Source organism: Aquarana catesbeiana, linkage group LG09 (assembly GCF_042186555.1).
Source record: "Aquarana catesbeiana isolate 2022-GZ linkage group LG09, ASM4218655v1, whole genome shotgun sequence".
NCBI lineage: Eukaryota > Metazoa > Chordata > Amphibia > Anura > Ranidae > Aquarana > Aquarana catesbeiana.
The window spans coordinates 37860144-38102387 of NC_133332.1; the positions used below are offsets into that span (position 1 = coordinate 37860144).

The 242244-nt window shown below is 43.7% G+C and overlaps 1 protein-coding gene and 1 long non-coding RNA gene across 2 annotated transcripts; both read right to left on the reverse strand.

The window, feature by feature from the left end:
• Positions 1-54450: 54450 nt before the first annotated feature.
• On the reverse strand, positions 54451-213244 carry LOC141107523 (class I histocompatibility antigen, F10 alpha chain-like). Its single transcript, XM_073598315.1, has 7 exons — positions 213080-213244; positions 185177-185437; positions 120965-121243; positions 74708-74983; positions 70625-70723; positions 65270-65299; positions 54451-64956 (listed from the first exon to the last, which is right to left on the reverse strand). Exons 1-7 carry the CDS (start codon positions 213135-213137, stop codon positions 64949-64951), a joined length of 1011 nt encoding a protein of 336 aa, XP_073454416.1. The 5' UTR covers positions 213138-213244; the 3' UTR covers positions 54451-64948.
• LOC141107524 (uncharacterized) lies at positions 86069-105281 on the reverse strand. The gene is made up of 3 exons (XR_012235921.1): positions 105211-105281; positions 87890-88269; positions 86069-86561 (listed from the first exon to the last, which is right to left on the reverse strand). It is a non-coding gene; the product is annotated as an uncharacterized lncRNA (long non-coding RNA).
• Positions 213245-242244: the final 29000 nt, after the last annotated feature.

Sequence of the window (242244 nt, forward strand, 5' to 3'; positions counted from 1 at the left end):
CTAAATACTGAGCAAAGGGTCTGAATACTTAGGACCATGTGATATTTCAGTATTTCTTTTTTAATAAATCTGAAAAAATGTCAACAATTCTGTGTTTTTCTGGCAATATGGGGTGCTGTGTGTACATTAATGAGGAAACAAATGAACTTAAATGATTTTAGCAAATGGCTGCAATATAACAGAGTGAAAAATTTAAGGGGGTCTGAATACTTTCCGTCCCCACTGTGTGTGTGTATATATATCTATCTATATATATATCCATGTGTGAATTTATAAATCTCACCAGTATGTGTATGTATATGTATATGTATATGTATATATATATATATATATATATATATATATATATATATTATGTATGTATATGTGTGTGTGTGTGTATATATATATATATATATATATATATATATATATATATATATATATATATATATATATATATATATACTACCGTTCAAAAGTTTGGGGTCACCCAAACAATTTTGTGTTTTCCATGAAAAGTCACACTTATTCACCACCATACGTTGTGAAATGAATAGAAAATAGAGTCAAGACATTGACAAGGTTAGAAATAATGATTTGTATTTGAAATAACATTGTTTTTACATCAAACTTTGCTTTCATCAAAGAATCCTCCTTTTGCAGCAATTACAGCATTGCACACCTTTGGCATTCTAGCTGTTAATTTATTGAGGTAAGCTGGAGAAATTGCACCCCACGCTTCTAGAAGCAGCTCCCACAAGTTGGATTGGTTGGATGGGCACTTCTGGCGTACCATACGGTCAAGCTGCTCACACAACAGCTCAATGGGGTTCAGATCTGGTGACTGTGCTGGCCACTCCATTACCGATAGAATACCAGGTGACTGCTTCTGCTGTAAATAGTTCTTGCACAATTTGGAGGTGTGTTTAGGGTCATTGTCCTGTTGTAGGATGAAATTGGCTCCAATCAAGCGCTGTCCACTGGGTATGGCATGGCGTTGCAAAATGGAGTGATAGCCTTCCTTATTCAGAATCCCTTTTACCCTGTACAAAGCTCCCACCTTACCAGCACCAAAGCAACCCCAGACCATCACATTACCTCCACCATGCTTAACAGATGGCGTCAGGCATTCTTCCAGCATCTTTTCATTTGTTCTGCGTCTCACAAACGTTCTTCTTTGTGATCCAAACACCTCAAACTTGGATTCATCCGTCCACAACACTTTTTTCCAGTCTTCCTCTGTCCAATGTCTGTGTTCTTTTGCCCATCTTAATCTTTTTCTTTTATTGGCCAGTCTCAGATATGGCTTTTTCTTTGCCACTCTGCCCTGAAGCCCAATATCCCGCAGCCGCCTCTTCACTGTAGATGTTGACACTGGTGTTTTGCGGGTACTATTTAATGAAGATGCCAGTTGGGGACCTTTCTCAAACTAGAGACTCTAATGTGCTTATCTTCTTGCTTAGTTGTGAAACGCGGCCTCCCACTTCTTTTTCTACTCTGGTTAGAGCCTGTTTGTGCTGTCTGAAGGGAGTAGTACACACTGTTGTAGGAAATCTTCAATTTCTTTGCAATTTCTCGCATGGAATAGCCTTCATTTCTAAGAACAAGAATAGACTGTCGAGTTTCAGATGAAAGTTCTCTTTTTCTGGCCATTTTGAGCGTTTAATTGACCCCACAAATGTGATGCTCCAGAAACTCAATCTGCTCACAGGAAGGTCAGTTTTGTAGCTTCTGGAAGGAGCTAGACTGTTTTTAGATGTGTGAACATGATTGCACAAGGGTTTGCTAATCATCAATTAGCCTTCTGAGCCAAAGAGCAAACACATTGTACCATTAGAACACTGGAGTGATAGTTGCTGGAAATGGGCCTCTATACACCTATGTAGATATTGCACCAAAAACTAGACATTTGCAGTTAGAATAGTCATTTACCACATTAGCAATGTATAGAGTATATTTGTTTAAAGTTAGGACTAGTTTAAAGTTAGCTTCATTTAAAAGTACAGTGCTTTTCCTTCAAAAATAAGGACATTTCAGTGTGACCCCAAACTTTTGAACGGTAGTGTGTGTATATATATATATATATACATATATATATATATATATATATATATATATATATATATATATATATATATATATATATATATATATATAGGGAATGGAAAGTATTCAGACCCCCTTCAGCACCCCATATTGAAAGAAAAACACAGAAATTGTTGACATTTTTGCAGATTTATTAAAAAAGAAAAACTGAAATATCACATGGTCCTGAGTATTCAGACCCTTTGCTGTGACACTCATATATTTAACTCAGGTGCTGTCCATTTCTTCTGATCATCCTTGAGATGGTTCTACACCTTCATTTGAGTCCAGCTGTGTTTGATTATACTGATTGGACTTGATTAGGAAAGCCACACACCTGTCTATATAAGACCTTACAGCTCACATTGCATGTCAGAGCAAATGAGAATCATGAGGTCAAAGGAACTGCCTGAAGAGCTCAGAGACAGAATTGTGGCAAGGCACAGATCTGGCCAAGGTTACAAAAAAATTCTGCTGCACTCAAGGTTCCTAAGAGCACAGTGGCCTCCATAATCCTTAAATGGAAGACGTTTGGGACGACCAGAACCCTTCCTAGAGCTGGCCATCCGGCCAAACTGAGCTATCGGGGGAGAAGAGCCTTGGTGAGAGAGGTAAAGAAGAACCCAAAGATCACTGTGGCTGAGCTCCAGAGATGCAGTCGGGAGATGGGAGAAAGTTGTAGAAAGTCAACCATCACTGCAGCCCTCCACCAGTCGGGGCTTTATGGCAGAGTGGCCCGACGGAAGCCTCTCCTCAGTGCAAGACACATGAAAGCCAGCATGGAGTTTGCTAAAAAACACCTGAAGGACTCCAAGATGGTGAGAAAAAAGATTCTTTGGTCTGATGAGACCAAGATAGAACGTTTTGGCCTTAATTCTAAGCGGTATGTGTGGAGAAAACCAGGCACTGCTCATCACCTGTCCAATACAGTCCCAACAGTGAAGCATGGTGGTGGCAGCATCATGCTGTGGGGGTGTTTTTCAGCTGCAAGGACAGGACGACTGGTTGCAATCGAGGTAAAGATGAATGCGGCCAAGTACAGGGATATTGTGGACGAAAACCTTCTCCAGAGTGCTCCGGACCTCAGACTGGGCCGAAGGTTTACCTTCCAACAAGACAATGACCCTAAGCACACAGCTAAAATAACGAAGGAGTGGCTTCACAACAACTCCGTGACTGTTCTTGAATGGCCCAGCCAGAGCCCTGACTTAAACCCAATTGAGCATCTCTGGAGAGACCTAAAAATGGCTGTCCACCAACGTTTACCATCCAACCTTACAGAACTGGAGAGTATCTGCAAGGAGGAATGGCAGAGGATCCCCAAATCCAGGTGTGAAAAACTTGTTGCATCTTTCCCAAAAAGACTCATGGCTGTATTAGATCAAAAGGGTGTTTCTACTAAATACTGAGAAAAGGGTCTGAATACTTAGGACCATGTGATATTTCAGTTTTTCTTTTTTAATAAATGTGCAAAAATGTCAACAATTCTGTGTTTTTCTGTCAATATGGGGTGCTGTGTGTACATTAATGAGGGAAAAAATGAACTTAAATGATTTTAGCAAATGGCTGCAATATAACAAAGAGTGAAAAATTTAAATATACACACACACACATATATACACACACACTGTAGTATATTCAATTAACCATTGAATGCAAGTTTAAAGCTTTCTTTGAAAACACCCAACTCCACATTTATCTAAAAATCCCATAAATGCATATAAGCCTCACAAATTTATAAAGATTACAGCAGGGCTGTGCAGATTAACAAATCCAACAAAAATGGAAAGAAATGGTGAGCAGCTTAGAGACAAACAGTGATAATAAAACTGGGCTACGGCATCTGCAAATTTCACAAGTGTTATAAATGCACTTCCAGATAGACCCTTAGAATGCGTTTGCTGTATTCTGGCCATGACGGTGTCTTTGCTGTTGTGGCCAGCAAGACAGCAAAGACACCCAGGAAAGTGCATGGACCTCTCCCAGGCAACTTTGCTGTTTTACTGGCCATGGGACAACAGCACTATATTCAATGCTTACAAGGTCCAGATTTTTCACCTCACCCCAACCACAAGACCCATCTTGCTAAAGAGACTAACTAGTGACAAATACAATGCTGTTTTTATTCAACCATAATTGAGGGTAAATCTCACCTAAAACATCGGGGTGTGACCCTTCTTTTAAATATTTCTCTAGTGACACCAGATCCCACAGCTTCATATATTGCTTATCCATTACATTCCTCAATTGTTTAAAAGTTCCTGAGATTTGTGATCTTTCTGTTTACCCTTAAATATATCATTCATCAATATTCATTGCCCTCATGCTCATTAAGCCAAATAAATGCATAGCAGCAGGAAGTAAAAGAAAACAATAAACCAGCAATCCTGTACAGTGTTTATAAAACATTGGGAAGCCACCTCTGGAACAGAGAGCAATTCAAGTCTAATATTACTGAAACAGTTTATAAAATCAATAAACTTATTTCATGTGCCATCACACATTTGACCTACCTGCTGGAATGTCCATGTGGTCTCCAGTATCTATGTTGCACAACTAGGAAATTTATAAGGATTGGCAAGCATATTAATAATTGTTTAAAAGGTGTATGATACACATAGTGTTACAAGACATTTTATAAAAAGGTATATTGGGGGAACCCTGGGAGATTTTTTTTTGTATTTATTATTTTTTAAATACAGTGTATTTATTCCTAAGGGTTTAAATACTGACATTGAGGTAAATGTTTTTTTTTTATCTAATTTTTAGGATATGTATGGGATTTTATGTTTTAGGGACACTGATTTCCTAGTGAATTTCTGTTTTTGTATAATATTAATGTGATCATTTGGGTATCTGTAAATACTGTGGTGGTTCTGGATGGACAATACATAACTTGTATATTGTCTTGTTGAGTATTAGTGTCAGGGAGCTAGTTGTTAGGTAATTTGGACAGGGCATAATCCCCAATCCTCATTAAATTAGTAGGTATGATGCCTGGTGGGCGTGGAGATGCGACTCGGTGTACATCTTGCGGCATGTATGCGTTCCTTGATCATCCGATCGAGGGCGAACACTGCTGTGCAAAATGTAAGCACATTGTTTCCCTGGAAGCCCAGGTTCTGAATCTGGGGAAGAAACTGTCAGCACTGAGAAATCCCTCCATACTAAAGGAGAGCCAGGAATGTACACGGCAGGTGCCGGCAGGGGCCAGCACAGAGGCGGGTGGAGACAAAGAGGTGCAGGCACTAGGAAAGAGTAGATGGGTGACAGTCAGGAAGGGTAGAGCGGGAAGTGCCAGGGCTGGAGCATCCCAATAAGTACGTTCCATTGAGTGACATTGGTGAAACCAGTCAGGGACCAGCACTGCTGGATCTGAGGGACTCTCCTAGCGGCCGGGGGAAGAACTCCTCCAGTGAGAGTGGGGGGGAAGCGAAGGGAAAGGAAAGACAGATTCTGGTAGTAGGTGACTCAATTTTTAGAAGGACAGAAAGGGCAATCTGTAATAAAGACCTGAAGACCCGAAGTGTATGTTGTCTACCCGGCGCTCGGGATCGGCACATCATAGATCTGGTGGACAGATTATTGGGAGGGGCTGGGGAAGACCCGGCTGTCATGGTGCACGTTGGCACCAATGACAAAGTCAGAGGCAGATGGAATGTTCTGAAGAATGATTTTAGGGACTTGGGAGCTAAATTGAGGAAAAGGACCTCCAAGGTAGTATTCTCAGGAATGCTACCGGTACATCGAGCCACATCAGAAAGGTAGAGGGAGATTAGGGACGTAAACAAGTGGCTGAAGAGCTGGTGTAGTAAGGAGGGGTTTGGGTTCCTGGAGGACTGGGCCAACTAATCAGTCAATCACCAGTACTATAGAAGGGGCGGACTGCACCTAAATGAGGAGGGTGCAAATCAGCTGGGAGTAAAGATGGCCAAAAATTTAGAGGGGTTTTGAAACTAGGTGATGGGGGGGCCCAGAGGTAGAGATAGTCAATACAGAACATATTCCAGAGGGTAGTATTGGAGGAATTAGTGGTAGGTTGACTAAAGCACATAAACCCAAGGTAAGTATACAATAAGAGGATAATATGTGACCGGTCTAAACTACGTGGCATGTTCACCAATGTCAGGAGCCTGTTGTACAAGGATGATTTGGATTTTGTGGGAATTTCAGAGACCTGGTTTAACAGCTCTCATGATTGGCTGGCAACCATTCAAGTGTATACCCTTTATTGCAGGGATAAAGAGGGTAAAAAAGGGGGAGGGATATGCCTCTATATCAAGAATAATGTACAAGTGAATGTGAGAGATGACATCACTAAGGTAGTTAGGGAGGAGGTGGAATCCTTATGAGTAGTGCTCCAAAAGGATGAAGCTAAGGGGAAAATATTACTGGGAGTATGCTATAGGCCCCCTAACCTGAAGGAGGAGGGGGAGACGGATCTCCTATCACAAGTTGGATTAGCAGCAAGGATGGGAAGTGTTATCATAATGGGGGATTTTAAATATCCAGACATAGACTGGGTGGAGGGAGCAACGCATTCGTCTAAGGCTCGCCAGTTCCTAAATGTCTTGCAGGACAATTTCATGGTTCAGATAATAGATGCACCAAGTAGAAATAAAACATTACTGGATCTACTGATTACCAACACTACAGACCTGATCACGGATGTGGAAGTACGGGGCAATTTAGGAAACAGTGATCACAGGTCAACTGGCTTCAATATAAATCACACAAATAGGAAATATAAGGGGAAAACAAAGACACTGAATTTCAAAAGAGCCAACTTCCCTAAACTACAAACCTTGTTAGAAGGCATGAATTGGGATAAAATCTTAGGAACAAAGAACATGGAGGAGAGATGGGTTTGCTTTAAGAGCATATTAAATAAGGGCATTAGCCAATGCATCTGTCAGAGAAGTTAACTGGTTGGGCGTCGGTGCGTTCCGGGGCGAGTTGGTGCGTGCGTTCCTGTGTGTGCTAGGGCGCGTGCTTCTGGGGGCACTGGCGTGTCTGATCCATCTGGCCTTGGTGTGCGCAGTGGTGCTCGGGCGCGTGTGCGTCCGCCTATGGGCATTGGTATGCGTGTGCCTGTTGGTGCTGGTGTGCGCGCCGGTGTCCGGGGGGGCGCGTGCGGATGCGCAGGCATCTGTGCGTATCGGCGCTCGCATGTGCGCGGCGTTTGGCGCCAATCAGCCTATTTAGGCTTGCTGCAATCTCTGATCGGTGCTGCCTGATCAACAGCTCTTGTGCCAAGTTCCATGATCCTCTCTGTGTTCCTGTGTTCCTGAAGTTCTGATCTGTTACGACCCGGCTTGCTTATTAAACCTCCTTGACTGCTGCCTGAACCTGACCCCGGCTTGTTTGACCCCGCTTTTGCTTGCTCCTTTTGTACTTCTGCTGCCAGCCCATTGCCAACCTCTGCCTGTGTGTGACCAGCTTAACAGCTCCTGCTCAGCATCTGTTCCTAGTGTTCCTGCGTTCTACCTGCTGCTTGGAAGACTACCTCTCTTCTGGATCCTTACACCAGGCCCTCATACCACTCCGCACTCGTGGGCTTCCTGTCTGCTTTATCAGGGGCCCCGAGTTGGATACGTAAGGGAGCCTACCCTCTGCCTAAGCGGACTCACTGGTCTGGTAAGTGGGAGACCTGACAGTATCAGGCAGCCATGACCGAGTCCGGGCAGGGGGCCTCCCCCATGGATGAACTCTGTAGGCACCTAGCGGGCCTCACCCAGGCAGTCAAAAGCCTACAAGAAGGCTATACCAGATTAGAGGGACAGGTCCAGGCTCTCTCAGCATCTCCTCAAGGAGCAGCAACTGCCGGCCCTCCCGCAGCACCCTCTGTAGTAATGCTCCCCCCGGAGCCCAGGGTACCTACACCCGAAAAGTTCTGTGGAGAATGTTGCAAATACTGGGCATTCCGCAACACATGTGAGCTCCATTTTTCCTTACAACCCTGTACATTTTCCCTGGAGGCCACAAAGGTGGGGTTCATCATATCACTACTGACCGGCGAGCCTCAAACTTGGGCTCACCGTCTACTGGAGCAAAAATCCAGATCCCTGGATTCCTTGGATGACCTCTTCCTAGCGATGTCTCCGCTATACGAGGACCCCCAACTAACGGCGACTGCTGAAGCTGCCTTGCACTCCCTGCAGCAAGGTCGCAGAGCGGCCGAAGACTACGCCGTAGAGTTCAGACGTTGGAGTTCTGATACAGAGTGGAATGACGCTGCCCTGCGTCACCAATTTCGGATGGGGTTATCTGACCCCCTCAAAGATGAACTGGCACGTGTTGGGATACCTCAGACGCTGGATGAGCTCATAAACCTGTCAATCCAGATTGACCGCCGCCTGAGAGAGAGAGACGTTCAGAGAGGTCCGTTAGCCACCCACGTCCCACTTGGATGTTGCCCAGGGTTCCTAATGCTCTGAATCAATTTCCTCCCACCTCTTCTGCTCCGGCCACAGAAGCTCCAGAACCCATGCAGCTTGGTCTGCTCCATCCATCCCTTACCCCAGAAGAAAAGACGCGCAGACGTACTCTCAATTTATGCCTGTAGTGCGGAGAACAAGGACACTTTGTGAGGGCCTGCCCCAACAAAAAATGTAAGTGCCTGCCGTCCTCTTCTTTATGTGCACATGTCTTACCCAAAACCGGTAATCATTTGACACTCTCTGTTATGTTACAGCTTCCTGGAAGAAACATCCCGGTACCGGTCATTATGGATTCTGGAGCATGCAGTGGCTTCATTGACCGGACCTTCGTTGATAACCATGGTATTCCTCTCCAACCCAAGGCCCAGGGACTTGCAGTATTCTTAGCAGACGGTTCCACCCCCAGCTCCGGTCCAGTTACCCAGGAGACCGTTCCTTTACTGGCCACTATAGGCCCGGAACATCAGGAACTCTTACGCTTGGATGTCATCTCCTCTCCTCTCTTCCCAATCATCCTAGGAATGCCTTGGCTGCAAGCTCACAATCCTAGCCAATCCTGGTCCACAGGAAAAATTAAATTTCTCTCCAATTACTGCAAACAACACTGTCTACATGGAACACCCATAACACCATCTCAGTGTCTTTGCTTAGACTCTGACACCAAGCTTTACCAATCCCTTCCCGAGCCCTACCGGAACTTCCTAGATGTGTTCAGCAAGAAGGGGGCAGAGACTCTCCCTGTACACAGGCCCTACGACTGCCCAATAGAACTCTTACCAGGAACTGAAGTTCCCTTCGGAAGGATTTTTCCTTTAACTGAGCAGGAGCTGGGCACCCTGAACCTATATTGATGAGAACCTAAAGAAGGGATTCATTCGCCCCTCCACATCTCCAGCAGGTGCGGGCATCTTCTTCGTTGAGAAGAAGGATCATTCCCTACGTCCCTGTATCGACTACCGGGAATTAAATAAAATTACCATAAAAAACAGATATCCGCTACCCTTAGGACCTGAGCTGTTTCAAAGATTAGGAACCGCTACAGTTTTCACCAAGTTGGATCTCCGCGGAGCTTACAATTTGATTCGCATAAGAGAGGGGGACGAATGGAAGACGGCTTTTCGTACTCGATTCGGGCACTTCGAGTACCTCGTCATGCCCTTTGGCCTGTGTAACGCGCCAGCCATCTTTCAACACTTCGTTAATGATGTCTTCCACGACTTTCTGGACCTGTACATCATAGTCTATCTGGACGATATTCTGTTTTTTTCCGCCTCCCTGATCGACCACCGCAGACATGTACGAAATGTACTTACCCGACTCAGGCAACATGGGCTCTATGCCAAACTCGAAAAGTGCGAGTTTGAGCTCCAATCTATTCAGTTTCTGGGCCTGGTCATCTCTCCCGAGGGTATCAAGATGGACCCTCAAAAAGTATCCGCTATCCTGGATTGGCCTGCACCTGTAGATAAGAAAGGAGTACAGCGCTTTATTGGCTTCGCCAATTTCTATAGGAAGTTCATCAAAGGATATTCTTCGATAATTACCCCCATCACTGAACTCATCAGACAAGGGACCCAGTTTTGCTGGACTCCTAAGGTGCAGCTGGCCTTTGAAAAACTCAAGGCTTTGTTTACCTCAGCCACCATTCTTAAGCATCCCAATCCAGCCCTACCTTTCGTATTGGAAGTTGACGCATCCGAAATTGCGGTAGGTGCTGTGCTCTCGCAAAGGCAAGGCGCCAAAGCCCTCCTGTACCCTGTGGGGTTTTTCTCACGTAAACTCTCATCTGCAGAAAGGAATTATGACGTAGGAGATCTGGAACTTCTGGCCATTAAAGCAGCTTTAGAAGAATGGCGTTATCTCCTGGAGGGTGCTGCTCACCCCATTTTGGTCTACACAGACCACAAAAATTAGAATACCTGAGAACGGGTAAGAGACTAAAACCTCGGCAGGCCAGATGGGCACTTTTTTTCCCCGATTCCAATTCCACATTACCTACAGACCCGGATCCAAGAATGTCAAGTCTGATGCGCTCTCTCGCATGTTCCACGACTCAGAAAAAGCCCTAACTCCAGACACCATCCTCCCTTCTGGGAATTTCCTGCTTCTTCAGGAAGACCTTGTCTCTCAAATTAGACGGGCCTCTATGGGGATGACACCACCTGCTGAAGCTTGTGCCAAAGACGGGCTGTTTTGGTATGAAAACAAAATTGTGGTCTCTGAGGAACTAAAAGTACGGGTGTTAGAATTTTGCCATGACCATAAGTTGGCCGGACACTTTGGCTCACGAAAAACAATCAACTTAGTACAACGTACCTTCTGGTGGCCTCATCTTGTTAAAGATTGCAAGGAGTATGTTGATTCTTGTAATACTTGTGCCAGAAGCAAGAATAGCCGGGCGAGGGCGTGCGGTCTAGTAAAACCTTTACCGGTCCCAGAGAGCCCGTGGACCATGATTTCAATGGACTTTATTGTTGAATTCCCCCCATCAGAAGGTTTTTCTTCCATCTTTGTTGTGGTAGATAGGCTGTCTAAGATGGCCCATTTCCTTCCCATGAAAGGTACCCCCTCGGCTATGGAAACAGCTACTATCTTCATCAGAGAAATTATCAGATTACACGGAGTGCCAACGAACATAGTTTCTGACCGAGGTGTCCAGTTCACCTCCAGATTCTGGAAAGCCCTCTGCAGGTCCTTGGAAATCGAATTAGCGTTCTCCTCGGCCTATCATCCCCAGTCAAATGGGCAAACTGAAAGGACGAATCAGACTTTGGAGCAATATCTCCGCTGTTTTTCTGCATTTTCCCAGGACGATTGGGCCTCCCTGCTCCCTATCGCGGAGTTCTCTTACAACAACTCCTTGCACTCAGCTACCAATCAAACACCATTCTATGCCAATTATGGCTTCCACCCGTCCTTTTTGCCTGGGTCAATACCCGAGTGCTCTGTTCCTGCAGTATCCGAAACCTTGGATTTCTTTTCAACAAACAATAAACTACTACAGGATACCATGACCAAAGCTCAGGAATACTACAAGAGGATGTTCGACAGGTAGAGGCATGGAGAGCTTGTTTTGGAACCTGGCAACCCAGTATAGTTATCCACCACTAACCTGAAATTGGCCTGTCCGTCCAAAAAACTAGGCCCTAAGTTCTTGGGTCCTTTCTTGGTAAGGAGGAAAATTAACAACGTGGCCTATGAACTTGACCTGCCTAACTCTCTGAAGATACATCCAGTCTTCCACGTGTCTCTTTTGAAACTGGTTACTCCCAATTCTTTTGTTGGCCGTAGTATCGATCCACCCAAGCCTATCCTAGTCAACGACGAAGAGGAGTTTGAAGTGGAGGCAATTTTAGATTGTAGAAGAAGGCACAACCAAACCCAATACCTCATAAAGTGGAAGGGCTATGGGCCTGAAGACAACTCGTGGGAGCCAGAAAGCAACTTGCACGCCAGAGAGCTCTTGCAGTCATTCAAAGATTCACATGCCTCCAAGTTGGCCCAGCTGGGCATCCAGGGTCTGCCCTTGAGGAGGGGGCACTGTCAGAGAAGTTACCTGGTTGGGCGTCGGTGCGTGCGTTCCTGTGTGTGCTGGGGCACATGCTTCTGGGGGCACTGATGTGTCTGATCTGGCCTTGGTGTGCGCGGTGGTGCCCGGGCGCGCGCCTATGGGCGTTGGTATGCGTGTGCCTGTTGGTGCTGGTGTGCGCGCCAGTGTCCGGGGCGCGCTCGGGCGCGTGCGGGTGTGCAGACGTCTGTGTGTATTGGCGCGCGCACGTGCGCGGTGTTTGGCGCCAATCAGCCTATTTATGCTTGCTGCAATCTCGGATCGGTGCTGCCTGATCAACAGCTCTTGTGCCAAGTTCCGTGATCCTCTCTGTGTTCCTGTGTTCCTGAAGTTCTGATCTGTTACGCCCCGGCTTGCCTATTGGACCTCCTTGACTGCTGCCTGAACCTGACCCCAGCTTGTTTGACCCCGCTTTTGCTTGCTCCTTTTGTACTTCTGCTGCCAGCCCGTTGCCAACCTCTGCCTGTGTGTGATCAGCCTAACAGCTCCTGCTCAGCATCTGTTCCTAGTGTTCCTGAGTTCTACCTGCTGCTTGGAAGACTACCTCTCTTCCGGATCCTTACACCAGGCCCTCATACCACTCCGCACTCGTGGGCGAAGGTATTGAATTTATTCTTCTCCTCAGTCTTCACGAGGGAATCGGGGGCTTCAGTAACCAAAACTGCAGTGTTTATCCTCATGACACATCACAGGAAACAACTCCATGGTTAACAGGGGACAGAATTAGACTTGGGAAACTTAACATTAATAAATCACCGGGACCAGATAGCTTGCATCCGAGGGTACTTAGGGAACTCAGTCAAGTAATTGCCAGACCATTGTTCCTAATTTTTATTGACAGTCTACTGACTGGAATGGTACCAGGTGATTGGAGAAAAGCCAATATAGCACCAATTTTTAAAAAGGGCCCAAAATACATCCCTGAGAATTTCAGACCAGTTAGCCTAACATCAATTGTATGCAAGCTCTTGGAGGGGATGATAAAGGGACTATAAACAAGATTTTAGTAACGAGAACGGTATCATTAGCAGTAATCAGCATGCATTCATGAAGAATCATTCTTGCCAAAATAATCTATTAACCTTCTATGAGGAGGTGAGTTGCCATCTAGATAAAGGAAGGCCCGTAGATGTGGTGTATCTGGATTTTGCAAAAGCATTTGACACAGTTCCCCATTAATGTTTACTGTACAAAATAAGGTCCGTTGGCATGGGCCATAGGGTGAGTACATGGATTGAAAACTGGCTACAGAGGGTGGTGATAAATGGGGAGTACTTGGACTGGTCAGAGGTGGGTAGTGGGGTCCCCCAAGGTTCTGTGCTGGGACCAATCCTATTTATTTTGTTTATAAATGACCTGGAGGATGGGGTAAACAGTTCAATCTCTGTATTTGAGGACGATACTAAGCTAAGCAGGGCAATAACTTCTCCGCAGAATGTGGAAACCTTGCAAAAAGATCTGAACAAGTGAATGGGGTGGGCAACTACATGGAAAATGAAGTTTACCCACTTTAATACCAGGCACTTAGACACCTTCCTGCCCAGGCCAATTTTCAGCTTTCAGCGCTGTCGCAATTTGAATGACAATTGCGTGGTCATACAACACTGTACACTTTTATCACTTTGTTCCCACAAATAGAGCTTTTTTTGGTGGTATTTGATCACCTCTATGTTTTTTATTTTTGCGCAACAAATAAAAAAAGACCGAAAATTTTGAAAAAGACAAGTTTTTCCTGTTTCTGTTAAAATTTTTTGTAAATAAGTACGTTTTCTTCTTCAATGACGGGCACTGATATGGCTGCACTGAGGGGCACTGATAAGGCGGCACTGATGGGCACCGATGAGGTGGCACCAATGAGGTGGCACTGATGAGGTGGCACTGACGGGCACTGATGATGGGCACTGATAGGCGGCACTGATAAATGACACTGATGGGCACTGATAAGTGCCACTGGTATGCAGCTCTGATGGGCACTCAAAGGTGGCACTCATGGACACTCGTAGGTGGCATTGATGGGTACTTATGGGTGGCACTGATGGGTACTTATGGGTGGCACTGATAGGTGGCACGGATGGGCACTGATGGGCACTGATAGGTGCGCACTGATGGGCACGGATGGGCATTGACAGGTGGCACCGATGGACACTGATGGGTGGCTCTGATGACACTGATTGATGGCACTGATGACACTAATGGGTGGCATTGCTGGGCATCAATGATATATAATGGTGCCAGTCAGTGCCCATTTGTGGGCACTGATTGGCACAGATCAGGCATAAATTGCACATGTGGATGGCCATGGGGTACATACCTGGCCATCCACATGTTGCCCCCTTCCCTGGTGGTCCTGGCGGCTTCTCTGGTGGTCTAGTGTGAGCATCCGAGGGGGGGCTGCGCTGATAAAAAATCAGCGCAGACCCCCCTGTCAGGAGAGCCGCCGATCGGCTCTCCTCTACTCGCGTCTGTCAGCTGCAAGTGAGGAGAAGCCGATCAACGGCTTTTCCTATTGACATCGTAATCAGCCGTGATTGGACACGGCTGATCACGTGGTAAAGAGCCAGACTGACACACCGCTCCACCGATACCGGATATAGACCTGGCGGCAACACCGGTCAACACGAAATGCCAGAGATATCTAGCCAGAATTCCTTTCCCATCGGCAGAAGGCACGGATTGCCTACAACACGACTGGAACTTCCGTTTGGGGTACATATTTCCGCCAACACCACTCATTCCGAGATTCTTACTCAGACTCAAGAGGTCGAAAGCCACAGTGCTAGCAGTCCTCCCATTTTGGCCGAGACGACCATGGTTTACGACGCTCCTCCAATTGAGCACAGCAGAACCACTGACACTCCCAATGACAGCGGATATACTGTCGCAGGGGCAACTCCTTCACCCATTTCCGGAGAGGCTGCATCTAACAGCATGGAGATTGAAAGGACTAGGTTCTTAGTCCAAGGTTGCTCCCAGAAAGTGATAGACACTCTCCTCCAGGCCAGAAAATCCACGACCAATAAAACCTATAAAAGGGTCTGGGAGAGTTTTCTCTTAGTCGCACAACAGCAATCCTGGAACCCGGCATCTCCATCAGTTCCTCAGATCCTCGAGTTTCTCCAGTTAGGTCTAGATAAAGGTCTTAGGTCTAGTACCCTGAAGGTACATGTATCAGCCCTATCCGCTATGACAGGAGTGAAATGGGCTCAAGAACCTCTCATCATCCAATTTCAGAAGGCTTGCCTAAAAGCTGAGACCACCTAGGAAACCTTCCTTCCCGACATGGGATCTTTCAGTAGTGTTGGAAGCCTTATCCCATGAGCCATTTTTTTCCGTTAGAGAATGTTTCCCTGTGGGACCTAACTCTCAAAGTCACTTTCCTAATAGCAATTACATCAGCTAAAAGGGTATCGGAAATTCAGGCCTTACAGGCTAAGGAACCATACTTGATGTTCTATCCAGACAAAGTAGTCTTAAAACCATCGGATCGCTTCATCCCGAAAGTGTCATCATCTTTCCACTTTAACCAAGAACTATGTCTCCCCACCCTATCCACAGAACAGGGTGATCCACATCCGCTTGACATAAAGTCGAATATCCAGGCCTACCTCCTGGCAACCAGCAATTTAAGGAAGACAGAGGACCTACTGGTCATTCCTCATGGGTTTAGAAGAGGACAAGCAGCAACCTCTCGCACCATCGCAGCATGGTTGGTGAAGATCATTAAGAAAGCTTACGCATCTAACAATGCACGAGTACCTGAGGGCTTAAGGGCACACTCCACAAGGGCAATGGCGACCTCCTGGGTGGCCTACTGCAGGGTATCAGCCGAAACCATCTGCAAAGCAGCCACTTGGTCTTCGAAAACCACTTTTATCTCTCATTATAAAGTGGACTCCGCTAGATTGTCCACGGTAGAATTTGGGAGAGCAATTATTCAGGCTAACTCCTCAATACCTTCTAAATAAAAAACTTATCTTTTGCTCATACCCACCCAGTTTGCGAGTTATTCCCCATAGGTGTATGCTGCCATGATGCGACAGGAAAACGGAAAATTGTATACTCACCTTTCCGTAATTTTCCTTTCCTGTCGCATCTCATGGCAGCATACAAATGCCCACCCATCTGAGGTGAGGTATATATACACGGAGAATGCTGGGGCAGGGGCTCTCTCAGACTTTAATAGCTACGCGGTCCTATCAGGTTGCGGGGGCGGAGCCACAACCCATAGGTGTATGCTGCCATGAGATGCGACAGGAAAGGAAAATTACGGAAAGGTGAGTATACAATTTTCCATTTTTTGGGAACCCTAAACTGCTGGGGACGCTAGTATAGATCTGATCGGATCAGATATTGATCGGATCAGATACTATACCACTAAGGGAGGCATATGCTGCGTGCATGGGTGTTAGCGGTACTGGCGCTAATCTGACGCTGCCTGGGGCGACGCATATCACCGCCGGGCGATCAGGGGGCTAAACCTTTATTCAGTAATAAACGGCGGGTGCCCTGACACTATAAAAAATAACCGAACTAACCAGCGTCACCTGCAACGGTTATACGGTGATCAGTGGTGAAAGGGTTAACTAGGGGGCAATCAAGGGGTTAAAACATTTATTAGGTAGTATATGGGGGTCCCTGTCGCTATAAAACGCTGACGGCGAACCTAAATATTTACCTCCCTGACTAGCGTCACCAGCGACACTAATACAGCGATCAGAAAAATGATCGCTTAGTGACACTGGTGACGGGGGGTGATCAAGGGGTTAAAACTTTATTAGGGGGGGTTAGGGGGTACCCTAGACCTACAGGGGGCTAACCCTAACTGTCCTAACACTGTAACTGTCACAAACTGACACCATGCAGTAATCAGAAAAAAAAAACAAAAAAACACTGCTTGGTGTCAGTTTGTGACAGGGGGGGTGATTGGGGGGGGGGATCGGGGTGTTTTGTGTGTCTGGCATGTTCTACTGTGTGTGTGTTGTGCACTCCCATTCCAGTCTTCTCTCCTCGGCGCCGGAACTGAAAATACTGAGCCGAGGAGAGATGACATCATTTCCCCTGCCTCTGTGTACAATACAGAGGCAGGGAAATGATCCCATTGGCTTGGAGCGATCGCGAGGTGGGGCCACGAATGGATGGCCTCCCCCTCACCACCGATTGCTGGGGAAGATTTGCCGACCGCCGCAGGCACCGGGGAGGGGTCCGATTGGACCCCCCACCCGCGGGCAGGCAAGGACGTACCTGTAAGCCCTTTTGCCTGCCCGTGCCGCTCTGAGGTCGTATATGTTCGTGCGGAGAACGGCAACTGGTTAATTGAATTACTGAAATAAATTAACTTTTTGATGATATTCTAATTTTTTGAGATGCACCTGTATTTCTCTGAGCAATTAGGTTCTGTGTCTCCTTCTAGTGTTGTGTTTTTAGCAATTATTCCATTACAGTAGAACTTAACCACCTGGGCCATTTTGCTGGCCAAAGACCACTTTTTGCGATTCGGCACTGCGTCGCTTTAACTGACAATTGCGCGGTCGTGCAACGTGGCTCCCAAACAAAATTGATGCCTTTTTTCCACAAATAGAGCTTTCTTTTGGTGGTATTTGATCACCTCTGTGATTTTTATTTTTTGCGCTATAAACAAAAAAATAGCGACAATTTTGAAAAAAACACATTATTTTTTGCTTTTTGCTATAATAAATATCCCCCAAAAAATATATAAAATTTTTTTTTTCCTCAGTTTAGGTCGATATGTAGTCTTCTACATATTTTCGGTAAAAAATAGAAATAGGGGATAGTTTTATGGCATTTTTATTAATATTTTTTTTTTTACTAGTAATGGCGGCGATCAGCAATTTTTATCGTCACTGCGACATTATGGTGGACACGTCTGACAATTTTGGCGTGATTTTTGGGACCATTCACATTTATACAGTGATCAGTGCGATTAAAATTGCATTGATTACTGTGTAAATGTGACTGGCAGTGAAGGGGTTAACACTAGGTGGCGCTGTAGGGGTTAAGTATGTCCTAGGGATGTGTTCTAACTGTAGGGGGGATGGGCTAGCTGTGACACATCACTGATCACCGCTCCCGATCACAGGGAGCAGAGATCAGTGACACTTTCACTAGGCAGAACGGGGAGATGCTTGTTTACATTAGCATCTCCCCATTCTTCCTCTCCGTGAGACGATCGCGGGTATCCCCGCAGACATCGAGTCCACGGGACCCGCGACCCGACTCACGGAGCTCCCGGCTGGCACGCGCACGCGATGGCACGGCGACAAATTCAAAGGGACGTACAGGTATGCCCTTTTGGCCAGCTGTGCCATTCTGCCGACATACATCTGCGTGCGCCGGTCGGGAAGCCGTTAAAGTGGTTGTAAAGGCTTCAGGTTTTTGGCCTTATTGCATTCTCTGCAGTAAGATAAAAAAACCTTTTATGTGCAGCTCAATCCCAGCTCCCCTAAATATTTACCTGAGCCCAAACTCAATTCTCCACTGTGCCCAAGAGCAGTGGCACTCTATGCTCTCTCTCTTCTCACTGGACTCCGCTCCTGGCTTCTGATGTTGTCAATCAAATCCAGTGATGAGGAAGTGGGGACAGGGCCAAGCCATACTGTGTGTGTCAGCCCGCATGTGTGCCACCATAGCAAGCTGCTTCCTATGGTAGCACACAGAGAAGAGGAAGAGCCCAAAGCGCTGGCAGGGGACCCCAGAAGAGGAGGATCAGGGCTGCTCTGTGCAAAACCATTGCACAGAGCAGGTAAGTATAACATGTTCATTACTTTAAAAAAATACCCTTTTAAATCACTTTAAGGCAAAACATTTTTTCTAATTTTGGATAGGGTATGGGAGGGTTATAAACCCTGTCGGGTTTTTCTTGTCATCTGTGTCTCAATGGGAAGACTTACATCCACTTCCTGTCCCATAGCCAAAACAGGAAGTGAAAGGAAATCCTTCCAAAGTGAGGTAATCCCTGGTTGTCGCCAGGATCACCAGAACTAGTGTCCCTGTTGGAAGATTTCCCCTCTATTCCTATTCTAGGGATATCCCTAATTTTTCTTTCACTTTTGATGATAACAGTAAACAGGACAAATAGAGAGGGTGAATAACAGGCCACAGACAGCAATAAAAATCTGACAGTTGGTATAATCCCTCTCCACTCCATCCAAAACAAAAAAACTTCTGCCATTAGTTATATTTTAGGGCCGCATAAAATCATGCGGTTGGGGGCAGAGTACGATCTCCCATGGGAAAGCAGTATTTCTGCAAACAGCTGCGGTCGGGAAGTCCCATACAAATTAATGAGAGGCTGATAGCACCCACAAATATTCAAATATGGACCAATATAACTATGCAATAAAAGTCATATCTAGATTTCAGCTTTTCCTAAAAAAAACACAAATCCTATAGACACAAATATTGTTTACAAGTTTTTTTTATAAGGATGTCAAACAATTTCCAATTGTATCAGCCTTCCCTGTATTTATTTGTATGGCTTGGTCACTTTCCCTGCTGTTAAGTGATGTGTAGATGCTCTCGTTCTATGACACCCTTCTTGACAAAGGAGGTGGAACTCCCGAAACACAATGCTTAGAAATCTCCTGCTCTTCTTTCCACCCAGGAGATATTCACAGCTCTGGAACACCCTGGGTTGTCAGGATTCTCCTATTAGTAGCTTTTCATGCCATCCAGACAGCCATCGGGATGTTCTTTATTGCGGATTCAGCTCCTCTGCTGGCCCACAGAAAGCTGTCATTTCTGCCTCCTGCTGTGGGCTTCTCACCAGCAGATTTTTTTTACACATCTCGTAAATGCAATTTTTTTGTAATGTCAAAAGGTTTGATGTTATTATTGCACTTATGTCTGTGCAATCTGCTTGTTGTTTTAGCTATTGTCAATCACAGCATTAGGACAAGGTACCTTTCAAGGAGGGAAGATTTCCAGCGCCCCTTGCTAGGTTCCTCCCGATGTTAAAAATTAAAGGGGAGCTCCAGGCTCCTTCAGAAAAAATGAAAAGTCAGCAGCTACGAATACTGTAGCTGCTGACTTTTAATATTAGGACACTTACCTCCCCAGGAATCCAGTGGTGTCATCACCCAACCCAATTTTTTAATCGGCTATCAGGTGCTGCCACCGCCATCTCCACTAAGGGTCTTGTGGCTTCACAGCCAGTTCCCTATTGGGAATGTGTGAGGTGCGCTGTGCTCTGTTAATGGGCCAGCTGAGGGGGATGGAGGATGGGGGCCGAACTTCTCCCCCAGGTACCTGCTCCCCCTCTCCCCCCAAAAGGTGCCAAATGTGGAGGAGGAGGCAGACAAGCAGAGCTTCCCCTTTTGAGTGGAGCTCTGCTTTAAGTGACCTAGTGTGGTTCACTTGCTGCCCTCCCTCTCTTGGCCTCCCAGGGTCTGATTAAAATTTTAAGGGAAGCTCCACACTATTTTTTCCAATTTTTAAAGGGACAATACTTATGGAAAAAAATACAAAAAAGAGAACATCATTACTGACCTAATGTACACATAACTAATATGTTTATAATCAGCAGAATTACATTAACATATAACAATCCTAGCAGGCTGTATTTGTTTGCCAGAATAACTACCATATTGTAGAAAAATATTGTCTTTTTGTTTTTCTTCAGATTGATGCACGTGTTTAACTCCTTGGCACCGAGCATATGCAAAAATGCGGCCCCACTGGACTGGGCTTTTTTCCGTGGGGCTGCATATTTGCGTATCTGTCTTTGTGTTGGGAATGCACATTCCCAGCATAGAGACCGGGGTCTCACCGAGAGCTCTGAGCCCCGTACTAACGATTGGGACCTCGAACTCCTGATTCTGGGTCACCTGATCCCTGTGATAGCCTCTGATTGGCTATCATAGTGATCAGTCGCTGTGAAGCCCGCCCCCATGTTTTCTTTCTCTCTCTGAATGTAGGGGACAGATACATCATACCTCTGTCTCTCTCCTTGCAGGGAGAAATAAAAAAAGCAACTGTGTGTAAAAAAATTGTAATTAAAAAAATGAATAATAATAAAAATATCTAGATCAAGGTTTGATCTAGGTCAGTGCCGGGGTTAGTGTTTGGGTCAAGGTCAGGGTCAGGATTTTTTGGGCAGGATTTTTTTTTTCTAAATTAGTATCAGTGTCACATTATTGTCAGTGTGTTTTAGGCAGGGCTGTCTTTAAGGTGGGGCAAAAAGGGGCAGCTGCACAGGGTCCAGCCATTTTTGTGGGGCCCAAAACAGCTGCCCCTTGAGCCCATCATATGCATAATATCTTGGATCGCTCCTAGCTACAGGGGCCCGTGTGGCCTCCCCATCATCAGTGTAGCTGAACGATCTCCCCTCCCACCACTATGGGTCTCTGGTCGGTTGTGCTATGACAGGGGAGAGGCGCAGCTGCAGTTGCCTGTGTACTCGAAACCCACTTGCCCCACTCCTCCTGTCAGCAGCGGGCTCTCTCTAATCGCTGCTTGTTCTTTCCCCTCAGGCTAAGCTGAACAAGCAGCCAATCAGCCGGAATATCTCGGGTCACTCCTAGCTACAGGGGCCCGCGCAGCCTCCCTGTCATTCATTATCAATGTAGCTGAGCGATCTGCCCTCCCACCACTGCACAGGCCACTATGGGTCTCTGATTGGCTGTGCTATGACAGGGGAGAAGTGCAGCTGCAAGTTGTCTGTGTACTTGCAACCCGCTTGCCCCCCCCTTTTCCCTCTGTTCTAAGGAATAGTGCCCTCCGTCGAAAAGTGCCCGTGCATGCGCAGTATGAAAGGCCACTCCACCTGATTTCCCAATCAGCTGGCGTGACATCCTCATCATAGCGCGTGTGCACATCGTAGCAGGCATTTTTTGATTGGAGATACCATTTGACGGGCACAATTGAAAGCTATGCAAACAGCGGAGGGAGACCGTAGTTGTCCTCGCTGTTGCGGAGCGGGTTTACAGTGTGCTCAAGGTCGGATTTTGTCTGTGTCTAAGGGTGGGGTGCAACACAGACAAAACCCACCCTTCAACACACCAAACCGCCCTGCAACACAGCCACAAATCCCTTGCAACAGCGAGGTACAATCTGACAACTACAGTCTCCCTCTGCTGTTTGCATAGCTTTCAATTGTGCCAGTGAAATGGTATCTCCTGTTAAAAATGCTTCCTAGGATGTGCGCATGCGCCATGGTAACGTCACGCCAGCTGATCGGGAAATCAGCTGGAGTGGCCTTCCATACTGCGCATGCGTGGGCACTTTTTGACGTCGGCACTATTCAATGGAAAACCCTCCTATATCCTCCCTCCATCTCCTGTTAGCAGCCGGCTCTGTCTAATTGCTGCTTGTTCTTCCTCCTTCCTCTGGCTAAGCAGAACAAGCAGCCAATCAGAAGAGAATCAAGGGGTGTGATGGGACATGTAGTCCTATGGTGCCTGAACTATACTCTGCTACTATACCCTGCTTTTAAAGGAGGAGGGAGCAAGTTTTGCCTGGGCAAAAATTCACCAGGACAGTGCAGTGTTCTGGGGGAGTTAGTGAGAGGAACATGTGGTACAGTTTCCCCCCCCAGAGACTGAGCTGCTGAAAAACCACCAAGCAAGTACAATGTGGGGGAAAATGCAAAAGCGAGAGGACCATGTTGCCGAGCCACTGCCAGGATATGGAACTTGCTGCACTGCCTACTGTAGTCATCATGGGCAACCACAGACACCTGATTGAAGGGACCACTGCTGTTGTGTCGCTGGATCTGGTAAGAAGGCTTTGCAGCCACTACATGCTACCACCATTAGAGCATGAACCATTAAGAACTATCTTGGAGGTGATTGCAGCTTGTGGGCAAGCAGGTATGCTGTTTTGAGAGGCTTAGGTCAGCCATAGACAGAGCAATTTTCTTTCCTGCAACCACAGGTTGCAGAAAAGAAATTCGCTTGATTCCCCTCCTGCTGAGCCATTGTCTTTTTCCAGTGGGGGGTGGGGGGAAGCCATTCCCGGCAGGAGAATGCAGTGAATATTGCTAGTGGCTATAACAACTGCTAGGAATAATTACATGTAAAATCCTTCAGGCTGGTTGTACCCAAGTTGATTGATCAATTAACTTGGGTATATTCAGCCTGCCCATACATGGTTCGAATTTTGGCCAGTTCCTGCTGAACCAGCTGAGATTCGAACCATCTATGTAAAGCTTTAGTCAGGCTGCAGAGCAGACTGGACAGAGGTATGTGCCACGGCAGCTACTGAGTTGAGATAGATCCCAGGGGAAGCACATGATGACCCTTTCAACGCTAGAAGATCCCTGCTGGAAATTTCATGCATTTCCATTAGGGTTCTGCTAGCAAAGAAATGATTAATCACACACTTCCAACACAGATCTGAAAGGGTTAATCATGCACTTCCACCTGGGCTCTCATCTGCCAGCAATGAAAGGGTTAATTGTGTCCAGTTACTCCTCACCTCCCTAGTCCATGGTGTGCAGGCAGTAAGGAAATGATGTGCTGTAACCTTCAGCAACCAATCAGTGAGCCGTAATGATGTGCAGTAACCTCTCGCAACCAATCAGTGAATGGTAAGGATGTGCAGTAACTTCTAGCAAACACTTAGCAAGCAGAAATTATATGCTGTAACATCTAGCAACTAATCAGTGAGCTGTAATGTGTGCTGTAACCTCTAGCAACTAATCAGTGAGCTGTAATGTGTGCTGTAACCTCTAGCAACCAGTGGTAATGATATGCTGCATCTTCTAGCAACCAATCTCAATCCCTGCCTGATCTGCTGTAGTAAACTGATTTTTAGTCTAGCTGCCTTTAGAGCAGGCTGAGAGCGAAATTAAATGGCGGGGGCCAGGGGGGCCCAAGAAGATATTTGCCCAGAGTTCAATCAATATTAAAGACGACCCTGGTTTTAGGTAGGATAAAAAAAGCAAAATGTGCACTATTGTTTCTGGGCTATACTACGGGTACAAGCAACAACTAACATACACATATGTAGTATTACTGCGATTGTCAGGAGCAGGAGAATTTATTTTGGATTGTTCTTCGGGAGTAGGTTATGGTGGTAGCAAGAAATATACAGCTATTTTTTTTTTACTTTTTTAAGCCAGCTTTTCTTTGATACTAAAAAAAATAAAATAAAATAAATCAGGAGATATGCATTACCATTTACCACCAAATCCACTTGGGGGCACAAACTAGTTATGATGATATATACGTGTTTTACTAAAACATGTCAAAGTTGTAAAATTGTGCTTAAGCATTAACATTTGTTTTACCCTTAGGTGAGAAGGGGTTAATAGGGAAATAGTGACTTCACTTTTGAACAAAAACCCTAAAAAAACAATGTATGTTTATACACAGAGCTGTTGACCCTGAACAAACTATTAAAGGCGTGGTCTTACAGATATAGAAATAATCCCCAGACATTAGAGGTTAACAGTCAATCAAATACACCATTGGTAGCATCCAGTATAGGCCCTATCATTTAGATAAAAGTACTCCCTATACAATTCCTATTTGGTATGGTGGTATGCCTCCGACTAACAACTGTACTTTTATTTTCTCCATGAGCTCATCCCCCACAGTTATTACCTTTTGTATCACTTGACCCTCCCTCTTAGATTGTAAACTCTAACAAGCAGGGCCCTCTGATTCCTCCTGTATTGAATTGTATTGTAACTGTACTGTCTGCCCTCATGTTGTAAAGCGCTGCTCAAACTGTTGGTGCTATATACAGTATCTTACAAAAGTGAGTACACCCCTCACATTTTTGTAAATATTTTATGCTATCTTTTCATGTGACAACACTGAAGAAATGACACTTTGCTACAATGTAAAGTAGTGAGTGTACAGCTTGTATAACAGTGTAAATTTGCTGCCCCCTCAAAATAACACACAGCCATTAATGTCTAAACCACTGGCAACAAGAGTGAGTACACCCCTAAGTGAAAATGTCCAAATTGGGCATAATTAGCCATTTTCTCTCCCCGGTGTCATGTGACTCGTTAGTGTTACAAGGTCTCAGGTGTGAATTGGGAGCAGGTGTGTTAAATTTGTTGTTATCACTCTCTCATACTGGTCACTGGAAGTTCAACATGGCACCTCATGGGAAAGAACTCTCTGAGGATCTGAAAAAAAGAATTGTTGCTCTACATAAAGATGGCCAGGACAGGTTCCATTCAGAACAGGCCTCGCCATGGTCCACCACAGAAGTTGAGTGCATGTGCTCAGCGTCATATCAAGAAGTTGTCTTTGGGAAATAGACGTATGAGTACTGCCAGCATTGCTACAGAGGTTAAAGGGGTGGGGGGTCAGCATGTCAGTGCTCAGACCATACGACACACACTGCAACAAATTGGTCTGCATGGCTGTCGTCCCAGAAGGAAGCCTCTTCAAAAGATGATGCACAAGAAATCCCGCAAAGATTTTGCTGAAGACAAGCAGACTAAGGACATGGATTACTGGAACCATGTCCTGTGGTCTAATGCGACCAAGATAAACTTATTTGGTTCAGATGGTGTCGAGCATGTGTGGCGGCAACCAGGTGAGGAGTACAAAAACAAGTGTGTCTTGCCTACAGTCAAGCATGGTGGTGGGAGTGTCATGATCTGGGGCTGCATGAGTGCTGCCGGCACTGGGGAGCTACAGTTCATTGAGGGAACCATGAATGCCAAGATGTACTGTGACATACTGAAGCAGAGCATGATCCCTTCCCTTTGGAGACTGGGCCGCAGGGCAGTATTCCAACATGATAACGACCCCAAACACACCTCCAAGGCGACCACTGCCTTGCTAAAGAAGCTGAGGGTAAAGGTGATGGACTGGCCAAGCACATCTCAAGACCTAAACCCTATTGAGCATCTGTGGGGCATCCTCAAATGGAAGGTGGAGGAGCGCAAGGTCTCTAACATCCACCAGCTCCATGATGTCATCATGGAGGAGTGGAAGAGGACTCCAGTGGCAACCTGTGAAGCTCTGGTGAACTCCATGCCTAAGAGGGTTAAGGCAGTGCTAGAAAATAATGGTGGACAGACAAAATATTGACACTTTGGGCTGAATTTGGCTGTGTGTTGAGTTATTTTGAGAGGCCAGCAAATTTACACTGTTATACAAGCTGTATAGCATACTAGCTCATTATGAATTACTTACCTGAGATCGAAGCCCCCGAATCGGCCCTCATTTGCCTCCTCCAACACCGCCATCTATCCCGGAATGACTTCTGGGTATAGCGGCTCCGGCGCTGTGACTGGCCGGAGCCGCGATGACGTCATTCCCACGCATGCGCGCTAGTGCCGCCACTAACGGCATGATCGCCTTTAGAAATGGCATGCTCAGTGTGCCTGCGCCGTAGACATCGGTGCCGCTATTCTGCAAATATCTCCTAAACCTTTTAGGTTTGGGAGATATTTCTTGCACCTACAGGTAAGCCTTAATCTAGGCTTACCTGTAGGTTAAAGTGGTTGTAAAGGGTTTACAACCACTTTAAAGTGGAAGAAAAGCCTAATACTAACTTCTTAACCACTTCAGCCCCGGAAGGTTTTACCCCCTTCCTGACCAGAGCACTTTTTACAATTCGGCACTGCGTCGCTTTAACTGCTAATTGCGCGGTCATGCAATGCTGTACCCAAACGAAATTTGTGTCCTTTTCTTCCCACAAATAGAGCTTTCTTTTGATGGTATTTGATTACCTCTGCCGTTTTTATTTTTTGCGCTATAAATGGAAAAAGACCGAAAATTTTGAAAAAAAATGATATTTTCTACTTTTTGTTATAAAAAAAATCCAATAAACTCAATTTTAGTCATACATTTAGGCCAAAATGTATTCGGCCACATGTCTTTGGTAAAAAAAATGTCAATAAGCGTATATTTATTGGTTTGCGCAAAAGTTATAGCGTCTACAAACTAGTTTACATTTTCTGGAATTTGCACAGCTTTTAGTTTATGACTGCCTATGTCATTTCTTGAGGTGCTAAAATGGCAGGGCAGTACAAACCCCCCCAAATGACCCCATTTTGGAAAGTAGACACCCCAAGGAAATTGCTGAGAGGCATGTTGAGCCCATTGAATATTAATTTTTTTGTCCCAAGTGATTGAATAATGACAACAAAAAAAAAATTTACAAAAAGTTGTCACTAAATGATATATTGCTCACACAGGCCATGGGCATATGTGGAATTGCACCCCAAAATACATTCAGCTGCTTCTCCTGAGTACAGGGATACCACATGTGTGGGACTTTTTGGGAGCCTAGCCGCGTACGGGGCCCCAAAAACCAATCACCGCCTTCAGGATTTCTAAGGGCGTAAATTTTTGATTTCACTCCTCGTTGCCTATCACAGTTTCGAAGGCCATAAAATGCCAAGATGGCACAAACCCCCCCAAATGACCCCATTTTGGAAAGTAGACACCCCAAGCTATTTGCTGAGAGGCATGGTGAGTATTTTGCAGCTCTCATTTGTTTTTGAAAATGAAGAAAGACCAGAACATTTTTTTTTTTCTTTTTTCAATTTTCAAAACTTTGTGACAAAAAGTGAGGTCTGCAAAATACTCACTATACCTCTCAGCAAATAGCTTGGGATGTCTACTTTCCAAAATGGGGTCATTTGAGGGGGTTTTGTGCCACCTGGGCATTCCATGGCCTCCGAAACTGTGATAGGCAGTGAAGAGTGAAATCAAAAATTTACACCCTTAGAAAGCCTGAAGGCGGTGCTTGGTTTTCAGGGTCCTGTACGCGGCTAGGCTCCCAAAAAGTCCCACACACGTGGTATCCCCATACTCAGGAGAAGCAACAGAATTTATTTTGGGGTGTAATTTCACATATTCCCATGGCATGTTTGAGCAATATATCATTTAGTGACAACTTTGTGCAAAAAAAAACAAAAACAAAAAAAAATTTGTCTCTTTCCTGCAACTTGTGTCACAATATAAAATATTCCATGGACTCGACATGCCTCTCAGCAAATAGCTTGGGGTGTCTACTTTCCAAAATGGGGTCATTTGGGGGGTTTTGAACTGTCCTGGCATTTTATGCACAACATTTAGAAGCTTATGTCACACATCACCCACTCTTCTAATCACTTTAAGACAAAGCCCTTTCTGACACTTTTTGATTACATGAAAAAATTATTTTTTTGCAAGAAAATTACTTTGAACCCCCAAACATTATATATTTTCTTAAACCAAATGCCCTACAGATTAAAATGGTTGGTGTTTCATTTTTTTTTCACACAGTATTTGCGCAGCGATTTTTCAAACGCATTTTTTGTGGAAAAAACACACTTTTTTAAATTTTAATGCACTAAAACACACTATATTGCCCAAATGTTTGATGAAATAAAAAAGATGATCTTAGGCCGAGTGCATGGATACCAAACATGACATGCTTTAAAATTGCGCACAAACGTGCAGTGGCAACAAAATTAATACATTTTTAAAAGCCTTTAAAAGCCTTTACAGGTTACCACTTTAGATTTACAGAGGAGGTCTACTGCTAAAATTACTGCCCTCGATCTGACCTTTGCGGTGATACCTCACATGCATGGTGCAATTGCTGTTTACATTTGACGACAGACCGACGCTTGCGTTCGCCTTAGCGCGAGAGCAGGGGGGACAGGGGTGCTTTTTTTTTTTTTATTATTATTTTTTTTTTTGCTTTTTTATCTTATTTTTAAACTGTTCCTTTCATTTTTTTTTTAAATCATTTTTATTGTTATCTCAGGGAATGTAAATATCCCCTATGATAGCAATAGGTAGTGACAGGTACTCTTTTTTGAAAAAATTGGGGTTTATTAGACCCTAGATCTATCCTCTGCCCTCAAAGCATCTGACCACACCAGGATCGGTGTGATAAAATGCTTCCCCAATTTCCCAATGGCGTTGTTTACATCCGGTGAAATCTAAGTCATAAAATGCTCGTAGCTTCCAGTTTCTTAGGCCATAGAGATGTTTGGAGCCACTCTGGTCTCTGATCAGCTCTATGGTCAGCTGGCTGAATCACCGGCTGCATTCTCAGGTTTCCTGTTGAGACAGGAGAGCCAGAGAAAAACATGGAAGATTGTGGGGGGGCATTCCCTCCCACCGCTTGTAAAAGCAGTCTAGAGGCTAATTAGCCACTAGGATTGCTTTTACATGAAAGCCGACCGCTGGCTGAAAAGAATGATACCAAGATGATACCTAAACCTGCAGACATCATTCTGGTATAACCACTCAAAATCGTGAATGGCGTACCTGAAGACAAAAAAATGGTTAACAATAAAGCACAGTAAACGGAAAAGTATAAAAAATTGCATACCTGAAAAGCAAACATGATAAAACATAATAACAATAAAACATTGCAGAATAGAATACAGTAAAAAAGAGCAGAACAATAGAGAGAGAGAATAGAGAGAGAGAGAACAATAAAACTTTTTTTTTTCATTTTTGTTTGTGGTTTTTTTTTTTTTTTTTTTTACACTTTTTTTGTAACTGTAACTTTTATAACTGTAACCGGTTCCAGGTTCGGGTCTCTCAAAATGCGATGGCATCTTGGGAGACCCTGTGAAAGTGTGCCTAGTCTGTGCAATGCTGTACCCTACGCTAATACTCAACTAGTGCATGGTAGCATTCAAAACATTCACCAATGCAAAGACCAGGATTGTCAGGACAGGAGGGACAATAATAGCGGGTGTCACGCCTATATCCGCGCTTGCTGCAGACACGACATCTTTTTTGGGGGGGTTCGCTGGGTAGGGGTACTCGGGAGGACATAAAAATGCCTCTCATGCAGCCGACTGCATTTGGTTGGGGATGTGAATGGGGGAAGTACGGGCGCTGCAGAAGCGGTGGGTTCCCAATTAGGATTGGCGAATGCAGCAGGAAGGGCATTATGGGCACGACGGGCCTGTGTTTGTCTTCTTGGTAGCAGTGGGACACTACTTGTGCTTGCCACCTCACCAGCTTGAACTGCACTTATGGGACTCGCCATGTCACCAAGTGTTACTGCAGTGCTGGTTTGACTACGACCGGGGTGTACTACACCGCTGGTGCTTGCCAGTACACCAAAACGCTACAAAAAAAACCTGTTAGCGATCGCAGGGATCAGGCCTGACTCTGCGAACGCTGCAGTTATGCGTTTAGTGTTTTGTAAGTGACAGTGATCGATCGATACTGCACTTGGGTGGGATGGGCTGGGCGGAGGGGCAAAACGCAGGTGCTAGCAGGTATCTGGGCTGATCCCGCTAACATGGGAACCCTAAACTGCTGGGGACGCTAGTATAGATCTGATCGGATCAGATATTGATGCGTTCAGATACTATACCACTAAGGGAGGTGTACGGTGCGTGCGTGGGTGTTAGCGGTACTGGCGCTAATCTGACACTGCCTGGGGCGACGCATATCACCGCCGGGCGATCAGGGGGCTAAATCTTTATTCGGTAATAAACAGCGGGTGCCCTGACACTATAAAAAATAAACGAACTAACCAGCGTCACCCGTAACGGTTATACGGTGATCAGTGGTGAAAGGGTTAACTAGGGGGCAATCAAGGGGTTAAAACATTTATTAGGTAGTATATGGGGGTCCCTGTCGCTATAAAACGCTGACGGTGAACCTAAATATTTACGTCCCTAACTAGCGTCACCAGTGACACTAATACAGCGATCAGAAAAATGATCGCTTAGCAACACTGGTGACGGGGGGTGATCAAGGGGTTAAAACTTTATTAGGGGAGGTTAGGGGGTATCCTAGACCTACAGGGGGCTAATACTCACTGCCCTACCACTTCTAACTGTCACAAACTGACACCATGCAGTAATCAGAAAAAAAAAAAACAGCTTGGTGTCAGTTTGTGACGGGGGGGGGGGGGTGATTGGGGGGGGGATCAGGGGGGGATCGGGGGTGTTTAGTGTGCCTGGCATGTTCTACTGTGTGTGTGTGAGTGTTTGGTGCACTTACATGTCTTCTCTCCTCAGCGCCAGAGACGGAAACTGCCGAGCCGAGGAGAGATGACATCACATCCTCTGCCTCTGTGTACTATACAGAGGCAGGGGATGTTTGTCATTGGCTGGGAGCGATCGCGAGGGGGGGCACGATCGGATGGCCTCCCCCTCATCTCTGATCGCTGCCAGACAAATGCCGACCGCCGTTGGCACCGGGGGGGGTCCGATCGGACCCCCCGCCCGCGGGAAGGCAATCACGTACCAGGTACGTGATTTTACCTGCCCGTGCCGCTCTGTTCACGTATATAGGCGTGAGGCGGTCGGCAAGTGGTTAAAAATCTTTCCTCCCACTCCTCCTACCTATCATATCCACCCTCTTTAACCACATCAATACAGGGCACCTTCTCCCCCTTCCTGCCAGGCCAATTTTCAGCTTTCAGCGCTGTCACATTTTGAATGACAATTGCGCAGTCATGCTACAGTGTATCCAAATTACATTTTTTTTCCACACACAAATAGAGCTTTCTTTTGGTGGTATTTAACCACTTGACCTCCAGAAGGTTTTACCTTCTTAATGACCAGGGCATTTTCTCCTATTCAGCACTGCGTTACTTTAACTGGCAGTTGCGTGGTCATGCAATACTGTACGCAAAATACATTTTGTTATTTTTTTCACACTAATATAACTTTCTTTTGGTGGTATTTGGTCACCACTGGGTTTTTTTTTTCTTGTGATATAAACAAAAAAGACCAAACATTTTGAAAAAAAAAAAAAATTTTGCTATAAATTTAGGCCAAAATGTATTCTGCTACAAGTTTTTGATAAAAAAAAACAATCCCAATAAGTGTATATTAATTGTTTTGTGTGAAAGTTATAGCGTCTACAAACTTTGGTATATACAGTATACTTGAACATTGATCAATTCTGATGTACCGACAGCCGTTTTGTTATAAAATTTTGCAAAAAAATCTTTATTCATAAATTTAGGTTAAAATGTATTCTGATACATTTCTTTGGTGAAAATATCCCAAATCAGTGTATATTATTTAGTCTGAAGGAAAGTTAGAGCCCACAAACTATGGTATATACCAGTGGTTCTCAACTCCTGTCCTCGGGGCCCACTAACAGGCCAGGTTTGCAAGATAACTGAAATACATCACAGGTGATATAATTTGCTGCTCAGTGATTGCAGTATTCTAGTCTGCATCTCCCCCAAGGTAATACATAAAACCTGGCCTGTTTCAATAGACATTTGTACAGGAACCCGCACAGATGTCTCTGAAATTGCACCCCAAAGTCGGGACTGACATGGGAGTATGAAATCATTCAATCGTTCAGCTGAACTCGCTCGATTTTATCCCCGATGTCAGTGTGAACCTCGGCTCTGAATGACAATTGCGCGGTCATGCAACACTACATATTACATTGTTGTCCTTTTTTTTCACACAAATGAAGTTTTTGTTTTGGTGGTATTAAATCACAACTGGGGTTTTTTATTTTTTGCTAAAATATGAAAAAGAGCAAATTTTTTTTGTAAATACAATGCCTTGAAAAAGTATTCATACCCCTTAAAAATTTCCACATTTTTGTCATGTTACAACCAAAAATGTAAATGTATTTTATTGGGATTTTATGTGATAGACCAACACAAAGTGACACATAATTGTGAACTGGAAGGAAAATGATAAATGGTTTTCAACATTTTTTTTTCAAATAAATATCTGAAAAGTGTGTGTGGGGGGGATTTTTATTCAGCCCCCTTTACTCTGATACCTCTAACTAAAATCTAGTGGAACCAATTTCCTTCAGAAGTCACCTAATTAGTAAATAGAGTCCACCTGTGTGTAATTTATTCCCAGTATAAATACAGCTGTTCTATGAAGATCTCAGAGGTTTGTTAGAGAACCTTAGTGAACAAACAGCATCATGAAGGCCAAGGAACACACCAGACAGGTCAGGGATAAAGTTGTGGAGAAGTATAAAGCAGGGTTAGGGTATAAAACAATATCCCAAGCTTTGAACATCTCACAGAGCTCTGTTAAATCCATCATCCGAAAATGGAAAGAGTATAGCCTTGTACACACGATCGGATATTCCGACAACAATTGTCCGACGGATGTGTTTTGTCGGACAATCCGACTGTCTGTATGCTCCATCGGACAATTGTTGTCGGAATGTCCGACAACAAATGTTGGCTGTGCATGCTCTCAAGTTGTCCGACAACATATGTGTTTCATCGGATTATCTGATCATGTGTACACAAATCCGTCAGACTAAAATCCAAAGTACAAACACGCATGCTCCGAACCAATGCTAAACATCAGACAACAATAGCAGAAATTGCCCAAAGGATGGCGCTAAAGAGCTGAAAGACCATGTGGTTTTGTGAATGTTGGCTGAAAATGTTCTGCCGTGTGTATGCAGAACAAGTTCATGGACAACGCCCTTCGAGCAAAAATCCACAGATTTGTCCGATGGAAGTCCGGTTGTGTGTACGCGGCTTTAGAGTCTGCAAAAGACTTGAGACTGAGGTGGAGGTTCACCTTCCAGCAAGACGACGACCCTAAACATACAGCCAGAGCTACAATGGGATGGTTTAGATCAGTGGTTCTCAACCTGTTTGTCGGGACCCCCACGGGGGTCAAATAATGATTTGCCAGGGGTCACTGAATCCTGGGCTGTTCCTGAAGCCTGCAACGCTCTCCCAGCCTTTTTCCGGCCGCCCAGCTGGGCTGTTCCTGGAGCCCACGGCCGCCCACTCAGCTGCCCATTCAGTTAACAACATGGCTGGGGGGCAGAGACTAGAGGTCAGCTGACTGGAGAGGAATGTGAAGTGGAAAGGGCTGGAGGAGACCCTATCTCCTGATTTCAACATAGGTGTCACTGCTACGAGACACCACAAAGTCAGAGACACAGTGAAGCCAGAGACACAGTGAGTAACATTACCTGTGATTACAGTTGCCATTAAAAGTCCCCACTACAGTTCTCAGATCAGCAGATGACCTTGATCAAGAGCACCTAAGTTGGCCGATCAGAACTCCCCCCAGCATTGCCACTCATCCCATTCCCCCCACCCCCTCCACCAAGGACTAATGCCCCGTACACACGATCGGACATTGATCGGACATTCCGACAACAAAATCCTAGGATTTTTTCCGACGGATGTTGGCTCAAACTTGTCTTGCATACACACGGTCACACAAAGTTGTCGGAAAATCCGATCATTCTGAACGCGGTGACGTAAAACACGTACGTCGGGACTATAAACGGGGCAGTAGCCAATAGCTTTCATCTCTTTATTTATTCTGAGCATGCGTGGCACTTTGTGCGTCGGATTTGTGTACACACGATCGGAAATTCCGACAACGGATTTTGTTGTTGGAAAATTTTATAGCCTGCTCTCAAACTTTGTGTGTCAGAAAATCCGATGGAAAATGTGTGATGGAGCCTACACACGGTCGGAATTTCCGACAACAAGGTCCTATCACACATTTTCCGGCGGAAATTCTGACCGTGTGTACGGGGCATAAGAGAAGGAATAAAAATAGAGAATACATGAAAGCGAGAGGAAAAAGAGGGGAAGGAACAAAGAAAAAGAGAGAGAAAGAATATGAGAAAGGGGCAGGGAAAAAAAACAAGAAATTAGGATAGAGATAAAAGGGAAAGAAAGGAGAACAAAGAGAGTGGTACATTCTAAAATGTACCATAAGGGGTTTTAAAACTGTACGAGTGGAAGGGACTCAGGGAGTGCTAAATGTCCGTGGGTTAGGGGTGCAAATGACTTGTCTTGCCTTGGGTGCTGACAACCCAAGCTATGAAAATAATTTTACTGTTCGGGGTCCCCACAACTTGGGAAATTTTATCAAGGGGTCACAGCACTAGTAAGGTTGAGAACCACTGGTTTAGATCAAAGCATATTCATGTGTTAGAATGGCCCAGTCACAGTCCAGACCTAAATCACATTGAGAATCTGTGGCAAGACTTGAAAATTGCTGTTCACAGACGCTCTCCATACAATCTGACAGAGCTTGAGATATTTTGCAAGAGAGAATGGGCAAAAAATGTCCCTCTCTATATGTGCAAAGCTGGTAGAGACATCCCCAAAAAGACTTGCAGCTGTAATTGCAGAGAAAGGAGGTTCTACAAAGTATTGACTCAGGGGGGCGCAATACAAATGCCCCCCCACACTTTGCACATATTTATTTGTAAAAAAAATTGAAAATCATTTATCATTTTACTTCCACTTCACAATTATGTGCCACTTTGTGTTGGTCTATCACATAAAATCCCAATAAAATACATTTACGTTTTTGGCTGTAACATGACAAAATGTGTAAAATTTCAAGGGGTATGAATACTTTTTCAAGGCACTGTAAGTCATTTTTCTCATTTACTGAAGTTCACTGATGGGCGGCACTGATAGGTGGAACCTATGGGCGGAACTGTTGGGCACTGATGGGTGGCAATGATGGGTATTAATGGGTGGCACTGATGGGCACTGAAATGCAGCACTGATTGGTGTCACTGATGGGCACAGACTGGCGTCACCTGCTGGGCACTGCTAGGGCTGCCCTGTAATCAGTGCCCTAACTATCTGTACAGTCTCCCCTGCGAGGAGATGCGGCTGATTGGCTCTCCTCACATGCTGTCATTTACATGTGATTGGCTGTTATTGGACACAGCAAGTCACATGAGTAAAGAGCCACGTAGTCTGCTCTTTACCAAGATGGGGGTCATGCTGTCATTGCTGTGACATATTTGTCTTGCTTCATAACATCAATTTATGTTACAAAACCCGGTAGGCATGGATGTTGGGCTGATTCGGTGGTACAATGGGCCACTCGACTGGACTTGCCCCCCAGGTTTAAGGCTGCCAGCCCTCCCCTGATGGCAGCTGTGATCAATAGTGATCTGTGATTGGCTACCAGCTAATCACATGGTACAGGATGCTGTGATTGGCCCAGGTACTATGTGATAGCTGTGGGGTTGATGTTTCTAGAGGTTTTGTAAGCTAAAATATGATCTAGAAGAGTTGAAAGAATGGTAAAAGCAATGGAAACTGCATTTCAACAAATCTAAGTGCCCTTAGGGAAAATAATCCTCCTATAAAATACAATATTTAGAATACAGCGTTGCCCAGAATTACAGAGGAGATAAATCTGGGGTTGCACATTTCATATGTTCGGAAAATGAGCAGTGTAGCCTGGCCATGGGGAAAGAGTAGAATTCTAGGGTGCATCGCTGTATGGTTCACTAGCCTGAGGAAGGAGGTCCTGATTCCTCTATATCAGGAGTCTCAACTGGTGGCCCTCCAGCTGTTGTGAAACTACAAATCCCATGAGGCATTGCAAGGCTGACAGTTACAAGCATGACCCCCAAAAGCAAAGGCATGATGGGACTTGTAGTTTCACAACAGCTGGAGGGCCACCAGTTTGAGACCCCTGCATCTAGTTCTTTAGTTAGACCTCACTTAGAATACTGTGTCCAGTTCTGGAGATCTCACTTATGAAAGGATATTATGACAGAATGAGTCCAGGAACGAGCAACAAAAATGGTGAAAGAGCTGACAGATAAAACATATTAGGAGAGACTCCAGCAATTTAATATGTACAGCAGTGGCAGCTGGTGGCAAAACACCCCCCGTGGCATCTCAGTCAGCAGCACTTACCCAAGCAGGCCCCAGGGGGCGGGATGTTGGCTCTGGAGGCAGCGGCAGGCTCCGGCGGTTGCAGGCTCTGGTGGCAGCGGACATCCATGTCTTCTGTGCGGCATCCTCCCTTCTTCTCCTAGGCATTCAATAGGATCGCCTGTCCTTTCAGCCAATCGGGTGATGAGTATCAGACCCGCTTCCCGATTGGCCGGGAGGAGGATCAGTGTTCCAACAGCGAATATTCATTCACTGTTGCAACACACCTGGGTGGGCTCCGGACGCAATGCTCTGCTCCCTGAGCCCACCCTATTTTGAAGCCTATTAGAGCCTCTGGCTCTAATCAGTGCTTCAAAAAACACACCCTGCCCATCCCCGCCATAGGAATTTATGCGCCTGGCATCCTGAAAGGGGCTGGGAGCATGGATAGGGAGGGCGGAGGGCCACGGATGGGGGGGCGGCGCCCGTGTGCCCACAATGGATGGGCCGCCCCTGATGTGCAGTCTTGAGGAAAGAAGGGAAAGGGGGACATGACTGACACATTTAAATACAAAGTGGTTGTAAACCCTGACATATAAACAGTGAAGTGACTGGCCTCTGGTGATACAGAGATTAAACAAATCATCCTATCAGTGGCGGCTGGTGAAGTTTTAGAATGGTGGGGCGCCAGACCCCGCCCTTCCTTTTTGACCCCTCCCACTTCTCATAAGCCCCACCCCTTATATAATCCACCCACTCTGTCCTCTGTATTGAACTTGCTTCCACGCATATTGTCAGGAGTATACAGCTCAGAATTACAGGACAGAGTATACAGAGCTCAGCATCACAGATACTGTACGGTATGTAGATCAGCATCGCAGATAGTATACAGATCAGCACCGCAGATAGTGTATAGCAGCCAACACCACCGATAGTATATAGTAGCCAACACCACCGATAGTATATAGCAGCCAACACCACCGATAGTAGTATATAGCAGCCAACACCACCGATAGTATATAGCAGCCAACACCACCGGTAGTATATAGCAGCCAACACCACCGATAGTATATAGCAGCCAACACCACCGGTAGTATATAGCAGCCAACACCACCGGTAGTATATAGCAGCCAACACCACCGATAGTATATAGCAGCCAACACCACCGATAGTATATAGTAGCCAACACCACCGATAGTATATAGCAGCCAACACCACCGATAGTATATAGCAGCCAACACCACCGGTAGTATATAGCAGCCAACACCACCGATAGTATATAGCAGCCAACACCACCGGTAGTATATAGCAGCCAACACCACCGGTAGTATATAGCAGCCAACACCACCGATAGTATATAGCAGCCAACACCACCGATAGTATATAGCAGCCAACACCACCGATAGTATATAGCAGCCAACACCACCGATAGTATATAGCAGCCAACACCACCGATAGTATATAGCAGCCAACACCACCGATAGTATATAGCAGCCAACACCACCGGTAGTATATAGCAGCCAACACCACCGATAGTATATAGCAGCCAACACCACCGGTAGTATATAGCAGCCAACACCACCGGTAGTATATAGCAGCCAACACCACCGATAGTATATAGCAGCCAACACCACCGATAGTATATAGCAGCCAACACCACCGATAGTATATAGCAGCCAACACCACCGATAGTATATAGCAGCCAACACCACCGATAGTATATAGCAGCCAACACCACCGATAGTATATAGCAGCCAACACCACCGATAGTATATAGCAGCCAACACCACCGGTAGTATATAGCAGCCAACACCACCGATAGTATATAGCAGCCAACACCACAGATAGTACCCTGTTTCCCTGAAAATAAGACCTAGCGTGATTGTCGGTGATGGCTGCAATATAATCCCTACCCCCCAAATAAGCCCTAGTTAAAGTCCTTGTAGGTCTTATTTTCAGGGTAGGGCTTATTTTCGGGGAAACAGGGTAGGGCTTATTTGGGGGGTAGGAATTATATTGCAGGTATATAGTAGCCAGCACCACAGATAGTATATAGTAGCCAGCACCACAGATAGTATATAGTAATGTTGCAAATGGGAATACAGCGCTGTCTGGAATGTAAAATATATATAAAAACCAACAGGTCCAGCTGCAGCTTACATGTGAGATACACACAATACATATTCAGAGGAAAAAGCCGCGCATCATGAAACCCTTTACAATAGGACATCTACTCATATGTATTAAATATCCCTAATGGGTAAGGGACAAATAAACTTCCAATCCACATGTCAATTAGTAGATCTAATTCCAACAATACTAAACCACAGGTATCGGAATATTGTAAATAAATGCATATAAAATCATTTATATGATATGATCAAAAAGAATGTCCCTGAGAGAGTTCATATCAACAAGGATTCACTAAAATATATATTTTTTTAGTGAATCCTTGTTTATATGAACTCTCTCAGGGACATTCTTTTTGATCATATCATGTGATTGATCAAATTGACATGTGGATTGGAAGTTTATTTGTCCCTTACCCATTAGGAATATTTAATACATATGAGTAGATGTCATATTGTAAAGGGTTTCATGATGCGCGGCTTTTTCCTCTGAAATAGATAGTATATAGCACCCAGCACCACAGATATTATATAGCAGCCAGCACCACAGATAGTATATAGCAGCCAGCACCACAGATAGTATATAGCAGCCAGCACCACAGATAGTATATAGCAGCCAGCACCACAGATAGTATATAGCAGCCAACACCACAGATAGTATATAGCAGCCAGCACTACAGATATTATATAGCAGCCAGCACCACAGATAGTATATAGATCAGCACCACAGATAGTATATAGCACCATAGATAGTATATAGATCAGCACCACAGATAGTATATAGATCAGCACCACAGATAGTATATAGCACCCAGCACCATAGATAGTATATAGATCAGCACCACAGATAGTATATAGCACCATAGATGGTATATAGATCAGCACCACAGATAGTATATAGATCAGCACCACAGATAGTATATAGATCAGCACCACAGATAGTATATAGATCAGCACCACAGATAGTATATAGCACCCAGCACCATAGATAGTATATAGATCAGCACCACAGATAGTATATAGCAGCCAGCTTTTCAGAGGAGTGGCAGTCTTTTATAGTAAGTAGTAAGAGACTCAGAGCATCAGAGGAGAGGGACATATGCATTTGTCAAGTTATGACAGATGGACTCACCAATTTTGCAGTCTCTTATGTCCTCCAATTGAAGTTTTGGCCTGCTGCAGCTTTACACACACACCTATCTAGCACCATGATGTGTGTGTACATCAGAGGGTGGGGCTGCTATTGTGGGCACAGCAGGGATTGGTCACTACAAGGGGTCTTCAGCATCCCGGGGGCCTGTGCTGTTCACTAGGAATCCTGCTGTATCCAAAATCTCAGTCACAGGAGGGAGATATTAAGTGACACTGCAGGATCAGCACAGGCAGCACAGTTCACTGTACACCCATCCAGCTTCCAGTCACGGAGTTCTGGCTGGGCTGTGGGTGGAACATGGAGGCGGAGCCGCTGAAATTCGGCAAAGGGCATTTCCATACACTCAGGGGGGTTCAGGACAGGTGACACCCTACAGTCCAGCTGGAAGGCAAAAGTAGAACTGGTGCCCGCTCAGCCCGACTCCCAAGCCCAGCTGCTAATATAGTCCATTGTCTATGCAGTCTCTCACCTTACTGCAGCTCCGAAGAACGGAGCTGCCGACGTGACAACGTCACTTCCGGCTTTTGTCAGTTTCAGAAAACCCGGAAGTGACCTTGAGATTTTTAACAACAATGCTCCCACCCATAGAATCACAGTGATTTTACGGGCAGAAGCTACTCGGCATTCTGCATTGCGCTACAAGGCGGGTTATAAGCCCGCAAATGAAGCACCATGTCTGCAATCTCGTGATTGCATTGACGTGGCGCTTCCCATAGTGCACTGCGTCCGGCGCCACAGTGCACTATGTTAAAGGACTTATTTTTCTTTTTCTCTTAAAGGGCCAGTTTTTAAAAAAAAAAAATTAAATTTTTTTTGTGACTACAGAGGGGGGGGGGGGGGCGGCGCCCGGGCACCCCCTATGGATGGGCCGCCACTGCATGCTATGTAAGTTGTGCCTGTTTACCTACAGCCGTTTGTCTTGTACATCCATTAAAAGTGCAGAATTTACACAGGATCTCTCAGCTCTGAAAAGCAGAGGGTGGAGAGCTGAAGTTACAGTGAAGAGAGCTCTGAGAGCTGATTGGAAGGAAGGGGCAACCCTCATTTCACACAGCACACAGGTACAGAGTTGAGGTTGTCAATCACAGCCTGTGCCTCTTCTTCCTTATGCCCTGGCAGTTGCAGTTCCTCTTATGCCATCAAATGCAATGCAAAGCCCATAGCTGTGCATTGGACATGAGGATGTTTAGGGGAGTAGAGGAGAGCTCTGGCTTCCAGGGAGCAGAGGAATGGGATAAGTAATACTGCTTTTTGTGCCCCTAGATCTAAACAAACAGTTAAAGCCTCGTGACAAGGATACATTTTTTCTTTCCTCAGAGATAGGCTTTGAGCATGCTTAGGGAAATATTGATCTACAGTATATAAAAAGGGGCAGACTCATCTGCACAAGTTATGAATTCCATGAACCAGGCCGGGAGGAGGTAACTTTAAGTTAAAAACTAACCTGAAAGAGATTATTCTCCCCTATAATTTTGTTCCCCCCCTTCCCCCCTCCATTCTCTTCCCCCCCCTCCCCCCCTTTTTCTTTTTTCTTTTTTTCTTATATTTACTTTATTTTATTTTAATTTAATTTACTTTATAATTTTTTCGTTATTTAGTTTATTTTAATTTTACATGCCTTACCTCTCATCACAGTAAATGACATCTGTAACACTATGTTAAATAATGTCCTTGGTTGTTTACTTTATTTTCTGTAAACTTGAAAAACTGAATAAACACTATTGTTTAAAAAAAAAAAAAAAAGGGGCAGACTTGCTTTTCTATGTTTCTAATGTAATATAATTGTAGCACTACTCCCGTAAGGGCTGCTGCTTTTAGCTGGTTCTTCCCAATCAGTACAAAAGTTGGCCATTCCCACAAGCACCAGTTCATTTACTCTGGCTCCAATAAAACAGTCTAGGGCAGGCATGTCCAAAGTCCGGCCAGTGGGCCAATCACGGCCCGCGTTGCAGTTTTGGATGGCCCGCTCGGTAAATTGGACATGTATATCTTTTGTGGCCCCCAACAAATCCCCGAGCGCCGGGGGCTACAAAAGATATACATGCTGGCTGCCTTGGAGGCGACAGGGAGGAAGCGGGACGAGTGTCGTACCTACAGGTTAATTTCCTGTTTGCACGGCGGCCTCTGTAATAGGAAGTCTCGTCTCCTGCGCTGCCATTGGACGACCATTCTGTCCATCATAGGAGGCAGGACTTTGTATTAAAGAGGACGCAGAGAAAATAGATTCTGCTGTATGTAATCTGTTGGCGCTGGTCCCGCTCCCTCCCTGTCCCATGCGAGGTTGCAGATGGGCATCAATCAGGCTGCACTGATGGCAATGGTGAGTCTGCATTCATGGCAATTTGGGTGCTGCATTCCTGGCAATGGGGGTGCTGCATTCCTGGCAATGGTAAGGCTTTTTTTGTAGGAAAAGATAAAAAACCCAAAAGTGATTAAATACCACCAAAAGAAAGCTCTATTTGTGTGAAGAAAATGATAAAAATTTCACATGGTTACATTGTAGCATGACCGCGCAATTGTCAAAGTGTGACAGCGCTGAAAGCTGAAAAATGGCCTGGGCAGGAAGAGGGTGTAAGTTCCCTGTATTGAAGTAGTTAAGGGGGGATCTGGGGGCCCCCTTCTATGTGAATGGGCATCGTACCCCTACCCATTCACCAAAAAAAGCAGTGAAATGTAATAAAAACACAAGAGCTGGTTTTTCATAATAGCTCTGTCTTCTCTAGCCGTCTTCTCCTCGAGCTGTCTCTTCCCACTGTCTTCTCCTTCCCAACGTTTCCTCCTACTGTCTTCTCCTTCCCGCTGTCTTTTCCTTGCTGCCATCGGATGGCCACACCCCATTGCTATATAAGAGTCGGTAGAGAGTGGGCGACAACAAAACACATGAAGACATCAACAAAACAAGAGCAGCTTTTTAAAAAAAATTAGCGGGTAACCAGTGAGGAAGACAGCAGCAGGAAGAGACAGCTCGAGGAGAAGACGGTGGGAAAAGACAGCTCGAGGAGGAGACAGCGGGAAGGAGAAGACGACAGAAAGAAATGGCTAGAGAAGACAGGGCTATTAATAAAGGAAATGTCAAAATCTGGCTCTTGTATTTTTATTACATTTCACTGCTTTTTTGGTGAATGGGTAGAGGTATCCACTACCCATTCACACTGAGGAGGCAGGATCTGGGGCCCCCTTTCTTAAAGGGGGCTTCCAGATTCCAATAAGCCCCCCACCCGCACACTCCGACAACCACCTGCTAGGGTTGTCGGGAAGAGGCCCTTGTCCTCATCAACATGGGGGAAGGTGCTTTGGGGTGGGGGATAGAGCCCCCCTGCCCCAAAGCACCCACCCCCCATGTTGAGGGCATGCGACCTGGTATGATTCAGGTGAGGGGGGTGCTCACTCGTCCCCTCTGTTTCATAACCTGCAGGCAATTTTTTTTTTAACATTCAGCTTTCAGCGGAGAAGCCCGCTGACAGTTGATGACTCATCGGTTGTTAAGGAAGTGGCAGCCAGCTTCCCGGCCCCCTGCTTAGCAGCCAGCTATATACATTGGTAAAATAAGAACCGCAAAACACATCAAAAATGCACCACTTGCATTTCTGGTGCAGCTCTATTGAAGTCTATTAGCCACAAATTGCAGGAAAAAAGTCCCCGACCCATTCCAGAAATGCACTGGCCGTAAAACATATAGATGTGAACTAGAACCATAGGAAACCATGTTGAATGGACTGTAGTGCGTTTCTGCAAACTTCAAAATGCACTAAAAACACATAGATGTGAACGTAGGGTAAGGCTTGGTTCACACGGGTGTGACTTTTGTGATTAACATTGTGGTCTAAAGCACTCAAGTTGCACAAAAGTAGTGCAGAAACTTTTTTGTTGTTGCAGTGACTTTCTATGTCGCATGTTGTGGTAGTGTAAACCAGGGCTAAGGCCTCACAGCTGAAGACCAGGAGGCAAGTTTATTTGGCCATCTGGTTACCTTGTGTCTATGCATAACTCAGGGCTTAGAAAAATAGAAAAAAACTGCGCTGTAAACCAAGAGAGTATATATAAAGCAGCAATCCCCACAAAAAACATCAATTGTAAATAAGCATGAGAAGAACAAGGGGTTGTGCTAATACTGGTAGTGCGTAATATAAAATCTACAGTGAAAAAAGATGTAAACAGTGATCATACATAAGAAATAAATAAATATGAAAATAAAACCAATGTGCAAAACATATGGTGATAGTGAAAAAAACAGTCCCATCCAATGAGGCGTCAGTTAAATGTCATAGTGAGTCTAGATCACCAAAAATAGAAAACAAAAGTCCAAGTGATAATAGGTGTAATTCTGTAATAGCGAAGAAGGGTCCACCACCAGAGAATAGAAGGGGTTGCTTCTTACCAGATGGCCATGACCCCCCACCACAGAGGGTCACAGCAAGCAGAAAACTTTAAAAGCCAAAGGATGGGAACTGCCAGCGGTGTCCACCAGAGGTCATCTCAACATCTGCCACACCAACGAACCCATAGCAAAGGTACCATAAAATATAGAAGGGGCTCACATAGTGTAAAACTGATAAAATTTATTGGAATGTATTAAAATAAATGAACACTTACAAACGTAATTGGTAAAACAGCCTTAAGTCCGGCTCCGTGGCCACCGGAGCTCGGACAAACCCGTCCTGCTGGAATAGAATTCGCTCGGGGGTGACGTCAGCGCGTCGTCTGGCTCCGCCCTACGCATTTCGTGACATCATCACGTCTTCCAGGGGCACAGAAAGACGTGATGATGTCACGAAACGCGTAGGGCGGAGCCAGACGATACGCTGACGTCACCCCCGAGCGAGTTGTATTCCAGCAGGACGGGTTTGTCCGAGCTCCGGTGGCCATGGAGCCGGACTTAAGGCTGTTTTACCAATTACGTTTGTAAGTGTTCATTTATTTTAATACATTCCAATAAATTTTATCAGTTTTACACTATGTGAGCCCCTTCTATATTTTATGGTACCTTTGCTATGGGTTCGTTGGTGTGGCAGATGTTGAGATGACCTCTGGTGGACACCGCTGGCAGTTCCCATCCTTTGGCTTTTAAAGTTTTCTGCTTGCTGTGACCCTCTGTGGTGGGGGGTCATGGCCATCTGGTAAGAAGCAACCCCTTCTATTCTCTGGTGGTGGACCCTTCTTCGCTATTACAGAATTATACCTATTGTCACTTGGACTTTTGTTTTCTATTTTTGGTGATCTAGACTCACTATGACATTTAACTGACGCCTCATTGGATGGGACTTTTTTTTTTCACTATCACCATATGTTTTGCACATTGGTTTTATTTTCATATTTATTTATTTCTTATGTATGATCACTGTTTACATCTTTTTTCACTGTAGATTTTATATTACGCACTACCAGTATTAGCGCAACCCCTTGTTCTTCTCATAACTCAGGGCTTGACAAATTTGCTTTGAATCTAGGAGCCAGGTAAAAAGTTAGGAGTTCCCCAGGTTTTTAACCTTTTACCTACTGGTTACTTCCACCCCCTTCCTACCCAGGCCAATTTTCGGCGCTGTTGCACTTTGAATGACATTTGCGCGGCAATGCAGCACTGTACCCAAACAAAATTGTTATCATTTTTTGAGACAGATAGAACTTTCTTCTGATGGTATTTAATCATCACCGGGGGGAGGTGTTATTTTTTGCTAAATACATGAAGACTGAAATTTTTTTTTTAAACTTCTCTTAATTTCTGTTATAAAAATTTAAAGTATTTTTTTCCTTCTAATATGCAGTGATGATGCTGCACTGATGAAGCTACACTGATAAGCAGCACTGATAAGGCAGCATTGATGGGTCCTGATGGGTGTACTGATGGGCCACTGAGGAGGCTGGACTGATGGGCTACTGAGGAGGCACTGATGAGGCAGCATTAATGGGCACTGATAGGTGACAACACTGGCTTACAGGGGTAACGTGCTCTTTGGCTGCCCAGAACCGACTCGGAGCCTGTCCAAGGGGGAATTGGAGCCAAAAGCAGGGGAATCCCCTGCGAGGTAGTGTCCGGCATGGGGCCATTGCTGAGCTTGTTTAGAGCCACCGGTTCCTGCTGCAGAGCGCCTTCCTGGACAGCTCGATCTAGACCCGCACACAGCGAGAGGGAGGAGAGCACAGGGAACACTTACTGCCAGGGGCTCTGCTCCATCCCGGTCAGCTCTGCTCCTCCCCCACCACTTCTACTACTTCACAGCCCCACATCTGCTTTAACCCACCCTTCACAGTCCCACCCCTCTTCTCCTTAAAACCCGCCCTCACAGCGCTGCTCCTCCCCCAGCATTAGAAAAATACATGTGTCATCTGCTGGCTGCCTGGCAATGTTGCACCTGGCTACGCCCCCCCATGCTTGTCCCTGGGGCCAAAAACAGTCCAGCCCGCATTTTCTAGTCGCCATTGTGACTTGGAACCTGGGATTTGTTGAGCCCTGTCATAACTACTTGTAGTCAATGCAATCAGGGGCGTAACTACCACCATAGGGACCCATGCGGGCGCTATGGGGCCCGCAGCCGAGTGGGGCCCAGTGAGGATGAGACCACCGCTGGCACAGTCTTCCAGCCGGGGAAGAGAGAGGAGAGAAAGAGGCGAGCTGTCCGTATCAGCAGAGAGCTGAATTGCCCAATGTAATAGCTTTCATTTGAACTTCCAGTGTTCCCGGGGCTCACGTCACATAGCTCCACCTCTTGGCCCGGCGCCTTTGATAGACAGAACACCGATCCAATACGGGACATGTGACATCATCAAAGGCGTCGGGCCAAGAGGTGGGGCTATGTGACGATGAGCCCCGGGAAGAGGGGAAATTCAAATGAAAGCTATTACAGCGGGCAATCCCACTCTCTGCTGATCCAGTTGGCTTGCCTCTTCCTCTGCATAGGTGAGGCTGTATGGGGCACAGGCAGACCAGGCTGTACGGGGCACAGGTCACGCTGTATGGGGCACAGGTCATGCTGTATGGGGCACAGGCAGACCAGGCTGTATGGGGCACAGGTCACGCTGTATGGGGCACAGGTCACGCTGCATTGGGCACAGGTCACGTTGCATGGGGCACAGGTCATGCTGCATTGGGCACAGGTCACGTTGTATGGGGCACAGGTCACGTTGTTATGGGCACAGGTCATGCTGTATGGGGCACAGGTTACGCTGTATGGGGCACAGGTCACGCTGTATGGGGCACAGGTCACGCTGTATGGGGCACAGGTACCGCTGTATGGGGAACAGGTCACACTGTATGGGGCACAGGTACCGCTGTATGGGGCACAGGTCACGCTGTATTGGGCACAGGTCATGCTGCATTGTGCACAGGTCATGCTTTATGTGGCACAGCTCACGCTGCATTGACACTAGGGCAGCTGTGTGGGGGGGGGCTGTTTGCAGGGGGCCCCATACAACATTTTGCTATGGGGCCCTGCTATTTCTAGTTACGCCCCTGAATGCAATATCCAGAATACTGCACAATCACAGGAATCAATGTAGGGTCTTTACTCACTAGTCCCTAGGTCAGATTCCACCTTTCTCCGTACACAGTCCAGTGAGTAAGACCAGTCCTTCTCCAGATCAGATCCCTTGTGGTCAACTCCTGCAACCAGTTTATAGCAAGATTCTTCCAGGACTCCAGCCATATTTCCACTGACGCCTTAAGAGCTGCTTCACAGTCCATGGGTTGCCTAATCAAGGGTTGAAATTCTCATTTGGAGAGAGAACTCAGCTCTCCAGACAAACTATTTATCCCCTGTCCAGCCCCTTTCTGGACACTCCTCTCCAGGGATTGACTGAAGCATGATAAATATTCAGGCTGGTTATTTGAATTCTCCCTCCCTAAGCTCTGGAAGCTTTTTCCAGAGGCAGGGGGAAGCAAGCAAACTCCCAGCCTGTAAAAACCTGAACATACCAAAACAAACAATCACTGCTCCCTTGATTACAGGAGCCAGAAACTAAAATGTACCTAGCATTCTATGATAGGAGGGTGCTACATATCCAGCTTATCAGTCCTTAGATGTAGTGTTTTCTTTTTTTCTGGCTTTTTGCCTTTTTCACCTGGTGATCCTGCCAGTAACATACATCCTGTTCTAATGTGACACTGCTTACCTTTGTATCTAAGAAAAAGCAGCGTTTTCACTCTAGGACAGAAACTATGTTAGGACTTTAAACGTCCCCTTGTCTCCATAACATGGGGGTTGTAGTCCTGAGAGATTGGGAACAATGTAACTAATGAGGATGCAGCACAGGCACAGAGCAAAGGAAGTTATCAGCTTATTGGATTTTTAACAGAATCAACAGGTATTTTTTGTAGGGCTGCAACTAACGATTATTTTCATAATTGATTAGTTGGCCGATTATTGTTTCGATTAATTGATTATTCGGTTAATAACCTTAAAAAAAAAGTGTGGTGTACAATTTACTTAATGTGTAAAGTTTTTTTAAAAAGGTAATTTATTCTTACATATCTCTATGCAGTGGTAAAAATAAATAACCAACTATATGGTTAGGGAGCAAAATATTGAATCCACTCTGAGAATAACAGACAGAAGAGATATACTGTACATACTATTAGAGGAGATATACTGTATATACTATTAGAAGAGATACACTGTATAAACTATTAGAGGGGATATACACTGTATATACTATTAGAGGATATATACTGTATATACTATTAAAGGGCGAATCTGGTAAATATCATCAGACTCAGTGATCACATTTTTTTATTAAAAACAAAAACAATGTCTTCCTTCAAAAATAATGTCATTTTAAGAATGTTTGTTCTTTCATTCAGCGAATGTACAAAGATTTTTGTCTGAATATTCTCGTCTGAAAATTGATTCATGTGGCCAGCATAAGGCTCAGTACACACCTATGCTGTTGGCTTTTGATCTGTTTCTGCAGTGCTTTTTGCTGTGCGTTTTGATTTCTGCTCACGTGATTTTGCTGCGATTTGCATTTTTGCATTTTTTTGGCAAATTTTTTGTTGGGCAGAATAAAAAACACAAATTGCTGCAAAAACGCATTACATGCTTTTCTGCAGCTTTTACATTGAAGTATATTGAACCAAAAAAGCACCGTTTTGTGTGAACGTGTCTCATAGGAAAACATGTAAATGAACTGTAGTGCGTTTCTGCAAAAAGCACCAAAAAACACATAGATGTAAACCAGGTCTAAGACGTTTAGTAACTTAATGGGGTTAAAAAAACTAAAATTAGCCCTTTATAGTACAAAAAAAGCAGATAATCACTACTGTAAGGGGTTAATTTTTTTTAGTGTAGAACTGTGAAAGTAATATTTGCAGTAGCGATTATTTGCTCTTCTGTAAAGGGCTCATTTTAGGGTTTTGTTTAACCCCATTATGTTACTGGCCGATTAATCGATTATGAAAATAGTAATTGATTAATTTCATAATCGATTAGTTGTCGATTAATCGATTAGTTGTTTCAGCCCTAATTTTTTGCACTCAAATTAAAATGGTTGTAAACCCTCACATATACCCAGTGACGTGAACAGCCTCAGATAATACACAGAGATGAAACAAATCCTGCTACATACATTTTACTTGTTTATCTGCAGTCTTCACTCGACATCGTTTCAAAAATGCAGATCGTGTTATAAATCTTTCTTCATCTGTAAGCAGCACAGAGGAGGGGGCAAAGAGACTGCAGTTACATTGTGTCAGAGCTGATTGGAGGAAAGTAACACACCCCCATTCATACAGAAGAACTGTGTTGTGAATAGACAAGCTCTGTTCTGAGACACCCCACACACACACACACACACACACACACACACACTAATTTATCTCATGTGTCAGGAAAACTTCTCAGAAGTGACTCATGCTGATAAGAGGAACAAAGCACCAGAGAAAAACAACATTCAGAGCTTTGGAGATAGATACCGTAAGTAAACACTACACAGATATATGTGCTTTGCTCAAATTCCATGACTGAGGTTTACAACCACTTTAAATAATTATTATACAACATATATTACAAAACACTTCGAATACTGAAAGGGGTATTAAGAAAAATCCTGACGCATCTTCATGGCAGCACACACTGGGTTGTGACTCCGCCCCCACAACCTGACAGGATTGGTCTAGCTATAAAAGTTGAAGAGAGGTGACCCCCACCTTTCTCTGTATATATCATCTAAGACGGGGTGGGAATCTGTGTGCTGCCATGAAGATGCGTTAGGAAAGGAAAATTACGGAAAAGTGAGTATACAATTTTCCATTTTCCTGACGCCTTCATGGCAGCACACACTGGGAAATAACTTGCCAGTCGGGAGGGTGCAAAACGTTTTATTATTCTAAAGAGCTGTGGAATTGGCTCTAATAATGGATCTGCCAAAGTCCGCTGTTAGTTGTGCAGAGTCAATTTTGTAGTGAGAAGTAAATGTATGTCTTGACGACCAGGTTGCTGCCTTACAGATTGTTTCCCGTGAAACCCTGCAGTATGCTGCCCATGAAGTTGCCACTGCCCTGGTTGAGTGTGCCCTGATGCCTTCTGGGATGGCTAGCTGCTGAGCCGAGTATGCCTTTTTTATGGTGTTGACCAGCCAGGATGCGATTGTTCGAGAAGTTGCTGGATGACCCTTCCTAGGACCATGAGGGATTATGAGAAGAGTATCCGACTTTCTGAAAGAAGCTGTAGCTTCCAAATAGCTGGTATTGATAGTTTTAACATCCAATGCATGAGGTTCGCCCTGGTCGTTAGTAAAGGATGGAAGGTTGATATCCTGATTATAATGAAAAGAAGATGATACCTTGGGAGTGAAATGTTCCGAGGGTCTCAATACCACTCTATCGGGATAGAGGACTAGGTATGGTTCTGTTATCAGTAGCGCTTTAAGTTCTGAAACTCTTCTCGCAGATGTAATGGCAATAAGGAAGGTTACCTTCAAAGTCAGGTTCCAAAGTGAAATTGATTCAATCGGCCAAAAAGGAGGTTTAGATAATGCATCGAGTACTGTAGAGAGATTCCATGCTGGAAATGTGGGTTTTTTTGGAGGTCTGATTTTTAAGCAAGCCTTCATCAACTGAATCACTAGAGGATGTAGGGCCCATCTAATGCCCGTTTTAGCCGAAAGGGCAGAAACCTGGACTTTAAGAGTACTTGAGCTTAAGCCTTTAGTAATACCCAACTGAAGGAAATCCAGAACTTGCGGTGGCTCTGGTGATACTGGGTTCCATTTTTTTTGTTGGGCCAGAGAACAAAACCTATTCCAGACTTTCGAGTATGTCTTGTTTGTGGTGCTTCTTCTAGCCTGTAAAAGAGTAGAAATGACCTCCTGCGAGCATCCCTGCTCTAACAGCCAAGTCCTTTCAATTTCCATGCTGTCAAGTGTAACTTTTCTGGAGCTGGGTGTAGGAATTGACCCTGGGACAGGAGGTCCGATGTTACTGGGAGAGGAAGCGGTTGCTGTAGGCTGAGTTGTAGTAGGGTTGTGAACCACGGCCTCCTCAGCCAAAAAGGAATTATGGCTATTACTGTCGCCAATGATTTCCGAAGCCTGGATAGGAACCTCGCAATTAAGGGTACTGGTGGAAAAATGTAACCCAGCTTGAAATTCCACGGATGGGTCAGACAATCCGTCCCCTCGGCCGATGGAAAGGCTGCTCTTGACAGGAATCTCCGACATTTGGTGTTTGCAGGAGTAGCTGCTAGGTCTATCTCTGGTACTCCCCAAGTTCTTGAAAGAAGGGAAAAGGCCTGTTGGCTCAATGACCACTCATTGTTTGAGAGAAGTTCCCTGCTCAAATAGTCAGCCAGCATGTTCTGAGCTGCTGGGACATATACCGGTTTCAGGTCTATTAGGTGCACTTGAGCCCATTCCATGATAGGGCGTACCTCCTGCATTAATGTGCGACTCCTCGTACCCCCTTGCCTCTGGATATACGCTACAGCAACTCTGTTGTCCATTCGGATCACAACGTTTTTCCCCACCAGGTATGGAGTGAAGGCCAGAAGTGCCTGAAAAGCCGCTCTGAGTTCTAGTATATTGGATACTATCCCATGGGATTGAAACCTCCACTGCCCTTGGGCTGCTAGATTTTGGTAATGAGCTCCCCATCCCTTCTGGCTGGCATGCGAAGTGACCACCTCTGGCTGTGGGGGAACTAGAGGTTTGTATCTCTTGAGATTGCTGGATCATGTCCACCACATCGATTGTTTCACATACCTGTGTATGTAGATTCTCTGAAGCAATGATACTCCATTCCACTGCCTCAGAAAGGAATTCTGTAAGATTCTTGTGTGCCATTGGGACCACTGGATCATGGGCAGAGTTGCAGACATGGAGCCCAGGACACTCATACATACTCTGGCTGGTAAGTGTGTAACCAAGATTAGCCTCTAAATTTTCTGAATCAGGGGTATGATTTTCTCCTGAGGAAGCTGTACTCTGTTCTGGATGGTGTCTAGTTCTGCACCTAGAAAAATCATCCTCTGAGTGGGCTGAAGCTTGCTTTTCTGCCAGTTCACTAGCCAACCGAAAATTTGCAGAGTTGATAGTAAGATCTCTCGGTGTTGTATCAAGACCTGGCGACTTTCTGCTAGAAGAAGTATATCGTCCAGATAATGATGTACTCTTAGACCTCTTTCTCTGAGGTATGCGATGAGAGGCAGAAGAACTTTGGTGAAGGTCCTGGGAGCTGATGAGATGCCGAAGGGTAGGCATTGGAACTGGAAGTGATGTTGTTTGATTGAAAAGCGGAGAAATCTTTGAAAGGCAGGATGTATTGGGATGTGCAGATAGGCGTCTGATAAGTCTACGGACAGCATCCAATCTTCTAGATTCACCGCTAATAGTTAGGACTGTAGGCTTTCCATCTTGAAGGTTTCTAACTTGATGTTTTTGTTTAGTCTCTTTAAGTCCAGCACTGGCTGTAAATCCCTGTTTTCTTTTTTACCAAAAACAGAGGGGAGTAGAATCCTCTGCCTCTTTGACATAGCGGAACCTCCAAAATTGCCTCCTTTTGTTTTAATTCCATTATGTATCTCAGAAGGATCCTTCTCTTGTCTGGAGAAGATGGGAGTTTGGTTGGCAGAAAGTGGTTCCTGGGGATCTCGTTCAGGAATCTCCACCTGTGACCGAACTTGATCGTAGAAATGGTCCAATGGTCCCTGATGTTTTCTGACCATATTTGTGTGAATCTCTTTAGTCTGGCGCCAACCCTAGGAGGATGGGCGGGCGTACCTTCAAAAGGACTTCTGCTGCTGGATAGAAGGGGTGGCCTTGGTTTTTCGCATCCTCAGGAAGGATGACTGTGTTTTCTTCCAGTTCCTCTTAAACTCCTTGCCTGGTCTGTAGGTTTTGGCTTCTCTGTATCTTTTGGGAAGGTTACCTTTGTAAGCAGGACCTCTTGATCTCTTGGGTCTCCTGTCAGAGGGAATGAGGCCCGATTTTCCCCCCATTACCTTGGAAATTGCTGTATCCAATTTGGAGCCGAAGAGATTGGAACCATCATAGGGAATTCTGCACCAATCCGTTTTCGATGCTGTGTCGGCTACCCAGGGTTTTAGCCACAGAGCTCATTTTGCCATAACCGAGGCTAACATTGCCCGGGCCGAGCACCTAATAATGTCCACGAAGGCTTCCGCGATGAAATCACCTGCCAATTTAAGTTCCTGTAGGGACGTAATTACTTTTTCCAAGTCTACTTCCCCCTGAAGAGATTTTTCAATATTGACAGTCCAGCCCGAGATGGCTCTACCAACCGCTGGATCAAGGAGGATAGAGCACTTACCAGATCCCAGGGGAATATTTGACCAAGTTGCCAAAAGAAGCTAGTAGAAAAACGAGCAGAACACAAAACTTGCTTCTTTTTTTAGAAGCCAGAGCCCTTTTTTAAATAAACCGCCGCCGTTGCGGCAAAAATGACGCTCCGCGCATGCGCAGAAGCGTCGCGTTGACTCCGGCGCCATTTTAGAAGCTGGCAAACGGGTTAGGACATCCCCATCTCTGTCCACCATGCATGCGCAATGCGGGATGAGACGCGCGGCGGCCATAATGCATGCCCTGAGCACTGTGGAACTACAGGTTCCAGAAGATCATAGGAAGAATAAAAATAAAAAAGGGGTGAAAATGATTTGTAAGAGAAAGAGAAATGAAAAGTGGAGACCACTGCAATACTAGAAGCTTCCTTAAAGCTTACTATGTGCCAGATGATTCATGTTGCTGCCCCTGAGACCACCAGAGTGGGGGCTCCCTCCATAGAAGCTCCTTTAGACTGTACAGGAGGGACTTCCAAACAGGAGATGCTTGAACCTGCTGGGGTGATGTGGTAAGAGGCTCTGCGATGTCCAACCATCTTGTCAGGTGAGGATAAAAAAAGAGAATGGTGGGGGTCATCTCTCTTCAACTTTTATAGCTAGACCAATCCTGTCAGGTTGTGGGGGCGGAGTCACAACCCAGTGTGTGCTGCCATGAAGGCGTCAGAAAGGAAGTTCATTGTTAGGGTTTATATACACAATCATCAGACTCAGATTTACAAAATAGTTTGCAGATATATTTTAACTTTTTTAAATTTTAGAAAACAATACAATCGCAAATAGCAAACAGAGTCACCTCAAAGGAGCAAGCCATTTTTATTGATAATTTAAATCTTAAAAAAAATAGTTACATCCCAAAATTCTATTATTTATTGATAATGTCTATGGAATAAATACAGTCTGATTACTAACATGCCATTTGTTCTCTCACATGCCTCATTTCTGTATCTGATCATTTCAGGTCTCTGTCTGGTGATTAGGACAAATGATTTTTCTTTCAAGTGCTAAATCATTTATTCAATATATAACTGGGGAATTAGACCACCATAATCTGATACATTACCAATTATTGGATTCCAGTTGACTGAATCACCCAACAATCTCAGGATGTGATTAAGGAGGTTTGGTATGAAGTTTTCTGTTCCCCAACTGATGTGAAGTTTATAGGAATATCATTCTTTGTTTTTATTTTATAAGACCAAGAGCACAATGGTAATTGGACTTTTAATATTGTTTTGTTACTTTTTGGTTGCCCTAAAAGTCCAACTTAAAGAGATTTTTTGATACTATATTAGAGGGATGATGGCAACCCTGACCCAGCACTGATGAATCTAATATTGCATCACAATGATAAGGCCTGATTCACACCTATGCATTTTTTAGTGTGTTTTCAGTTTTGCAGAAACAAGCTACAGTCCACTTAACATAGTTTCCTATGGATGTAGTTCACATCTGTGCAATTTATGGAAAGGGTCGGGAATTGTTTTCTGGGTTTTGGTTCCATAGACTTCAATGAATCAAAAATGTGTATTGAAAAAGGCAAAATGCACCTGCATAATGAAAACTGCAACCTGCATAGGTGTGAATCAGGCCTAATGCTAAGCCTTCTGCAGCTGTGAGGACAGACAGAGCCAACTGAATTTCTGAGAAAAACATTTAGGGCCTATTTACATTATAGATTATGTTAACACAACATATTACAGTGCATTATGGTCCACTGCCCTAAGACAGACCATTTATTTTGAAAGTACAGGTAGTGCAGCTTGACTAAAAAAATTGGATATACACTTTTTTTTAAAGAACAAATTTGCAACACACACCATGTGCATTGTAATGTGCTTCAGTGCATTTCCCTACTTTGCAGAGTGTTCAAAACAAATGGCACCACAAAACACTGTGATGCATGCATTGCACTACACAATCAGTTTTTATTTGTGGCTTGTATGTGGAATATACATACTCATCAATACCTTTTTTCTTTCCTTTAAGAACATTAAAATAGGTAGGCGCATGCGCGGTCGGCTCCAAGATGGCTGCTTAAGTCCGGAGCTCCGCACTGCCTCAGCCATACAGCGCACTTAGCGGGGGATCCGGGACACCGGGGGCCACAAAAATACCCACACCGTGGGCAGAACAGCTGGGGCCCAAGCCCATGAAGGCAGGTTCGTTCAGGAGGGACCTAGAACCGCTCTTTAGAGCTTCGGTGGGATGGGCCAAATCCAAGATGGTGGACGCCATGCTGCCGACTGCACAGAACGCTTAGGAGAGACAGGGAGATAAGCTGTCTTATGCTGCAGTGACCCGCTCTTCCCATCCTGGGACCCCAGTGAGTACTATTAAACCTGCTGCTCTCACCCCAGCATTCACAGAGCCCATTACTACACCGTCGCTGGAGGAGCTTCAGCACATGTCCATGGGGCCTACCTCTCCTAACACAGGGACAGGGCCGGTAATAGCTGACATCCCCTCTCACACACTGCTCTCAGCTCCGGACCTCTTCTAGCAATTGTCAGCCCTTCTAGACAGAGGCCTAGCTCAAACTGCAGCTAAAATCACGGGTGACATCAGGGAAGACTTCCAGGTACTAGGCTCCCGGATGGAAGCAATTAAGGATAAACTTGACCATACCATTTCTAAAACCAGACAGAACTCTGCCCTTACAGGATCAGCTGGACATTGCGCTCTCTCGTATCGATGATCTTGAAAATAGATCTAGAAGGGAGAACTTCAGAATTAGGGGGCTCCCAGAATCAATAACGGACACAATATCGGTTGTTCAAGACTTTCTCAAACAGATTATCCCTGACATCCCTTCTCATAAGTTGGAAATAGACCGAGCTCACAGGACATTGGGACCCCTCAGGAAAGATGGCCTACCTAGGGATATAGTGGTCAAACTTCACTACTTTTCGGTGAAGGAAGAAGTTATGAAAAAATGCAGATATCAACAACCTCTCATGTGCAGAGGCCATACCATACAAGTATTTGCTGACATTTCACCAACCACAATACAAAAAAGGAGGTCGCTAAAACCCTTGCTTACTGTTCTATCTCAACGTGAAATCAAATATAAATGGACCTTCCCCTTTGCACTGAAGTTTGACTACAAAGGCAAGACACACTCCTTCCGCTGTTTACAAGATGGAGAACGGCTCCTCCTAGACCTTCGCCTCATCTCACAAGAATCGGCAATGGACATGACGAATTTGTCTGCAGGACCTTCCAAACGCCCCTCTCCAGCCGGTCTGGGACAAGCCCAAATACAAGCGCTCCAAAGAGGCCAGACCTCCGTGACACTGCGAGTCAAGATTTTTTCTCAACACTAACTTTGTACCTGGACTCTCTCCTCAGTGTTCAGTCTGAGATCAGAGAGATTCTGGGACAGATGTCTCCTTGATGAGGGGGGGGGGGGAGGGGGGAGAAAAGGGAAAGTTTCTAGGGGTTTTGTTTTCAGTTGCCTTTTTCTCCTCCCCCCCCCCCTTTTTTTTATTGTCTTATCATTTCTAGTTAATTGATTACTGGCATCTTGTCCCATTGCGGCCTATAGATGTCCCTCTCATGAGAGCTAACTACAGGGTTACAGCGTTGCTGTAGGCTCTCCTGAATATTGGTCAGGGCCTAATGTTATTTCCCCGTTTAGCACTGGCTTCCTGGTGGTTTTAGGCATATAGTTACTACTGTTAATAACCGTGGAAGTTTAACATCTAATAATAGTCGTAGAAAAGCTTGCTAGATGGGTCCGGTTCCGCTCCCCCTGGGTTGGACAATGACGTGTTTCCCCCCCCGGTTTCTTTTTTTCCCCGGGGGGGACTGCTGGGTGGTGGGCGGTCGGGGACCCCTGATCCCCCAAATTAGAGTGATTCTGTTTTTATAGTTTGGTTGTTTAATTTAAGGTGCACCGAGGCTGGGGCAGTCATGTCGCGCCTCCCCCTACCCCAAGGTTTAGGTTATTCCTTCTCCCTGGGTTAGGAGTCTGCCATGTACGCAGGGACTGGACGTGTATGGTTCTCCAATGAGTGATGTGCTCCAAAGCCTTCACTGCTCTCTCAAGCCCCTAGGGGGCTTGAAGCTCCCTTCCTCACCTTCCCCTCTTCTTCTTTCCTCTCTAACTACTCTTGTCTTTGCAGTCAGTCGTCTGCCTGTCAATGTCCATTTTCTACACAAGAAGCAAAGGATTCCCCTCTCTGCACTTGATGTGGTTCTCCACAGCTCCGTAGATCAGGTAAGTGTTGATGGATTGGTGGCAGGTCCACCCCCTCTGCTCCATGGCTGTTGACAATTTCTCGTCTCCCCCACTACGGGTGGCGACTCATAATACCCAAGGGCTAAACTCACCTTCTAAACGACGGAAGGTCCTGGATTATATGAAGTCCCGCAAAATTGATATCTTGTTTCTTCAAGAAACACACTTCCCGATCCGGTACAATCCCACTTTCCTTCATGCCCAATTCCCCTTATTCTATTTAGCTAACGTGGAAGATAAAACTAGGGGGGTAGCTATCCTCATTTCCAAGAGTTGTAGATTTACTTTACAACAGGTGCTGCAGGACCCAGAGGGGAGGTATATCCTGGTGAAGGGTTCTATAGAGGGTAGACTATTTTCTCTGGTATCCTACTATGCCCCGAATGCGGGTCAACTCAAATTCTTCAGTAACCTGTTTAAGACTCTTGATCCCCTACTGGAAGGCTCCATAATCTTTGGCAGAGACTCTAATGTTGCCTTTGACCAGGGCCTAGATAGATCCAAACCTCCCCGTGCTCAAACCGTTCGCCCGACTAGGACCAGCTCTAAGATAGCTAAATTGATATACTCACAAGGTCTCACGGACATTTGGAGAGACTTAAATCCAACCAAAAAAGATTTCACTCATTTCTCCCATGCTCACCAATCTTATGCCCGACTGGACCATTTGTTGGTCTCCAATAGCCTAATTCCTTCAGCCCAAAAAGCACAGATTACAGACACAGTATGGTCCAATCACTCCTTGTTGAGTGTCACAATAAACAACCTTGCCCCACAAACCAAACCCGCCTTCTGGAGATTACCAGAAACAATTATTTCCGACCCTATTAGGAAAGTTGAAATCGAAAAGGCTATCTCGGACTACTTTACACTAAACGACACTGCTGATGTCTCAGCTGAAACCTTATGGGCTGCTCATAAGGCGACCATTCGGGGGAAACTAATCCAAATATCTTCCCAAATTAAAAGGGAACACAGGGTGGACATAGACAATCTTGAAAAGACCTTCCACAAACTGTGTTCGGAGCACAAGAGAGACCCAGTCCGGGTTCCGGTATCCCGGCTGGATGCTGCACGCCTGGAGCTCAATTTAGCTCTTACAGTCAAGGCAGAAAAACGCATTTTATGGTAAGGAGCGAAATACTACTACCAAAAATATAAAACTGGGTCTCTCTTGGCCTCCCGACTCATACCACGTACTCACTCGTACACCTTCCATAGAATTAAAATAGCAGGCCAACAACACACGGCAAATCCTCTGAAAGTCATGGAAGCCTTCCATGGTTTCTATGCGAATCTTTATAGTGAACATAAGTCGAGTGGGACTCGGGATGCTACCAAATTCTTGGATGACCTGCCGATTCCCACTCTGTCAGCAGAACACAGATAGACTTGAAGCTCCTGTATCCACTGAGGAAGTCCTAGCGGTAATAAAAAAACTAAAGAGATGCTCAGCTCCGGGTCCAGATGGCTTCTCCACACCATATTATAAAACTTTTGCGAACACTTTAGCACCGTTCCTAGCCAAATTTATTAACTCTAAAATCAAAAGGGGAGCCTCTGGACCCGCAGCTGAATGCTGCATTCATCACCGTCATCCCAAAACCGGATAAGGACCTGGGAGAAGTGTCTAACTACAGACCCATATCTTTGATCAATAACGATCTTAAAATAATGACTAAAATTATGGCTGACCGCTTAGCGTCCTTTATCGGGTCTTATATAGACAAGGACCAGGTAGGGTTCATTCCTGGACGGCAGGGTCCTGACCAAATCAGAAGAACAGTTGATGTGGTCTCGATCTTACAGTCGGGCTGGGATGGCGGGGGTGATCAAAAAGGTATGTTGTTGTCGCTAGACCTACAAAAGGCTTTCGACTCCATTTCCTGGTCTTATCTGTTTTCTATTCTAGAAAGATGGGGCTTTGGCCCCCGATTCTCCGGCCTACTTAAATCACTATATTCTAACCCGAGGCTAGGATTAAATTACAAGGACAACTATCAGAGCCTATTAAAATAGCGAGAGGGACCCGCCAGGGATGCCCGCTATCGCCACTTATATTTGCGATAGCAATCGAATCGTTGGCGATTGCTATCCGCACTAACCCAGACATAGCAGGGGTCAGATGTGGCCCTAAAATTCACAAATGCGGCCTATTTGCCGATGATCTTATTCTCTACCTTATGTCCCCGGTTACATCCCTCCCTGTTGTCTGTAAGCTCCTGGAGGAATTTGCCAAGACTTCAGGATTACATGTCAACTATTCTAAATCCCAAGAGCTCAATGTGTCACTCTCAGAGTTACTAGTATCTCGGTTGAAGGCCTCCTTCCGCTTTTCGTGGAGTGAGTCCTCCATACGATATCTTGGTATCAATCTCACACCTAAATTTGAACAACTATACCAGGCTACTTATCCCCATCTACAAAAAATTGGAATCAGATCTTAAACAATGGTCCCCGCACAAAATATCCTGGCTAGGTAAGATAAATTCTATCAAAATGACCCTACTCCCAAGACTGTTATATATATATTCCATTCGCTCCCGATCGCCATCAGAAAGGATCATCTCCTGGCGTTCCAAAACAAGGTGGTCAAATTCATTTGGGGAAAGTCTGGTCACCGATTGGCAAGACAATCCTTATATAATCTGAGAAATAAGGGGAGACTAGGCCTTCCAAATTTTTTTTGGTACTACCAAGCTGCTAGACTGGCTCAGCTATCCACTGTCTATTCTAAATCAACCAGACCTGATTGGGTAGAAATGGAGAGGCAAGCAGTTCCATCTTTCACTATAGATTTTCTCCTCTGGTGCCCTCCACAGTCTAGGCCTCCCATCCTATCTCCCTCCTTATCACAGTCATTGAGAATTTGGGACACTCTTAGGAAGGACCCATCTTTGGTATCACAAAGCAAACCCTTAGCCCATATTTTCCGTAACCCGGATTTCCATCCGGGCCTGGATATTAAAGTATTTCAGTGGTGGCTAGACAGGGGAATGTACCGGATCGGGAACTATTTTACCTCAGCTGGACCAATTTCTCTAGCCCATTGCATTAAACATCTGGACCTACCCATTTCGGAGAGGTTCAGATATATGCAATTATCACACTTTCTTCATTCCATTTGGGTTTCTAAACCGGACCCACCTCAATTTACCCCATATGAACTATGGTGTGGGCAGCTTCTGGAGCAGAGGGGGGATCTCCATAATTTACTCCTCGCTTGCAACAAGCGGTAGGAAAACAAAATTCATGCTGCAGTGGGAGAGGGATCTTCAGGAATCCTGGGACCTGGAACACTGGCACAAAACCTTCTTTAGATCCTTTAAAGGCATACTAAATATTTCCTTAATCGAAGCTAGCTTGAAGGTCATCACAAGATGGTACCTAACCCCCTCCAGGCTTTCCCTCATGTATCCCTCGGTCTCTCCACTATGCTTCCGCGGTTGTCATATGAAGGGCACCATGATGCACATTTGGTGGGAGTGTCCAAAAATCAGAAGCTTTTGGAATAAAATTTTTCACATCATTTCTAAAGTCACAGCCCTGACAGTCCCCAAGTCTCCTCTAACGGCTCTACTCAATCACCAAATTCCAGGGGCCCCAAAATACACGCATAAACTAATATTTTTTATTCTGCTTGGTGCCAAACTCACTTTGGCCAAAGCATGGAAGCTCCCCAAGGTCTCTATTATAGTGGCAAAACAGAAAATTTAATGGATAATGGCCCAAGAGAAGATGGTGAGTTCCATACTAGACACCTCAGCACAGTTTGAGAAGACTTGGGAACCTTGGACTAAATACATAGGAGTGGGTGTTCCCTCACTCTCAAGTTCATAGCACAAAGTAAACCCAGGTATGGATGGGCAGACGGCTAACTCTTATTGCTCTCTCTTTTTCTCTCTTTCACCTCCTTACCTCCTCACCCTCCCCCCCACTTATCTCCTTATCCCCTTACGGGATAATTTGGGTTATGTCCCATGGTAACTACAACCTGTAACAGAACGTGTGTTAAGTTGATTGCGGGACATATTTTCTATGTTTTAATGGTATAGTAGTTTCATCTTATTCAGTAATTTTATATGGAGTTAATGCTAGAATGATATCTGCATCCGGTTTTGAATGTTTATAACCCACAGTCCACACTAGAAACCTAGAGGATATAGCCAACTCCTTATCCGACCCGAGGCCTCCAGAAGCAAGATGTTGTCCTCCTCTCCTACACAGTGAGTTCCCTACTGGGGTGTTGGGAGACAAGGTGTTATATAAGGTCATCAGACACATACAGGTCCGGGATGGTTTAGTAATCGTTTCTCTAAACTCCTTAGGTCGCACAAGGATTTATTAAAGACTGTCTTTCCATTGACTAGATTCTTGAACAAGAGATTTATTATTCTGTACATTGATTCTATTTTTCAGTGGACATATTAAATGTAATGGTATATCCTGTTATCCTTTTGAAAAACCAATAAAATATTTTAAACATAAAAAAAAAAAAAGAACATTAAAATAAAAAAACAAAACAAAACATACTTACATTTTCCATCTGGATTCAAGTCATCAATAATCTCTTCTCATATTCCACTAGAATAGTCTGAGTTCACTCATTTATAATATGCCTGCTTTCATATTGTAACATCAGCGGGTCCATAACATGTGGGTTTTGGACTGTAAGGCCCCTTTCACACGAACGGACCATTCAGCTCCGCCTGTCAGTTTTTTAGGCGGACCTGAACGGACGCTCCATGCAGGTCTATGGAGCGACGGATGTCATCGGTTACCATGTCCGCTGACATCCAATCTGATCTGCTAAAATCAGACGTATGGCCCTACATTCGCATCCATCCTGGTGGATCAGATGAGATCTGATAAAAATGGACATGCTGTCCGTTTTAGTCCGATCCCTCCATAGGAATCGGCGGTGCTCTGACGGGCCCCTCCTTGCTCAGTGAGCAGAGAGGGACCTGTCATCTGCTGGCTCAGCGTGATCATCGGAGAGATCTCCTGCTGAGCTGGCGGACAGAGCTGAGTGGATCCACCTCGTGGGAATGAGACCTAAAGGCTTTTTAAGACAGGAGATGAATAGTGGTAGGACCTCTGTAAATGGCTTTTGTTCTCATACAAGACTTTGCGGTTGATTTACTAAAACTGGAGTGCAAAATCTCATGCAGCTGTGTATAGTAACCAATCAGTGTGTAACTTCAGCTTGTTCAATTAGGCTTTGACAATAAAACCTGGAAGTTAATTGGTTTCTATGCAGAGACCCCTATGGGTATGTAAATCTGCTTAAAGCAGGTCAGAAGAAGGTCAACTGCAGATCAAATGCACCTGTCAGTGAATTCTGTATGATCTCTCAAGTGTCTCCAACTGAAGCCCGATGACACAGCCCTAAGGCAAACACAGCTCAGTGCTCAGTATTTTGTAACCCACTTCTTTTATCTCTATGATGTCTGGAGGTTCTCTATGATGTCTGGAGGTCTCATATACACACTGAGAAGTTCAGTGCATTCTGGATATTGGCCCTCACAGTGACAAACTCCTCCAAATTAATGAAAAGGAAATGTCAATGTTGGTCTGACCTTTTCTGTTTGTAGATGACAGCACCATTTATTGTAAAGATAGCTGAAGCCGGCCAGAAACACTCTGATATACATGAGAAGGCCGGCGGGAGAGATGTATCTATCCAATGGGTCATCATCTATCTGAAGAAGCCCAAGAAAACCTGTCACTGAATATGGCACATTTGGGTTGATTTACTAAAGGCAAATAGACTGTGCACATTGCAAAGTGCAGTTGCTCCAGAGCTTAGTAAATGAGGTAAAGCCTCATTTTGCAAAAAAGTACCCAATCATGTGCAAGTGAAAAAAAAATGCATTTTTGCTTGCATGTGATTGGATGATGGAAGTCAGCAGAGCTCTTGCGGCTTTACTAAGCTCTAGAGCAACTGTTATTCAACTGAACTTTGCAAGGAGCACCAGTCTTTTCGTTTTTTAGTAAATCAGCCCCTTTGTGTCTATTACTTCATTAGCTGTGTATCAGGATATCAATGTTCTTCTGACTAATGTACAGAATGTTCAGAGAAACTGTCCCCCAATAACAAAGGAAAGGCGGCTCCATAAACATGGCTCATAATAAATGGAACCTGTGAGGATGGAGTTATGAGAGATGTCACTGTGGATTGATTGTTTTTTAGGAGTGCAAGTTTTGAGGCTGTCATCCTGATCCTTGAATTACTATACATAATTCCCTGGACCTGAAACAAGCACACAGATGGAAGTTCTGACATCATGCCTGCTCCAGGTCACTGATTCATGATGTACCCAAGCCAAGATCAGGAACATAGAAATTAGTCTATACCAGTGATGGCGAACCTTGGCACCCCAGATGTTTTGGAACTACATTTCCCATGATGCTCATGTACTTTGCAGTGTAGTTGAGCATCATGGGAAATGTAGTTCCAAAACATCTGGGGTGCCAAGGTTAGCCTTCACTGGTGTATACCCTTAAAAGTTCATCAATGGTATCTCCCATGATTCTATCCTCAGGAGTTTACTTTCTAGTACATACATGTACAGGGGTACAATGTATGCTCCTCATCATTACTCAGATATCACTGCGGAGACTGGGAAGTTGGATGCAGTGGAGTACTGAATAAGATGATGGTACTATTCAGAAATCCTCAGTACTAATATATACACAGCACTGATCCAATCAGTCTACTCTGCATATGAATATTTATTTTATATATTATACTACAGTCCTTTATAGGAGTCACATTGTCAGCCATAATGATTTGATCAATATGGGGAAAATACTTCTATCAATCTTCATGCAATCGGTGTACCACCCTTGTTTTACATTCAATTTTATCCCTTTTATACACCAGTGGATTAGAATACATGACAGGTTCTCTTTAAATGACATGGCATTAGATGTATTAAAGAAAGCAGACAGAAGCAAGTGTAACAGGCTGAATCTGAAAGGGAAAAAAAATGCATCTCCTTCTCTTCCTGTGATGTCCTCACATAATTGTACATTGTGTAGATTTAGGCTGTCAGGTTGCTGGAAGAAAGTAGAGACATTTAGTCTGTAGGAAGATCATGATCAATAATGATTATCATATAATATTATATAGAGGACAGAGAGAGATAACATCCTTCTGACACACTGTGCTTTATATTACAGAGAAAGGTCCGTACAGAGAGCCAATAATGGAGAACCAGTTATTTCTATTTGTATCATATAATGTAGGTAATGATAATAAAGTTACTTGTATCATAGAATAGGATTATCTGCAGGACGTCTCATCTTCTCACATATTCTACACACCGCACACTATAATAACACAGAGAACAGGACATGATGGAATACTTACTACTGGTGGTCTGGTAGCCTTTTCCCCTCTCTGAAATATATAAAATTATTGTGTTAGAAACAAGAAAACATTAAATAAAAGCTCATCACAATCTGTCATAGCCAATATCCAAACTTTCAGAATTTTGAGACGAGAAACAGCCATGAGCTCACATACATGGGATATAACATATGAGAAAAGACACAAAACAGACTAATATAATTATAAATGGCAATAAAGAAAGTTTCTACAAATGTTTTTTTTTCACTGAAGAACTGAACCCTACTTTCTGTAAATGACACACTATGGGTGCTGATTAAAAAAAATAAAATAGAGACTATATCATGAGAGAATACTGGAGGCCGCCATTGCTGCAATCTACCTTTGAGAATGCTCATTCCATGGCTGTCTTGCTAATGTTTGGCTTCAATGCTGTCTGAGTTGGTGACCCAGAACAGGTATAGTTATGGAATGTGAAACTTCTCTGGCATTCATTTACAGCATGCTTGTTCCAGGTCTGTGACTCCCCCCTGGATAACCCCTCTATTTTATACTTTATTTTTTCCTTTGTTTGGGTCTTAAGGTTGGTCACATGATGTGCAGGGTCCTCTTCCTCTTCAAATGTTTTTCTGGTAGTGGGTGGTTCTTGATGATACAGACAGCAGTGCTGACATATAAAAAGGGATACTGTGCTATAGAATACGAAATAAAAATGAGCTGCAACTAAAAAGTGTTATACGACACTAACCAGATAAGCAAAACAAAAAGTCGCGCTAAATAATGAAAAGATCGATTGACATATATTCCCAATGATAAGTGCCAAAAAATTAATGCAATAAGTGACACAAAATAGAAATAAGGTGCAAACTAGGTGCATCAGACTATGTGGTACAAAATAAAGAGCATCAAATACACAAAAGCAATTGCGTGATAATGAAAATAAAGATAAATACAAATAAATTAGTTTAAAAATTGTCCAATGACTAGGTGAAAAAACAAAAAAGAATGAAAAGGATGAAAGACTCAAAATCAATCCATATTGGGAAGGAATGAATCCTTATTGTAAACCATAAAAAGTCCAATACAGGGGGTCCCCGGGTTACAAACAAGTTAGGGACTGTAGGTTTGTTCTTAAGTTGAATCTGTTTGTAAGTCGGAACAGGTACATTTTTTAAGTGTAGCTCCAGCCAAAAAAAATATTTTTAAGCTTTTTGGATAGCATAGGGAAGGGTTAACACCCCTGTGACATTTGTTTTGCTGTCTGTGCCCCTGTTCAGAAGATTTCACCTCACTTTCTGTCCCAATGACAATTGGATTTTGAAAATTTTGGGTTGTTGTGGAAACAAGCCTTGGTGATGAAGCATCAGTGGAGGTACCTTTTCCCCATAATAGCTCTTACAGGAGTGAATTTCCCTTCCTAAGGGGAGATTTCCTCTCACTTCCTGTTGTCTCCCTCCGTTTGTAAGTAGGAGTCGTTTGTAAGTCGGATGTTTATAACTAGGGGACCCCCTGTAATCATGTAGATCCAAAGGTGATCTGTTGTGAAGTTCCACACTCAAGTGACAAGTGAAAGGTATATCCTCCACCACAGAAATTGCTGCCGCTTACCAGAAATCGGTGCTCCTTTATTACAGGGGACCACACTGGGCGAGTGGCTGTAACCCCAGCCTGGGATCTCACTGGCAAGCACCGGATTCCTCAGAGTCAGCAGGGATGGTCAGCGGAAGGATCAGTGGGTAGGCAGTAATGTCACCAAAAAGAACAAAAGGCTCCACATAGTGTAAATCCTTAACATTTATTTAAGTATAAAAAAGTGTTCATTTTGCTGATGCTGAGGAATCCGGTGCTTGCCAGTGAGATCCCGAACTGAGGTTACAGCCACTCGCCCAGTGTGGACCCCTGTAATAAGGGACCACCGATTTCTGGTAAGCGGCAGCAATTTCTGTTGTGGAGGATATACCTTTCACTTGTCACTTGAGTGTGGAACTTCACAACACATCACTTTTGGATCTACATGATTACTGGACTTTTTATGGTTTACAATAAGGATTCATTCCTTCCCAGTATGGATTGATTTTGAGTCTTTCATCCTTTTCATTCTTTTTTGTTTTTTCACCTAGTCATTGGACAATTTTTAAACTAATTTATTTGTATTTATCTTTATTTTCATTATTACGCAATTGCTTTTGTGTATTTGATGCACTTTATTTTGTACCACATAGTCTGATGCACCTAGTTTGCACCTTATTTCTATTTTGTGTCACTTATTGCATTCATTTTTTGGCACTTATCATTGGGAATATATTTCAATTGATCTTTTCATTATTTAGCGTGACTTTTTGTTTTGCTTAGTAGTGCTGACATGATGACATCAGTGCCTCTCCCTGCCCCAATGTACTGAGTACAGGGTGCCATAATGATGCCCCCTCAAAAGCAGTCCCATGACACCCTGCATTCACAGTATGTCCTCAGTCTCCCGGATTGAATGATAAGTGTGAGTTCACCTAGAATACTTAGTGGGACTGAACCGCTTGGCTCCTCGCTTGGGTGCTTCTGTCAAACAATGCTTCCTGCCCCCCAAACTGTTCCAGGAGACCGAGAGCTAATACCAGCCCTTTACCCCAATCACTGTACACAGACAAGATGTTGGGGTAAAACCAAAGGAATGATTTTTGGTTGAACAGAAATACAGGTTTTTACACACTTCAAAAGCAGGTCAGTCACCACATGAACAATAAAACCAAACATTTAACCAAAACATCACACAATGGTTTAGATAACGAGTTAGAGTTGACACAAGGCTAATCCCATCATATAGGAACCTCCAAAACTCAGCCAAATTAGCCAACAGACAGAAACAATAGGAGACTCAATTAACAATGGGAATGCACACCTAGGAGGCGCACAATGGGAGAGACATTTAATAAACATAACACCTTAACCACTTGCCTACTGGGCACTTAAACCCCCCTACTGCCCAGACCAATTTTCAGCTTTCGGTGCTCTCACACTTTGAATGACAATTACTCAGTCATGTAATACTGTACCCAAATGAATTTTTTGTCCTTTTTTTCATACAAATAGAGCTTTTTTTTGGTGGTATTTGATCACCTCTGGGTTTTTTATTTTTTGCGCTATAAATAAAAAAAGACCGAAAATTTTGAAAAAAAACGCATTTTTCTTAATTTCTGTGATAAAATTTTGCAAATTATTAATTTTTCTTCATAAATTTTGGTCACAATTTATACTGCTACATATCTTTGGTAAAAATAACCTAAATTAGTGGATATTATTTGGTCTTTGTGAAAGTTAGAGAGTCTACAAGCTATGGTGCAAATCATAAAAAATTTATCACACTTGATGTAATGACGGCCTATCTCATTTCTTGCGACCCGAACAAGCCAGGAAAGTACAAATACCCCCCAAATGACCCCTTTTTTGAAATTAGACATTCCAAGGTATTTAGTAAGATGCATAGTGAGTTTTTTGATGTTGTCATTTTTTCCCACAATTCTTTGCAAAATGAAGATTTTTTTTTCCCCACAAAATTGTCATTGTAATAGGTTATTTCTCTCACATGGCATGTGTATACCACAAATAACACCCCAAAATACATTCTGCTACTCCTCCTGAGTATTACGATACCACATGTGTGGGACTTTTTCACAGCCTGGCCACATAGAGAGGCCCAACATGCAGGGAGCGCCATCAGGTGTTCTAGGAGCATAAATTACACATCTAACTTGTTGACTACCTATTACACTTTTGAAGGCCCTGGAGCACCAGGACAATGACACGTGACACTGACGTGGCACTGATGACAGATGGCACTGATACGTGGCACTGATGACACTGACGTGGCACTGATGACAGATGGCACTGATACGTGGCACTGATGACACTGATGTGGCATTGATGACAGATGGCACTAATATGTGGCACCGATGACACTGATGACAGATGGCACTAATACATGGCACTGATGACATTTGGCACTAATACGTGGCACTGACAGATGGCACTAATACATGGCACTGATGACACGTGACACTGATGACAGATGGCACTAATGACACGTGACACTGGTGACAGATGGCACTAATATGTGGCACTAATGACACGTGGCAGTGATGACAGATGGCACTGATGACAGATGGCACTAATACGTGGCACTGATGACACGTGGCACTGATGACAGATGCCACTGATACCTGGCACTGATGACAGATGGCACTAATATGTGGCACTGATGATGGATGGCACTGGGGAGGGATGGCATTGGGGAGGGATGGCAGTGGGGAGGAATGGCACTGATGATGGATGGCACTGGGGAGGGATGGCAGTGGGGAGGGATGGCACTGGGGACGGATGGCACTGGGGAGGGATGGCACTGGGGACGGATGGCACTGGGGACGGATGGCACTGGGGAGGGATGTCACTAGCAACAGAGGACAGTGGGGAGGGATGACAGTGGGGAGGGATGACAGATGACACTGACAACTTTTTTTTCTGTTTTTTTTTTTTTTTTACACTCACCGCTGCAGTGGTTCGCTTTCCCTCCTCACACACTGTCTCTGAGTGAGGAGGGAGAGCCGGCGATGAGAGATGATCTCATATGTTTACATATGAGATCATCTCTCATTGGCACCGCCGATCGCACTGTAAACGGCTGCTGTCATTGGCCGTTTACGGCGATCTGTGACTGGCTGTGTCTGAGGGATACGGCCAGCACAGAACTTCCCTGATGCGTGCCCGCGGGAGCGCGCATTGCGGAAGTAAGCAGCTGGATGTCCAGGGACGGCCACCCAGCAGGTAGCGTCTGCGCTGCAGCCGTCTTTTGGCTATAGTGCGGGCGCGAAGTAGTTAATGAACAGACTATAGTAAGAGACCCTTCAGGTTGCTTGAGCTGATTATATTAACATCTGCTCTAAATCTCACAGTCTGAAGCAGTTGCTGGTTCTAGCCCCCAAATATATATATGGGTCCTCCAGTTCCCAGAGTCTGTTTTTTGGAGAGACATGAACTTGATTTTGAAGCAAGGCCACTCCAAGGGTCCCCCAGGCACACACCTCCCAAAGAGTAGTGTTCCCTTAAATGCCAGGGCCCATAGTCAGTGGGTAGGAGGCTTTCCCCTAGTTCCCTACAAAAGCCTCTGTTCCCGTTTCATCCGTCACACTGAGGACATCATTTGGCAGAGAAGAGGTACTGTGGGATTGAGTGAAGGGCCAAGTACTGGACCCAGCTCTGGGGGGTGGGCAGCAGCAATGGCGGCTTCCATAATTGTCACTTTAAGCAAACAAATTAATCTGAGCTTCATTCATTTATATTGTGAAAGAAAGGAACATCTGAGAAAAAAAATTAAAATCTGTCACTTACTCTTGTAGCAAAAGATTCCAACACCAAGGATGACTGCGATGATGACAACAACACAGACAATGGCAATAATCATTGTATATTGGGTTCCATTGTCAGGTTCTGAAAGAGAGAGATGCATGAGATGGGAATACTGAGTGAGAAGTTCAGGTGAAGATACTTTATAATAGAAGACATGTAATAGTCAGACCTCATGTACACAGATGGGAAGAAACCGTATATAGTATATGAACAGTGTAAAATTCTGGGTGTTTTCCCACGTCATACTCTTAAAAATATTGATGCTTAATTACCATACACCGAACCTCTGTATACCCGCATGCACATCTGTGGGTAAATGCTGATACACAGAAGCACCAGTCTTGACAAGCATAAGGCTGCATACAGCACACCTCTAGAATAGCAGGCTGTACACAACACATGAGGCTTCCAGGGTGAGGGAAAACTCCTGGAATTTTATGCCAGGCTTGTCTTTACCATGCCAATTGAAATCAGCTGACAATTTCTTTGCAAAGGCTGTTTGAGTAGATATACTGTACATCATCTGACAGTAAGACCTTGTTTACACTTGCAGTCAGGGGTGTGGTTGAGCAGCGTTATCGCCCTCCAACTGCATCTACTAAAGCGGCCATGGCAGCAAGTGGGGTGTACATTCCGCAGCCATGATGCTTTGCATCGTAGTGCAGCAAAAATGATCCCCCGTTGGGTTCACATGCGGGTCTTTAGACATTAACCCTTTCATGACTAGTCCCATTTCTGACATTTGGTGTTTACAAGTTAAATTCCGTATTTTTTGCTAGAAAATTACTTAGAACCCCCAAACATTATATATATATATTTAGCAGAGAATCTAGAGAATAAAATGGCAATTGTTGCAATATTTTATGTCACACGGTATTTGTGCAGCGGTGTTTTAAACGCAACTTTTTTGGGAAAAGGGACACATGAATTTTAAAAAAACGAAACAGTAAAGTTAGCCCAATTTCTTTGTATAATGTGAAAGATGATGTTACGCCAAGTAAATAGATACCAAACATGTCATGCTTTATAACTGCACGCACTTGTGGAATGGCGACAAACTACGGTACCTAAAAATCTCCATAGGCGACGCTTTAATTTTTTTTTACGGTTACCAGGTTAGAAATACAGAGGTCTAGTGCTGGAATTATTGTTCTCGCTCTCTCCGTATGCATTTTCTTTGCTGCGCGAGCTCGCGGGGGCACTTTAAAAAATTTTGATCACTTTTATTGCTGTCACAAGGAATGTAAACATCCCTTGTGACAGTAATAGGTGGTGACAGGTACTCTTTATGGAGGGATCGGGGATCTAAAAGACCCCCGATCCCTCCTTTGCACTTCAAAGGATTCAGATCGCCGTTTTCGGCGATTCTGAATACTGTATATTTTTTTTAAAACCCGCGCCATTGGCAGCTGAGTAAACAGGAAGTGACGTTGTGACGTCGCTTCCGTGTTTACAATCAGGAGACTGGAATGTGGCCGTTTCCAGCTTCGTTCCAGTCTGTCACTAGCCGCCGGAAGTTGCAGATGTTCGATTGAGCCTCGCGGTGGGACGGGAGGCCCAGTTAGAGCGGCGTAAGGTGGCGGGAGGGGGGGACACGTCCCCTCCCGCTCCTCCGGGATAACAGCCGAGCGGCTTTTGGCCGCATCGGTTGTTATCCCTGGAAAGCCGATCGCCGGCTCTAAAAAACGGTACTGGGATGATGGCTGCAGCTGCGGGCATCATCCTGGTATAACCCCCGAAAGCCGAGGCTGCACATCTGCGGGATGGAAGGGGTTAAAACAAGCAGTAAGGAGGCGGCATAATGCTTCCTCACCCCCTGTCAAATGCCCTTTATAGACTGATCCACTGCAGATTACTCTTTAGAGGGCACCGCTCACAGTCTTATTAATTAACCACATTGCTCATGTAAAATAAGTATCAACTGATTTTAGGTATCAATCCCCACAGCTGTTTTTATTGGCCGGGCTGAGATATCGTCACTCCCATGCATGCTCGGGAGTTCAGTCATCTCTGCACTGCTGAAATGATACCCTGAGCTGTGTGTGACTAGCTCAGTGTACAGTGCAGACAGACAGGACAGCAACTTTATTGCTGAAGAGACATAGGGGGGTTATTTACTAAAGATGAATCCAATTTGCACTACAAGTGCACTTGGAAGTGCAGTCGCTGTAGATCTGAGGGGGACGTGCAAGAAAAATAAACAGCATTTTTGCTTGTACATGATTGGATGATAAAACCAGCAGAGCTTCCCCTCATTTCAGATCTTCCCCTCAGATCTACAGCCACTGCACTTCCAAGTGCACTTGCAGTGCAAAGTGGATTTGCCTTTACTAAATCAACCCCATAGTGGGGTTGACTTAGTAAAGGCAAATAGCTTGTTTACTTAGCAATTGCAATTGAACTCTGCAAGGACATTTACTTAGGAGCTTAAATGAGATGAAGCTTCACTATGCAAAGAATACCCAATAACAGGCAAGGAAAATAAAAGGAACAGCATTTTTGCTTGCACATGATTAGATAACATAAGTTAGCAGAGCTTCCCCTTATTTACTAAGGTCTGGAGTAAACTCCCTTGCAAAGTGCTTAGTCTATTCGGCTTTAGTAAATCAGCCCCAGTATGTATTTTCTGTATTCAAAATTCTGCCTGTTCACATTTTTTTCACACTGAAGTTACACTTGAACTTATTTACTCATGGTGGCCGGAGGTCCTGTCTGCATTTCTCCTATAGACAGGACTATAGATTCCCCTTGCCTTAATCACAGAGATTGGTCAGTGATTATCTTATGTTCTTTGCGTAATGTAATATTTAAAAAAAAAGTGACTCAGATAATAGTTCTGGATTATATGAAAAATACAGTGCTCCGCTATTATTAAAAATAGACAGAGTCTGGAAAAATGTAAGGAAGAGTGCAAAACAAATAAAATTAATCAATAATTCACTCCTATTTAAAACCATAGAACGTCATTGCTGAAGAATCGCGTAGGACGGAGTCACAGCGGGTGACGTCATTGCGCACCGAATGCAGTGGCCATCTTGAAACTTTTTAATGTGGTTTTCTATTTTTTTAAAATGGGAGTGCATTATTTTACTTGAAATAAATGGACTTTAACAAAACATACTGCACTATGAGATACCTTTATTTTTGACTTCTACCCATTGGGAGTTATGATGGTCACCAGGGTAGGAACAAGTTCTGAATATGTTTACCCAAGGGAGAAGTTGAGAGATGTTCTGAAGGAGGTGTTTGACTGTGCTTTTTGACTGCAAGGTCAAATTTATTTGGTCAGACATCCTTATGAGCACCATCTACCAGCCATTTAAGGACTTTATGGACTTAGCTGATCAATTTTAATTGTTTTGCACTTCTTTGTCCATCCTTTTCCAGTCTCTGTCTATTTTTAATATTAGTGGAGCAATGCCTTTTTCATATAATCGTGTTTATATTGTAGCCTGTAATATTGTGTCAGCTGATCGTTTCTTGGCAATTAGAGCTTTAGCGTAGGAACTATTTGTGATTTAATTGTTTTGGATTGGCAATTCTATTTTCAAGACATGTTGTGAATATGAACACAGAGGGGTTGTTTTACTAAAGGCAAATAGCCTGTGCACTCCGATAGTGCAGTTGCTCGAGATATAAGTAAATGAGATGAAGCTTCACTTTACAAAGAATACCCAATCACATACAAGGAAAATAAAAAACTGAATTTTGCTTGCACGTGATTGGATGATGGAAGTCAGCAAAGCTTCTGCTCATTTACAAAGCTCTGGAGTAATTGCCCTTGCAGAGTGCACAGTACATTTGCCTTTAGTAAATCAAACCCAAACTGTCTTTATCTCTCTCAGAATGTCTCCATCTATACAATGTATGACAGTTCTATTGGTGCAAATGTACAGAGCACATATATCATGAGGAAGGAATAAATACACATTACAAGGATATTTTTATTTATATATATATATATATATATATATATATATATATATATATATATATTCATGATGGCAGACCTCATGTGTATTCATGGTTAGATATTTTATCATTAAACTTTCTTCTTCTACTCACCGTATTTCTTAGTGAGAATCTCCTCCAGACTGCTGTGGTCCACATGACAGGAGTAAGTGTCTGCTTCCTTGGTTGGCACTTCCACACTGACTCTGATCTGATAGGTGCCATCAGGATGGGGGAGAGTTGGACTCATTTCATCTGAAGGAAGATGGTCTTTCCCATTCCTCATCCACTTCACCTCCACAGGTCGGGGGTGAAACCCGTACACCAGACACTGAAGTCTTGTCACATCATCCGACTGACGATGACCCCACACCTTCACCTCTGGGGGCACTGAGAGGGAGATAAAACAAAGAGAAATATATAAAAAACACTGATGGTATACAGGTACAATGCATCCAGAAAGTATTCATAATGCTTCACTTTTTCCACATTTTGTTATGTTACAGCCCTATTCCACAACTGATTAAATTTGAGGCACTAAAGGGCTAAAAATAGCACATGTAAAGCCAAATAAAAATAAAAATACAGATAAAAATGGATGAAATGAATCACCCACTAGTGCTAGTGAACTCAAACAATGCATAAATATAATGTTCGTGACAATTCCAACCAAGTTCCCCCTCCAATGATGAACGGGAAACCATTAAACTGATAAACATAAATAAATTAGAAAGTAAATAAGTGATGAAATGATGTTAAATAATAGTGTTAATGATGACAACAGTCCGTAGAATATTACAGTTTTTCTCCATTGTTTTGGCTCATTTCTTGAAACAGAAATGACATTCTCAAAACTCTAAGTTCATTTGGCAAAACAGTCTTATGCCCCGTACACACGGTCAGATTTTCCGATGGACAATGTCCGATCGGAGCGTGTTGTCGGAAATTCCGACCGTGTGTGGGCTCCATCGGACATTTTCCATCGGATTTTCCGACACACAAAGTTGGACAGCAGGAGATAAAATTTTCCGACAACAAAATCCGATCGCGTCAATTCCGACCGTGTGTGGCCTGTTCCGACGCACAAAGTGCCACGCATGCTCAGAAGAAATTCCGACACGGGACAGCTCGTTCTGGTAAACTTAGCGTTCGCAATGGATACAGCACTTTCGTCACGCTGCAATGTTAAAAATGGTTTAATACAGCGCACTCTCTTCTTCTTTATAATGTGGCAAGAATTAAGTAGTTTTGATGCTCATATTCACACACACTTCTCACAAACTTCTTTCGTTACTATTTATCGGGATTCCCTCAATATATTTTGATTTCTCACATCTGACAACATATTTTTTTTTTTTTTTACTTTAATGTAGAATCTTTTTTTGTGTTTCTCTTTTTTTTTGGTGATTTTGATTTGTACTCCCGAAAATGTTTGTGTGTTTTTTGTGACAAGTTCCCACAACACCACTAATATGTTGTTATATTTAATCTGTAGGAGATTGATGGTGTTGTTGTCCCTTGTTAATTTCACATTGTACTTTAGAAATGTACCTGAATCGTCACCAACAAACTGTCCTTTTTGGATGAAAACACACAGGAGAGTAGAATTTACCTAAAAATATTTTATTAAGGGCTCACAACTATAAACAAAGAGGGAGGCAACGCTGGAGAAACTGCAGAAGTGGGCGAAGCCTTGGACCCCCGGGGCAGACATCAATTATTTCAAAGCAAAATTGGTGGCCTGAGGAGTCCATATATAAGGGAGGGCAGTCTGGTCCAGAAGTCCCAGAGATCCGGGAAGCAGCAGATGACATCTGTGTCCCCAGGCTGTGGTCATACGAGAGACTGCAGATTCTGTCAGACCAGACTGAACCCAGGGCAATCACTCTTTGGTCTTCCTTCCACGCTTCCTTCCAGCCTTTGGCTGTGGTGGTGGAGTTGTGGCAGCAGGAGGAGGAGGAGGATCATCGATCTCAATGACATCTGTCTTGTGTGTCAGTTCCCCACTCTCCCCCTTACGAAGGACTTTATAAATCAGGTCCTCAGAGATCTTGCGTTGGCCCTCCTGCATGCCCTGCAATTTGGTGGCAGCCATGCAGGCAAAGGCCTCTTCAGGACTGGGGAAGGCTCTGAGGGACGCCAAAGCCTCCTGGATCAGCCTGTATGCTGAATCCTGCACAGGACCGGGAGTGGCCTTCCTGGCCCTTTTGTATGGAAGGCGGAGGGGAGGAACCTGAGACTCAGTCAGGCTGCGACTTGTCCCAGGCTTCTCTTGGCTGCCACTAATCCCCGCCTCCTCCTGGCTGCCACTAATCCCTGCCTCCTCCTGACTGCCACATTCCACAACCTCCTCCTGGCTGAGGTCTTCCTGTGTATGAAAAAGGGAAATAGTTTTAGTATTGTTTTCATCAATCACACACAATTTTCACCTCCTGACTGCTGCAAATTCAATGTTAACAAATATAACAGACTATCCTTCTGAGCCCAGCAGTTTTCATTCTTGTCCCAATTTTGGGTGCCCACTACTGTCTATTGATATGTAAAACACTTTCAGGCAGCAATTAGTGATCAATAATAACATCTAATAAACATCATTTATTTATTGACCAGAAATCTGTAGAAGAATGCTATACCTGACTCCAGCTGGGCTCCTCCACTTCTTCCTGGCTGGAAGGCCCAGGTTGGACATGGGGTGGAAGGAAGAGTGGAAAGGGATTCCCTGACTTCAGTGTGGTCTGACAGAAATCACAGTCTCTCGTAGTACCACAGCCTGGGGACATAAATATCATCTGCTGCAGCTCCGGACCTCTGGGAATCTGTGACCTTCTTGCGCTCCCTCAGATAAGTGCTCCTCAGGCCACCAATTTTAGCTTTTAAATAGGGGATGGTTGCTGTGGGGACCACCGGCTTCACCAACTCCAGCAGTTTCTCCAGCGCTGCCTGCCTCTTCTGTTTGTGATTATAGTGGGGGTGTCTGACCTGTCACAGACGGGGCAGCTCTCTGTACTTGTCAATAAACAGGGGCAGGAAATTGTGGTCGTTGAACCCATCCATTTTCTCTGCAAGACACAACACAAGACAAACCCTAATGTCAGGCCAAACTCCCCTAATCTTGTTACAATATAGGCTTCAATTTCGAAGCAGTATAGGCCCAAGTTTAGATCCTACCTTCGTTAGCACGATCGGCGTCTCCGATGCTCCTTCCTCCGCTCACAGATCGTACGTAAGACGCGCGCGTTACGATTTATACACACTGCGCATGCGTATAACTCCGTCCGCCCCTGACGTTCTTTCTATTCTATTCCCCGCCCCTTTCGGGGGAGTGGAGGAAGAGCACATGGCGGATAGACAGCAGGATCGTGCTAATTACAGCAACGAGGAGGAGGAGGAGGAGGAAAGGCCGGAGCCTGAAATGTCCCGATCCAGAAGGAGATTAAAGGACTCAAATATGTCCTTTGGGGAGATGTTGGAAATGGTGGACATCCTGAAGAAGGCCGACTATGATGGAAAGTATGGACCTTACCCCAACCACAATGTCCGAAAGGCCAAGATCATGGCGAAAGTTGTCAGGAGTCTGCACCGGAAATTCGGGGTACGACGATCGAAAGATCAGCTCAGGAAGCGGTGGTCGGACCTGAAATTACGAGAACATGAGCAGTACAGAAAGAGCCGGAGAGTGCTGCAAAAAAGTAAGTAGTTGTGCTGTGTTCCTATTGTTCTTGTGTTTATTACGTTTGTGCTGCTCCATGTGCTTTTAGGAACTGTTGTACAGTTTAAAATGGCAACTTTCATGTTCATGGGCACATTATTCGTTCGGATCACACATTTTTTTTTCGGACTATAAAATACCATTGTTTAGCCCATATGCATTTGGCCACCATTTTGAGGCCCCATACTTGTCTTCAAAGAATTGGGTTGTGTAGATGGCTTTGTTACTAGAATGAAATGCAAACTAGATTGTGTGTAAGGAGAGGACACTGAGCAGCTGTTTTCACATCTGGACACTGGAGCACTAGTGTGGGACCCCAGAACACCTTTTTTATTAGGGGGGCCACACAGGTGCTCCAGTGTATACTATAGGGGGGTCTCCATCTGTGAAGCTTGTACAAAACAGGTAAAGTATTGCAGCTTGACAAAGGGCAATAAAAAAGCTACATCTTGGAACTCTGCTCAAATAGACAATTGTACCCCACTTCCAAGCAATGTTTCATCTTTATAGTTCTGCCATCAAATATCTGTGTGCTAATTATACCATTTTGGTTTTACATAGGGGATAAAAGACTCGGAGGACACCCCTCATCCGAGGAGACCAGAGCCCCCCCCCCTGGAAGAAGGGGAAATCCCAACAACACAAGCTGAGCAGGAAGACGTGGTGGAACTAGTCACCACAACAGGTGAGTGTCTTTGACCACAGGCTCAGATAAGAGATGGATGGCGGCATTTTTTTTAGACCTAATTTATTTTGGGTTTCCTCTCTTTTTAGGTGATCGTGAGGTTGTGGATGAAGATCCTTTCACATCCGAAAGTGCCCAGATCCTGATCGGGGAGATCATGGGGTGTAATTTACAATTAGAAAACATCAAGCAAAACATCAATGATGTTATTCCAAAATATAAAAACATCATTGATGTTTTGGGGCGAGTTTAAAGCCCCTCAAAATCACTTTCTTCTTTTGTCTGCTACAATGTGCAAAATGTTTTTGTGATTTTTCCCAAAGCCAAATTTGGAGGATGCACACAGTGTGTCAACATGTGCTATCTGCCATCACGGGAGATCAATGGACGCGTTTTGGGGGTGCAACCCCTTCCTCAATAATAAAGTAGCGGTGAGGAAGGGCTTTCTCCCCCAAAACACGTCCCTTGATCCCCCGTGATGGCAGCTAGCACATGTTGACATTGTGAAATTTGTGTGCATCTTCCAAATTTGGCTTTTCCTGGGGTGATTTCCCCCCATCTGAACGCAATATCAAACACAGTTCCTAAATACTCATGTCTGATATTGCCTTCCAGTTCTACCAAATGTGAACTTTGTAAGATCAAGATTTGTGTCTTTCTTGTTGGTTTTACACAGGCCTGTTTTCTATAAAATGGACATTTTGATTTTGGATAATGACACCACAAAAATTGGTATACAACAAACATGTCGGTTTGTCAGAAAAACCTTTGGTAAATGCACATGTGATTGTGCAGGTATTAAAAAGATTGTTCATCAAGAATGTGTGGATTATTGTCTCAACGCTACAACACTTTTGGGGTGATGTAATTGTTGTTTTATGAGAAAATGGGGGTTATTTCCTAAGGGAAAATCCACTTTGCACTACAAGTGCAGTTTCAGTGCAGTTGCAAGTGCACTTGTAGTGAAAAGTGTCTTTGCATTTAGTAAATAACAGCCAACAGTGCTTTGTACGGTTACACAATCACGACATTTTCTGGACTCCACACATTTCTGTCAGGGTCAGCTAAAACAAACACAAGCAGTAAATGTCCACAAAGAAGAGCCTGGGGGGAGATGCCTGTCGAGAACTTGAGGTCCTGCAGGCTTCTCCCTGTCGCCAAATACCGCAAGGTAGCGATCAACCTCTGCTCCGGAGTGATGGCTTGCCTCATGCAGGTGTCCTGCCTGCTGATTTAAGGAGTCAGCGAAGCCAACAGACGGTGAAATACGGGGTCTGTCATCCTGAGAAAATTCCTGAAATCACCAGGATTATTCTCACGGATCTCACGGAGCAAAGGCATATGACAGAACTGGTCACGCTGAAGCAACCAATTCTTGGTCCATGAACTCCTCCCCACGCTGTTCATGGACTGGACTTGTGTCAAGGTCAGGACCCCAACACCAAGCCCCCGCACAGCACGAACTGTACGAGGAGTACGCATACAAAACATGGCTAGAAAACGGTCGGCTGGTCAGAACGAAGTAACAGAACGCACTGAAGAACAGCAAGGCCTGTGAAGAGCGACCTGAAAAACAGCAACGAGCAGGCAAGATCACACAGAAAACTCTGATATGAACTGACTGCACGCACTGAAGAGCAGATACAAACCCACAAGCACAAACTGAACGGCAGAAAACGATCTGAAAGCCACGAGTCTGAAAAAGCGCGAATCGTCTCTCACCAAACTTTTACTAACACGAGATTAGCAAAAGGAGCCCAAAGGGTGCCGCGCTTGGTTCTGAACCGGCCTTTTCTAGTCTCGTCGTACGTGGTGTACGTGACCGCGTGGTTGTCGATCGGAAATTCCGACAACTTTGTTCAACCGTGTGTAGGCAAAACAAGTTTGAGCCAACATCCGTCCGAAAAAATCCTAGGATTTTGTTGTCGGAATGTCCAAACAAAGTCCGACCGTGTGTACGGGGCATTACAGTTAAGCACAACACTATAACTCACGTGCAAAAGCTCATATCTCTCCCAAAACTGTTCACTCATGCTTCAAAACCATATTCCTTTCCCATATAAAGAGTCAGTGCTACCAAAATGGCAAAGATTCTTCTCAATTGCTTTGGCTCATTTCTTGAAACAGACCAGACGTTCTCAACTCTCTTGGTGCTTTTGCCAAAATAACCTGGATGGTTCGGCACAACACCATGGTTCACCTTCAAAAGCTCATATCTTTCCCAAAACAGTTTACTCATGTGTCAAAAATAAATTTCTTTCTCATTGCCCCCAAAATGCTTCATCGCTTTGGCATTGTGTAAGCACTGCAAGTCAAAATGTTTAGATGTTTTGTCTCTATGGCAGAGGACCATTGAAATATCCCTCATGTTCACCTTTCAGCCTTAGCCCAGTCTTTCCTTCATTGACAATGGTTACTGTACAGTTTTTGTCTAGCTAACTGAATACAATTGTGTATAAAACTGAAAAAAAAGAAAAGATTTTAGGGTAAGAGTAGCCTCCAAGGTTTGACATCACACATTGCACTCATACTGCCAAGGAAAAATTACTTTACAGTATTGTAACCATTATCATTCACACACACAGTAACTTCCATACATCAGAGTAAAAAGAAAATGTATACAGCATAATATACAGAAATATAAACACACAAACATAAAACAAGGAAAATTACATTTAGCCTACAATGCTGTAAATAAGGCTGGAGTTTCACAACTACTGTAACATCTCTTCACTGGCCACCGTCCTCACCCTCCTGCCCATCCACACGCTGCTGTCTGTCTGGCCACAGATTCTCATCAACATTGCAGCGTATATCCTCCCTTGCGATGCAACGAGGGAAGAAACGGTGTGCATGTCGCAACCATCCCCTACACTGATCTCCTGTAATATCCTCACAGGCAGCATCCATTGCATGGAGCAGGGACCTCTGATCTTGAGCCCAATGCTCATACACTCTCCACCTCCAAGCGGAGGAAAACTCCTCAATAGGGTTGAGGAAAGGAGAGTAAGGTGGTAGGAACACCATATCCATCCTTGGATGAGCAGTGAACCAGGCCCTGATAAGCAGGCCACTGTGTAAATTCACATAGTCCCATACAATTATATATTGTGGTAGGTGAGGCCCTATGAGACCTCTTATTTTCAGGGATCAAATCCAAATGATGGCGGTCCAAGAAGATGAGGATCTTCTGTGTATTGTATGGGCCAAGACTGGGGATGTGAGTGGCCACACCATTCTCAGAAATGTCAGCACACATAGTTATATTGCCCCCTTGCTAGCCTGGGACATCCATTGTGGCCGGGTGGCCAATAAAATTACGGCCACGTCTTCGGCCCTTGGCCAGGTTGAAGCCAGCCTCATCCACATACACGAGTATGTGAGAGGTCTTGTTTCCTTGCAATGCCATTATTCTCTACAATAGAGTAAAAAAAGAAAACATCAAATCAGTCATACAGAAGAGTCATACACTACAGTTACAGACAGTTACATAGGAATGTTCTATGTTCTACACACGTTCAATTTATTACTGGCCAGTATTCCAGTGGTCCCAAACCTGGGGTACATGTACCCTATGCAGAGGTAGTACAGGGGGTATTTGACAGAAAGGGTAGGGGAAAAATTATCAACAAGTAGACTTACTGAAATGTTACAGTAAAACCCACAGTATTAGATAGATTTACATGGGAGGCACTACTGTAATTGCAGCTCTTTGACCCTTTTTCTTACTGTATTATATGTTATATTCTTCAAAATAAGAAAATAAGGATTATAATGATAATTGCATCATACGGTAAGCTGCAGTTTTTAGACAAAATGTTTATAAATCAGATACGTAAATCAAATACTTTCATACCTGGATTACCTAGATTCAGAAATCAGGTAAAGTGGGTACTGAAACCAATACATTTTGGGAACCACTGCTTACGGTAATTGTAAAAAGGTTATCTTGATGGACAACCAGTGACTGACTTACATGTACATACTGGTACCGCAGCTCTTTCACTCTGTCAGAGTTCCTCTCAAATGGCACCCTGTAAATTTGCTTCATTGTCATCTGATGCTTCTTCAATATGAGGGCTATTGTGGAGATGCTTATAGAGTTGACATTTTGGAATATGGCATTGTCTTGTAGTGTGGATCTGTCTCAATGTGATGGCATTATTTGCAAACATCATGTTACAGATCTCTTGTTCTTGTTGCTCATTGAGAAGTTTTCCCCGGCCACCCGTGCCAGGTTGTCGTCCAATCCTAGACATAGAATTCAAAGGACAACACTCCATTCGTAATTTATACCTTATGTATTCCGTACAGAATGAGTTACCAATGTAATCGTATTGTTGTTTTACTTACAGTAACTTTACCACAATTCTAATGCATCACTGCACAGTGACTGGAATACTACTGTGAGCTGTATCATCAATATTGTAGAAAATAAACTATTCCATACTATTCCATAGTTTATTTTCTACAATATTTTTCTTGTCATTGTTAGTATCATACGTAACATCCCACTGAGGTAAGATACTGTAATACTGTAGGCCTATCACACACACACACACTAAATGAATACGTAAATGAGTAAATAAACATATTTGTTGCTCTATGCACAGTGTCCCGTCCTATACATTATATAATTCCATCATTGACTGACTACATACCTGTTTTCCCTGCGAAAGGTTTGGATGATAGAGAAGACTATAGACCGAGGCACATTAGGCTGCACTCGGCGACCTGCCTCCGCCATTGTGAGGCCATGGTTGATGACATGATCTATAATTGTGGCCTGAATTTCATCAGGGACAGCATAGTGTCTTCGTGCTCTTCGGCCTCTTCCCCCTATTCCACCACCACGCACCCTAACTCCTCTTCCTCTTCCTCGAGCAGGCAGTTTCCCTTGTTCATTTACTTGGCCAGGTGCCTCCATTTTCAGAAATTGTACTGGTCCTGCATGGTCAAGCTCTATATATACATGTTTGGCAGCATTTACAATCATGGACAGCACCTGTCAGGTAACTAAACATACTGTTTGGTCATCTGAGACCAACTCCAACTCCTCCTTTGTTAGTTAAGTTCTAGTTGCACCTGACTGTCAAATGCTGTAATCATTTTATCAAATGTTCCAAGAGATTCATATATGGTATTCATGGTATTATGTTCCTGAATAATTTTGACAATTGAACAGACTATTGTGCATGTGATGACTTAAACAATGAAATGACGCTGACATGTTTTGGAGAGAACAACCATTAGACTGAGAATTGACAATCAGTTTAGATCAACAAGATCTATTCACTTGGAAATTGTGCTAAATGTAGGCTACTTGTACTAAATCATTTGAAAGATGTACTGAGACATTGAGACATGTACTGAGACATTTGCAATTTTGATAAAATGAATGAGAAATTCAATTCAGTTGTGAACAATTGCCAAGTGGTTTGGAGATTTGTCCATGTTGTTTTGAGAATGTCATTTCTGTTTCAAGAAATGAGCCAAAACAATGGAGAAAAACTGTAAATAGAAAAATTATGAAATAAAGTCCATGCAAAGTACTGTGTGTTAAAAGAGTGAATAAGAAATCTTCCTATGCCATAAAACTGTCTTCCACCACACCGACTGTGATTGTGATCCACTCTTATGGAGCCGCACTCACCAAAAAATATTGCCTTGCATTCTCATGCTCAGCATATAGGCAATAACACAGCCCCCTGGGGCTAATCAAGATGAAAGGAACTGTAATCAAGGCGAGTAAAGTTCTTCAATTTATAGCAATACTCATCGTGAGGAGATGTATCCACATGAAAAGATGTATTCACATGAAAATAAACATCTCTTCCAATAGTGAGATACCGTAGAGAAAATTGCCAAGCTGTGGCAGTGTACTATGGTCACGGCGGACCCGGGATGCAGTGTTTAGACCTCACGCTTCCCCTCGTTGGATCCTCAGCAGCGCGAGGTAGTCTCAGCCGACCAGTGCACAGCGTAATACGTCACAAGCAGATGATAGGTTGCCGTACAGCCACGCCTCCGACATGTTTCGTCATATCGACTTCTTCACAGGATTGGCTGTATGGCACGGCAACCTCCCCCTTATACTCCCCGTACCAACTGCTGGCGGAAGTCATAGTAGAGCGCAAGACGTAACTGTACGGAACTAGACGATTACTTTGCACCGGCTGAGGTACTTAATTGCAAATACATCCAGAGAACAATGTCTAACTAAGAGGGACAATAAGTCAGTCAATGACTCACATCAAGTGGGTTTCATTTCCAGCTTTCATTATCAATACAAAAAAATTGAAAACATCTTTAGAAAGCACTGGTACATTTTATGTAGAGACAGGCATTTATGTGACACTTTACCCAGTAGTCCGAGGTTCATTTATAGAAGGGCCCCAAATGTTGGTGATCAAATAGTGAAGAAGATTTTGGATCCACCAAACAGATCAGGCTTACAAATAGATTTGAATGGCTTTTTTTCTTGTAAAAAATGTACCTGCTGCAGGACTATTAGTGTAATCAATAGGGGGGTAATTAGTGTGAGGAATTTAGATCACAAAACATTTGAAATTGACAAATTCATCACTTGCAATTCATCATATGTGGTTTATCTGCTCTGGTGTCCATGCGGATTATACTATGTAGGAAGAACTAAACGACAATTAAAAGTCCGAATAGCTGAGCATTTAACCAACATAAAAAATGGCTTCAAATCTCATAGTGTGTCTCTACATTTTAGGGACAAGCACAATCAGGATCCATCTTTGCTTCAATTTTGTGGGATTGACCATGTTTCCCGCTTCAATTTTGTGGGATTGACCATGTTTCCCCTTCATGGAGGGGATCTAATCAGGTCAGGTCAAAGAAACTAAATGGATCTTTCTTTTAAAAAGCCTTCACCCGAGAGTGTTAAATATAGAGTTGGACCTTAATTGTTTCATTAATAATTTTTGATTCACATTTTTATTTACTTTTTAAGAACACTTTACAGATGTCAGTCTAATCCAGCCTTTAATCATTTGATGCAGCAAAACATTAAATGTAGATATATGAATGGGGTAGGTCAAAAATTCAGAATAAATTCAGATATACAATAGGTTTATTTTAAAATACAAACTCTGGTTCACGTTTAACAAACAACAACATAAAACATCACCCATGGCCAAAAGGCCCCCAGGAGAACATATAGCCAGTTGCATGTACATAAGTTAATATTCACATGAATACCCCAATGCATTTCAACCCATTCTGGTCTTCTTCAGGGGGATTTAGATTCTAGGAAGATATATCAAAAATAAAATTTGACTTAGAGTTTTGGTCAATATACAAAACATTTTGGTACATTATAAATTGTGCAGAAAAAATGTCTCATCATATTTATGGAGGTGTGTTTACCATTAAGTAGATGATGGAGTAAGGATGCATCACGCAAACCAGATTGTTAAAACATTCAAGCTTAGAAATCCCAATGACCACACGTACCTCCTCCATGCCCTCCAGGCAGATCCACCGTCCAACGGACTTACAAGGGGCTACACGCTTGGACCTGGAGGAGAGGACAGGGGACAGGGCACCTGCAATTAGGCATATTAAAAAACCTTACTATTGGATATTCTGGAAGTGTCTAGTGTAGTTGAGCGACTACAGACTGGCCCTTAGTGCAGTAAATGTTGATTCATATTAATTGGACCTTTTATTTTAGTATATGATTTAATAATGAATTAAATGGATTGTAAATTAAATTAATTAGAATTAGTATAAGTGGGATGAATTAAATGGGAATATAATGAATGGGGTATAATGCCCCATTTTTGTCAAAGTGTGAAGGTGAGTGTACTGGGTGTGCAAGGTGTGATGATAGAAAGGGAGTGAAAGTAATATACAAGCATGTTGCAAAACGCTGAAAAATGTAGTGTGAAAAACAAAAACGGTGTTAAAATCGAACCAAAAAGTGGTTAACACTATAATGCCCCGTACACACGGTCGGACTTTGTTCGGACATTCCGACAACAAAATCCTAGGATTTTTTCTGACGGATGTTGGCTCAAACTTGTCTTGCATACACACGGTCACACAAAGTTGCAAGAAAATCCGATCGTTCTGAACGCGGTGACGTAAAACACGTACGTCAGGACTATAAACGGGGAAGTGGCCAATAGCTTTCATCTCTTTATTTATTCTGAGCATGCGTGGCACTTTGTCCGTCGGATTTGTGTACACACGATCGGAATTTCCGACAACGGATTTTGTTGTCGGAAAATTTTATCTCCTGCTCTCCAACTTTGTGTGTCGGAAAATCCGATGGAAAATGTCCGATGGAGCCCACACACGGTCGGAATTTCCGACAACACGCTCCGATCGGACATTTTCCATCGGAAAATCCGACAGTGTGTAGGGGCATATGAGTGTGTGTTAAGTGGAATAGAAAAGACTACTGCGCTACATGTAAATACAGATTAAGGAATTTAAATAGATAAACCCCAGCAAAAATCATTAAAAAGCATGTGAAGGAAATGTTTTAACAAAATCACTAAATGAAACTAGAGCAGCCGCTAAAAGTGGGATACACACACTAAAACAATCAAAATCAAAAAAGGAAAGCAGCGCTGTGAGAATAAATTACTTAGGAGTTAACCTATAAGTGAACAAATTATGAAGTGAAAGTAACCTTGATATGTGTTGATAGGAAATACACAATATGAATTTAGAAATTGATCCCATAAAACATTGATCCCAAAAAAACCAAAAACACAAGAAACAGTCCAAATCTGTGTCCCAAACAGATGGATGGGATGATGTGGGGAGATATGGATAACAATCCCGGTTGACAGGTAGAAGTACAATTGGATAAATTGAAACCTTCACCGCACCACTGTGAGAAATAATGAGAATACGCGCTTACCAGAAGGCAAGTTTATAGGAGCTTGCGACCTTAACCCGGTCGGGGCCTTTCATGGACTGAAAATACCAACGCACCACTTCAGCTTTAAGGTAGGTACACTATCCGTCAGATACCAGGAAATCATTCAATCAGGGAGATGTTACCCTCCAGCTAAAGATGTTTCTCACAGGGGGTATTCCAAAAAAGAAAAGGGCAACATAGCGTAATCCTGCTTAATTGTTTATTAAAAGTAGGTTTAAAATCACACTTACATTTGGTAGATCAAATAGGAGCAAAAATAGCCGGCCAGCTAAAAGCGAACACCCATCCACAGATGGTATCTGCAGCATGTCAGCACGCCCGACGCACGTTTCGTCACACTCTGACGTCGTCTGGGGTGCCTGTGATAGTGAAAAAAATCCATGTATCGGTTAGGCTAAATGAAATAAAAAGTGTTTTGGAGTTGAATTCTGGTGTTGAGGTATTGACAAAACCATATGTATTACAATAATGGGGAAGTGGAGTGGCTATGCTGAATGGTAGTTTTAGAAAGCCCAAATAGGGAAAAGTGTAGAATGATAGGTTCAGAAGAGTACCAATGTCAGCCAGTCTTATGTGTATAAAGGGCTGCCTAGTATTAACTTCTTGAGGTGTATGATAGCGGCATTCCCGGGATCACCTCAGGATCATCTGGGAACTGCCAATTTATAATGTCTTAAGGATTGCCTACAGGTGCCAAACTCCTCCCCGTCACAGACTCCCCCACACATCCACACCGCTATTCTAGCGGCATCTGTGTGGCCCCTCGGCTTTCCGGAAGGCATAAGCCCCGGCGTTCGCCGTCACTTCCGACGCAATTGCATAACGTCACTCGTGTGGGATGACCCGCACGTGCGTGACGTCACCGACAGTCTGGCGGTGATCATGGGACGCCGCCGGCACGCAGGAGGCTCCCCACAGTGGCCCTGGAGATAGGACCCAGCTGTGGGAAACAATGGGGAGAACCGCAAAATAAAAAGTGTCTCCCCCCACGTGTCGGGAAGCCAGATGGAGAGGGGAAAACCCTCTCATTTAATTCATCCCACTTATACTAATTCTAATTAATTTAATTTACAATCCATTTAATTCATTATTAAACCATATACTAAAATGAATAGGTCCAATTAATATGAATCAACATTTATTGCACTAAGGGCCAGTCTGTGGTCGCTCAACTACACTAGACACTTCCAGAATATCCAATAGTAAGGTTTTTTAATATGCCTAATTGCAGGTGCCCTGCCCCTGTCCTCTCCTCCAGGTCCAAGCGTGTGGCCCCTTGTAAGTCCGATGGACGGTGGATCCGCCTGGAGGGCGCGGAGGGGGTACGTGTGGTCATTGGGATTTCTAAGCTTAAATGTTTTTAACAATCTGGTTTGCGTGATGCATCCTTACTCCATCATTTACTTAATGGTAAACACACCTTCATAAATATGATGAGAAATTTTTTTGCACAATTTATAATGTACCAAAATGTTTTGTATATTGACCAAAGTTCTAAGTCAAATTTTATTTTTGATATATCTTCCTAGAATCTAAATCCCCCTAAAGAAGACCAGAATGGGTCGAAATGCATTGGGGTATTCATGTGGATATTAACTTTTGTACATGCAACTGGCTATATGTTCTCCTGGGGGCCTCTTGGCCATGAGTGATGTTTTATGCTGTTGTTTGTTAAACATGAACAAGAGTTTGTATTTTATAATAAACCTATTGTATATCTGAATTTATTCTGAATTTTTGACCTACCCCATTCATATATCTACATTTAATGTTTTGCTGCTTAAAAAACCCCCTGGGGAAACCAACGATTGTATGCATCCTATTTTTGGCTTGTGCATCCCTGGGTACTCTCACACATGTGTTCTATTTTTTTATAATAATTTGATGTCACCTATTGCAATAGTGACTGCAGGACAGTGATTCACTTTATCGGGTTATTATTACTTCAGTATCTTATTATGTTATTTTAAGTATTGTTTTTTTATTATGTAGATTGGGATTCATTTGCCCGTTCAATCAGTGATTGAGGTTTTATGTGAGAATGCTGGGTTGTCAATAAACGTTACGTAATGTGATGTTTGTTTAGTGGGTTCGACTGTACCTAGGATATGGTACAGATTTAAAGATTTAATGGTTTGATACTAAACCTAGCCCTGGTAATAATAATACGAACTCACTATTTGAGTTTAAATGATTTTAAATGCTGTCTTTGGTTATCTACAGTACTATGGTACAGTTGCATCATGCTCATGGGGACACGGGATGTGCGCAGGTGCTCTACTACGACTTCTGCCTGCAGTTGGTACGGGGAGTATAAGGGGGAGGTTGCCGTGCCGTACAGCCAATCCTGTGAAGAAGTCGATATGACGAAACATGTCGGAGGCGTGGCTGTATGGCAACCTATCATCTGCTTGTGACGTGTGAAGTGTTACGCTGTGTACTGGTCGGCTGAGACAACCTTGCGCTGCTGAGGATCCAACGAGGGGAAGGGTGAGGTCTAAACACTGCATCCCGGGTCCGCCGTGACCATAGTACACTGTCACAGCTTGTTACATGAAACTTTCTTTTATGCCTAAATTATTGGAAGAGTGTGAGTACAATGGTTGAAGACCTTGTGTGTGTATTTTAATAAAATTTTCTCTACGGTATCACACTATTGGAAGCATTATTTCTTTTCATGTGGATACATCTCCTCACGATGAGTATTGCTATAAATTGAAGAACTTCACTCGCCTTGATTACAGTTCCTTTCATCTTGATTAGCCCCAGGGGGCTGTGGTACTGCCTATATGCGGAGCATGGGAATGCAAGGCAATATTTTTTGGTGAGTGCGGCTCCATAAGAGTGGATCACAATCACAGTCGATGTGGTGGAAGACAGTTTTATTGCATAGGAAGATTTATTTTATTCACTCTTTTGACACACAGTACTTTGCATGGACTTTTTTTCAGCATTTTTCTATTTAATATTGTACGGACTGTTGTCATCATTATTAACACTATTATTTAACATTGTTTCATCACTTATTCACTTTCTAATTTATTTATGTTTATGAGTTTAATGGTTTCCCGTTCATCATTGGAGGGGGAACTTGGTTGGAATTGTCACAGACATTATATTTATGCATTGTTTGAGTTCACTAGCACTAGTGGGTGATTCATTTCATCCATTTTCATCTGTATTTTTATTTGAATTTGTTTTTTTTTTGGTATCATTGTATCGATGTGATATATAGCGCCACTATTTCTGATTAAAATATCATTTACATACCATTTTTACACAAGTCGGCAGCTTTAGTTAATTTTTGGTTTTGCACAGGAAAGCAGTGATGAATTTTTAAATCTTGTTGCGCGGCACTTGAACACCAATTTTTTAGCACCTGTAAAGCGCCTCAAAAAGTCTCCCTTGCAGCCCCAGTGTGAAAGCCCGAGTGCTTTCACACTGCAGCGGTGTGCTTGCAGAACGTTAGAAAAAGGCCTGCAAGCAGCATCCTTCGGGAGGTGCGAGAGTGGTGAATACACCGTCCCTGCCATTGGAATCAATGCCGAAGCGCTTTGCAGGCGATTTGGCAACAAAGCTTTGCGGGCGCTAACAACCCTTTATTCGGCCACAAGCGGGGGTTAAAAGCACCCCGCTAGCGTCTGAAAAGTGCCGCTATTACAGTGGTAAAGCGCCTCTAAAATTACCAGGGCTTTACCGCTAACCAGTGGCGTAGCGTGGGTTGTCAGCACCCGGGGCAAGGCAAGTAATTTGCACCCCCCCCAACCTGTGGACTTTTAGCTATCCCTGAGTCCCTTCAAATACAACAGTACTGACCTACCTGATTCCTATACTGACCACTACACTGAGAACTACACTGTCCACTACACTACATTGTCCACTACACTGACCACTATACTATACTGACCACTATATTACACTTACCACTACACTGACTACCATACTACACTGTCCACTATACTGACCACTATACTACACTACACTGTCCACTATACCACACTGTCCACTATACTAAACTGTCCACTATACTACATCACACTGACCACTATACTACACTACACTTGACCACCATACTACACTGACCACTATACTACACTATACTGACCACCATACTACACTGTTCACTATACTGACCACTATACTACACTACACTGTCCACTATACTACACTACACTTGACCACCATACTACACTGACCACTATACTACACTATACTGACCACCATACTACACTGTTCACTATACTGACCACTATACTACACTACACTGTCCACTATACTACACTGTCCACTATACTACATTACACTGTCCACTATACTACACTACACTTGACCACCATACTACACTGACCACTATACTACACTATACTGACCACCATACTACACTGTCCACTATACTACATTACACTGTCCACTATACTACACTACACTTGACCACCATACTACACTGACCACTATACTACACTATACTGACCACCATACTACACTGTCCACTATACTACACTATACTGACCACCATACTACACTGTCCACTATACTACACTATACTGACCACCATACTACACTGACCACTATACTACACTGTCCACTATACTACACTGTCCACTATACTATACTACACTGACCACCACACTAACCACTACACTGACCACTATACTACACTACACTGACCACTACACTAACCACTACACTGACCACTATACTACACTGTCCACCATACTACACTGTCCACCATACTACACTGTCCACCATACTACACTGTCCACCATACTACACTGTCCACTACACTGTCCACTATACTACACTATACTGACCACCATACTACACTGTCCACTATACTACACTGTCCACTATATTACACTATACTGACCACCATACTACACTGTCCATTACACTACACTGACCTCCATACTAAACTACACTATACTGACCACTATGCTAACCACTATACTATACTACACTAACCACTATACTATACTACACTAACCACTATACTACACTATACTGTCCACTACACTGCCCCCCATAGTGACCACTACACTGACCTCCATACTATACTACACTACATTGTCCTGCCTACAGTCTCTCTCTCTCGCCCCCCTCCCTCCCCCTCCCAGTAACAAGACTCTCACTCACCTTCTTATCCTGGCTGCATCGATCCGGATGAGGAGGAGAACACAGCGGCGGCTCACTTTCTTCTGTCCTCTGCGCTCTGCTTGCTGCCATGTTCAGTATCCAGCGCCCTGTGATTGGGCGTATGGGGGTCATGTGCGGAGGCGGGACGCCTCACATGACCCCCCATACACCCAATCACAGGGCGCCGGACACTTAACATGGCGGCCGGAGCCCGGGGACACAAAATTAGAAATTAGGAGGAGGCAGCCAGTGACACATACTGGCGCCCCCCTAAATATCGCGCCCGGGGCCACGGCACCCCCTGCACCCCCCACGCTACGCCACTGCCGCTAACGCCCCTGCCCCAGTGTGAAAGTAGCCTATGTATTCACAGCTTTTGCCTTGACACTCAAAGTTCAGCTCAGATGTTTCTCATCCCGTTTCCACTGATCATTCTTGAGATGTTTCTACAATTTGATTGTAGTCCACCTGTGGTAAATTCAGTGGATTGGACATGACTTGGAAAGGCACACACCTGTCTATATAAAGGTCCCACAGTTAACAGTGCATGTCAGTAGACCACTGAGACAGTTTGTATCTGTCAGGGTACCATTGGCGCTAAACCGGGGCGTCGGTGTACGCCTAGGCGCCGGCGCGCCCCGTTGCGTGCTGTTCAGCAAATCCCTGTTGTTCCCGGGCGTCGGCGCGGCGCTAGGGCGCGCGCGGGTTCGCGGCGCTTGTGCGCGCGCGCGTTTGCACGTGCGCGCGTACGGGCGTGCGCGCGTTCGCGATAGCGCCGGTTTGGCGCCAAGGTGCACATAAAAGCCCCCCTGTGCCTCTGACACATTGCTGCTTCGTCTCAGCTTCGTGATTCCTGTATTTGAACCTGATTGCTTGCTACCTATCTGACCCGGCTTGTCTGACCATCCGTCCTGCTCCAATCCGACCCGGCCTGTCTGACTACTCTTATACTACCTGCCTGATACCGTTGCCGATCCCTGCTTGCCTACCGACTCTGCCTCTGCCTGCTGTTTTGCCTGTCTCATATCCTTGCTGATCCGGACCGTCTGACCCTGCTTGTTCCTGCTAGTCCTTGCTGTTGCACCTTCAGCTTCAGCTCCAGAGACCTCTGCATCTCCAAGTGTTCCAGTTGCTGCTTCCAGTCTCACCTGATCTGCAGTCCAGCCATCCCTGCGGGATCTCTCTTCACCTCAGCATCAGAGACTCAGCTCAACAGGCACTCCTACCCCACTGTGCTCAGGAGACCACTGTCCCCACTCCAGTGGCTCCTGAACCAGCGTTGTATGAGAGGTCTTCTCCTACAAGTCAGGCTCTACTACCAGGTACCTAACAGTACGAAGCAGCCATGTCTGAGCCTGCAGGAGATACCTCTTCATTAAAGGAGATATGCACACACCTGGCAGCTCTCACCCAAGCAGTACAAGCCCTTCAGGACAACTATAACCGACTGGAGGGACAAGTTCAGAATCTTGCAGGGGCTAACCCTTCAGCCTACTCTGCACCTGCCGCCCCAACACAGACTGTTCCAGGGCCTTCAGTGGTAATGATTCCGCCTGAACCACAGGTCCCCATTCCTGAAAGGTTCTCCGGAGACCGGGCTAAGTTTCGGGGTTTCCGCAATGCCTGCCAGCTCTTTTTTGCCTTACAGCCTAGAACCTTTTCACTGGAAGCCACTAAAGTTGGATTTGTCATTTCCCTCCTTCAAGGGGAACCACAGACCTGGGCACACCGTTTACTTGAAGGGGACTCTGCTCCAACTCAATCCTTATCCGCTTTCTTCGAAGCCATGGCACATATATATGAGGACCCTCAACAGACTGCCACAGCTGAATCTGCTCTGCTCGCGCTCCAACAAGGCCGCAGACCTGCGGAGGACTATGTTGCTGAATTCAGACGTTGGAGCGCGGACACCCAGTGGAATGACGCGGCTCTGCGTCATCAGTTCCGCATTGGACTGTCTGAAAACCTGAAAGATGAACTTGCTCGAGTTGGTATTCCAAACACCTTGGAGGCCTTGATCACCCTAACCATCCAGATCGATCGTCGCCTCCAAGAACGCCGATCTGAACGAGCAGTTCAACCTAACCGCCAGACCTGGATGACACCACGAGCCCCGATTCCTGCATCCCGCTACTTACCTGTGCCCAGTCCAAATTCAGTCAATATCGCACCGGATACCTCCGAACCAATGCAGCTAGGTCTGATGCGACCTGCCCTGTCCCCCGAAGAACGTGCCCGACGTCGACAGTTAAATCTGTGCCTGTACTGTGGAGGAACCGGGCATTATGTCTATAATTGCCCAATCAGAATGAGTAAGTGTCCATCTCCTATACTTACCAGTCTCTCTGCTTTATCAACAAATGCTACCCATCTTGCCATTCCTCTCTCGTTACAGCTTCAAGAAAGGACACTCCAAGTCAACGCAATTATTGACTCCGGGGCATGCAGCTGCTTTATAGACTTAAACTTTGCCAACCTGCACAACATCCCTTTACGGACTAAAGCCCATGGACTCTCTGTCTTCCTTGCCGATGGCTCCCGCATCAGATCCGGACAAGTGACACAAGAAACCCTGCCATTATCCGCTACAACTTCTTCTCAACACAAGGAATTGCTGATCCTTGACGCCATCACCTCCCCTATGTTTCCCATTATCCTGGGGATTCCCTGGCTACAGGCCCACAATCCACACATCCATTGGGCATCTGGAGAAGTAAAATTTCTGTCATCCTACTGCCAGGAACACTGTCTGGCGAAAGATTCGGATCCCCAAGCTACCCTGCTTTGCCTGGACTCCGACCAGACAAATCGTCAGGCCATTCCCAAACACTATCATGACTACATAGATGTCTTCAGCAAGAAGGGGGCAGATTCTCTTCCACCTCATCGTCCCTACGATTGCCCCATCGAATTGCTGCCAGGATCCGAAATTCCCTTTGGGCGCATCTTTCCTCTATCTGAAAAGGAACAAGAAGTATTGAAAACATATATAGATGAAAACTTGGCCAAAGGGTTTATTCGTCATTCTACTTCTCCAGCAGGTGCGGGAATATTCTTTGTTACTAAGAAAGACAAATCTCTCCGCCCGTGTATTGACTACCGAGAATTGAATAAAATCACGGTCAAAAATCGGTATCCCCTACCTTTGATACCTGAACTGTTCCAGAAATTAAGGACTGCCGTCATTTTTTCTAAACTTGATCTGAGGGGGGCCTATAATCTGATCCGCATTCAGGCTGGGCATGAGTGGAAAACAGCTTTTCGGACCCGATTCGGGCATTATGAATATTTAGTCATGCCTTTTGGACTCTGCAATGCCCCTGCGACCTTTCAACACCTAATTAATGATGTGCTCAGAGACTTCCTAGATCTGTTTGTGATCGCATATCTGGACGATATTTTGATCTTTTCTGAATCCCTAGATCTCCATCGGAAACATGTTTGCCAAGTGTTGGGTCGTCTCCGCTTACACAGACTTTATGTAAAGGCGGAGAAATGCGAGTTTGAGCAACAGAGCATCCAATTCCTGGGCTTGATTATCTCCTCAACTGGCATCAAGATGGACCCACAGAAGGTTTCTGCCGTTCTGGACTGGCCGATACCCCTGGACAAAAAAGGGGTTCAGCGATTCATCGGGTTCGCAAACTTTTACAGAAAGTTTATCAAGGGTTTCTCTGCAATAATCGCACCAATCACACAACTAACCAAACAGAATACCCGTTTTTTCTGGAATCACCTAGCCCAAGAGGCTTTTGAGAACCTCAAGAGACTTTTTACCTCAGCACCTATTCTCAGTCACCCTGAACCTTCCTTGCCATTCATTTTAGAAGTGGACGCTTCAGAGATAGCGGTCGGTGCGATTCTCTCGCAACGAAAGGGCAGTAAGGATGTTATGCATCCCGTAGGTTTCTTCTCCCGAAAACTCTCCTCTGCGGAGAGAAACTATGATGTCGGTGATCGGGAGCTTCTTGCCATCAAGACTGCATTAGAGGAGTGGAGGTACCTGTTGGAGGGGGCTGTGCATCCAGTGCTAATTTATACTGATCACAAAAATCTAGAATATCTACGATCTGCTAAAAGACTAAGACCCCGTCAAGCCCGTTGGGCACTGTTTTTCTCACGCTTTTCCTTCCACATTACGTATCGGCCAGGTTCAAAAAATGTCAAACCAGACGCATTATCACGGATGCATGACAACCCAAAGGATTTATCTGTGCCGGACACCATTTTACCTGCAAACAATTTTTTGCTTATACAAACTGATCTTCTCTCTCAGATTAAGGAAGCATCCTCTGAATCAGCCAAACCCTCAGGGTTTACCTTAAGTAGCAAGGATGGACTGTTCTGGAAAGGTAGCCAAATTTTTGTCCCTGAGGAGGTTCGGGTCAAGGTCCTGGCACTCCTTCACGATCACCCACTGGCAGGTCACTTTGGTGTTCGTAAAACTCTGGAATTGGTACAGCGTACCTTCTGGTGGCCCAATCTTAAGGACTTTTGTGAGAGATATGTCAAGTCTTGCCCTATCTGTACCCAGAATAAGACGTCCAGGAGTAAAGCTTGGGGCCTGTTAAAACCTTTACCAGTACCCGATAGGCCTTGGAAGATGATATCCATGGACTTTGTTGTAGAGCTTCCATGTTCAGAGGGGTGTTCTGCTATTTTCGTGGTAGTAGACCGTTTTACCAAGATGGCCCACTTTCTTCCATTAAAAGGAACTCCGTCAGCTATGGAAACGGCTCACATCTTCATTAAGGAAATTATTAGACTCCACGGAATCCCTGTAAACATAACCTCTGACAGAGGGGTACAATTTACCTCACGTTTCTGGAGGGCCCTGTGTGAGTCTTTGAAAATTAAACTGGCCTTGTCCTCGGCCTATCACCCTCAGACCAATGGCCAGACGGAGAGGACCAATCAGACTCTTGAACAGTATATCAGATGCTTTACTTCTTTTTCACAAGATGATTGGGTATCCTTGCTGCCGTTGGCAGAATTTGCCTACAACAACGCCAAACATTCAGCCACCGGTCAATCCCCCTTTTTCGCTAATTATGGTTTCCATCTAACCTTTTTACCCGATTTCCTTCCAGAGTCCTCAGTTCCGGCAGTACAGAGTACGGTAGACTTCATCAACCATAACAACCAGATGTTGCAGGAAGCAGTATCTAAGGCTCAGGCGGACAGCAAGAGGATCTTTGACCGGAAGAGAAGAGGGGAGTTGAAGCTTCAGCTTGGCGATCAGGTATGGCTATCTACAAGTAATATCAAACTAGCATGTCCCTCTAAAAAGCTGGCACCTAGATTTATGGGACCATTTCCGGTTAAAAGAAAGATAAATGAAGTGTCGTATGAACTTACCTTGCCTGACTCTCTTAAAATACACCCCGTGTTTTATGTGTCATTGCTCAAACCTGCTGTACCTGATCCCTTCCCCGGTAGAGCTAGACCTCCTGAACCTATTATGATTGATGGCAACGAGGAATTTGAGGTCGAGGCTATCCTTGATTGCAGGAAAAGACAAGGGCAGATCCAGTTCCTGGTTAAGTGGAAGGGCTACGGCCCAGAAAGTAATTCATGGGAACCTGAAAGTAATGTACATGCCAGGCGTTTAGTACGAACCTATTTTTCTAACCATCCAGAAAAGAAGAGGCTTTTGGGCACCCGGAGGTTGCCCCTTGGGGGGGGGCAATGTCAGGGTACCATTGGCGCTGAACCGGGGCGTCGGTGTACGCCTAGGCGCCGGCGCGCCCCGTTGCGTGCTGTTCAGCAAATCCCTGTTGTTCCCGGGCGTCGGCGCGGCGCTAGGGCGCGCGCGGGTTCGCGGCGCTTGTGCGCGCGCGCGTGTGCACGTGTTCGCGATAGCGCCGGTTTGGCGCCAAGGTGCACATAAAAGCCCCCCTGTGCCTCTGACACATTGCTGCTTCGTCTCAGCTTCGTGATTCCTGTATTTGAACCTGATTGCTTGCTACCTATCTGACCCGGCTTGTCTGACCATCCGTCCTGCTCCAATCCGACCCGGCCTGTCTGACTACTCTTATACTACCTGCCTGATACCGTTGCCGATCCCTGCTTGCCTACCGACTCTGCCTCTGCCTGCTGTTTTGCCTGTCTCATATCCTTGCTGATCCGGACCGTCTGACCCTGCTTGTTCCTGCTAGTCCTTGCTGTTGCACCTTCAGCTTCAGCTCCAGAGACCTCTGCATCTCCAAGTGTTCCAGTTGCTGCTTCCAGTCTCACCTGATCTGCAGTCCAGCCATCCCTGCGGGATCTCTCTTCACCTCAGCATCAGAGACTCAGCTCAACAGGCACTCCTACCCCACTGTGCTCAGGAGACCACTGTCCCCACTCCAGTGGCTCCTGAACCAGCGTTGTATGAGAGGTCTTCTCCTACAAGTCAGGCTCTACTACCAGGTACCTAACAGTATCGAGGCCAAGATCTGGGGAAGGGTATAGAAAAATGTCTGCAGCATTCAAGGTCCCAATGAGCACAGTGGCCTTCATCATCCGTGAATGGATGAAGTTTGGAACCACCAGGACTCTTCCTAGAGCGAGCCGCCCGGTCAAACTGAGTGATCGGGGGAGAAGTGTCTTAGTCAGGGAGGTGACCAAGAACCGATGGCCATTCTGACAGCGCTCCATTGTTTCTCTGTGGAGGGAGGAGGACCTTCCAGAAGAACAACCTTCTCTGCAGCACTCCACCAATCAGGCCTGTATGGTAGAGTGGCCAGATGGAAGCCACTCCTCAGTAAAAAGGCACATGACAGCCTGCCTTGAGTTTGCCAAAAGGCACCTGAAGGACTCTCAGACCATGAGAAACAAGATTCTCTGGTATGAGGAGACAAAAATCAAACTCTTTGGCCTGAATGGCAAGCGCCATATCTGGAGGAAAACAGGCACCGCTCGTCACCTGGCCAATACCATCTCTACAGTGAAGCATGGTGGTGGCAGCATCATGCTGTGGAGATTTTTTTTTAGCGTCAGGAACTGGGAGGCTAGTCCGGATCGAGGAAAAGATGAATGCAGCAATATATGAGATATTCTTAATGAATACAGAGCACTCTGGACCTCAGACTGGTGCGAAGGTTCATTTTCGAACAGGACAACATCCCCAAGCACACAGCCAAGATATCAAAAGGAGTGGCTACAGGACAACTCTGACTGTCCTTGAGTGGCCCAGCCAGAGCCCAGACTTGAACCCGATTGAACATCTCTGGAGAGGTCTGAAAATGGCTGTGCACCAATGCTTCCCATCCAACCTGATGGAGCTTGAGAGGTCCTGCAAAGAAGAATGGGAGAAACTGCCATAAAATAAGTGTGCCAAGCGTGTAGCATCATCCTCAAAAAGACTTGAGGCTGTAATTGGTGCCAAAAGGTGCTTGAGGATTGAGCAAAGGCTGTGAATACTTATGTACATGTGATTTGTTTTGTTTTTTATTTAATAAATTTGCAAAGATTTCAAACTTCTTTTACGTTGTCATTATGGCATATTGTTTGTAGAATTTTAGGGAAAATAATGAATCCATTTTGGAATAAGGCTGTAACATAACAAAATGTGGAAAAAGTGAGGCACTGTGAATACTTTCTGGATGCACATTATAAGAGGATCGTACACATACAGAGACAACTGTTCAATCATTTGTCAGGATCTTTCCTCCCTTCCTGCCCAGTCCAAATTTCAGCTTCCAGTGCTATCACATTGAATGGCAATTGTGCCATTTTTCCCACAAATAGAGCTTTCTTTTGGTGGTATTTGATCACCATTTGGGTTTTTTTTCTTTTTTTTGCACTACACATAAAAAAAAGACCAAAATTTTTGAAGAAAAAAAAGTTTGTCCCTTTTACAAAACTTTGCAAATAAGTAATCTTTCTGCTGATGAGGCTGTACTGATTGGCACCAATGATGAGACACTTATATGCAGCACTGATAAGCAGCACTGATAGGCACTGATAGGTGGTGGCATTGATGGGCACAGAGTGCCATCCCTGGTGGGCTCTGGTGGGCTTACCTGGTGGTCATGGGTGGGCATCCTCGGGGGATGCACTGATAATCAGTGCAGACCCCCTGTTGGGAGAGCAGCTGATCAGCTCTCCTCTACTCATGCCTGTCAGTGCGAGTAGAAGAAAAGCCGATACATGGCTTTTCCTGTTTACACTATGATCAGTTGATTGGACACAGCTGATCACATGGTAAAGAGCCTACGTCATAGGGTCTTTACCTAGATTGGAGATGCGGTGTGTCAGAGTGACACCACAGATCTCGGCTAATCCTGCTGGACGTCACATGACACCCAGTCAATATAATAGAACCACTTTATGGCCGTCATTATGCTATATGGCGGGCGGGAGGTGATTAAGAAAGAATACATTTTATGCCTCCAGAGTGGATGATTTTGCAATTTGGCAGATCAATGTTACCCCAAAGATCTTATTCTGGAAGCTGAACTCCAGCAAAACTATACACACAGGTGATACATTATCCATATAAGGGAAATATTTTACCTGCTAAAGAATTTTCCTCTCTCTCCATCATCCCTGAGATTTACACAACCCCCTGCCTGGAAGATAAGGTACCTGATATTTCTCTGCTTTAGTTATATAACATTTAGGCCCCTTTCACACTGGGGCAGCGTCGGCGGTAAAACGGCACTATTTTTAGCACCGCTTTACTGTTGTTTTAGCGGCAGTATTTGGCAGCTAGAGGTGCTCTTTTACCTCCGCTAGCGGCCGAAAAAGGGTTAAAAATCAGCCGAGAAAGGGTTAAAACCACCGCAAAGTGCTGCTACAGCAGCGCTATGCCAGCGGTATAGCCGTGCTGCCCCATTGATTTCAATGGGCAACAGCAGTTTAGGAGTGGTGTATACACCGCTCCTTCACCGCTCCAAAGATGCTGCTAGCAGGACTTTTTTCCCCATCCTGCCAGTGCACCGCTCCAGTGTGAAAGCCCTCGGGGCTTTCACATTGGAGACAAAGCAGTGGCTCTTTCAGGGTGCTTTGCAGGCGCTATTTTAGCTCTGTAGCACCTGCAAAGCACCCCAGTGTGAAAGGGGTCTTAGAGAGCTGATTCCAATCCCCAGCCCAAGACTGGAAAGTGAAAGGAGAGGCAGCAAACTGATGAGCTTCATCTCTATCACTCTGCTCTCTCCTCCTACTAGCATGCTATTTGTTAACACATACGTATTGTAGCACAGCTGACTGTCTCCTTGTGCCTCTCCCAGTCTGAGCTCTTCTTCAAGAGGCTGATACCAAGTCAAATTAAGGTACTTGCACTGTTTGAATTAAAAAAACATATTTTAGGTTGTAATTATGAATACAGAGCTGCATTGATCTGTGTCTAGCGTTCCACTTTAGTAAATACATATACATTTCCCATACAGGACAAAGAAACAGGTTCACTTAATCACTTGCCTACCGGGCACTTTTACCCCCTTCCTGCCCAGGCCAATTTTCAGCTTTCAGGGCTTTCACATTTTGAATGACAATTACGGACATACAACACTGTACACAAATGATTTTTTTTTTCATTTTCTTTACACAAATAGAGCTTTCATTTGGTGGTATTTAATCACTACTGGGTTTTTTATTTAAAAAAAAAAAATTTTAGTTTCTCTCAGTACATTTTGTAAATAAGTAATTTTTCTCCTTAACGGATATGCGCTTATGGGGCAGCACTGGTGGGCACTGATAGACCGCACAGATAAGCGGCACTGATTGACATCACTAAAGGGCACTGATTGTTGTCATTGATGGGCTTTACTGTAATCAGGACACAGATGACCAGTGCCCTGATTACATGCCTGGGTGTGCCCTGTGAGGAGATACCGCTGATCGGCTCGCCACACTCTGTCAGCGTGAAGCAATGAGAGTCGATCACTGGCACTTCCGTGTTTACATGTGACCACATGGTTAAAGAGCTGCGTGATCGGCTCTTTACAGGAGATCGGGGCTGCACCGTGTCCTGGCAACATGGCGTGACCCCGATCACCCGCGTTCTGGGCGCTGTCATATGACGTCCACCCAGAGTGAGAGCCGCATCGCTCCTCCATCTTTTGGCGGTGGGCGGGTGGCAAGTGGTTAAAGCCCAACTCCAGGCAACTAAAAAATTACCCCTTGCGGAGGGATTGTGCCCATGCTGCAAGATTTAGTTGCTTGTTTAGGTCTAGAGGAACAATAAAATAAGATTTACTTACCTGACCCTCCACTCCTCCCTGCTGTTAAACCCGTCCCTCCAGTGTCTTCAGTCCCATGCTCTAGCAGTCTAGAATCCTGAAGTCATCAGACCAATGCAGGGTCCATAGCCCTGCAATGGGCATGAAGACCCAGAGGTACAGTCCATCGCCAGAGCGTGGGGAAGCACGATCTTCCAGGGAAGCAAATGATTAAGTAAAAGTGTTTCTCTTCTCCTGTAGATAAAGCAAGTAACCCTTGCAGAGCGGGCACAGCCACACCTCAAGGGATCATTTCACATTTTCCTGGAGTTGGATTCTTTCACACCCCTCAGCCACCCCAACCTTCTCTCCCGGTAACAGCAGCTATTTGCTGGGAAAACCCAATCTAGCTGGTTGTTCTCCATGAAGGAAATCGCTCACTCAGGGTAGTTGAACCTGATTTAAAATGTGTCCAAACACATAAATCTCTTCATATCTGTCACATCTGTCTAGACTGGGTGATGATTATTTTAGGTTGATGGCACAGAGAGAAATATTGAGGTTGTTATTGCTGAACTCACTTGAAAATGCAAGTTCCCTGGCTGTCATGCTGATCTAATGTTCTAATATGTCCTGAGCTGATGACCCAGAACAATATGCAGATCAGTTTTATTTTCATTCTTACTTCACTTGCTACATGCTTCTTCTGAGTCAATGGTTCTGAAAGTATTAAATCCCAGAAAATCTGAATTTTGGAAAGAGGTCAGCAATGTCAGCCATAGTAATTCTCTTTCCACAGGTTTCTTTCGAGGTTGGCCATACATAGTAGGATGTGATTGTACAGACTTATCCTTTAGATTTCATTAGCCAGACATGAGCACTGATTACTTACTGCATGTTGGACCCTTTCCCCATTACACCCCATAAACAGCACAATGCAGCCCCATCCCTGTGGAATCACGATTATCGGGTGAGATTGTAGCACTGCTCCCCAGAGATCCCCTGTATTATGCATCAATCCCTATCCATGTATATAGAGAGTAAGGGCATATGTAAAATACAGCCCCAATTTTCAGCACCATCGGGAGGGTTTTACAAACAGTCCCAACTGCTGGAAATGTATGAAAATGTCAAAAGCTGAATGTCGGCTTAAAGACAGAAGTGATCCGGCAGCTTCTATGGACCCCCGATATGTGTGACTCCCCCCCACCATGTTTCCCAGGCTCCACTAATCCACCTCTGGGCCTGGAACCCACATGGCAGGTGTCACCAAGTAGAGGGGTGGGAGAAAAGAGAGCACCTATTTGTTGATCTCCTCTAGACAGTAAGAACCCAGAAGTAACATTTTTCACTTCCGGTTGTCACTTTTCCCAGCAGTTCTGGCCACAGAAAAAGCTAATGAAGCACAATATACACTCTGTTATCTTCAGACGTGCAGGGGAAACATCAGGGGTCTAAAAGACTGCGGATGTCTCATTAAAGAGACCCTGTTGAAATAAATATACTATCACATAGGGGGCGATTTGTTCCCTTTGTGATAACGATAAGGTTACATGAAAAAAAAGCACGTAAAACTTTATCCACCAGTTGTTTTTGTGTTTTTTGCACACATCTAAAAAAAAATTTCTGCCTGAAGATCACATAATATATTTTCTGAGAGCAAAGACCCTGGAGAATATAATGATGGTAGTTACAATTTTTTTATGTCTCACAATATTAGCTCCACCGTTTACAAAGTACAAATTTTCAATAAAACATATACTAAAGTTAATTTTAGAGCACACAAGCACAATATAATGCTCAGTTTATAAGTAAAATAGAAAATATGAGGGTGTTCTGAGTAAAGAGATACCCTAAAGTTATGTCTGGTGGGGAAATAAACTTTGCTACCCAAGACTTTTCCATACAGGCAACGCATTAAAGTAGAAGTCCAGCCTAATACTAAAAATCGCTACATCTACAGAGAACCACGATCTAACACTAACCTATCTAGCCCTGTAAAGAAGAAATCAGTATACATACCTTTTTTTAAAGGTGATCCAGTCCAGTCTTCAGCGGCGGAAGCTCTGCAGAGGAGAGAGTTGACAATGGCTGTGAAATGAATGGGAAGTGATGTTAACCACTTCAGCCCCGGAAGGATTTACCCCCTTCCTGACCAGAGCACTTTTTACAATTCGGCACTGCGTCGCTTTAACTGCTAATTGCGCGGTCATGCAATGCTCTACCCAAACGAAATTTGCGTCCTTTTCTTCCCACAAATAGAGCTTTCTTTTGATGGTATTTGATCACCTCTGCCGTTTTTATTTTTTGCGCTATAAACGGAAAAAGACTGAAAATTTTGAAAAAAAATGATATTTTCTACTTTTTGTTATAAAAAAAATCCAATAAACTAAATTTTAGTCATACATTTAGGCCAAAATGTATTCGGCCACATGTCTTTGGTAAAAAAAATGTCAATAAGCGTATATTTATTGGTTTGCGCAAAAGTTATAGCGTCTACAAACTAGGGTACATTTTCTGTAATTTACACAGCTTTTAGTTTATGACTGCCTATGTCATTTCTTGAGGTGCTAAAATGGCAGGGCAGTACAAACCCCCCCCAAATGACCCCATTTTGGAAAGTAGACACCCCAAGGAAATTGCTGAGAGGCATGTTGAGCCCATTGAATATTTATTTTTTTTGTCCCAAGTGATTGAATAATGACAAAAAAAAAAAAAAAAAAAAAAATTTACAAAAAGTTGTCACTAAATGATATATTGCTCACATAGGCCATGGGCATATGTGGAATTGCACCCCAAAATACATTCAGCTGCTTCTCCTGAGTACGGGGATACCACATGTGTGAGACTTTTTGGGAGCCTAGCCGCGTACGGGGCCCCGAAAACCCAGCACCACCTTCAGGATTTCTAAGGGCATACATTTTTGATTTCACTCCTCACTACCTATCACAGTTTTGAAGGCCATAAAATGCCAAGATGGCACAACCCCCCCCCAAATGACCCCATTTTGGAAAGTAGACACCCCAAGCTATTTGCTGAGAGGCATGGTGAGTATTTTGCAGCTCTCATTTGTTTTTGAAAATGAAGAAAGACCAGAAAAAAAATTTTTTTTTTTTCTTTTTTCAATTTTCAAAACCTTGTGACAAAAAGTGAGGTCTGCAAAATACTCACTATACCTCTCAGCAAATAGCTTGGGGTGTCTACTTTCCAAAATGGGGTCATTTGGGGGGGTTTTGTGCCACCTGGGCTTTCCATGGCCTCCGAAACTGTGATAGGCAGTGAAGAGTGAAATCAAAAATTTACGGCCTTAGAAAGCCTGAAGGCGGTTCTTGGTTTTCGGGGTCCCGTACGCGGCTAGGCTCCCAAAAAGTCCCACACATGTGGTATCCCCGTACTCAGGAGAAGCAACAGAATTTATTTTGGGGTGTAATTTCACAAATCCCCATGGCATGTTTGAGCAATATAACATTTAGTGACAACTTTGTGCAAAAAAAAAAAAAAAAAAAAAAAAATTTGTCTCTTTCCCGCAACTTGTGTCACAATATAAAATATTCCATGGACTCGACATGCCTCTCAGCAAATAGCTTGGGGTGTCTACTTTCCAAAATGGGGTCATTTGGGGGGGTTTGAACTGTCCTGGCATTTTATGCACAACATTTAGAAGCTTATGTCACACATCACCCACTCTTCTAACCACTTGAAGACAAAGCCCTTTCTGACACTTTTTGATTACATGAAAAAATTATTTTTTTTTGCAAGAAAATTACTTTGAACCCCCAAACATTATATATTATTTTAAAGCAAATGCCCTACAGATTAAAATGGTGGGTGTTTCATTTTTTTTTTTCACACAGTAATTGCGCAGCGATTTTTCAAACGCATTTTTTGTGGAAAAAACACACTTTTTTAAATTTTAATGCACTAAAACACACTATATTGCCCAAATGTTTGATGAAATAAAAAAGATGATCTTAGGCCGAGTACATGGATACCAAACATGACATGCTTTACAATTGCGCACAAACGTGCAGTGGCAACAAAATTAATACATTTTTAAAAGCCTTTAAAAGCCTTTACAGGTTACCACTTTAGATTTACAGAGGAGGTCTACTGCTAAAATTACTGCCCTCGATCTGACCTTCGCGGTGATACCTCACATGCATGGTGCAATTGCTGTTTACATTTGACTCCAGACCGACGCTTGCGTTCGCCTTAGCGCGAGAGCAGGGGGGACAGGGGTGCTTTTTTTTTTTTTTTTTTTTTTTTTCTTTATTATTTTTTTGCTTTTTTATCTTATTTTTAAACTGTTCCTTTCATATTTTTTTTTAAATCATTTTTATTGTTATCTCAGGGAATGTAAATATCCCCTATGATAGCAATAGGTAGTGACAGGTACTCTTTTTTGAAAAAATTGGGGTCTATTAGACCCTAGATTTCTCCTCTGCCCTCAAAGCATCTGACCACACCAAGATCGGTGTGATAAAATGCTTTCCCAATTTCCCAATGGCGCTGTTTACATCCGGCGAAATCTAAGTCCTAAAATGCTCGTAGCTTCCGGTTTCTTAGGCCATAGAGATGTTTGGAGCCACTCTGGTCTCTGATCAGCTCTATGGTCAGCTGGCTGAATCACCGGCTGCATTCTCAGGTTCCCTGTTGAGACAGGAGAGCCAGAGAAAAACACGGAAGACGGTGGGGGGGGGGGGGGCATTCCCTCCCACTGCTTGTAAAAGCAGTCTAGAGGCTAATTAGCCACTAGGATTGCTTTTACATGAAAGCCGACCGCTGGCTGAAAAGAATGATACCAAGATGATACCTAAACCTGCAGGCATCATTCTGGTATAACCACTCAAAGTCGTGAATGGCGTACCTGAAGACAAAAAAATGGTTAACAATAAAGCACAGTAAACGGTAAAGTATAAAAAATTGCATACCTGAAAAGCAAACATGATAAAACATAATAACAATAAAACATTGCAGAATAGAATACAGTAAAAAAGAGCAGAACACCAGAGAGAGAATAGAGAGAGAGAGAACAATAAAACGACAACTATTTTTTTTTATTTTTGTTTGTGTTTTTTTTTTTTTTTTTTTACACTTTTTTTTTGTAACTGTAACTTTTATAACTGTAACCGGTTCCAGGTTCGGGTCTCTCAAAATGCGATGGCATCTTGGGAGACCCTGTGAAAGTGTGCCTAGTCTGTGCAATGCTGTACCCTACGCTAATACTCAACTAGTGAATGGTAGCGTTCAAAACATTCACCAATGCAAAGACCAGGATTGTCAGGACAGGAGGGACAATAATAGCGGGTGTCACGTCTATATACGCGCTTGCTGCAGACACATCTTTTTTGGGGGGGTTCGTTGGGTAGGGGTACTCGGGAGGACATATAAATGCCTCTCATGCAGCCGTCTGCATTTGGTTGGGGATGTGAATGGGGGAAATACGGGCGCTGCAGAAGTGGTGGGTTCCCAATTAGGATTGGCGAATGCAGCAGGAAGGGCATTATGGGCACGACGGGCCTGTGTTTGTCTTTTTGGTGGCAGCGGGACTAGAGGTCGACCGATATGGGTTTTTCTCTGGCCGATGCCGATGCCGATATTTACAAATCGCGGTGGCCGATGGCCGATATGTGATGCCGATTTTTTTGGGCCGATATATTAGGCCGATTTTTTTTTTTTTTTTACCTTCATCTCATAAAATCTAACAGTTAGACCCCTTTCACAATGGGGCGTTTTTCAGGCGCTTTTGGGCTAAAAATAGCACCTGTAAAGTGCCTGTCAAACGGCTCCCCTGCAGTCTCAGTGTGAAAGCCCGAGTGCTTTCACACTGAGGCGATGTGCTGGCAGGATATTAAAAAAAGTTCTGCAAGCAGCATCTTTGGAGCGGTGTATACCACCACTCCTGCCCATTGAAATGAATGCGCACCGCTGTCGAATCGCCTGCAAAGCGTTTCGGCAGCAGCGCTTCAGGGGTGCATTTAACCCCTTCCTCGGCCGCTAGCAGGGTTATAAGCGACCTGCTAGCAGCCGAATAGCGCCGCTAAAATGACGGTAAAGAGCCGCTAAAACTAGCAGTCTTTTACCGTCAATGCATGCCCGCTCCAGTGTGAAAGCAACCTTCAGTGATACGGAAATTTTTTTACATTTAAACATTTATTTAACAAAACAAACCTCCAATCAGTTCACTTGTATGTAGAATTTAGATTAAAAAAATATAAAAAAAACCTCTCTTAAATATTAAATACACAAAAACAGGTAATCAAAACTTCTGGATGAAACAAAATGGGCTAACTTTACTGCTTAGTTTTTTTTTAAAATTTATTAGTGTATTTTTTTTTTTTAAATTACATTTGAAAGACTGCTGCGCAAATACCGTGTGACATAAAATATTGCAACAACCGCTATTTTATTCCCTAGGGTCTCTGCTAAAAAAAATATATATAATGTTTGGGGGTTCCAAGTGATTTTCTAGCAGAAAATACAGGATTTTTACTTGTAAGCAACAAATGTCAGAAAAGATTTAGTCTTTAAATGGTTAAACTGAGAACTTCTACACACAGAATTTAGTTCATTCAGAAGTGTAAACATTGTATCCTTCAGGTTCTTTTTATCAGATTTGGCAGGCTGCCCAGAGAGGGGGAGAAGTCGCTTCACACAGGCAACTTACACTGACTTCTATTACAGAAGTCTTTTGCAAGTCGCGCTGAAGCTATATCGGCTTTTTTATCAGCACAATCGGCCGATGCCGATTAAGTAAAAAACACTAAATATCGGCCGATATATCGGCCGGCCGATATATCGGTCGACCTCTAAGCGGGACACTACTTGTGCTTGCCACCTCACCAGCTTGAACTGCACTTATGGGACTCGCCACGTCACCAAGTGTTACTGCAGTGCTGGTATGACTACGACCGGGGTGTACTAGGCCGCTGGTGCTTGCCAGTTCACCAAAACGCTACAAAAAAAAGTGACAGTGATCGATCGATACTGCACTTGGGTGGGCTGGGCTGGGCCGGGCGGAGGGGCAAAACACAGGTGCTAGCAGGTATCTGGGCTGATCCCACTAACACTGCGTTTTTGGGAACCCTAAACTGCTGGGGACGCTAGTATAGATCTGATCGGATCAGATATTGATCCGATCAGATACTATACCACTAAGGGAGGCGTATGCTGCATGCGTGGGTGTTAGTGCTACTGGCGCTAATCTGACGCTGCCTGGGGCTGGTGCTTGCCAGTTCACCAAAATGCTACCAAAAAAACTGTTAGCGATCGCAGGGATCAGGCCTGACTCTGCGAACGCTGCAGTTATGCGTTTAGTGTTTTGTAAGTGACAGTGATCGATCGATACTGCACTTGGGTGGGCTGGGCGGAGGGGCAAAACGCAGGTGCTAGCAGGTATCTGGGCTGATCCCGCTAACACTGCGTTTTTGGGAACCCTAAACTGCTGGGGACGCTAGTATAGATCTGATCGGATCAGATATTGATGTGTTCAGATACTATACCACTAAGGGAGGTGTACGGTGCGTGTACGGTGCGTGCGTGGGTGTTCGCGGTACTGGCGCTAATCTGACGCTGCCTGGGGCGACGCATATCACCGCCGGGCGATCAGGTGGCTAAACCTTTATTCGGTAATAAACGGCGGGTGCCCTGACACTAAAAAAAATAAACGAACTAACCAGCGTCACCCGTAACAGTTATACGGTGATCAGTGGTGAAAGGGTTAACTAGGGGGCAATCAAGGGGTTAAAACATTTATTCGGTAGTATATGGGGGTCCCTGTCGCTATAAAACGCTGACAGCGAACCTAAATATTTACGTTCCTAACTAGCGTCACCAGCGACACTAATACAGCGATCAGAAAAATGATCGCTTAGCGACACTGGTGACAGGGGGTGATCAAGGGGTTAAAACTTTATTAGGGGGGGTTAGGGGGGTACCCTAGACCTACAGGGGGCTAATACTAACTGTCTTACCACTGCTAACTGTCACAAACTGACACTATGCAGTAATCAGGAAAAAAAAAAAACAAAACAAAAAAACCTGCTTGGTGTCAGTTTGTGACGGGGGGGGGGGGTGATTGGGGGGGATCGGGGGGCGATCGGGGGTGTTTAGTGTGCCTGGCATGTTCTACTGTGTTGTGTGTGTGTGTTGTGCACTTACATGTCTTCTCTCCTCGGTGCTGGAACGGAAACTGGCCAGCCGAGGAGAGATGACATCACATCCTCTGCCTCTGTGTACTATACAGAGACAGGGGATGTTTCTCATTGGCTGGGAGCGATCGCGAGGGGGGGGCCACGATCGGATGGTCTCCCCCTCGTCTCTCATCGCTTCCAACCAAATGCCGACCGCCGATGGCACCGGGGGGGGGGTCCGATCGGACCCCCCGCCCGCGGGAAGGCAATCACGTACCAGGTACGTGATTTTGCCTGCCCGTGCCGCTCTGCTCACGTATATATGCGTGAGGCGGTCGGCAAGTGGTTAATATGGGGCTTCCATTGTCGAGTGTCTCCTCTGCACCCTCTTCCACAGTGAAGCAGAAAAGGTATTTATGAAGTGTTTGAGTGTAACATTACTTTACACTTTTTTCTTTCCACTTAACTTTATTTCTATCACATATTACATATGTAATATCATTTTGTTATGACAGGTTCTCTTTAATGAGACTAATAGCCCCCTGATACTTAAAACTTATAATGGGGTATGGCGCTTCCTGTAGGATTATATGGGATGGTATAGTGGGAGGTGGGGGGGGTTTGTGATCCCTTAGTATCCTAATGTGAACTATACCATATGTCTAAATGCAGTTTATACCCCCACCATACCTCCTAGTGGTGGTTCACGCTACCACCAAAAAGTTATGCCAAATAAGCGATCTTAAGTGATATAAATTATACAAAATCATAAAAAATCATCATAAATGTGAACACAATAAATATAGGGGTGTAGACTAAACACCTAAGGTTGTGATAAAACTTCCAAGAAAAACCACCATAGATTGTAGTGGCTTGGCTTTGGACAAACCCATAAAAGTGCACCTCTGCCTATTAGTGCAAATATATACACATTAATTTATAATCAGTGATCACAGTCCATAAGATGATGAATCTCTTCAAAAACCAGTGTTCAAATTTTCTTCAAGAAAAAAACGTGACTGGGGTGCTTTATGGACAAAACCATAAAGGTACACCTCTGCCTATTAGTGCAAATATATACAAATTAATTTATAATCAGTGATCATAGTCTATAAGATGATGCATCTCTTCAAAAACCAGTGTTCAAATTTTCTTCAAGAAAAAAACGTGACTGGGGTGCTCTCAGATGATCTTAGTGACTTTTGTGCTCCCCCTCAAGGGTCCCCACTCGCCGAATCCAACAACCCCAGAAGGGGCAAACAGCATAAGGTTATCTCCACCACGATCTCCTCACCGCCGCGATCATATAAGGCGTCCAGGGTAGTCTCCGCCCTCCGTGTTGGTGGTTAGGATATATTCATAGTAGCTCCCTCATAGAGAAAGGAATAGAAGGCTCCCATAGTGTAGTAGGTAAAATTTATTCACAAATCTCCATAAATATAAACTGAATACACCAAACTGGTTAAAAATAAAAAAATAAAAATAAAAAATAAAATACAAAGGTCCAGCAGTAGTGTATCAAATACACCATAAATCAGGGTGCGAGTACCATAAGAGGAACGAGCCTGGAAAAATTAGGCCAAGTGTGGAAGCAACAGCGTGACGCTGGTTGGAGGTAGTGCTGGTGTTTGCACTCCACCTGCGTTCCAAAAGGTCCGTACCCAGAAGTGACGTAGCGTGTGTGGCGCCGTCGTACGCATTTCGACATTGACGTCCTCAGCGACGGTACCATTTGGTATAGTTCACATTAGGATACTAAGGGATCACAGCCCCCCCCCACCTCCCACTATACCATCCCATATAATCCTACAGGAAGCGCCATACCCCATTATAAGTTTTAAGTATTTTTGTGGAGGATCCTTAGGGAAGCTCCGTTAGGGGGGCTGCATACCTCAATCCTTTGTCCTAAGCGCAGCTATCACACATATTCATTATAATAGCCCCCTGATGTCTCGCCTGCCTTCTATTGAAGGTAATCACATGTTGTTCTTCATTAGCTTCTTCCTCGGCTACGGCAGCCGGGGAAAGTGATAGCTGAACTGGGAAGTGATATAATGCATGTCGCCTCCATGTGCATTCTAATTCTCTGGTCTCCCTCCCCTCTGCCCAATGACACCTGCCGTGGGGGTCCTGGGCCTACAATTGGGATAGTGGAGCCCAGAAAACATGGCAAGGGGTCTTGCAGAGGGGGTCACTGGAAGTTTCCCAGCTGTACAGTACGTTTCCACCTTATAGCCAAGATTTGGCTTGTCACATTTACACTGCAGTTGATGTAGCTGTTGCAGCGAAAGGGTTAAGTCCCCAACAAACCTATTTTTAGTCCCCCCGACCCCATGCACGTTTGTATAGAAGTGCACACACTGGGGACACTATGTATGAAACTGTTGGTTGTGCTACACATTACATATCACCGCACACACTGGAGTGAGAGCAATAAGAGGTTTTATAGTGTCATCTATTGGACAATGTTGGGTACCGAAGTTTGTCACCATTTCACCGACACACAATTTTAAGGTTTTACATGTTGCTTATCTATTGACTTGGTGCAATTAAGTATATTTAAATATTTTGCGAAAATTGGGTAATATATTGTGCGTCTGTGCACTAAAATTAAATTTAGTGCGTTTTTTTACTGAAAATGTGTGCTTGGTGGGGGTAGGCCGTTACATTTATATCATGTGACAAACAATTGGAACAATTACCATTTTATTTTCCAGGGTCTCCGCTTTCAGAAAATATATAATGTTTTGGGGTTATAACTAATCTTTCAACCTAAATTGTATTTGTGTGTGTGCAAAAAAATTACAAAAACAGCTCTGGCAGTGAAAGGATAAAGATTTTGTTCTCTCTACATGCTAAAGTGGAACTAAACCCAGCAATTTAACAGTTTCCAAAAGCGTGGCGAGAATAACTGTCATAGGTGCTTGTGCTCTCAACGAAACTGTCAAGCCATCAAATGTCTGGTGTCATAACTGATCACATGTGCAGCATCATGGCAACTGCAGCTCAAACAAACAGAGGCCAATGTGGTGGCTTCCTTGGCAAAAGGATCTGGAGGGTTTCTCTGGTAAAAGTATCTGGAGGGTTTCCCTGGTAAAAGGAACTGGGGGGCTTGGTTCGACTTGCTTCATGAATCATATGAGGTTGACTAACAATTATGTATTCTAATGTCACCTTACTACACATCTCGAGTGAAGCACCACACAGGGTACAATCTACGGTAAGTAAAAAAAAAGTCCAAAAATAAGGGGATTTTTTATGTTCGGTAAAATGCCTTTCTCTGAGTTCATTGACAGACACAGTTACTTCTCTTCCTCATCCATGACCAAACAGGTTTTTTTTTTTAAGCTTCACCCACAGGAGTAGGACACTAGGCAGAAAAAAAAAAGACGTGGCACCTCCTATGGGCAGTCCTCTCTGGGTAAAACCCCCTCTCTGATATAGGCCTCCAGTCAGTCACAATCAGGGTCAAATGAGAAAACTCCTCAGAGAGGTCGGTGGTATGTCAGGCAATGAACTCAGAAAAAATAGAAAAAATTCCCTATCAAATACTGAAATTTTCCTTTCCTGATGGACTCCATGGCAGCATACGTGTGGGTTTAGCCCCGCCTCCACTACTACCCTATAGGACCCGACTCCCATAAATCTTTGCTTCAAGCCAGTGGCCGTGTTCCGTAACTAACCTACTCCAGATACTGGGACGGAACTCTTGCTGCCATGGAGTCCATCAGGAAAGAAAAATAAGTATTTGATAGGGAATTTTCCATTTTCCTGACAGACTCCATGGTAGCATACGTGTTGGAAATAAATGGCCGTACACACTGGGTGGGCAAATTGCTGAGCAAAAGAAAGATTTAAAATAACCCAGTCTATCAAAATTACTTTTAAACCAAAATTAACAGAAGATAGGACAGCTGGTTCAACACAATGATATATAAATGTGTTGACTGAAGCCCAAGAAGCTACTCTGCAGATCACCTCGGGAACGGCGTGACGTGAAGTTGCCCATGATGTTGAGACGCTTCTGGTTGAATTCGCTGTCACCGCCTCCGGTGGTGCCAAACCCTTCGCTTTACAGGCCCATTGGATAGACTGAACGATCCACGCAGCAACGGATCTAGCTGAGGCACACATTCCCTTGTTCTTCCCATGGAAGATAATCAGATTGACGAAAGGGAGCCATGGCCTCCAAATATTCCTTCAAGGTGTCCCCCACGTCAAGAGGATGTACATCCAAGTTTTCGGCTGATCTGAAGGTGGGAAGTACGATTTCCTGATTTTTGTGGAAAACTGGTCACTTTGGGGTTCAACCCCAGCATTGGAATTAACACCACTCTATCCAGGAAGGTTAGAAAAGGCTCCTTCGAGCCCAGCTCTCTGATTTCGGATACCCTTTTTGCTGATGTGATGGCCACTAGAAAAGTTTTAGTTTAGAGAACAAATTCCTTGATCGAGAGTGGCTTGCCGGGTTCCGACCCGAGCTGTGAGAAGAACTTGAGGACCAGTGGGAGATCCCACTTGGGGGATCTCGGCTTTTTTTGGGGCCTGAGCCTGATTGCCCTCCTTAAGGAATTGGCGAACAAGGGTGTGCCTGGCCCAAGACACTCCCGTGAATGCTGAAATAGCCAGCACCTGTACCCGGAGGGAGCTGAAAGACAGGGCTGGGTCTAATTCCGATTGCAGGAAACTTAGGATATCCTGGACTGCTGGGGCACTACACGGGTTGGCTCTGTAAGACATATGGTCTGTGAATCTTGCCCATATTCTCTTATAGACCCTCCTGGTGCTCCTTCTCCTAGCGCTAAAGAGTGTAGGGATGACCTCTTCCGGACAGCCTAGCACCTCAGTCTTCCCCTCTGAAGAACTAGGCCTTGAGGTGCAGGTGAGCAGAGCTGTGCCTTGAGAGGCAGGGGAACCGGATCCCAATAGCTGAGTAGCATCAAGAGAGGAAACTATAGCCTGTAGGAGGATCACTGGAATCGGAGGAAAGGCGTAGGCTCTGTGGAACCTCCATTGATCTATGAGGGCATCCAGTCCATAGGCCTAAGGGTCTCGGAACCTTGAGTAAGATCTTGCCAGTATGTTGTTGAATGGAGATGCAAAGAGGTTGACTTCTGGTGAAAACCCCAGGGTCAAGAGCCATGCAAACACTTTCTTGTGGAGAGCCCACTCGTTGTCCAGGTGGACTCGAGAGGAAATCTTGTACATTTTAGACCCCGGGTATATATGCTGCTGAAATGTTAGACAAGTTCTTCTGAGCCCAGGTCATAATTGGATCAACAGCAAAGGCTCTAGAGCACTCACCCTTGTTGTTTTTTTGTTTATAGCGCAAAAAATAAAAATCGCAGAGGTAATCAAATAACACCAAAAGAAAGCTCTATTTGTGGGGAAAAAAAGGACGTCAATTTTGTTTGGGTACAGTGTCGCACAACTGCGCATTTGTCAGTTAAACTGATGCAGTGCCGTATCACAAAAAATGGCCTGGTCAGCAGCCAAATCTTCTGGTCTGTAAGCAGTTAATGTGGGAGTAAACTCCCATGTATAATTTTTACCTATAGGCAAGCCTCATTATAAACTTACTTTTAGGTACTGTAAATATATCTCCTAAATGTGAACTGTTTAGGAGATATTACATTTAGATGCAGCTGGTGAGGTCACTAGCGCATGCGCTCTGAAGTAATGGCATACCCATGCCATTCTTTCAGAGCTGCACTGTAAACAGCGACTCCAGTAAGCATGCATCATCGCTGGCTCGGCCATTCATATTGGCGAAACCCGTGAATCCAGAAAGAAGACCAGGTGGAAACGGAAGCGCATTCAGCGGTGACACACACCTCTGGGGGCTTTGTTTTCAAGTCCTGCATTATTTGCTAGTATGCAATGCATACTAGCACATTATGACTTAAAGTGGTTCTAAAGACATAAAGCTTTTTATCTGAATGCATTCTGTGTGCAGCAGTCCCCCTAATATTTACCTGAGCCCCATCTCGATCCAGCGATGTTGCACGAGAGACTTGGCTGTCCGGGACTCTCCTGCCAATCAAAGTCAGTGAGCCAATGAGGAGAGAGGGGGTGGGGCCGAGCTGCTGCTCCATGTCTGAATGGACACACAAAGAAGCGGCTCAGCTTGGGTGCCCCTATAACAAGCTGCTTGCTGTGGGGAGCAGGAGGGAGGGGCCAGGAGCATCAAGGAGGGAACCAAGAAGTGGAGGATCTGAGTTGCTCTGTGCAAAACCATTACACAGAGCGGGTAAGTATGATATGTTTGGTATTAAAAAAAAAACTGAGTCTTATAATATCTAACATCTCTTTAAACTGGCCGGGGCCCGATTTTTTTTCTTTTCCGATGTGGTTTATCTATCACTTTAATTGCAGTGACTTCTTAGGGAGCATTTTTTAACCTTCACCTCCCTGGTCATTCTTGCTGCCTAAAAACTTCCTCCCTAGGACATCCCAAACAGACTTTTGCGTAGCAGAGACGCAAATTCCCGCTCATGTTTTTTTTTTGCCTGTTTTTTTACATGTAAACACATATCACGTATAGGGCAGCTGATTCACTTGAATGGGCTTCCCTACATGCGCCAAATTCCCCAAAGTAGCTCAAGAACCTTTTCAGTCATGGAACATCGCACATAGCACTTAGCAGCAAAACACAAATCAGCCAACCGTGATTGGGGTGTCACTAACAGTTACCCTGAATTCACATCTGTACATTTCTGAACAGCCAGCAACCCACGTTTAGGAAACTCACAGCAAACGCACATCCCGCTTGCATTGCCATTTAGGCAGCATTACTCTGATTGCACGCAACCTGCACTGAAAATGTACGGCAACGCCCACCAAATACGCGTCATGCTTACAGTGTTATATAGGCTGCATTCACATCTGCGTGTTTCCGAATGCATGGCAAACCACATAGAAAATGCACGCTTTGTTGTGCATTTTGAAAACATGAGGCAAAGTGCGTTGCACTTGTGTTAGGGTACATGCACACTGGACGCTGAGAACAGCTGCCCTGGATGTTTCTTCTGGCAGCAAAAAAAAAAAAAATGCTGGTAAAGGTGTGTACCACAATTACACGCATTTACCCGTGTCAAGTGCTTTGGGTGTTTATTCATTTCATTGGCCAGAATATTTATTCCATCCATTGAAATAACAAAATGCTGAAGTGCTAAATGCTCCTAACATTTAGGTGCGTTTTTGCTGCGTTTGGCACTTTTCTGTCAAAACACTCCTCTCCTGAATGTGAATTTAGTCTTTGTGTGCTGCTCCTAAATATGAGTTTTCCAAACACACAACCCGAAAGAAAACACACGATTTGCCGAACGTCTCTGAACCACGCTGCAATGCGCATCACATTAACATAAGTTTGCATCTGCGCATTTCCAAATGTGTGGCAACCAACAAGAAAACATTTTCTTTGCCTCGGCAGTATCCGTCATGCTTTCGTTACCATTTAGGCTACGTTCTCATCTGTGTGTTTCCAAACTTGTCACAACCCGCACAGAAAACACGTGGCAATGCGCTTGTGTTACCAATTGTTTGCATCTGCCAATTTTCAAGTGCATGGCAACCAGCAAGAAAACGCATGCTTTGCCGCAACATTTTAAAAACATGCGGCAATGCGTGTCGCACTTGCTTTACCCTTCGCACACATGTCCGTTTCCCAACTTGCAAGAAAATGCATGCTTTGCCATGCATTTTTAAAAAGGACGGCAATATGCATCACCTTTGCCTTACCATCTAGGCTGCATTCTCATCTGCGCATTTCCATACCCACAGCAACCCGCACAGAAAATGCGTGCTTTGCCTTGAGTTTGGAAGATGCAAAGCAACACGCATCATGCTTGCGATACCATTTGTTTACATCTGCACATTTCTGAATGCATGACAACTTGCAAGTAAAACGCATGCTTTGCCATTCGTTTCAAAAACACCTGGCAAGACGCACAGAAAACACGCACTTTGCCTTGCATTTTAAAAACACGTGGAAATGTGTGTCCAGCTTGTGTTACCATTAATTTGCTTCTGTCTGTTTATAATTGCATGGCAACCCGCATGGCAATGTGCGTCACACTTGCAGTGCCACTCAGGCTGCGTTCTCATCTGTGCATTTCAAAACACGTGACAACCCGCACAGAAAACACGTGGCAATGCGCTTATATTTCCATTAGTTTGCATCTGTGTGTTTCCAAACGCACGGCAACTAGCAAGAAAATGCATGCTTTGCAGTGCGTTTTATATGCGTTGCACTTGAATTATGATTTGTTTGCATCTGCGTGTTTACAAATTCATGGCAACAAGAAAATACATGCTTTGCCGTGCATTGATTTTGAAAAACGTGTGGTAATGTGCGTCATGCTTGTGTTACCATTTAGGCTCTACTTGTATCTGCAGAGCAACCAGCACAGAAGATGCACTTTGCAGCACATTTCGGGAAGATGCATTGCACTTGCCCTCCCATTATGGTGACACAAGCATGATGTGCGTTTGCAGGGCATTCCTGGAATGTGCGGTAAATCATGCGGTTTCTGTGCGGGTTGCCACACATTGGGAAACACACAGATGTAAATACAGCCTCATTGTTAATGACACCCCAATCACGGGTAGCAGATGTGGGTTTTGCTGGGTGACAAAATTTGCTACAAAATGCACCAAAACATTCACTGAACAAACCCGACACTACAAGACTGAAATGTTCTGGAGATACTTTGGGACGTTTGTTGTGTGGGGCGGCCTGTTCAAGTGACTGGGAAGCCCGATGTATGACGATTGTTTATGATTGAAGAATGTGACATCGATCCATCAAAGTGATAGGAATGTTGATCAGTAAAGTCTCTGATAACTTTGATGACTTTGATGAGTGGGAAGTTGCGGTCGTGTGATCTGGGGATTAGTTCTCCTTCTAGGGAGGAACAATTGATGAATCTTTTATTTTAGACACAATTCAGTGTTGGGTGGAGAGACACTTGTTGGACATTTCTAGGTGTGGATTGTTGTGTATTGTATGGTGTGTAGATCGCACACATTGTATGGTGTATTATACACTCAGTGTTGGAGGTTCTCCTATGACATGTAGAAATCCTGATAACTCTCCCAGTATGGGGGTGCAGGGAGCGGATCATACTGGGGGGATGAACACTCGGTGGGACATGTGTGATGGAAGCAGTCACAGGAAGAGAAGATGTATAGAGGTGACTGATCTCTGGGGAGATCCTGGAGGAGTCATTGCGGGGGAGGGGAGATTATTCTTACATCACCCCAATACTTACCGATGTGACCGGACAGATCCCGACATCTACAGACTGGAAGACATGGATGGACACAGACTGGGAGGGACAGACAGATCATCACTGACAGACAGACCCAGCCAGAGTCTCAGGATGAGTCCCTATTGGTGGGAATGAGAAGACACGCCCACTTTATTAAACCCCACCCACTTCTGGGCCAAGGACTCTCCAGGCTGTATTGGGTCTTATTATTAGGAGTGGGTGTGGTTTCAGGTGTCAGTGGGTGTGGTTTATCAGAGAAGTGGGAGGAGTGTGTGATGATGTAGGAGGTGCTGTGTATACAGATAGAATGTATAGAGAGTATACAGAGGATGTATATAATACAATGTATATATATATATAGTGTGCGCTCACCTCTCCTCTCCAGATCTTCTCTCCCGTACTCTATGTATTTCTTCAGTGCCGGAATACAGATATTCTCCAGATAATTCTTGCTTCTCTCCCCCTCTCTCACCTCCGGACTGTTCCATCTCTGTGTGGTGATCTGAGCCTCATTCATGGTCGGGATCCAGATCCCTCTCTGTGTGTCCACATACATGAATTCTCTCCCATCATATCCGTCCTGCTCATACCCCTCAGTGGTGCCGTCATCTCTCAGCTCACAGCCGTACATACTCTGGTAGATATGGATCCCTGCAGAGAGAAGAGGAAGATGTGACCTGGGATCAGAGGAAGTGATGTGTGTAATATGTGATGGGCGGGGTGTGTGATCACATGACATGTATAGTGTATTATAGTACAGACACTGAGCATCACTCTGTATATTTCTACACTCACCACCCCCCTAATCATCTGTAGAATGGGGTGAACTACAAGTCCCAGCAATCCCCCCTCAGACACATCTTGAGAAGCAGAGTAAGAGGGATCCGCCATCCTGCTCCCCCCTACCGCTGTGTACAATCACCCCGGGATGGAGCGCTAATCCACCTGAGGAAACCGGGTCACATGACTGGAAGAACCTATAGGAATGGAGACAAACATCATGGAAGAAATCTGTACAGCTAGGAGATCGCTGAGATGCTGCTGATCACTGATTGGACGCTCTGAGCTGTCAATCACCTCAACATCCAATCCGATGAAAGGTCTTCATCCAGCTTATTGGCTAATGTTTCCTCTTAACCAATCAAACACCAGGTCTGTCAGAAGGACGAGGAACATTCCATCCTATAGGAGGGGGGATATGAGGGGGATGAATCCATTGTACAACACTGAGAAATGATATTATACAGATACACGATCAGAGGGCAGAGATAAGAGATCTCTAATGCCGCGTACACACGGTCGTACTTTTCGTCTACAAAAGTCAGACAGCCTGTCCGACAGACTTCCGGCAGACTTTCGGCGGACTTGCGACGGACTTGCGGCGGACTTTCTAACGAACGGACTTGCCTACACACGATCACACAAAAGTCCGTCGAATTCGTACGTGATGACGTACACCGGACTAAAATAAGGAAGTTCATAGCCAGTAGCCAATAGGTGCCCTAGCGTGGCTTTTTGTCCGTCGGACTAGCACACAGACGAGCGGATTTCGGGGTCCGTCGTAGTTACGAAGTAAAGATTTGAAGCATGTTTCAAATCTAAAGTACGTCGGATTTGAGGCTAAAAAAGTACGTTGAAAGTCCGGAGAAGCCCACACACGATCGGATTACCAGCCAGCTTTAGTCCGTCAGCGTCCGTTGGACTTTTGTAGACGAAAAGTACGACCGTGTGTACGTGGCATAACACTTCTACAATCTATTGTTGGACAATCCATAGGAGAGGGAAGATGGAGCTGGAAGATGAGAGCGGTAAAGGGAGGAGTGTGACCAGGACACTATCAGAGGGGGGTCAGCAATGGCGGCCCCCATATTTCTACACTGGATTCCTCCCATCCCCCTTCATAGACAATCCAATCCCTCATCACAAATATTCCTCCGTTCTGTACTCAGGAAATCCTTCCCATCCTCTGCTGGATTATAGAACACAACTACCCTGATATCTTCTATATCTGTCATCTCTCATCCTCAGTCTGATCTGATGAAGTCACAAGTCATGGAGTAACGCTCATCTCCTGGCCACTTACCTCTGTACAGTGACAGGATCCTCCACACACAGCACAGCTCCAACTGCTGGGGAACTACAAATCCCATCACTGCCCCATACTCAATGAGGGAAGAAAGTCACCAGGGAGATGGCAATGCCTGCTGGGACTTGTAGTTCTCCTGCAGCTGGAGATCTGCTGTTCTTCTATCACTGATATAAAGGAAATGTCTGCTGTCACTGGGATTCCTGTCTGCTGGGATCTGTTTATGTAGTAACTGTCCTGTGCAGCTGACGGGTTTTCCTAGAACCAGGACCTGTTATCCCAGATCACATCCATCACTATTTATAGGGAGATCTGTATTGTAGAAGGAGCAGAACATACATTGGAGACACTTCATCTGATTGGTCAGACTTCATGGAAACCTCAACTGAGGGGAAGATGGCGGCTGCCATTACGGACCTCCTGAGGATACCACCTGCCTGGCTATCACTGGGTTCAGTGCTTTCTGAGTCCCTGACCTGGAAGAAGAATGCAGCAAATGGAGTGAGACTTTCTAATCTGCAAACTTATTCTGGGTCAGAGATTTATATAATATGATCACCATTGGATCAGCATGAAGCCCAGGCAATCAGCATTTTCTAAAGTAAATCACACAGAACTTTATTTGAAGTGGACAAATGTACACTTCATTCATGTCACTGTTCAGCAGCTTGTGATGCTCTCCTGTACAGCGACATGTGATCCTGTACACTGACATGCTCTCCTGTACAGCGACATGTGATCCTGTACAGTGACATGCGATCCTGTACAGCGACATGTGATCCTGTACACTGACATGCGATCCTGTACAGTGACATGCGATCCTGTACAGCGACATGTGATCCTGTACGGTGCCCTGCAATAAAATACAGCATGCCTGCATTTTATCACAGCCCACTGCAGCACAGGTCTAGGTGCATTACAGTGTGAATGAGGTTCACAGGCAACAATTGTAGTTTTTGGCATTTTACAATGCAGAAAGACGCCGATCACTGCGCTGTGTGAGTTCAGCCTAAAGATCAGAAATGCCGACATATTTCTTATTGTAAATATCAGATATTGAAGCCTTAGGCTCGGGTCACATCTATGCAGTTTGCTTTTGATCTCTGCAGTGCTTTGTGTGGTGCGTTTTGCATTTTTGCACATGCGTTTTTCACAAGTTTTTTTATTGCGTTTTGCATTAATGCTTTTTTTTTGTTGAGCAGATTTAAAAAAAAACAAAAAAAATGCACTAAACACTTTTCTGTAGCTTCTAAATTTAAGTCTACCAAAAAAGTGAACCAAAAATGCACTATTTTGCATTTAAAAAAGTCCCTGACCCTTTTCAAAAATGCAGCGGCTGAAAAACGCACAGATGTGATCGTGTCCCATAGGAATCCATGTTATATGGACTGTAGTGCGTTTCTGCAATAAAGTACTAAAAAACACAAAGGTGTGACCCCGGCCTGGAGCCAGCCATAGACATGGGATGATTGTCACCCGATCGTTCTGTTAGATGTCTGATTAATTGTTCTAATAGGACGAGTTCCAATAATAAGAATTCCATCCAATGGGGTCCATGAGAACTGCATTGATCCCAATAATCCCGGCAATGATCCTCACTGTGATTAGTAATTCATAGGATTGAGCCCCGGATCACACTGAGCTGAGGGAATGAAATGGTGAGAATTCAGCTGATCGATTTCATTCCCGCATGTCAGTCCGATGATTTCAGAGACATCTCTGTGGTTTCCTGTACAGATGTCTATTGAAATCACACCTGAAATCACCAAAAGTAATACAGAAACTACTATTGGGAATCGGTGAGGAGTCGCACTGATTCGGAGGGTGACATTGGGGGTAATAGCTGCTGATTTGACATGTGAAATCTCATGAATGTGAACCAGGACTGAAGAGCATCTAATGAATCCATCTGTGAGATGTCTGATGTCCGTCTGTCTACCTTCTCTTCATAGATCTGAATCCTGATTTCCATCCATATCATCCGGGGGGACAAGGAGGGGGAGGGGCCCGGGGAAGCTCTATTATAGGGCCCCATTCACATCTGAATTACTGGCAGTCGTACAATTCTGATACACTGGAAAATCGCACAAAAATGTGCAACATGCGTTTGGGAGCCATTATTCTATATGACACCCCAGATACTCAAATATTGGGCATTTTGTCACGTGAAATACACTCCAAAAAATATACAGAAGATACTTTGTCAGAACACAATAGCTCAGCGGGGAGATCACTGTACTAACATTAGATTGTTAGTACAGGATCTCCTCCTCAGCTCTTGAGATTTTTTTTTCATTTATCCCGCTGGGTTTAACAAGAAAACTGATGGCGTGTACTTGTCTTTATACTCGATGTGAGTGATATCTCACTAATTATACTGATTTATACAGATAGAGTTTGCACTAAGTCTGGGTTCACACTATGAAATCGCACAGGAATCACCTATGAATCGCACAGGAATCACTTATGAATCACACAGGAATCTCCTATGAATCGCACAGGAATCACCTATGAATCGCACATGAATCTCCTAAGAATTGCACAGGAATCACCTATGAATCGCACATGAATCTCCTAAGAATTGCACAGGGATCACCTATGAATCGCACAGGAATCACTTATGAATCGCACATGAATCTCCTAAGAATTGCATGGGGATCACCTATGAATCGCACAGGAATCACTTATGAATCGCACATGAATCTCCTAAGAATTGCACAGGAATCACCTATGAATCGCACATGAATCTCCTAAGGATTGCACAGGGATCACCTATGAATCGCACAGGAATCACCTATGAATCGCACATGAATCTCCTAAGGATTGCACAGGGATCACCTATGAATCGCACAGGAATCACTTATGAATTGCACAGGAATCACCTATGAATCGCACATGAATCTCCTAAGAATTGCACAAGAATCACCTATGAATCGCACATGAATCTCCTAAGGATTGCACAGGGATCACCTATGAATCGCACAGGAATCACTTATGAATTGCACAGGAATCACCTATGAATCGCACATGAATCTCCTAAGGATTGCACAGGGATCACCTATGAATCGCACAGGAATCACCTATGAATCGCACATGAATCTCCTAAGGATTGCACAGGGATCACCTATGAATCGCACAGGGATGCGACTAAATTCCTGTGCAATTCACATGCGATTCAGTGCAGTGTGATTTGAGTCAACTCATTTTGACCAGGCTTAAAGTGGAGTTCCACCCAAAAGTGGAACTTCCACTAATCAGATTCCTCCCCCCCTCCGGTGACACAGTTGGCACCTTTCAGGGGGGAGGGGGGTACAGATACCTGTATATTACAGGTATCTGTACCCACTTCCGGCATAAATAGCCACAGAATCTGCGGTTATTTACGCCACTTCCTGCTCCCGCCCGCTGCCTGCTGGGAAACACACACGGGTCCCAGAGGCAGCAGGGAGCATTGGTATTGCACGGCGCGACTCGCGCATGCGCAGTAGGGAACCGGGAAGTGAAGCCGCACGGCTTCATTTCCTGATTCCCTTACCGAAGATGGAGGCGGCAGCACCCGAGGACGGAGAGACGCTTCGGCCTCGGGTGCCGACATCGCGGGCGCCCTGGACAGGTAAGTGTCCATGTTTTAAAAGTCAGCAGCTGCAGTATTTGTAGCTGCTGACTTTTAAAAAATTTTCTTTCGGCGGCGCCCCGCTTTAAATTGCACTACATCGCACCAAAGTACTGCATGCTCTACTTCTGGAAATGCACTGCAACCGGATCGCATAGTAGTTTTATTGTGTGATCTGATGCAGACAAATGCTCTGCGTTTGTGACCTGCATTTGGGGTGTCATTATCAGAGCACTGACACCCTCTGCAGATCACAAGGGCAGTGCAATCTGAACACAGTGCAGGAAACGCAAACAGATTGCAGATTTCCTGAGCCACATTCTGGTGTGAACCCGGAGCTTATCATCTCCTTACTGAAAGCTGCACTAATATTCTTCATCAACTACCAAGAAATAGTTCTACATTGTCATTTCTCCAAATCCATCCATTCCCAATCCATGTACAAGAAGATATTATACAATTATAAGATATAGGGGTTGTATTATTAAACAAAAATTGCTGTATGAATGTCAAAAGTACAACCAGCAAAGAATCCCTAATATATGTGTTTTATAATCATCAGCTCCACCTAGTGGCCATAATATTGCATTTTCCTGTTTGAGGTATTTCAGGAAAATACTGCATATTATGGACACTAAATGGAGCCGATGATCATAGAAACTAAACATATTAGACACAATAATGAGGGATTATTTGTGATGGTTGTGCAAATGCTTGTGACATTTGGACAGCAATTAAAAAGAAAAAATAGAATGTAAAGTGTTTAGGAAAAACATTATAAATTACAGAATATTTTCAACCATCCCTGGAATGTTGTTTTGCAGATAATATGACAAATGTGACAAATGTAAGAAAAAAAAGTCCTAATGTTTTATCTTGTATGGTCCACCTAAAATAAAAAAAATAAAAATAAGGCTAAACCCCCCACAGTCTTCAGATAAGAGATATTATACAATATGAATATTCATAAGTATTATAAATCAGGATGCAGACATGATGATCATCACAAATGGGATTCTTAAACCGGTTGTGAACTTGAACAAAAAAAAAAAAAAATCTGCCCCTTCAGATTTTTGTCATAATGCCCTAGTATGCACCACAAACTTACCTCAGAAATGACGCCCTCTAGTGGTGCTCTGTCACCACTGCAGAGGCTTCCATCTTGATCCCGTCTTCCTTCCGGGTTTGTGGGCTCCGGCCATTGAATGTCTGGGCTGTGATGACGTCACTCCTGCGCATGCATGTGGTGCTCTACATTCCGCAGCAAACTGTGTGTCTGTGAATGCGGAGTGTCACTGCACATGTGTAGATGATGTCATCGGCCATTGTGAATATCTCCTAAAGGGGGAATGTTTAGGAGACATTCAATGTACCTACAGGTAAGCTTGATTGTAAGCTCTGCGCACTCACAGGGGTACCTACCACTTTATCTGTAAGTGTTCCCCTACAATATGTAGTCACCAGGTGCTGTCTCCCCTCCCCCATACTATATACTGTATATACAATGCTCATGTCACCTGAGTGCACATTACAGAGCTGGGAAAGGTATTTTCTCCTGATTTTTTTTTCTCATATTTGTCACACTTAAATGATTGAGATCCTCAAACAAATGTTAATAGTATACAAAGATAACCTCAGTAAATACAAAATGCAGTTTATAAATAATAATTTCATTTATTAAGGAAAAAAGCTGCCAAACCTGCCTGGCTCTATGTGAAAAAGTAATTGCCCCCTAAACCTAATACCTGGTTGTGCCACCCTTGGCGGCAACAACTACAATCAAGCATCTGTGATAACTGGCAATGAGTCTTTCACATCGCTGTGGAGGAATTTTGGCTCTTCTTTGCAGAATTGTTTTAATCCACATTGGAGGGTTTTCCAGCCTGAACGGCCTGTTTAAGGTCATGTCACAGCATCTCAATGGGATTTAAGTCCACTCCTAGACCACTCCTATACACACTTTGTCTGCGTCCAGCAGTAATCACCGCAGGTAATCGCTGGCTGTGTAGGGAGCCGGGAATAGGTGCGGCCGCCGGTGACCTCTCATTATAGAGAACGGGGTCAGCAGCCGCACCTCCCTGCTGAGAGCCGCAGGAGGAACTCCTCATCATCTCTCCTTATTGATTGTGTATTTTATGTGCGGCCCGAGACTATTCCTCTTCTTCCAATGTGACCCAGGAAGGTGAAAAGGTCGGACCCCCCTGATCTACCTCTATAACACATTATTATTATCTGTGCTCAGAATCCACTGCAGTATTACTTCCAGCTTTTATATTCTGTATTTGTATGTTTAGTATTATTTATGCTGTATACTGCCTGACTTCTTTATAATAAAGAATGTATAAAAACCTCCATGTACTATATAGAGGAAAGGCCAGTAATGTACACAATATGTTCTACATCACACTATGACATAAACCTGGATGATGATTTATAATCCCTCTTCATTTATACCCATAACAAGTATATAACATTCATGTGTAGATATCAGACATTTCTCCATTGATCTTCACTTGTAAACACATTTTCCTCCCCCATGGAGTATATATGAGATATAATGTACATTTTATATACTGGAGGAACTTGATGTATAGATGTGAGGACATCAGATCTTCCTTTATGAGGACATTCCTGATCTGAGTGAATAAACAGATCACATATCTCATGTATATGAGGTGCCGAGTCTTTAGAAGGACATCTACTGATTGGGAGGAATATTGGAAGCACATTTATATCTCATACAGAAATAGGAGGATATGATTTATGGAAGGCCGGGATCACACAATAACACAGAGCTGTCAGAGCGATTCACCTCTCCTGCATCTCTCCCTTCCTGTTCTGTCAAAATAGACAATTCATCAAGATCTCCAATCACATCACTTCCGGTTACTGTAAACCGTCATTATTGGAGATTTCAATGACTTGCCATTTTGACACAACACCGGCAATTGTGTACACCCCGCTACACAAAGACTTTGCTGTTTTGACACAACAGCGGGTAATGAGGAAAAAGTTGCTGCTGCCAACGGCCATTTTGTTGGTTAGTATCGGAGCGGACTAACAATATCCACTCATAATACAATGTACCGGACTGTGTGCGATTGCCGGTGTTGTGTCAAAACAGCAAGTCGTCAAAATCTCCAATTAGTGACGGTTTACAGTAACCGGAAGTGACGGAATTGGAGATCTTGATGAATTGGCTATTTTGCCGGAACACCGGCTGTGGTAGAGGGCAGTGTGGTATGCGATTCAGCGCATCACACTATTGATTTTTTTTATAAATATTTACAAACTTATTTATAAGCTTTATGTGAATGGTACAAAAGGTACACTTCATTCACAGCAATGTACAGCAGTGTGATGCGATGCGTTGCTGCATATTGTCGTGCGATTCAGCACAGTGTACTGCAATAAAACGCACCATGTCTGCATTTTCTCGTAACACCCTGCAGTACAGTCATGTGCTCCCTTTTTTAAACATGTAACAGAAGAGACGGATCTCAATCTATATGGAAGTCTGTATGGGGTAGGTAATGTCAAGTACTATGGGCAATGTTATTACCTGCCTATATACACATGTATATATTGTATATACAGTATATTGTACTTACCTTTGTATAAGGCTTCATGAAGCTGTTGGATAACGCCGGTCTACACATTTTGGGAAATTATTGACCTCTGAGATAAAATGTGTGAATTCTTACATATTTTTATTAGATGAATTGTACAACAGGTGATAAAGGTGCTGGTCGGGTAAAGTTTTCAAGATATTTCACAATAAAGATTTATAGACAGGCGAGTATATCTGCCTACAATGGAGGGAGGAGTCTGATGATCATGATTCCTTGTAACGGGAGAACAATGAAAATAGAACCACATGGAAGTTTATAAATGTATCTTCACTTTGAGTCTACAGATTACCGAACTTTTATTGTAAGGTACATTTGTCTTGGTCAGATCTACACATCATACAGTTCCATCTGGTGACTTGTGAACAGATCATTGCCCAACATATCCAAGGAACAGTTGTGTGATATTTTCCCTCAGAAGCCGAGATGTCTCAAAACTGTAAATAACACAGATAACTTCTCCTACATTTGTGGTGAGGTCACATTTATATCCCCAAAGTGTAGTATGACGGCGGTGGTAAAAAAGGCAAACCACTTATATTTTGGATGCAAAATAGGGGATCAGGACAGGAATTGGGTCCCTCATTATTGCTTTACATGTGCGACTTATCTCCATCATTGGCTAAACAAGAAGAAAAGTCCATGCCTTCCGCAGTCCCAATGGTGTGGAGGGAACCACCAATCATAGTGGTGACGGCTATTTTTTCATGGTGGTTCCCTCAATTGCAAAAGGGATCTCAAGAAGAAAGCCAAAGAACACAGTTTAGATACCGAATAAAGATGGAACCTTATCGTTTAATCTGATGTTAGTCAGTTTTTCATGCAAAAAGCCTGAAAATGTTACATGAAAAAAAAATGAATGAATGGAATATTATTGGTATCAATAAAGAGATACATTTATAATGATTGGGGTGGCACCATTCTCATTGCTTTATCACATTTTGCAAAAAGTTATGAAGTATAATCGCACATCCCCCTCGTGGAATTATTTTGTTGAAATTTTGACCTGAAGCTCTATTCAGGAAACTGGAGCCAATTCTCAGGACTTCATTTTCCTTTATTGGTGACCCAATTCTGGTAAAATTTAGCTAATTTCATTTCCAAGGCTTTCTCCTTGTATATCAGTATAATTATTACAAACATCTTGGATTGGGATAATTGGGGGTAATACCCCCACGGGACTTGTACACAGCAGCTCCATATGGGGGATGTCCAACAATCGTTTTATATGAGTGTTTGCTGGTCTTGATGTACGTTTGTGTAAGTAATGAACATTAGTCATACATGGTTTATAGACTGTAATATAATTTATTGTGTGTTAATAATTGTTACCTGTATCATTTTGGATTCTCTGCAAATATATTCTGAAGAAGTGAACCTTGTTCATGAAACGCATAGAGAGAGAACATCAGTGGGAAGATTTATGGATATCTGCGCTAACATTAATGTATAAACTTGTTATGGGTAGAAATTAAAGCGGAGTTCCGCCAGCGGAAAAAAAAAATTAAAAGGCAGCAAATACAAATACTGTAGCTGCTGACTTTTAATATAAGGACACTTACCTGTTCAGGGAGCCTGTGATGTCAGCACCCAGGCTGATCTTCTGGTCGCCTCCTGGGTGCTGCCGCTGCCATTCCTGGTAAGAGATCCAGGCAGTGAAGACTTCCGGCTCCACTCCTGGTCCCCTACTGCGCATGTGTGAGTCGCGCTGCGCGTTCTGATTAGTCACTGCTGTCTTCTGGGACCTGTGTGTCTCCCAGAAGACAGTGGGGGGGGGATTTACCAGACATTACGTAGATTGTCCCACAATGTGCAGTGATTTTCCCCAGAAGTGGGAGCAAATACCTGGATTAGACAGGTATCTACTCCCCCCTCCCCCCTGAAAAGGTGCCAAATGTGACACTGGAGGGGGGGAGAAGGAATCTAAACAGCGGAAGTTCCATTTCTGGGTAGAACTTTAAGGCTTCATGTACACTGCTGCTGATAAACGAACGTTAAGGCCCCATGTACACGGGACGCTGAGGCAAACTCCTCTGAACGAACTTGAAATCGGCGTTTAGAAACGCCCGTTTTGCCGCGTTTGCATGCCGCATTTTACCACGTTTGCGTCTAGCTTTTATTAAGATAACCTCATAAGACCCTCCCCAAGCTCAAAAAACATTGTTATTTAACTATTTCAGCCATTTTGACCAGAGTGAGTAGCAGCAGCAGAGAGAGCAGCTGTACACTTGTATTTTCCTCTAATTCTGTGCTATTTTTGCAATGGATCCCATAATGAGCATATGTGAGGAAATGCCCCAAAAAATATTTTGGCTATTTTATGCAAATTTAAACGTTAATTAAATTTTTTATAATATATAACTTTTTTTGGCAAATTTTTAAAATATTTTTAATAATTAAATATTGACTGATTCATATATTTATTGGATTTTTTTTCAGCTGTATATGGTATTATTTTTGTTTTTAAATTACTTTTTTAAAAATATATAATTTTGTCTATTTTATGTAAATTTGAACGTTAATTTCATTTTTTATAATATATCAAGTCGGGGGTCAAGCTCAATGGTGGGGTCATCTTGGTCAAATTCCAATTAAAATTTGGATACAATGCTAGTGGTGTATCGCATTGCATCAAGGGCTATATATGGTCTATGAATCATCGCAAGTAATTAAAACATTTTAAACTTTTTCTTATGTTTTTTCATTATTTTCCATCATTTTTTTCTTTTCAGGTGAAAAATATAGGGTACCTTTAAAAACGCTTATAAATTAAAACGCGCCTAAACGCCGGTACCGCGCTTAGTTGCGTTTGGCGTCTGAACCCATTTTTTGCTTTCAAAGAAACGCTGTTAAACGCAACTGCCTAAAAACAGCAATAAACGAGACTTTGTACAATGGTCACATAGGATAACATTGAACGATTTCAGGGGCAGTTAAGAAAAGCGTTCAACTGCCTCTGAACGTTTAGCAGTGTCCCGTGTACATGGAGCCTTAGGAGCAGTTGGGTGTTTTTTTTTCAGCTGCCCCTGAACTCTCCTCTATGTTATCTTATCAGTACATGTACACAGGGTCGTTTATAGTCATTTCTAGGCAGTTGAGTTTAGAAGCATTTTTTGGAAAGCAAAAAAATGCGTTTAGGATGGATGTTCAGAGGCATTTGAAATGCCAAATGCCTGTAACAGCTTGTTTACTATCTGTCAAGTTAAAGCGGAGGGCCACCCTAAAAAAAAAAAAAATTACGTCAAAATGTTCCTAAAAATCTGGAGAAAAAAAAAAAAGAAAAAATTTTTTTTTTAACTTACCAGAACTGGCTGTTGCTAGGTAGATCGTCCTAATCTGCCACTTCCTACACTGCGGTGATCTTCAGTCTTCTCCTCCTCACATTGTCTTCTGGGGAATGGGGTGCGCTGTATTCTGGGAACTGTGTGTGTCCCCAGAACACAGCACGCCCCATTCACAAAGCGATGCGTGACTCGCGCATGCACAGTAGGAAATAGGCAGTGAAGCCGAAAGGCTCCACTGCCTGTTTCCTTTAGTTCGAATGGCATCGCCGGGACCCGAGAGCCAAGGGATGGGTCAGCCGACATTGCGGGCACCCTGGACGGGTAAGTGTGCTTATTAAAAGTCAGCAGCTACAGTGTTTGTAGCTGCTGACTTTTAAAAATAATTTTTTTCAGCTGGCCCACCACTTTAAAGGGGAGGTTGTAAAACGTCCCATGTACATTAACCACTTGCCGACCATCCTCCGTCATACGGCAGCAGGTCAGCATGATCCCGTGAGCCGTCGTAGCTGTAAGTCAGCTCCTTTAAGCTCGATAGCAGGTGCACGCACGCCCGCTGCACTTCGAGGGTGCCAATGCTGTCCATCATAATATCGCAGTCCCAATTTAGCTTTTTTTTAAAAAAAAAAATTGGGGATATTTACTATAGCAAAAAGTACAAAATATTGTGTTTTTTTTTCAAAATTGATGCTCTTTTTTTTGTTTATAGCGCAAAAAATAAAAAACAGCAGAGATGTTAAAATACAACTAAAAGAAAGCTATATTTGTGGGAAAAAAAGGACGTTAATTTTGTTTGGCTACAGCGTCGCACAACCGCGCAATTGTCAGTTAAAGCGTCACAGTGCTGTATTGCAAAAAATGGCCTGGTCATTGAGCAGTCAAATCTTCCAGGGCTGAAGTGGTTAAGCCTAAATGTGATGAAAAAAAAATTCATACAGTCTTAGGTCATAGTTTCATGTAGCCATCATATTGTGTGTACATTACCGGCCTTCATGCAGTAGTAAATTCCACTTTTCCACTTGTACCTACACTTACACACCTATAATAAAGCTTATCTGTAAATACAGTGATTATCTCCTAAACATTCACAATCTAGGAGATATTCACATTTGTAGCGGCCGGTGATGTCTCTGGCCCATATGCACCATGCTATGAATGGACGGCTGTCCCCTCAGACCACTGTACCACCATCGTGACTCACAGGAGTGACATCATCACAGCCCAGCCATTCAAACGTGAATCCGGAAGGAAGACCGGGTGAAGATGGAAGCCCTGTCAGCGGTGACCTTGTACTGCTGGAGGGATCTGCTTTACAAATACTGTAAGTCTGTCATAATGTGCTAATATACAATGCATACTAGCACATTATGACATTATTCTGCGGGTGGACCAGTTATATATATATATTTTTAAGAGATTTTACTACTGCTTTAACTGTATAGTACATGGAGTTTAAGCTGGTCTCTGAAATAAATTATGTTTTTATAAGATACATTTGTGTACCTTTAAAGTGGATGTAAACTCGATTCATGACATTTGACCCGGGCACATATATCTGTAGTGTTTTCTTGTCTCTCTTCAAAGCACTATGTCCGGTGGCTTTCTCCTGCTCCCTTCTTCTGTTATCAGCCTGAGTTTTCTGTCCAGGGAGGTTGCTATAAATAGATTAGCAGAAAGCATGTCTTGTCACAAAACAGCTCTGCAAGTCTCTACCTATGTGGAGGGGGGGTGCCTTTCCGCCAATCAGCTGTCTTGGTTGTATGCCCAGACTTCACTGCAGTGCTGAACAGGAAGAGAAAATCTCTAACGAGATGTTCACTTTCTAAAGAATATATAAAGCTGAAGTCCGCAGATATAAATGTAAAACTTCTATAGAAAGATTTGTTTTATCTCTGTATCATCTGAGGCTGTTCACTTCACTGGGTATATGTGAGGGTTTACATCCACATTTAAGTCCCAATTTTGTAGTTTATTGGTCTTCTTTATGCAACGTTCCCTCTGCTGTGATCAGATTTAGACTTTCAGTGCGATTATGTATTGCCTCTTGGATACAACTTGGATTAGGTTTGTATATTCTATGGAACCAAAATCATGCAGGAATGGCACCAAAGTAGTACAGGAACCTTTTTCAAAATCGCACCATGCTGAGTTGCATTCATGTGAAGCGGCACCATTAAAAACAAACAGTGATTTCCATTGTCATGCAATTCTGTTGGGACCTTTTGGAAATATTCTATTGAAATGAACCTGGAGACTCATCACTATGAATGATCTGTGTGCTGGAAGCTTAGAGGTAGGAAGAGAAAACAGTGCATTGACAATCTCTTCAGGATCCGCAGCCTGCACACCATGCGACATCCTTCATTAATGGTAATTTAGGTCACCAAGGCTCAGTTCACACCTTTGCATTTTTTGGTGCTTTTTGCAGAAACGCATTATAGTTCATTTAACATGGTTTCCTATGGGACACGTTCACATCTGTGCTTCTTTCAGCCACTGACTTTTTGGAAAGTATCAGGGACTTTTTTAAATGCGAAACTGCTTTTTTTGCATTTTTGTTTCAACAGACTTCAATAGAGAAGCTGCAGAAAAGCATGTAGTGTGTTTTTTGCACGATTTGTGTTTTTTAACCGCTTGCCAACCAGCCGGCGTCATTATACTGCAGCAGGTCGGCACGATCCCGCGAATCGCCATCATTGTACGTCGGCTCATGGGACCGGGATAGTAGGCGCGCGCGTGCTGCCGGAGGCTGAAAATGCTTACAAAAGTGGTTGTAAATCTCAGACATGAAATCTGAACAAAGCATATCCCTCTATAGTGTGTACTTGTCTCACTCCAGAGCATTAAGTATCATTTCTGCCTGTCGTCTTTCTTCTCTGCTATCAGCAAGAATCTCTTCTAACCAGTTTTCCTGACAGATAAAAGATATAACACAAACATACGGAACAAATTGTTCCAAAAAGGCGGACTTTACCGACACAATATGAGGCAGAGGTGAAATGATATAAAAGTATAATGTTTATTACAATCAAAAGAACATCACATTTATAAAAACTTAACCCCCCCCCCCCCCGTATATATCAAGAATTATACACAATGGAATGGGAGTACGACACCATTAGTAATCATACAAATCTTATTCCACAATTCTTTATACTGGTGCCCAATTACTCCTTCAAATCTAGAATGTCAACGCGTTTTGCGGAAGATTTTGCTTTTTTTGGACGGTTGGGTTAGTATTGCAATTATGAAGAAAAACAAATATCCCATGGTCTGCTTGCACAGTCCTGGGGGGACGACATAGGAGCCTAAGAGGACCGAACATACCAAATAGAGCTCATCCCACAACCAGCGGGAGATAGAACGCTCTTGTGAGCAATGAGAAGATAATTAACACCTGGTGATCGGTATATATTCCTCACATTCCCATATGGAGAGAGGAGTCACCACCCAACCAATCCAGAGTGGGAAAATAAACTGGAAAATGAGACGGGGAACCAACTCTACATCAGAGCCCGGGCACAGAGGACCAAACTCCTCATCTACACAGTGGAGTATTGGGTGTCTATATGATGCCATGAAGTGTCCTCTGCCACCCATACCAGGCCCTGTGTGTGCTCTCCACTGTCTACATAGACATAGACAATGCTGGATAACAGGGAAGAGAGATAAAAAATAAAATCAGAGAGATTGAAGTTCCTATAAAATGATAGTTTTAGGACTGCAGTGTACAGAGGAGTATAATGAAAATTCTATCCCTAGGGTGGTCTATGAGATAGGCCTCCCAGGGACAGGATAGACAGCTACTTCTGGTCAGAAAGGGCACTCTACACACTTATATAAAAAGTTTAGTAACACATTTTATTATGGTGATATTCACCCGAATTGTTGATTTAAAAGACAGTCAAGTTGCTTCCTTTAAAGCTGATACAATAGTATCTTCTAACAATATGTTATACAAAACTATACTGACACTTTAACTATGTTGCAAGTGACTGACATCCGACAAACAATACTCACAAAAAACAATCAACAAAAAACATATATTGCAGGCGCCTGAAGTTTACCACTACTGTTCGGCAATCCCAGTGGGCCAATCGCCTCTATGTTTTAATTTTAAATAAATTCTTATTGGATCAAATCCAATTATTTAGTTAGTTACGGGGGTGTCGAGCAGTAGTGATCCCCGGGGATATGATTTATGTTCACTAAGTTGGCCAGGGTTTTAGTTGGAAGAGCGGGGGGCGGTAAAAAACCAATGGTATTACTAAATTGTCTTAGTTCGTACTGGGTCCTCTAAATTACAATGGGGAGTCCTCTTTGAGCTGATCCATGAAAGGGAGAAAGTAAGTATAGGTATGTAAGGGATTGCTCTAAGTTCAGATCCTCTTTAATCTCTGTTGTTGCCGTAATTGACTATTATCTTCATGGGAGCGGAGTGCTGTAATTCCAATATTGAACGGGTGAAGGTGAGGCTGGATTGCCTTGACTGTTGCTAATTACTGAAGGATTCCCTGGAAAGTTCATTCAAAGCCCATCCGTGAATAAATGCAAGTGATTATATAAGAAATTAATTTAAATTCAAATCACTTTGACTCGCTGGTTAGAAAAAATAGATGTGCTACCTTTATGTGACTATTCAAAAATAAAGAGAGGGGCATTAAATTATTAGTCCCCTATTTCTCTGATCATATAGGTATTTAACACAATCTATAAATGAAGCAGAGTATCGGTGGGTAAATGTCTGTCATATTAGCAAAACACGGGATACTGTGGGTTAAATGAAAAAGATATTGTGGTTACTTTACCAGTTTCTTTTCTTGTGTGGACTTCTGTGAAGTGAACCTCTTATCTCTCCTTGCTGTTCTTGTTTAAGTTGTAAAACAGCTACTGATGTGTGTTAGTTCACAGAGATCAGGTCTTCACTTGTCCCACTGCTCAAGATAACTGGTAATTTGCAGGTAAATCAAAAGATCTCCTAGTTATTAGCCGCTCATCTGTCACTTTTCTGGATGTTTTTCCAGCTAATTGCTCTTCAGTGGTGAGGCAGCTGTTGATGGGTTTTAAATCCTTGCTGCTTGATCGTGATTTACCTTGTATCCCTGTATAGATGGTCATATATACACCGATCCGATGGACGATTTTTGTAGTTAGTTGCTCCCAGCTTCCGCTGTACTTCCGTTTTATTTCTACTCCAAGTGGGCTTGCTATAAGCTCTTCTTTTGATGGTATCCCATATGTAGTAGGACCCTGCTACACCGCTCCTCCGCTACCCGGCAATGGTACAGGGGTCACTTCACATGGCTGCCCTGCCTGCTGTTAACGTTGACGCGTTTCGCAACAGGTAAGTTACGTAGCTTCTTCTGGACGTTCTGAGGGCTGATCCCCACCTCTCCTTTATAGTGATTCCAGGTGCGGTCGCTCCTCCTATTATTCTCATTAAAGAACAGTTAAGGACAAACTTAAATAACAGCTTGGATAGTTGTCTTTCATTCATCTGCAACATTTATATGTTTACTTCCTATTTCGCCAAGATCACTATGTTTATCTGATTCGCTTATAGTTAGAATTTCCTTTTGTTATTTAACATATTTTTCAATTAGGAAATATTAGGCATTTTTCCCTAATGGTAAATTTATATAATGGGAATTTTTTTGGAGGGTCTTGTACAGTTAGTATTTTATATTCGGGGGAACAAATATACAGACAAATAAGACATCAGTAAATGACACTAGGAAGATAAAGATTTTTGAGGAGAGATTAATCTCTTATTTTTGGCCATTTATTTATCTTGAGGGGGGGGGAGGAGAGGGAATAGGGGGGGGGTTAGTTTTTTGGGGTGGGGGGGAGGGGGAAGAGTAGTTGAGGTTGGGGAGGGAAGGTAACAAAGCAGAAGGAAAGAAAAAAAGTAAAAAAGTATTTATAAGATAGATATATTAGTTGTCTATAACACCAGAGAGACGTTCATCTTTATTCAGGAAACCCCTTCATTTATTCAAAAATGGCTGTAGATTTAACTCGGTATTCATACCAAGGGGTGCTAAAGATTTCAAGGTGTAGATCCACCATTTTTCTTTTTGTAACAGGATGCTGTCAAAATCTCCTCTTCTCTCTGGTAATTTCAGAACATATATACCCTTTACTTTCAGACCTTCTATTTCATCTTTATGATATCTTGCGAAATGTTTGGCTACTGGGCGATCTTCCTTTTTTTGGCCCAAGTTCCCCCTTCAACATTCTCTCCCGCTCCTTTTTGATATCCCTCAAGTGTTCCCCTATTCTGACCTTTAGGGGTCTCTTAGCCTTCCCAATGTAAATTTTTGGGCACGGGCACGTAATCATATAGATCACCTTCGAGGTGGAACAATTTATTAACTCCCTAATTTCAAATTCTTTTTCACCTTTTGCGTCATTAAAAGTATCTGTTCTTTCCACATGTGAGCATATCTGACATTTCGTACATGGAAACATACCCCTACTACGTGGAAATTTACATAACCACGTGGGATTACAGTGCCTAGTGAATTCTGAATGTATGAGTATGTCCCCTATGCTTTTAGATCTTCGAGCTACCATCTGGGGTCTCTCACCCCAACAGAATGACAGGCGTTAAAGGAACTCAAAGAGGCAAAACAAATCATAATTAAGAGAAGTGATAAGGGCGGCAACATCGTCCTAATGGACGATGAAGACTACGAAAAAGAAGCCAAACGCCTCTTAGGAGATCTGAATACTTACCTAAAACTAGATCATGACCCCTTTCCGTGGGTTGTCCGAGAATTGAATAGCAGACTGGACGATGCAGTGGAGGTGGGTTTATTAACAAAGAAGGAGTTTGAATATCTCTCAGTAGATGACTACAATATCCCTACCTTTTACTGCATCCCAAAAGTCCATAAATCCCTGGAAAAACCTCCAGGGAGACCAATCGTGTCTGCTATCCGAGGACCCCTGGATAGTGTAGGAAAGTATCTGGATTCCCTACTAAAAACAATGGTAAACGAATTAAAATCGTTCGTACAAGATACACGTCATGTATTAGCCAAAATCGCAGATCTGAGAATCACAGAGGAAGCATGGTTGGTAAGTATCGATGTAGAATCATTGTATACATCGATACCACACAGTTGTTGGGATAGCAGCAGCTAGAAGATTTCTGTAGAAAAATTTTCCAGAATTCGGGCCTCAAAATGAATTTCTTATCGAACTTTTGGAATTTGCGCTACAGCACAACTTCTTTCAGTTTTCAAGTAAGTTCTATCAACAGATAAAAGGCACCTCAATGGGAGCAGCATGGGCACCAGCCTATGCGTGCCTCCATTTGGGATGCTGGGAGGAAGAGGAAGTGTATACCCATCCTTTTTACCTCGGCCACGTGCACACGTGGCTGAGGTACATAGATGACGTGCTGGTCGTGTGGGTAGGTGACATACAGTCTCTGCATGAGTTCATCGCAGAACTCAATGTTAATCAACGTAACATAAGGCTGACCTACGCATATGACCAACACCAATTGCCATTTTTAGACCTAAATATTAGACTTGAGGAGGGTAAAGTAAACACCTGCACCTATCGGAAACAGACGGCAGCAAATACACTACTTAGAGCAGATAGCCATCATCCCCCCTGGCTTAAAAATGGAATCCCTACAGGACAGTTCATAAGAATAAAGCGAAACTGCTCAGACACCAAAGATCTAATTAGGGAGTCAAAAGAACTATATAAAAGATTCCGGGAAAGGGGGTACTCCCACCGTCAGATTCGTAGAGCAAAACAAAAAGCAGCAATACGAACAAGAGAAAGCCTGTTGACAATAAACCAAAAATCTACATCACCAAAAACAACTAAATCGAGCCCAGTAAGACTGATTACTACCTATGGAGCACAATGGGGCTCCGTACGTAAAATATTGGAAAAGAACTGGAACATCCTACTTAAAAACAAAAATATAGCAAAAATAGTAGGAGAGAGACCCCAGATGGTAGCTCGAAGATCTAAAAGCATAGGGGACATACTCATACATTCAGAATTCACTAGGCACTGTAATCCCACGTGGTTATGTAAATTTCCACGTAGTAGGGGTATGTTTCCATGTACGAAATGTCAGATATGCTCACATGTGGAAAGAACAGATACTTTTAATGACGCAAAAGGTGAAAAAGAATTTGAAATTAGGGAGTTAATAAATTGTTCCACCTCGAAGGTGATCTATATGATTACGTGCCCGTGCCCAAAAATTTACATTGGGAAGACTAAGAGACCCCTAAAGGTCAGAATAGGGGAACACTTGAGGGATATCAAAAAGGAGCGGGAGAGAATGTTGAAGGGGGAACTTGGGGAAAAAAAGGAAGATCGCCCAGTAGCCAAACATTTCGCAAGATATCATAAAGGTGAAATAGAAGGTCTGAAAGTAAAGGGTATATATGTTCTGAAATTACCAGAGAGAAGAGGAGATTTTGACAGCATCCTGTTACAAAAAGAAAAATGGTGGATCTACACCTTGAAATCTTTAGCACCCCTTGGTTTGAATACCGAGTTAAATCTACAGCCATTTTTGAATAAATGAAGGGGTTTCCTGAATAAAGATGAACGTCTCTCTGGTGTTATAGACAACTAATATATCTATCTTATAAATACTTTTTTACTTTTTTTCTTTCCTTCTGCTTTGTTACCTTCCCTCCCCAACCTCAACTACTCTTCCCCCTCCCCCCCACCCCAAAAAACTAACCCCCCCCCTATTCCCTCTCCTTCCCCCCCCCCCTCAAGATAAATAAATGGCCAAAAATAAGAGATTAATCTCTCCTCAAAAATCTTTATCTTCCTAGTGTCATTTACTGATGTCTTATTTGTCTGTATATTTGTTCCCCCGAATATAAAATACTAACTGTACAAGACCCTCCAAAAAAATTCCCATTATATAAATTTACCATTAGGGAAAAATGCCTAATATTTCCTAATTGAAAAATATGTTAAATAACAAAAGGAAATTCTAACTATAAGCGAATCAGATAAACATAGTGATCTTGGCGAAATAGGAAGTAAACATATAAATGTTGCAGATGAATGAAAGACAACTATCCAAGCTGTTATTTGAGTTTGTCCTTAACTGTTCTTTAATGAGAATAATAGGAGGAGCGACCGCACCTGGAATCACTATAAAGGAGAGGTGGGGATCAGCCCTCAGAACGTCCAGAAGAAGCTACGTAACTTACCTGTTGCGAAACGCGTCAACGTTAACAGCAGGCAGGGCAGCCATGTGAAGTGACCCCTGTACCATTGCCGGGTAGCGGAGGAGCGGTGTAGCAGGGTCCTACTACATATGGGATACCATCAAAAGAAGAGCTTATAGCAAGCCCACTTGGAGTAGAAATCAAACGGAAGTACAGCGGAAGCTGGGAGCAACTAACTACAAAAATCGTCCATCGGATCGGTGTATATATGACCATCTATACAGGGATACAAGGTAAATCACGATCAAGCAGCAAGGATTTAAAACCCATCAACAGCTGCCTCACCACTGAAGAGCAATTAGCTGGAAAAACATCCAGAAAAGTGACAGATGAGCGGCTAATAACTAGGAGATCTTTTGATTTACCTGCAAATTACCAGTTATCTTGAGCAGTGGGACAAGTGAAGACCTGATCTCTGTGAACTAACACACATCAGTAGCTGTTTTACAACTTAAACAAGAACAGCAAGGAGAGATAAGAGGTTCACTTCACAGAAGTCCACACAAGAAAAGAAACTGGTAAAGTAACCACAATATCTTTTTCATTTAACCCACAGTATCCCGTGTTTTGCTAATATGACAGACATTTACCCACCGATACTCTGCTTCATTCATAGATTGTGTTAAATACCTATATGATCAGAGAAATAGGGGACTAATAATTAAATGCCCCTCTCTTTATTTTTGAATAGTCACATAAAGGTAGCACATCTATTTTTTCTAACCAGCGAGTCAAAGTGATTTGAATTTAAATTAATTTCTTATATAATCACTTGCATTCATTCACGGATGGGCTTTGAATGAACTTTCCAGGGAATCCTTCAGTAATTAGCAACAGTCAAGGCAATCCAGCCTCACCTTCACCCGTTCAATATTGGAATTACAGCACTCCGCTCCCATGAAGATAATAGTCAATTACGGCAACAACAGAGATTAAAGAGGATCTGAACTTAGAGCAATCCCTTACATACCTATACTTACTTTCTCCCTTTCATGGATCAGCTCAAAGAGGACTCCCCATTGTAATTTAGAGGACCCAGTACGAACTAAGACAATTTAGTAATACCATTGGTTTTTTACCGCCCCAATTACAGCCCCCCGCTCTTCCAACTAAAACCCTGGCCAACTTAGTGAACTTAAATCATATCCCCGGGGATCACTACTGCTCGGCACCCCCGTAACTAACTAAATAATTGGATTTGATCCAATAAGAATTTATTTAAAATTAAAACATAGAGGCGATTGGCCCACTGGGATTGCCGAACAGTAGTGGTAAACTTCAGGCGCCTGCAATATATGTTTTTTGTTGATTGTTTTTTGTGAGTATTGTTTGTCGGATGTCAGTCACTTGCAACATAGTTAAAGTGTCAGTATAGTTTTATATAACATATTGTTAGAAGATACTATTGTATCAGCTTTAAAGGAAGCAACTTGACTGTCTTTTAAATCAACAATTCGGGTGAATATCACCATAATAAAATGTGTTACTAAACTTTTTATATAAGTGTGTAGAGTGCCCTTTCTGACCAGAAGTAGCTGTCTATCCTGTCCCTGGGAGGCCTATCTCATAGACCACCCTAGGGACAGAATTTTCATTATATATGTATATGCAATTGGCTACGGCTAGAAACTCTTATTTAGAGGAGAGGCAGCAAACACTTTATAATATCATTACTAACAGAGAGTGAATGAATTTATGGTCATCTTAGCAGCTTTGCTGTTATTTTGTTAGTGTACAGAGGAGCCCTGACATGGACACTGCAGCTTACCCATTTTTGTTAGGGTGTACTACTACTAAAAAAATGAATACATAAATGTAAAATAAATACACAAATAAAATAATAATACAATAAATGAATACTATGTAATAATAAATAATTAACTCCTAACATTAAAACCTAATCCTTAAAAAAATATATATAAAATAAAATATTCATGTTTGGAGAATACATTTTTTTGTTTGAGGAATATTAATAATAGTATTTTTTTTTTTGTCTGGGTTTTTGGGAATAATAATAATAATAATTATTATTATTATTTTGTTCTGGTCTGGGTGTTAATAATTTTTGTTTTTTGTTTGGGTTTGAGTAATAATAAATAATTTTTTTTTTACGTCAGGGGTTCATTATTATTTTTTTACGTATTATTACATATTATTCATTATTTATTTATTATTTATGATGATTTTTAGTTATTTGTGTATTTTTTATTTTACATTTATTTATTCATATATTACTATTTTTTCTAAATGTTTTCATTTGAGCTGAAAATCACACAAAAACGTGTGAATGCACATAAAAACGAACAAAAGGTGCATTTCCACGGGAAAGCTCCAGAACTTTTTTGAGCTTCAGGTGACTTGGAGTGGAGATGTGAACCGTCTTCATAGAGAATAATTGATTTTTTTTCTCCTCCAGCATTTTGGAGCTTCGAGCTACAAAACTTTGAGATGTGAATGGAACTCTCACTCCTTCCCTGTACATTGCAGTGCTTAGTGCTCGAGTGGCCAAGCCCAAGCAACCCGGACTAGCCCGGAGCTCACACAGTGTACACTCAGGCCTCATGCACATGGAGTGTTTATACAGCGGCTCCAAGGGGTGTTTGGTGGGTTTTTCCTGCCTATTAATTCCCCTCCATGTTCTCCTATGTGTCCATACACATACAGACTTTTAGTTGTGTCCACTGGCAGGAGAGTTTAGAGGCAGAGTGCTTGAGTGTTAATTCATTTCAATGGCAAGTAAATGATTATTCTATCCAATGAAATCAATCAACGCCCAAACACTTGATGCCTGTAAACTCTTGTAAAAGGGTCAGACATTACAAGTGGTGGGCTTTTTTTTTTGCCAAAACACTTCTTCCAGGAGGAAGGCTTCTAGGAGAGTTTATGTAACATCCCATGTGCATGAGGCCGTAATACCCCCTCCCCCGATGCATATCCAAAATACCCCCCTCCTCCCGTTGTATATCCATAATACCCCCCTCTCCTGATGTATATCCATAATACCCCCTCCCCCGATGTATATACATAATACCCCCCTCCTCCTGTTGTATATCCATCATACCTCCCTCCCCCGATGTATATCCATAATACCCCCCGATGTATATCCATAATACCCCCCTCCCCCTATGTATATCCATAATACCCCCTCCCCCCATGTATATCCATAATACCCTCCTCCCCCCATGTATATCCATAATACCCTCCCCCCATGTATATCCATAATACCCCCTCCCTTGATGTATATCCATAATACCCCCCCCCATGTATATCCATAATACCCCCCCCATGTATATCCATAACACCCTCCTTCCCCATGTATATCCGTAATACTCCCCCATGTATATCCATAATACCCTCCCCCCCGATGTATATCAATAATACCCCCCTCTCCTGATGTATATCCTTAATACCCCCCTCCCCCGATGTATATCCATAATACCCCCCTCCCCCGATGTATATCCATAATACCCCCCTCCTCCGATGTATATCAATAATACCCCCTCCCCCGATGTATATCCATAATACCCCCCCATGAATATTCATAATACCCCCTCCCCCGATTTATATATAAGGATGTATAAGGATATAAATGCCTCCTGCATGTATCTTTACCTGTCCAATGTCTCCCCTCTGTCTGTTATAAGACTCAAAAAACAGCATATTCTGTGGGTGGGTCTGTTGCCTGGAGCTCGGTGGGTGGAGTCGTGATGTCAGTAGACTCCCCGCCCACCTCTACACTCCCCTTGTCAATATGCATTTTCTCTTGTGTATTTCTTACACTGAACTTCTGCTATGATCTCGAACATCCAATGAAAAGACAGGAAAGTAACCACATGACTTCAGCATGCCAAATCATGCTCAGGTGTGGAACAGCTAATCCTTGCAGAGCTGCTGAAGAAAGGAGTGGGGGAGGGAATTAAAAAATAATGCATGTCTTAGGCTAGTGCACAAGATATGTAAATCACCTGTCACTCACAGCAAGGTGGAGGATTTGACAAAGTTTTTCTCTGTTTGTCAAGTTTTATCTCACTAAACAATAAAAGAGGATTGCTCAGAGCTGGATTAACTCTGTGTGGCAAGACTGGGCTCAAATGATAGGAAATCTTATACTCTACATTATGACATACATAAAAAAAAAAAAAAAATTTCGGTGTTACATCCACTTTAATACCCTCCTCCCCCGATGTATATCCTTAATACCCTCCTCCCCCGATGTATTTCCATAATACCCCCTGTAACGCTATCACGTACTGGACATGTAACGCTGTAGCTAGTTGCCATGTTTGGAACCTTAGGGCAGCCATGACAGCTTGGCTAACTGTGTAACATTACAGAAAAATCTGAACTCCCTACCTCCTCCCTCCCTTGTGTTAGGAATTCAAAGCTTTTACATTTCAAAGGAAAGAAAAGGTTATCTCAACAGAGAAAGCAGAACCAGGCTAGGTCAGTAAAAACAGCTCATGTGGGCCTGAGAGGATGTTCAGGTCTGTCGTAAAACTGTCACCCTCTCCATTCAGAGAACCAGCAGACATCAGTCGTAAATACCTGAATGCACATAAGTGGGATAAGTATGCAATTTCAGCATTTTTCATAACTTCCAAAGTAATAATAGCACAGCCATACTGTAATGTGGACATATTTAGTTTCCTCAGATAATTTCTAACATTTCAAGTCCAGACACCCCTATGTCAGGTCATATGGGAAACCACTGGTACCCCTTATTCCTCCTAAGTAGACTAGACACTAGGAGATATGGCATGTTTAGATTTGTTTTGAAGCAAATCACACGCTGAACAATAATATGGATATTCGGAGTCTGTAAGCACTATAGATACTGAGATATGAATATGTATCAAAAAGTGTACCTGGGCATTGTCATGAGTGTAGACACCTCCCAGCAACCAACCCAATGCCTCTTGCTTAGGTATTGCAGCCTCTGGGGCCTTTCACAAAGGTGTGTATATGTAATGACAGGTCATGTGACACTTAGATTGCACACAGGTGGACATCATTTTACTAATTATGTGACTTCTGAAGGTAATTGGTTGCACCAGAGCTTTTTATGGGCTTCATAACAAAGGGGGTGAATACATACGCACATGCCAATTATCAGTTTTTTTTTTTTCTGACAAATAGTTTTATGCATATATTTTTCTAATTTTACTTCACCAACTTAGACTAGACTATTGTGTTCTGATCCATCACATATAATTCAGATTAAAAAAAAACATTGAACTTAAGGCTGTAATGTAATAAAATAGGTAAAAAGCCAAATGGGGTGAATACTTTTGCATGGCACTGTATTTTTGGTAAGAAAATCACAATTAGCGTATATTGATTGGTTTGCACAAAATTTAGTGTCTACAAACTATGAGATTGAATTATGGATTTTTTATTTATTTATTTTTTCCTACTAGTAATGGCGGGGATCAGCAACTTATAGCGGGACTGTGATATTGCAGCGGACAAATTGGACCTTAACACTTTTGACACTTTTTTGTGAACCAGTGACACTAATACAGTGATTAGTGCTAAAAATATGCACTGTAACTGTACTAATGACACTGGCAGGGAAGAGGAGGTGAACAAAAGAGTTAACTGTGTGCCTATCTGGTATTTTACTATTGTGGGGGAGGTGCTTTGACTATAAGAAGGCATAGATCTGTGTCCCTACTTTGCAGGAACACAGGTTTCATGCCTTCCTTACTGACAGATCGTAGTTCTGCCTGTCTATAGAACGATCAGTGGGTGACAGTGGTCATTGGGTCCGCAGATCACCTCCTGCTGTGTAGAATGTGGGCAGCAATGTGTGTTTCTGTGTACATTACTGGAACACATGAAAAACACGCAAACATGCATCACACTGAGAGGTCATAAATTACCACTATTCCCTGTTCAGCGGGGTACGAGACAGGGATGCCCACTTTCCCCTTTACTATTTGCATTGGCAATAGAACCTCTAGCTATTGCAATTTGTTCCCACTCTGACATTCACCGTATTCATTGTGGCTAACAGGAACATAAATGTGCATTATTTGCCGATGATGTTCTTATGTATATCACTAATCCCCAAGTAACCTTGCCCAACTTGTCCCTACTAGATCATTTCTCCTGACTCTGCGGTCTGTGTCTGAATTCCCAAAAAACAGTGGCATTTAGGCTCGGTTCACACTGGGGCGACTTGTCAGGCGACCTAGTCGCCTGACAAGTCGCCTCCCGTTCTGTGCTATGGAACCGTTCTAATCGGAGCGACGCAAGTCGCTCCGACTTAGAAAAAGGTTCCTGTATTACTTTGGGGGCGACTTGGGGCGACTTGCATAGACTTCTATGCAGAAGTCGTCTCGCAAGTCGCCCCGGCAGTCGTTTGCAGGTCGCCTCGCTGAGGCGACCTGCAAGTCGTGCCGCCCATGTGTGAACCGAGCCTAAATGTACCACTAGCCTCTGTCGAGGTACAGACTCTTAAAAATACATTAACTTTAAGTGGACTCCTCATTCTTTCCCGTACCTAGGGATCCAGTAAACTCCCTCTATAGACACTATATATAAGGCAAACTACCCCCCATTATTCAAAAGACTTAAAGAGGATCTTCGTTGTTGGGCGGACTACTCCCTTTCATGGTATGGCAGAGGCAATTCAATAAAAAGGACGTTACTACCTAGACTCCTTTACTACTTTACCTGTGGGTAGTCTCGAGGGGAGACCTACAACGTCTACAGGCTGAGGTTCTGCAGTTCGTATGGGGTAATAAAAGACCTCGGATACAAAAGCGAACACTTTACAGACCTAAACCTATGGGGGGCTTGGTCTCCCCAATTTACAGGCATATTACCAATCAGCTCAGATAGCCCAGCTAGCTTACACCACAGCTAAGGGTTCAGTCCCTCTTTGGGTCTCTATAGAGGCACTTGCTTGTCATCCGGTTGCTATGGGATCATTAATGTGGCTTCCTAATAGTCGACGCCCACCTAAACTATGCCCCACCTTATCGCATTCTTTAGCAATATGGGATAGGACACGTAACCGCAATCCTCTATCATCCCCTCATACACCACTGGCTCCCATTTTTTGAAACCCGGAGTTTCCACCTGGTTTGACCCCGCAGGTGTTCCAGTGGTGGCTCAATAAAGGGCTGCTGAGAATTGGAGATTTTCTGAATGGGGACCAACTGCACACTATACAATATTTTAAAGACAAGTTTATAATGCCCCCTAACTATTTCGATACAACCAAATTGCATCGTTTGCCAGATCTAAACTTAACCAAGTAGTAGGCCCCCTTACACTTACATTTGAATTAACGTGTCAGGCCAGAGACTTCCAGGGGGGTCGGATTTCTGTGGTGTATGCCTCCCTCACTGGGCTAGATTCAAAACTTGCCTATATGGACCAGTGGGAAAGAGTAACTTTTGATCTTTCTGATTGGCAAGATATTGCATATAAGTTATCCAAGACCTCCATTAATACTACTCTTATAGAGGCCAACTATAAAATGCTTCTACATTGGTACTTGGTACCCACTAGAGTAGCTAAGATGCACCCTTCTACTTCGCCAAACTGCTTCCGATGATGCGGACAGTTGGGAACAATGCAACATATTTGGTGGCAATGCCCCCTCGTAAATAGATTTTGGATTCAAATTTTAAACTTAATCAACTCAGTGACGGGGTAAATATTCGCAGATCTCCTGAAGCCGCCCTCTGTCACAAATTGCCTGACGAAACTCCCAAAAATTCAGTAAAATTTAATAATTACATACTACTGGCGGCAAGAATTACGATTGCAAGACTTTGGAAACAGTCGATAATTCCTCTTGACCAGGTTAAAAATAAACTCAACTGAATTATGATCAATGATAAACTCACTCATATTCTTTGTAATTAGGGATGAGCCGAACACCCCCCTGTTCGGTTTGCACCAGAACATGCGAACAGGAAAAAAGTTTGCTTGAACACGTGAACACCGTTAAAGTCTATGGGACATGAACATGAATAATCAAAAGTGCTAATTTTAAAGGCTTATATGCAAGTTATTGTCATAAAAAGTGTTTGGGGACCTGGGTCCTGCCCCAGGGGACATGGATCAATGCAAAAAAAAGTTTTAAAAACGGCCGTTTTTTCAGGAGCAGTGATTTTAATAATGCTTAAAGTCAAATAATAAAAGTGTAATATCCCTTTAAATTTCGTACCTGGGGGGTGTCTATAGTATGCCTGTAAAGGGGCGCATGTTTCCCGTGTTTAGAACAGTCTGACAGCAAAATGACATTTCGAAGGAAAAAAAGCCATTTAAAACTACCCCGCGGCTATTGCATTGCCGACAATACACATAGAAGTTCATTGATAAAAACGGCATGGGAATTCCCCACAGGGAAACCCCGAACCAAAATTTAAAAAAAAATGATGTGGGAGTCCCCCTAAATTCCATACCAGGCCCTTCAGGTCTGGTATGGATATTAAGGGGAACCCCAGACAAAATTTAAAAAAAAAGACGTGGGGTTCCCCCTAAATTCCATACCAGACCCTTCAGGTCTGGTATGGATTTTAAGGGGAACCCCGCGCCAAAAAAAAAAAAAAACGGCATGGGGTCCCCCCAAAAATCCATACCAGACCCTTATCCGAGCACGCAACCTGGCAGGCCGCAGGAAAAGAGGGGGGGGATGAGAGTGCGGGCCCCCCCTCCTGAACCGTACCAGGCCACATGCCCTCAACATTGGGAGGGTGCTTTGGGGTAGCCCCCCAAAACACCTTGTCCCCATGTTGATGAGGACAAGGGCCTCATCCCCACAACCCTGGCCGGTGGTTGTGGGGGTCTGCGGGCGGGGGGCTTATCGGAATCTGGAAGCCCCCTTTAACAAGGGGACCCCCAGATCCCGGCCCCCCCCTGTGTGAAATGGTAAGGGGGTACTTACCCCTACCATTTCACTAAAAAAGTGTCAAAATATTTAAAAATGACAAGAGACAGTTTTTGACAATTCCTTTATTTAAATGCTTCTTCTATCTTCCTTCATCTTCTTCTTCTTCTGGTTCTTCTGGCTCTTCTGGTTCTTCCTCCGGCGTTCTCGTCCAGCATCTCCTCCGCGGCGTCTTCTATCTTCTTCTCCTCGGGCCGCTCCGCACCCATGGCATTGGGGGGAGGCTCCCGCTCTTCTCTTCATCTTCTTCTTCATCCTCTTCTCTTCTTCTCTTCTTCCTTCTTCTCTTTTTAATTTTCTTCTCCGGGCCGCTCCGCATCCATGCATGGAGGGAGGCTCCCGCTGTGTGACAGCATCTCCTCATGTGACGATTCTTAAATAACGGGGGGCGGGGCCACCCGGTGACCCCGCCCCCTCTGACGCATGGGACATGACGGGACTTTCCTGTGGCATTCCCCGTGACGTCACAGGGAAGTCCCGTCAAGTCACCATGCGTCAGAGGGGGCGGGGTCACCGGGTGGCCCCGCCCCCATTATTTAAGAACCGTCAGATGAGGAGACACCGTCACACAGCGGGAGCCTCCCTCCATGCATGGATGCAGAGCGGCCCGGAGAAGAAAATTAAGAAGAGAAGAAGAGAAGAAGGAAGAAGAGAAGAAGAGAAGAGGATGAAGAAGAAGATGAAGAGAAGAGCGGGAGCCTCCCCCCAATGCCATGGGTGCGGAGCGGCCCGAGGAGAAGAAGATAGAAGAAGCCACGGAGGAGATGCTGGACGAGAACACCGGAGGAAGAACCAGAAGAGCCAGAAGAACCAGAAGAAGAAGAAAATGAAGGAAGATAGAAGAAGCATTTAAATAAAGGAATTGTCAAAAACTGTCTCTTGTCATTTTTAACTATTTTGACACTTTTTTAGTGAAATGGTAGGGGTAAGTACCCCCTTACCATTTCACAATGGGGGGGGGCGGGATCTGGGGGTCCCCTTGTTAAAGGGGGCTTCCAGATTCCGATAAGCCCCACGCCCACAGACCCCATAACCACCGGCCAGGGTTGTGGGGATGAGGCCCTTGTCCTCATCAACATGGGGACAAGGTGTTTTGGGGGGCTACCCCAAAGCACCCTCCCAATGTTGAGGGCATGTGGCCTGGTACGGTTCAGGAGGGGGGGGCGCACTCTCGTCCCCCCCTCTTTTCCTGCGGCCTGCCAGGTTGCGTGCTCGGATAAGGGTCTGGTATGGATTTTTGGGGGGACCCCATGCCGTTTTTTTTTTTTTTTGGCGCGGGGTTCCCTTTAAAATCCATACTAGACCTGAAGGGTCTGGTATGGAATTTAGGGGGAACCCCACATCTTTTTTTTTTTTAATTTTGGCTGGGGTTCCCCTTAATATCCATACCAGACCTGAAGGGCCTGGTATGGAATTTAGGGGGACTCCCACATCATTTTTTTTTTAATTTTGGTTCGGGGTTTCCCTGTGGGGAATTCCCATGCCGTTTTTATCAATGAACTTCTTTGTGTATTGTCGGCAATGCAATAGCCGCGGGTAGTTTTAAATGGCTTTTTTTCCTTCGAAATGTCATTTTGCTGTCAGACTGTTCTAAACACGGGAAACATGCGCCCCTTTACAGGCATACTATAGACACCCCCCAGGTATGAAATTTAAAGGGATATTACACTTTTATTGTTTGACTTTAAGCATTATTAAAATCACTGCTCCTGAAAAAACGGCCGTTTTTAAAACTTTTTTTTGCATTGATCCATGTCCCCTGGGGCAGGACCCAGGTCCCCAAACACTTTTTATGACAATAACGTGCATATAAGCCTTTAAAATTAGCACTTTTGATTTCTCCCATAGACTTTTAAAGGGTGTTCCGCGGCATTCGAATTTGCCGCGAACACCCCAAATTGTTCGCTGTTCGGCGAACTTGCGAACAGCCAATGTTCGAGTCGAACATGAGTTCGACTCGAACTCGAAGCTCATCCCTATTTGTAATAAAGTCAAGAAATTTAATAAGATATCGGACCCATGGATTGACTACATTTCGACTCCATAGCGAACTCCAGGACGACCCTCTCCCTCCCCCTTCACTTTCTCTCTCGTTTCTTCCTTTCTTCTCTCCCCTTTTCTCTTTTTTTTGTTTCTTTTTTTCTCTTTCTCCAGAAATTTTGTACACTATGCAGATGATCTCATGTGGGGCCTCCTATGGCCATGAGCCTTGGGACTATCCCAGAGAATATGACCGGGACTTCCCAAGGCTCTGGGTCTATACCATCCCCTCACACTGGGGTTATCCAGATCATAACTGGGGGGATATTGTTCAATCCTACCAGTTTTTGGATACTTATCACACTCACTACGTTCTGTTCTTATGATGGATAAGTACTATGAACATACGTTTATTTTTCTGTATCGGAATGTGAGGTTTTGATAACTTGACGCTATATGTATATTTTGTACTTTATTGTTCTTTCAATAAAAACATTGACATATAAACATGCAGCACACTGTGCTGCTATTGATTTTTAATGGCACCCCAAATGTGGCCAGAAGATGTGTGGCAAATAAGCTAAAACGTGGTAAAAAATGCATCAAGCTCTGCACCCGGAAAAGATGCAGGAACTTCTTTGGCATGTTTGCTTTGCCTAGGGGCTGCCCATACAGGTAACAGAGCTGTCCTATGGTGTCACAAAAAAATGTGCAAAAAAGTTCATTAGTGCAATGCACAGATGTGATTGGGGCCTAAAAAGTAAGAAGTATAATTTTTATTTTTTAGTTATGCTGTGTGATTGGGAACACGTAACAAAAATATAGCAGAAATTTTCTCAAATTTGGCTGCAAAAGTGGAAATGCGCTTTAGTGCGTATATCAAACCATAAACATGGCTTCTACTTTTGGACAGAGTGGGAAGTATTGGAACTCCTGTCATGATTTCCTGCCATCTGGGGCTCATTTATGGAGACTAAGGCTTCATGGACGCTTTTACAACCTCTCCCGAACGATTTAACTTGACAGATAATAACCGGCATTTAAAACGTCCGTTTTGGCGAGTTTGCGTTTAGAGGCTTTTTTTTTTGGACATCAAAAATGTAAAACGCCTGTAAATGAAACGCGGCTAAACGTGAGTTACCGCGTTTAGTTGCATTTAGAAGCGTTTGGCGCTTGAAATGCCTGTAAACTCAGCTTCTGAACCCTTTTTTTGCATTCCATAAAATGCCTCTAAACTCAACTGCCTAGAAATGACTATAAATGTCCCCGTGTACATGTACTGATAAGATAACAAAGGAGAGTTCAGGGGCAGCTGAAAAAAAACTCCCAACTGCTCCTAAACATCTGTTTATCAGCACCAGTGTACATGAGGCCTTATCCTCACTTATTTTCCTTCTGACGGTGAAATAGGAAGCGAGAGAAAATCTGCAGCAGGGACACAGAAATAAAAACAATGTTTTTTTGGGGTTTTTTTAACAATATTTTTATTGAGATTTTTACATGTTAACCAATGAAAGCAATGACATTTCTTATTATTCATAAAGAAGAAAAGCTTACAATAAGAGATCATCAGAGTTACTTTAACATGACAGAAGTTATACTGGAAGTTGAACAGTGAATTTAGTGTTAGTACCGTATGTGTGGTGGCGGCACTGTCTACGCACCCCGACACCCCAATGTGGGAGCTAACTGTCCTGAGATTGCAGGCAATGCAGCCAGCCACAGTCTCAGTAGCAATTATTCTTTATCGTATGAAGAAAGGATGAAAAGTTATAAATGTTTGTATATCAGGATAACAATGTGTGAAGACTCGCAATGAGTGTTTGAACCATGAACAGTGACAACACTGCACGTATCGTTGGTTGATAGTATAGACAGTATAAACTAAACAAAGACAGTAACATTGAACTACATAGGCATAAAAAGGATATTGTCCCATGAGGTGTGGTTTATCACTTGATTTGAAATAAGAGACAGACTGGGGGTGTTGGGGATAGCAACTGAGAAGTTCCTACAAGTTATGCCCCGTACACACGGTCGGATTTTCCGATGGAAAATGTCCGATCGGAGCGTGTTGTCAGAAAATACGACCATGTGTGGGCTCCATCGGACATTTTCCATCAGATTTTCCGACACACAAAGTTGGAGAGCAGGAGATAAAATTTTCCGACAACAAAATCCGTTGTCGGAAATTCCGATCGTGTGTACACAAATCCAACGGACAAAGTGCCACGCATGCTCAGAATAAATAAAGAGATGAAAGCTATTGGCCACTGCCCCGTTTATAGTCCCGACGTACGTGTTTTATATCACCGCGTTTAGAACGATCGGATTTTCTGACAACTTTGTGCGACCGTGTGTAGACAAAACAAGTTTGAGCCAACATCCGTCGGAAAAAATCCTAGGATTTTGTTGTTGGAATGTCCGAACAAAGTCCGACCATGTGTACGCCCTATTAGAGTGCTGTGCTTCTTTGATCAATGATCCAAGGTGCCCAGTTTTTGTAAAAGGAAGGTGTGGTCAAATTGGCTTTGGCGAAGGAGAATTCCAGTTTAAAGTGATTGTTCAGTAGGTTGATAAGGTCTGAGATTGTGGGTGGATGTAGCGATTTCCATTTTTTTGCAATTGTAAGGCGTGCGGCTATTAGTATATGAGAGGGCAATAGTTTGATGTGACCCGGCCATGTGGGAAGTGAGAGTCCTAGGAGAAGATCCAGTGGTTGTAGCGGGAAGGGGATATTGCAAATATTAGAAATGAATACGGATACCGTTTTCCAATATCCCTTGATGTTGGGGCAGTCCCACCAGATGTGGCGTAAAGTTCCCACTTCATTGCATCCCCTCCAGCATTAAGGTGAGGTCTTGGCGTAAATAGCTGCCAACCTTGCCGGGGTAAAATACCACTTGTGGAATAGCTTTTGAATAGATTCCCAATGGGAAGTACAATGTGACATGCGAAGGGGCAGACTCACAGCTCGGTGCCATAGGTTGGGCGCGGGTGGAGTATCTGTGAGGGAGGACGGTTGATCCGTAGTAGGTGCAGTTAATAGATTGTATGCCAAGGAGATTCCTTTGACTGAAGGGATAGGGGTCTCGTAGAATTTTAAGAGAGAAACTGGTAGGGAGTCTTTATCCTGTATATTGATTTTAGAAAGTATTGATCTTATTCTGAGGTACAAGAAGAGGGTCTTAGGGGAGATGCCATAGTGTTGTTGCAAGTGTAAGAATGGGTGCATCCCAGACGTAGAGAATAGTAGCCCAAGGATGATGATTCCTTTAAGTGTCCAGGCTATAAGGGACAGGTCCGGTGATAGTAGTTCAAGCGCTTTGATGGGTAATCGATGTAGGATGGCCTTAGGAAGGCCTTTGGCATGTTGTGTGGATGCTGACCAAACCCGTAGAGCTGCTGTTGTTGAACTCAAGTATTGGTGATGTGGTTTGAAGTTAAGCAGAGCAGCTGTAAGCAATAGTTTTGTGTCCATGTTAAGGGCTGTGGCTTCAATTTCGGTCCATGTTTTGTTAGAAGTAGGTGACCACCATTCTTTGAGTTGGTCCAGGATTACTGCTCTGTAGTATGCTTGTATGTTCGGAGCTCCCATACCCCCGTGTCGTACAGGGGTGAGGAGAGTGTCTTTCTTTAGCCTGGGTTTTTTATGTTGCCATATAAATGTGTTTATTATTTCTTGAAGTTTCTTTAACTGCAGGGGGAGTAAGGGTAGAGGGATCGTACGAAACTTATACAGTATATGAGGGAGTAGATACATTTTTGCCTGAGCAATTTTGCCTGCCCAGGAGACAGGAAAATGGCTCAAGTCTTTGGATATGCGCATAGGCTTTTCTTGGAGGTCATCATAATTCACTCTTAATAGTGACTTGCTCTGGAAGGTCAGGTGAATTCCTAAGTATGGGAGTGAGGAGCTAGAGGACCATATAAAGGGTGTTCTTTCTGAGATCTTTTGTTTGGTTTGTGAGTCAATACCTAGATCTAGCATAATGGATTTACTGTGGTTAATTTTTTATAGAGAAATTGAGCTAAAGTGTTCTAGCTGTTGAACAGCTAAGAGGGAGGATTAAGGGTTGGTTAAAGTGATGATGACATCGGCATAGAGGCCCAACTTGTGTTCAACTTCCCCAATTTTGATACCCATTACTGAGGGTGCCGTTCTGATGGAGTGTGCGAGAGGTTCCATTACCAAGGCAAAGATCAAGGGGGAAAAGAGGACAGCCTTGCCTTGTGCCATTAGTAATTACAAAGGGATCTTATTTAATGTCTGACGTCCAGACTCTGGCACTGGGGGAGGAATAGAGGTTCAGGATAGCTGTCTGGAATGTTCCTGTTAAGCCAAATTTGCGGAGTACTGCCTCAATGTATGCCCAGTGGACCCTGTCAAACGCCTTCTCTGCATCCAGAGACCGAAAGAGAGAAGGCGTTTGACCATGCTCCACCCACTGTATAAGATTAATGAGTCGCCTTGTGCCATCAGAAGCTTGTCTACCAGGTACGAATTCCATCTGATCGGGGTGGATTAAGTGGGGAATAATCGGGGAAAGGCGTTGTGCTAAAAGTTTGGCATATAGTTTGGTGTCCGTGTTTAGGGAGTGAGATTGGGCGATAATTGGCTGGAGTGTCAGGGGCTTTGCTCGGTTGCGGTATGGTAACCACTAGGGCCTCCAAGGATTCTTTTGGGATCTTGCCGATGTTAGCGTATTGGTTAAAGGTATTACAGAGGTGAGGGGCGATCAGGTCAGAGAACTGTTTGTAATATTCATTTGGGAATCCATCTGGGCCTGGGGCTTTGTGTAGGGGCAGTTGTTTTATGGCTTTACTGATTTCGGTGGAGGAGAAGGGCGTCAATAGGGATTCTAGTTGGGTAGGAGAGATAGAGGGCATTTGAATGGGATTAGAGAAAGGCTTTGATATCTTCTTTTTTAGGGGGGTCTACCGTGTCTGGGTCCTTGAGGTTGTATAATTTGGTGTAAAAGGCACTAAACTCGTTCACTATATCTAGCGGGTTGGTTAAGCGTTTGCCCTGGAAATTTGTAAGGAATTGTATTTTCTTCTGAGCTAATTGTCTCTTTATTTGTTTGGCCATGAATGCTCCCGGTTTATTGGCTGAGGTATATATTTGGAGTTTCAGATGTTTAATATAGTAGTCAAATTTGTCATGAAGGTGTTCGCTAATTTGGTATCTGAGGGTTTTCAGTTCGAGGGACAGTTTGGGGGAAGGGCATTGTTTGTTTACTCTATCAAGGTCACGGATTTGTTTTAAAAAATTCTGTAGTGGCTGAGCTTTTTTTTTTTCCTGAGCTCCGAGTTTTATGAACAGGCCTCGTAGAGTAGCTTTGTTTTCATGCCAGATAAGCGATTGGTCATCAACTGAGTGCATGTTCTTCAAGAAGTAGCTCTCAATCTCAGATCGTATTGCGTTTTCATGTGTAGGGTTGATGAGAAGGGATGAGTTCAGTCTCCAGACAGTGTGTTTTGGAGATTGATCTCGGGGAAAAAGTTTAATGGATATTGGCGCATGGTCAGACTATTAAATTACACCTATTTTTGCTTCTGTAACTGATTGGAGTAGGTACTTGTCAATAAGAAACAAATTGATCCGAGAATAAGAGTGTTGGGCGTGGGAGTAAAAGGTGTAATCTTGCTCCTCACCATGTAAGCACCTCCAGGGATCATATAAGTCCTCGTTGTTCAACAAGGAGGATAGTGTGGAAGGTCTTCTTTTGACTGGGTTGGAGGTGTCTAGAGACGGGTCAATAATGTCATTAAAGTCTCCACATAGTATTACTGGGTCAGATCTGTATGGGATTAGTTTGGAGATCAGCTTTGTGTAAAAGGATTTTCGCGATGTGTTGGGAGCATAGATATTTACTAAAGTGATGCGGCGATTTTCAATCGTCGCAGATAGAATCAAATATCTTCCATCCACATCTGACTCACAGTGGTGTAACGTGAAGGCAACAGAGGAGCTGATCGCGATCATGACCCCTCTGTTTTTGGGTGCATTGGCAAAAAAGCAATGCTGGTAACGTTTATGTGAGCATGTAGGGGGTTTATGTTGGGGGAAATGTGTCTCCTGTACGCCGAACACATCAGTTTTTTGGAGTAAGGCTTCCTTCCATAGCAAGTTACATTTGAAGGGGGAGTTCAATCCATTGGCATTAAAGTGGAGTTCCACCCCAAAAAAAAAAAAAATATTAGTACTGTGCTTAAACAAAATAAAAAAAACATTTGGAGATTTTATTTTTTTTTACTCACCTCTAAATGCCTGTTGCTAGGGGGTCCCTCGTAGTCTGCCTCCTTCGGTGCCTGGGCTGGTGACATCACTTCCCTCAGCGCAGGAAGGGAGATCATCTCTCTACCCTCCCTCTTGTCAATCATCTGGGACACGTGACCGGTTCCAGATGATTAAGGGGCCAGTGACGGCATGCAGCACGGCTAGCGCATGCAGCCGGGCGCCCACAGTTAAAATGCCAGCTCCGCCGAGTGGTGGGGGGACAAGCGGGGCTTCGATCCCCTGCATCACTGGACCCTGGGACAGGTAAGTGTCCGATTAAAAGTCAGCAGGTGCAGTATTTGTAGCTGCTGACTTCTTTTTTTTTTAAATGGGTACCCCACTTTAAGTGAGGCAATTGTAATGGCCATAATGGCAGATATTACCGGAGGATGGGGGTGGAGGGAGCGAGACCACACCGGGGACGCCAATCAAGATAGCCTAATGTGATTATCAAATCAAGATGCCTATATACAGAATAGGGACGAGATGTGCAGTTAGTCACAGGATAAACAAACGAAAACTGTTATAACTGAATAGAGTATGTATCACAGTATAACAATAGGTAACGAAAAACAGCAACTGGTGTGCGCAGCACACAATAACCTGAGGCTGTGGATTCAAAGATTTGTCTTCGCCCATGCTGGATCCGGTATATGCTTGGGACCGATGGCATAAGTGGCATATTTTCTCAGTCCTTATCCGGTGCCAGGTTTCGGGGGTGTTGGTGGATGTGTCTGGGAGCCCATACGCCCCATTGCGTTGGTTGGAAGAGGAAGGAACCCGCAATTGGTCAGCTTTTTATACCCATCTTTGGGTGTAAGGATGGGTATTGTTTGTTGCTTGTAAGTGACCAGCAATTTAGTGGGAAAGCCCCATTTATAGACAATTTTACACTCGGAGGATGGAGGTAATTGGGATGAATGCTCTGCGCATGTCCATGGTAGCTTTTGATAAATCACTGAACAGCAGAACATTGGTGTATGGTGTCGACAAATGTTTAGTGGTTTTGGCAGCATGAAGAATTTGTTCCTTCACGTGAAAATAATGTATCCGCGCCAGGATATCTCTTGGAGTATCTGGGGGAAGGTGTGTGGGTTTGGCAATTCTTTGGGCTCGATCAATGGTGAGGTCCCTTGCATTTAGGCGAGGGAGCAGTTTTGAGAATAATTGTTGTATAGTATGGGGTGATCTCATTTGTTTTGACTGATTCAGGCACTCCTCTAAATTTGATGTTGTTGCACCTGGAGCGATCCACTAAGTCCACTAATTTCAATTTATTGTGGTGAATTTCTGACGCGTGGTGATTGTGTGCATCTAACAGCTCGTTATGCGCTTTGGCATGTTCGTGCATGTTTTCCTCCAGCACATCAGCTCTTCCTTCCAGGAAATCTACCCTGTCATGTATTTGAGACATTGATTATTGTAATTCTCTGCGCAGGTTCTTTTGCAGGGTCAGCAGCATGGATTTTAACATGGCTTCTGACACAGGGTTGTCTGACACTGGGATGGCTGCTAGGGCTGGGATGTGTTGTGTCAGAAGCTTCATTGGATAAATTTGACCAGAGGTGTTTTTTAGGCTGGGGTTCTTTGCTAGGGGAGAGCACAGGGGAGGATGCCAGCCTCTTACCTCTATCCGTGCCCTGTAGTGAGGAAGGGGTGCTGGGCGAGGGCAAGGTGTCCATATCCTTTATGGATTCCTCCCCTTAAAGCAAGGCTTGGGGATCCTCCATGTGTGCCATGGCGCGCTGTGTCTCCACAGTGAGGGAGCGGGACGGTGTGTTTCCCCTGTTCCCGGTGCCATCTTGAGCCGAGTTCATGGCTGTGCTGGGGAAGTAATCCATGAGACGGCGAGGTGCAGGCGGCTTATACCACTGCTGGAGCATGCCCGGGATGGCCCTGAGTCCGTACCCTCCTTGTGTGGTCAGTAAGAGGGTCGGATAGTAGCCGCGAGTTGCTGTGGATCTGAGCAGCGGAGCTAAGGGCTTAAGCCTCCATTACAGTCCGCAGCAGGCCACGCCCCAATCTGACGGGTTTTTGTTTTTCACTTTACTAAAGAAAATCATATTTATTTCTGCATTGCTTTTGGAGAGTTACTACCACTTCCGGTCTAGTAACACTTGTCATCAGGACAAGAAGTGAGGGGAAATTTCTCCAATATCTGTATTCATTAGTAGGCAGCAGACTCATTGCACATTTTTTTAAAAAACATACTTGGTATATTTACCTGCTCTGTGTAATGGTTTTGCACAGAGCCCGATCTTCCTCTTCTGGGGTTCCCCTGCCAGCGCTCCTGGCTGTCCCCCCTGCTGAGTACCCCAGAGAAAGCTGCTTCCTATGGGAGCACTCATGCAAGCCTCCTCCTGAGCCAGGCTGTGTCCATTGACACAGAGAGTCTGACTCTGTCCCACCCCTTGCTCCTTCCTCAGAGGCTGCTGCTGCCTCTGAGCCAGTGAGGAAAGAGAAAGTGGAGAGAGCCGTCGCTCTCATGCACAGTGCTGGACTGAGATCAGGCTCAGGTAAGGATTAGGGGGCTGGCGGGGGCTGCACACAGGTTTTTTTTCTGCTTTAATGCAGAGAATGGATTAAGGTTAAGAAACTTCAGCCTTTAGAACCACTTAATGTGGTTGTAAACCCACAAAAAACAAAGAAAACCTGCAAGACAAAGACATAATGAGCTAGTATGCATAGCATACTAGCTCATTATGAAATACTCACCTTAGATCGAAGCTCCTGCAGCGGCCCCGTCACACTGCTCTGCCCAGCGACATGTCTCCCGAGTTATCTCCGGGTATCGCAGGCTCCGGCGCTGTGATTGGCCGGAGCCGCGATGACGTCACTCCCACGTTCCGGTAACAGCATGTTAGCTGAAGCAACGGCACGAACAATGTGCCGAACGATGACGTTGGCACATGCTGATACGAGGGATATCTCCCAAACCGTGCAGGGTTAGGAGATATCCACGGTACCTACAGGTTAGCCTTATTATAGGCTTACCTGTAGTGAAAAGTGGTTGTGAAAGGTTTACAACCACTTTAAGATTGTACATTACCAATAATGCATCGGTGTGAGGTCAACCTCCTTATTTTTAATTTGTAATTGCTTATTTACAAAATTTCCATACTGTGAAATTTCACCATTTAGCAAAAGGGCACAATTTAAAACAGGGGTAGGCAACTCCCGGGAACTGGTGCCACTGCTAAAACCAATCACAGTCCTGCTAGCCCCGCCCACCATCTGGGAGGAAGATGACTCACTTGGTTGCCACTACCAATCTCAGATAGAAGGGATTTCACTGTGATTGAGAAAACCAATCAGGTGACAGTTTGTGGAATTACTTTTGAGCTTTTGGAAACGTTGTTGAAATTATTCCTGAACCTTTGCGGCACTTACTACTGAACCCCGGCACTCTGTGTCCCTTTAAGCCACAGCCAGTATTCAGTGCAATGAAAATCACACCCAACTTTTGCTGCGCTGCACTTTTCCTCAGCTGCGGGGGCCCAACTTATGATCCTGAACACAGGCCCACTACTTTCAGAAAATGCCCCTCACCTGAGCATCCATTCCAAATGCTTGTATGTGACATCCCATACATCATATACATCCCATACAAGCACGTGGGCTGGCTGCAAGAGGTGGATCAGCGGGATGAGTGTGCCAGGACAGGTAGATGTGTCTCATCTCTGCTTCCTTTAACCACTCTGCATATCACACATATCATAGATAAGAAGAGGTTACAGCGGTGGGGCAGATGTGCAGCGAGGTAAAGTGGTGGTGGAGCTGAGAAGGGGGTTCATTGTTGGGGCAGAAAATCAGGGGGGTAGAGCAGTGGGGCAGATGTGAAAGGAGGTGTATTGGTGGGACAGATGAGCAGGGGGGACAGAGGTGGGGCAGAAAAGCAGGGGGTACAGAGGTGAGATAGATGTGCAGGAGGTACATTGGTGGGAAAGATGAGAAAGCAGGTTACAGTGGTGGGGCAGGTGAGCAGATGGGTTCAGTGTTAGGACAGATGAGAAGGTGATTCAGTAGTGAGGCAGAAGAGCATGGGGATACATGGTGGAGCAGATGAGCAGGGAGGTAAAGTGGTGGGGCAGATGAGAAAAGGGGTACATTGATGGGGCAGATGAGCAGCAGGTTACAGTGGTGGGACAGAAAAGCAAGGGGGTACAGTGGTGGGACAGAAGAGTAAGGGGTTACAGTAGTGGGAGGGATGAGAAGGGGGTTCAGCAGTAGGACAGAAAAGCAGAGGTGTACAGTGGTGGGCCAGATGAGAAGGGGGTTACAGTGGTGGGAAAGATGAGCAGGGGGGGTTCAGTGTTGGGGCGAATGAGAAGGTTCAGCAGTGGGACAGAAGAGAAGGGGGGTACAGCGATGGGGCAGATGTGAAAGGAGGTGCATTGGTGGGACAGATGAGAAGGGGGTTACAGTGGTTGTGCCGAAGAGTAGGGGGTACAGAGGTGGGGCAGATGTACAGGGGGTACAGTGGCAGGGCAGAGGAGAAAGGAGATACATTGGTGGGACAGATGAGCAGGGGGAAAAAAAGGTGGGGCAGATGAGAAAGGGGGCCACAGTGGTGGGGCACATGAGAAAGGGGGTTACAGTGGTGGGGCAGATGAGCAGATAAGTTCAGTGTTAAGATAGATGAGAAGATGGTTCAGTGGTGAGACAGAAGAGCATGGGGGTACGGCGGTAGAGCAGATGTGCAGGGAGGTACAGTGGTGGGGCAGATGAGAAAGGGGGAACATTGGTGGGGCAGATAAGCAGGGGGGTTACAGTGGTGGGACAGAAGAGCAGGGGGTTACAGTGGTGGGACAGATGAGTAGGGGGGTACACTGGTGGGGCAGATGAGCAAGGGGTTACAGTGGTGAAACAGATTTGCAGGGGGGGAACAGTGATCTGAGGTGTGAAGGTGCATAAATTGGGACTGATCTAAAGCATGAGAGCGCAGGATGTTAATTTCTCACTACTACTCAAGTAGTTTACAGCATTTACTTTATAAAAAATCCTTTTTGTGATTGAGAGTGTGAAGTTGACATTTTTTGGTTATAAAATTGGCACTCTTAATTTCTTTGAAACATTTTTCGGCACACTGTACTCAAAAGGTTGCCAACCCCGGATTTAAAATCTGAAAATATTTGTTGTTATTTATTAACTCTGCATAATTGAATCTTTTAGATTTAGTCAGAATTCTGTAAGTTATATTTGTGTGCACTAATAATGATTTCTATAAACATTTGTGTAACTATCATGGGACCTAAGGCCTCATGCACACAGGATGTTTAAAAAAAACGCCAGCGCTGTTGCCAGGAGAAAGCGGTGTTAAAAACGCATTGCTAGCCGCATTCTTAAATAGTGTTTATGGGCGTTTTTTGCAGTTTTTTCAGTAAAAAAAAAAACTCTAATGTAAAAATGCCTAAAACCACCAAACGCAGCTAAATGCTCGTTTACAGCGTTTAGCAGCATTTTTGGCGTTTACAGTCCAACAGCCTCAGCTCCTGGAGCCTGTCATTTTTTTCTACTGCCTCTAACCTCTTATGCCTCCAAACACCTCTGAAAGTTTATGTGTGCATGGATACATAGGCTAACATGGAGGGGTGTTTAGAGGCAATTAAAAAAAAAGGCAGATGCCCCTAACAGCAGCTGTAAAAATGTCCAGTGTGCATGAGCCTTTAGAATTAGTAGCACAATATTTTTATTCTGTTGGTCCTATGCTTCAAGAAATACATGGTGGGGAGAGTTCAAAAAGCTCTGATTGGGGCGTGTCCTAGCAATGGAGGAGTGAGGACGTGTGTCTGCACAGCTCTGTACCACCGCCGCATTTAATCACCGCTACAAGGGGGATTTTCACCCCAGACAACTCCTGCCATGTCCCAGAGGAACCGGCTCACAACCACCGAGGACTGATCGCATGAGACAGGGGCAACTGGAATCATTCTTCCCTGGGACCCACAGGCAGAGCCGTGAGGCTTCCAAGATGGCGCTGGCCACGAAGGCCTAGAAGGCAGCTAAAGCCTCCTACCACACCGCCCCCTAGCTCAAGCAGCGTGCAGCTTCTCTGATTCCCTCCCCAGGGTTGGTGATCTGTCCCCCCCACCTCCTAAATGGCATCCACAGACAGAGGCTCTGAAGCCCTAGACCCCCTGGGGGATGAGGACATCAGGCACCATATTTGGTCACTCCCTACCAGGGAGGACCTGGAACGCTTTGCTGACAGGGTAGAGAAAACTTTCAAGGATGACATTGCACAGCTAAAAGCTGACACCTCACACCTGGGCGGCAGAGTGAAGTCCCTGGAGCAGAGATTTGTAGAAGCACTTCCAGTCATCTCTATGCTGCAGGCTAAATGCATGAAACAGGACCAGCAGACTGAAACTTTGCTTTGCCAGTTAGATGATGTGGAAAACCGCAGTCAGCGGGCGAATATTAGAATCAGGGGCCTACCAGAAGCCACGGCCTCCAAGGACCTTATCCCCACCTTGGTGGGCATATTTAAGGAAATATTAGAACTGCTTGCCACTGCCATGGTCAAGATTGATCGCGCACATAGGGCACTCAGACCTCTTTCTCAGGATGTGGACAATCCAAGGGACATCATATGCAAGTTACATAAATACACGCTTAAATACCGCTGTCAGGGACATGTCGGTGGCAATCGGGCTAACTTGCGTGCACGTAGGTGCACAAGGAGCGTTTCTAGAATAGCTCGGCTGAATTCCCCACTGGGGGGCGCTGGTGCGCGCGCCCGTTCGCGCGTTCGCGCTAGCGCTGTTTGGCGCCAAAGCCCCTTTAAAAAGGTGTCAGTTACTCCCATCAGGTGCTGTTCGTCTGCAGCTCTGCACCTGAATTCCTGTATCCTGCTTGTTGTTACCATTACTATTGACCCGGCTCCGACTGACTACTCTGCTATCCCCAATCTGACCCGGCTTGCCTGACCTTGTTGATATCCTGCTACCTGTTGCCGAATACCTGCCTGCCTGACTATTCTGTGATCATTCCGTCTGCCTTATACCTGCCTGATCTCCTGCCAACTCGGACTGTCTGACTCTGCTTTGCTTGTGTCCTGTGACGCTGTTCACCACCTGCTCTTCCAAGATCCAGGTTCTGCTGCTGCAATACCCTCCACCTGCCTGCTAACGGATCCGCTTCTGCTTGCCTGCATCTGCTATACAGTCATCCCGGAGGAAGTCTCCTCAGCTCCTATGTTGGTCGTCGCAAGGAATCGCATCAGACACTCCTACCCACTGTGCTCAGGAGACCACTGTTCCCACTCCAGTGGCTCCTGAACCAGCGCTTAAGAGAGGTCTTCTTCTACCAGTCGGGCTCATCTACCAGGTACCCAACAACCGCATTATGCAAAAAATGCGTGGCGAGCCTTACTTTGTTTTCGATGGTGCACACTTATACTTCTATCAAGATATTTCCAGGTGCACCCTCATGCAGGGCAGGGCACTCCGCCCCCTCCTGGCCGCCGTCCAGGACCCAGGTCTGCCATACCGATGGGGTTTCCCCTTTTTCCTCCACGTTACCAAAGAGGGCAAACCTGTGACCCTACACACCAAAGATGACCTTCTGCACGTCTTATCCTCTCTTGGACTGGATCCTTTCTGGACTAGAGGGGAACAGATCTCCCAACCATCTGACCCCCTCAACCGTGGCTACCTGCTAAACGTAAAAGTCATAAAAGGGATCGGCAACGTCACCCGTCTGGTTCCTCGCCAGGCCCAGCTACCTCCAGAGACTGATGGGGCGAGTCTTTCTGTCCTCCATGCTTGATCCTTCTCTATCGGAAGGTGTCCCTGCTGTTGTGCCTTAGACCCCCTGGGTCTCCCAAGCTGGGTGTTGAATGACTACACATAGTTACATAGTAGGGGAGGTTGATAAAAGACACAAGTTCATCAAGTCCAACCTATGTGTGTGATTATATGTCAGTATTACATTGTATATCCCTGTATGTTGCGGTCGTTCAGGTGCTAATCTAATAGTTTCTTTAAACTATCAATGCCCCCCCCTGAGACCACCGCCCGTGGAAGGGAATTCCACATCCTTGCTGCTCTAACAGTAAAGAACCCTCTACATAGTGGCCACAAGTCTTGTTAAACTCCCTTCTGTGAAAAAGATTTATCCCTATTGTGGGGTCACCAGTATTGTATTTGTATATTGAAATCATATCCCCTCTCAAGCATCTCTTCTCCAGAAAGAACAAGTTCAGTGCTCGCAGCCTTTCCTCATAACTAAAATCCTCCAGACCCTTTATTAGCTTTGTTGCCCTTCTTTGTACTCGCTCCATTTCCAGTACATCCTTCCTGAGGACGGGTGCCCAGAACTGGACAGCATACTCTAGGTGCGGCCGGACCAGAGTCTTGTAGAGCGGGAGAATTATCGTTTTATCTCTGGCGTTGATCCCCTTTTTAATGCATGCCAATATTCTGTTTGCTTTGTTAGCAGCAACTTGGCATTGCTGAGCCTTTCATCTACTAGGACCCCCAGGTCCTTTTCCATCCTATATTTCCCCACATATTGTGCAGACGCCCTCTGATGGAGCCTGGGGTCACCCACGATGTGTGCTGACCCACCCTGACACTGTTTACACTAACTTTATCTTGCTTTGTACCGCAACCCACCGGCAGTTATTATTGAAAAAGACTACTCCCCCCTTCCTCACCTATAGCACATCGTTACATGTGGTGGAGGGAGACAGATTCCTTACCTCCCCCCCATGTTGGCACACATTCACCACATAGGCCACCCTTTATTGGGTATTGATCCCTATTGGGATCCTGGGTCAGGGCTTGGGACTTTGCCCCCTAGGGGGCAGGGCCCTGAGCACGACCCACAGATGTTTAGACCGTTACTATGGTTTCTGCCATACTGTTATGTTATGTTTTTACTGCTAATTTTACATGTTTGCTTTTTCTTCCTTCCCCCTTCTCCTTTCTCCTCTTCTTCTACCAGAAGCAGCCTTCTACACCATTGCCCACACTGAGCACACTGACGTATTTGGCAAACCGACTGTGCTCTAGATCCTCCATGACTACTCTAAAAGGTAAGCTCCTATAATGTCCAGGGCTTTTGCTCCCCAGGCAAAAAGAAAAAAAGGCTTAGAGCACAGGTGATTTTTTTGCAGGAAACCCATTTTACCCCCCCCCCACTCCATTCCTAAGCTACCCACTCAACTCTTCAGTCAGTTCCTTAGCACCTCCCCGGTATCTAAATCTAGGGGGACAGCTATCGCAATCCACAAATCCTGTCCCTTACAGCCCACTGGAAATAAAATAGATCCTCTGGGAAGATACATCTTCCTGAAGGGCAGCATTGCTGGTCAAATGTATATGTTAGCCATGATCTATGCCCCTAACACTAACCAACTCACCTTCATTGATATAACATTGGAGCAATCAGCTAAATTTAAAGGAAGGTCTCCTGGTCCTTGGGGGGGATTTTAACGTTAGCCCTGACCCCCTGTTTGTCCCATACCAGACCCTCACAATCCTATGCTTTCCTCAAACACTTTCATAGGACCCTCCAGTCCCACCTTTTGATGGAGAGCTGGAGAGTACTCCACCCCTCAGGTCGAGATTTTAGCTACTATTCCAAAGTGCATGACGTATACACCTGCATAGACAATATTTACATAGACCACACTACCCTTGAGCTCCTGCAGTCGGCGTCCATTAGCAATATTACTATTTCAGATCATGCTCTGGTCACAATTACTTTGACTCTGCTATCAGGCACCCATAGGGCCTGTACATGGAGGCTGAACGAAAATCTGCTGGACGACACTGCAGTAGTGGCGGGGGTAACCGACATTTTAACTCACTACTTCAAGGAAAACACCACGGATGGCCTTGGGGAGGGCATTGTGTGGGAAAGCCATAAGGCAGTGGTCAGGGGGGAGTGGATCGCCCTGGGCTCAAAGTTCAAGAAGGCACGCCGGGCAGACTTTCAAAGAGTACTTGATGCCCTTCAAAAGACAGAACTCCAACATAAACATAGCGGAGACCCTGAGGCACTACAGAAACTGACCGAGTTAAGGGAGCTATTCTTGCTTTTGCTAGACCGTCAAGCCCGTAAACGCTTTAGATATCTGTCTCATAAATATTATGAACATGGTAATAAATGCGGTCGTATGCTCGCAAGGGCCCTCCGGAAAAAACATGCTCAGGCGTACATACAAAAGCTTCATTCCTCCTCTGGAGAAATGATGGTACAGTCTTCTAAATTTGCCTCAGGGTTCTGGGATTACTACGCTGAATTTTACAACTTAGACTCCGGTTTACCCCTCAATGCACAGGCGACTAGAAAGAGGGCAGTTCAGGAGTACTTGGCCTCGGCCGGTGTCCCTCCCCTAACCAAGGATCAGTGCTCCACTTTGGAGCTGCCGATCACACTAGCTGAGCTTGGGGAAACAGTGAAGTCCTTGCCCAATGGGAAAAGCCCGGGCCCTGACGGGTTCACCAAGGCATACTATAAGGTTTTCTTCTCCCTTCTGGCGGCACATATGTGTAAATTTTTTTAACTCCATAGCGGGGGGGGCAATGCTTTTCCCCCAGAGGCACTATTAGCTCACATCTCTGTGCTTCCGAAGGGGGGCAAAGGACCCCACTGTCCGCCAGAGCTATTGCCCCATCTCTCTCCTGAATGTAGAGATTAAAATTCTGGCAAAAATCTTAGCTAATAGGCTCAAACACCTTATGCCTCTAATCATTCACCCTGACCAAACGGGTTTTTTTCACAGGCAGGGAAGCTAGGGACAATTCTCTTAGAGCAATCCAACTTATTCACTGGGCAAGGACATTAAGGGCCTGCATGATGGCAACACGAAACATAAGCTGTCGGCTTATGCTGATTGTGTTATTCCACCTCTCGGACCCCCCCCCCCCATTTTGTTGCCAAACCTGATGAAGGAACTGAAACATTTTGGATCTCTTTCCAGATTAACTACGCAAGGTCAGAAATCCTACCTATCCATTTAACTCCCTCTTTAAAAATTAGCCTCCAGACTGCCTTTCCTTTCACATCTGGGCATACAGCTCACTGACCGCTTTGACACTCCTTACGCTGCCAATTACCCCCGTTACTCAATGCGGTTAAAAAATACCTCACAATGGATGCAGACTGCTTTCACGTGGCTAGGATGGGTAAATATCATAAAAATGAATATTTTGCCACGTATACTCTTCTTCCTACAGAAGATACCGATTCCCATACCCAGAAACTTCTTTGACCATTTGTCCAGCATGCTGTCCCAGTTTGTGTGGAATGCACAGAAACCCAGAATAGCCCTGAGGGTACTGAGAAGTCCAAAACGTGCAGGTGGTTTGGGAATCCCAGACATACAGCGCTACTACCGGGCCATTGTCCTTCAGAGGATACTAAACTGGCATTTTCATACTCACTCCAAGCTTTGGATCTCCCTGGAGAAATGCTTGGCGGACAGGAATTTATCCTATGCACCATGGTTGCCCCAGGAACACAGGGGGCTGTCTGATACAACTTCCCCGTTGATGACCCACCCGCTTTCAGTCTGAGATCGGATCAACCCACTTCTGAAGGTAGCCCCTCCTGTGTCCCCGTTGGCTCCACTGGGTGGGTTCCTGTGGCTTCCTCCTGGTGAGCAAATGGCCTTCTTTGGGCCCTGGGTAGACAATGGCAATGCCAGTTGCAGTAAACTCATGAAAGATGGTAAACTCTTTGACGCCCTGCAGGCTAGACATAAGGGTTCACAAATGGACTTTTGGAGATAGACAACGTCATCACTTTTTTGAGATACATGGCTGCTCAATCAGAAATCTTTCCTCCCTCACACCGTTTGAGCGCCTTTTTGTAGCTGAAGACCCAATACCCCATATGGTGTCTGAAATATACCGACTACTGGGCTCCACCACACATGAATATAAGCCTACTTATATTCGTGTGTGGGAAAGGGACTTGGGACGTGAACTTACCGATACCCAGTTAGCCCACTTGTATCCGCTCACCCTCTCATACTTGATTAACTCTAAAACCCAGGAAATGAACTATAAGATAATGTTCGCTGGTACCGGGTGCCCACAGACCTGGCACGTATTTATCCCTCCAGGTCTGAGCTGTTGGCGAGGCTGTGGACACGGGTACACTTTTCCATATATGGTGGTAATGCCCCTTAATTATGCCTTTTTGGAAAGATATCAAGGGCCAAATAAAAGACATACTAGGGCTAGACGTTCCTCTATCCCCAATTCACTTCCTCCTGCACATCCCTCCGATTCCAATTGGCCAATACAAAATGAAGCTTTTACTGAATGAAGCTTGCTTGCTTCCTACCTACTGGAAGCAGCCCAGAGTTCCTACCTGGGAGGAGTGGATCAGCAGTGTGAGTGACATCAGGGAAGCGGAAGACTGGATAGCGACTTGTAGGGGTTCTCGAGAGCGCTTTGTCAGTGTCTGGACACCCTGGATAGAATACCTCTAGCCGAGACACAGCTCTGTTAAAGTTGGCAGAACCATCCCTTAAATCCCGCAAGCCACCAGGAACCTAGGGGCCAAGGGGACAATCCTCGCTGCAAGGCAACTCTCAAGTTCAAAATAGGTCACCTATTCCAATCAAGAACGGGGTGCTCCAGGTATGATTTGGTCGTCTACTCTTTACACTCTCTCTTTTCTCTACTATACCTTTCAGACATTGTATACATCCCCTGTTACGTGGATGGAGGTTTATATATTGCACACCATGCTATTGGTGGATATAAAGCCCAATGCTTCATCACTGGAGGGGAGGCCCCCTCCCTCGAGGGTGGCACTGTTTATCCCCTTGAGCAATTAGCATTAGCCTTCGGTACCCCTGGCTCATGTGGAGGGCAGGGGGAGGTTAGTTGGAGGCTATTTTGGCCCCCCTCCCCTGGTACCTGGCGTTGGCTAGGTGACCCTGTTTTTACTGAGAACTTACTGATAGCACCTGCTGGCTTAATGCCAGCGGCCGAGCTATCACACAGAGGCTCTCTTGTACCCATTTCTATATGCATACAAAATATGTTCACTGTGATTATTTCCAATGAGGCTTCCTTAAATCCCTAATGGGGACAGCCCTTCGGCTATAGCGCACAATAGTCACCATGGTATTTCCTTTCTTTTCTTGTTTAGTTTGATTGCATGTGATGTATATGTGATACATGCTCATTTGGGTTTGAGACTTTATTCAGATACAAATGTTGGACATGACATGTTAATTGTCTTCTATAAATAAAGATTATACAAAAAAAAAAATGCTCTGATTTGTGTAAGTGAATGATAAAAAGTGTAAAAGTGCAAAAATGTTCTGGCTACCTGAGTAAAAGTGGAGTGCATGGCCTGGCAGTGAAAGGGTGAAGTCACACCAATTATTCAGCACAAAGTAGCCACACCAATGTGAGCCACGGAACATGTTTTTCCAATGTACCCCAGGATGTCTCAGATCAGTCATGCTCACATTTTCATGCTGTTTTTTACTTTTTAAGTATTTAGCCAGGCAGATTACTTGTTTACAATGTTTACATATTGTTTATCCACTTTATGACCAGGCTTTTTCTGGCACTTTTTAATAATCAGTATTTTTTTGCTAGAAAATTTCTTAGAACCCCAAAACAGTATATATTTTTAAAGCAGATGCCCTATAAAGAATTGGTGGCGTTTGCAATTTTATGTCACACGTTATTTGCGCAGCATTTTTTCAAATGCAAGTTCAAAAAAAACAAAAAAACACTTTTTTGAATTTTAATGCAAAAAAACCAATACATAAGCCACTTTTTGTTAAAATATAAAAGACAATTTTATGCTGAATAGATAGATACCAAACATGCCATGCTTTAAAATTGCGCACGCCAGTACAACGGAAACATACAGCTTACTATCCATAGGCGATGCTTTAAAAACCTTTACAGATTACCACTTTATATTTACACAGGAAGTCTGGTGTTAGAATCACTGCCCATGATCTGACATTCACTGTGATACCTCACTTGTGTGGGATGACCGTTGTTTGAATGCATTCGCCATTTTTTTTTAGCATGTTTATTGCTGTCACAAAGAATGTAAACACCCATTGTGAGAGCAATAGGCATGTGACAGGTACCCTTTATGGGGATCTGAGGTCTATAGAATCCCAGATCCCTCCTCTGACCTTAAAAGCATGTGGTCACACCAAGATCGGGGTGATCAAATACTTCTGATTTTTGAAAATGGTGCTGTTTACATCCAGGTAAACTGAAGTGATGTAAGGTCATCGCTTCCGGGTTACCATATCACAGAGCCAAACAAAGCCAATCCAGTCTTTGTTTGGCTGTGTGATCAAACAGAGGTGATAGCTGGTGAATTGGGACTCCCGGTGGAAGGGAGATCCCGCTGCTTGTAAAAGCAATCCAGTGGCTAGAGAGAGAGCCAACCATCAGCTCTAAAAAAATGGCAACATTCTGGTATAACTACTCAAAGTCCAGCGACGCACCAGGGACATTATTTGTCGGCAGGTAGTTATACTGTTTAAATATTGATTGTATTTTCCAAACTGAAGCAATGTAACTCTTCACAACAAGTCATATCCAAACCTCAACTTTATAGCATTTGTAAAGGCTTTTTTTATATTAAAATAACAAACATGTTATACTTATGAGGTGGTATCAAAACGTTTCAGGACTAGTTTTGTAACAAGCCAACAGATGACAGCATAAGGCTGCATGCATAGACACAGGGAGAAACGACCATCATAAGTCAGTGTGTCAAAAGATATCATCCTGTGTACATCGAGAGCTGTGCAACTGGTGCTATTCTGACAATGTGCGTTACCACATCTGCTATTTCATCATTGACAGCAAGTTAGAACAAAGAGCAAACTAACAACAACAAGTTGGGAAATCATATTGGTTATACTAATGATGGTTAATTTTTAGGATTTCTGGAGACAGAGGTAGCAGAGAAACTGGCTCCGTTAAAGCTTAATAAAGCAATGGGCTCTGATGATATTCATCTCAGAGTTCTAATGCCGCGTACACATGACCGGACTTTACGGCATACTTGGTCCGGCGGACTGGAGTCCGGACAATTCGATCATGTGTGGGCTCCAGCAGACTTTTTTCCCCCAAAAGTTTGACGGACTTAAAAATTAAACAGGTTTCAAATCTTTCCGACAGACTTGAGTCCGGTCGAAAAGTCCGCTCGTCTGTATGCTAGTCCGACGGACAAAAACCGACACTAGGGCAGCTATTGGCTACTGGCTATGAACTTCCTTGTTTTAGTCCGGTGTATGTCATCTAGGGCTGAAACAACTAATCGATTAATCGACAACTAATCGATTATGAAATGAATCGATTATTATTTTCATAATCGATTAATCGGCCAGTAACATAATGGGGTTAACAATAATAAAATTAGCCCTTTATAGTACAAAAAGATCAAATAATCGCTACTGTAAATATTACTTTCACAGTTCTACAAAAAATGAACCCCTTACAGTAGCGGTTATTTGCTTTTTTTGTACTATAAAGGGCTCATTTTAGGTTTTTTAACCCCATGTTACTAAACATCTTAGACCTGGTTCACATCTTTGTGTTTTTTTGGTGCTTTTTGCAGAAACACACTACAGTTCATTTAACATGGTTTTCTATGAGACACGTTCACATCTATGCTTTTTTTCAGCCGCTGCGTATTTGGAAAGGGTCAAGGACTTTTTTTTTTTTTTTTTAACGCAAAATGGTGCGTTTTTTGGTTCAATATACTTCAATGGAGAAGCTGCAGAAAAGCATGTAATGCGTTTTTGCAGCAATTTGTATTTTTAATCTGCCCAACAACAAATTGGCCAAAAAACTTCTAATAGTGTATACAGTATATCTCCTCTAATAGTGTATATACAGTATATCTCTTCTGTCTGTTATTCTCAGAGTGGATTCAATATTTTGCTCCCTAACCATATAGTTGGTTGTTCATATTTACCACTGCATAGAGATATTTAAGAATAAATTGCCTTTTTTTAAAAAACTTTACATATTAACTAAATTATACACCACACTTTTTTTTTTAAGGTTATTAACCGATTAATCGAAACAATAATCGACCAACTAATCGATTATGAAAATAATCGTTAGTTGCAGCCCTAATGTCATCATCATATCCGTCGGACTTTGGTTGATCGTGTGTAGGCAAGTCCGTTCATTAAGAAATTCTGTCATAAAGTCCGTTGAAAAGTCTACCGTACAAAGTCTGCCGTAAAGTCCGCTCGTGTGTACGCGGCATAAGAGAACATTGAGATATAGTTGTTGGACCATTAATGGATCTTTTTAATAAATCTCTTCTAACAGGAGAAGACAGCTAATATTGTACCTATCCTCAAGAAGGGCAGAAAGGTAGAAGCTGGCAATTACAGGCCAGTGAGTTTAACATGAATTGTAGTCAAGTTAATGGAATCACACCTGAAAAGGAGGATCATTGATCACCTAAAAATACACAGCTTGCTGGACCCAAAGCAGCTCATGTCAGACTAATCGGATTGCATTTTTTGACTATATTATCAATGTTTTGGACCAGGGTGGTGCTGTGGACATATCTTGATTTCAGCAAGGCATTTGATACAGTTCCACATAATGATCTAATAGAAAAGTTGCACAAGCTAGGACTTAAGCCTTGGGTGGTTCAGGGGATATGTAGTTGGCTAAAGGATAGATCCCAGAGTGTGGTTGTAAATGGGGTTCACTCAGAACAGAGACCAGTCACTAGCGGGGTACCACAAGGCTCTGTACTGGGTCCTGTTCTATTTAATCCCTATGTAAGTGATATAACTAAAGGTTTGTTGGGTAAGATATGTCTTTTTGCTGATGACACAAAGGTGTGTAATAGGGTTGATATCCCTGGAGGTGTCTGTAACATGGAACATGATTTGGCATTGCTGGAAGATTGGTCAAAGCAGTGGAGACTGCAGTTCAATAATTCTAAATGTAAAATAATGCACCTAGGGAAAAATCCCCTGAGAGAGTATAACATTGAGGGTAAAGTGTTAGCCAGCACTACAGAGGAAAAAAAAAAGATTTGGGGGTACTTATTTCAAATGATTGCAAAATGAGCAAACAGTGTGACCGGGCAGTGGGAAAAGTGAATAGAATTCTAGGATGCATCACTAGAGGGATCACCAGCAGGAGGAAGGAGGTCCTAATTCCTCTATATAGATCTTTAGTTAGACCTCATCTAAAATACTGTGTTCAGTTCTGGAGACCTCACTTACAGAAAGATGCTGATAAGATAGAACAAGTCCAAAGATGGGTAACAAAAATGTTGAAAGGTTTGGGGAGATAAAACATATTGAGAGTGACTTCAGGAACTTAATGTGTACAGTCTGGAGGAAAGAAGGGACAGGATAGACACGATTGAAACCTTTAAATGCATCAAGGGGGTGAATAGTGTTCAGGAAGGCAGTTTTTTCAAGACGAAACCAAAATCAAGAACACAGGGACATGACCTCAAACTAACTGGAGGAAAGTTCAAAACGAACCTTAAAAAATATTATTTTCCTGAAAGGGTAGTTGATGCCTGGAATAAACTAACTGCAGAGGTAGTGAGACAGTCAACAGTAAATGGCTTCAAATATTCTTGGAATAAACATAGATCTATACTCGGACAACACAGTTTAAAAAAATACCTCCAAAAAACTCCCAGAAAAACAAAAACAAAAATGGGCAGACTCGATGGACTACTGTGTTTTTCAGCCCTCAATTTTTTATGTTTCTATATAAACATAAAATTCTGCATGAAACTGGGCAAATCTGCCACAAAGACATTTGACATGATTTGGCAAGTTTACGGCGATGCTGCAATGAGTCATTCGAGGTGTTTTGAGTTTGCAGTGTCCCCAGACTGCTGACCCAGGAGCAGAAGGAACACGGCGTCAAAGCCTGCCAAGAATTCAGTCAGCGTGCCGTGGAGATGAACTTGGCAACAACACGACGCATGTTCAAATCACAAGTGGCTGAATGGTTTCAACATTTTGGGGGGGGGTCTAGCTCATTGACGGTCTTCCTGATCTCTCGTAGTCTTCCTGTGATGTTCTTCGGCTCTTGAAGCATGCGTGCCACTCAAAACACCTCAAACAACTCATTAAAGCATCGCTGTAAATTTTCCGAATCATGTCAAATCTCTGTGGCAGATTTTTCCCAGTTTCATGCAGAATTTCACGTTTGCTCTTTGTTCTAACTTGCTGTCTATGATGAAATAGCAGACGTGGTAAAGCACGTGGTCAGAAAAGCACCAGTTGCACAGCTCCCGATGTACACAGGACACATATGAAGGTCGGTGCTCCCTGTGTCCGTGCGTGCAGCCTTGTGCTGCAATCTGTTGGCATGTTACAAAACTAGTCCTGAAACTTTTTGATACCACCTCGTACCGGCTCTGTGGAATGGTATTGCAGAAAGCGTACCTGTACCTTCTCTTCTGGGCTCCCTTGTTGGGTACTCTAGGCTCCTCCTCTTCTCTGTGCACCCCGATATGAAGCCACTTGCTATGGGGGCACTCATGCAGGCTTGCACACAGGATTTGATTGACAGCCTTATAAGTCAATGGCTCCTGCCACCTCAGCAAAGCCTGTGAGAGCGGAGAGAGGGGAGAGACCAGATGCAACTGGGCACAGTGCTGGATCAATACAGAACTCAGGTAACTGTTTGGGGGGAGCACAGAGCAAATGCTAAAATCTTTTTATATTAATGCTGGGAATGCAATAAGGTAAAAAAAAAAATCTGCATCCACCTCAGAGCCTGTACATGCAGCAGCTGCATGGACACAGTTGTATATCATGATCTGACATACATGCATGTTTGAGTACACTGATGGAAAAGCAGACACTGTGCCTCTGCATCCATGCGCCCATTCCTAAATGCATGTCAAATTTTCACATGCAACTGTGTCTGTGTAGCCCCTGCGTCTCCAGCTACTTCTATAGGCTGCCTGTGTGAAGCTCCGAGGTGGATGCAGAGGACAGAGGCTCATCACACAGGGCGAGTCTCAGCCCTTCTAAATGAGCCCTTAACTGACCTATCAGTTTTGGGTGGGATTACACTGGCCACAGACATAATGGTGATGAGCCATCTTTCCCTGCATCAACAATCTGGAGTTTCGTCAGATTAGGTGACCCGTCAGAATGTGTAAATGGAAGTGACATTTTGTCACCGCCATCTTGCTACACCTCCACCCCTCCACAGTAACGATATACTGAAAAGGGGACAAGCGGTCATCTTGTTACACCCACTGGAGTTTTGCATTTTACACATATTTTTAACAGTAAACTGAGTTTATATAGTGAAATACAGTACTTAGAACTCCGTGTAAATGTTTAGATGTTGAATTTTAAACGCAGCAAACTTCTGTCTGATTAGCAAACCTGTGAGATCAGCAGGCTTGCCGCTGCTTTTAAAATTCAACATCTAAACATTTACACGGAGTTCTAAGTACTGTATTTTACTATCAGTGGTGTAACTAAAACCTTCAGGGCCCCGATGCAAGAAACCATGAAGGGCCCCCCTGACCCCCGGACAGGGCTCTTTTCTCAGGGCCCGGTCGCAAATGGATGGCTGCATATAAAGGAATAGATTTCTCCATCCCCCCCCTCCTCTCCCTCCCACAGGCATTCAGCGGCTGCAGGAGGAAAACTAAGAGATGGGTTCCTCTATGTCGGTGTTTCTCAATCTTTTTCCAGTCAGGGCACCCTTGAAGTATACCCCTAGGTGAATGGGGCTACACTGCAACCACCCCGCAACTGTGTGCATTGCATGCAGTTGCAGGATAGTGATGATGCATTAAAGGGGTTAAAACAGGCGGTCAGTAGGCAACATATTGCCTCTTTACCGGCTGTCAAATGCCTCTGAAAAGCGAATTAAGCATGGATCGCTTTTCAGAGGCACAGAATTTTTTTGCTTGTACTATGAACAAGCAAAAATAAAAAAAATTGGTTCTGATTGTACACATATAGGGGGTCAGGATTAAAAGCGTATACCTAAAACATGCATACATACATGTAAAACACACTATATATATATATATATATATATATATATATATATATATATATATATATATATATATATATATATATATATATATATATATATATATATATATATATATACACATATACATACATATATACATATACATACATATACATATGCACGAACATATAGAACATATAAACCAGTGGCGGCTGGTGCTCAAAATTTTTTAGGGAGGTGCAAGCAAACAGAAATTTAGAAAAAAAAAAAATCAACAATTGCAGCCACTGTGCCCATCAAAGTCCGCCACTGTGCCCATCAAAGTCCGCCACTGTGCCCATCAAAGTCCGCCACTGTGCCCATCAAATGCTGCCCCTGTGCCCATCCAATGCTGCCACTGTGCCCATTGAATGCTGCCACTGTGCCCATCAAATGCTGCAACGGTGCCAACAAATGCTGCAACGGAGCCATCAAATGCTGCCATCAAATGCTGCCACTGTGAATTCCCGCCCACTCGCTGTCTGCCCAGCACTTACCCTGTCTCGGTGGGGCAGCAGGTGACGGCCACGAGCGGGGTCCTTCATGCGTCTCCTGCCGTCCTCATCTCCCGTCCTCACCTCCTGATAGGCGTCCAATAGCTGTGCCTATCGTTTCAGCCAATCAGGTGACAGGTAACAGACCCGCACACCTGATTGGCGGAAAGGTGGTTCAGTGTTAGGAAAGTGAATATTAATTCGCTTTTCTAACACACCTGGGTGGACTGTGAGCGCCAGGCATGGTACTTGCAGTTCACCTATTTTGAAGCCTATTAGAGCCTATGGCTCTAATCAGGTGCTTAAAACACCCCCCGCTGCTGTAATTCAGGCACCCAAATAGGGGCAGAACACCTACATATGGGGGTGGCAGCGGCTATGCATGAATCTATCCATTGGTCATAAAGGGAGGGGGTGGCTGGAGAGAGGGGGCGGAGCCTGTGCGCCCTTATGGACGCACCGCTACTGATAAACACATGCACACTCACATACATACACACTCGCATACATACATGCACACTCGCATACATATACATACACACATAAACACACATACAGTAGATAGATAGTCTTATAAAATCGGCAGACCTTCTTTACCTTAGCTCTTCCTGCCGGCCGGGTACTGCACTGTAGGGGGAGACAAAGAGCACAGCACACACTGCTTTCACTTTGACAAGCTCCCTGCACAGTCAGTGCCAATTACAGTTTGGCTGACAATTGGGGAGCTCGGTCTCAGCCGCCCCTGCAGTTCCTCCTATCGAAGAGTACAGGGGGCCCTCAAGGGCCCTCTGCAGCAAAGGGCACGGTCGCCATTGCAATCTCAGCGACCCCTATAATTCTGCCACTGTTCACTATATAAACTCAGTTTACTGTTAACAGAAATGTAAAATGCAAAACTCCGGTGGGTGTAACCAGATGTCCGCTTGCCCCCTTCTCAGTGTATCCTTATTGTGGAGGAGTGCGGGGTGTAGCAAGATGGCAGCTATGAAATGTCACTTCCGTTACACATTCTGACAGGTCGCCTAATCTGATGAAACACCGGCATGGAAATTGTAATTCCACCAAGGAAACATGACTGGAAAACCCAAAAGGAATGAAGGACAATCACATGGGAGAAGTCTGTACAGCTATGAGATCACTGAGAAGCTGCTGATCACTATTTGAATGCTCTGAGCTGCCAATCACTCGAACATCCAATCAGATGGTACATCTTCAGGCAGCTGATTGGCTATTGTTTCCCCTCAAGCAAACAGCACCAAGTCTGTCAGGAAGAACGTTCCATCCCATAGCGAGGGATATGAGGGGGATGAATCCATTGTACAACACTGAGAAATGATAATATTGTACAAGTAAAAAGTATACTCACTTAGAAGAAGAAAGTATTAACAGCGCTTAGTGTAAATAAAGTATTCACCAATATGCACTCCGGATGGATTAGAAGCCCACCCTTAAATCACTGTCATTTGCATGCATGGAATTGGCAATAGAAGGACTTGCTATATTACATTTGTTATGCGATATAGACATTTTAGTTTTTCATTTTAAAATTTGCATTTTAAATTTTATTTATGCTTTGATCAGTATCATCGTTGAATTTTAAGGATCGTTTGTTATAAGGTTGTATCATCTGATTCTACATGCTTGATTTACATCATCATTGAATTCAAGGATTGATGGACATTTTAGTAGTAGGTGTTACATTGTTCAATATGGTTTGAGTTGAAATAGGTGACTTTTGCACTATATGAAGTATCATATTGGTGAATACTTTATTCACACCAAGCGCTGTTAATACTTTCTTCTTCTAAGTGAGTATACTTTTTACATGACTTTTGATTTTATAATAGCGGCTGGAAGTGCAAAATTAATTTCTTTTCCATTTTGGAGCGCTGGGATCAGAGACCCTCATCACCTCTGATATTTTGTTTTTGATAATATTATAGAAATAAATGATCAGTCCCAGTAAGAGAAGTGATGGAGTCTGTGCTGATCACTGACTGACACACCGACCAGGAAAGGTCATGTCATGCCGAGTGTATACTGTCAGTGCACACAGAGTTCAGGTTCATGAAATACAAACTATTATCCTCCCATCATCTCATACCATCCCCCCATCATCTCATACCATCCTCCCATCATCTCATACCATCCTCCCCATCATCTCATACCATCCCCCCATCATCTCATACCATCCTCCCATCATCTCATACCATCCTCCCCATCATCTCATACCATCCTCCCCATCATCTCATACCATCCCCCCATCATCTCATACCATCCTCCCCATCATCTCATATTATCCACTCATCATCTTATATTATCCTCCCATCATCTCATACCATCCCCCCCATCATCTCATACCATCCCCCCATCATCTCATACCATCTCCCCCATCATCTCATACCATCTCCCCCATCATCTCATACCATCCCCCCCATCATCTCATACCATCCCCCCATCATCTCATATTATCCTCCCATCATCTCATACCATCCTTCCATCATCTCATACCATCCTCCCGTCATCACATACTATTCCCCATCATCTCATACCATCCCCCCATCATCTCATACCATCCCCCCATCATCTCATACTATTCCCCATCATCTCATACTATCCTTCCATCATCTCAAACTATCCCCCCATCATTAGTAAAAGGTCCTCATTGTAGAGAGGAAACCTGAACACAGAAATATGGAGGCTCCACCCTCCTCCTCTCACTGTCACAATGATACTTTCCTGTCTGTCTGTCATGCTGATCCTGAGGATTCAGTACTTTGTGATCACAGAGCTGGGGGGAGATTGTAGATCCGGAGCTCTCACATCACTCCGACTTCTAATCTGACTTCTTCTTCCAGGTCAGTGACCCCGAGGATTTCATCTCCACCCCGGGGACACCCGCCATGTCTGTACACCATCAGATGGCAGAGATAAGAGATCTCTAATGCCGTGTACACATGAGCGGACTTTTTGACCAGACTTGTCCGACAGACCGAGTCCGGCAGACAATCCGACCGTGTGTGGGCTTCATCGCACCTTCAGCTGACTTTTTCTGTAAAAAATCTGACGGACTTTAGATTTGGAACATGTTTCAAATCTTTCCGACGGACTCGAGTCCGGTCAAAAAATCCGCTCGTCTGTATGCTAGTCCGACGGACGAAAACCGACACTAGAGCAGCCATTGGCTACTGGCTATCAACTTCCTTATTTTAGTCTGGTGTACGTCATCATGTACAAATCCGTCTGACTTTGGTGTGATCGTGTGTAGGCAAGTCCGCTCAAAAGTCCATTGAAAGTCCGTCGGAAAGACCATCGGACCTTTGATGCTGAAAAGTCCGCCCGTGTGTACGCGGCATAACACTTCTACTATCTATTGTTGGACAATCCATAGGAGAGGGAAGATGGAGCTGGAAGATGAGAGCAGTAAAGGAAGGAGTGTGACCAGGACACAATCAGAGGGGGGTCAGCAATGGCGGCCCCATATTTCTACACTGGATTCCTCCCATCCCCCTTCATAGACAATCCAATCCCTCATCACAAATATTCCTCTGTTCTGTACTCAGGAAATCCTTCCCATCCTCTGCTGGATTATAGAACACAACTACCCTGATATCTTCTATATCTGTCATCTCTCATCCTCAGTCTGATCTGATGAAGTCACAAGTCATGGAGTAATGCTCATCTCCTGGCCACTTACCTCTGTACAGTGACAGGATCCTCCACACACAGCACAGCTCCAACTGCTGGGGAACTACAAATCCCATCACTGCCCCATACTCAATGAGGGAAGAAAGTCACCAGGGAGATGGCAGTGCCTGCTGGGACTTGTAGTTCTACTGCAGCTGGAGATCTGCTGTTCTCCTATCACTGATATAAAGGAAATATCTGCTGTCACTGGGATTCCTGTCTGCTGGGATCTGTTTATGTAGTAACTGTCCTGTGCAGCTGACGGGTTTTACAAGAACCAGGACCTGTTATCCCAGATCACATCCATCACTATTTATAGGGAAATTTGTATTGTATCATACAGTTTCTCAAGTGCTAAAGTGAGGAGGTATGCTGCCATATTGTCTGTATCCTATACCAACCAAACAGACATAGGGGATATGTGTTGCTCTGTGTACATGCAGTCACCATTTAAATGAAATTCTACTTAAACCATAACTAAACCCATAAACAAAAATTAAATGTAGTAACTGCATGTGTAGAAATATGTACATACATTATTGAACAATATAGCACATTATCTGTCCTTATACAGAATTGTCACTTCTCCCCAACAACACACACTGACAATATGGCTGCTGTGATCCCACCATTTTATAGTGAGGGGGCCGGGTTATCCATTCCTTCAGATTATTGGTTTCAGTTGATCATTATGGGATGTTCTTCATTTCTGGCAGTGAGCCTTAGGCTCCATGCATACCGGGCTTAAAAAAATGCCAGGTCCCTTGGCAGAAAAAAAATGCTCACATAGAGCATTTTTGTACAAAGTTTAGAGGAGTTTCAGAGTTTTTCGTTTTTTTCTGCCAGAAAGCTCCAATCAGAAACAGAAGGGTTTTTCCTGCCTCTAAACGTTGAGCTTAAAATACGCCTGTAATGATCCTAATGTGCATGGAAACATAGGGTAACACTGAGCTGCTTCTACAGGCAAAATACAAAACTCCCGTAGAAACAGCATTTTTTAAGCCAGTGTGCATGGAGCCTTAAAGGTTTTTGGGCAAACATTTGCCATTGTTGAACCCATTATAACCATGAAAAATTGCTGTGAACTAATGGTAAACCTGAACCTCATCTCCACTAATAACCGCAATCTTCACACGGCACATGTGATGACATGACAACACTCCATGTGGGATCATTGCTGTGTATAATACATTGGAGGTACATTAGTGAGTGCCGTACAGACATCATACTGGCTATAATGGTATGGTAACCTTCCAGTACTAAACTCATTTCACTATCTATATATACTGTGCAGAGTGAATTTGTTTTGCACATAATAATATTAAATAGAACTTTGGTTTATATTTATCATCAAATCCATCAGTAAGTGTAAGAATTCTCTCACCTCCAGTCTGATTGAATCGACTCATCGCTATCTGTACATTGTGCTTGAAAACAGGCTCATCACCCCGATTGGTTTGTGTGTTCCTCTCCCAGTAATCAGGTCCCTCATTCTTCATCCACTCAGTCTTGGGAAGATACTGACGGGTGTGACTGTTATAATTTGTTATCTCCCGATCATCAACATATCCGACTGAAGAGTACACAGGGAGTCCGGATCCCGGAGAGGAGACTGCAGTTCTATAATACTGCAGAGTGTGACTGTCTGAGAGAGAAAGGTATACACAGATGGTTATATAATCACACAGCATATAATATGAAAAATAAGGGTGACCACACACACAGGCAGATCTGTCACTGACTACAAACATTATACCATCTCTATATACAGCGATGAGCTCTTTCATCAATTGGAGACGGCAACCAATATCTCAGAATTTAATTTTAAGGCCTAATGGACACCTAGAGCTGCACGATTTATTGTTAAAAGATCATAATCTTAATTCGACCCCTCCCCCACACAATCTTAATCCAGCATTTCTATGATTCAGCCAATTATATTTTCAAGGACAGGAGAGAAGCATAGGATAAATACATTTGGTGCAGCGCTTTACATAAATAAAAAAAGCCCATGTGTTAGATAAATAAAGTCCTATGTGTAACCAACTGCCATGAAATGACGATCCTTTCTTGATTCAAAAGCCCCCTGTGACAGAATACTCACCAGAGAGCCAATAATATCCAGCTTTCAATTATAAACACATGCGCCCAAAGTGTTGCACAGAGCTCCTTATCCGGGATAATAACCCTCCACCATTCTATACACTCACCAGACAGTAAGCCATTACAAGCCTTGAGCCATCACCATAGAACCTGGTGACTTCATATCCAGAACTGTAGGGGGTTAGGAGGACTTCACGAGGAAATGGCAATAGATGGCTTATTAGGTGGATCCCTTAAGAACATGCATGTGCATGAAATGCATCAGAAGGGGCCTTCACACTGACGTCATTGCCACCATGACCTTGTGGTAGGAGTGGCAGCCATCTATCGCCGGTTCCTCGTGAAGTCCTCTTAACCCCCTGCAGTTCAGGATCTGTCATCACCAGGTTCTATGGCGATGGCTCAAGGCTTGTAATGGCTTACTATCTGGTGAGTGTATAGAATGGTGGAGGGTTATCACGGATAAGGAGCTCTGTGCAACACTTTGGGCGCAAGTGTTTATAATTTAATGCTGGATATTAATATCTGGTGAGTGTTTTGACACATCGCACTGTCACAGGGGGCTTTTGAATCAAGAAAGGATCATCAGTAGGGCTGAAACAACTAATCGATTAATCGACAACTAATCGATTATGAAATTAATCGATTACCATTTTCATAATCGATTAATCGGCCAGTAACATAATGGGGTTAAAAAAAATAAAATAAGCCCTTTATAGTACAAAAAAAGCAAATAATCGCTACTGTAAATATTACTTTCACAGTTCTGCAGTAAAAAAAAAAAAAAAAAAAAAGAACCCCTTACAGTAGTGATTATCTGTTTTTCTTTGTACTATAAAGGGCTAATTTTAGTTTTTTTAACCCCATTATGTTACTAAACGTCTTAGACCTGGTTCACATCTATGTGTTTAGTGCTTTTTGCAGAAACGCACTACAGTCCATTTACATGGTTTCCTATGGGGACACGTTCACATCTATGCGTATTTGGAAAGGGTCAGGGACTTTTTTTTTAATGCAAAATGGTGCTTTTTTTGGTTCAATATACTTCAATAGAAAAGCTGCAGAAAAGCATGTAATTATTGCAGCAGTTTTTGTTTTTTTAATCTTCCCAACAACAAATTGGCCAAAAATAAATGCAAAAACGCAAATTGCAGCGCAATCACGTGCGCAAAAGTAAAAACGCACAGCAAAGAGCACTGCAGAAACAGATCAAAAGCAAACTGCATAGGTGAGTACCGAGCCTTATGCTGGCCACACCGATCAATTTTTAGACAAAATTTTCAGACAAGAATATTCGGACGAAAAATCTTTATACATTCGCTGAATAAAAGAATGTTGTTTGAAATTTTCACTTGGTTTTTAACATTCTGTTTTTAAAATGAATGTAATTTCTGAACGAAAACCACATACACTGTCTGAAAATTCCTTTGACCAAGAAGTTTGCTATTATTTAAAAATTTTCCCGTCACTGTAGTTGAAAATGAACGACAATTTGACCCCACTAACGATTAGAAAATCGAATGAATGTTCTTAAAATAACATTTTTTTTTGAAGGAAGACATTGTTTGTTAAATAAAAAAATTTGATCTCGGAGTCTGATGATATTTACCAGATTCATATTTTAATAGTATATACAGTATATATCTCCTCTAATAGTATATACAGTATATCTCTTCTGTCTGTTATTCTCAGAGTGGATTAGATATTTTGCTCCCTAACCATATAGTTGGTTATTTATTGTTACCACTGTATAGAGATATACAAGAATAAATTGCCTTTTTTTAAACTTTACATATTAACTAAATTATACACCACACTTTTTTTTAATATTATTAACCGATTAATCGATTAATCGAAACAATAATCGGCCAACTAATCGATTATGGAAATAATCGTTAGTTGCAGCCCTAATCATCAGTTCATGACAGTTGGTCACACATAGGACTTTATTCATCCAACACATGGACTTTTTTCCAATTATGTAAAGCGCTGCACCAAATATGTTTATCATATGGTCTATTGGAGGTTGTATATTCACCTTTGTGTGTGCTCGCTGCTACATTATCATCTTTTCAGCCATCTTGTTTAATTGAAGCAAAGAGTATTATGTCTTATTTTATTGACATAATGATAGATAATCTAATGTTCAGGGGTTGTAAATCTTTGTAATAAAAAAGTTCTTCAGAATCGTGAGAGAGTTGTGATCTTTATTCTAAGCAAAATAATTGTGATTCTCATTTTATCCAGAATCGTGCAGCTCTATGGACACTCAATTTAATCATTTACACATCTAAATATACAGCATATGTTTAAAAAGCATGTCAAGCAAATAAGGGTTAGAACCCCTCTCAGGGTTTTCCTACTATTCAGGGCTCAGTTAGAGGGATTATCCAATCTTCCAGTCCTGCTGACAAAGTTTTATCAGAAAGCGGTGAGGGGAACACAGATAGAAATATAAATGCTTTATTTAGTAGATTAGAGGAACCCCGTCAGATTTTATTTCTGTCCGAGTACCTGTTGCAGAGTTTCTCACACTTCCTGTTTGATCAAATGTTGTCAGCAGGACAGGAAGTGAGGGAAAATCTCTCTAATCGATAGCAGTAAAAACCTGCCAGACAATCTAATCCTTACCCACTCTATCCAAAACTGGAAACAAGGGTTTGGTTTGAATATTCTTTAACTACTCGAGAACCAGCAACCGCAGTTATACTCGGACGCTTTAAGAGCACTAGGGGGTGGGACGACGGAGCCGATGCTCGTGCCCGGTGGTCGCGATGTCCACCGGGCACCCGTGATCACTCCAGAGAGAGAAACAGAATGAAGGTCTGTCAATGTAAACAGACAGATCTCCGTTCTGTCAGGGGTGAGGAGACTGCTCTGTTGTTCCTACTGGTTAGGAACAACGATCGTTTTCCTCCCCCAGGCAGTCCCATCCCCCCACAGTAAGGCTCGATTCACACCTATGCATGTTGCTTTTGAGCGTTTTTGGAGGTTTTTTTTTCATGCTTGCCACGTTTTTGAGCCGCGTTTTTGCCGCGTTTTTGCCGCGATTTGCGTTTTTTTTTTTTTTTTTTTTTTTTTTACAGTCTTAAAAAAAAAAAATGTAAAAAAAATAAAAAAAAAAAAAAACAAAAAAAAACAAAAAAACGGCAAAAACGCACCAAAAACGCATCAAAAACGCTGCAAAAACGGTGCACTTGCGTTTTTGATGCTTGTCCATTGAAAACCATTACATGCAAAACGCTGCATTTTGCATGAAAAAAAGTCCCCGACCCTTTCCAAAAACGCAAAGAAACAAAAAAGCATTGATGTGAACATGTTCCATAGGAACCCATGTTAAAAAATTCCCGTGCATTTCTGCAAAATGCAAAATGCATCAAAAAACGCGCTAGTGTGAATGGGGCCTTAGAAACACTCCCTTGGACACACCTTTAACCCCTTGATCGCTGTATAAGCCTCCATGCACACTGAAGCTCATATACAGCCGTTTGGAAGTTTGGGCGTTTTTTTTTTTTTTTTAACAGCCCATAAACTTCCCTATGTTATCCAATGTGTCCATACACACATGGACGTTTTTGGACGTTTATCAGCAGTGGAGTTTATGGGCTGTTTTCTAAAATCGCATTCAGGAGTCATCTTTCAGACCACAAAAAATGCCAAACGCTCATAAACATCTATAACCGCTCAAAAATGCAGCTCACCAGCATTTAACATTTTTGATACATTGAAAAAAAAAAAAAAAACAAACACTAAAAAAAGCCAACGTGGAAAAATGCTACAAAAAAAGCAAACGCTATTGCAAAAAGTAAACATTGAAAGACTCACTGCAAAGCTACTGGTGTTTTTAGAATGTTATTTTAGCGTCCAGTGTGCATGGAGCCTAAATGTCAATGGTCCCAAAAAAGTGTCAAAAGTGTCTCCGACCATCCGCCGCAATCCCGATTTAAAGGAAAAAAATAAATAAATAAAAAAAAAAAAAACTGATCACTCCCATTACTAGTAATAAAAAATAAAAAAAATGCCGTAAATCTATCCCCTATTTTGTAGACGCTATAAATTTTGCACAAATATACACTTTGTAGAACAGAAAAAATGTATGTACCGCGCTACCTGATGGGGAAAAACAATACAAAACAGCTGCAGCTCAAAGATGTGAGATATACACAAATCAAACAGTAACTACAAAAACATGAGCAGCGCTACAGAAAATAAACATAATATGTGAAATAAGGATCAGAAGTCCATGACGGACCAGATTAAACAATATAAGTGCCAAAAAAGTCATAAAAAAAGTGTTATCAACAGAAAAAGGTGGTAAAAATTAGTCCCAACAGTGAAAATGTGGAAACAATGAAAGCTCCGTGGGAAAACTCCTCCAAAAAAATATAAAGTGAAGTAAATCGGTCACACCAAAAGCAACTTGTGAGAAGATCCACCACCGTATGTGCTAAACGCTTACCAGATGGTAAACTTTTAAAAGCTTGTAAGCAGCCTGACAATCGATGGTAAGTAACGTCACACCAAGACCTCTCAATGAAGGGCCAAAGACATACAGGGTTGCTCCATCCAATGGACGATCAGTAGGCAGGACCCAAAAAGATAATGAAACAACGGCTCAACTGCAATCAACAGGTGGCCTGGAGCGGTTCTTTATTGGTCGGCTCCAGGCAACCTGTTGATTTGTGGGGAAAAAAGGACGTCAATTTTGTTTAGGTACAGCGTCACACGACCGCGCAATAGTCAGTTAAAGCAAATCAGTGCTGTATTGAAAAAAATGACCTGGTCATTAAGGAGGCAAATCTTCTGGGGCTTAAAGCAGGATTCCGGTGGTAAAAAAAAAAATTGAAAAGTCAGCAGCTACTAAAACTGTATCTGCTGACTTTAAATATGTACTTACCTGTCCTGGGTGCCCGCGATGTCGGCCACCCGAGGCCGACCCATCCCTCGGCTCTCGACACCACCATCCTAGGTAGGGGAAACAGGCAGTGGAGCCTTGCGGCTTCACTGCCAGTTTCCTACTGCGCACGCGCAAGCAACGCGGCGATCTGTGAATGGCCCCGTGATGTTCTGGGAACACACACAGTTCCCAGAAGACAACGGGCCGCTCACCAAGGAGAAGAACACGCAGCGGAAGAGGAAGAGGCAGATTAGGAAGACTGCCTAGCAACAAGGGTTTAGGTAAATTTTAAAAAAAAAATTTTCTTCAAATATTCTTTTAAAATTTTTTTTAGTATTTTTGGTGATTTTTTTTTTCTCAGGGTGGCCCTCCACTTTAGGTGGTTAAAGCTGAAGTTTAATTTGCTTAAATTCTACCTTTCCTAGTTCCTCCTCCCCTTACCAAAAGATAACTAAAGGCATAACATTTTAGTTTTGGATAGGTTGGAGAGGGATTAGAACTCCTGTCAGGTTTTTATTGCTGTCTGTGTCCCTATTACGGAGATTCACCCTCTCAAATTGTCCTGTTTATTGTTATCACCAAAAGTTAAAGAAAATCCCAAATTTTAGGTTGTCACCAGAACAGGAATAGAGGGGAAATCTTCCAATGGGGACACAAGTTCTGGTGACAAACAGGGATTTCCTCTAACTTTCTGTTTTGACTATAGGACAGGAAGTGAAGGGACATCTCCCCAATAGAACACAGATGACAATGAGAAAAATAAAACTGAGAAGGGTTATACAATGGAACCTTGGATTATGAGCATAATCCGTTCCAGGGGAATGCTTTTAATCCAAAGCACTCGCATATCAAAGCGAGTTTCCCCATAGAAGTCAATGGAAATGAAGATAATTTGTTCCGCACTTCTATTGCATGCAATACCGCATGTGGCCAGAGGTGGGGGGCGCCGGAGAGCCTTGGAAATGCTGGGCTGAACTTGGAAGCCTTCGGAAAGGCTCAGAAACACTCGGGAATGGAGAATTGCCGAGTGTTTCCGAACGCCTCTGAACTGTTCCAAGTGCCACCGGCGCCCCCGCACCTCTGGCCAAATGCGGTACTGCACACCCCATTGGCATGAATCCTGCTCGTTTTGCAAGACACTCGCAAACCGAGTCAGGATTTAAAAAAAAAAAAAAAAAGTTGCTAGTCTTTCAAAACGCTCCTTACCCGCGTTACTTGTCAACCAAGGTTCCACTGTAACTCCCTTAACCGCCTTACTCTGAAATTAATAAATTCACCTTAGGTTCTACTTTTACAGGCTAATTACATTTTTAACTAAAACCTCTACACACCTTATTGTAAGTCCAGAAAAATCATTACTCGGTCTCAGTATTTGAAACTTCCCTCTTAAAGTGAAGGTGCGCGTTATACACAGATAAATACGGTATAGCCAAATAACACGCCCAAGCTCATCCTTAGACTCTTCACCATACACAGCCACAAAGGCGAGAGAATTCTTGTTGGGCCGTGTATTCATTAATTTGCATTTATTTTTAATGGTTTAAAGAATGTCAGGCAAAATGGTCGGCCCTCACGCATGTTCACTTCATCAAATTTGGCCCTCTTTGAAAAAGTTTGGACACCCCTGGTCTATATGGACTAAGGACTTTTTTTAACTTATGTGTATATTTATGTTTTAACCACATGCCGACCAGCCGCCGCAGTTGTACTGCAGCAGAATGGCACGGCTGGGCGAAACAACATTATGTAACGTCGCTTTGCCCTGTGGCCACTAGGGGGCGATCACCGCCAGGCTCCAGAGATCGCTGCTGACACACGGAGAACCCGGATCTATGTGTGTAAACACAGTTTCCAGTTCTCTGAGGGGAAGAACTGACAGATCCTCTGTTCATACAGAGTATGAACAGCGATCTGTTATCTTCCCTGCACAGTCCCCATCCCCCCTCAGTTAGAACACACACTAGGACACACTTAACCCCTTCACTGCCCCCTAGTGTTAACCCCTTCAGTAATCAATGTATTTTTAATCGCACTGATCGCTGTATTAATGATCTGTCCGCCATAATGTCGCAGTCACAATAAAAATTGCAGATCGTCGCCATTACTAGTAAAAAAAAAAAAATAATAATAATAATAATAATAAAAATGCTATAAATCTATCCCCTATTTTGTAGACGCTATAACTTTTGCGCAAACCAATCAATATGCTCTTATTGCAAATTTTTTTACCAAAAATATGTAGAAGAAGAATACGTATCGGCCTAAACTGAGGAAAAATATTTTTATATATTTTTGGGGGATATTATAGTAAAAAATAATGCGTTTTTTTTTTTTTAAATTGTCGCTTTTTTTTGTTTATAGCACAAAAAATAAAAACCACAAAAGGTGATCAAATACCACCAAAAGAAAGCTCTATTTGTGGGAAAAAAAGGACGTCAATTTTGTTTGGGTGCAACATCGCACGACCGCGCAATTGTCAGTTAAAGCGACGCAGTGCCGAATCACAAAAAGTGCTCTGGTCAGGAAGGGGGTAGAATCTTCCGGGGCTGAAGCGGTTAATTAGCGGCTGCTTTTATGTACATAGATTTAGGTCTATACATCATACATTATATATGCTTTCTACATATGTTTTTTGGGAACTTCATTTTGTCCTGAGCACCGAGCGGTGCAATTAGGCCTTTTAGACACTGAGATTATTATTATATTGTGTGTTTGCACTAAAATGCATTTTATTATATTTTTTTTCCTGAAAATAAGCACTTAATAAACAGTTGCACACATATTAATGCAACATAAAAAATTGCAGCAAATATCTTTTTTTTGTTTGACAGGCCTCTGCTTTCAGAAAATATATAATGTTCTGAAGGTTTTAAGTAATTTTATAGCCAAAATTGCAGACTTTTACATGTGTGCAAGAAAAAAGAAAAAAATGTTCTAGTGCCAAAGCGGCTAAGAAATGCCGCCTACCTGAAGAAGATATGATCCCCCATTCAAGATTGTTACAATGAAAAAGGAAAATATAATATTAGAGAATGAAGGACACGTACTATCATCAGAGACAATAATACATGTAGGGATGTAGGTCCCTAGTGCTCTGTTTAACCACTTCACTCCTGGAAGGTTTCATCCCCTTCATGATCAGGCCATTTTTTGCGAATTGGCACTGCGTTGCTTTACCTGACAATTGTGCGGTCGTGTGACATTGTACACAAACAAATGTTTGTCCTTTTTTCCCCACAAATAAAGCTACAGTAGGTGACTGCGATATTGTGTCAATCTCGCCGCATTTCTCGGCGAGATTTGACACCTGCGAGCCCCGTCGCAGGAGCCAGCGCCGAGATGGCTCACTCATCGGGAAAGGAAAACTTTGTTTTCCTTCCCCGATGAGTGACAGGCAGTGCTGACAGCTGTCTGGTATGAGGCGGGAACACCGCGCCAGATTTTAAATGAAAAAACCGGTGTGGGTTCCCCCCCAGGGGCATACCAGGCCCTTAGGTCTGGTATGGATTGTAAGGGGAACCCCCTACGCTGAAAAATTGGTGTGGGGGTCCCCCCCAATCCATACCAGACTCTTATCCGAGCACGCAGCCCGGCCGGCCAGGAAAGGGGGTGGGGACGAGCGAGCGCCCCCCCCCCCCTCCTGAGCCATACCAGGCCGCATGCCCTCAACATGGGGGGGTGGGTGCCTTGGGGGAGGGGGCGCCCTGCACAGATCTCTTACCCGCTCACCAAGCAGACCAATTGTCTCTGCCATCAAAGGACCTTTGGTGAAAACTGGTAAATATGTGGACTCTATGATTAAACACCTTGTTAATAAGCTTCCCTCCTTCATCTGTGATAGTCGAGATGTTCTTACCAGGTTGTCGCAGTTTGAACTCCTGGCGGATGCCCTGTTGGTGGAGATCGATGTGGAGAGTTTATATACATCGATACCCCACCAATGGGGCCTTGATGCCACCATGTTCTTTCTGGACCATCACCACCCATTACAGAGTGCTCAAAATGAATTAATTGGAGAACTTCTTGCTAAATAATATTTTTTTCCAATTCATGGGTAATTACTATCAACAGGTGAGAGGTACAAGTATGGGGGCACCTTGGGCTCCCTCTTATGCGTGCCTCTATCTGGGCCTTTGGGAAGAGGAGGTGGTCTATAAGTGCTCGATGTACCTTGGCCACCCTCTGCTGTGGCTAAGGTACATCGATGACGTCTTTATGGTGTGGATGGGATCAGTGGAACAACTCATGGAATTTATGTCCAAATTAAATGCCAATAATAGGCACATACGCCTGACCTATTCACACCATACTGAGACGCTTCCCTTCCCTGACCTACTAATATCGGTAAATCCGGAAACAAAATCATTACAAGCACCTTCCGTAAAAAGACAGCTGCCAACACTTTACTTTTCGCTCAAAGCCATCATCCAAAGTCCTTGATTAATGGGATACCCACAGGACAGTTCCTGCGAATTAGACGGAACTGTTCTGAGGAAGAAAACTTTCATAAAGAGGCACGGGAAATGTACCAGAGGTTTGTGATGGATTGAAAACATTTATGAGTTTATGCCTGAATTAACTTTGAATTAACTTTGCAGCCTAGAGCCAACACTATAGAGATATATGATAAATTCTAATCATTCTAACCTTCTTTTTCTGTGTAAATAAATGTAATTTTTATCTTTTTTCCCTGTTATCACTTGTTTTTATTTTTATATAGACAAAGGTTTAATCACTTATATTTGTATCGTTAATCGTTTAAGTGAGGTATAAATATTTCCGTAACAGGTTCAGACAGAGAGGTTACTCTCACCGTTCACCTAAAAAGGCACAGAAAAAAGCCCTTTCCAAAAAATGTGATGAGCTTCTTACTATTTCCAAACCTTCATGTCAGGAAAGCAGTGAGCAGAACTATCCTAGGATTATCACCAGATATGGCTCCCAGTGGAAAGTGGTACATGGGATTCTTGAGAAACACTGGCATATCCTAAAATCTTCCCCACTGATTACCAATCTTGTGAGCCCTAGACCACTCATGACAGCCAAAAGATCACGGAATCTCATGATCTCTTGGTTCACTCTGAGTACACATTAGTAAAAATTGGCTCACTAGCTCTAAGCCCCCTCCCGGTATGCACGCTTGTGGACACTGCAATATTTGCAAATATGTACACCAGACCAATGTGTTTGCCAATCCACACGGTGGAAAAGACTTTAAAATTAAACAATTCATTAACTGTACAACTCGGGTTATTTATATGCTTACATGCCCATGTAACAAAAACTATATAGGCAAAAACAAAAACATGCTCTCCGCATAAGGATTGGCAAACACATTGCCGGCATTAAAAAGGACGATGAACGCCCGATTCCTCAGGATTTTGCGAAGTTCCACAACCGTGACCCAAAGGGACTGACCGTGAAAGGAATTTATAGACTAAATCTGCCTGCTAGACGTGGCGATTTTGATACTATTCTCCTCCAGAAGGAAAAAATGTAGACATATTACCTTGATTCTATGGTCCCAAAAAGGGTTAAACACTGAATGCAGCCTTCAGCCCTTCTTGGAGAAGTAAATTGCCCTACCTGTTGTATTTACTCAGTATGTGAATATATGAATTCCGTTTTCTATTTATATCTTTTCGGTACCCCTGATCCTTTTGGGCGGCCGTTATTTACTTATTTGTTCATTTCTTAGTTTTCATCCGATTTAAAATATTCACAACAAACTATGATCGATCATATATAGCCATCTGCGGTTTTTTATTTGAATTTCCCTTGCTGAATGTTTGCAATGAGAGGTGATCTTGGATGACATCTGGTGGTAACGGTTAGTAACTTCACTATATTACTCTGCCTATTTAAACCCAATCCACGGACTCCTCCCTGCTCTGAAGAAACCAGCGTCCATTGGCTGGTGAAACACGTCAGCACGTGACGTCAGCACGTCATCCCGGAACCACGTGCACACTGTGGATGGAGGATCAGCTGGGACCCAACAGCTGATGACCGACGTTTTCGATACACACATGACTCGTGACTAGCGGCCAATACTATGCAGCGAGGACAGTGATCTATAAGCAGGAAGGTGGCTCTACACGGACGCACTCCCCAAGCCATCCCTTGGAGTTAAGCACGGCGGTCTGCGGATGCTGAGAGATGCATTGCTTCAATGTTTGTTAATATGCCTCCCCATGCTGCTTATACTCCACATGCCTGCTTCTGCCACTAATACCGCTGCTTCTTTGCCTATATGTAAGACTTGCCAATTTTCATAGGCTACATCTATTGTCTTTTTGGACTAATAACTACTGGTCCCCGTCTGCTCTAGTACCAACCATTGGGCTGAACTAGCTCATTATATGGACTTCCATTATTATTATTTTCTTCCCATCCATACATACCCACATTCCCAGTATACCACGCCTCTGAAGAGTGATTCACAAAACTTCATCAACAGCTGCTTTGAAAGTCTGAATTTATACCTTCAGTATTTATGAGTCGTGAATGGTGTCTGTATGTGGTATGCATTGCCGTGGCTTCCTTGTTTTTAACGACAACATTGTCATTTATTTTTATAGGGTCTGTGATAGTCACCTACCATAACCCGTCTTGTGTAATTTTTGTAGTATTTAGCTGTGTGGTGTAATATTTGGTACAATACATTTTGGCTTGCTTTTTTCAGACAGTGTTTCGGGTATTTTTGCCCTCTTGAGAGATCCTTATTCTCTTAGTTTTCCAAGTGATACTCCCAGTCAGCGCTATGTACCACTATGTCATCTAGATAGGCTGCTGCATATCATCGGTGGGGTCTTAGGGTCCTGTCCATGGCCCTCTGAAATGCTTCAGGGGCAACCCAAAAGGCATTTTTTTTATATTGAAAGGAACCCTCCGGGGTCACAAATGTAGTCTTCTCTTTGGTGCTACCAGTCAGGGGTATTTGCCAATAACCTTTTGTCAAGTCCAAAGTGGTCAGATAGCGAGCCTTGCCAAGTCGGTCTATAAGTTCGTCCACTCTGGGCATTGGATACGTGCCAAACATTGTCACTGCATTAAGCTTCCTGAAGTCGTTACAGAACCTCCAAGTCCCATCCGGTTTTGGGACTAACACGATGGGGCTAGACCAGTCACTATTGGATTCCTCAATGACATCTAGCCAACATTCTTTTAACTTCATCGCTGATGTCCTTTCTCCTCGCTTCAGGAATTCAGTACAGTTTGAGCTTGACACAGACCCCAGGTTCAGTAACAATATCATGCTGAACTGCTAAAGTCAGGCCAGGTAACTCTGAAAATTTCTCTCTATTCCTTATCAGGAACTCTCTAGTTTCCTGTTTTGGGGAATATGACAGGGTGTCTGAAATCGTGACCTCAGGGATCAGAGGGGACTCAGTACCCTTAGGCGTTACTGAGAGGGACCTCGCAGTTAACGCCAGTTTTTCCTTCCAGGGCTTTAACAAGTTTATGTGGTAAATGTGTTCAGGCTTCCTTTTTGCTGGTTTGATATACCTTGTAATTGACCTCCCCAACTCTTTCAATTACGTCAAAGAGACCCTGCCACTTTGCCAGGAACTTGCTGTCAACAGTGGGAACACCAGGACCCTATCACCAGGTGAGAAAACACGGAGTTGGGCCCCCCTGTTGTATATCCTCTGTTAAGCTGCTTGGGCCTGCAGTTAGGCGAGCTATTTTTAGCGGCGGTTTACCGTCGGATTTGCGGCGCATTTCGGCCGCTAGCGGGGCGCTTTTACCCCGCTAGCGAACGAGAAAGGGTTAAAACCACCCGCAATAGCGGCGTTTTGCCGGCGGTAACCCAGCACTGCCCCATTGGTTTCAATGGGGAGTAGCGGTGGAGAAGCGGTGGAGAAGCGGTAAACACACCACTCCTTCACCGCTCCAAAGAAGCTGCTGGCAGGACTTTTCCTGACGTCCTGCCAGTGCATCGCTCCGGTGTGAAGCCCTCGGGCTTTCATACTGGAGACAATGGAGCAGCTGTTTGAGGGTGGATTTCAGGTGCTATTTTTAACGCTATAGCGCCTGCAAAACGCCTTCGGTGTGAAAGGGGTCTAAATCGTGTCAGCTTCCACATTCAGAGCCTAATAGCTTTTACCAACCTTTTGCTCTCCTAGACAGAAGTTGTCTGAGGTTCCCAGGCCAAGAGCAAAGGCTGTCTGCTCAGGTGAGCTTGGGGGAAGAGGACAAAGACCTGAACTGGACCATGGATCAGAGATCCCTGAACGTATATGAGAGGAGCCTGGGAGATGTATAAACCCTGAACAGGACTTTTCCTGACTCTCTTTGGGATGCTCTGCTAATATATATATATATATATATATATATATATATATATATATATATATATATATATATATATATATATATATATATGGCGTGGGCCCCCCCCCCCCAAAATCCATACCAGGCCCTTCAGGTGATACCTCACATGTGTGGTTTGAACACCGCTTTCATATGCGGGTGCTACTCACATATGCGTTCGCTTCTGCAAGCGAGCTCGGCGGGACGGGGCGCATTTAAAAAAATTATTATTTTTTCTTATATATTTTACTTTTTATTTTTAATTTTACATTGTTTAAAAAAAAAAAAAAAAATGGTGTCACTTTTATTTCTTTTACAAGGGATGGGGCACATTTAATTTTTTTTTTTTTCTTATTTATTTTAACTTTTATTTTTTCACTGTTCTTTAAAAAAAAAAAAAAAAAAAAAAAAGTCACTTTTATTCCTATTACAAGGAATGTAAAAATCCCTTGTAATAGAAAAAAAGCATGACAGGTCCTCTTAAATATGACATCTGGGGTCAAAAAGACCTCAGATCTCATATTTACACTAAAATGCATTAAAAAAAAAAAAAAAAAAAAAAAAATTGTCATTTGAAAAAAAAAAAAATATAAAATGTCCCTTCAAGAACTATGGGTGGAAGTGACGATTTGACGTCGCTTCCGCCCTGCAATGACTTGGAGATGGGTGGGGGCATCTTCCTCTCACTTGTCTCCATGTCAGGCCAGGGACAGATCCGGATCGCCTCCGCCGTTACCGACGGACACGGTAAGTGGTGAAGGGCATCGGAGCGCGGCGGTAGGGGGGGCCCTCTCCTGCCGCCGATAAAAGTGATCTCGCTGCTAATCTGCTGCAGAGACCACTTTTATCTGATAGAGAACCACCGGCTCTTGAAGAAGATACCGGGGTTATGGTAGCTAGCTGCTACCATAACAACGGTATTTCTCTTCAAAGACAGGACGTATATATAGTCGTCCTGCGGGAAGGAAGTGGTTAATTAAAATGAATTTATTATTTGTCATCTCCCTGCTTGGCCCCTTTCACACAGGCTGTCTGATCAGGTTCACCTGTCAGTTTTTCAGGCGGACCTGATTGGATCCTTAGCGGGAATATGGCGGTCTTGTGTCCCTGCATGGCAGGAAATAAAAGCAGTCACATTAGTTCTAGTCGTCTCTGTGTAATTTTAAGATTGGTTAATTTTTATATTAAAAATAAAGCTTTGTCGGTCGTTTTAAAAAAAAAAAAAAAAACTGGCTCCTAACTTTTTTAGCTGGCTCCTAGATTCCAAGCAAATTTGTCAAGCCCTGCAGTATCTCACAAAAATAAGTACACCCCTCACATTTTTGTAAATATTTTATATCTTTTCATGTGACAACCCTGAAGAAATGACACTTTTGCTACAATGTAATGTAGTGAGTGTACAGCTTGTATAACCGTGTAATTTTGCTGTCCCCTCAAAATAACAACACACAGCCATTAATGTCTAAACTGCTGGCAACAAAAGTGAGTACACCCCTAAGTGAAAATGTCCAAATTGGGCCCAATTAGCCATTTTCCCTCCCCGGTGTCATGTGACTCGTTAGTGTTACAAGGTGTCAGGTGTGAATGGGGAGCAGATGTGTTAAATTTGGTGTTGTCGCTCTCACTCTCTCATACTGGTCACTGGAAGTTCAACATGGCACCTCATGGCAAAGAACTCTGAGGATCTGGAAAAAAAAAATTGTTGCTCTACATAAAGATGGCCTAGGCTATAAGAAGATTGCCAAGACCCTGAAACTGAGATGCAGCACAGTGGCCAAGACCATACAGAAGTTTAACAGGACAGGTTCCACTCAGAACAGGCCTGACCATAGTCGACCAAAGAAGTTAAAGTTGTCTTTGGGAAATAGACATACGAGTGCTGCCAGCATTGCTGCAGAGGTTGAAGGGGTGGGGGGTCAGCCTGTCAGTGCTCAGACCATACGGTCTGCATGGCTGTCGTCCCAGAAGGAAGCCTCTTCTAAAGATGATGCACAAGAAAGCCCGCAAACAGTTTGCTGAAGACAAGCAGACTGAGGCCATGGATTACTGGAACCATATCCTGTGGTCTGATGAGACCAAAATAAACATATTTGGTTCAGATGGTGTCAAGCCTATGTGGCGGCATCCAGGTGAGGAGTACAAAGACAAGTGTGTCTTGCCTACAGTCAGGCATGGTGGTGGGAGTGTCATGGTCTGGGGCTGCATGAGTGCTGCTGGCACTGGGGAGCTACAGTTCATTGAGGGAACCATGAATGCCAACATGTACTGTGACATACTGGAGCAGAGCATGATCCCCTCCCTTCAGAGACTGGGCTGCAGGGCAGTATTTCGGCATGATAACGACCCCAAACACACCTACAAGATGACCACTGCCTTGCTAAAGAAGCTGAGGTTAAAGGTAATGGATCTGCCAAGCATGTCTCCAGACCTAAACCCTATTGAGCATCTGTGGGGCATCCTCAAACAGAAGGTGGAGGAGCGCAAGGTCTCTAACATCCACCAGCTCCATGATGTCGTCATGGAGGAGTGGAAGAGGACTCCAGTGGTAACCTGTGAAGCTCTGGTGAACTCCATGCCCAAGAGGGTTAAGGCAGTGCTGGAAAAGAATGGTGGCCACACAAAAAATTGACAATTTGGGCATTTTCACTTAGGGGTGTACTCACTTTTGTTGCCAGTGGTTTAGGCATTAATGGCTGTGTGTTGAGTTATTTTGAGGGAACAGCAAATTTACACTGTTATACAAGCTGTACACTCACTACTTTACATTGTAGCAAAGTGTCATTTCTTCAGTGTTGTCACATGAAAAGATATAATAAAATATTTACAAAAATGTGAGGGGTGTACTCACTTTTGTGAGATACTGTAACAGACAGCTGATCGCTGCCTATGAAATTTCACTCACACTTTCTGTTCCCTTAGAAACTGTCCTGCAATCTGTAGTGAAGTCCGCCACGCTTGCGCATTCCATAGATTCTTTATCAGCACGCTATGTGTGCCGTTTCACTATCCTCTCCATGCCATTGACTTTCATTGAAAACGGCACAGAGAAAGAAGCCTCACGATGCTGTGCTCTCATCCTCTCCTTCCTGGTTCTCCCCCTTGTGACTGTATAAAACATCACACAGGGGAAGTGAACCAGAGCAGCACAGAGAGTGATTTGCCGGTGTTCTGTCAGATAGTGCCCGCTATCGAGAAGTCACCGGGATGTACTGCGCATGCGCCATACGGAACAGCACAACAGCTGATTTTACGATCAGCTGTTGTGATAGCAAGACAGCGGAAGAAATTTTTGTGTCAGATTGAAGGGCGGATTTGTACATGTTGGGGGCGGATTGTAAAATTATGGGTAGTGCTGCAAAGATGGGGGGCGGATTTTTAAATGATACCTCATGTTGTTGAGGGGCAGATTTGTACACGTTGGATGCAGATTTTTAAAAGATGGGCACACCCCGCAAGCGTCCAGGAGAAATAGCAGGATAAAATTTGTTTTGCAGCACTGGCCATCTTTGCAAAATCCACCTCCATGTTTGCAGCACTGCCCATCATTTAAAAATCCACCCAACATGTACAAATCTGCCCCTCACCAACATGAACACGCCTCACCAGTGCCAGGCACACAATTTCTTCCATCGGCTATTGTGTGCAGACGCTGTCTCAACAGCTGATCGTAAAGTCAGCTGTTGTGCTGTTCTATACAGCGCATGTGCTGCGCATGCGCAGTACATCCCAGGGAACTTCCCAATAGAACACCGTCATCAATGGGTTAGCTCGGTTGCCATAGTAACGGTAATCGAGATAGAGGCTTGGTTTAGACTTGGACAGGAAAACAAAGGAAGGGCGGAAATGACGTCCACAAAAGATTCATCAATCAGTAGTAACAATGGCGCGGCCAATACCCGGAAGAAACTAAATTTAAAGTGAAATAAGGTATTTTACAACCTCGTTTTTGTCATATTTAAATATGTATGGCTTACAAATACATTCCAGGATGATTATTTTTTTTTTTTAAAAAGAAAAAATGTACGGGGTTCACTTCCTCTTTAATTATGTATCTGTATAGAGTGAAAATGTGTCTTATATCTAGCAATACATTTGTGTTTGAACTCTGCAAACTGTTGTACTTGGTTCCCCAGGAACACAAGCACACAGGTTGTGTCACAAAGGTTTTGCTGAAGGAGACGTAGCCTGATTTGTGATTGTGTCACTACTAATGTGCATGATAAATGCCCCCATTAAATTAAGAAAAAAATCTACCTAAAAAATAGAAAGCGGTTGAAAATTTGGAAGTTTGAATTTCATACATGAAAGTCCCAATAAAAGCACATTGCTGAATTTCTTATAAAGCCTGTACAGAGTCAGACCAGAGGAATAATACGTTCTGTAGGCCTTGTACTATGAAAGGTCATCTCCAGCCAAAGCTTTTTATTCTGTTTTGAACAGAGCCTGGAGAGGTTAGAGTGTCTGCCAGGTTTTTATTGCCATCTGCTGAGGGGATTCACCCTCACATCCTGTCAGGACAGAAAGTGATGGGAACATCTTCAATGAGGACACAGACCAAACACAAAACATATGATTTGTAGAAGGAGGCAGAGATAGAACATCTGATAATGTGGTTTCTGCTGTTCATGTCTTCCTCTCCTCCTTTTTCTTATACAGTCATCACAGTGACAGGAAGTGAGGAAAAATCATCCAATGGGGTTACAGAAAAAAAAGGACAGAAAATGTAATTCATTTCTACCCTGTAGAAAGCTTACAAAAAAAAAGAATCAGCTGGGTTTAGACTTTAAGGCCTCTAGCTAATCATCTATGGCCATAAGTCTCTTATCTCAACAGTCCTAGAAGGCAGAAAGTGAAAGTGTTTGTAAAGGGTTAAAAAAAGAAAAATTATTAATATATATACACACACACACACACACAGTTCCATAAATATTGGGACATCGACACAATTCTAATCTTTTTAGCTCTATACACCACCACAATGGATTTGAAATTAACCTCTTGACATCCAGAGGCCGTCATATGACGGCCTTGACTTTCAGGGGTTATATCTGAATGATGCCTGAGGCTACAGACATCATTCAGATACCGGCATTTTCAGCCGGCGATTCCGTACACCATAAGAATGATCAATAATGTCCCCCCCTCCCGCCGCCCTCCGGTGCTTCTACCGACTCACCTCAGCGATCGGTGAGTCGGATAGCGGATCCGCCGGCGCCAGATGTTCACCATAGAGATTTCCGGTGGACCAGATGGTCGCCGGAGTCTCTATGATCGTTCGGAGACCGGGCGTGATGTTATGACGTCACGCCTGGCCTCTGCATTCAAAAAAACGGCGCCGCTTTGGCTGGGAAGCGGTGATCGTTTTTTTTTTATTATTTTAGGCTTCCCAGCCTAGGAGGTGAGATGTGGGGTCTTATTGACCCCATATCTCACTGTAAAGAAGACTGATCGTGTCATATTCCTATTACAAGGGATGTTTACATTCCTTGTAATAGGAATAAAAGTGATCAAAAAAAAAATTTTTTAAAAAGTGTCAAAATAAAAATTTTAAGTAAAATTAACAATAAAAAAAAAATTTAAACCGCCCCCTGTCCCCGTGAGCTCGCACGCAGAAGCGAACGCATTCGTAAGTCCCGCCCACATATGAACACGGTGTTCAAACCACACATGTGAGGTATCGCCGCCAACGTTAGAGCGAGAGCAATAATTTTGGCCCTAGACCTCCTCTGTAACTCAAAACATGTAACCAGTAAAAAAATTTAAAGCGTTGCCTATGGGGATTTTTAAGTACCAAAGTTTGGTGCCATTCCACGTGTGTGCAATTTTGAAGCGTGACATGTTAGGTATCTATTTACTCAGCGTAACTTCATCTTTCACACAATGCAAAAAAATTTGGCTAACTTTACTGTTTTGTTTTTTTTATAGCATGAAACTGTTTTTATTTTTTTTAAAACGCGTTTGAAAAATTGCTGCGCAAATACCGTGCAAGATAAAAAGTTGCAATGACCGCCATTGTATTCTCTAGGGTCTCTGCTAAAAAAAACATATATAATGTTTGGGGGTTCTATGTAATTTTATAGCAAAGAAATGATGATTTTTGACATGTAGGAGCGAAGTGTCAGAAATGGCCTGGATGCGAAGTGGTTAAACAAACAAGATGTGCTTTAACTGCAGACTTTCAGCTTTAATTTGAGGGTATTTACATCCAAATCAGGTGAACGGTGTAGGAATTACAACAGTTTGTATATGTGTCTCCCACTTTTTAAGGGACCAAAAGTAATGGGACAATTGGCTACTCAGCTGTTCCATGGCCAGGTGTGTGTTATTCTCTCATTATCCCATTTACAAGCAGCAGATAAAAAGTTCAGAGTTCATTTCAAGTGTGCTATTTGGATTTGGAATCTGTTGCTTTCAACTCTCAATACGAGATCCAAAGAGCACCATTAGTGAAGCAAACCATCATTAGGCTGAAAAAACAAAACAAACCCATCAGAAAGATAGCAAAAACATTAGGTGTGGCCAAATCATATATATATATATATATATATATATATATATATATATATATATATATATATATATATATATATATATATATATATTTTTTTTTTTTTTAATTATAATTATACTTACCTTCTCTGTGCAATGGCTTCGCACAGAGCAGCCCCCGATCCTCCTCTTCTGGGGTTCCCTGCAGGTGATCCTGGCTTCTCCTGCCTTCCGAGTCCCCCTGTTGCAAGCCTTTCCTAGAGGGGTTACTTGTGTAGGCTCCATCCCGAGTCGCACTTTGTGCATCTATTGATACACTCAGTGCAGCTCATCCAAGGCCCTCACCCCCTAGGTTTGACACCTGTCTGGTTTTGACCCGGACAGTCTGGGATTTGAGTCCTGCGTCCGGTTTGGAGTTTATCTCCAAACCGGACAATTTATTAAAACCAGATTTCAGCTCTCAGTATTGCTGCCTAATGAGGAGGAGAGGATGTGGCGGGAGTCCGGAGACCAATCTTTTTTTTTTTAGGTCATTGAGACACTTTGCTAATCCCAAAATAATACTCCCAGTTTGGGTGTAATATTTCTGCCTCTGTCTGTTTTCGTACTGAAGAATAACCTAAAAAATGTGATGCTGGCTGTTTCCATCTTGCTTATGGGCATGTGAAGCCCACAAGCATTGATTTTCCTGGATGTGGTGAATGCTGTTCATTCACAGCTTGTTCACACGCATGATCATTGTTTCCGCACTGAATCTTGGGAAGCCTGACACTAAGCTCCCAGGAGACAGTGCGGCGCCGGGGAAAGGCAATAAACACGCCTACTCCCATGGGAGGGGAGACAGGAAGTGCCACAATAAAGTACAATATAAAGGTAATAACAGAGATAAAAAAAATTTTGTGCGGCATTTGAACATCTATGCAATTAACTGAAGGGGGTAAGATTAAGTTAAAAATTTGAGTGGAACCCCACTTTAACCTCCTGGCATCCGCGCTATAGCCGAATGATGGCCACAGCGCAGACCTACATTCCCGGGAGGCCGTCATATGGCCTCCCCTGTGCACGCTCCCTGCACGTGCCCTGCAGGGTGCGCGTTGGGCACGTTGTGATCACCGAGTCACTGAGACTCGGCTGATCACCGATCTGTGTAAGGGGCCGGTCCCGGCCCCTTACCATGTGATCAGCTGTCAGCCAATGACAGTTGATCACATGATGTAAACAAAAGATCGGTAATAGTTGTTTTTTTTACTCACGCTGACAGCGCGAGTAGAAAAAAAAGCCAATCACCGGATCGGATGTGAGGGACATCGGTCCCGAAGTGGAAGAGGCACATCTGCCTCATCTGTGACAACTAAAAGTGCCACCTAATAGTGCCCACAGTGCCACCTAACAGTGCCCACAAGTGCCACCTATCAATGCCCACCTGTAGTGCCAATCAGTGCCACCTGCCAGTGCTGCCCATCACTGCCACCCATCAGTGCCCATCACTGCCACCCATCAGTGCCCATCACTGCCGCCTCATCAGTGCCCATCACTGCCACCCATCAGTGCCCATCACTGCCGCCTCATCAGCGTACATCAATGAAGGAGAAAAATTACCCGTTTAAAATTTTTTATAACAAAATATAAAAAAATAAACTTTTTTTTTTTTTTTTTAAATTCAGTTTTTTACATTTTTTTAATAAAAAGTAAAAACCACAGAGGTGATCAAATACCACCAAAAGAAAGCTCTATTTGTGGTGAAAAAATGATAAAAATGTCATTTGGGTACAGTGTTGTATGACCGCGCAATTGTCATTCAAAGTGCGTCAGCGCCGAAAGCTGAAAATTGGTCTGGATAGGAGGGGGGTTTAAGTGCCCTGTAAGCAAGTGGTTAAAGTGTCAGCTCTGGAGGTAGGGGAGAGGTCATCTGATAATGTATCAGCCTAGTGGTGTGTAGGAAAGTGTATGTCCCTGGAGTGGAGGAGGGGCTCTTCATTATTCCAGGCTCTCCAGGTGTCAGGAGTAGCACAGACATGTGTCCTGCTTGGGGGGATCTCTGGACTGTCCTCTGCTGTCACCATCCAGGTCTCCTCTGCCCACACTTCCCCTAACTTGTCCTTAGTATAGTCTGAGCTGTGACCTGTCATATGAGGGCTGTATGAGGTCATAGCCCAAATCTCTTCATGGATTATTCTATGAAGTTTCCTCATCTTCTGCCTTTTATTTCACAGTTTTGAAAAAAAAAAAATTTTTTACTTTTTGCTATAATAAATATCCCCCAAAAATATATAAAAAATATTTTTTCCTCAGTTTAGGCCGATACGTATTCTACATATTTTTGGTAAAAAAAAAAAAAAAAAAAAAAAAAAATCGCAATAAGCGTGTATTGATTGGTTTGCGCAAAAGTTATAGCGTCTACAAAATAGGGGATAAATTTATGCCATTTTTATAAATAATTTTTTTTTACTAGTAATGGCGGCGATCAGCGATTTTTATCGTGACCGAAACATTATGGTGGACAGATTGGACACAACGATCAGTGGCATTAAAAATGCATTGATTACTGTGTAAATGTGACTGGCTGGGAATCGGTTAACCACTAGGCGGTGCTGCAGGGGTTAAGTGTGTCCTAGGGAGTGATTCTAACTGTGGGGGGAGGGGCTGTGTGTGACACATCACTGATCACCGCTCCTGATTACAGGGAGCTTGATCAGTGTCACTAGGTAGAACAGGGAAATGCTTGTTTACATCAGCATTTTCCCATTCTTCCTCTCCATGAGACGATCGCGGGTATCCCTGCAGACATCGAGTCCGCGGGACCCGCGATCAAACTCACGAAGGTCACCTGTGCAAACCACTTCTTAAAGGGCAATGTACAGGTGCGTTAATCTGCCTGTACGTGCCCTTATGCTGACGTATATCGGCGTGAGCCAGGCGGCAAGTGGTTAAAAAACAAATAATGTCTTTCTTCGAAAAAAAATTAAAAATTTTAAGAACGATCGAATTTCTAATCGTTAGTGGGGTCAAATCAACGTTCGTTTTCAACCATAGTGATGGGAAAATTTGGAAGTAATAGAAAACTTCTTGGTGAAAGGAATTTTTCAGACAGTGGATGTGGTTTTCATTCACAAATTACATTAACTTTAAAAAACAGAATGTTAAAAACAAGTGAAAATTTCAAACATTCTTTCATTCAGCGAATGTACAAAGATTTGTCTGAAAATTGATCGGTGTGGTCAGCATAAGGCTCAGTACACACCTATGCAGTTTACTTTTGATCTGTTTCTGCAGTGCTTTTTGCTCTGCGTTTTGATTTTTGCGCACATGATTTTTCTGCGATTTGTGTTTTTGCATTCTTTTTGGCCAATTTGTTGTTGTGCAGATAAAAAGAAAAACACAAATTGCTGCAAAAACGCATGACATGCTTTTCTGCAGCCTCTCCGTTGAAGTATATTGAACCAAAAAAGTACAGTTTTGCGTAAAAAACAAAAAACAAAAAAAAAGTCCCTGACCCTTTCAAAATATGCAGCGGCTAAAAAAAGCATAGATGTGAACATGTCCCATAGGAAACCATGTAAATGAAATGTAGTGCGTTTCTGCAAAAAGCACCAAAAAATGCATAGGTGTGAACCAGGCCTAAGACGTTTAGTAGCATAAAGGGGTTAAAAAAATAAAATTGGCCCTTTATAGTACAAAAAAAAAAAAGCAGATAATCACTACTGTAAGGGGTTAATTTTTTTCCTGTAGAACTGTGAAAGTAATATTTACAGTAGCGATTTGCTCTTTTTTTGTACTATAAAGGGCTCATTTTAGTTTTTTTTTAACCCCATTATGTTACTGGCCAATTAATCGATTATGAAATTAATTGATTGCTGTTTTCATAATTGATTAGTTGTCGATTAATTGATTCATTGTTTCAGCCCTAAGCAGGAGCCAATGGCCCCCACTGCTCTCACTGACTCCAGTGAGGAAAGAGAGAGCAGAGCCGTGCTCTCGGGCACAGTGCTGGATCAAGATTGGGATCAGGTAAGTATTTAGGGGGATGGGGGGAGCTGCACCTAAGAGGTTTTTAATACAGAGAATACATCAAGGTAAGAAAAAACTTTTAACCTTTAGAATCACTTTAATAAATGTTGTAGTCAAGATTGCCAAATCTTTTCCTCCTGCAGTTAATGAATAAAGCACCAATAATACCCCCATCATCAGCATGTTTGAAAGATAGATTTCTCTATAGTCTCTCCCATCCTCTGGAACTCAGGAAAGTGCACTCAGGGGAGACAGAGCCATGAACATAAACAAAAAACTAGGGCTGCAACTAGCGATTATTTTCATAATCAATTAGTTGGCCGATTATTGTTTCGATTAATTGGTTAATAACCTTAAAGCGGGGTTCCACTCGACCATTCCCATTTTTTTTTTAATCATTCTTACACATGTACAATTATAAAGTGACACTCACTGTTTCAGTTGTTTTAAGCTGCTGCTGTCCGTTTTCGTTTTAAATATATACTTATAAATCTCGATCGTGACCGTTCCCATCTTGCTTGTGGGCATATGAAACCCACAAGCATGGATTTCCGGGATCTGGTGAATGCTGAGCTCCCAGCATTCACCGCTATTTCCCGCGCATGCTCAGTATTTACGGTGAGCAGCCCTGTAAAATTCAGGGTTGACATCACAACGGGCGGGCGTCGTCATCGAAATCCCGCGAGAACTCGCGGCAGGCCTCTGCAATGACTGCTGGGAATAATGACAGGAGCTCCCAGGAGACATTGCAGCTACAAAGGAAATTACGAAATAGCCGCAGATGACCCGCCCATATCCGCAGGGAGCTAAGACAGGAAGCAGAGATGGACATTGAAAAAACACAGGTACAAACGAAAAAAAAAAAAAAAAATATATCCGTTTATAACTGAATATAGTCCTGGCATGTGATTGAGCAAAACTTGTAAAACAGGGTGGAACTCCGCTTTAAAGTGGTGTTCCGGCCGAAATGATACTTTTTAAATAAAAATACCCCTATAATACACCAGCTTAATGTATTCTAGTAAAGTTAGTCTGTAAACTAAGATCTGTTTTGTTAGTTTATAGCAGTAGTTTGTTATTTTATAAACTTACAGTAGGCCGTGGCCATCTTAAGTGTGGGCATCTGAAGCCAGACTGTATTTCTTCCTGGATCTCATCCTTGCAGATCTCACACATGCTCAGTGCAGCACAAGCAGTGTAATAGGTTTCAGGTCAGTTTCCATAGCAACGGCAGTGTCAGAGGAAGTTGCTTCCCCTTCCCAGAAGGCATTGCAAACAGGAAATGAGGCGATGGGCCGCGGCCAGGGAGGAGGAAGTGAAAAATTAATACAGCAGATATACAGTAAGTGCTGAGAAAAAAAATAAAAAAATATCCAATTTGTATACAGTGCACAGTTTAGTGATGGATGGTGAAGAGTTGTAAAAATGGGTGGAACTCCACTTTAAAAACAATATATAATAATTATTTGTATATTACTTACTTATGGCAATTAACCCCTTGCCACCCAGGCCAATTCTGACACTTCTCTCCTACATGTAAAAATATTTTTTTTGCTAGAAAATTACTCTGAACCCCCAAAAACATTATATATATTGTTTTAGCAGACACCCTAGGGAATAAAATGGTGGTCGTTGCAACTTTTTATGTTACACGTTATTTGTCCATCAATTTTGAAAACGCATTTTTTTTTTTAAAGAAACAGTTTCCTGAATTTAAAAAAAACAGTAAAGTTAGCCCAATATTTTTGTATACTATACTAATAACATGTCAGGCTTTAAAATTGCACACACTTGTGGAATGCCGCCAAACTTCAGTACTTATAAATCTCCATAGGTGGCGCTTTAAATTTTTTGTAAAGATTACATGTTTATAGTTACAGAGGAGGTCTAGTGCTAGAATTATTGTTCTCATTCTAACGATCGCGGCGTATGTAACCTGTGTGTATCTGGCTCTGATACTAGCCAGTGCTTCATCAGCCACTCATCTCACCGCACGTCCCTGCTGGAACTCCCTACCCCAATCTCTACTTATCTCCTTCCCTATCCATCTTTAGCCACTTAAGGACCAGCCTCGTTTTGAGATTTTGGTGTTTACAAGTTTAAAACAGTTTTTTTGCTAGAAAATTACTTAGAACCCCAAACATTATATTTTGTTTTTTTTTCTAACACCCTAGAAAATAAAACGGCGGTCATTGCAATACTTTTTTTCACATCGTATTTGCTCAGCGGTCTTACAAGGGCACTTTTTTGGGAAAAAAAAACACTTTTTTGAATAAAAAAAATAAGACAACAGTAAAGTTAGCACAATTTTTTTTATATTGTGAAAGAAGATGTTACGCCGAGGAAATTGATACCCAACATGTCACACTTCAAAATTGTGCCCACTCGTGGAATGGCGTCAAACTTTTACCCTCAAAAATCTCCATAGGCGAAGTTTAAAAAATTCTACAGGTTGCATGTTTTGAGTTACAGAGGAGGTCTAGGGCTAGAATTATTGCTCTCGCTCTAACAATTGCGGCGATACCTCACATGTGTGATTTGACCACCGTTTTCATATGTGGGTGCTACTCACGTATGCGTTCGCTTCTGCACACGATCTGATCGGGACAGGGCATTTTAAAAAAAAAAGTTTTTTTTTTTATTTTACTTGATTTTATTTATTTTTACACCGTTTTAAAAAAAAAATAAATTGGGTCCCTTTTATTCCTATTACAAGGAATGTAAACATCCCTTGTAATAGAAAAAAGCATGACAGGTCCTCTTAAATATGAGATCTGGGCTCAAAAAGACCTCAGATCTCATATTTGGACTTAAATGCAATAAAACAAAAATGTTATTTGAAAAAATGACAGAAAAATGTGCCTTTAAGACGTATGGGCGGAAGTGACTTTTTGACGTTGCTTCCGCCCTGCTATGGTATGGAGACGGGTGGGGGCCATCTTCCTCTCACTCATCTCCGTACCCAGCCACTGAGAGGATGCGATCGCCTCCGCTGCTGCCCCTCCCGCCACTGATAAAAGTGATCTCGCTGCGAATCTGCCGCAGAGACCACTTTTATCTTGTAGCCGGCTGAACACAGAGATACTAGGGTTATAGCAGCTAGCTGCTGCCATAGCAATGATATCCGCCCCCAAAGTGAGGACGTATATCGGCGTGCGGCGGTCAGCAAGTGGTTAGGCAAACCCTTAGAAATCTGATTTTCAGAGTCTTTCCCACCTCCACCTAACAAAGGAACTTTTCTTCCTCCATCAGCTCATCCATCACAGTTATTACCTTTTATATCTCTTGCCCCTCCCTATTAGATTGTAAGCTCTCCGGTACAGGGCCCTCTCATCCTTCTTGTATTGAGTTGCATTGTAATATCTCCCTTTATAAAGACTCTACAGAGTTGGCTAGAAGTAGATCCAGAGAAAGTCTATTCCACATGATGTCAGATCTTATTATAAAGAACAATATACAGGGAATTCTACTCACCAGAACACACTTGTATCACAGCTACAAAGAGCGGGATGAGCCGCCAGTAAATCTCCATCTCCCTCCTGTATGATATACACGGCTGGGACCCCAAATACTCAGAAGACTCTGACTTCCACTGACACTGTCAGGAGCCAATGACTGTGTTCAGGAGGCTGTCTCTACTTGCTGATTGGGTGATCCTGAGCTGTTAGCCAATAGAAAAATGCATACGGAGATGATCAGTAGTTGCTGGGTAGAGAGTATTTGAAAAGATTGCAAAGCTTTAACACACAGGGGGAGAAAGTGAAAGTAAAATCTGGAGTTTCTTCACAAACAAAATGACAGAAGAATGAGCTTAGAGCTGGAAATTTCCACATCCTGAGGAGGAATTACTGCAGCACTGAGCAGACTAAGGTGTGTTCACACAGGCTTCAGCAGAGCAGTGTGAACAGCAAGCTTTGACAAAGCATGTGCGGAGATTTCAGGACGCTTTATTGAAGCTTTTGAAGTATCATTGAGCTCCAGTTTGTAAATGTTGAACACAGAAACTAATGGGAGTGCTGATTGTCACTTTAATCCAACTGCTAGCAGGCTTTCAACAAGCTTCAAGAAGTTCTGAAGCCTGCCAGCAGCTTGTTTAAAGCGGCAATCAACACTCCCATTAGGTTCTGTTTAATATTTACAAACTGGAGCTGAATGGTGCTTCAAAAGCTTCAACAAAGCTTGCTGTTCACACTGCTCTTATACAAGCTGCAGCCCATGTGAAACAGTCCTGAATGCTAAAATAACCGCAACATGTTATTTAAAGGATAAGGTCACCTTTTTAACATGTTTCCCCCATATTAAGGGTAGTGTCAGGGCTGGGCTCAGCCCTTCCTTCTCTGAGCTGGCCGCCAGTGTTGCCAATTTACCAGACTAAAATTCACTGACACAAAACTCAAAATTTACTGGCACAGCCAAGTTTTTACTGCCATTTTCTAAAAGTTACAAAATGACGGTTTTCAGTGCAAATTTCAGTACTTCAGCTACAAACAAGTACAATATGCAGTTAGCCATGTGGTTTAAGATAGATATTAACCATTTAAGGACCACCTCACGCCGACGTACGTCGGCAAGGCGGCACGGGCATGCAAAATCACGTACATGCACTTGATTTGCCTCCCGCGGGTGGGAGGTCCGATCGGACCCCCCCTGGTGCCCGAGTCGGTCCTGTTTTGTCCCCCGGTGATCGGAGGTGAGGGGGAGGCCATCCGTTCATGGCCCCCCCCTCGCGACCGCCGCCGGCCAATGGGAACATTCCTTTGCTGCTGTATGCTAAACAGCAGCAAAGGAAATGATGTCATCTCTCCTCGGCTCGGTATTTTCCGTTCCGGCGCCGAGGAGAGAAGACTGTAATGTAAGTGCACAACACTACACACACACAGTAGAACATGCCAGGCACACAAAACAATCCCCTTTAACCCCCGATCACCCCCCAATCACCCCCCCCTGTCACAAACTGACACCAAGCAGGTTTTTTTTTTTTTTCTGATTACTGCATTGGTGTCAGTTTGTGACAGTTACAGTGTTAGGACAGTGAGTATTACCCCCCTTTAGGTCTAGGGTACCCCCCTAACCCCCCTAATAAAGTTTTAACCCCTTGATCACCCCCTGTCACCAGTGTCACTAAGCGATCATTTTTCTGATCGCTGTATTAGTGTCGCTGGTGACGTTAGTTAGGGAGGTAAATATTTAGGTTCGCCATCAGCGTTTTATAGCGACAGGGACCCCCATATACTACCTAATAAATGTTTTAACCCCTTGATTGCCCCCTAGTTAACCCTTTCACCACTGATCACCGTATAACTGTTACGGGTGATGCTGATTAGTTCGTTTATTTTTTTATAGTGTCAGGGCACCCGCCGTTTATTACCGAATAAAGGTTTAGCCCCCTGATCGCCCAGCGGTGATATGCGTCACCCCAGGCAGCATCAGATTAGCGCCAGTACCGCTAACACCCACGCACGCAGCATGCGCCTCCCTTAGTGGTATAGTATCTGTACGGATCAATATCTGATCCGATCAGATCTATACTAGCGTCCCCATCAGTTTAGGGTTCCCAAAAACGCAGTGTTAGCGGGATCAGCCCAGATACCTGCTAGCATCTGCGTTTTGCCCCTCCGCCCAGCCCACCCAAGTGCAGTATTGATCGATCACTGACACTTACAAAACACTAAACGCATAACTGCAGCGTTCGCAGAGTCAGGCCTGATCCCTGCGATCGCTAACAGTTTTTTTGGTAGCTTTTTATTGAACTGGCAAGCACCAGCGGCCTAGTACACCCTGGTCATAGTCAAACCAGCACTGCAGTAACACTTGGTGACGTGGCGAATCCCATAAGTGCAGTTCAAGCAGGTGAGGTGACAAGCACAAGTAGTGTCCCGCTGCCACCAAAAAGACAAACACAGGCCCGTCGTGCCCATAATGCCCTTCCTGCTGCATTCGCCAATCCTAATTGGGAACCCACTGCTTCTGCAGCGCCTGTACTTCCCCCATTCACATCCCCAACCAAATGCGGTCGGCTGCATGAGAGGCATTTTTATGTCCTCCCGAGTACCCCTACCCAATGAACCCCCCCAAAAAGATGTTGTGTCTGCAGCAAGCGCGGATATAGGCATGACACCCGCTATTATTGTCCCTCCTGTCCTGACAATCCTGGTCTTTGCATTGGTAAATGTTTTGAACACTACCATTCACTAGTTGAGTATTAGCGTAGGGTACAGCATTGCACAGACTAGGCACACTTTCACAGGGTCTCCCAAGATGCCATCGCATTTTGAGAGACCCGAACTTGGAACCGGTTACAGTTATAAAAGTTAGTTACAAAAAAAGTGTAAAAAAAAAAAAAATAGTTGTCGTTTTATTGTTCTTTCTCTCTCTATTTTCTCTCTCTATTGTTCTGCTCTTTTTTAATGTATTCTATTCTGCAATGTTTTATTGTTATTATGTTTTATCATGTTTGCTTTTCAGGTATGCAATTTTTTATACTTTACCGTTTACTGTGCTTTATTGTTAACCATTTTTTTGTCTTCAGGTACACCATTCACGACTTTGAGTGGTTATACCAGAATGATGCCTGCAGGTTTAGGTATCATCTTGGTATCATTCTTTTCAGCCAGCGGTCGGCTTTCATGTAAAAGCAATCCTAGCGGCTAATTAGCCTCTAGACTGCTTTTGAAAGCCATGGGAAGGAATGCCCCCCCACCGTCTTCCGTGTTTTTCTCTGGCTCTCCTGTCTTGGGGAAGCATTTTATCACACCGATCTTGGTGTGGTCAGATGCTTTGAGGGCAGAGGAGAGATCTAGGGTGTAATAGACCCCAATTTTTTTTAAAAAAGAGTACCTGTCACTACCTATTGCTATCATAGGGGATATTTACATTCCCCGAAATAACAATAAAAATGATTAAAAAAAAAAAAAAAAAAATGAAAGGAACAGTTTAAAAATAAGATAAAAAAGTAAAAAAATAATAAAGAAAAAAAAAAAAAAAGCACCCCTGTCGCCCCCTGCTCTCGCGCTAAGGCGAACGCAAGCGGCGGTCTGTCGTCAAATGTAAAAAGCAATTGCACCATGCATGTGAGGTATCACCGCGAAGGTCAGATCGAGGGCAGTAATTTTTGCAGTAGACCTCCTCTGTAAATCTAAAGTGGTAACCTGTAAAGGCTTTTAAAGGCTTTTAAAAATGTATTTATTTTGTTGCCACTGCACGTTTGTGCGCAATTTTAAAGCATGTCATGTTTGGTATCCATGTACTCGGCCTAAGATCATCTTTTTTATTTCATCAAACATTTGGGCAATATAGTGTGTTTTAGTGCATTAAAATTTAAAAAAGTGTGTTTTTTCCAAAAAAAATGCGTTTGAAAAATCGCTGCGCAAATACTGTGTGAAAAAAAAAATGAAACACCCACCATTTTAATCTGTAGGGCATTTGCTTTAAAAAAATATATAATGTTTGGGGGTTCAAAGTAAGTTTCTTGCAAAAAAAATAACTTTTTCATGTAAACAATAAGTGTCAGAAAGGGCTTTGTCTTCAAGTGGTTAGAAGAGTGGGTGATGTGTGACATAAGCTTCTAAATGTTGTGCATAAAATGCCAGGACAGTTCAAAACCCCCCAAATGACCCCATTTTTGAAAGTAGACACCCCAAGCTATTTGCTGAGAGGCATGTCGAGTCCATGGAATATTTTCACAAGTTGCGGGAAAGAGACAAATTTTTTTTTTTTTTTTTGCACAAAGTTGTCACTAAATGATATATTGCTCAAACATGCCATGGGAATATGTGAAATTACACCCCAAAATACATTCTGCTGCTTCTCCTGAGTACGGGGATACCACATGTGTGAGACTTTTTGGGAGCCTAGCCGCGTACGGGACCTCGAAAACCAAGCACCGCCTTCAGGCTTTCTAAGGGCGTGAATTTTTTATTTCACTCTTCACTGCCTATCACAGTTTTGGAGGCCATGGAATGCACAGGTGGCACAAAACCCCCCCAAATGACCCCATTTTGGAAAGTAGACACCCAAAGCTAAAGGTATAGTGAGTATTTTGCAGACCTCCCTTTTTGTCACAAAGTTTTGAAAATTGAAAAAAAAAAATGTTTTTTCTTGTCTTTATTCATTTTCAAAAACAAATGAGAGCTGCAAAATACTCACCATGCCTCTCGGCAAATAGCTTGGGGTGTCTACTTTCCAAAATGGGGTCATTTGGGGGGGTTTTGTGCCACCTGGGCATTCCATGGCCTCCGAAACTGGGATAGGCAGTGAATAGTGAAATCAAAAATTTACACCCTTAGAAATCCTGAAGGCGGTGATTGGTTTTCGGGGCCCCGTACGCGGCTAGGCTCCCAAAAAGTCCCACACATGTGGTATCCCCATACTCAGGAGAAGCAGCTAAATGTATTTTGGGGTGCAATTCCACACAGCCCATGGCCTGTGTGAGCAATATATCATTTAGTGACAACTTTGTGCAAAAAAAAAAAAAAGTGTCACTTCCCGCAACTTGTGTCAAAATATAAAATATTCCATGGACTCAAAATGCCTCTCAGCAAATAGCTTGGGGTGTCTACTTTCCAAAATGGGGTCATTTGGGGAGGTTTTGTTCCACCTGGGCATTCCATGGCCTCCGAAACTGTGATAGGCAGTGAAAAGTGAAATCAAAAATTTACACCCTTAGAAATCCTGAAGGTGGTGCTGGGTTTTCGGGGCCCCGTACGCGGCTAGGCTCCCAAAAAGTCCCACACATGTGGTATCCCCGTACTCAGGAGAAGCAGCTGAATGTATTTTGGGGTGCAATTCCACATATGCACATGGCCTGTGTGAGCAATATATCATTTAGTGACAACTTTTTGTAAATTTTTTTTTTTTTGTCATTATTCAATCACTTGGGACAAAAAAAATAAATATTCAATGGGTTCAACATGCCTCTCAGCAATTTCCTTGGGGTGTCTACTTTCCAAAATGGGGTCATTTGGGGGGGTTTGTACTGCCCTGCCATTTTAGCACCTCAAGAAATGACATAGGCAGTCATAAACTAAAAGCTGTGTAAATTCCAGAAAATGTACCCTAGTTTGTAGACGCTATAACTTTTGCGCAAACCAAATATACGCTTATTGACATTTTTTTTACCAAAGACATGTGGCCGAATACATTTTGGCCTAAATGTATGACTAAAATTTAGTTTATTGGATTTTTTTATAACAAAAAGTAGAAAATATCATTTTTTTTCAAAATTTTCGGTCTTTTTCCGTTTATAGCGCAAAAAATAAAAACCGCAGAGGTGATCAAATACCATCAAAAGAAAGCTCTATTTGTGGGAAGAAAAGGATGCAAATTTTGTTTGGGTACAGCATTGCATGACCGCGCAATTAGCAGTTAAAGCAACGCAGTGCCAAATTGGAAAAAGACCGCTGGTCCTTAGGCAGCATAATGGTCCGGGGCTCAAGTGGTTAAGGTAAAAAAAAAACATATTTCCTATGTTATTTTTGATATAGTAAGGATGGGTTATTATAACCAGGGCAGCCATCAGAAATTTTTGGGCCCCTTACACAGGTTTAGGCCTGCCTATCTCATCCACCCCCCCACACACACACACCTGTATATATGCCAGCCACCCCCACACACCTGTATATATGTCAGCGCCCCACCCCCCACACACCTGTATATATGTCAATCCCCCCCACACACACCTGTATATATGTCAGCCCCCACACACATCTGTATATATGTCAGCCCCCACACACCTGTATATATGCCAGCCCCCCCACACACCTATATATGTCAGCCCCTCACACACCTGTTTATATGTCAGCCCCCACACACACCTGTATATATGTCAGCCCCCCCCACACACACCTGTATATATGTCAGCCCCCCCACACACACCTGTATATATGTCAATCCCCCCCCACACACCTGTATATATGTCAGCCCCCCCACACATCTGTATATATGCCAGCCCACACACACACACACACCTGTATATATGCCAGCCCCCCCACACACCTATATATGTCAGCCCCTCACACACCTGTTTATATGTCAGCCCCCCACACACACACACCTGTATATATGTCAGCCCCCCCACACATCTGTATATATGTCAGCCCCCCACACACACTTCGGTATATATGTCAGCCCCCACACACACACACACACACATCTGTATATATGTCAGCTCCCACACACACCTGTATATATGCCAGCCACCCCCTTTCACATCTGTAAATATGCCAGCCCCACACACACACACATTGGTTTATATGTCAGCCCACCACACACACACACACACACACACATCTGTATATATGCCAGCCACTCCCCCACACACACCTACGCAGCGCTTTACAACATTAGGGCAGACAGTACAAGTACAATACAATTCAATACAGGAGGAATCAGAGGGCCCTGCTCGTTAGAGCTTACAATCTAGGAGGGGTTATATGTCAGCCACCACACACACCTGTATATATGTCAGCCCCCCCACACACACATACACACACCTGTATATATGTCAGCCCCCACACACACAAATCTGTATATATGGCAGCCCCTCACATACACAAACCTGTAAACACACAAGGCTCTGGCCCCTCCCTGTACACATACAGCCCCCTCTTTCCCTCACAGCTCCTACTTGTAAAGAAGGTCTTCCTACCTGGTCCCAGCTCATTTTCACAAAGCTGACATGTTGCTGAGAAGCTCAGTACAAATCACACAAGGGGTGCACATACACATAGTAGCCAGAGGTGGCAGTAAAGAGCTCGATGTCTGAGCTCAATGACACGAGAACAGCAGAAGCTTCAAAATCATTTCTGTAATGCACATCATGGATCCGCTTCACCTGTCCGTCCTTCTTCTGGCCCCGGGGCCCCTTACAGTTGTGACGGCTGTACAACCCTGATCAGTGTTGCCAACCATCAGTATTTTTACTGGCAGCAAGTAAATAATTGGCACTTTTCTCCTGCCAGTAAATGCCAGTAAGAGGAAAAGGTTCCCAGTAAAAAATATGGCTGTGACACTTGGCTCGGAACTGCACATGCGCTGCTCGGGCCTGGAGCCGACTGAGACTATCCAAGTGTCTGCTACAGTATGTTCGGGCAGTGATGGTGGGGGGGTCAGATGGAGGCAGTGTCTGAGCGTGGCATGGGGGGGTGGGTCAGGTGGAGGCATTGTCTGAGCATGTTGTGGGGGGCGGGTCAGGTGGAGGCAGTGTCTGAGCATGTCGTGGGGGGCAGGTGAGGTGGAGGCGGTGTCTGAGCATGTCGTGGGGGGGCAGGTGAGGTGGAGGCGGTGTCTGAGCATGTCGTGGGGGGCGGGTGAGGTGGAGGCGGTGTCTGAGCATGTCGTGGGGGGCGGGTGAGGTGGAGGCGGTGTCTGAGCATGTCGTGGGGGGCGGGTGAGGTGGAGGCGGTGTCTGAGCATGTCGTGGGGGGCAGGTGAGGTGGAGGCACAGCCAGAGCCTCGTGTGTGGGTCTGCAGGATGAAATTAAGGCAAGCCAGGAGTGTGACTGTCAGTGCTGTTTGGACTGGAGGGGACTGAAGGGACCACCTGGCATGGAGAGAGAATGTCACTGTGAATCAGGAGGGGTGTGTCCTGTCGGTGATCTGTGCTCCTGCATACTGCTGTCAGTATCACTGTGAGAGTCAATTCCATGTGCGCATCACCCATTCTAATGTATTGCCCTCCTGAGTCCTGTCCCTGAGCTACTTTCTATATTAAATAAAATAGGAAATATGCTTTTTGCCTTAATATCTACCCTAAATCACATTGCTAATTGCATATTGTACTTATTTGTAGCCTAAATACTTTGTAACTTTTGGAACTCTCAATCTCTGTATTTGCAGACGATACTAAGCTAAGCAGGGCAATAACTTCTCCGCAGGATGTGGAAATCTTGCAAAAAGACCTGAACAAATGAATGGGGTGGGCGACTACATGGCAAATGAGGTTCAATGTAGAAAAATGTAAAATAATGCATTTGGGTGGCAAAAATATGAATGTAATCTATACACTGGGGGGAGAACCTCTGTGGGAATCTAGGATGGAAAAGAACCTGGGGGTCCTAGTAGATGATAGGCTCAGCAATGGCATGCAATGCCAAGCTGCTGCTAATAAAGCAAACAGAATATTGGCATGCATTAAAAGGGGATCAACTCCAGAGATAAAGGATAATTCTCCCGCTCTACAAGACTCTGGTCCGGCCGCACCTGGGAGTATGCTGTCCAGTTCTGGGCACCAGTCCTCAGGAGGGATGTACTGGAAATGGAGCGAGTACAAAGAAGGGCAACAAAGCTAATAAAGGGTCTGGAGGATCTTAGTTATGAGGAAAGGTTGCGAGAGGGGATATGATTTCAATTTACAAATACTGTACTGGTGACCCCACAATAGGGATAAAACTTTTTCGCAGAAGAGAGTTTAATAAGACTCGTGGCCACTCATTACAATTAGAAGAAAAGAGCTATGAGTAAGCGCTCTATGGGAGCGTGAAACGCGTTAGCGGTTATGCTGCATTATCCCAACAAAGCCATGTACGGATTTTAATCATGTTATTACTTTTTCAATAAAGAGGATTTTATTTTTCACTTTTCCAATCCGGAGTGCGGCTGTCCAGATTTTTCCAAAACACACACATACAATTAGAAGAAAAGAGGTTTAACCTTAAACTAGATAGAGGGTTCTTTACTGTAAGAGCGGCAAGGATGTGGAATTCCCTTCCACAGGCGGTGGTCTCAGCGGGGAGCATTGATAGCTTCAAGAAACTATTAGATAATCACCTGAATGACCGCAACATACAGGGATATGTAATGTAATACTGACACATAATCACACACATAGGTTGGACTTGATGGACTTGTGTCTTTTTTCAACTTCACCTACTATGTAACTATGTAACTGCCAGTAAAAACTTGGCTGTGCCAGTAAATGTTGGATGTCGTGTCAGTAAATTTCAATCTGGCAGGTTGGCAGCACTCCCCCTAATGGCGGCCCTGATTATAACCCATTAGATTTTGTCATGTATGTCCAACTGGAGATTTTTCCCCTTCATTTCTGTTCCATAGCCATACAGAAAGTGAGCAGAAATCCCAGGTAGCCACCAGGATCACCAGAATTTATGTCCCCAATTCTAAAGACTTCCTGTCTCCATTTCTCCATCCCTCCTTCACCTCCCGTCTCCATCCCTCCTTCACCTCCCGTCTCCATCCCTCGTACACCTCCTCTCCCGTCTCTATCCCTCCTTCACCTCCCATCTCCATCCCTCCTTCACCTCCCGTCTCCATCCCTCCTCTCCCATCTCCATCCCTCCTTCACCTCCTCTGCATCCCTCCTTCACCTCCTCTCCCGTCTCCATCCTTCCTTCACCTCCTCTCCCGTCTCCATCCTTCCTTCACCTCCTCTCCCGTCTCCATCCTTCCTTCACCTCCTCTCCCGTCTCCATCCTTCCTTCACCTCTTCTCCCGTCTCCATCCCTCCTTCACCTCCTCTCCCATCTCCATCCCTCCTTCACCTCCTCTCCCATCTCCATCCCTCTTTCACCTCCTCTCCCATCTCCATCCCTCCTTCACCTTCTGTCTCCATCCCTCCTTCACCTCCCATCCCCATCCCTCCTTTACCTCCTCTCCCGTCTCCATCCCTCCTTCACTACCTCTCCCATCTCCATCCCTCCTTCACCTCCTCTGCATCCCTCCTTCACCTCCTCTCCCGTCTCCATCCCTCTTTCACCTCCTCTGCATCCCTCCTTCACCTCCTCTCCCATCTCCATCCTTCCTTCACCTCCTCTCCCGTCTCCATCCTTCCTTCACCTCCTCTCCCGTCTCCATCCTTCCTTCACCTCCTCTCCCGTCTCCATCCTTCCTTCACCTCCTCTCCCGTCTCCATCCTTCCTTCACCTCCTCTCCCGTCTCCATCCCTCCTTCACCTCCTCTCCCGTCTCCATCCCTCCTTCACCTCCTCTCCCGTCTCCATCCCTCCTTCACTACCTCTCCCGTCTCCATCCCTCCTTCACCGCCTTTCCCGTCTCCATCCCTCCTCCACCTCCCATCTCCATTTCTCCTCCACCTCCCATCTCCATTTCTCCTTCACTACCTCTCCCATCTCCGTCCCTCCTTCACCTCCCGTCTCCATCCCTCCTTCACCTTCTATCCCGTCTCCATCCCTCCTTCACTTCCTCTCCCGTCTCCATCCCTCCTTCACCTCCTCTCCCATCTCCATCCCTCCTTCACCTCCTCTCCCATCTCCATCCCTCCTTCACCTCCTCTCCTGTCTCCATGCCTCCTTCATCTCCTCTCCATCCCTCCTTCACCTCTTCTCCCATCTCCATCCCTCTGTTGCAGGTGCCTCCAACCTCTTCACCCTCCATCACTTCCATCCCCATGTTACTCTATCCCTCCCTTCATTCATCTTTCCATAATGCCATCCTTTTATCTCTTGCTCCATCCCTCTCTCCATCATACTGTCCATCCAACAATCCTTGTGCCTTATATCCCTCCACCTTTTCTATCCTCCATCACTTTCATCCCTCTATTATTCTGTCTCTCCCTCAATCTTTCCATAACTCCATTCTCTTCTCTTTTACTCCATTTCTCGGTCTCGCTCACATCCCTCCATGCCTGTCACACAATCTATATATAGGGCTCTTTCACACATATATGTCTATTTTCAAGGACTTCACTTGCTCAGCAGGGATCGTTCCATTGATCCCCGCTGAGCCGCCGGATGACAGGTCTGTCTCTGCTCACTGTGCAGGGACAGACCTGTCAGAGCCCTGCTTTCCTCTATGGGGGAATCAGATGAAAATGGACAGCCGGGTCACCATTCGTCTGGATTTAGCGGAGCAGATCGGATGTCACAAACATGTCACCGCTGACTTCCATCACTCCATAGAGGTGCATGGAGCGTCCATTCAGGTCCGCCTGAAAAACTGACAGGCTGACCTGAACAGTCCGCATGTGTGAAAGGGGCCTAACTCACTCCTCGCTGTTTCCATCTCTCTGTCCATCCACCTCCCCCATCACTCCACTACTCTGTCTTTCCATATAAACAAATAAAAATACTCCAATACGCTTCCACACCAAATTTTCTCACTACTTACTAAAAAAAAAATATATATATGAATAATAAACATCCTAAGAGCCCTTGCACACTGGGGCGGCGTCGGCGGTAAAATGCCGCAATTATTAGTGGCGTTTTACCGTCGGTATGCGGCCACTAGCTGGGCGGTTTTACCCCCCGCTAGCGGCCGAGAAAGGGTTAAATACCACCGCAAAGCGCCTCTGCAGAGGCGCTTTGCCGGCGGTATAGCCGTGCCATCCCATTGATTTCAATGGGCAGGAGCGGTAAAGGAGCGGTATACACACCGCTCCTTCACCGCTCCGAAGATGCTGCTGGCAGGACTTTTTTTACCGTCCTGCCAGCGCATCGCTCCAGTGTGCAAGCCCTCGGGGTTTTCACACTGGAATGAAAGCAACGGCACTTTCTGGGCGGTTTGCAGGCGCTATTATTAGCGCTATAGCACCTGCAAACTTCCCCAGTGTGCAAGGGCTCTAAGACCAGCAAGCACAATAAATAATCAAATATATAAATGATCAATCATACATTTTATAGACAACACACTATACAACATCAGCAATTTTCATCTACAAAATCAGCCTGACCTGTGATATTGCTGCTGCCTCCCCTCTCCTGACATGCTGGGATTTGTAGTGCCACAGCCTGACACATGAGGTGGTCATGTAGGAGAGGAGACTGTGCCTGGTAATGGGTAGGGACAGAGAGGTGTAATGGAGATTGGGGGGAGATCTCAGAAAACATGCTCCCTATAGAAGCAGAGGAGTTCACAGTCACACACAAAAAACATCTACAGTAGTGTAACAGCATGAGACAGGAGCCTGCTACACAGAGCCCATCCTCTCCCCTCTCCCCTCCTCCTGCCCACTAAGATAAGCCGCCAACAGGACTGTCTGCATCTTGCTCAGCTAGCTTACCTTAGGCTAGGCTGAACTCCGTCCTCCACTGCAGACTGTCTCCACTCCTCCCCCTCCCAGCATCTCCTGTGAGGAACTCAAAAAAGGCGCTCTGAGAGAAAGGGGGAGGGTACAAGTAGCTTCACTCACATTCAGATCATTGGGAACTCTCGGTCTCAGCCGGTGTTCTGCCATATAGTGTCCTCCTATCGGATAGTGTCCGCTCCGTACTGCGCAGGCGCATCGCTTGCGCAGTACGGAGCAGAAGGAGATGCCGAAAATGTCCGAAGTTGATCAGCTGACCATCAGCTGTACACGGCGCTTCGGCAGTTCTTAGCGATGGCTGTGTAAGAGGGCCGCTCGCCACGCTTCGGGCACGGCCTCGCTGCGCTCGGCAACTATATATTCTCACTCTATGTCCACTTGGATAGTAGGGAATGATCCTGGACACAGGGTGAGAATAAAAGTGCAGGCGCCGTGTACAGCTGATGATCAGCTGTTAAACTTCGGAGACTTTCGGCGTCTCGTTTGTCCTCTGTACTGCGCCTGCGCAGTACACGGAGGACACTATATGATAGGGGACTGTATTTGACAAGACACTGGCTCCAGCCGGGAACTGCACATGTGCAGTAGAACCAAGAGCATCACTTGCTGAAAGCGTATGTATTCACTGGAAGGCTTTTCACTTTACAAACTTTTAAGGGCACCGAAAATATGCCCGGTTTTTACAGCTGCTAGGTAGTCCAAAACACAACCGAATGGACTGATAAATAGAAGCACCAACTAAATAATGGTGATGAAAACCTAAAACATTCACATGTGAAACCCGACAAACCAGGAAAAAGAAAAACAATTTTGTATAAAGTCGTCTATGGAGGCTGTGATTTCCTTTTGTTCTGAAAGCCATGAAATCCAATTATTGAATCTGAGGGATAAAACACCAATAACATTTTGTAATAAACATTTGATTTTTTGCCCAGAAACAAAATAAACCAATGGTTATATACCTGTAACAATACATTAGCATATGAAACCCAAATATATATGACATTCCATTCCATAAAGAAAGTCTCTTATTTGTTTTGGAACAGTGCACTTTTTTAAAATAGCAAAAATTGTTGAGCTCAACTTTAATTACTACTACGTGGATTTTTGTTTAATGGTATACCATTAATTTACCCCCCAAAAAAAAGGTATTCATCATGGTGAGAAAAAAATTATCAACTCGTAATAAAACTTTTAGCGGTACCATTTATCTACAAATCATAATACCGAACCTCCCCAGAACAGTCTTTTTGGAAAACAAACACATTTTAGTAAATACACATTTCAATTCACTATTACAGATATTTATCTTGGCTCAGGTAATTTGCATGTCAATACAGTTCACTTTACACTCCCACCGACCTGGTCAGAAAGAAGGGGGGGTCATTTGGGTGGGTTCTCAGCAGTTGAGACAACAGACCTTAGAGTTAGATGACACAACATGTATTCCACATTCCACACACACACACTTACACAATTAGCTAGGTTAAAGGCGAACTCTAGACATCACACATATCAGCATGTTTTCTATAATAACCTGTATTTCTTCTTAAAACCATAACATCTGTTTTGTAAGTTTGAAATTCTTTCAGAGATCCATCCCATTTCATTAGCTTCTTCTCAGCCTGTATGGATACATTCTCAGGATTTTGGAATGGGACCCATGACCTAGGTGGTCCATACTTCTTACACCTAGGCCACGTGGCAAAGCGTGCAAAGTACACTTCAAAATCACGTCTTGTGGTTGTAAGGGTGTACCTAGGTTGAAGTCCATGATGCAGAGATGTATGCTCACCCTTGCAAATGCACAGCCCTCGGTAACAGAGTAATAAGCTACCTGGGCTGTGAATCTGTGCACGGGGGCTTGACAGGAATTTGCCAAAGGATAGTCGAGGTAAAGCCATAGTCAGGGATTTCAGAAGACAGAATAAACGATAAGCAGAGCCAGGGTCAGAAGCCAGAGTCAGTCTTGGAACACTGTAACTAGAACACAGGAATACTGGAATACAGGAACCTTTGGCAACACAGGAAACAAGAGACAATGAACTGACAAAGCCCTCAGAGTGAGGCAGTGTTTTATACCCAGCTGATTAGATAAACTGCCTCAGTTGAACCAGGAGTGACAGGTACAATCAGAGTATCGCCCTCAGTACTTCATGTATAGCTGGAAAGCAAACTGAATAGAGAACTGAGGTGTGGCTCAGAGGTAAAGCAACAGGAGCAGCAAACGGAGGGTTATGGGTTCCATACCACCTTGAGCCACTTGGGGCATGACCACGCCTGGCTGTCTGCTTGGCACGGTAGGAACCTGTAACAGTTCCCCCCTTAGAAACATCCTCTGGGCATGGACAGGTGGCTCCTCACAGGCATAGTCCTCAAGGTCCAAACCACCCTCCTCATCAGAGCAGCCAAGCACTTTGTCACCTGACATTAGGAATGTTCTGCCATAGGCATCCATGCCATATATACAGTCCTCATTAAGCCCACGGGGAAACAAAGCAGTGCCAGAAGTCTTTTTCTTTTTGGTCTTTGTTGTTTTTGAAGTTCTTGTAGGGGGTGCATTCGCCGTTTGCAAAGATTTTTCAAACATTACCAGATCCTGCTTATGGACAATGGTGCCATTCGAGGCATACGTACAGTCAGATGGTAGAACTTCAAGTGGGGACACAGGCACCAGAACTTCAAGTGGGGACACGGGCACCAGAACTTCAATTGGGGATACAGGCACAGGAACTTCATGCAGGGACACAAGCACAGGAACTTCATGCGGGGACACAAGCACAGGAACTTCATGCGGGGACACAGGCACAGGAACTTCATGCGGGGACACAGGCACAGGAACTTCATGCGGGGACACAGGCACAGGAACTTCATGCGGGGACACAGGCACAGGAACTTCATGCGGGGACACAAGCACAGGAACTTCATGCGGGGACACAAGCACAGGAACTTCAAGCGGGGACACAAGCACAGGAACTTCAAGCGGGGACACAAGCACAGGAACTTCAAGCGGGGACACAAGCACAGGAACTTCAAGCGGGGACACAAGCACAGGAACTTCAAGCGGGGACACAAGCACAGGAACTTCAAGCGGGGACACAAGCACAGGAACTTCAAGCAGGGACACAAGCACAGGAACTTCAAGCAGGGATACAAGCACAGTAACTTCAAGCAGGGATACAAGCACAGTAACTTCAAGCAGGGATACAAGCACAGTAACTTCAATTGGGGACACAGGCATAGGAACGTCAAGTGGTGAAACAGGTACAGGAACTTCAAGCGGGGACACCGGCACCGGAACTTCAAGTGGGGACACCGGCGCCGGAACTTCAAGCGGGGACACCGGCGCCGGAACTTCAAGCGGGGACACCGGCGCCGGAACTTCAAGCGGGGACATGGGCACAGGGACATCAGACCGGACAGCAGGTACCAGAACATCAGACTGGGTAGCAGGCACTGGGCTGTCAGACTGGGGCACAGGAACTTCAAGCTGGATAGCAGGCAGAGATTCAGGGGTGACAGGAAGGATCCTAATAGTACCCTCTTGAAGAACCTTTGGCCGAGGTGGGCGAGTTGGGCAGAGAGAGATAAAGTGCCCTCTTTCTCCACAGTAGAAACAAAGACCATAGTCTCTCCTCCGCTCTCTTTCACCTTTAGATAGCTTGGACTGGATGGCCCCGATCTCCACATCTTCCAGGGTAGGTGTGTGTGTATCCTCAGGAGCATCTTGGCTTTGTGGGGTTAGAGCTTCATAGCTTGGCACATACTGGGATGGCTCAGAGTCGTATCTGTACAGGGTATTCCTGTCCCTGGATACCCGTAGGTCACGTGAACAGAGAGCAGACTTGGGAACTCTGGTTTTCTTAGAAACAGGAATGTGAGAGTCCAGAGCAAACATGAATGCTTCCCAGCTGTCCAAGACTGGACTCCTTTCCTGTAAAAGCTGATGAGCCCATGTTTTGCATTGTCCAGTGAGCAGGTTGATGGAAGAGAGAATCTTTATATAGTTGGTGGCATAGGTCCTAGGCTTAAGAGCAAACAACAGCTCACAATCCATCTTAAAGCACACGAATGATGCTCGACTACCGTCAAACCTCTCTGGCATCACCACAAATGGCTCAGGACATGCTGGTTCCGGGGCTGGGCGTACTGTACTTTAAATAACAGAACTTCTTGCTGCAATTCCAAAATGGTCTGGCCCAGGCTGGAGACTTGCAGAACAAGGGAGGTGAGCATCTTGTACATCTCTGTGGACTCCATTTAATTCAGTTCATTATGTAAGTGCTTACCTAGGTTGGAGTCCATGATGCAGAGATATATGCTCACCCTTGCAAATACACACAGCTCACGGTAACAGGGTAGAAAGCTACCTGGGCTGTGAATCTGTGCACAGGGGCTTGAGAGGAATTTGCCAAAAGGATAGTCGAGGTAAAGCCATAGTCAGGGATTCCAGAAGACAGAATAAACAATAAGCAGAGCCAGGGTCTGAAGCCAGAGTCAGTCTTGGAACGCTGTAACTAGAAGACAGGAACACAGGAAGCAAGAGACAATGAACTGACAAAGCCCTCAGAGTGAGGCAGTGTTTTATACACAGCTGATTGGATAAACTGCCTCAGCTGAACCAGGAGTGACAGGTACAATCAGAGTATCATCCTCAGTACTTGCAGAACTAGGCATAGCTGGAAAGCAAGCTGAATAGAGAACTGAAGTGTGCCTCAGTGGTAAAGCAACAGGAGCAGCAAACGGAAGGTTATGGGTTCAATACCACCGTGAGCCTCTTGGGGTGCGACCATGCCCGGCCATCTGCTTGGCACGGTAGGGACTGTGACAGTGGTCCTATATGAATTATGTTTACTGACTTTTTCAGTGGGACTGGACAGACAGAATTTAGATATGTGACCAAATACCCCACATAAGTGACATTTTATCTTATCTAAAGTGGTACAACATCTCTTAATGACAGGCTTTGTTTTAGACGACTAAGAAAGTGGGATGGCTTTTTCTGGATTAGTAGTTTTTTTCACTGGAAGAAGCTGTAATAAGCGCACAGGAAAAATGCTGCTAATCTTTGCGGCCAGGTGGTTAGCGAAACAGTATGAACATTTGAAAGTGTAAAACACATCCCTAAAAGAAGCGCTAGAAATAACCAAAGGTAACATCAGTACTTTAGAAGCTTCTATGTCAAATTCTGAGGCTATCCACCAGCAATTAGTACTAGAAAACAAAGATAACAGGAGAACTTTCATCAGTTGGGAAAAGACTGAAGGATGCAGAAAGTGAAGTGAAACCATTATCTGTCAGCTGCCAGGAGCCGTTTGCTCAGTTTTCAGATAGAGGAGATAACAGAGCAACTGATTTGGGTAGGTCTGAATTCAGGGGGACATCCACCACACCTAATGTATGTACCAACAAGAATAAATCCCTGGAAACTACTAATCCAGAAAAAGCCATCCCACTTTCTTAGTCGTCTAAAACAAAGCCTGTCGTTAAGAGATGTTGCACCACTTTAGATAAGATAAAATGTCACTTATGTGGGGTATTTGGTCACATATCTAAATTCTGTCTGTCCAGTCCCATTGAAAAAGTCAGTAAACATCATTTATATAGGACTACTGATCACCGTTGCTTCTTTTCACTACTTGTCAGAACAATATTTTCCCTGTTCGTGATGATAGTCCTTCAAGAAACCTGGAGATATTCCCGAACTCTTTAGTTCAATCTCCCCCGTGGACTTTTCTGAAGTATTTTAAAAAATGGCTTAAAGTAGGGCTATTACTTTTGTTATCTCAAGAATGATTCGAGCAGACTTGGATAATCAAGAAAATATATGCCTGCTTGGAGTACAGAAGGCAATCAACTGAGGCACACTTATTAGCAATATGATTTGTATCAGTTACAGTATAGCCAGTGTTCCCAGGTCTAATTACAAAGCTTACAATCCCCAGTTAGTAATTGCAAAGAATAAACATTCATACCCAAGATCATTCAGTGTGATTTAGTCTCCGTTTCCCCTAGTGCAATTTGTCATGCAACTTTGGACACATAAAGTTGCATTACAAGTCGCAGCCCATTGATATCAATAGCACCCGTTCCAATCTATGTAATTGAAAGCTGCAGTGACTCTGAAAAGGTACCTGCACCACCCTGATGGAACTTCGGATGCCACTCCGACCCAGAGTGTGAATTTGGATCAAAGTTGCATTCAAAGCTACACCACAGTCGCACCTCAGTCACACTCTCAATTGTGTGACCTTGGAGTTGTACCAGTGGAAAAGTAGCCCTATGCCCACAGGGCTCTATGCCCACAGGTGCGTTTCAATCACAAAGATTGGCCTAATCTCATTCAAAGGGTCAACTGAAATTGCTTTTTGGCAGAAAGGCACAAATCCTTTTCCACTGCCTCCAAGATTCCAAATGGAGCCGTCATCATTCACACTTACAATTTCATTTTATATATTTACATTATTCAAAATCAGTCTCATCAAAGTATTGCTATAGACAAAAGGTAAAAAGGAAAGTTCTGAGAAGTTTGTTAGTCTGAGTATTCAGATGGGAGACAGGTGAACACAAAAGACATAAGAAAAAAAATGCTTAGCGTTTCTGGAGTTCAGACTGTATAGAGCAGCTCTGTCTTCTATACAAGAAATCACATTCACCAAAACGTTAAACTTCCTCACACGGGGCACCATCTGTCATGGCAATTTTCATACCTCACTTAAATGATTAATGATACATAAAATAAGTGATTAAAACCTTTTGTCTATATAAGAATCAACCAATGTGGTTGCAGCTATTACTATAGAATTAAAAACGAATGATAACTGTGCAAAAAGAATAACAATCAAATTTATTTATACAGAAAAGAAACATTAGAATAATCAGAGATTACCAAATATAACATAGTGATATTACAAATACAGTGTTGTCAGTCTACAAAGATAAGTAATGCAGAAATGATATATGATTACAATGGACATACAAGTGCTATCAATGTATTAAAGGGGTTGTAAAGGTACAATTTTTCCTAAATAGCTTCCTTTACCTTAGTGCAGTCCTCCTTCACTTACCTCATCCTTCCATTCTGCTTGGAAATGTCCTTATTTCTTCTTTGAAAAGTTTGAGAAAGGAGCTGTGGGTTAGTGGGCGTGTCTACCACACCACAGCCCCGCCTCCCTTGGCTTAGTTTCATTTACTAAGCTTCACTGCCCCGCCTGGACTCCGCCCCCTTGCTGCCTGAAGATTGGAACTCCTAAACTCATCTATACAGTGTATTGGGGAGGAGAGCAGAAACATCAACATTTCTTTACAAAACAACAAGATGAGGAAAACCTGAGAGTTGTCTCTACAATGACTGTAAGGCCTCTTTCACACGAGAGATCCGTATGTCCGTTTTTCATCCTTCCGTTTTCGGATGAAAAACGGACATACATGTATCCCTATGGAGCTTCGGATGTCAGTGGTGACATGTCCGCTGACATCCGACCCCGCTCCGATCCGAAAAGTGTAACGGAGGAAAAATCTACTTTTCCCTCCGTTTTCGGATCGGATCGGATGATGACGGACACTACAGACCGTCATCATCCGATCCCCCCATAGGGGAGAGCGGCGGCTCTGACAGGTCCATCGCTGCACAGTGTGCAGAGACAGACCTGTCATCTTCCTGCTCAGCGGGGATCGGCGGAGCTATCCCCGCTGAGCAAGCGGATGTTCACGGGGCGGATCATGACTGATCTTCCCCGTGTGAAAGAGCCCTAAATTGTAAGATTTATACACAAACTTAGTGATGTCTATTTATATCAGTGTCTTTATTATATGCAATAAACAGCATTGTGTGGCTCCTCCTACAAAATACCAACAAAAACGCCCCTCCCCCACAACATTTCCTAAACTGTAATATTATTATTTCATGGATCCGACCTTCACATTTCTCCCATTTCTATCCCTCCAACCATTTCATACACATCCATCTCCATCCATCCATTCATCACATCCCTCTGTCTCATTTCTTCTACTTCTATACTTCACAGATTTCTCCATCCATCCATTCATCACATCCCTCGCTCACACATCACTATGTCTTATTTCTCCCATCTCCATCCATCCATTCATCCAATCCCTCACTCACACATCACTATGTCTTATTTCTCTCATCTCCATCCATCCATTCATCCCATCCCTCGCTCACGCATCATTTTTTATTTTTTCTCACATCTCCATCCATTCATCCCATCCCTCGCTCACACATCACTATGTCTTAGTTATCCCATCTCCAGCCATCCATTCATCACATCCCTCGCTCACGTATCACTCTGTCTTATTTCTCCCATCTCCATCCATCCATTCATCCCAAGCCTCGCTCACATATCACTAGGTCTTATTTCTCTCATCTCCATCCATCCATTCATCCCACCCCTCGCTCACGCATCACTATGTCTTATTTCTCTCATCTCCATCCATCCATTCATCTCATCTCTTGCATTTGTATCACTATGTCTTATTTCTCTCATCTCCATCCATCCATTCATCCCATCCCTCGCTCACGCATAACTATGTCTTATTTCTCCCATCTCCATCCATCCATTCATCCCATCCCTCGCTAATGCATCACTATGTCTTATTTCCCCCATCTCCATCCATCCATTCATCCCATCCCTCGCGCATAACTATGTCTTATTTCTCCCATCTCCATCCATCCATTCATCCCATCCCTCGCTCACGCATAACTATGTCTTATTTCTCCCATCTCCATCCATCCATTCATCCCATCCCTCGCTAATGCATCACTATGTCTTATTTCCCCCATCTCCATCCATCCATTCATCCCATCCCTCGCGCATAACTATGTCTTATTTCTCCCATCTCCATCCATCCATTCATCCCATCCCTCGCTCACGCATAACTATGTCTTATTTCTCCCATCTCCATCCATCCATTCATCCCATCCCTCGCTAATGCATCACTATGTCTTATTTCCCCATCTCCATCCATCCATTCATCCCATCCCTCGCTAATGCATCACTATGTCTTATTTCCCCCATCTCCATCCATCCATTCATCCCATCCCTCGCTAATGCATCACTATGTCTTATTTCCCCCATCTCCATCCATCCATTCATCCCATCCCTCGCGCATAACTATGTCTTATTTCTCCCATCTCCATCCATCCATTCATCCCATCCCTCGCTAATGCATCACTATGTCTTATTTCCCACATCTCCATCCATCCATTCATCGCATCTCTCGCATATGTCTTATTTCTCCCATGTCTATCCATCCATTCATCCCATCCCTTGCTCACATATCACTATGTCTTATTTCTCCCATCTCCATCCATTCATCAAATTCCTTGGTCATGCTCAATTCTCGTTCTTTTCTTCAATCTCAATCACTTTATTCTATTTTTTTAATATCAAAAACTACCCAATTTATGATGTAATAGATGTCAGAATGTCCGGTTGTTTTGTGAAATCTTCTTCTCTGAACCCAAGAAATGAGAATATTAAACTTCATTCATTTCCCCGCAATGGAGAGAATCAAAACCTGGAAAAAATCCACATTCCAAGCGGAGAATTCCAATCGTTGGTGGAAACTTTTTATAAAACGAAAATCTCCCAATTCCACATTTGTTCAAAACGTTTTTCTGAAGAAGATTCTGAACTAAGAGGTCCAAAAACATCTGAAGAGTACAGATCGCCCTTCTCTGCTCTTATAGAAGAACATCTGAAGAGTACAGATCACTCTTCTCTGCTCTTAGAGAACATCTGAAGAGTACAGATCGCCCTTCTCTGCTCTTAGAAGAACATCTGAAGAGTACAGATCGCCCTTCTCTGCTCTTAGAGAACCTCTGAAGAGTACAGATCACCCTTCTCTGCTCTTAGAAGAACATCTGAAGAGTACAGATCGCCCTTCTCTGCTCTTAGAGAACATCTGAAGAGTACAGATCACCCTTCTCTGCTCTTAGAGAACATCTGAAGAGTACAGATCACCCTTCTCTGCTCTTATAGAAGAACATCTGAAGAGTTCTGCAACTACACATTATAATAACCCAAAAAATGTCATTTTCCCAACTATTGAACATCATTGGTTAAATCAATGAACAAAGAACATTCAAAAAATTGCTGATAATAGTGTAGCATTGATTGGTGATGGACAATGTGATTCACCTGTCTTCAATGCAAAGTACTGCATCTATATGTTAACCACTTCAGCCCCGGAAGGATTTACCCCCTTCCTGACCAGAGCACTTTTTGTGATTCAGCACTGCGTTGTTTTAACCGACAATTGCGCGGTCGTGTGACGTGGCTCCCAAACAAACTTGATGTCCTTTTTTCCCACAAATAGAGCTTTCTTTTGGTGGTATTTGATCATCTCTGCGATTTTTATTTTTTGCGTTATAAACAAAAAAAGAGCAACAATTTTGAAAAAAAATATTTTTTACATTTTGCTATAATAAATATCCCCCAAAAATATATAAAAAAACATTTTTTTCCCTCAGTTTAGGCCGATCCGTATTCTTCTACATATTTTTAGTAAAAAAAATCACAATAAGTGTTTATTGATTGGTTTGCGCAAAAGTTACAGCGTTTACAAAATAGGGGATAGTTTTATGGCATTTTTATTAATAATGTTGTTTTTACTAGTAATGGCGGCGATCGGCGATTTTTTATTGTGACTGCGACAATATGGCGGACATGTCGGACATTTCTTACACATTTTTGGGACCATTGTTATTTATACAGCAATCAGTGCTATACAAATGCACTGATTCCTGTGTAAATGACACTGGCAGTGAAGGGGTTAACCACTAGGGGGCGGGGAGGGGTTAAGTCAGTACTAGGGATGTGTTCTGACTGTAGGGGGGATGGGCTGTGTGTGGCACTCACTGATCTCTGCTCCGATGACAGGGAGCAGAGATCAGTGACACTGTCACTAGGCAGAACAGGGAGATACTGTTTACATTAGCATCTCCCTGTTCGTCCTCTCTGTGAGGCGATCGCGGGTATGCCCATGCCAATCGAGTCCGCGGGACCTGTGACCCGACTCACAAGGGTTTGCAGCAGGCGCGCACGCACGCGGCGGCAAATTCAAAGTAACGTATGGGTACATTACTTTGTGCAGCCGTGCCATTCTGCCGACATATATCTAGAGGAGCCGGTTGGGAAGGGGTTAATAGATGCAGAAACAGATTACATCTTAGATTTCCAAGTGGAGCAACTGCAAACTGGTCGTACCTCAGTGTCACTTGAAGAATTGGTGTTTGTTGAGGCCTTGGAGCGTGTTTAAAGGGATCAAGTGCAGGTAAAAATCATTGCAATGGACAAACATGTCTCCATACTAAAAATAATAAGGGAGAAATACCCACAAATTAGGCACGAATTTGATGTATGGCATATGGAGAAATCAATTGGAGCAAAACTGATGGCTGCAAGTAAAAAAAGTAACAGTAGGGAACTTGCTGGCCGGGTTCCTTTAGCCAAAAATCATTTCTGGTGGTCATCCAGTACTTGTCAGGATAATCCTATTCTACTAAAAGAAAAATGGCTTTCAATGAGTTTTCATGCAGCAAATGTACATGAATGGCATGGAAATTCCCTATACCATCAGTGTTCACATACGCCAATACCTACTGATGAAGAGAGGGAATATGAGTGGCTTACACAAGGATCTGCAGCTCACCAGAACTTAAATGTCATAATTCAAGACCAGAGACTGATAAAGGACCTTGATCATATTTCTGGTTTCTACCATACAGGTGAAGTTGAAGTGTTTCATAGTATGGGGTTGAAATATAGATCAAAATGGCATCACTTCTCTATGGACAGCATGGATGCAAGAACACAACTTGTTGCCCTCGACCACAATCACAACATAAACAGGTTACAAGCAGTTATTAAAAAAAAAAAATACTGAAAATAAGGGGGCCTTGCGTTTCCAGTATGGCTTCAGTAAGGCAAAAAAAGACTGGGTTGTCGGCAAAGTATATGAACCAACTAGTCAAACATTCATGAAAGATCATCAGTGATGTCATTGACCAGACTGCCGGAATCAAACATTTTACATGGCATTCGAGGCAGGTCCATGATTCAGAAAACATTGCAGCATTTCCACGTCCGGAAAAACATGAACTGCTCTCTAAATATCTTTCTCGTTTCGACTAAAAATTAATAATTGATTTTTTTATAATGTAATTATATAAATATAAGATTACACTGTTTAAATATACAATTTAAAATGTATGTATTGAAAAAAATACATTTTTTCTAAATGCAAGTTAATATATAATTTTATAGATAAAAGAAAATAATAATAAAGAATATTTAGCTTATAATATGTTTCTTATTTTTTTATTAGCATATTTGTTATTATTAATATTAGCACAGTGTATAGACCCATTTTTTTATTTACATGAAATTTCAAAAGGAAAAACAAGACATTATTATTTATTTGAAATTAAATATATTTATTGTAAAAAAAGAAACATAAACACAATTTTAAATTATTAGAAAAAACGGTCATTTGAAATAAAAATATTATTCAAAATAAATTAACAATTAACATTTTTTTAACTGTTTGTAAGCCAAAGAAAGAATATACTAAGAAATCACATTTATTAACAAAATAATTATTCTAATGCCATATCTGAAGCATTGTAGTCTGATGACCATTTGAATCCAGTGTATTTATTATCGGGATCAGGATACCTATTTCGGATGGCCCAGACAACACATGAGGGTATCGGAATTCTCCTATTCTTCCCCAGAAAACCAGCACCATGTTTGTGAAGGATCTGGAGGCTCCTCTTCTCAGGCATCTTTTAAAATAAAAATATTACATATTTTATTATTGTACATATATAACATAAATATATTTTTATCTTTTTTATTGTGATAGAAGATTCTTGTGAGGTAAATGAATATTTTTTAAATTAACCACTTATATACCAGTAACTTTCAACCATTCCCACACATGACAAATTTATGCTTTCAGCTCTGTCGCTGTTCAAATGTCAATTGCGCGCTCATGTAACACTCTACACAATCAAAAATGTCATCTTTTTTTTACCCACAAATATTGATATTTTATGATGGTACTTGATCACCTTTAATGGTTTTATTTTTTGATAAAATTTAAAAATGTTAATATTCTTTGGAATAATAATTTTTTTTATTTGTTAGATATAAAAAAAAGTTGATTTTGCATTCAATAATGGTAAATTTTGAGGCTTTACTGATGGGCAATGATGATGCAGCAAGGATGGATACTGATGAGTTGGCACTGATATGTAGAATTCAGGAGCAATGATAATCTGCACTGATGGGCACCAATAACCAGGGGTGGGCTGGGCCAGGGGGCAGAGTGGCAATTTCCCCCCCGGGCCGCTCTGATTCCCTGTAAAAGGGCCGCTGTGCTGCCAGCTCAGTACTGCGCATGTGCAGTTTCCGGACCCAGCCGAGTGCTATTGCTCGGGCAGCAGGGGGGTGGGGTTAATGGGCTGGATGCTGAATTTAGCGCCTGAATTGTTGTGAAAGAGCAGTGATCCCTCCATTCCATGCTGCAGCTGCGATGTGTCCTGTGGCAGGGATGTTGGCTGCACCTGTCACAGCCTGGGCTGCGAGTGTGTGTGTGTTCCATCTTGTAGAGCACACAGTACAGCCCTCCTCTAGTCTACACCAATGGGAGAACGATCAGCTCTGCCTCTTCCCGCCCCTCTCTCCCTGTGCCCGCCCACACTCCATGCAGCCCGTGTGCTGTGTGAAGGGGATATGCGGGCGGGAAGCTTTAAAGTCGGCAGCCACAATGTCCCATCCTAAACATGAAGACACTGAGTGAGGCACCGAGCCTCCTGCTGGGACTGTGCATTGTACAAGTGAGTGATCTGTGACCAGACTCTCCCCTCCCCCCTCTCTTCCTTCCTACTCTGTGTCTTCCTCAGCCTTATCATTTAACCTCTTGCCTGCCAGGCACTTTCACCCCCTTCCTGCCCAGAACAATTTACAGCTTTCAGTGTTCTCACATTAAACCCAGGTTCACCTTGGAGCGATTTGGTGTGCGATTTGACATATTAAATCGCATGCCAAATTGGTGGCAATTGCCAGTGATGGCACCATACGAATCGGTGCAGCGCCGCATCGATTCCACTTGCGTTGTCACACCGATTCCCAAAAGTCATTTCTGTACTACTTTTGGCAACTTTGGGGTGCGATTTCAATAGACATTTGTACAGGAACCCGCACTGATGTCTCTGAAATCGCACCCCAAAGTCGGGACTGACATGGGAGTATGAAATTGTAGAATAATTATATTAATTCGGCTTTACAATCAAGATCTGTATTTATGCAGTCTGGGTCCCTTTTAAGCTTTGACATTGAAAAAGCTCATTCAGCTCAGCATAAGACAAATCTTGAAATAGCTAGGTTGTGTGCATGTCATTTTTGTAACAGTTGTTCTACATGTGCTGAGTTAATGACTAAGGTCAGTAGGTCAGTGATTTCACAGATAAGAATATACTCAGTATATCTGTCATAAACTTTATTGTAAAGATCTTTTTAAAGGTAAAAACATATTATCCATAATATAGTTAGTTATTTGATATAGTTATTTAATTAGTTAGTTAGATTGAGTTTGTGTGAAGTAGTATATATGTATATATGTATCCAATTATAGTTTAATATGCATTTGTAAGGTTTGGTACAGAATTGCATTTCTGTAGTTTAAAAGATATCCATTACAAGAATTTGGCCATTTGGAAAGGTCATTCACCTTGAGTTTTTTATAAGAAACTGTTGTGTGTTACTGACAATCAAAGAGGTTTAAGAGACGTGTCAGCTGTTGGCAAAGAGAATATTTAGAATAATCACGAATATGATCATTTCATTTTTAGTTCTAGCCGTATATGGCTATGACTTTAGTCTGCTGACTAGTTGATTTGAAATAGTATAAAAACAGAGTGACACTTCACTTCAGGGCGCACACACTTTACTACACACACACGACACATCACACACACACACAAACAGAAGGACTTCATTACCTTTTCACATACACAAAGAAGAACACACGCATTCTTACTCTACAGAAGACATTTCGTTTACATTAGGCCTAAATACAGCCTACCTCACAAACAGCTGCTAGAGCGGACATCTCTCTGACATAGAAAAGCACCAACGGAGCTGAGACATGTCTTGAACCTTCTTGATACAAGTTTTTGTTATTATTTTTGTTTTACTACATCAAGCTGTAAGAAGAATTTAACTTTGTATATTTTCAAGTTGTTGCCAAGTGTGACCAAATAAACTCACACTTTGTTTTAAGACAGCCTGGCTACTGAACTTTGGAACAAAACGCCTAAGACACTGTTGACATAACACGTGTCTGAGAGGAGAAGGTTTTTTACCCTCCCCCTACCACATTTTTACATTGGCGATTGCCAGCCAGTCCAGTTTTTTTTCCCTGCTCCTTGACAAAGGGGGGGAGACTCACACATTTTCATGATTGATCAAGTCTCGGGAAAAAACGATCAAAGAACCTAGAAAGCGGCGTTTGTGTTCCATCAGACAAGGATGCAAGGTCCAAGGAACTGAGCCAGCTAAAGACGAGAAATTCTTCTAAATAAGATATGGCATCTGATAATCAAATATGGAGGAACAAGCAGCTCCAAGAAGAAACTAAGTAAAGAACCTAGACGGAGGCGTTTGCATCAGATGTGGATAACAGTTCAATAAAAGTCGCGGGTGAGTTTTTCTATGTCTGTTTTCTCACCTCTAGCCAAAGTTTGTAACTTTGAAGAAAAAAAAAAAAAAGGAAGACCCAGCCTACGAAGTTGATTGACAAGGCCATTTGGACGGTATGCTTCAAGCTATTGTTTGGAAATCCAAGACTTTGTGAAAACGTAACGTTACGTACGTGAAGATTTCTGCCAAGGTTAGTTCCTAAGAAGGTGAGAAAGTCTCACATAAGAAAATATTGGGTAGTTGCCCAATAAGAAAAAATGTTGAATCAGGAACTGAGACTTCACGTTATTTGAAAAAGCTACCATTGAGGTACAACAGGCAAATGTATGTACTATTTGGGTGAGCTAAGATGAAAGTCGGATTTTGATGTTTGAAGATGGAAAGTCCAAGAAGCAGGCAAAGGAAAATCAACAGGCAAGAACACTAAAGCACACTAAAGCACACTACAGCACACAATACAAGGAACAAGGCAAAAAGCTACAAGAAAATGATTCTTCCAAGAAAAGGCAACAAAGGAAAGAAGAAGCAACGAAAGAAAGAAAACGCAACAAAAGAAAGAAAAAGCAACAAACGAAAGAAAAGGCAACGAACAACAAATTTAAAGGACATTATTCATCTCTTGTTTTTTTTTTTTAAGTGCACACAAGGACTATCATACTAACAAGGGGTGAGTGTGTTTGTTTATATAAAATGGTAACATGGGATGGTTAACATCTCAAGGCTCAGAAGTATTTTCCTGTACCATCAGGAATACATGCAGTAGTAAGGTAATTAATTAATGCCAGAGTGTAAAGAAGTTATTAAATAAGGAAACTAAGTTTAAAGCTGCATGTAAATGTTTATGATGTTTATGAATATTTTAGCCCTGAACAACAGAAAATGTGTGTTATTACACGTGGTCATTTTAAAACA

What these genes read in the sequence shown, in the direction of transcription:
- LOC141107523 (XM_073598315.1), bottom strand. Translation starts at nt 213,137, where the DNA reads ATGGAGATTTACTGGCGGCTCATCCCGCTCTTTGTAGCTGTGATACAA. An exon ending in TCGATTCAATCAGACTGGAG is followed by an intron (nt 121,244 to 185,176) that starts GTGAGAGAATTC and finishes TTCTCTCTGCAG; the next exon opens with GGATCCATATCTACCAGAGT. An exon ending in GATTCTCACTAAGAAATACG is followed by an intron (nt 70,724 to 74,707) that starts GTGAGTAGAAGA and finishes TCTCTCTTTCAG; the next exon opens with AACCTGACAATGGAACCCAA.